This window comes from Tribolium castaneum, chromosome 5, assembly GCF_031307605.1.
Source record: "Tribolium castaneum strain GA2 chromosome 5, icTriCast1.1, whole genome shotgun sequence".
In the NCBI taxonomy this organism is placed as follows: Eukaryota; Metazoa; Arthropoda; class Insecta; order Coleoptera; family Tenebrionidae; genus Tribolium; species Tribolium castaneum.
Window position 1 is genome coordinate 5,754,551 of NC_087398.1, and position 288,358 is coordinate 6,042,908.

At 36.3% G+C, this 288,358-nt stretch overlaps 21 protein-coding genes, 1 long non-coding RNA gene and 2 other non-coding genes across 37 annotated transcripts; 8 read left to right on the forward strand and 16 right to left on the reverse strand.

Annotated features, from left to right (window-relative positions):
• Positions 1-226: 226 nt before the first annotated feature.
• Positions 227-1,785, reverse strand: LOC658727 (uncharacterized). The gene is made up of 7 exons (XM_965089.5): positions 1,471-1,785; positions 1,292-1,409; positions 1,075-1,236; positions 792-1,025; positions 615-746; positions 395-567; positions 227-345 (listed from the first exon to the last, which is right to left on the reverse strand). The coding sequence occupies exons 1-7, from the start codon at positions 1,611-1,613 to the stop codon at positions 270-272; spliced, it is 1,038 nt and encodes a 345-aa protein (XP_970182.1). The 5' UTR covers positions 1,614-1,785; the 3' UTR covers positions 227-269.
• Positions 1,786-1,957: 172 nt separating this feature from the next.
• Positions 1,958-6,025, reverse strand: LOC107398030 (hypothetical protein). The gene is made up of 4 exons (XM_015980693.2): positions 5,852-6,025; positions 4,460-4,654; positions 3,764-4,388; positions 1,958-3,710 (listed from the first exon to the last, which is right to left on the reverse strand). The coding sequence occupies exons 1-4, from the start codon at positions 5,929-5,931 to the stop codon at positions 2,052-2,054; spliced, it is 2,559 nt and encodes an 852-aa protein (XP_015836179.1). The 5' UTR covers positions 5,932-6,025; the 3' UTR covers positions 1,958-2,051.
• Positions 6,026-11,265: 5,240 nt separating this feature from the next.
• Positions 11,266-12,738, forward strand: LOC107398018 (hypothetical protein). 4 transcript variants are annotated; one of them, XR_010334402.1, is made up of 3 exons: positions 11,266-11,831; positions 11,884-11,968; positions 12,023-12,738. XR_010334402.1 is itself a non-coding variant. In XM_015980626.2 (3 exons), exons 1-3 carry the CDS (start codon positions 11,567-11,569, stop codon positions 12,677-12,679), a joined length of 1,014 nt encoding a protein of 337 aa, XP_015836112.1. In that variant the 3' UTR covers positions 12,680-12,738. The 4 variants fall into 4 exon arrangements, 2 of the variants coding, with proteins under 2 accessions (XP_015836112.1, XP_015836111.1); XM_015980626.2 differs by having other exon boundaries at positions 11,567-11,831; positions 11,877-11,968; XR_010334401.1 differs by having other exon boundaries at positions 11,829-11,968; positions 12,023-12,124; positions 12,177-12,738.
• A 1,876-nt stretch (positions 12,739-14,614) lies between these two features.
• LOC103313059 (latrophilin-like protein LAT-2) lies at positions 14,615-60,544 on the reverse strand. Its single transcript, XM_015980635.2, has 7 exons — positions 60,411-60,544; positions 54,373-54,537; positions 35,407-35,512; positions 19,465-19,625; positions 19,076-19,195; positions 17,132-17,318; positions 14,615-16,163 (listed from the first exon to the last, which is right to left on the reverse strand). The coding sequence occupies exons 2-7, from the start codon at positions 54,531-54,533 to the stop codon at positions 15,873-15,875; spliced, it is 1,026 nt and encodes a 341-aa protein (XP_015836121.1). The 5' UTR covers positions 54,534-54,537; positions 60,411-60,544; the 3' UTR covers positions 14,615-15,872.
• On the reverse strand, positions 21,657-21,729 carry TRNAV-AAC (transfer RNA valine (anticodon AAC)). The gene has a single exon. It is a non-coding gene; the product is annotated as a tRNA-Val (tRNA).
• LOC103313057 (uncharacterized) lies at positions 23,704-24,840 on the forward strand. Its single transcript, XM_008195327.3, has one exon. The coding sequence runs from the start codon at positions 23,711-23,713 to the stop codon at positions 24,776-24,778; it is 1,068 nt and encodes a 355-aa protein (XP_008193549.2). The 5' UTR covers positions 23,704-23,710; the 3' UTR covers positions 24,779-24,840.
• A 7,598-nt stretch (positions 60,545-68,142) lies between the features above and the next one.
• On the reverse strand, positions 68,143-69,140 carry LOC103313056 (hypothetical protein). Its single transcript, XM_008195325.3, has 5 exons — positions 68,873-69,140; positions 68,732-68,823; positions 68,469-68,557; positions 68,381-68,413; positions 68,143-68,324 (listed from the first exon to the last, which is right to left on the reverse strand). The coding sequence occupies exons 1-5, from the start codon at positions 68,920-68,922 to the stop codon at positions 68,268-68,270; spliced, it is 321 nt and encodes a 106-aa protein (XP_008193547.1). The 5' UTR covers positions 68,923-69,140; the 3' UTR covers positions 68,143-68,267.
• Positions 69,141-70,833: 1,693 nt separating this feature from the next.
• On the reverse strand, positions 70,834-73,734 carry LOC658282 (uncharacterized protein). Of its 2 annotated transcripts, XM_064356778.1 has the most exons (3): positions 73,660-73,734; positions 71,126-72,375; positions 70,834-71,077 (listed from the first exon to the last, which is right to left on the reverse strand). In XM_064356778.1, the coding sequence occupies exons 2-3, from the start codon at positions 72,368-72,370 to the stop codon at positions 70,934-70,936; spliced, it is 1,389 nt and encodes a 462-aa protein (XP_064212848.1). In that variant the 5' UTR covers positions 72,371-72,375; positions 73,660-73,734; the 3' UTR covers positions 70,834-70,933. The 2 variants fall into 2 exon arrangements, with proteins under 2 accessions (XP_064212848.1, XP_015836062.1); XM_015980576.2 differs by lacking the exon at positions 73,660-73,734 and having other exon boundaries at positions 71,126-72,469.
• Positions 72,454-73,653, reverse strand: LOC658205 (uncharacterized protein). The gene has a single exon (XM_964613.5). The coding sequence runs from the start codon at positions 73,490-73,492 to the stop codon at positions 72,473-72,475; it is 1,020 nt and encodes a 339-aa protein (XP_969706.1). The 5' UTR covers positions 73,493-73,653; the 3' UTR covers positions 72,454-72,472.
• A 164-nt stretch (positions 73,735-73,898) lies between the features above and the next one.
• Positions 73,899-75,427, reverse strand: LOC103313067 (thiamine transporter 1). The gene is made up of 3 exons (XM_008195364.3): positions 75,019-75,427; positions 74,767-74,971; positions 73,899-74,717 (listed from the first exon to the last, which is right to left on the reverse strand). Exons 1-3 carry the CDS (start codon positions 75,316-75,318, stop codon positions 73,972-73,974), a joined length of 1,251 nt encoding a protein of 416 aa, XP_008193586.1. The 5' UTR covers positions 75,319-75,427; the 3' UTR covers positions 73,899-73,971.
• Positions 75,428-76,011: 584 nt separating this feature from the next.
• On the reverse strand, positions 76,012-79,577 carry Got1 (Glutamate oxaloacetate transaminase 1). Of its 2 annotated transcripts, none has more exons than XM_064357080.1 (7): positions 79,350-79,577; positions 79,112-79,254; positions 77,290-77,398; positions 76,869-77,237; positions 76,508-76,816; positions 76,328-76,458; positions 76,012-76,116 (listed from the first exon to the last, which is right to left on the reverse strand). In XM_064357080.1, the coding sequence occupies exons 1-7, from the start codon at positions 79,456-79,458 to the stop codon at positions 76,087-76,089; spliced, it is 1,200 nt and encodes a 399-aa protein (XP_064213150.1). In that variant the 5' UTR covers positions 79,459-79,577; the 3' UTR covers positions 76,012-76,086. The 2 variants fall into 2 exon arrangements, with proteins under 2 accessions (XP_064213150.1, XP_969549.2); XM_964456.5 differs by having other exon boundaries at positions 79,112-79,293; positions 79,350-79,575.
• Positions 79,578-79,725: 148 nt separating this feature from the next.
• On the forward strand, positions 79,726-81,173 carry LOC657964 (protein lifeguard 4). 2 transcript variants are annotated; one of them, XM_964383.5, is made up of 5 exons: positions 79,726-79,879; positions 80,012-80,263; positions 80,308-80,413; positions 80,465-80,616; positions 80,666-81,173. In XM_964383.5, the coding sequence occupies exons 2-5, from the start codon at positions 80,022-80,024 to the stop codon at positions 80,916-80,918; spliced, it is 753 nt and encodes a 250-aa protein (XP_969476.1). In that variant the 5' UTR covers positions 79,726-79,879; positions 80,012-80,021; the 3' UTR covers positions 80,919-81,173. The 2 variants fall into 2 exon arrangements, with proteins under 2 accessions (XP_969476.1, XP_064213151.1); XM_064357081.1 differs by having other exon boundaries at positions 79,760-79,962.
• A 552-nt stretch (positions 81,174-81,725) lies between these two features.
• On the reverse strand, positions 81,726-87,021 carry subdued. Of its 4 annotated transcripts, XM_008195322.3 has the most exons (16): positions 86,877-87,021; positions 86,248-86,594; positions 85,223-85,559; positions 85,106-85,174; positions 84,976-85,044; positions 84,711-84,871; positions 84,486-84,654; positions 84,035-84,428; positions 83,753-83,985; positions 83,543-83,707; positions 83,291-83,494; positions 82,995-83,241; positions 82,741-82,946; positions 82,523-82,695; positions 82,226-82,479; positions 81,726-82,174 (listed from the first exon to the last, which is right to left on the reverse strand). In XM_008195322.3, exons 2-16 carry the CDS (start codon positions 86,577-86,579, stop codon positions 81,996-81,998), a joined length of 3,192 nt encoding a protein of 1,063 aa, XP_008193544.1. In that variant the 5' UTR covers positions 86,580-86,594; positions 86,877-87,021; the 3' UTR covers positions 81,726-81,995. The 4 variants fall into 4 exon arrangements, with proteins under 4 accessions (XP_008193544.1, XP_008193545.1, XP_064213149.1 ...); XM_008195323.3 differs by lacking the exon at positions 84,976-85,044; XM_064357079.1 differs by lacking the exon at positions 86,877-87,021 and having other exon boundaries at positions 86,248-86,820.
• Positions 87,022-87,314: 293 nt separating this feature from the next.
• LOC657805 (uncharacterized protein) lies at positions 87,315-90,569 on the forward strand. 2 transcript variants are annotated; one of them, XM_964240.5, is made up of 5 exons: positions 87,315-87,465; positions 87,635-87,852; positions 87,902-88,195; positions 88,321-88,819; positions 89,093-90,569. In XM_964240.5, exons 2-5 carry the CDS (start codon positions 87,637-87,639, stop codon positions 89,323-89,325), a joined length of 1,242 nt encoding a protein of 413 aa, XP_969333.1. In that variant the 5' UTR covers positions 87,315-87,465; positions 87,635-87,636; the 3' UTR covers positions 89,326-90,569. The 2 variants fall into 2 exon arrangements, with proteins under 2 accessions (XP_969333.1, XP_008193543.1); XM_008195321.3 differs by having other exon boundaries at positions 87,331-87,852.
• RpS4 (Ribosomal protein S4) lies at positions 90,562-92,288 on the forward strand. Its single transcript, XM_964169.5, has 5 exons — positions 90,562-90,673; positions 91,012-91,270; positions 91,321-91,418; positions 91,611-91,912; positions 92,121-92,288. Exons 1-5 carry the CDS (start codon positions 90,671-90,673, stop codon positions 92,242-92,244), a joined length of 786 nt encoding a protein of 261 aa, XP_969262.1. The 5' UTR covers positions 90,562-90,670; the 3' UTR covers positions 92,245-92,288.
• A 246-nt stretch (positions 92,289-92,534) lies between these two features.
• Positions 92,535-93,320, reverse strand: LOC657650 (large ribosomal subunit protein eL19). Its single transcript, XM_964097.5, has one exon. It carries the CDS (start codon positions 93,186-93,188, stop codon positions 92,586-92,588), a length of 603 nt encoding a protein of 200 aa, XP_969190.1. The 5' UTR covers positions 93,189-93,320; the 3' UTR covers positions 92,535-92,585.
• A 15-nt stretch (positions 93,321-93,335) lies between these two features.
• On the forward strand, positions 93,336-98,318 carry LOC103313055 (uncharacterized). Of its 4 annotated transcripts, none has more exons than XM_008195317.3 (6): positions 93,338-93,477; positions 93,528-93,857; positions 94,288-94,511; positions 94,555-94,837; positions 94,885-95,237; positions 96,795-98,318. In XM_008195317.3, the coding sequence occupies exons 2-6, from the start codon at positions 93,655-93,657 to the stop codon at positions 97,910-97,912; spliced, it is 2,181 nt and encodes a 726-aa protein (XP_008193539.1). In that variant the 5' UTR covers positions 93,338-93,477; positions 93,528-93,654; the 3' UTR covers positions 97,913-98,318. The 4 variants fall into 4 exon arrangements, with proteins under 4 accessions (XP_008193541.1, XP_008193539.1, XP_015836030.1 ...); XM_008195318.3 differs by having other exon boundaries at positions 93,339-93,477; positions 93,661-93,857; XM_008195319.3 differs by lacking the exon at positions 93,528-93,857 and having other exon boundaries at positions 93,336-93,477.
• Positions 98,319-99,290: 972 nt separating this feature from the next.
• LOC657412 (cytochrome P450 346A2) lies at positions 99,291-100,984 on the forward strand. Its single transcript, XM_963873.4, has 3 exons — positions 99,291-100,435; positions 100,485-100,730; positions 100,773-100,984. Exons 1-3 carry the CDS (start codon positions 99,358-99,360, stop codon positions 100,940-100,942), a joined length of 1,494 nt encoding a protein of 497 aa, XP_968966.1. The 5' UTR covers positions 99,291-99,357; the 3' UTR covers positions 100,943-100,984.
• Positions 100,985-101,289: 305 nt separating this feature from the next.
• LOC657336 (cytochrome P450 346B3) lies at positions 101,290-102,985 on the reverse strand. The gene is made up of 3 exons (XM_963801.4): positions 101,858-102,985; positions 101,568-101,813; positions 101,290-101,515 (listed from the first exon to the last, which is right to left on the reverse strand). Exons 1-3 carry the CDS (start codon positions 102,951-102,953, stop codon positions 101,346-101,348), a joined length of 1,512 nt encoding a protein of 503 aa, XP_968894.1. The 5' UTR covers positions 102,954-102,985; the 3' UTR covers positions 101,290-101,345.
• A 269-nt stretch (positions 102,986-103,254) lies between these two features.
• CYP346B2 (cytochrome P450 346B2) lies at positions 103,255-104,967 on the reverse strand. The gene is made up of 3 exons (NM_001170762.1): positions 103,807-104,967; positions 103,515-103,760; positions 103,255-103,466 (listed from the first exon to the last, which is right to left on the reverse strand). The coding sequence occupies exons 1-3, from the start codon at positions 104,870-104,872 to the stop codon at positions 103,297-103,299; spliced, it is 1,482 nt and encodes a 493-aa protein (NP_001164233.1). The 5' UTR covers positions 104,873-104,967; the 3' UTR covers positions 103,255-103,296.
• Positions 104,968-105,166: 199 nt separating this feature from the next.
• LOC657187 (cytochrome P450 346B1) lies at positions 105,167-106,928 on the reverse strand. Its single transcript, XM_963658.4, has 3 exons — positions 105,714-106,928; positions 105,419-105,664; positions 105,167-105,368 (listed from the first exon to the last, which is right to left on the reverse strand). Exons 1-3 carry the CDS (start codon positions 106,807-106,809, stop codon positions 105,199-105,201), a joined length of 1,512 nt encoding a protein of 503 aa, XP_968751.1. The 5' UTR covers positions 106,810-106,928; the 3' UTR covers positions 105,167-105,198.
• Positions 106,929-107,089: 161 nt separating this feature from the next.
• LOC657105 (uncharacterized) lies at positions 107,090-108,047 on the forward strand. The gene is made up of 2 exons (XM_963585.4): positions 107,090-107,304; positions 107,351-108,047. The coding sequence occupies exons 1-2, from the start codon at positions 107,293-107,295 to the stop codon at positions 108,002-108,004; spliced, it is 666 nt and encodes a 221-aa protein (XP_968678.1). The 5' UTR covers positions 107,090-107,292; the 3' UTR covers positions 108,005-108,047.
• Positions 108,048-134,074: 26,027 nt separating this feature from the next.
• LOC135266385 (uncharacterized) lies at positions 134,075-141,922 on the reverse strand. Its single transcript, XR_010334403.1, has 2 exons — positions 141,809-141,922; positions 134,075-134,498 (listed from the first exon to the last, which is right to left on the reverse strand). It is a non-coding gene; the product is annotated as an uncharacterized LOC135266385 (long non-coding RNA).
• Positions 141,923-283,894: 141,972 nt separating this feature from the next.
• LOC103313066 (hypothetical protein) lies at positions 283,895-287,326 on the reverse strand. The gene is made up of 2 exons (XR_010334412.1): positions 284,155-287,326; positions 283,895-284,095 (listed from the first exon to the last, which is right to left on the reverse strand). It is a non-coding gene; the product is annotated as a hypothetical protein (transcript).
• Positions 287,327-288,358: the final 1,032 nt, after the last annotated feature.

Genomic DNA, 288,358 nt, shown 5'->3' on the forward strand with positions numbered 1-288,358 from the left:
TGAAAAAACTATTCGCCTTGATGGAAGAGCCATTCAGAGTAAAAAAATTAATAACATTAACGCAAGTCTTGTAATCACGATTTAATTTAAAGAGAAGTTTCTAAATATTGAAAGCGCGTCTCCTATTCAAAATCCGGCTTTAATTTTGTTAAAATTAATTTAAATTATAATTCCATTAGACTAACGAGGACGAAAAGGATTTGTGTTTACGTTTCTGTCCAAGGAATGAAAGCAATTAAAACGGTTTATTTGAAAAATAAAATACTGAATCAAGCCTTGACCGTGTCCCAATACCGAGCCACTTCAACACCTTCCCAATCAGTCTTTTTCAGTTTTGCAAACACGCTGAAAAATTTAAGTTTTTTAAACTGATGAAAATATTTGGTAACTTTACTTATTTTTCACGTGATTGTACACGTCCTTTTCTTTATCACTCAGTCCGTTATGGAGCACATCCAGGTTGCATTTAAACAAATCAGTGTTATTCATACCGACGAGGATAGTATGGGGGCCATCCTCATTTAGGGCATAATACAGAGCGAGTTTTCCAATTTCAACACCATTTTTCTTAAAAAAATACAATCAATTTCTTGTTTTTTTTTTAATAAATTTACATTGCAATACTCTCGTGCTGCAGTGCACACATCTCTGATTTCTTGGGTCACTGGGTGCCACTCCGGGGGCCCTGCACTGCTCAACAGGCCCATACAGTGCGGAGCTGCGTTAACAATTCCCAAATTTTTCGACTAAAAATGAAAAATGGTGAAACTGTCTTGGTTTTGCAACAGTACTTTGAAAATAGGGAGATACTCCTTGACCGTTTGGTTGAGTAATGACAGTCTTGTGTAACACAAAACCGAGTCAATTTTAACTGTGCTCCTTTTGATGCATTCGGCGAGGACCGAAACCGGATACCCGGTCACTCCTATAAATCTCGCCTTTCCCCGTTGTTGCGCCTCCTGAACCGCTGGAAGCGTTTCATTAAGGACAATATCCAACGAAGGTGCAAACTCGATATCATGCACCTGAAAAAATTCATTGACAGCGATTTGATCGGTTTTAAATTGCACCAACTTGTAAGACGTCGACGTAATCAAGCTTCAGTTTTTTCAGACTCGCATCGATGCTTTCTCTCGTTTTCTTCGCAGAGAAATCAAACATTAATTTGGGGTCTTTTTCATAGCGAGCTACTTTCGTAGCTATGTAATAAGCTTTCCGCGGGATTCCCTCGAGGCACTTTAAAATTATTGCTTATTTTTGCGTGAATGTAATTTCGGCGAGTAAATACAACCTTGCCTAGAACTTCCTCGGATACGCCATGGCCGTACCACGGGGCCGTGTCGATGTAGTTGATGCCGCTCTTGAGGGCCTCGTGGACCGTCGCTTTGCACTGTTCCAGCGAAAACTGGCTAGAATTTTGTCACATTTCTGATAAACAACTGGATAAAGTATGGAGATTAACCATCTTACCCATAATTCAGGCAAAATCCTCCGGCCCCAAGAGACAGCTGTGACACACTCATTCCGGTGTTACCGAATTTATTGTATTTCATTTTTCTGACTGCATTTTCGTCGTGGAAGCCGGGTACGAAGGTTTCAGGCAATTCCGGCATTTTTTAAACGCTGTTTGTACAGTTTTAACACGGGCTAGGTTAAACTAACAGCTGGGACTGTTTTTAAATTGGTTTGATTAACAGTGGACTGACTAAATTTAATCTCCAGCGAGACCGATTAAAAATGCAAACAGAAGTGATGCTGTATTTGATGCAAAAACATCAAAACAAACAATTATGTGTATGCGTATCATTGGTTGATAACATTCCGATAGCGCTTCGCATTCATAAATAGAACGTGAAGGTCATGACTATTATCTAATCGTTTCTTGAGTTGAGTCAACTTTTATTTTACTTCGATTTTGTTGTGTTTTTTTGCAGGAATTTAAAAATAATTTTACCCATTATTTTAAAAATTTATTTAATTCCGTCACAACTCTCATAAAAAAGTACAAAACGATATAAATAACTACCTAATTACAAAACTACAAGTCCAGATTATGATTTTAAATGTTCAGTCGCTAAGTCCTTCATCCACGAAAGCAAATCACTGGCCAACGTTATCATCTTATCGACATCTTTAGTCTTCTCAATTTGTTTATAAAGCGCCACGGTCCCTTTATTCAACAAGTCCTCATTCTCCGTGTTAACCTTCTCAAAATTCTTCGCCAACTTCTGTATTTTGTTCTCCAACTTGTCCACTTTATCCAGGCCGTCTATTTGGTAATTTTTCCCTTTTCCTTCCTCCTGAACCTCCACCGCTGCATCAATCCTGGGCGACCTTTTAAACTTCTCCGAGTTCTCCCCTCCCGTATGGATCGAATCAACAAAACTGTCCATCAACTCGTCATCTCCATACCTCACCTTCAATTCCGGCAGTGCAACTTGAGCGTCACTTCTATCGTCAAGATGTGGCCGTGAGCAATTTTTATTTTTACAATTGCAAAGCGCGTCGGTGTCCACTCGCAATTTCATGACACCATTCTCATCTTGGAACATTTTCAAAGGCAGGTTAATGTCTTGTCCAACATAGTATAATTTTCTGACACGGGGATCGGCAATCGGCAAGCCCTCTTTCGCCGGGACTAGGGCTCCAAAATATGTCGATTGTTCCCCCGATTCGGAAAACTGGCCACGGTTGGCCATTTGAAGCACATTCGGGGGGTTTGTAACCGCTGTCAAGACACCGGGTTCGGTGAAAATTGTAGACGGTGCCTCGGTTAAAGCTTCGCCGACTGTCTCTCTTTGTGGGGCTTTGTAAACTTTGACGGTATTGTCGGAGTTGGCTTGGCTGGGTTTGATCCGGTCTTCGACGAAAACTGGCTGGGGCTCTTCCTCTTGGACTGGCCCGAAGTTTTCAGGTGGAGCGATTGTTGGTACTTGTTTCAGGCTGTCTTTGACGGTCTCCAGGACGTTTGTTTCCAAATTTTCAGGCGCTTGTGCTGCAACTTCCATGGGTTGGGCTCTCAAGCCTTGGTCAACCGTATCGACAATGTTCTGGGCCATCGGTACTTCGTTTAGACTGTTCTTGATTGTTTCGAGGACAGGGTTAACTTGTGGTCGAGTTACAGAGTGATTTGGGTCCACTGGTACTGTTTTTAGACTGTCCTGGACTGTTTCTAAGACATTGTCCTCCAAATTTTCGGGAGCAGATGCTGCAACTTGATTTTCTGATGTTGGGGGTGGTCTTGCGACGTCTGGAACGCTCATAGTTTCCGCTTCTCTAACTGAATTCATTTCCGGCTCAATTACTTTCGGAATTGTTGTCACTCTTTGCACAATTGGTTTATTTTTCGGTACTTTTACCCTTGAGGCCATGCTAGGCCTTGCCTCTTCATTATCGTCGACGTATCCTTCGTCCCAACTTCTCTTGCCCGCATTTTCACTAATTTTGCCTTCATCATTAGCATTATCGTCGAGATTTTCTTTGCCCACTAAATTGAAATTGTCTTGAATCACTGGAGGATTTTTTATTTCTTCTTCTGACGATTCCTGGGATTCATTTGGTTGTGGCTTCACTTGCGGGTGTTCTTCCGGTTTATTGCGCTGGGAATAAGATGTTGGCATTATATCAATTAAGTCGTCAACGGCTTCGTCAAGATTACATCTAGTGCTGGACTCTGGTACCTCTTGTGTGTTACCAACATTGTCATTTCCCTGACAACAAAATCAAAATTAGTGATTAATCAACTAAATAAAATACAATTTACCTCATTTAAAACTTGTTCAATGATTTGATTTCTGTTTGCATTGTCTCCCGTCATTTCTCCCATCCTTCTGTCCAGTTTCTCAACCAAGTCCATTCTGACATCCCCTGATCTTTCAATACTTGCTGTAATTTTTTTATCGTTGCCAAAAGCTTGCGCCAAGTCTATTATCGTAATATCCTTATCATCATCTTCTCCATTGGTCGCTCTCTTCTTGCCCAAAATCACAAATCTATCGAAATTTTCGGGAATATTGAAAATTCGTGAAAGGAGACGCATCAAAAGCCCCGGTTCTACCGCCGCCAAGGAGTAGTAACGTGGTTGTGAGGCTTCTTCCGCTCCCCTAAACCTCGAACCCACCACGATGTTTTCCACAGGCGGGGTCACAGTTTCAGTAGCTGCAACTACCGGAGTTTCGCCATTTGTTGGCACATTGTTGTCGATATCTTGGCCCGGGGCGATTGTTGTAGTGGTCGTATCGCCGCAGAACACTTTACACGTGTTGCATATTTTGAATTTTTTACAAAGTGGTTTGTTTTTGCAAGCCTCGCATTGTTGGATGCGTCTTTCGCTGACGTCTCGACGAGCGAGGGACAGGACAGGGCCGGCGCTCCCGACGATCTCACTTCTGCAGTTAATAAAAAATAATAAAAAGGTGTAAAAGTAAAAAGTGCCGAAGGGGCAATTCCGTGACATTACCTTGCACATCTTCGCTTTTTGGAGATAATTGGGTCGGTCGCCGGGGGTGGGCTGGGGCCCTCCGGGAGTTGCGGCCTGGCCGCATCATTTAGCGGATCGGTTTCGGGGTTCTTACTGCGGACATTGGCTGCTTCCGGGGTTTGGGTACTTTCGCCACTGCTGCAATCCAGATCGCTTTCCGGCTCCGAAACCAGACTGTGACATCACAGGAAATTAATGCTCCATTCAGTCAAGAATGCTGCTGACATCTTATAATTGGATAAAGGAGTTTTCAAAGGATCGTGTTTATTTTCAACTTGGCTAATTTGGTAATGTTTTCTTTAAGTTAGTTTTCGACTCACACTTGTCCACTAACCTAATAACGCGATACCGAGTCCGGGTAAGTAGGTCCTTGGGGTTTGCGAAACTTTGTGGGAACTTTATTTTAAAGTTGAAAGTTGCAAAGAAGATAATAAAACCGTACAAGAGTGACACAACAGTTAAGCTTCATCGTAAAGCGCGAAAAGGTGGCGCAAATCTTGTTAGGGGAAATTTCTTAATGAAAAGTCGCTCGCGTGGAAAAAGATTCCTCAAAACTGCAAACTTTATCAGCGGTTTTATAAACAGATATTTGCAAATTAAGCAATTTCGGGATTCTTATCCTGCAATATTTTACGGTTGTATTCTAACGCAATGCTCGCTTTTCACGGAAACGTAATCATTTTAAACCCAAAGTAGACGTAGACGAGTTCCTGTGATACTTTGTACACATTGTGTCTAATGGAAAAGGGGGTCCTTGGTGGTGCTACACATGCTAAATATTTCACACAGAAAATTCAGCATTAAAAAAATTGAACAAACTTAATTGAACTATTTGCTACTTTCTGAAGTGCCTAACTTTGATAGTTGTCGCTGTTTGTTCCAATACGATACACTTTTCACGAGAAAAACGAAGAATCAAATATAGAACTTGGAAGTAACAGTAAGAACCTGAAAAACTTCCAACTAAAAGCCCGACCAAAATGTCGCGTATTTCGTACGTCGGTCGGCGGAACTTTTCTAAACTTGAGCTTTCACGAAAATTGCTTTTATTACACTTCGCATTGCATCGGCTAGTGATTGCGTTCGAAATGACCGACATTCCAATTAAACGGAACGATTCTGTTTTCGCTAAAGCTTATGACATTTGTAAGGGAGTGTATAAAACCGCCCTTTCCCTTGTCTCTCAAAGATTACAGAGCTTTATCAGTGTTTACCACACGGCCCGACTTTGTATTACCCGCCTCTAACGAGAATTTACGGGCCATTTTCCCTCATAAGAAGTTATTAAATAAATATTACTCTGCGAGGATAATACGGGATTAGATGCGTGCTAATTTGGGGCGCTTTTAATGTGTTTTCTTAAGTACTCACTCTTTTATAATGGCCATTCCTGAGCCGCTCCTGGAATGGGCGAGCACCAGCGAGACGAGGAAAATGTTGATAAATTTCATTTTTACTTATGATTAATTACACTTTGCACATTTCACGGGAACTGAGACGAGAAGACGCGACGGACGGATGGGCGAAACTGAAGACTAATCATTTTTTGCTACCTTATTTAAGCCGTTTCTAGGTCATTTATTCACCTTACGCATCAGTTTTAATTCTGGTGAAATTGTTTGTTATTGACACAGGTGATTCCAAATCAATTATGACATAATTTTGTTTAGAATTTCGTGGCGAAATTGTAACATTACGTTGGTGTAATTATTGATTAATAATAACGCGGTTTCGAGAAATTTATACTTGCTTTTTTACTTTAGCGAGTTGTGTGCACATTTTTATTCTCTTATTGGTAATGTTTTTGGTGTGCTGACACCAAAATTTCAAATAAAGGAATCAGTGTTTACTTGAGTTTATTTGTCACATGGCTGCCCAAATTATTTCAGTCCATAGTCTCAGGACCACTTCATTCCGACAACATCAGCAGAGGGAAAATCACGTTTTTGACGAGGGTCGCATTCAAACCTCATTTTATTAAGAAGATTTCGAGGGTGCCGTTTGGGTCATAGAACACAGATCCACACAGCATCAATAGACTGAAACAGCATTTTTTAGTAAAAGTTTTTCCCAACCCCTACACTATATGAATACGCCTCGAGACGCAACTGCAAAAAACACAATTTTCCATTCTGAGAGAACTCAAACAATTTTTTCGCTCGTATATTTGTATGAAAATGATTTTTTTAGCGAGATCACCGAAACTGGGCTTATTATAACGCCGTGGTAATTTTACGAGCGTCCGAATGCTGGAAAGTCCATTTATACACCGGTGAATGGAATTTATTTGGCCGAAATGCCGTGTTTACGGTTGCAATTTCTGACAAATGTTCAATTAGCCGGGTTAAAAGGGAATAAAATTCCATTTTGTGCACGGAATGGATTCGAAATTAAGAGCCTGGCTGGTGGTTTATTGTCCGCAGGGGTGTAATTCCCGACGAAATGCTCCAAGCAGAAGTTATAAATGTCGGTGTTTTAATGGAGGTTATTAAAAAATCCTTCAAGAGATGATCCTGCAGACCGCAAATAATGGCGAAATTATTATCCTCGAGGCGATATCCGGTCTCCGTTCTGAGATCGAATATTTTTTCTAATTATTTCTGAAGATATCGTCCTTAATTGGTGTCAACTTTGTTTTCGTTTACTGAATTTATTTCTCCCACTGTAATTATCGGAACGCTTTTTGGGAAAGAATGATGAAATCTGGAAATGGGAGGTTACGAGGAAAATAATCATATTTAATGAATTCAATTAGAGGGGTTTTCATTTTTAATTATTTTCTTCGCTGTTGGAATGAGGAACGACGTTACTGTTGAAAATTATAAGGGGATAAAATAAATTGAGAAAATTAATTTTCCTGCTTCAGATGAAGTGAAAAATGCTTATTGAGTTATTGTTGGAAATTGCCAAAAGATTAATGGGAGGGCCACTTTATTACTTTCATCTGAAAATTGTTTCATTATTCATCTTTGATTACGTGTAAACCCAGTTTTACTTTAATGAGGTTTCAACCGGAAAAAGTACCAAGATTTCGTTAATTTATCCAAATTTGACCTACAAGATGTTTTATTTTTATTTTAACTTACCTGCAGGTGGATAAACATTAATGACGTTTACTGAATACAACGTAGTGTAAATAACAAATAGCCTGTTTGTGCTTATGTTATGGCGTAAATGAAAACTATAAACAGATTTATTATTATTAGTACTTTATTGATTTGCACAGTTTCCGCAAACATGGTTTGGAGACCTTTTGTGTGTCCATTATCCAACTTAATTTTATAATTGCGGACTATGGTTTAATTAAATTATTGTTACAAATAAATACACTGCTCTCTGACAACCGAATATTTATTACGAGAATGTAAAGAACATAACTTCTTGTTCTCATTTGATTCTGAACCACCTGTCTGCCATTTTACAAATGCGTACCTTTCCACCCCTAAAAGTAATAATTTTCGTGTTTTTACGTTTCCGTTCGTAAAAAGAGTCATTATCGCGGCTTTCATCTCGGCATTAAGGTCAATTTGTTAGTTCAGTCCGAGGCAGGCCTTATTATCGCAGAAATCAGTCTACCAAATCCGTGGTAAATTCCTGGTTAGATTAGTGGAATTGAAAGCAAACATACGCTTTGGACCAATTGCATTGGCTCACGGCCAATCCCTTCATACACAATTCCGAAATATTCCCTTTGCTGAGAGCTTAAACATACCTAAATCACTTTAAGTCGATACTTAATCTCCACCGTTCCGGATTTATACGCAATAACCACCGGACTTACGCAAAGAAAAAACCATTTCCATTCGAAGCAGGCGATTTATCATCGGAATTAGCACTCGGGGTCGAATTCACCGCCATATTGTCCATAAATAATTTTTATTAGCAATGGTGACAAACGGATAAATTCGAAACTTGAAAGCGTCAGCGTTGTTGCTTCGTTAAATCCGGCAATGTTTTTATCTCTCCCGGATAACAAGTTTGTGCTTTTACAATGTTTGAAAAGTGGATACGACTTTTTACAGCATTATAAATTTTACAGACCTGTTCGTACGTGACGGAATCGGATAATTTCATTGTCGGGTAAAACATTGTAATTTCTAGTTACGTTAATAATAAATTATGGTAACTAAATGATCGTGCAAATCCTTCCGATTTGAACACCTAAATCTGGGCTCTGTGAATATTTAACATAGTGCGCTTAATCCCGGACAAATTTGGGGCTTTTGGAAGCTCGGAAATCGCCCAAAGCTCAGTCAATATTTATACGTATTAAAAATGTACAAGGGGCATGATAAACAGATCTTTTTATAGGAATTCAATTTAAGGCGAAGGTTGCCTCGGTGTCTGTTGAATAAACTTGCTTTTTAGGCCGGTTTGTCAACTCCTCTCCTTACAAAACGAGCCAATTCGGCAAAGAATGAGAAAAGTTAAATGCAGACAAACATGTTTATTTTAGTATAAATTTAGTAACGCAAAAACCTAATTAGCGTTTTATTCGCTCTCATCTCGTAACGTTCAACTCATCAATCACTTTCACGTCGTTGAAATTTCAGGATTGACCTAATGTTGGGGCGAAAGTGAATGATGATTCGCTTTCGGAAACATTAGGCATTTTTTTCGTTCATTATTTATGACACAAACACGCGAAACATCTCAAAAAATGCGATAAGCGCTCCCTGTGTTCTTAAACAAAATAAGCCAAGAAAACGAGTTGAGACAAAACGAGCTCTGATCCCTTGGACATTGTTAAATCTGAAACATGACAGAAGAAGCGAAAGTACCTGATAACTCTGGTCTCTCTACGTCCGATCCATTCGCTAACATACGCTTCAAACCCCCATTTATATTTTTTTCACGTTCTCAATCTCGATCAAAGTCAAAAATCTCGTTAAAGCTTATAAATTTTTGATTGAAATTTTTAAATTCAGAACAGTTGGGCCCCATAACAGCGACAAATCTACATAAAATCCTTAAATAAATGTATGAGGGGAATGACGGCCAAGATTAAATACTGGGAGTTTGGACAGACGGGTCCAGTGCGGGACTTCCCCGAGGAATATTTTAAAGCAAACTCTCGGTTATATGGCGGTAACAGTTGCCGTTATTTCAACAGAGTTTGTCACGTTCATGAATTCATTTCGGCGGAGGATGAATTCCTAGTGACAGCTCGAAATGGAAGAATTTAACGAATCAAATTAATTTCATAACAGCTTAAAACGCAAATGTAAAACGTTTTAAATTAAAATGTAATTTGATTTATTCGCGTTCTGTTTCGCATCATACGTTCCAACAGACGAGAAAAATTGCTAATGTTATGGCAACAATAAAAAGCGTTTTTAGTTTATAATTGATTTATAATGCCAATAATACCGATGAAAACCGAAAAACCCACACACGTTCCATAAATGTAACAACGGTATCTGATAATAACTCGACAATGGCTATGGTTTTGTGGTTTCGTTTATTGAAGTCGTTATTCAAAAGTTATAAAGGTATTTATGTGTGATGTATCAACAGGAAATAAATTGTTAAAACGAAATGGGAGTTTTATCTACATTATTGATTTCTCATTCATTATACGTGAATTAGATGCTGCGCAAATAATGTTACAGAAACAGTTTGAAAAAACGTAAATTAATACTGTGATGAGCAAACAAACGTAGTTAAAAACTTTTTCTTTTTCTAATTCTTGAGAGAGCATAAGAAAGTTTAGCAAATGTCTGAGATCCTTTACTCGCAGTAATTTATTCTATAATGTTCTACAAATTGTAGAACAATTGTAGAATTAAAAAGAAAGTTTAAAATGCATAAAAATAAGCTAATAAATATGAAGTTTGGTTTAAGAAGAAATGAAATAAAATCTGCTCTGAGTTTTAAAAGAACTAATAGCGTGAACTATTGTGCATTACTGATGTATTGTTGTGTTATAGAAAACAGTAACAAAATGGTGCACTTTGTGAAATGCAATTTTTACTGCACGTATGTACATTTGGTTTGATCCTTGCATAAAGGACAAAAATACGTTGTTATTTTTTGCAATATTGCCCTAAATGTCAGAGATTTCATCGTATTATTGAATTACGGGCATTACATAAACATCGAACTAAAAGCAACACAACGCGAGCATTTATGGCTCGAACTAAACAAAGCAAATCCCCTTTATCTCTCTCAAAAATCCAGGCCGGAGAAAGGATTTTTCCACCGTAAATTACATGAATAAGCAATTTTGATGGCATTTCTATTTCGGTAGTGTGGCACATTCGCTGTGAAGAGCCATCAATCGGAATGAATGGTAACCTCCAGCAGCACGTGTGAGGGTGGAAAGCCGCCATGCATCAAACGCTTTCGAGAGCCGCGATAAAAAATCTGAAATAAACGGACGTATTTCCGAATTTAATCGGAGGACAGCTTGGATACAGTGCTCGTCAATTCTGGTCCAATCGTGTTTAAAATTGCTGGAGCGGACGATTTGAATATCGACCAAATTAGATTTATTTGGACTCGGTGATCCGCCTCGGCAACAAGTTCGAGGGATTGGGGCGTTTTTGTTGAGGCGTGTTTTGCATTTGTGAATTATGGCCGGCTTGAAAAAGTGATAGTTGTTGGACATTGGGGTGTCGGATTCTGGCGCGGCGCTGGAGGTTTGCAAACCAAAAATTTAATTAATTACTTGTAATGCGATTTCTGATACAACAAAAGGAATCCGCTTTACTCTTCTCTTTGTGTTTTTATTAATTAAACGAACATAATGGTAAAAATTATTCGTTTTTGTTAGAGTAAACAATAGTAATTTTTGTATTAAGTGCGCGAAATGAGTGTTTTTTTAATGGCGCCTGAGAATGTTATTTTAGTCGAGACCGCCAGGTCGAGACCTAAAAGACATTCGAAGGCGCCATTAAAACATGAATTTCGCCACGAAATACAAACAACGTTTTTTCTACAGCCTCCAGATGAAGAAAAAAGTAACAGAAATTAGTTGGAACAAAATGGTCTGATAAATCGAGTTGCTTGCATGGTTACGATGATAAATAAAAGTGATAGTTGCGAAAAATTTGTCACAATAGGTATTTTTGTTGAAGAAGTGTGATGGATTTTAGCAGCGAAAACGAAATAGATGCAATTGCAAGCGCGGCAGTGTCGAATCTTTTGCCTGCTAAATCAAGACCGCAGTACGAAAAAACGTATCTTCAGTTTCGGCAGTGGTGTTCTATGAAAAAGATTGATCAAGTAACGGAAAATGTTTTGTTGGCGTATTTGGAAGAAAAGTCTACCACCTTAAAGCCACCAACACTCTGGGCCCTTTATGCGATGTTGAAAGCCACCTTAAACGTTAAAGAGAATATCGATACACGTAAGTTTCCGAAGTTAGTGCCCTACCTGAAAAGCAAAAGCGTAGGTTACAGAAGCAAGAAGTCGCAAATTTTAGACAAAGAAGACATTAGCAAGTTTATTAATGAAGCAGATGACAAGATATATTTACTGATGAAGGTAAACTTATCATATTAGTGTAATACAAATCAAAACAACTCGTTTTATTTATAGACTGTGCTAATTTTGGGTATATCGGGAGCCCTTCGACGTGAAGAATTAGTTAAAATGAAGCTAACTGACATAGAAGATAAACAGTCTGTCTTAATTGTGAAGGTGCCTGATACAAAAACCCACTGCGAACGAATATTTACTGTTTCAAATTTAGAAAATATAGAAATTGTCAGAAAATATAGAGCTTTGCGGCCTCCACGGGCGACTAGTGACCGTTTATTTTTAAAGTATACCAACGGAAAATGTGTGAATCAAAATGTTGGAATTAACAAAATCGGAGAGATACCAAGTTTGATTGCAAAGTGGCTTAACAAAGACGAACCTAAAAAATATACTGGTCACTGCTTCAGAAGAAGCTCTGCCACTCTTTTGGCGAATGCTGGAGGTGATCTAATTTCAATTAAACGTCATGGGGGCTGGAGAAGCAGCACAGTGGCAGAAAGTTACATCGAGGACTCTTTGAATAATAAAATTGAAATTGCCAATAAAATTCAACCTTCTTCCTCCACAGAAGAAAACAAAATCACTCAACCTTCTACATCGGCTTCTTTTAATGGCGAAAATAACTTTCATTTACAAGCGTCTTCATTCAGGCCTCTGGGGATAAACGGGGGCACGTTTTCGTCATGCACATTTAATTTTCATATGTCAAAGTAAATATCTATTATTATTGTTTTGTAATATTGTTCTGTATAATTATAAAACCTTTAAAACTACCTCTCATTATCGATCCGTCTCTTCATTTCGGTTGCTGTTGATGTCTTTTCGTGTTACTAAAATTGTAACAGAAATAAGTTGGAACAAAATGATCTGAAAAATCGAGTTGCCTGCACAGTTAAAAAATATTATTTTTTCACTGTGAAACCGTGAAAAAATAATATTTTTTCACAGTGAAAAAACGTCAAACTTCGCGCATAGGTAACCATGCATAAATGTCACGATTTTTTGACGGCTGTAGAAAAAAGTTATTATAAAGCATAGATAGTTTTTCATAAAATTTGCGCTTTTATCTAATAATGTGCCCCAAAGGGATTTTCTATTTCAGTTTTCAGAATTTCAAACACATGCGTATATGATTTTATAGAAATGACTGCAGGGAATTTCTGTTTCAACCCTTCATTGAAGTGAACATTATTTTTGCATTACTTTGACACTGCAAAACTTTGAACCACAAAATCATTTAATGGTTTTATTCATGTAATTTCAACCAGTGTTTTTGTTTTTAGATAGTATTTTAAAGTTTAATTAATAAAGAATACATATTACAACAAAAATCACTTTAATGCAAAAACCCTGCCACACAATTTATTAGTTCTTGATCGGGTCAGTGTAAAAATGGTGGATGCGCCGGGATAGAACAGTGAATAAATGGTAGATCAGTATAGGAGCGACAAAATATACGACATAGGTGCTTGTGGATATTAAACAGTTGTTGAAGTACTTTAGTAAAATATACGTAATAAAGATCAGAAGATAGGGTTCTTCAAATTCTTCATTGTTATTATGATTTTTAGCAAGAAAAATGTGCAACAAAAAAAATACTTATTTATGTATGAAGCCAATGAAAAAATTGTGCTTGATTTTTTTATTTAAAAACGTGGATATTAAAACAAAACAAAACATTGTTTGATATTCAATTTTATACCTATGATATATTTTAATCTTTATGTATTTATACAAATATGAAACAACCACTTTATTGAATGGTTAATTTTGTAATTTGTTTATGCGAGTGTATTATTTTATAATAAAACGTAGGTATTTACCTATTTGTATTTTAAAATGTTTGAAGTAAATTCATTACTAATGATACACAGTAGCTCTAAAAAAATCATTTATTTGTGCTCGTAAAGCGATAATGTTTTTAATTTTCGTATTTGGGAGAAGTGGAGACTGTCTTGTTTAATTCCAAGCTCTTAACTATTTATAGTAGAACAACTATCGGCTTTAGTGCACTCCTGGGGCAAAAGTGCACTTGTAGCGAAACCTGGCGATCTTTTACCGTTTTACAAAATTTACTATCACAATGCGTCCCTGGAGTCGCTCATTTAAGCCACCTACCTGCGAGCCATTTATCTTTTATCGACACTGATGACGTTCAGATGAAGCCGTTACGAGCTAATTAACGCAAATTACAAACTACGTGCTATATCCCAAACAAATATTCCCTAGGCTCGTTCTATTAGGTCAATAAATTATCCGAAGTAATAAAGGGACTACAGTAGTCGGTGTATGATCAACGGGAGCGACGCCTTGGCGCTTTACCCTCCCTTGTTCCGACAATATTATCATAGGAAACAAGCAACCGGAAATCGCCCTCCCGCTTCCGCTATCTTTGTGCAAAGCTTGCTGACCAGTGCTAATCGGTGCATATTAATTCGTCGATTGTGGGCGTGCTGTGCTGTTAATTATCTTTGGATTATTTTTTACCGGATAAATAACGCCTGTCTGCTTTGAATGATATATTTTTCGGGTTTCGGGCGCTGGTTATGGAATGTCAGTTGGCCATTGTTGCCCTGTCATCCATTGTTTCGATGATTTTCTTGTTGCCTAACAATCGGGATTGATTGAACTCGTAATGAAAACAAGCCATTATAAACTTCATTTTTCTTTATTCTTTCATTTTGCATATTTACATTGATATATTGTCTACTGCAGATTACCTAAACCTAGCGTACACAATAGAGACTCGGCTAAGATTAAGTCATTACAAAAATACACGATCTCAAATAAACTTCTATACAAATATGTAGAAAATTCAGTGTGTGACGGAAATAATTTAATAACTCGACTCAATACAAAAACTTATTGTGAAGAGATGGAAAACCGGTCACTCTATTATTAGAGCAAACGAGATTTCTGTCCCTTCATCATAGATATGTGATTTTATTGTCAAGCGAAAATCTGATTTGGAGTTGAAACATGTGTTCATGAATTGAGTGTTATGAGGTCAAGTGGACGAAACAACCACATTAAAGTTCCCACAGCCTCGAGGACCGACCTATGGATATGTTCGAGTGATGTTTGTTCGAATCGATCTTTGGTATTGAAAAAGTTAGACTTATCTTCTTGATGAGTCAATAAAAGCTTGCAGTATCAGACCACCAAAGCCACACTATTTGCCTTACCAAGAAAGATGTCCCGTGACGCGTTATTTTACGATTTTATTCTGCTAAATAAAACTATGACCACTATGAGTGCGGTTGTTTCGATTCTTTCTTTACTTCAACAAAGTATCTGTGTATGCATTTGAATTAGTAAAAAAATCATTAGTAACGTATAAAAAGACTCAGTCGTAAAATGCTAGTCTTTATTGGATAAACCTCAAAACCAAGTATTTACAGGGCGTTTTACAAATACTACCAAGTCTTAGAGTCGTGTGTTTTTTTAACATTCTGGAAACTAATCTAATGCGATAAGAAAAGAAAAGATGTCTCTTTGGTACTATTTTTTTTCTATTGTTTTAATGTGTATTTTCTTTTGAATAAGATAAACATATTATAAAAATACAAGATGAAGAATACAAATAATAATTGTTTCAGTGGAGTTATGGCTTTTCCCAATAAAATAAAACAATCTTTACTAAGCTTTGATGATAATCACCATCGCATCACCTTAACTAAATTATTATTTACTGACAGGATTTCAAAAGCTTGCAAGCACTCGCCTTCATTTTAGCACCCACTGGCAATTTTCTACTTTTGAGAAATTTAGGAAAATAATTCAGTATCATTATTACAAAACACGCTCGTGATATGTGTTTCAAAATGATACATTTCCAAAATTCGATGTCGCCACACAGAACTTTCTGATATATTTTTCAACAATAATGCTTTGATAAAAATACATTTTACACTGGATCAGGGGCTGGTTCCCACGTCAAAAGCTGGAGACTTGTAGATTTGGAAACAGCAGTGGAGGAGGCACGACCCATGCTTGCGTAGACTGGTATATGACGCGAAGCTCTCGATTTCATACTTCGAGTGTAGAGCTTTAGCACTTGGCAATTGCATGTCACCAGCATGGCGACGAAAATGCCTTGAAGACCTTGTCCTACGTGGTAAGCGATCCAAGCCGTTTCGGACCTAGCTAGCTTGCTGAGGGCGCCCAGAGTTACCACTAAGCCGAGCAAGACTGTAATCTGGCACAAACGAAAAAAATTAGCACGAAATAACAAAGTACATTCCGTTGGCTTGTTGCTTGAATAAAAGAATAATTTGGAATCCACGTAACAGATAATTTAAAGCCTCGAGTAAATTAACTTCAACTCCAGGAACAAGCTCATTCCACATAAATTTCATTTCAACTTTGAAGTTTCACTCCAGTGCATAATAATTTAGATCCACAGAATAATTTACACTTATCTATTTTGCAAAGGGGATTTGGTCTTTTTAAATTATGAATTTTCTATTAGCCCGGCTTTCAACGCATTTATTGGATCTAAAGCCATAAAGCTGTTGACTCTTAGTTTGCTTCATTAAACTTTCATCCAATTGCATAATGCAGTGTTCTGAAATGATTACACGTTTCAGTAAAGTTTCAGCGAGTGTTCTCCAGTTGTTGTGCGATGCACACTAATGACATCCGACTCGAAGGCATAATTACAACTTTTCGAAAAATCGATGGCTTGAATTTAAATAAAATCTTTGGAAATAATTTAAATTGGTGTTTTAAATATATACTAAAAAATTAATTTCAGATGAAAATAATTATAACAGGCTAACTTAAATTTTACATTAAATTCAAACATCTTATTATAGTTACTTCAACTTCAAAAGTAAGATAACTTTCCTTTGAAATTTTAATAGAGCACTTTGAAGAAGTTAATCGAACTTTCTTAGTACAGTCACAGAAGAGCTTTAAGAAGTATGAGACTGTTTTTCTTATTTCATGTCAAAACGTGTTTATGGCCAAAATGGTATACTTTTAAACGAAATTATTTCTGTTGTAGAGAAATGAAAAGACAAGGACTGCAGTGTCTCATATCTTAAGTCCTTTAAGTCCAAAGTGCAAGCACATTTTACCGTTGAAGTGTGGCCTCTATCTGTGTCGGCAATATATTACGTTTGGTGCATATTTATGCCGAAATCAATCTTTATTATTCCTCACCTTGGCAAAAAGAGCAATGTGCAGCATCCTCTTACGTCGCATTTTATCACGTAGCTTGCGATCTACTTGCATACTGATAACATAGCGTGCTACTAAAGCCGATCTCACCAAATAGTATAAGGTGACTGATATGAAGATGGTGGAAGGAACCAATAAACCATATATGAAAGCATTCCGATCAAGAAACCTGGAAAAAATCAAAAAATCAATCCGACCGGAAATATTTATAACAAGACGAGGAATATATCAGATTTGTTGCAATGCTCTCAAAGGAGGCGAAATTTGAAGCTGGAAAATGGGTTCCCATGTTCCACAACAATTACAAATTTTTGTGTTTTAATTTACTACTAAGTGAGCCCCTTCAGCACACAGCCAGTTTTAAGGTAAATTTTTGACTTTTTTTATCTACCTGGAAAATTGGGTTATTTTGCTTGATATTTTTTACTTTTTTTTAACTACCTGGAAAATCGGGGTGTTTTACCTTAAAATTGGCTGTGTGCTGAAGTAGTTAATTTAGTTAAGAGCCAATTATCATTATTTAGGCACAACTTTAAAAAATTAAGTAATGACAGAGAGGAATTTAATTAAGTAAATTGTACCATAATGTTATTTGAAATTTTAATTATTCTTTTATTTTTTCGCGGATTTGCGTTGAAATTGATCCTATGAAAAATATGCAAAAACAAGGCAAAATAAACATGGTTTGTTTATTTTTTAAATTGTGTTTGGTTCCATGTTGACAGATGGAAATTTAAAATGTAGACAATTTTCATCAAATACCCTGGAGTTAAATAGCTTTAAACGCATTTCAATGAGAAATATTTATTCAATAAATTTCCCGAGTTACAAAGTAAATTTAATTTAAATTTTATATTAATAAGAAAAGGCGCTTTTTTAAACCTCTAAATTAACGCTTTCATTTTCAAATATGTATAATCAAAAATAAAATCCAACTGAAACGCTAGTCATCTCATATGTTAAATTTGGATTTAATAATTTTTGCCGAACACCCACGATATGTAGTCTTTTTAAACAACATGGTAGAAGCATGTTTTTTGTGCTCCACCCTAATTAAATGTACCTACAATTTTAATTATACACACAATGCTTGTTATTAGTAGTGTTCTGCATGCTTACGTAGATAGAAACCTATTAGAATAAAATTTCCTGAAATGTAAATCAGAATTTTAATTAAAAAACACCTACACTGTGTTCTAGGTACAAAGTTTTTAAACAGTAAACATGAATTTTCTGTCAGTCGTTTTCGAAGCTAAAAGTGACTATTAGTTAATAACAAGTTTATTAAGCGCAGTATTGTAGTTTTGCTGACATAAAAAATTATTTTTGAAAGCTGAATATTGGGAAAATATCAAACGTAAAAGCCACTCCTGGAGTATTAATGGCAATAATTTTTCTCCGTCATCTTTGGCATCTGCTGTTCCACTATATTTCATCAATAAAAGATTTGAGAAAATAGGTCGTTCGGATCGTTTTGTTAGCTCGGAATGTAATTTCTGTCAAGTGGAGTTATCCTCGAGAAGATTAAGTAGTGGGATGTCACTATTAAGTTAATAGCATTGCAAAAAATTGTTATTATCAACAGCAATTTCACTCGTCTGGACTCGGGTCCATTTATTAAATTGCCATAAATTTCTTTTCAGAACCGCATTGCGTCTGCTTTATGAGTTCGTCGGGATACAAGAATGTGAGGATAAAATTTTATATCGGTAGTAAATTGTACCATAACTCTGTTATCTTTTAAATCATGATGATATTTCGATGGAGAGATGTTTCAGTCTGGATTTAAAAGAGTCAGACACGACAAGCCGTATTTTTCTGTTTTCTCTCGAAAAGGTTTAATTGCCGGATTACGAGCCAGCGGCTGGGTTTATCTCCATCATTTGAACAATGCAATCGTCCTATCGGCCCGAGTTAATTACTTACCAGCAATTCTGCGACTTGAGACTTGCAGTATCCAGCAGTTTTCCCGCTTTATCGTGGTATTGTACCATAATGCTGGCGCCGAGGAGTATTCCAGGAACACCCCAGGCGAACACTGAATATCTGCAAAAGGAGAAATAAAATGCAAAGATGAGAAGCTGCTAGTTATCGCGAGATGTAGGTTAAGGAAATGCAAATGTGCGGCCGCAGATGCTACAATTATTTCCCTTTTATTGAAGTGCTAGGAGATAGTGGAGCACATTACCGGCTGTTTTTGCAGGTGTGGCGGAAATAAGAGATCTCTCAAGTGAACTGTTTTGTTTCCGAGTAAAACGGGAGCAAATTTATTCGAGAGGAATGACAACTCATTAATTTAGCTTTGAAATACCCACCTACAAAAATGCTTCCCAATTGCATTGTCCGTGATCGGATTTAAATGCAGACTAGTCCTAAACTGTGAATGCATGTGATGTGCCATCGTCAGCATCCAGCACAGGACGCAGAGCCGAACGTATTGTAGCGAGAAGGCCAAAGCTATGCAAAGCTCGGCATCCTGAAAAGAAGAGGAGCAAATAATGAAACCAGTTGCTGTCGTATAATTTAAGCCGACAATTCAATTTTCTCCACAGTAAACTGTTTATTATTTCGCACGTTTCTTTTACTTATTGTTTTACAAATTGTTATTTGCGACTTCCCGGCATTGTATCATCTCTGCCAGCCGTAACTATAATCTCGTAATACACACAGGGATGATTCCCTTCAGTATCCTGAAACCGCAATTCCTCTATGACGTAATTATACGTTCTCAACTGAGGTGTACGATTGAATTAATCATTCTTTTTGTACAAATGATACCCACTCTAGGCTAATTATAATAAAGAGAATATTGACATCAAAGGAATAGTTCACTTAAAGAACAAACTGCACTCACCAACTTTCCTCGAGAAAAACGACTTTGTTAATTGCTTTAATTAACTCAATTTTTTCGGGTAGGACGGGCAATAGAAACAATAAATCAATTGGAGCTTCCACCAAAGAAACTTTTGTAATAAATTATAATGACAGACATTTTATTCTTTAAATTAGATAAATCCTTTTGCATTCACCTGACTTCTTATCATCAATCTTTTCCATTTTCATTGCAAGGTATACAATTTTTTACCGTTTGCTCTCTCAAAGGTTTCTTTACAATTTTTCTCAGATTTAACTTCAAGGAACGTTACAAAATTTAATGACATCGCCAGTATTACGTGTCTTTAACTAACTCTTTAATTATTTTTATGTGAAAATACGACCAGAAGCAGCCGCTAATTTGAAAAACCCTCAAACCAAAACATGAGCAAAAAATTCGTTTCATAAAATCGCTCTTCAGAAAGGGAGGTTTTCTTTACTTAGGGATGACACTTGCATGGATTAAAATAAAGGAATATAATTCTTCTGTTCTTAATTAACTTGGGACCACCAGCACCTAAATCTTATTTCTAAAGTTACTTGGTGACCATAAAACTAGTCAAGCGATAATCCTATTAAAAGAAACCCCAGGGGGAAAGTAATTAAGCAGGTAACAATTGCTTGGTTTTTCCCCTAAAGGGTTTAATACATCAGGGTGATTATAGTGCTAAATTGTCTTTGTTGAGGCCAATAGTTGTTTACTGATTTTAAGCTCTGTATTGTGGGAGCTTTCTCATTTTTTCTGGGCCAGCATTCGACTTCGTTACCACCATCTCGGTGTAATATTTCAAAATGCAGGTCAGGATTATAATTCAGCCGTCAAATTGATGGATGCGTCCTCACCCCCACGCTCTCATTTCTCTTAAAGGAAACGGGTCAAACCTCATGTCCTTTCGCAATCTCGTCCACGATATCTCCGCTCCACTACCTGCAAAACATCAAATCGAGAACCTGCAAGATAAGAAAGCTCCCGACGCCCGTCAATGTCTCCTCCGTGCCCCCGACGATGATGAATGTCTGCGTTATCAGTGGAAATGTTTTGAGAAGTTTTGACAACTTACAGAGAAATAGGGCGTTTTGAGCACGTGCTCGATCGATTACTGGTGCGAAAATGGTCGAAATAAATTATAACGCGAGTTTTCACACCGAGAGAAGTTTATGCTGCGCGATAAATTTTGAAAAGATTTATTTCATCTTAACTGGATGCATTTTCTTGATGTATGATCTAATCAGCCTAAGTGGAAGTAGTGGAATAAATCATGGTTGTTAAGCAGCTTGCGAATGGAATGGCCCTTTTAGAATTCAATAAAAATAAGAGATCGGGGAGCACCGGCTTGCGTTATCTGTTGCTGTTAGGAAAATTAGAATCGGTGAATTGATCCCAATTTTGCTTCATATACTCGTAGGTAGATGCGAATAATGTCAATCACTACACAGAAAAAAACTTCTAATGCTTCCATACGTATTCATTTTGAAAAAAAAGCTCGCTAATAAATAAAAATCCATCCTTTTAAGCTTTAAGATTTTATTTTAAATTTATTATTAACTGCATCTCCAGTTGATTTTAATGACTTTCACTGTCGTATTTTATTTCTTATAAGAAAATCAAGACATGCTGAAGAAAAAAAAAGAGTGTTTCCGCCCGGGATCGAACCGGGGACCTTCCGCGTGTTAGGCGGATGTGATAACCACTACACCACGGAAACAACTGATTAGTGTATGAGTAACAGGCTAGACACGCCAGAATAGAAATAAATAATTGTTTCTAATTTTTTTAATTGTAATTAGAATGTATTTTTCCGTTGGTTTCACCAAAAAATATTGTTTTATACCTTCCAAATATCCCATAAAAGTTTTTGCATTTTTGGAAAACAAAAACCAAATAAATCGTTTATTTCTGTAATAATAATAAAATTGTATTGAAAGAAAAAGCACAAATGAAGCTAGTTCAGTATAAAAAATTTGTTTTTTCTGTTTAATTTATTTATTCATATCAGTGTCTACTGTTACATATCTAAAAAAAACATTTTTCATTTGATTCTCCGCTTGTAAAATTATTATTTACCGTACCTACGAACGAAAAGTCAGGGTTACCGATAATTTGTGGTCATTTTCTTACACCTTTAGTAAATTTCTGGAATTAGAAAGTACTGCTTGACGACATAGGTAGCAAATTCTACACTTCAAGGAAAGTGTAACTTTACTTTTTTAATCCCTCATAAATAATATTGACAGTGAGAATGCTTTAATCACTGTCGTTTCCAAGAAGTTTTAGTTTTAGGGTAGTCAAAGGAAATTAATTCTGACTTTCTCTATGCGATAAAAATGGTCATTTTTCCGGTGTAACAAATTAATTAATTGTTTCTAATTCCTTTATTGCAATTAGAATGTATTTTTTCGCTAGTATCTTTAAAAATATTGGTTTTTCATAAAAGTACGTTGTTTATTCCTGAGGAAGGAAGGGAAATAACGAAATGGTAGGTATAGTAAATTTAATAAAAAAAAGACATAAATAGTTTATTTCTTTAATAAAACTGCGAGTTGAAAAAAAAGCACAAATAAACCTAGTTTAGTTCTACAAATTGCTCGTTTTTTTGTTAATAATGATAATAATGATAATAATAATAATAATAATAATAATAATAAAAAGATACTTTCAATTTTCTGCTTGCAAAATCATTGCCGTACGAATGAAACGTCAGAGTCTCCAACAATTACTCAAATTGTTCAAATTACCTGTATTTCTTTTCTCACTCCATTACTCAATTTCTGGAAAAAAGAAAATATTGCTAGACGTCATGGGTAGCATAACGGAATTTCAGGGAAAGTGTGATTTTGCCTCTTTTAATCCCCCATAAATAAAATTGGCAATGAGAACGCTTTAATCTCTGTGGTTTCCAAGAAGTTTTAGTTTTGCGGCAGTCAAAAGAAATTATTTCGGACGTTGTCAATGCCATAAAAATTGTTATTTTTCTCGTGTAACAAATATACCGTACTCTTATTTACAGAAGATGTTTATTTTTAACGACGAAACATTTTATTTTTCTGGTCAAATAGTCATGGCTCAGTGGAATAAATAAAATTAAAGATGTAAACAGTCATTCCACACAAGTAAACAACAACGAACAAAACGTTGTTTTTGTCCAAACTGAACGATTTCTCTTTTGGATATTCTTCCACAAATACAGAAAATGTGCCCCTTTGACTAATGTGTGCACGTTCTTCAGCTAATTTAACAAATAACAACCAAATTTTGGCCGTACTAACTAATTCAATTAAAAATTTTTCCCGAAAATAAACAAACCAGACAAAGGCAAAGAGAAGTGCGTACTTATTAAATTAATACCTAAGGCTAAATGAATCCTTTGGTGTAAATACCGCTTGTTTACCCTCTTTTGCCAATGCCCTAAATTGTTATACATTACTCGTTTATGAAAAATCCAGATTATTCAATCCTAGAAGAATTTTTTCCTAGAATTGTGGTTTTCACTGGCTCACCCTTAAATTTTTCACCCCGGGGGTTAATCCTGCGATAAACGTGTTACCCCCTATAAATAGAGTCTCAACCACCGGTTTCTTTTACTAATGATCTGAGTTTGACCATTACAACGGCGTTATGCATTTTTCTGGTGAGTCCAATTAATTTTTTATTTTCGTCGTTACAATTTTTCAATTTCTGCAGAAGAAATGGCGGGCCCGAGCGTCCTGAAATGCTCTCGCTGCAACCACCCCTTGTCGTATTTCCCCATCTACCAAAACGGCAACAACGAACTGATCTGCGGCCGTTGTCCCCAGCCCCGAGGAGCGAATTGTGTCCGAGTGACCTGCTACGAAGTCCTGGCCTTCAAGCAAGAGTTCCCTTGTCGGTTTGCCCCAGAAGGCTGCAAGGAAAACATCGGCCCGGAAATTGCGCCACAACATGAAAGAAACTGTCCTTTTAGGAAAATCAACAAGTGTCCGACTGCGTTATTCACGCAATGTTCCTGGGAAGGCAAAGCCGTCGACTTCACCCTCCACTGCTTCGACGACCACAAGGAACACTTCGCCAGGAATAATTCGCTCGAATTGAGTTTGTTCGAATCGGGCGAATATTACAAAATCGTGCCGTGCGGCAAGGAGATTTTCATCGTGAGGATTCGATTCGACGCCCTCCAGAACGTCCTGTTCTCCACGGCGGTTTTCTGCGGACACGAAGCCAATTCGGGGAAATTCACCTGCGAGGTGATCGTCGAAGACGAGGCAAAAACGCTAGAATTGACTCTCCCGCTGGTCAGAAACTTCGATTCGGTGCACGACACGAAACTGGAGCTGCATTCGCTTGAATTAACTGCGCCCCATATTGTTGTTAAAATCGAAATTGCCGACAAGTCGCAAGAGAAGAAGAAATCGCTGCCGAGTGAGCAAGTCTTGGCGTACTTGCGGTGCCCCATTTGCAAGTGTCTGATGAGGACGCCCATGTTGTTCTACCTAGGGGGGCCCACTCTGTGTCGCGATTGCAACCAATGTCTCCAATATTTCAACGGAAGGATGATAAATGTCCAAAATTTTGGGCTCCACAATTTGATTAAACTGGGGGCCAATCGATGCAAGTTCTACGGTTGCGATTTTGTCGCAAATGAAGGCGATATCGTCGATCATGAGAATAATTGTTTGTTTAAGGAGAGAATTGATGCCTGGGCTTTAAGAATTCGCACTTTGTTTGGGAGAGCAGTTGGTCCAGAGCGGGTCATTGCAAATCGTTTGCTGGATTTTTAATATCTTTAATTAATTGTATTTCTTTCAATAAATATGTTTCTTAACATTTTGTGTTCTTTTAATTTGACTCAAAACACAACCCCTAAATGAAACAAATGGGTGGCGCTAGCCTATGACAGTAAAGTGATTAGCACTTTCTCCGAAAAACAACCCTCCAGGTAAATATAAATAAGAAGCCCGCTGTTACAAATTCATTCCATCACTGCCTATTGTGAAGCAGAGTTCCAAATTTTGACAAAGTTTGGGTGATTGTTTTGTGAGAATAATTTAAGGTAAGTCTTTGTTTTTAATAAATTTTTATCAGATAAGAGTTCATAAGGACTTGTGACCTTGTGCTAATTTTACCACGTAATAAAACTCATCAACTACAACAACTTTTCTATGTAATATTTTGCAAAATTCTTATTTATTTTAATTTAATTAGTTTATATTCATAGCAACAATTTTCATTGTTGTTTTAAATTGTTCAAATTATCCGTCCCTATCACAACAAAAATGATACGGTACTTTCCAAATTTTAAATAAGTTTTTTTATCGAAAAATTATAAATAAAAAATGTTTTATTTGCTGAGCTCTATTATACGTTAAAATTAACACACGTATTTCTGATACACCCTGTGTAATTTGCGGGAAAACCTTGCTTTTTAATAAAAGTTGGGTGTGTCAGAGTTTAATGAAACGACAATGTTTTAGCGTTTGCAATTTGAATTTCAAAGTTCTGTGTAAATTTTTTGTTTTCTACAAACAATTATCCTCATGTTTCACGAAATGGAAGTTTATGAATTTTCGCTCTTTAGTATTTCTTGTTGTATGTCTAAAGTTTCATTTCTTTGTTGTTTCTCTTAATTAAAAATAAACTGCTTCCTACTTACGATGCCTTGGTTATAAATAGCAGCTTTATTGAACATCAAGTGAACGAGAAAGGCTCTAACAAGATACTAAAAATTTGTTGAGCTTATTTATAATTAGATACCTTTTTATAGAAGATAATAAAGGTTCTCTATTTTAAATTGTATCATTTTTACATTTTTTATAATCGATATTCTTAGATACATGGCAAACATTTGTTCATTTTGATCTTGATTTTAAATGATTTTACAAATATTGAACTACATTTTTTTATTTAATGCAAAAATGCTATGCAAATATTACTTCTAAAAAATTGCAAACACAAATAATGTAAACCCTTCTGTTGGCCGTTTATTAATTTCGATATTAATGAATTATTTTATTCGAAAAAGGTAGTATTAATAGACGTAGTATTTTTCGGATTTTAACGTTTTGATGATATTTTGATATAAACAATCAGTTATACTTATATACAAATAAGAAACAATGACGAATAACATCATACATTTTAAGAATCCATAATTATTTTTTAGTTATTTATAATAATATTATTAATATTACAATTGTTTAAATAAAAGGATAGAAAGTATTGAAAAATTTAAAAGGACTTCAAATAAAAAAAGAAGGTATTTTATAAGGTTTTATCTTTATCCTTGCAATGAAAAAGATTAAATTGGTTTTGATTAGTATCTAATTTCTAATCTTGTAACAAACAAAAGAGTTTACAGTCGACGAAAAACTATTGTAATAATCGTATCTTAATGGGCGATTTAATAAACTCAACTTAAATTAATACACTTAGGGCCAGTTTATAAAAAAAAATTATTAAAATTTAATTCGTTGATAAAAGTTAACAACACGAATGGACCAATCACATTTATTCAATTTGGTCATGTGATCAGTTAATCATTTAATTTTAAATTAAATTAATGACGCTTCTATAAACCGGTCCTTAAACAGTCGTTTATTGTCTTCATTAACAAACTAATTTATTCAATAATTATAATAAATCATATATAATACAAATAAAATTACTGAAAGAGCGAAAAGAAAAAAAACAACAATAACGGATTATCAAAAAATTAAAAAATCAAAAAAATGAAATGTGAACATGTGAATGTTTTTGGCATAATATTAAATTATTTTTTTTTGCTAATAATACCAACTTTTTTTCCTATTTTTTCCTCATTCTTAATTGTTTTTTCTTTATTAGGATAAACATATCGACATGGCTGAAGCCGACTTTGGTCCCCCCAACTGCTCGAAATGCGACAACGTGTTATCCTATATGCCCATCTACCAGACCCTGGACTTCAAGGCGATCTGTGGCCGTTGTCTGGTCTCAAAAATCGGACTCGTTCGTAACTTAACATTCGAAGACGCCATCCGGAACCGCGACTTTCCCTGTCGGTACGCCAAAGTCGGTTGCCCAGCGGTCTTGCGCCCATTCCAAGTACCCGAACACGAAAACAAGTGCATCTACAAACGCATAAAGTGCCCCACTGTGAGCTTCACCAAGTGCCGTTGGCTGGGAACCGAGGAAGAATTGACCAAACACTGCCTAGTGGTGCATTCTGATTATTTCGTCGACGATGACACTTTCAAATTGGACTTGACAAGGAGCTACGGACGCTACAATTTCGTAAAATACGAAGAAGATGGAATTTTTTTGATTTATAGTAAATTTGGGCGCAAGGATAAGAAGAATGTTTTGTCGGTTTCGGTCATGCGCTGCGGGCATGGAAACAGCCAGCAGTTTTCTTGTTTAGTAGTTATTAAGACAGGGATTAGGAAATTGAAAGTCAAAGTTGATGCGTTCCTCGGAGGTCAGTTTAATCCAGCATTGGCCACTGAAATTGATCTTAGATCTGTAGCACCAGATGCGCACAATCAAACCACTTTTGTCAAACTTGAAATTTTTGAGAAAATTGCTCTTTCCAGAGACAGAATCAGTGAGGAACAACTTGGCAACGACCTTGATTGTCCGATTTGTTGCGGTGATTTCACCCCGCCAGTATTTCTCTGTTTAAATGGCCACAGTGTTTGTCACAATTGCAAAGACAAAATCAATCATTCTTGCCCCTTTTGTCGCTCTTTTGTGACCGATCGCCGAAACGCCGCTTTGGAAAATTTGACAAACTTGCCTCTTTACACTTGCAAATTTGACTCTTGTGACTTTTCTGGGGGTTTCGCTGATGTGTTCAGACACCAGCTTTTTTGCATTTATCGTGACAATAATGTCGATTTTTGCCCTTTTCTTGAAACCACTCAGTGCATTCAAGCCGGCTCTAGGAAATACATTGTGAGTCATATGATTTTCGATCACTCTGACTGTTTCTCTGACTCAAACTTTGTTGTAATCAAAAGCTCGGATTTGAAACCAAATGTTCCTAGTCTTTATGTTTTAAAATACCTGGATCGTCTGTTTATTTTGAAATTTTTGATGAATCAAAGGTTGTTCAAGATGTCGATGCACTTGAGCGGTTTGGTGCAGGAAAGAAACAAATTTACTTACAAATTCAGGATGGTTCACAACGATAAAACATTGGCCAAAGGTGCGGGTATTGGTTTAGGTGATAAGGAGAAGCTTCAGATTGATCTTGATTTTTTGCGAGCGATCAACGTCCCGTACAATAAAGTAAAATTTGAAATTAAAATAATGAAGTAGATCTGTTAATGAGGCGGCTAGAATAAGGCGATATTGTGACTTGCATAATTTTCAAATAAATTACTACTGTGAAAGCTGTGTTTTTGTTTTGATTCCTTTGAGTAATTTACAGGAAAGTAACATAAATGACTGGAACTCTAACGTCAATAAAACTGCATCGCATAAAGTGTTTCAATTCCCTGGCAGATTTCATTAACTCTAGTATTGCAATTTTGCCTGTTGTTGCAGATTACGAATACTCTTTAGAGAAGTATTTACAGTAAACATCCACTGTACGTAAACTTGAACGGAATACGGACAACGGGTTAATTATCTTTTCTCTTTGAAATCTAAATGTTGGGAAAAGCACTCAAATGTATTTCACAAAGGAACAGTCATTTGTGTTATCCCCTTTTACAAGAAATTGTAACCCTTAATTTATTTTTTATCGATGTGGTGTAATCAGGAAATTATTCCCAATTTTTCCCTAAAAGATTAACCGTATAATCTCGAACCCGCCCCGAGTTCCCGCCTCGCCTTCGTCAAGACCGCAATCTCGCACATCTTAATATAGCAATATTAAATTTCCTCTCTGTCACTCTAATCCCTCAATATCACTCAATATATTTTCTTTTCGGATGGCAGCAGTGAATTAACTTTGGGAGAAGTGACATGCGAAAACGAACGAAATCATTGTCTGAGGTAGAGACGCGCAATTTTTCTCGTTGAGCTATTTCCATGGTTGTTGGAGCCTTGGAACAAGGCCAGGGCGGCTTTGCGCCCGGAAAATATTTCTAAGTGGATCAAAGAGTCGCAGATAAAGTAAAGTAGTTGTCGGACCTATAAATTTGGGTATTCGGGACGTGATGCGAATTGTCTACTCTCAGCATAAGGGTGATACACAACAAAACCATCAAGTTTTTACAACAATGGGCCCGGAATAAAAGTGAATCTTGCCGGAATCGCCCGGAGGTCAAGTGGAAACCAGTGTTTGGAGCCACGTTCTTGCGTTGCAAATTATTTCAGTCGATCTAAATTAAAATTTTCCCCAGCCCCAACTTCAATTACTTAATTAATTAGTCAAAGTGTATTAATTCCAAGAATTTCCCGTCTAATGTGTTGCGCTCCATAAAGCACATTACCTTGAAATTTCTCACATTTTCATTTTCGAACCCGAATTTCTGAACATAAAGCAACGCGAATACCGGAAAGCAATCCACAAGGAACAGGAAGCGGCATAGCGTTCGGGTTTTTGGCTTTTTGCTAATTTGCTTATAAAGCAAAATTTAAATTAGGACGATGTTTGGTTCGATAATTGACTTTATTTGGTGCAGGAATCTCGCGATTAGCAAGTCAAATTGATTGGAGTTTAATAAAAACTCGGTCTGAGTGTGACGTTTAAAAATACAGACTATTGATTTAAAAATTTACAAGTGGGGAACGGTATTTTGTTGTGATAAAATTCTTTGAAATGTCACGTTTCAAAAAGCGAAGCGTCGTTAAGCTGTTAACATTTAATGCAATTTTCAACGTTCAAACCAAAACACCGTAGAGGTTTTACAAAACTGAATTGCAGCATCAAAAAATTAAACATTATTAAACAATTCCAACCTTGGCCCCCATTGTTGATGATCGTTCCATACACTTACAAATTTGTTTGTGAACTCCCTGTTTACAGTTCAATAATTCAATCGTAAACACGGCTCAATGCCTATTGTCGTTCATGAAATCAAATTAGTTTTGTTACGAACTATATAAGAAACGGCTTATTCAATACAGTTACAAAAATGTCTAGTGAAATAAGAATTAATTAATTAATTCTAGACAAAGTTCGGATAACTACACGACAAAAGAGAAATCTTATATTACTTTTGCGAACTTGTAAACTTTAGACACCAAAATATGTAACCCAAACACACAGACCCTGTTTCATAAAGTTGTTTACTATGTTGCCACAGAGTTGACAGTTTCTCTAACTTTTGCATAACTTCCACAATTGCAAGATAACTTAGAGTTGCAAGTAAATTCCCTTAAAAGTGTAGAGGTAACAAAATTCCAATTACCTATTCACAGTTTGGAACGCAATTAAATCAGTCGACGACCGCGTTAAATATTTTGCTCACCGCTAATAAACCATTGATGCAGAAAGTGGCCGCAATTAGTGCTACATTCACAAAATAAAAGAATGGGAATTAATTTATTACAGACACTTCTGCACAGGAATTTCCATCGAATGGAAAATTTGGATCGATTATGAGCTGCAGTAACACTTGTCCCGTTTGATTAGGTTACAGCAGTGGAGTTCCTGTGATAATCAAGTTTAGTGACTGCCACCCTCATACGGTAGGCCACTCAAAGTGATCACTGTTGAAGGAGCAAAGTAGCTTCGACTTCCTCACTGACGCATTAAAGGACTTAATTCTTGACAATTCAAATTAGACCGGTCGAAGAGCTCAGCAATAGTTGCCTTTGTACTATCATGGAAGTTGCTGTCTGAATACGTCTCCAAGATTCTATCTAAACTTCCGGCAAGTCAGCCAGGCAATAGGTGATGTGCTGATGTGGAAACGGACAAAACAAGCAAAAACGTTTGTGCTTTTAGTAGAAAAATAATTAGTGTGTTTTATTAAATATTTTATTAAAAAAAAACAACATAACTCGTGACTACAATAGCTTATTAAGTACCAGACAAGATTATAAAAAAGTAACTGGAATCTTTTAATAAAATACCTAAGTAACAAAATCCATAACTTTTTAGACGTCGACACTTTTTACGAACTTTGTCACTTCACTGGTTGGAAAATTAGAAAGTTTTTTAATTTTCTTAAAAGTACGACGTAGGGATAAAAAGTCTAAATCTGAAAGTCGCATCTTCAAAAAGTTAATAATAACTAAATAAACAAATAATAGGCCTAGTACAACTTTAATTCATTTGCTGTTTTCTGTTATTAAATATTAAAAATATAGTTAAAAAGATTTTAACAGTATTCTCTAAGTTCAATTTTGGTGGAGGCGCCGGGTCAATTTGTTAAATTACTTATTAATTTTCCTATTATTGTTACTATTGTCAGGAGATTTTTAAATATAATAATATTAACACGGTACTGACAATAAAGACAATAATATTAACACGGTACTGACAATAAAATTTATTTTTCCACAGATTACTCCCACAATTTTTATGAGCTCACTTTCAGAAAAATCAACTTAAAACTTGAGTAGTTAGAAAATGAAAGTGAAAAACTAGGCGAGTCATTTTCCAAATGGACAAAAACGTTAAGCGTAGCAGTAACGACTTCAAATTGAATAAAACAGAAGCGGGCGCATCTTCAAATTGGAGAAATTCCAATTAGCCCCGATCAATATCTGTGAAAAATTTAATTGGCCTCTATAACCTTATTATCAGACTCATACTTAATTAATGCAAAAATCGTTTGTTCCCAGTTTTTCTAAAGAAATGAGTAAGTGGCTCCGAGGCTTGACAACCCTTATTTCACTTAATATTTCAGTAATTATCTCAAAGTTTCGAACAAAGCGGGAAAGTTATTCTGTCCGCGGTGTCTTCTTGGGTTGTACGAATTGAAATTTGAATTTTCATCGATGAGTAATTATGTAAATTACCGGGAAACTTTGTGTATTGTTCGGCGGCAATTTTCCCAAACGAGGATTAAACGTTTATTGAATATCAGCCGAGTTTAATGAATTGCAGGATGGCAGAAGTTACTCACTCGTAAAAAGTTTTATGAGGCGCCAGGGTAATACCAACTTTAAAAACAGAAGGCGCCAACCTATAAACCTGACTAATGCTTTGGGAGATTGTTATCGACGTTGCTAAATGTAAGTTTTCAAAATTTTGGCGAGCTGGGAGGTAAAAAAATGCGAAAAACTTGACAACTTGTTATGACTTCTATTTGTCTTTTGTTACGCGCTTTCAAACACCAAATGTTCTGCCCCAAATAACTTTAATGTATTGAATTATTTCGGCAAAATGGTTAACACGATTAAAATTTAACGAAGCTAGTTCCATTAAACTTAACTCAATTAAATTAAAATTAATCTGTTTCAATTATCAGCAATTTTATCCCATATAACTGTCAGGTTGTGTATTAAAGCTTATGAGTTAATTTTTCAGCCTAATAAATCACTGGAACCAAAATAATTAATGAGGACGTGTCAAGAATATCGTTTATTATTCAAGTCCGAGTTTAATATTTGGCCCGAGTTCATCACTCCACTATTTATTTTCCCAATTTGAATCTGTAATTCTGTTTGAGGATTTATTAGAAACGAGTAATGTTAATCAAATATTGACCCAACTGAAACCATTATTGTCGAGACGATTTTTTACGCTAAAGCATAAATTTTATTTCGCACTAAAACAACCAACATGAAATGTTCTCTCATTCGCCATCAAATTTATGTAGCGTGCAAATATTTACTTTAGATGCATTGTTAAATGTTGTTTTTTAATTTAGCCGGTAAATAGAACCTAAAAATATATTCTTATTTACTTTGTTTGTCCTATCTAATTAACCGCAAAGTGTGTACCAGTTTGTTGGTTCATTACATGGATTTGATTAAATTTATTTAGCCCGAGGAAAGGATTTGAGTGTTCGTCCATGCAAAAATTTTTTTTACCGAAATAAATTTTTGCTTCTATATAATTATTTAGTCGACGGTCGATTTCTCATATTCTTAAGCAATTTTGCTAGAAAGTTACGTTTTTAATTCAGTTTGTTGGAGGTTTTGGAAAACAGTTTAATCCTTTAGTGGCTTCAGCAGCCAAACAGTAGGAAATTACTTTCGTACAATTCAACTCGGAATCGATTTGTTGCATGGTGAACCCCAAGTGGCAATTAGTTTCTTGACTACATTTCAGTTTGGCGCAATTAAACTCCATCTGAAGCATTTCATTACAATACATTATCGGAGAATTAAGGCAAGACATCAAACTGTTTGAGGAGTTAATGCAACAAAGTCGGCAGCCAGGTCTGAAACTGCCTGAAGAGGTCAACAATGGCCAAGTCCCCGCTAATAAATCTCCATTCGGATTTAGGCAAATCCACGCCAAACAGCGTGGTAAACAAGTCTGAGAGGAGCAGAATAAATCTCGAATTCGTGCCCAATTTCGAACACAAAGGGATTGTTTAAAACAAATTTGCTTCGACATCGGAAGCAATCAATAGCACGATTAGTCAAAAACAACCCAAAGCTACTTACTCACGAAAATAAATGTTTAGCTCTTCGTTTTGCTTAAGAAAGCAAAGAGGTCTAATAATAGGGATTGCCGCAGGCAAAATAAGAAAATTTCCCGACATTTAATCAAGAACCCGACCGAAATTGCTTTGTTTGCAAGGTTCCGTTATTAAAGCACAACGTCTGGATAATTCGCGTCGAAAAAATTAAATTTTAAGCAGCTCCTCGAGAATGATTGTTTTCGAATGATAAAAACAACGAAATTACTTCTACCACTCGCAAGAAAAACTTTCCCCAACAATATGAAAATGTCAGTAGTATACAACTTAATTAAAAGAAGTCGAAGCGAGCTCTGCTCACTTGAGAACTTGAGTAATATTTTCACCTCAACGATCTTTTGTTTGAAGTTTCACAAAGCAGCTTGAGGATGAATAATTTATTCGACTTCTGAATACTGAAAAAAGTGCTTTATTGGTTTTCAAGCGTATTTATTGGGAGCGAGCAAGTTCAAGAGAGGAGTAAGTGGAGAAGTTGGAGCAATTTTACATCGTGTTTCTATTTAACTCGTAAGTTTTTTGGAACGGAGGAAACGAGGAAAACATGTTTTCAGTCCAAACTCACATGAAGAACGCTTCAAAAACATGGAGGTATTTAACATAAATAAAGCTCACACTAATTTGGTATTACAGCTAAATACTGTTCCATTAGAGTTAAGCAGTTTGTGTGGAATATATTCCTTGGAGAGTTCCGACAGGTGTGCTTAGCAATTTGTAGGCTATTAGCCCCGTTAAAAAATTAATAACTTTGTAATAAATTAAAAATGAGCGAGAGAGATTTCTTTAAATACGTAAATCCCGGTGTGCTTTAACTAATCCAGGAAGCAGTAAAAGTTTTTTAATAAAATACCAGGTGAAATTAGCAATTACTAGCTACCTAAAAGGGAAACTTTTGACTTAGTTGACTCGCAAATGGCTGCAAAAAATTTAATAACCAACGTTTAAAAGTTGCTGCGTTAACGCAAAAACAGAGGCTCCTTTTTTCCTGATTCACGCTTTAATTAAAGCTCGTTTATAAAATCTCGCCAAGACTTTTTGTGTTGGCTCTGCTTAACCTGCCCTTCTGTTGACGCTTTGGAGTAATTTGCTTAATTTTTCCGTCTTTAGACTGAACTTTGGACAAAACCTTGCAACTACTCGTGATAAAAGTTTCTTTGTTTTGGCAGCTGCTAGTGTGATATTGATTTTGTGTTGAACCCACTTTCTCAAAGTTCAAGATCTAGTCTTGCATGAACTTTAAGCAACGTGTATTCGAAGTTTTTTTAATTTTTTAATTGATTGTATTGCAGCTCGGAAATTCAAAAAACAGTTAATAGCCTTTACTTTAGATACCGAAAGTAGATTTATTTTCACGTCAGTGATGCAAAACAAAACATAATACAATATTATTTCGATGTTCTGTTTACATAGATCAAATAATATTTGGATGCATAAACTGCATCGGCAATAATTTTAAAAATTATTCCGCTCATGAACAGACTTGTTAGATCCAGTAATGCTGGTTAATTAACACGAGTGTCATCTATTATATGGAACTGGTGAGCTGAGATTATCTCAGCTTAATAGGATCAGTAAAAACAAAGCTTATTTTGTAGAAAAATCGGCTTTCATGGAAGCTGTTTTTATTAAATGCTTTCGTTCAATTTGCTTCAAAGGGAAAGGAATGGTTTATTACCAAAAATAACATTTCCTTTTATTTTTCCAAATCTATATCAACACGGAGATTTTAATTTTAATAAAAAAAATTCACGTGGCTCCATTCCCATGCCGCTGTGTATTTTCTTTCCATTTATTTTTTCGTGCTTTGCGAAAAAACATTGAAACCAATTTACGTGGCGTAGTTTTTAATCACGTGTTTCCAGCAACTTCCTCCTACTTACCGGCACTCCTCCGACTCCGACAACGTAAAGAAGTTGCGTCATGAACAGCGCCGCCAGCAAATTCATCAGCGTCGTCCCCGACAGATTGCGAAGGTCCGAAAATAAACTGCAACAAACAAGCTGTTGGTGAAGTTCGAAGCAGAATGGATTAGAAAGGAATCATTCACTTTGAAAGATTGAGCTTCGGTTCGATTTCGTTAATACAATCACAGCCAGAGCAATACATCTCAAACTTCGCTCAATTAAACCCAACACGGCTCAACGGCGACAAGACTAATGCTTGTTCGCACTTTGCAAAAAGATCATTGAAATTCTCAAAAGGGGGCCCGCTGACGAAATTTATTCAAATCGAAAGCGCCAAAAGAATTTTAAGTTAACCGAATTGGGCGAATTTAAAACCGGTTAAATGTTTGATGAGGCCAAATTTCATTGCGCCGAAAGCGCCACGGAAGCCGACACAAGTGGCGGTTTTTAATGGGCGATTAAAAGCTGCTAAATGATTCTTGATGGCGAAATGGACACTACTCACTACACGTATTTTACAAGCAAAAAATTCCGATCAAATGCGCTCACCAGCAGTCGCCTGTATTTACAGATAAATGCGACAAAATTATTGCTCCTACGAAGCTCCAATTAGCGTTTTAAAGTCCAGACCTTTTAATTAGAGCAAATACACGTGTAGTAAAAAACCGTTATTAATTAACGTCTCACCAATCTTCGCTACAAGAAAAATTATAAAGCTAACTCAAAATTTATGCTTTAGTTGTTTCTCAAAAACTGCAATGACGTTTAATTAAATTTTGGTTGTTTAAGATTAACACCATTTTGTTAGGTGAAACTTTGTTGGATATTTGCAGATGTTGTCTGTAACAGGAGAGAAGCCACAAATCTCCGAGTGCCCCAACTTTTCCAACATCCTTTTGAAACTAGACAAGCACGAAAAAATAACAATATCGGCGTGATCTATTGTGCGCTTTGTTCTAAATATCGGATTTATTCCAACCAGTCGTGTATTGAATTTGTCGTAAAATTATTTATTTTCGATGTCGCGGCGTTATGGCCATAAACCGACTGATTTATGCTTGTCTCTAAACCAGCCCTAAAAAATCCATCAAAAGATATACACGCAAAGTTCCTGTAAATATTTTATTAGAAGACATTTTAAAGCGTCATCGACGTAGCAATAAATTCCAAATTCGAGGGCGCAGAAACGAAAAAATTCAATTACACTCCGCCAAAACCTGGAGCCGTAACCATTAAATATCTGATGAAAGGCCGAATTTGTTCTTGAAGTGTTTTAACACGGAACAAATCGTGTGGAAAATAACGAGCGCTTGAAAATGTGGGTTAGAGCAAGCGTCGAACTGTGCACCCAAAGGAGCGAATTATTTATGCAAAAGTTGTTTAATTTTTCTTGGTACTTTCGATGTTTTAATCGTCGTTCGATCATTCCCATCAGCGGGAACGTGTCTCGATGGCCGCTTTTTGCCAATTATGCAGCGAAAATGGACCACTCAAAAGGCAATAAAGTGAAGGGAACATTAAGTATTTATGCGAACGTGCCAAATCGCTTCGGAATGATGCGAGCACGAGAGGCATTGGCAATGCTTCCTGTCACTGATCGAGCGTCCTATTGTGCCCAAATTCTTTGACTGAGAATTTTTCCAAAAATTAAAACCGACAAATAATTTCGCTAGTGACTATGACTATTAATTTCATACAGAGGCGGGTGCGCTCTGATTTTTTCACTGATTTTAGCTTGTGAAAGTCGCGTTTGTGAAAAATGTGTTGCACTGAATCTGCATGAAACTTCATAGTTATTCACCCGTTAACATCCATATCATTTTTGCCCACACAATGGAAAAGTTGAGCGCACAAAGCGCCCACAAAGATAATCAAATGCCCCTTTTATCAATACTGGTTATTACAGTGCGTTTCGATTTTTGGACGCCGCATGCAAACGATGGTATATTTCAAGTTAATTTTCCATCTGTTTCAATCATTAAGTTCGTTCTTCATGCAGAGACTAATTCTCGAAATTACGATTTAAAGCCGGGAGATTTATGAGGTCTACATTTGCAATTACATTTTTACGTTGGCAATTAAAATTTTACAAAATTAGTTGCTTTCAACATTTGCGAGTCGTGTTGTATGTCTGAGTTAGTTACACATGTTTGTCAGGGCTTTAAGCTTTCAGACACGCCACTATCCTAATTTATAGTTTTAGTTTAGGTAATTTGGCGAGTTTTAGTGCCAGTGATGAGAGGTATTTGAGTAATTGTGCCGAGCTCTGATACTGATCTAGTGGAGCGAGCTTTCGGAAGATTTCGTTTATTAAAACCATTAAGGATAGGTTTATTGTCACTTTGCGTGAGCATTTCAATATCGTTATTTTATCTCCACGTTGGATAACAAAGCATTTTTTCTCAGAAGAGAGATATTTTCCTCAACCAAAATGTCCAATAATCAATGTCAATAAACACCATAATAAGAGAGAGGGAGAAAATAAATTACCTACCCGTTTTCTGAAAAATCAGCTAAACTGAGTTAAATATTTAGAAGTCGAAAGAAACGCAAACTTGGGCGCTTCTTCATCTTTAAAACGCTTAAATAATTCACGCCATAAATATTAAACAAGCAGCCAACGACACCATTTTCGCTTTACCCCATCATTGTTATTACCCCCGAAGTGTTTAATTAATTTTTAATAATAATAATAATAATAATAATAATAATAATAATAAGTTTATTTTTCCAACAGGTACATAACCCAATTACAGGAAAAAAAAATTAAAATACAATTAAAACTAAAATACAATAAACACTAGTTACAAATGCAAAAACAACCTAACATACACATTTTATACGTAATCTTTATATGCCAAGCAGACAATATTAATAATAACAGCTAAATTATCACTATGTATATCACAACGACTACAAATTTTATTAAAGTAAGAAGACATAATAATAGGAGCTTTCAGAGCTAAATTAACGCGACTTATACCTATATAAAAAGTGGGAGTTGATTCGTAAAAAATCTCTTTCGACACCTCCACCACCGCCCCAGTGTGACTCCGGCCCGCTGAAGATGGCGAAATTAAAGCTTTATTCCATGTTTTAGGCATAATAGCTAAATGGGGACAATAATTAGCAGATGTGAGCTCAAATTAGGTTACGCCGCCGCCGTTCCCCCGAAAGAAATATCTCCCTCGAAATTGGACAATAACAAAATTAATTCTCCCGCTGTTGGCAAAGTTTTTCAATTATGTCTATCAGTCCGGCGGTCAACAAAGATAACTCCCATTGATTATTCCCGGTTTATTTTCCACCTCTCGCGCCAATGGCCGTATCAAACGAGTTAATCAGCTCCAGGTCACAAACTTTATAAACGTCCTAATCGCAAACTTCCGCAATACCTTTATTGACTTTTCTCCGCGTTTCCGCTTAATTGTTCCTGAAAAGTTCCAGCGATTTTGTCAAAGGTAAATCCGGACCCGGATTGCGTGTCGGTGGGGATTTAGGGATGATTCGGACTCAGAACGGGCGAAAATAAAAATGCGAACGGGGAACAAACAATAAGGAAAACATTGTGTGACGCCAAATTGGTGACCGGGCTAAAAAAGGTGAAGATGTGACCATGAATATGAAGCGAGGTCCGGCAGAGCTTTAGCTTGGGGGAATTTAAATGACGGGAAGATGGGAAAAGAATGATAGCTTGAGGGAAAAAGCGTAAAGGCAATCTGTTGCTGGGCGCTCTTGATTAATGTTATCAAAGAATTATTTTTGGAAAATGTGACTTAGAAATATACAGAAATACCTACGTAAAATAACTGACAAGATGGCCAATTATTATCTAAAAGTACATCTACAAAAGCTATTCTATTATACGAGTATTATAAACTCTATTGTATTGTATTTCCAGAAATACTCCTATTATAAAGCAGATGGTTGGTTTTAATAATAATAGTTGTCTGAAGTTTAACGACATTGTCTACTAACGTCTCTTTATTAGACATAAATTTAGATAATTTTCTTAGAACGGATAACATTTCGTCTCACAAGAAAATTTGTTTTACCTTCTTATTAACATAGGGAAATTGAATTTTTTATGTGGTACAGCAATACGTAAACTTTCCACTTTAACATTGAAAATAATTAATAGCTTAGCTCCAAACTTCGCATTCGATGAAGCTACTTTTTGCAATTCTCTGTAAAAGGATTTATATCTTTTATATAGACAGTAGAGCAGTTTAAAACTTTAAAAGTCTTGGAGAGGAAACTTTAAACGTGCATCCTTTTATTAAAATGCTGCGCTATAACAATTTATTTAAAAACTGTCGGCAGTAAGACCTTGTATCTCACACTTTGCCTTGATTTTCATTCATGCAGCCCACAGCCGGTAAATTCAGCAATATGTGGGCTGGGATTGAATGTTCAAATATTATCCTAAGTTTGGGGTTAATTGCCCTCTGCGTAATTTTTACCCGCAAAAGAATAAAAAGGCGGAATTAAATCGTTATTCGCTCTCCACACCACGCACCGAATTAAACCGCACTAATTAAAAAAGATTACCCCGATCCAATTTCCTCTAGGACGTTAGGATCGGTTAAGGTCGTATCCTTCAGGATTAAATTCCATGTGGGATTCATAGGCAAATGTGGATGAATACTCTCCTGCGGGACTCTCTGGAAAAAGCCCTTGCAAAAAGGGTCGCTTTATAGCCGACTTTTTAAGAGTGTCGGAGTGTTTTCTTCCGGCATCGACGTCTCCTCCCCAAGTTGTTTTATTTCGTTAGGTAGTTCGAAACGGTTTTCACTTAACTCGGCCATAATTCGGGCCTTAAAGTTTGTTGTCTGGGAAATTAGCTGGGAAATTTTTATATTAAAAAAGTTGCACGCCAGACGGAAAGTTGGGACACTTGAGACTTGCAAAAAACATGTCTAATCGAGAAAATAATTAAAAGCCAAACAACTCAAACTTGTAGGATTGGAGAGCAGCTGAACCTCGTTACTGGAAAGCAACTACTAACAATAAACGAAGAAATACGAGCATTTGCCTTTTTTCGAGTTTAACTAAACACAACTCGAATTAATTAGAGTAATTTTTAGCATTTCTCAGGTTTCCCCGGATCAACTTTCTCATTTACCTCGATTTTCTTGCAAACAAGCACGAGTCGTCGACTTCGTGCTGTTTTTGCAGATTTTTGTCTAAATAATTAGATTCAGTTGTTTTGGAGTCGCAAGGGACACAACAACAAAGTAAATAGTTAGCATTAAACGCTTTGTAATTATTTATTTATACAAGTTTATTCTTGGGAAATGTCAACTTTGGAATATAATTAACCATAAAGGCCAGTTTATTAAAGTCGAGGGAAAGTGAACGCGCCAGGAATGGAAACTATGCCACTGAAATTCTAATTTGACCAAGCTTTGATAAAGATAGGGCCAAGCTTTCTTAATTATAATTTTCTTTTAATTTAAATTTCAAAATAAGGTTTTAACCGAGACGAAATTATGTTGTGCCATTTTAATGAAACGTTTCAGGGTCAGCCTGAGAAAATTAAAGTTTATAGAACGCGGCGCTTAATTAAATTAATCACGAATGAAAAATGATTGGTTCCAGTGTAGGTGTTTAAACAAACACAAAACATTTCAATCTCACTTCACCGGAGCTATCACAAAAATAAAAATTCATTTACCAATTTTCGGTAAATTTTCAACGCAAACCAATCACATCAGGAACTTAGTTTTCGCCTTTAAAATGATACACTTAAGACAGAAATTCACTCAAACTGACCTAGCAGAAAATGAGAAAAGTTTCGTTGTTTACGTGTGAAGCTTAGAGCCACGGTATAAGTTAAAATAGTATTGATCTACTGATGTTATCTCGTAATATGGGATACACATATGAAAACATGGAATTGAAGTTGAAAGCTTTATTCATTGTGTGTATGTATGTTACGACTTTTCTTGGGTCATAAATCTGATGGAACGAATTTGTAGTTCTCTACAAAGTATTTTCACATGATTCTTTAAATAATTGTCAAATAAAATTTAAAAAACGTGGAATGATTGATTAAAAATGAAAATCTCCACTTGAAAATTTTAAAATACTGGTCGTTTTGCTGTGTATTTCGTAGACAGCGTCATCGATACTGGGTGAATATTAAAGCAAATCGGATAAGGGTTGTAATGGCGACGTATGCATTTTAAAAAGTAGGGCATTGCAGGAGCATTATGATGCAGATCTCCGCACTCCATCTCGGCAAGCGGAATATAAATATCAGCATATCAATATCACCCTTGCATTTTTTTTTTAAACTACGAAGGTATTCCAGTGCCGTACGTTTTTTAACTACTTGTAAAAAATCCAATTTCTTCAAAAATAAAATTACCCTCATTTTTCGTCCGCGTCCGGAAAATATGATTTTCATAAAGAAGTGAATTTCTGTGCGAAAAAATGGGATGACGCGTTCCGTATAGAGCTTATCACTTTAATTCAGCCTGACCGTAACGCAACAATTTCAATATAAATTCTAGATACAGTGCGGAATGTTTCCGTTGGAAATTGGATTAAGCGAACTTTGTACGGGCACAGCGGCATTCAGATGCGCTAAAACATCATGCCAATCACGCTGCGAGAAACTCGATAATACGCTAATTAAATGAGATTTGATTTGAGGTGTTACAATGGGCGATGAGGGAAAATCGATTTTCTTTGATTTGGCGGACGTGGCGGCGATGGGTTACCTTAAATCATTTAAAAGTTCGCAGAGCTTGTCATTCTTGAATTTTGTAAGCTTGCTGTATCAAAGTGCCATGACGACGAGGCAGTAAATCTTCTTACTTGAATAATATCCCCAAGAAATAAAGGTGGTGGGTATAGATAGACCTACGCACGAACTAGGAAATAATTATTCGCCGTGGAGAATTCATGAGCGATCGAGCTTATTTAATGTTTTGCTAGATATCTGTTCCCTAAGCGTCATTATATCTCATCCATAATTCATACTTTCCTTTCAGAAGTGATTAGTCTTTGACATCAGTGTAACCCACTTTTCTACAAAAATACGAACCAGTCCTATAAAGGGGTTGCAGAATTTTTCAATATCAGTGACTACAACATTTATTATCCACTAGCGGGATGTTTGGTGTGAGGGTGGCAGCCCCAATAATAAAGTTTTAAAACCTCGGCTGACACGGAACAGCAATCGGCAATCTTTTAAAAGGCTCCAGACTAAAACTCGCCAAACTTATTTTAAAAACTGAAAACTGCAACCGTAATAGCCCCCTAAACGTCTAATCTTTTAATGGAACGCCTCCACCCGGCGCAAACTCAAGAGTTCCAGTGCACATTTGCGCTATTCTCCGACTTCATAACGTTCCTTATAATAACGCTGATCGACGGTAATTCACCCTCTTCTATTCATTTAATTTGATTATTCCGGCAAATTGCGGATTAATCTCTCTCATCCAAAGCCAACACTATCACTACTTGTTCATTATCAAGACGTGTCGTTTTAGTAATTTACGATGTCATTTCGTTGTCGAGACAATCAATTTTCCCGCTGATAACGTTCGGTAAGTAGCTATCTAAATTTCAAATTAAATTTGCCCACACTATTTCACCTGAACGCTGCAATAATGCCATCCGTCTTCGTAAATTTCAATTGTAATAAATCGAAAGTGCTTTCGGGAAATTTGGTGCTCATCTTGCGTTAAGAATAAATCGACCTGGGAGAGGACCCAAAGTGATTTGCACCCACATTAAAATTAATGCAAGCGTTTAAAAATACATAAAACGAAAAGGGTAGATAGAAATAGATAACTACAACAAGAACTCGAGCAAAACTCGTTTTCCCGCATATAATTAATTTAGAAAGTTTAAGTTCAATATTGGATTTAATTTGTATTTTTGACGAGGATTTTATGAATGTTGGGCTAAATAAAGGGAAAATTAAACTAACTGAAAACAGAAATCATCAAAAATCAAATTTATACTTCAATCTATAGAACATTGTGTGTTGTTAAAAGTTAATAAAAGAGTCAAAACAAACACTCGTATGTGTTTGATCAATAATTTTTTTCTCATGCAATGATTATTTAAGTTTGATTATTAATGTTTGGCACCACTAACGGATGGAAGCAATAGATAAGGCAGAAATTATCCGAACTTTTAAGCATAGTTTAAGCACTCGCTTGGGAAAGATTGCAATCGCATTAAAACAAATTTCCTCCACCTGTCTCCTCTCCAACTTTCTTTGTGATTTGCAAGTCAAATTTTAACACCAGCAAGAAATTTTCTTTTATATCCCTCCACTTTTGTCGCACTAGTTCCCGAAGAATCAAATCTATTAAGCGAAGTGTTTTCGTTCGCCGCCTCTTTATCCTTAATCACTCCCTTTTCACTTGATTATCTTCAAGGATAAGATGTCATCCAATCCAAATCCGGGATTTGTCAATTAGTGTCCTCCAGCCAGAACCTGATGCTTATGTGGGTCACATCCACGGGGATGTTGCCGAAAACATATCACCCTCCACAAGCTTGTAGCCGTCTAATCAAAATTCTGCGCAGTTGGGAAGCCACAAAGCGCAAAATACCCAACAAATGCACTGAATTTATGAATAATTGGCCCTTTTCCTGCCCACTGCATTTGCTGAATGTTTCATTACAGTGGAGGAAATCGTGCGAATTTAAAACATCAAGTGAAAACAGTGAAAATTTATGACAGATCTAACGGTCTAATATCCCGTTCGGGCTTCAGGGAAAGTGGGTGATATTGTCGATTATCCTTAAGGACGCGCAACGAGTGCCATCATGCATCACTTCTCAACCCTCTTCGCCTAAAGAGCTGCTGTTATGAGCGCAGGACAAGATCCAGGTCAAATATGGCAACACTTGCGTGTATTAGTTAAAAGCGTCTCCATTAGGTGTAAGCTTACATGTAAATTATTGTTTTTATTTTGAACTCAAAGCAAAAAGGGAGATGAAACGATAATCGCTGGATTTATGGAGGAGAAGATAAGGGAACTATTTAAAATATTTATTACAGGAGAGATTGTATTCCTACGGTGTTTTTTTTTAAGATAAAAGTTTAGAAATTTAGCCCTAAGACACCCTGTATATGTTAAATTATGGCTTCGGTTAATCGACATAGTTTAGCTAAAATAACTCCTCAAGCAACGAACGACAATGTCTAATCTACTGCCATCTCCTGTAGCAGGGAATTAATTAACACAAGTTAATTAAATTCACATTAATCACAACTTCCATTGTTTGCCGCAATAAGGTAACTCATTGATGAACATTCATTTGAAAAGTTACCGAGAGGCAAAGTGAAAATTAATTCAACGCACAACAGAGAAAATTTAATGTGTGCAAATTGCATCCAGGATGCCGCTAACGAATCGATACGTAAACCGACACAAATTGCTAATTCAGAAATAAATAATAAATGCGCCGAGTTTGTGCGACCGCCAGTTGGAAATTTTATTATGAGATAATTAATGCGCGACGTGTCCGTAGTTTTAAATTTCGCCGAGTGAATCTTGAGGGGAAAATTAAATTAAAATTTTTAGTGCAACGTGCAGCCTCCTGGGGAATGTTGCGAAGTTGCAAATTAAGAAAAACTGCCGCATGCAGCCTCGGATCGTTACAACATTTAATAGTTGCCTCTCTGAAGACACGTCGAGTTTGCTTTATTTTCAAGAAGCCGAAGTTTTCAGCTTCAGACGTCACGTTACGGGCAAATAGTCATTTATTCAACTTTCAAAATAAGATATGACAAACATATGCTCATTTTTGTGAAAAAGATTCCCAAACCGAAAAAAGCAAAAAAGTGGAGCAAATGGAAACTACGAAAATTACGACTAGCAAACCGCATTAGCCCGTTGCTGCCAATCACAGTTGTCAAAAAAATCGATGCTGCATCATTATACGCCTTTAGGCCTAGCTAGAACTCGTAGAATATTTATTTGAAAAATTTAGTTGGTGCAGTGAATGGTAAAATGCCGGATGATCCGATTTTTACAGCAGTTTTAGGAAAAATCTGGCAATGGTGCTGCTGTTCCCACTGTTACAGTTTTCAGAAATTGTTGATAATTAAGTAGATAATTAAAGAAACCGTCACAAAAAGCATGTTATTTACAAGCTCTTAAAGTTTGTTCAATTTCCTGCGGGTTTTAAAAATTTGATCTGGTTTCTCATTTCCTCTAAAGCAGTTTAATAACTTTATAAATATTTAGATACCGCTCTCTCCTTTATTACATTAGGGAAATTATTGGAAGCTACTTTGCTTTCCTTCTTTCACCAAATTTTATGTTTGATGGAAAAACTCGTAAATCAGTTTTGCGGGATAAATGAGCTTAAACGTGAATGTAAATATTGGGGAAAATTATTCGCCCAATTTAATAAAAAGTTTAAGTAAAGGGGGTTTTTTACAAGATGGTACGTGCTTTTTTTAATACTTTGAAAGTAGGTAAGGTAATCAATAGTAATCATTAATAAATTAACATTTCTACGAATTTTAATTATTTATTTCTTGTTTTATTGGTAATAAAAACCGTTAAACAAAGTGAACAGAATTTAATTTGCATTTGCACGGATGGTTTTGGAGATCAAATTAAGCCCGAGTGTTTAAACGGTCCAATAAAGGTGGAAATTTCGTTGCGATTTTTCTTCGTAATCTGATCAGCCCTGCTCACGTGCCCATCTTTATCGTCCCATTTGAGCGACTTTTGAACGACTCCTCCTTTTACATAGAAAGCCATTGTGTGAATGTAAATGCAACATTTACATTTTAGGTAAAATTTGAATTCAGCACATCTTCGTGTGCCCCTTAAGAGAAGAGGTTCCTGTCCTTACCTGGGCACGAATGCATAAAATTCCGATATCTTACGCCGTTTAGCATAATATAGGCCGGAGCCTCTAAATCTCGTCAAGGTGGATTTATATCCGAGGAAAACAAGCCAATTTACCGGAAAAATCTAATAGGAGGAGAGGATGAAATTGGGAAAATTACTGGGGAATTGGGAGGCGAGGGCGAGATGATGATGAACCGCTGATCTTTGCGGCAAATAGAATTTTTGATGGTGACTTGCTGGGCAAATGGGACTTTACGCACGATTATCCGAAATATATCTTCTTCAAAAGCTTCGCACTTTACTCATGACTATTTTTCTAGTAAAAAAATTCGTTTTCCAATAGAAAGTCTGTAAATAAGTTGGGGAAAAGACATTTGCTAAACTTAGATTACCTTTAAAACCAATAAAATATTCAGTTAAGTGCCACAAGAATTTCCCAAGTGATCAATGAATAAAACACTTAAAATGTAAATTTTAGCGAATTACCCTACAAATGTTTTCGGACGGTTCCGGTTTGCATCTTGTTTGAATTTCAACATTCCAAAGTCAAATGCATAATAACAATACGTGAGTATTTTCAGTTTTTTGATAATATAGGAAAAATAAACAATGTGCATAAAAAATAAAAATAAAATAAAAATTGTTTTTGCTTAAAACTTGTTGAAGGTAGGTAGTTAAATGACCCCAAAAATGCTATATTTGGTTCGAATTTTTTTTCCTGGTATTATTTTTAATTATACTGATTATAAGTTTGCAGCGTGTAACAGCCGTTCGTTTTAATAAACTGCTGCCGATGAGAGCTCCTTCAAAGCCGTTTATATTTCAGTAGCCTCTTTATGGACCTCAACTGCTGCTTTAATTAAAAATTAGGCAGCCGTTTTGGAATATTACGTTTTTTGACACGATCGCCTGTCGAGTTTCCGAGCGAAAAGCACGAACGCATTATCCTTTGATCGGATAGACGTCGAGGACTCTTTACTGTCATCGGCAAACGCGCCAGCTGTCGACGTTTGCAGGAAATACAAAAACAATCTCTCGCTCCGTCCACCTCCTCCTCTCTTTGACGACTAATTAAAACTAAATTGAATTTTCTGGTTTTTGTGCCGGTTTCACTTCGCTTTTGTTTCCTAGCCATCGGTTCGATCGGAAAAGTTTATATTACGGTCCTGAGAGCAAAGACTGTCGCAAAACTTTTTACCAGAGGGATAAATAAAATTAACATTCTTTAGCTCTTTTGATGTGGCGGGAGAGGATTTGAGGCGAAGTGTCGCAATTTTTTAATTAAAATTGTTTTCATCGTTTTTCCTTTAGTTACCAGGCAAGAGGGTCAATTAAATTACATTGCTGCAGTGGTCTTGCAGTCTCAATTCAATCGAATAGTGACAAGCGACAACATCGAGCTATTTACTTTTGACATGCCAATTACGTGGTTTCACTTTGTTTATTAGTGGAAACGTGGATTCTACAGAATTTGGAAAATTTCCTTATGTTTTTGCTGTCTGTATATTTACGCTACATGGAAATGTAGTTAGTGTGGGTGGTAATTTAACAACCTAATTATAAATGTAATTACATGGACCCTATTTACTAGCCATTTTGAGTTAGCAACACATCTGATGACACCAGATATTATAATAACCCCATAATTAAAGCTGAAAATTAATCTTTGGCGTTATGATATTCCCATAATACAATATGGTCTATAGTTTACGAGTTATCTACATCAAAAACTGGGACTGTATGATTCTCTAATATATTATTTTATTCAGTTCTGCTGTCGCAAGTGCTTGACAAGAAGATAATTTGTTTTTATATTATTCACGTTATGAGACACACATTTCAAGCTTATAGTAAATTTAACTGTCAGCAACTTTGAAATAAATCAGCCAAAGTTTCTTAACTTATTTAACCACGGTCTGTTATTTGTAATTAGATTTACTGGAATAGTTGTTTGTTCTTAGACAGTCTTCTTAATAACTTTATCAGTGATTGAATCAGAACTTGTCTCTGTTTTTTGTCTTAATTATTGCGTTAGTTGTTTTTGAAGAAAGTAGCCAGAAATTCGCCTCTCTTCGTCGTCAATGTATCACCGACAAGTCAATTAAAACTTTGAATTAATTTCCCTTTCTTCAATTTGAGCAAATAACAAGTAAACTTGTTCTGGTACCCCAGTGTGTATTTAACGGAATGAGAGTTATAAATGGATAAAGTTTCGAAATGTTTGCAATATGAATAAATCTGACATTGAAAAGAGTTGAATGATTTAATATTTCTTTCTCGTGGCAAACACGTTCTTTTCAAAACGTCTCTCCTATCTTCATATTTTTTATTTCACGAAACACGACAAATGGTTGCCGCGAAAAAAATCGGACCGAATCCCGGGATCCGATAAATTGAACCAATAATAGAAATACGGGGAAAACTTTCCGGAGTGATAGAAAAAGTTTTAATAACTCCGAAAGCTCATAATCTCCAGGTTCACGAAAATTGTTTTAATCGGAATTTGATAAGGGGTTTGCCCAAGTTTCGGCGACAATACGCCACCCAGCAAAAATCGACAATTATTCCAGGCCTGTAAAAAATTCCAGCATCGCAATAATTTTTTTAATTAAACGTGTAATTATAATTACGCGAGTCGGTCCAATGTAAATACGCGTCTTTTAATTTTGTCGTAAAAATTGAAGCTTCGTCGAGATAATTGCGGCTAAAACGGTGCAAAGGCTGTCTTTCATCCCTAAAAACGTCAGCTGAAATGAAACCGACGTGCAATTAATGCGACACCCGCAAAGGAAGTTGTCAGGAACTCCAACGCTTTGGTGTCAGAATCGTAAGATTATTTTGCTTTTCTCGGTCAAAACAAGCGAGGAAAAATAATTATCGCCGATCTCGACGACGCAAACAATGCGAGAAATGACAGGGAATCAAGCCGATTTCCAGATGTTTTTCCTTTAAATACAGTAAAAAAACATCCAATTAAAATTGCTGCAACTTGGCTAATTATTTCACCTGACATTAAAACTGCTAACTATCCTATTCAGTGTTCGTAAATGTCTAATTCCATTACAACTTAATTTCCATTAAACAATAAACAGCAATGAATACCCTCTCAAACTCGCAGCAATATCGTTGCGGTGTATACATTTCCCAAAGTTCAATACGGGTGGATGTTGTGTTAGCAAAGCCTTTATGTACACTTTGATATTTCCAAACAAACTAAAATTTGTTTCAAAAACATCGCACGAAAAAATAAACCCACGCTTAGCTAATCTGGCGAATTATGTGGCCTTTAGCGCAAACACACTTCCGGTGATCTGGTTGACGCTTCAATTAAAATAAAAGTACAAAACATCAATTGTAACTAGCATGGCTTAAATAAAAGTTAATCACAACTTTAATTAGAAATGAAATCAGGAAAATACAGGATGTACAAATACATTCATACTAGTAACAGTCGTATATGCGAGCGCAATTATTTTAAATGAATATTGGATTAGCCTTATCAAATAATTGCTGAAAGATTAAATGTAGGTCCAGATTAATTAGCTTTCTATTCACTATTCATAAAGTTATAAAAACTAGTTTGCTCGCAGAAGCGAATTACGTATTTTTGGTGTAATAGTGGGAAATAATGCTGGAAGTTGGTGTAAAATTTTCTAAAAGCTTCGAGTGGCGGGCTTGTCAAGTGGCATGAAAAAGAATATCTTAACATAACAGCTTGTACGTAATCCAACATTTACCCAACTGTCAATCAGTCAACGTCGTCGTGTTTGCCAGCATGCACGACGCTTTCATTTATTATTTACGACGACATCAATCAGCAGTTTATGCTCGCAGTCGACAAGTTGATCGGAAAAAAATTAATCGAAACAACGCACAAATCCCCCCATTAAATTAATGGCCCGAGTCGGATCTCAAAGTTGAAATCCTTATCAGAAATAAAACTGCCTCGTTCGAGATCTCACCGGAGAAGGAATAACAAATCCGCTTCCACGTAGTTTCTGCGACTAATTTCGGCTCGAAATTTGAATATGTCTCTGTAACCGCCTCCGGACCTCGGGACAGCTGGGAATAGCTCATTGTAATGCATCCAGGTCACATTTAAACATGTCAATATAGTCGGAATACACTTACATCTTATTTGCATTATTTAAGTGCATTTCCATCTCAGCAGGCTTAAAAGCTCAACTCAAACACAAAAACCTGGGCTTTTCACTTGGAGCTTCAGACACGTAATCATAATTGTACGAGCTTAGGGAATTCAGAGAAAAATAATGCAACTTTAAAAGGAGGCCCTTAGATAAATTACTCCGATAATATTATTACAAATCGAAACTGATTAATATACTGTTTACTGACCTAAGTTGGGGTAAATAGCCCAAGGCTTAGACGGGTCTGCTTCAAATTAAATTCGCTTGCAAATACGTTTTCACCTACAAACTTGTCGATTAAATAAAGCTTGTTTTTAACATAGTTTTGTCTTTAACAGTTTTACGCGCTAACATGTTTCAACTTTTACTGGCTCAAAAGTTCTACCATTTTTTGCACGTCTCTGTGAGCAATTACAGACGTTTGGAAAATTTCGCAACAAATATACCGAACTTTTACGTCGATATGAATTAATGTAACAGAAACATACATTTAAAATTAAAATTTGGCGACATGTTAAAAAACCAACGAAATAACTTTCGTTAAAAAAATTCATCGTGAAGTGAATTAATGATTAAACTGAAAAGCTGTGTGCTTGTTGGCATTATCATTTTAAAGTTGCAAACCAAGCAATTAGTGGGATTTAAAATTGAAAATTTAATGTTTACAAACATATTTATCAAACTCAACTAATTATTTTTTGATGTCATTTTCAATTATCTAACCATTTTAACATAAATCCCAAATACAAGCAAATGGAAATCCAAAATTAAATCACGTGTAACATTTGCGTGGACTGTGTAATATTTAATTAATATTGCTATAGAAAATGTAATGAAAATCGATACAAAATTTAATTTTTAAAGAGAAAAAATTAAATTATGGGTAATTTTTGCGGTTAATTACTCTTCTTTTCCAAGGTAAAACTAACAAAAAAACGTCTAAACTTTTTTTTTGAAACCCTCAAATACGATTTGCAGTAAATATATAATAGTGAGAATTTTAATGAATATAATTCCATTTTTAACAATAAAAACATTGAAAAAAGACGAAAAGCACTTTCAGAAAAACAGTTTATTCCGGAGTCCAGCTTGTGCATTTTTCCGGCAACTCCGGAATTCCAGAACGGTACAGTAGCTTCGTTAATGAACAATTAGTTAACGCGGCGTCTCTTGTACCTCTTCCAAAAGCTGGTGTACTTTGTTAATAGCATTAGCAGAGGTGGTGCCCTTGTGCTCTACTGACATCAGAACGTGTAATCTCTCGTCGGCAAGATTGTCTCTAAGAATTCCACCAGCCGTTAAATCAAATCTTCCCCCGAGGAATTCAATTACGTACATAAGTGCCAACTTAAATAATTTCGCAAATGTGTCTGGGCATTTAACTTTGAATTTTTAACACTTGTTGGTTAGGTCTTGGTCTAACGTGTGAGGAATTACCATTACGTTTGATAGATAAGACCAGCGTCATTTGATTAGGTTTATGGTGCACTTCATCGAGCATTAGGTTTTATCAGAACACGAGAGCTTCTGTTGAAGGCTGTTATCGTGGCATTTACGGTAGGCGTCAGCCCTAAACATCGAAAATTAACTTTGTAGAAATCAAGCAAGTGTAAAAGAGGGAAGCTAATTCGATCAAAGTGCCGATGATTTCATTTCGGCACGTTTCAACTTTTTTATAGGACCATATACGAAATTTAGTTTAAAAATGATATTTCGGATACGTTTTATGAACGCATTCTACTTTCAAATTTCCGCGACAAAGTTGCGGAACTTTCTTATTCTATCAGTGCGGAACAAAGTTCGATTACATAAAGGGGCTCAAGGTAAAACGCTGAAATGGAGAGACATTGATCATTGTCGATATGTTTGCGCTTCACTAAAACTTAGTTACCTCCGCTGTGAGGACGGAATTATCTCATTTCGGTGTGAATTTCTATTGATGAAATCATACTGCAGTGTCGATATAGTTTAGCATAAAATAGTTTCACAATAAAACTACTTTTGCATTGAGTTTAGTTCAAAATTGGTGGATGCGCCGGGTCAAAAAAAAAATTCCCGTTTTTTATTTGACACTGTTAATTACAGCTGCGGTACTTAAGCAAAAAAAATAATTATAAATATTACTAACCTCTATTTTCAAGTCGCATCCTGAATAACTTTTATTTTTTGACTTACAGTTTTGGAAAACTGGGGTCTTTTCGTTTATTTATTTACTTTGCACAAAATCAATAGATCTTTCTGTAATACATTTCTTTCATTATGCGCAACTGCTGGCAATCACTTTGATCTTGATACTTGAGCTAATGCAATAAAACTCGATTTAAAAGTCTGAAATACGAACTCTCCCTTCGTGTCAGCCTTTATGGAAATATAGCCAGCCTTCAGACGATCCATTTTCAATGCATTTGGAAACAATATGAGATTTCACACAACAACAAAACGTGCCTTTTATTTTAACGAAAACTGATGTCTGAAACGGTTCTTGAAAGCAAATAAGCGCGTTACAACTAATTGTTAATTATTATAACGCTTCTCTTGCTTCTTAATGCGACTTAACAGCTTCGTAAGAGAACATTACATAATTCGGTTGTGTATGAAGTAAAACACCTGGGGCCCGTGTATTGCCATTGATTAAAGTTTCATTGACTTGAAGGGATGTGTAACAGCAACAGTTTTACCTTCGTGAACATAAAACAGATTGTAAAATGTTTTAAAAGGTTTTACCTTAAAAAAATAAACAGGTGAAACTTTACTTTTGTAATTACCTTCTCTCTTTTCCATTTTTATTCCTCCTGAATTGCTCTCCTTAGGTAATAATGATTTAATCAAGGCAACAACAAGTTCCCTTGAGACTCTGAAGTGGAGAAGCTAAATTAGATAATTTTCTGTCATATTACTCCAAGTTATCGACTTGGATGACTGCATTTGTAAGATTAGGAAGACTTGAGTCTCGTTACTATGTTCACTAATTCTTTAGCAAGTTCTATGCAACAATTTAGATGTAAATTAATTAAAAAGCTTTGATATTATTTTTAAGCAAACATCTTAGGTTTTTATTTGTTGAAGCAGCGCTGCTTTGCGCAATATATTAATATTTCCAAGACATGATAAAAAGTCGCAATACAATTTATCAACTTGTTATAATTTTCCAAGTATCTTAACTTTTATTATAGCGTTTCCGGCCAAGTCAACTAACTTTCTTCCGGTACACAAAATTAATGGAGCAAGGAGAGCTCTACTTATTCCATCCACCGGAAGGAAATACAAGATTTGAAAACGAACGACAATAATATTTTTCATACAATTTTTTGGGTTTTATTTCGGGAAAACACGAGTAAACAAGACAAACTGTAACAAGTGGATATTTTTAGAATGTAGACCGTTATGTCGGTATTAATATTGGCTTAATGACCAATTTGGGGTGAGCTAATTGCTTATATTTGTAATTTTTATTTGAATATATGTCGACTCTTGAAGCTTATTTAAATAATTCAATTTAACGATAATTTCCCTACAAAAATTACAAAAACCGCTATGAAATATTATGTCAAGGTTATTCAGTCACGACATTTCGCCATTAGCTGTTTTCAGGGCTGAACGGCTCGTTTTACAGTGGTGCAGACGGTCGGCTATAACGAGCCGTTATAAAACAATAAATTAGCGGCAATAACTACGAAATAATTCATTTATGAGTCCAATTAAGCGAATGGCCTTCCACCATCACAATTAAATCCTTCCACAGAAGAACAACTCGAATCGTGTTTAAAAACAATTCATATCCAGCCGAGTAAACCGTCTAAGAAGTAATTTATTTGTAAATACAACAATAGCAAACGCTTCGTTGGCGCTTCGGGGCCGAATTCAGCTCGAATTAGGATGCAAAAGAGGATTAATTCGGCTTTGAGAGATTAGCACTTGGGATAAGTTTCGGGGACGGGTTCGACGGAACTCACCTGTATGTGATGAAAGCGAAAACGAGGCCGACTAAGGAGATGCTGCTGCCGAGGACAATGAGCAAGGACAGAACGCTCTCTTCGGTCAGGACTGTAGGTTCCAGGCTGTTGCGGCTCAAGTTGGGGAAGCCGTGCAGGCGAGCGGTGTACAGCGTGTCCATGACGCTGAAAAAAGAATTTTAAAAAATAAACGCGTTTCTGTTGCTTTTCCATTTATTCCAGTTTCCAGTAAAAAAATATTGGTTGCTTCAAAAAATTTTTCAGGCTCATTATTACTCGTAGACCACCCGTAGTTTGTAATGTTGATTTATTTAAAAAGTTTGTGTTAAAATATCTGCAAAAGGCGGTCAGACCTGGGGCCTCGTGGCCCAGTGGTATAAGCGCCACTTACGACGGGGGAGGTCGGGGGTTCGAACCCGGATCAGGTGTAACAATTTTTCTATGAGAAAAAGTGTAGAACAGGTAAGGAAACAACACGTAAACAAAAATAAGAGATTGAGAAAACACATAGACGTATAAAAGTAAAGCGAAGCATAAAACTGAGAGAAATAAGAAAATAATGCGGCAAAAATGTAAAAGTACGTAAAGGCGCCAAATTGTAAACGTATATTTTGTTTTCAGAGAAAAAGAGATGAACGTAAAACAGAAATATAACTTCAAACATTAGTTGACTTATACGCCAGGTATCGTTTGTTGGAATCTGGTGAAAAATTAGAGAATTAAATTGAAAAAAGTGGAAAAAAATGCTTTCTCGAGCTAATTCGCCTTTTGAACTGATAGTATTTGCGTTTTAGATGAATTATTGCAATTATATAGTTTGTAATGTTGATTTATTTAAAAAGTTTGTGTTAAAATATCTGCAAAAGACGGTCAATACCTGGGGCCTCGTGGCCCAGTGGTATAAGCGCCACTTTCGACGGGGGAGGTCGGGGGTTCGAACCCGGATCAGGTGTAACAATTTTTCTATGAGAAAAAGTGTAGAAAAGGTAAGGAAACAACATGTAAACAAAAATAAGAGAATGAGATAACACATAGACGTATAAACGTAAAGCAGAGCATGAAACTGAGAGAAATAAGAAAATAATGCGGCAAAAATGTAAAAGTACGTAAAGGTGCTAAATTGTAAACGTACTTTTTGTTTTGAGAGAAAAAGAGATGACCGTAAAGCTGAAATATAACTTCAAACTTTAGTTGACTTATACGCCCGGTATCTTTTGATGGAATCTGGTGAAAAATTAAAGAATTAGATTGAAAAAAGTGGAAAAAAATGCTTTTTCGAGCTAATTCGCCGACTTTTGAACTACAAGTACTTGCGTTTTAGGTGAATTATTGCAATTATATAGTTTGTAATGTTGATTTATTTAAAAAGTTTGTGTTAAAATATCTGCAAAAGACGGTCACTACCTCGGGCCTCGTGGCCCAATGGTATAAGCGCCACTTACAACGGGGGAGGTCGGGGGTTCGAACCCGGATCAGGTGTAACAATTTTTCTATGAAAAAAAGTGTAGAAAAGGTAAGGAAACAACACATAAACAAAAATAAGAGATTGAGAGAACACAGAGACGTATAAACGTAAAGCAGAGCATGAAACTGAGAGAAATAAGAAAATAATGCGGCAAAAATGTAAAAGTACGTAAAGGCACCAAATTGTAAACGTATATTTTGTTTTGAGAGAAAAAGAGATGAACGTAAAGGTGAAATATAACTTCCATCCTGTATTTACTCCATCATCCTGTTTTCGCTAATTGATTATTGATGTACCCTATGTAGGTGATTTAAAAAAATGTTTCTCGGGTTCACTTCTCCAAAATGAAAAAGACTGTACTTATAAGCAAGAACGTTCAACCAGAAAAAAAAACACAGATGCAGTTGTATGTTATGTGTTAATTATAAACAAAACATGCTTCAGTGCTAAGTCTGTTAGTGCAAGTATTGTCTTGAATAAAGAAGTGTCAGCGATTTAATAGAAATGCTCGTGTCAGTACAATATGACGAAAATGCATGAAAATCAATACAACCTGCTATTTAGGTTTTAAAGAAAACGTCTACATGACACTTGATTTAAAACTCCATTCTTGCTCAAGGTGACGTGACATTTAGTTTAAAATATTTTTTAAACTTTCATATATCTTGGTGACTGAATAGAAGTGTTATATATGATCAAACAGATAAAGTTCCTAATATGTTCAAGCAATAAATTCCAGATGATTTGCTTAAATAGAAAATTCCCCCGTAATATGGTCTACATTATAAATTCACTAAATAAAATACTATTAACAGACTGTATAAACAATAGCTTTTGTTTTTTGTGAATATTGTATTTGAGAAAAATTACAATTTTACAATATTTCGATAATACCTACCTCTATTTTAAAACAATACGAAAGCTTCAATTTTATTTTAATAAACCGTGTATCAATATTCAACAACAACAACTGTCTAAATAACCAAATATTGAAGTTTGGAACAGTTCCCAATTACCAGTCTCAGCATAGGTAGTAGGTGTACAACTATACTTCAGAGATTTATTTGACAGACATCTGCGACTTGTGACCTATGAGACAATCTAACTTACCCAGCTTGAGACCTAATTATTTACGTTTCGCAAATATATGTTTTCTCCTATTTAGTCAACATTCCCGATGTACACAAAGATATTTGACTTCGTCAGCTTGCGGTTTTTATACATCGTCGAGCATCCCTTTTGCTGATTATGACTCTACGTTCCATAGAAAATAATTACACACCTACCCAACTTCTGCCGTAGTTCTGCGAAACATTTAGAACCGACAACAAAATTTTTCGCACCCAGATATAAGTTACAAAATCGTGATTCATGACAAAATTTCACATATTAACTTACAAAAAATGTTCCACACGTAGTCCTTCCATGCATAAATTCGCCGTTAACCCTGTAATAACGCTGGGCAAAGTTTCAATAAAAAGCACATTACCACAAACCCGCTTTGAAAAAAAATTGTTATTCATGAGCGCCAAACCGAAAGTTAGCGAAATGCACGTTTCATGACTTTTCGCTTTGATTTACATGTATTTGAAAAGTTTGCAGCACTTTTCCGCAAATGCAGAAGTTTTTAACAAAGTGGTCCGCATTTGTATATCGGGGGTGTCTGGCGAAAAATGTTTTAAGTGTGTTTACCTTGGGGGTCAGATTTAACCATCCGGAACTCCACACATTTATTATGCTCTATTTAAACTTCCGCGATATATCAATTAGTTAATTGGACATCCCGAGCCCACTAAACTTTACAAACTAAGTAAATCAATCCCTGAAACGCGCCTTAAACACGCTGAAATATCAGCAGCCCTGCGATAATCAAGTTTCCACTTTTCCAGACAATAAAAATGTTGCCTAAGTGCAGTTGGGAAGTTTTCCCCATGTTCTTACGTACACAAACTTGTATAAATTATTGTGCGGGGAGTAATTATTGCATAAATTTCGCTGCGGCAAATGAAATACGAGCTTGCCGGCAATAAATTGAACGTTTTGTCGATCCGGTGCCAGCTTGCATAATTGCCGGAGAATAAATTATGTAAACAGTCAAATGTGATAACATGTAACTAATATATACACTGGTATCTGACTTTCAAAATGGGGTTTAATAATTGAGAGCTTTATGACACCGTGAGGCGTTCAAAGGCAGCTGAAAGTTAAGTGATCGCTCAGTTCTTTTGAGCTAAATTACATTCGATCAAAGGTATCGACGACGGAAAGTTAATAGACGCATCAAATTGATGCTGTTTTGCAATAAAACGCTTTATTTTAGAGAATGGATAAGGATATAAAAGAGACTTGAAAGTTTTATGACAGCGAAAATCAAATCCCGAAATATATAAAGTCAAACATGTCAGGAGAACATCAATGTGAAATAATGCAAAGTCTGTGGAACAAAATTGAAATTATTTTTAAATCAAATTTCAACTCTTCTGCTTTCTCTGTAATTATTATAATATTACAACGGATTCAAAAATGTTTTTGTAATGTGGACGTAAATTGAATTAAAACGTAATACTCGTAGTTATCAAGCCTGTCAAAACTAATCATCCTCATAAACACTGTAAATACTGTACTAGATAAAATCAATCGCTTTACCAAGTTTTATATTATAGAAGCTACGTTATATTTAATAATAATTTAATTTTTATTTTATTATACAATACATTTACTAAAATTAAATTTTAACATTGTTTAACTACAACATAACTGTGTTGTCAATTTAAAAAAAATCATCAATTATTAGCCGTCGCATTTGTTCTTTTATTTACACACCAGCTAGAAGAAAAATCTTGGTCTTGTTTGATCTTATTTTGAAATCAGTACCAAGATCAAGACAACACCTCACTATCTTGAAAAAACAGAAAAAACTTTTTTTCATTCCAATGCTCCAATACTTTCGATTGGCGCTAGTTTTTCTGGTTTTTGTGTTTTTAATAGCAGTCAGGAAATTATTATGTGGGTAGTTAGTAGTTGCCCACCATTTTCAAAAGGGTGTGTCATTTGCAAATTCCCGCAGTTTAGAGAAACATCCGTTTGCGAATTTTACGTTCTCTGGAAATAAGATATATCCTCCCCATATCCTATATGCGCCGCCCATAAAATACTTTCATCGCGAAAAAATGCCGTAACCAGACACTTCGCATGAAAGTAAAGCTCCATTATGGCATTGCGGCGCTTTTTTCTTATGTTCATTGTGATTTTTGCCGCAGCATAAAGAAAATAGAAAAGCAGATAGAGGGAGAAGAAAGTAATATCTTTATTACAATGATGTGGAGTTCTCTAAACGTGCGTCGCTTGGTCCAGTTCGAGCCAGACAATGCGAAAAAGGAGAAAAAACGTACGGCTTTTACGTAAAATTGGATTTACTTGCGAATAAAATATTAACGGATTTATGAGGATCTTTCTAAAAATCGAAAACTAAAGACGAGAAATGAAATCAAAGGTAAAGTCGATTACTGTTCCAAGGGAGGATTTTTAGCTTTTAGAATAAAGTAAATTTTTAATTATGCCCGACGGGAAATGAATTCCAAACGGATTACTTGGGGTAAATAAATTTTTGCTAAATTAAATTTTAAATTGCAAAATCAATTTTATTAATTAAAAGGTGTTTCCTTTATTTACTTTCAGCAGTTTTATTCTCGCAGGTCAACGTACACTTACCTACCTGTGTGTGCATGCTTTAATTAGAGTTTGCCAAGGGATGCGGTACTGATATTACTAATCAACAAAACTACCACCAGAGACTAGCTGCAATCGAATTATGCAGGGAATACTCTTGTGAATTCGTAGGAATGTATGTTCCAAAATTATCGACATAACACTGCATAATAGGATTGCTAATAATTGCTACTGCAATGAGCTATTCAAATTGTATTGTATCACTTTGTTATAAAAAATTACTTTGGTGGAGTAGAACCTTACAACTGTTTATTTTTAAACTTTTTGGTGGACTGTCTCCTACGATTATTTTCTACGATATTTTTTAGACGCAAAAGCAGACCAGTCGGATCTCTCTTAAAAAACATACCATATGTATCAAAAAAACAAATCCTAACAGTCACGCTAAACAGTAATAAAGAAATTACAAGTTAGTGCTTTTATTAATGTTTTTGCCTGATATGTTACTGATAATTATAACATAAATATCGATTTTCATAACTTCACGTATCTATAATTTATAATAACTCATATATTCCTGAGTAGTAGAACCCATAATGTTTATCTGAAAAATTGATAATTCTTAAGTAACTTGTAGGCCCACACCTCCAGCAGCAAAAACCAGGAGCTAATCTGTCCTCATAAAAAATGAAAATCTCTAATAACAATGTTTGTGCTAGTCCTCAAAAGCGTCGGCCTAAACCCTCCATAATTTATTTAAGCACAATATCTACAAAACTCATTTCCTGGCCTGTGTCGGCCTAACGAGGCCATATTTCCAGCCCCAGGTACTAATTGGCAAAGATTAGCAATCAAAGCAACCGCCGAAAACAGCGCCTTTTTACCCTTCTGACGTAAAACTTACAATTTTCTTCAGCCGCCTCCCATAAAAGAAGTTCGTCTTGCACGTGGTCTTTCGTACTGCGAGGCGCGCTTACACTAAGACGTGGAGGACGCGTGGACGTCGCGGCGTCACTGACGCTCCGCACTCGATGCAGTCTTCTGGTTACTACGTTCATTCATTATGCGCCGGCGCCTCCCTTCACCTGTACAAGGGGGCACAAAACAAAAATTTGTATCCTGGGTGAAGGAACCGAAAGCTGGCGCAAAGTTTGCGAATTTTGAGAATTTGCCGAAAGTCAGTTCAACTGAAATGGAATTCCGAATGGGAGTAACTATTCGCATGCTATGTCGGGTCAGGGTTGGAAGTTCGAAGATGAATGTAGGGAGATATTGAGACGTTGATTACAGAAAGAAAGGCAGAGTTTAAATACTCGTGAAAGGTGGGCTTTGAAGTCAACGGTTTCGGGAGATGAAAGCGGGCTTTCAAAATAAAGGCAAAATTGTTTAAGAAAGTTATATTGTTTAATTTCATGCTGTTTGTGTTAAACCCGTTGATTCAATTCAATTTTTATTGAAAACTTATTTTAGTACATATTTCTTAAGCTTCTAATATTTTCCTAAGAACAAATTTTTCAAGTAATTGTTATTACATTCTGTTTGATAAAAGCAAAAAGTTACAGTGCAATAAAAAGTAATTTTAACACCATAAGTGTTTTTAACAGTCAATGATTTACCGATTTTTTAAAACTAAATGTATAATTATAAAACGTAACCATCAGTTGATGGGAATTAGGTTCAAAAGTATTTAGTTTGTGTCAAATTTATTATTTATGACTTGAGTTATTTTCCAACACACAACCAATTTATTGGACGTAACTAACGATTATTCAGTTAATTTGATGACAAATGTTTGGATACATGTTTCAAAAACATTAACTTACGTTAGCATAAAATAATTGTAATTTATTTTGATAAATTCGAAATTTTATTACATATTTATCCAAGTATTAATTATTAATTATTTTAGTATTATGGTAGTTCCTTAAAAAAATCTCGGTAATTTTAAAAGGAAAGGAAATTTAAGCACATATTTTTACGGCGTTGATAAGAAAAGTAATTAATTTTTCGATTTAACAGAGACAAGGACATTTGTGATAAATTATTAGCGAGCATTGTCAAAACCATAACTGTAATGGACCCTCTGTTGTTAACAATCGGAGACAGAGGAGTTCGATTAGGCAAGCCAAAAGCTAGAGTTTCAAAGGAAATTGCTTGCAACAGACAATACTTCAAGAAGATGAACTCCATCAATGTCTACTTTATTAAAGCACAAATTGATACATTTAAAAAAAAATTAAGTACTTACCCACTAGTATTTACTGAAAAACTAAGATAAAAATGCATTTTAATACTTAAAACTCTAATTTTTACGTTGATTTGTAACATATTAAATCTCCATTGTTAACCATCTAAATATTAATTAAAACTTTAAACGAACTGTGGAAATATATGGTCGAACGCATTACGCTACTTTTTAATTATTCATTCAAAGTTTGAAATTTTTTTAATTAGAGTTGTCATTTTCAAATTGATCCGGTAACACATTTTTAGACGTTACCTACATTCGTTACTTTATTCCTGTTGCTACTTAGTGCGTTTATTTGCTACAAATCCAATTCTCTTACGTTTCAGAACAATCATAGAACGTCTCCTCAACTTCAGCAATCTGTTTGATCGTCCTACTAACTTAAATCGCTTTGCTTTCAACAACAGTCAAAAACTACAACAAACTACTAATCTCTTAATAATAGTCAGCGGATCTGATCGTCCCACACAAAGTATTATCAATTCCAAATTCCATTAAAATTTTAATTAATAGAAATCGAGAAACGTTAACAGAGTCATTTATTATATCTCTGAAACAACCGATTTTCAGCAAGATTATCCTCCGTAATTACAAACGAAGTTCGTTTTTTTAATGTCAGATTCAGCAATAGCGAGTAAGAAACCCTCGTCGGTTCATAAGGATCAAATGGAACAATGCCATTATTTGTGCTCCATTATTCAGTTAGAGTTACGCAATTTGGAAACGGCTATTTTACAAGAAAAAACCCCCATTCAACTAAATAATGTCTGTTTTCGACCACAACCATTAGTGTGATTAATGGATGGAGATTTGCAGCCAACACAACAAACAAAAGTTTCAATAGCGGAGGGATTGACAACAAATTGCAGCAGCTAAACGCTTAATCTTAGAAGCTAAAAATTCCGGCTTTGATCAAACAAACTTACAGACACACCAATTTTTTAAAAGAATTTGCTTCCAAGACAAGCATTCTTGCATTAGCAACACCAAGTTTTATGCAGTAGATTAAAATAATTTTTGTCCCGGCGCATCCACCAATTTTAAAACTAATAATTTTTGTGTGATTACAGTTGTTTAGTTATAACCATTACAACAAAACAATTTGTTTTATCGAATAGGTAATTTTTATTAAATAAAATAATTATTCTCCCGGCGCATCCACCATTTTTGCAATTATTAAAATTTACCCAATTGTTATGATTTTAAAGTAATTTATGTGAAATAAATAATACTACCTCCTATTTTCAATTGTCTGCGCACAAAAATACCACGAACAGTTTGCAAAAAAAAACAAAAATGTGTTCCTTCAACTAATAAATTTTAATAAAACCCCTATGACCTTATGTCTCCGCTTTCCGCAAGGTAAAGGATCACGACAATCTATCAGCCGCAACGGTGATTTTCCGGGGGCATTGATTGGAAGATTACTTTTTTCAACGTGCTGCTCGTACCATCTTGAGAATCCCCTCAGCTCCTAATCCTGTTCATTTATCTCTTCGCGAAGGATACAAAGCAGCATCTTTCAGTTCGTTATAACCGTTTTTGTCGTGAGCAACAGCGGAAAATATTTCAACTCTGGCAGCTGAATAAGTGGCCCGAGATTACGCCAAAACCCAAATAAAATGTGATGTTATGAGGTTTGCAGCGTACAGTCCGATGCAAAATTAAAACAATAGCCAACACGCAACTGTTGCACTTGTGGCACTGTTGCGTTTCTGTGTGAACTCAGATATCGCTATAATGGAATACAGAATTGCCTCGGGATATATTTTGCGAATTAAGTTTACGGCCGGCTGGATTTTGCCAACAGTTTTATTTCCTTTTAGTATGTATCACACGGAATTGCGTTTTAATGCTTTGTTGCCTTTGAGGTCAGAGGCGTATAAGCGTTCAACTATGACGTCATAAATTGCTTTAAATGCATGATAAATTTGAACCGGACGAGGCCTTAGTGTTATTTAATCGGGATTCGAGCACTCGTTCATGAATAAATTTACACAATCACGGTAGGCCGATGCTGGACCTGCATTATGTTAGGCGCCATATTTACATGATTTACACTTGGTTAACGGGCAAATTAAATTACTTACGGAAGTTCATGCAGGAAACGTGGGTTTCTTCACCAAACTACGGTTGATAAAGTGCTCGAACCCCCGTTTGTTTGCATTTTTAATTTCGAGCAAAATGTGGGCGTTTTGATTAAATTTCGATGAGAAATTTACACACAAAATCCCACAGAACTAGAAAACTCACAGAAAAATTTACGTCACTTTTGTTTAAATAGTTCATACTAATTTGTACATTGAACACAAACATTTTAAATGTATGGAAAAAGCAAGTTGTTTTCATGCGATAACTTTAAAACAACTTTCATTCAAAATTTAAATTTCAGGGACTGTAATAATATCGTAGTTATGATTGTTACTTTTGTCCATTTCGTCGTAAAAATAATAAACCAGTATGAAAAAAAATAAATTCTTGTGTTATAAAGACTCAAAAATGCATAATTTTTAGTCCAAAAGTTTTGAAGTTTATTTTTTTGGTACAAAAAAAATCCAAAAAAACGTAATTTTAGAAACCTGCATGAAATAAATACGAGTAATTTGGTCTTAAATTGTAGACATCTGCTCTATAAACTTAAATATGACATTTGATACGAATAAATAAAAAAATGTCAAGTGGTTGCTTTAATAAAAATGTCACTCCCTATATTCACTTCTCTCGGATCGTATTTTATAAAAAAAATTTATTTGCGTTTCTTCCATTTCTTTAATACATACAACTTACATTTCAAACTATCAGTGTTTCTAAAACTACAGAAATAACTATGAAAAGTGCTCAAGGTTTGAAATGAATATATTATTCAACGTGAAGGTAGCCGTTTGTCTAATCCCAATCATTCCGTCTCGCTACAAAGTTAATCCACCCTTTATGCCATAAAACAATCGGGACAAACGCAGTGATTAACCCTTAACAGCTCCCCAATAACTCCTCGCCTCCAACGACATCTCATCCGTTTCGAGCACAATTTATGCGACATTGTGGCCTCTTTCGCTTACCTAAAATTGCCTCTATTGCAGGAAGATGCTCTCGAACAATGTGAAACACGACGCTTTTTCCACAGCATTAAACTCCAAAATAAAAATCTTCTGCCCCATAAAAATTCCCAACTCGAGTTCGATTGAATTACAAAGCGAAAAAAAGCAACAAAAATTTCGCCTTCACGCCATATTGGTACATTGTTAGGATTATTCTCCCGCTCTTAATTACACTCCCACTAACCCGTTTTACATTTATTATCGCAAATTTAATTAATTTCGCCGATTTGCAAACAACTATGCTAAACTTGCGGTCTAGCAATGCCGGCCTTAATCTTCCGAGAATAAATTATCCGTATTGGCGGTTTCCATGTGGATTTTTGCCCACAAAAGTAGCAATAAATCAAGTTTAAGCCGGACTTTCGTGGGATTGGTCTACGAGTCGCAGGTTTTTTTAACTCGGATAAGTCTCGTGGGAACTTTGCTCATAAAGCTTGGTTTTGCTCGAAACCTAGAGTGTAGTTGTCGAAAAGAAAACATCTTCGATAATGACCCCAAACTCATTTATTCATTTTTTACACAAGTGTCTGAGTAAGAATTCGGCAAACAACTCGACCGTAATTATTTCAGATAAATCCTTCGTGCTTAAGTGTTCCAATTTTCCGCACCGAAAATTAAAACTTTTCGGTCTGCCCCCAACTACAATAAATCTCTGCACCTCTTTGCAAGTTCTCGCCCTAGCCTGAATCCGCAGCAAAATCCGTCGTGAAAGACAGATTCAAATTGTCACTCGAGACGAAATCCCTTCGTCGAAAATTGATTTCTTCGCCCTTTTGGATATGCAGTTTCGGCTTAATCACATCACGGAAAAAATCCCCCACAGATGCGTTTTCGATAGAGCGGTTTAAAAATTTTATTGCCGACGTAAAATTATGTGGGATGATTTCCGGAAAAGCCGTCGTAAAAGGAATGACCTTATCGCAGAAACCTTATAAACGACCACGGATCCGACTCCGAGAAATATTACATTAGAGAACCAGAAAAAATTCCTCTCAAAGCTTTATCCATAGCATGATGAATATCCTCTAACCCCACACTCGCGCAATTTCTGGCGAGATTGAGTCGAAATATGAAATGCGTGTTGCATTTTTCGTAATTATTTCAGCCGGAAGCTGAATGATTTATGATTGCATTTTTTGTGGGAACTAGAGTCGTAAATAATCCGATGTGGTTTTGCGATGAAAATAAAACTAGATCCACTTAAAAATAGCACTAAATGTGTTGAAAAAGTATAACTCAACACGTCCACAACCAAAACAAACACCAACCCACGCTTATTTTGCGAAAACTCTCCCCCTGCCGACGGAACTGTAATTCCTTTAGCACGTTTCATCAAGATTCTTCCTCCCCTGGGTTAGTTTATTACGGTCGGCTTTAGAGTAATTCCCACCGACACCGACCAACTTACAAACCAATAAGGACCCAGGACGTCACGCATCAGATTGCATTCACTCGCCCACGTCAAAATTAAATCCCATTCAAAATCGCACCTTTTACAAAATTGCTCTGCTTTTTCTGGCCAGCGGTCACACAGCGAGCGAACGAAATGTTTTAATGAAAATAATTTCATAAATCCTAATGACATCTCTCTGATATGGAATTATTTACTACTTATTATAGACTCTGGTTCTGTGCGACCGTGCAAAAAGTTTGCGTTAGAGCCTTTTTCTAAGTCCTTAAACTAAAACTCTGACATTATTCAATGAGATTAGAAAATTAAAAAGTTAACCCGGCGCATCCACCAAAATTGCTCAAACAACCGACAGCAAGACAGCGAAAAAATTAGTAGTTTTTTTGTTACAGTCATGTATATTTTTAACGTACAAAGCACATGTAAACATCAAAAAATAAAATTAATGTTTTAAATAATCATTTAAACTCGTACAAGTATTTATTCAACACATTATAACGTGTGGCTTATGTAGGACATTAAATTAGGTTTAATTTGAATAATTTTACTTACCCGCATGTAGCAGTTCAGTTAAACATATGCCAAAAGCCCTTAATAGAATTCACCCTGTTTGTAATCTTATAAATTACTGATGAAATAATAGCGGTAACTTTACAATAGCTTTGGGCGTGTTATGCAACCCAACATACGCAAAGCTCCTAATCTTAGCAGCAATAACATATTCGTATTTGTAATTTACACCAAAACTGGCATAAAATGTTTTAACCAAAGTCTGCGAGCCAACAATTGCAAGATATTTCGTTCAAGAGGTATAATTTAGAAGTAAAGAAATGTTTATTTTCTGTAGTAGCTAAGTTTAGTTTGTGAATATTTAATGCAAAAAACGTGTTGAAAAGCCGGAAAGTGTGAATGAATTTATGGTGCAAGCTCACTGCATTGCCTCTAAATAATTCAAAGTGCGTCACCGATCCGGAACGAATCAGCTTGTGAAAAAAATATAAAAATGAGTGTTTACTGTTGACCATAAATTTCGCTGCAAGGTGCTTTACAATTCAGCACGTTGTCCGAATTTGAATTGTAAAGTTCGAGTCAAGCTCAAGCCACCGCAATGCAGTTTGCAATACGTCACCATTTTCTATTTTGCCGGTCGGCGAAATGAAATATTTTTATTTACTATTGCTTTTTAAAATCAAATAGGACAAGGAAAAATTCTGATAAAAAATGAATTATTCATAACGCATCAAAACCAGTATCGACTCAATACTTTGGAAAAAAAAGGGAATTTTTATTCTCGCTCGTCTAGGGAATTAATTTATTAATAAGTCCTTCGAAAAGTACGTATCGCTGCGTGATCCAAGCGGAGTGAATGAAAAAAAGAAATTATAACCGACGTATTCCTGCCGTTGCCTCGAGAAAGTTTTTAAATTCAATTACATCCTTTCATGTCTCGCATAAAAGACGTCAATTTTAAAAATCTTCTCGGTCTTTTCATTACAAGATTTGGCAAATCTAATACGAAATTAATAACGGCTGGCTTTGAGAAGATTTGCCTTATTAAAGTGATCAAAGTCGATGCAATTAGCAGCAAATACAGGAAATTAAACGAAAAGTTTCGAAAAATTATCACACGCTTTAATTTATTACACTCAATTGGGCACAAACACTCCGTTAAATTGCAATTATTTTAAAACTAAAATGACGGATTTGCATAATTTAAACGAATTAGCTGAAGCTTCATAATTCATTTAAAATGAATGCTCAATTAAATTATTCCCTGTTCCAAAATTTATACACTTTGTTGTGCCTTGCTATTAAATTTGAAATAGTCCTAGTAAATAATGCAAAGTTTTAAACTGAATACTTTATTATATGGTTTAATAGAATTACAACTGGCTACAAGTAATAGTAGTACATAACTGATAAACGGATAAAAAGAATAATAATACATATTATGTTACTGCAGAAGTCATGCTTCAAATATTTTATTTATCAACGCCAGTGCAATCAAGGTTTCTTGAATCCTTTTGTCCATTTTTTCAACGGAGTAGATAGAAATGTAACCTTAAATAAAACATACGTAATAAGCTAATGTAGTAAAAATAAGTTAAAAAAATTACAATAAATTTTGTGGCCGTTAATAAAGATGATTTCTGAAATATAAAAATGTATTAGGACGGTTGAAATAAACTTCACTATGATTCTTACTATTCTTTTCATAGCGGCGACAAATTCAGGATTTAGTTCTTGCTTGGGTGTGTCCTCATCTCTGCAGATAGTGATTCTAACCACAACATCTACGAAAAATAAAATTAAACTTCAATGTAGCTTAGGAAGAAAAATAACACTTTTAATTAAAAAAAAATATGCAAAAATAAGTTTGATAAAAAAATACTTTTTTGGAACAGATAAATAGAAAATATCTAAACAAATAAATAATAAGGTATTAGAAAATAGTACGATTTGCTTACAATCTCCTTCTTCTTCAGATTGCGTCTTATTGTATTCTTCTTCTTTACGATTTCGGGTGACTTGATGTTGCAACGGAATCGCATTCTTTAAACTGTTACCAAAGTTTGAGTATTTGTTTTAAAAATTTAATTTCAACTTACGCCAAACAAATGACCGAACAGATCAAAGCCATTTCGTGGATGTTCCTCATGATGAACGTGTCTTAATTACTCGCGAGCTGGCCGACTAATGAAGCAACGTTTCCAGCCGTGTTATGACTCAAATAAGAATTCTTAGATAAAGTTACTTGAAGCTTACACATTGCGCTTTTGATAACCAGGAGTGATGCAATCGGTGGATTCTTCGCAATGGAAAATTTTCAAATGAAAAAATAAAAAACAAAAACAACCCCTTCACAATGACAGAATAAAGTGTCACTTTTTAAGATGGTAGAACAGGCGACGATTAGCAAAGCGAAAAAGTGGCTTTTGACAGTGGTGCTTCCCCTTGTAATTGCCGTGTTATTCATCTGTGCAGCATCATCGATTGGAATCATGATATACAGACTGAAGAGGGTTCATCAGCAGAAACATGTGCCCGTGCACGAAGAAGACGACAAAATATTTTAAAATAGGGGTCGAAAAGAGTGACTGACCAAGACAAATACTTGCCCATATACTTTAAGTAAAAATGTAATCAATGTTTTTGGTACCTACTGTAACATTAATAAAATAAAATTGAAGCAAACGGTAATAATTATTACACACAACGAAGATATTTTATCGTAATCAATTCATTCCTCCAGTTTATCTGGCAATTTTCACGCGAATAAATATTTTAACGACGAGTGTAATCATCAAGGGTTCGTAGATACGGAAATCCATTGGTCCGTAAAATTCCCTAATCTCGATGCTACACCAGATTCTCTTGGAGTCAGAATAGAGGATTTTCGAACAAGACTGTAACGTGCTTCGAATCCGAAATTTTATTTAATACAAATGAATGGGACAAAAATTACTACAAAATAATGCAAAGTTACTCAGAGCAAATAAAAAACAAGAACTGAGGAGCTAATTGCATACAGCGTAGTTGAATGAAGAGAATTGAATCGACTAATTGCTAACTCTGTTTAGCAAAGGTAGGTATTTGGTGATCGATACCAGACAAACCAAAATTTAATACAATTACTGCTCTCCCTAATGCAGTAATTTGACACAGTACCATATAGTTAAAGTGTCTCCAATCCTTTAAAAACGTTATTATTAAAAATCAGCCGTTGTACGACATCTAAGGGTGTTGTAATAAACTGACGAAAATTTTCTTTAAAGCAGATGCAGTAGCTACGAGAAATGTAATACTAATAACTCAGTTGAGATGTTTCATAATCATAACGCAATATGAATGCAAACAGATATAAAAAAAATCGCCGGTCAAGCTTAATTGGTCAGAGTTACATTAAGTAAAGCCTGGAAAGGGCTACGTTTAAAAATGTTTTTTTAATATTTTCGCTTTTGGAACAAAAAATTGATACTTAATAGACTTTTACCTTTGCGTTATTAATTATTATGTCCACATAATGATTCTTAAAAAAAATTAAAACTCTTAAAACAGACGATGCTTGGAATGGATTATTATTCGAATTGTTTTGGTATTTTGGGGTATTTTAAACTTGAAAAAAAAAACAATTTATTCAGAAAAAATTGGTTTATTTAAACTATTTGGAGAACAACAAGTAAATTAAATTTATATTGGTCTTTCCGAGAGTTACATTCCACGTATTTATTTAAATTAAAATTTTGCTTAGTACGAGAAACATATTAAGTTACGTTAACATGAACACTTGTTTTCTCTTTATCCGAGATTATTCCGAAATGAACGCCCAGTTTCAGTTAAATTCCATCTCGCGTACCTACAGGCGCACAAAAGTTTTGCCATAAACCCTTGCTCCATAGAAATAAAACACAATGAATATTTTGATTTTATTATCACTCTTATCTGCATACGCTTGTTATTTGTAAGTAAAAAATGTTCATACGTGTTACCGATGATTAATCATTGCAGAATATTTTTTATCCCCACACCCCGACCCGACATAAGCCCATTCAAGGATAATAAAACAACGTTCAACTAAACACACATTTATTGTTACAAACTGTACTAACACGAATACTTTTTGTAAAAAGTTTAGGACTTAATTAATTAAATAAACAAACTGTGTAAATTTATAAAAATTTCGATTGCCCACTGGAAAATCTATCATCAAGCAGCTGCGCCTTCTTCAAAACAGCTTTCTTCTGCGCTTCATCGAACCGATTGACTTGGAGATCAATATCGCGACTAAACGGCCGTCTCTCACTCGGCTCCTCCTAAAACAAGGAAAATCAAGCCCCAAGTGAACTCACCCTAAAACCCACCTTTTTCTTCGTCTTCATCTTCCCCTGATGCATTTCCAACAAACTCTCCTTATTCTTTTTTTTATGCTTCTTGGAGATGCTCTCCTGCTCCTCATCCCGTTTCCGGATCTCCTTCAGCTCGGCTTCCTTCTTCAAATCAACCTTCTTCGTTTTATCACTTTTCTTATCGGGAGTATCAGTCCAGGATGATCTATCGGACATGTCAGGGCCGGCCTTGGACCTAAACTGGCGAGGCCCCAAACCAAATTTAGACGCCTTGACTTCCGGCAATTCCAACATCCATTCTTCACGAACTTTTTTCGCATTTTGGGCCGGTTCCAATTGGTCCATTTTCAACTGTAACGCCCTTTCTTCGAGAGCTAGCTGCGCTTTTGAATAGTTTGAAGCACCGGCTGGGAGAGGACCGTAAACATCTTCATCGCTTTCCTCCCTCTCTGCTTCTTCTTGGAGCTTTTGGCGAAGATGGGGAGGTAACTGGGGCCCTATCCTTGTTTTTTCCTCCTCCTCCTCCTCCTTTTGAAGCAAGTGGGGAGGAAGTTGAGGCCCAATCGAATCATTATTTGGTTCAATTTCTTCTTTTCTGAGCATGTGGGGAGGCAATTTTGGACCAATGGAAGGTGTATCTTCGATTTCTTTTTTCAGGGGAGGTGCTGTCGGACCTATCGAAGATTCGTCTACTGTTTCTTCTTTCCTGAGCATGTGGGGCGGTAATTTGGGACCAATCGAAGATCCGTTCCTTTCTTCAGTTTCTTCTTTTCTACCCAGGTGGGGAGGTAACTGGGGTCCAATATTGGGTGTTTCTGTTTTGTTTGCTTCTGAAGTTTCTTCTTTTGCGATGCGGGGAGGTTGTGGCTCTTCCACTTTCAATTTTTTTTGAACTTTTAAAGGAGATTTTCTTCTTTCTGTTTCGTATTTCTCGCGATTTTTAAGCCGATTTTTCGGTGTTTCTGATCTAGATCTGCCCTTGTCGCGTCTTTTGGGAGATCTAGATTTGTCTCTGTTGCGTCTTTGGGGAGATGTGGATCTGTCTCTCCATCTTCTGGGAGACCTAGACCTAGATCTGTCTCTAATTCGTCGCTTTGGTGATCTAGACCTAGACCTAAGTCTTCGCCTTCTTGGAGAAACAGACCTAGATCTGCATCTACTTAAAGATAGATTTTTCTGGTGCTTATCTCTGATACTTTCTGTCTTAAAACGTATTCCCTCGTCCGAGTCTTGTGACTCAGAGTCAGAAAACTGGTTCATTTTTTCTGTAAACAAAAGTGATTTTAGTGAGGAAAACACAGCCGGGCTTTGGTGTATAAAAACGTGAGGTAACGTGGTCTAACCTACTACAATTTCTAACTTTTAAGATAACATTTTTAGAATTTTCCTAGAACTGTATCTCACACTTTTCAACAGTCCTGCTGTTGCAATTGATTTCAAACTCTGTCTGGCGGAAGATTTAAAAACAATGTCTCTAATACAAGTGGCAACGATCAGATCGCAATCAGGATCATACGCTACTGCTCTTAGGACATCCTCAGTGTCTTGTCTGAGCACCCCCTTGTTCCAGAACCTAGTCAAGGCCTTTTGGGGCCATCTGGGCAACTGATTCAAATGATGAAGTCTCGCTAAAGGACTAACATCTTGCGAACAAGACGAACTAACTTCCTGTTTCTCCTTATCAGTTTCTTGCAATATCGGAAAGTCCACATAATCGGTCAAAGTGCTGATAAAAGGGCCGTACAAGTTCCTGAACCCTAGCACTTGCGGCTTGACTATGTTCTCAACCTTGTTTTTATTTTCGCCGAAAGTCATCCGAAAATCGCCCGAGTAACTCAAATTACTAATCGTGTGGTAAAACTCGTACTCGCTGAACGTGTCAGGCAGCAGCAAGAGGGCACAATGCACCGCTGACTGCAAGTTCAACTGTAGCGCAGTTTGCAGCTCCGCGTTCGAGCTCTTCTTGATTATTTCCACCGGTTTGTGCAACCGGCCCGCGAGATACAAGTCCGACCACTCAAGCAAATCCGTGACCAAGTCCTTGGTCGCAATAACCCCGTATTTAATCCAAACGCCTTCCAGCGGCACCAAAGTATTAAAATACACTTTCGCACCGAAATTCTCCTGAAACTGCGCCACGAAATTGTGCCCGAAGTACTTCAAGCCGCTGTAGTGCGAGAAATTCTCCTTCATGTTCGCCTCGTGCCAAGCACTGGGGTTATCAACACAGTAAATTAAGTCGATCATGTTGTCCTTTGGCTTCTTTTCGATCTGCTTTTTCACAGCGGAGCCGTAGGCAAAGCAGAACGTGAAGTTCTGGGGGAATTTTGATAAGATTCTGGCGTAAATGGGGGCCACTATCATGGGTCTTGTACTTGCCATCTTGCCACATAACCTTACACTAGGCACGGGGATTTGGATTTATGGGCGAATGTGTAACATGGAATTATTCATCAAGGAAACGGTTTACGACGCAGATAAAGGGCAATTTGTTTAAATTTTGAAGGTTTATATAACCTCAAAATTATGCGTTGGGAGAAAATACCTACCATCAAATGAACTACCACTGCCAACAATAAAAGCAAAAGCACCAAAAAAATATTAAAATCCTTTTTTTCACTCATTTTTCTAGTTGATTTTTTTATCTAAACTACCCAAGGCAGGTTTATTACTGTAAATAATTGTAATTTATTGTAATTAGGACTGCGACAACAATAAAAAAGAATTTTGAGATTATTTTGGCAATAATGTTTTTGAGAAAAAAAAGCGGGTGTTTAAAATTCGCTCAAAATAACTTTATTTTTCTCTACTATACTCAAGAGTGATACAAGTTAGGCCAATACACCTACAAATCTGATGATTCAATGTCTCGTAATCACTTTATTGACTCTCTGTTTAATAATAGAAGCAACAAAAAACACAACGTACGCTATAAGGAACACAATAAAATACACAAGAAATTCGCGTTGGGGGGTAAACATGTAAATCCCGACGTCGTCATTAACAGCACAAACCAGGATAGCATTCATTAGATATGCCGCAAAATAAATAAGTCCAAATACCATTCCAAAACAATTATTGTGTTGAATTTTCGCAATTTCTGCACTTATGGCTGTAATAATGAAATAATGAATCATTCCAAACAGGACGTAACAGACGTAGTTGAATAAGATATAACCATTGGAAAAAGCTATACCACAAAGAAGTAAAATATACTGAAATCCGGATAGAACATGCATCGTAACTACGGTTCTTGATTTCCAATCTATCGATTTAAATCCGGCAACGACGACCCCCAGAAACGCTAAAAAGCCCAAAGTGGCTTCAATTGTCCCGTTGTACTTGCTTTTGTGTACGTTGGCCCATAATGGTTGGATAAAAGTCGAGATCTGAGTGTAGGTCCACAGTGAAAATGCGCACCAAAATGACCAACGTTGAATATGATTTTGTTTAAAATTTTCTACGAAATTTGATTGAAACAAAAATAATTTATCTCCGATTCTGTTCGGGGGTGCTTTTTGTACAGTGGTGGACGTGGTGGAGAAATGGTACACGTTTTCGCCGTCAGTCGGGAGAAAAAAAGTTGTAATTGTGGCTAAAGCACTCACTGAAATTTTTTATAGCAATATAAATGATTTAAAGTTTGCTAAATTTACCAGCTAGGTTTAAAACGTACAGTTCGTCGCAGCTCATTCCATCACTGTTATGGAAAAGCTGTCCTAAAATCGCAGACAGAGTCTTGCCCATCAGGGCAGCTATTCGGGCATATGCCGTTGCCCGTTGGTACGTCGTACCGTCATAATGCCCATAGATGAAAATAAAATAGGCCACTTCTGTTGCCACTGACCCACCTCGAAAAACCTAATACGAATATTTCTTTTTCTATAGTGTTCATAAAAATGACAAACCTCCGAAAACTCCATTGCTATAACGGTGGTGCCCCATTTTTTCACACTAATGGACACCAGTTCAAACAAGGCCGAGATTATAATTAATGTTTTATACCCGATGAGGTCCGCCAAAAGAAACACAAACAAAGAATGAATCGCGGAGCTGTAACTCAAAACTGGGAGAATATCACGACGGACTTCTTTCTCCGTTAGATTTTTATGTGTGACGAAAAATTCGTAAAGGAACGGATCCACGGGGCGCAAATTTATGAGAAATCCGAAGACGTAGAGCAAATAGATGCGCTTAAAGCCCGACATTTCGGAATTTTCAACACACAGTTTTGAACTAATAATTGTAAAATTGGCGCTAATGTGTGCATACTGCAAGTGTGTTTGGGTCAAACAGATTTCGTCAATAAGCTTATCTTGTTAATTTTATAATAATCGGCGGCTGTATAAAGACAATATTTGCTTTTTTGTTCATAAATGAGCGCTTTTGAAAATAATTTTGCACAAATAAAAGTAAATAAAGGTGACTACGACCTGATAATTTTTTGATTAGTATGTACGTAGTTTTTTTTTTAATTTGCGGAAATGTGAGCAAATTATAGGTACGTCGTTAATTCCGTCGATTTATTGTTGCAACCTTTGAGAAAGTAAGTTTTTATCTGGCACCAGATGGTATTGTATTGTGTATTTCGACCTTCATTGAAATTTTAATGTAATTTTATTAGTTAAAATTAATTTTTCCTTTATCAGCTTTTTATACAAAATTAGGGGTTTATCTATCCAGTTTTAGAATAAACTGCCGTCATTTTTTAATAATAATGAAGCTTAAAGTTAATTGTTTAGCTTTAACAATTAAGATAAGACAAGGAATATTGCTTTAAAATAATACGCCAAAATTTTAATAAGCCTACTGGAACAGAACAAACGATCTACTCGAACCAAAGTGGCGGCAGAATAATCAAAGTATGAATTTAAGTAATTTTGGAATATTAAAACTGCAAATACATTTTCTATTTATTTTAATCACCAGTGTAGAAACAATATAATACTTAGAAAATAATCCGTCCTTTACCATTTTTACAGTTTGTTCCCCAAAGTTTGGTGACACTGCAAATAAAGATCATGTGTAAAAAAAAACACGGAAATGTTCTGTTACATCATTTATCACAATATGAAATGCATTATAAAACATTGCAAAAATGTAGCTTTCAGTCCGGACTTTTATTTACATATACATCCAATTACAAAACATTGTAAAAAATTTGGTTTCGGTATAATACACAATATTATAGTAAAAATAAATAATTTGTTACTTTACATTTGTTACAGTTTCATAAATAGCTTTGGCCACGTAATCCACATTGCCTGGAGTGACTCCACACATGCTGATACGGCCCGATTTCAACATATAGATGTGGTGTTTCTCAACCATGTGCAAGGATTGTTTTTCTGAAAACAGTCGCAAATAAAACACACTTTAATTGGTAATAAACTTTACCAGTCAGTCCCGTGTACGAAAACATGCCGATTTGCGCCGTGATATGACTCCAGTCTCCCGGAGTGTTCAATTTTTCCAAAGCTGCCCTCAAAGCTTTTCTCATTTCGATAATCCTGGTCGCCATCGTCCTAATACAACCTTTCCACTGTTCGAACAACTTTGGATCGCTTAAAACGTGTGCCACAATTCTAGCACCGTGACTAGGCGGGTTCGAGTACATCCCCCTCACTAGTAAAGTCACCTGTGACTTAACTTTGGGGATAACATCGGTCGTTTTGGTCACAAAAGTCAAATTACCAACACGTTCGTCTAAAATTCGTGTGAAAAAAACCGCAATCTTATTACAAAACTTGCAACCTACTGTACAAGCCGAAATTTTTCGCGAATGATTGTGCACACAATAGCTCAAATCCCCTGCTGACGAAATATCTGACCGTCCAGGCGTCCTTCTCCAGATCGCCTGAGGCAAAGCCCTGATACGCGGAATCGAAAAACGGGAAGAGTTTCCTCTTTTCCATAACATCGGCGATTTGGGCCCACTGTTCCTGCGTGGGGTCGCATCCTGTGGGATTATGGGCGCAGGAGTGCAGGATTATGACTGAGTTTTCAGGCGCTTTGTTGAGGTCTTCCAGAAAGCCTTTGAGGTCGAGGCCGCGGGACTCCGATGACCAGTATCTGTATTCTTTGATGTCGTTGAAGCCGGCGTTGGTGAATACGAGTTTGTGGTTCTCTATGACGAGAGTTATGATTGGGCTAGAAGGGGAAGAATTGGGGAGGCTTACCCCAGGTGGGTATGGACACGTAGAAGGTTTTGTAGCCGACGGTTCGGGCCAGAAATTCAGCCCCAACGCGAAGACAGCCCGTGCCGGATAGGCACTGGACCCCAAAAGCCTGAGTTTTTAAATGAAATAAATAGAGACTTCCTTTTATTGATCAGAAACATGTGTGATGTTTCATTGAAAATAAATATTAAATGACCATATTTACAATAAAATTTTTGATTTTAAAATTACGTTGGGCACATTATTTTATTTATTAGCAAATTCAGACGTCGTAGTATAATTTCCGATTAGTACGCTTCATTTATGAAAACAATCAGAAGTTGTAAATTGAACTTTAAAAAATGCAAGCTGTATTTAATATTTTACCTTTTTTCACTGGAAATTCCATAAAAAGTCAGTTGTTATTCAGTGTAGCAAAGCAAAGAGACATACTTTTATACAGAGTGAAATCAAAATGCATTTAAAATGTAGCTTTTACGAAAGCCAAGGAAAGATTTTCAACCATTCTATAATTACGGACGGGACATAATTTTGCCAATTTTTATTTTCAGAATAACTTATCTTTTTTGAAAAAGATAGTAGTAATACTTAAGGTGATGTTATTAATTTAAAAGTCCATAAAAATATAAAAACTGAGTCTAAAATAAGTAAGAAAATTTAATTCTTTAAAAATCCTCTAAACACACATAAAAAAACACTCAAATAAAAATGTCATGACGCAATTTTCATAAAACAAATTTAGAAATCAGGAAGAACTTTAAAAATAATTTTTGTAAGCTCTATTCGAGTTTCTAAATTTAAAAGCAAAAACCCAAACTTTCCGTCTGTAAAACGAACAAGAAAACATGATTATATTATTCCCACGAAAATACTAACTAAACTGTTGATTTTTAAAGCATTTTTCCTTAAATCTCTTGATTTCTGCCGTCCTATTGCTCATTTTGAGATTAAATAAATTAAATCTTTTGTTTAATCTATTTTAATAATTAGACAAAACAAAAATATTCATTAGTAAACTTTGTTTAAATTCATTTTTCATTGTTAGAATTTCACGGAACAATAGTACATAAAACATAAAATTCATTAAATATGTATAATATTTACTAAAATCAATAAAGATATGTTGAAATAATTATTTGTTCCAGAAAGCTGTTTTTCCTTCAACAAAATAATAAAGTTGTAATATTATTATCCATTAAAACACAATTGCTAACACCCTAAAAACACGTAATTTTAGATTAGTCTTTCCGATGTTATAAACGGAAATTAATTTTTAACAAACACAAGTAATTGTTCTTTATCTCTATTAGTGCAAATAAATATATGCTTTAAAAAAACAATTTAAAAATAGATAATTCATTTCACATGACGTCAAGAAATTATGTATGAAAGTCATCATCATCAATAACATAACACGTGATAGATACGGCAATATGCAAATACATTTTGAAGTGTTTATTATTTAAATATAGTCTGATAAGATTTCACAAGTAATTCAATTGACTTGATAATGCTAAAAGAGTTAAACATTTCATATTATGAAACAGCTTATCAGTCGACGTAAACAAACAAATTAGCACACGTTTAAAACGTGTCAAATTATAGAACAGATAATTGCAGTTTTCATCAGCTGAAATAAAAAAAAAAAAAGATAAAAACCAGCCTTGAAAGTAACCTGAATTTCCTCTATTGAGCAATTCAGTCGTACTTTCTAGCCGGCAATCAGGCACAAAATCGGGGGCATTCACAAATCATTCCGAAATAAAATAAAAACCATTCACAAAAAAACCATGCCGCATTCCACATTAACACCCCTACAGACCCGATTTTCCTTGAGAGCGGGACTATCAGCCCCCAGCAGCATCTGAGTGGCCGCCGAGCTGAAAGTGTCCAAGCCCAAAACCGGCAAATACTCCTTGTTCAGTTTCTCATCGGCAGCAAGGATTTTTTCGGCTTCGCGAACCACTGGCAAAACCCAAGGTTGACCCTCATTAGTACGATACGCTATAAAAGTCAAACTTACAAGCACTGCCACACGAAAACACCCAAACCAGACTCACCTCCAACCCCCAAACTGACTTTATTCGGGCTCGTGTCGGCGGCGAATTGCTGGTTCAAGGCGAAGACCTCGATGGGGGGCCCTTGCTCCACTTTGGCGAATCTTGACATGTTCACTGCTCGCGATCTCGGGGAAAACGCCGAAAATTTGCACTGTTTTGAGTATTAGAATTTGATTGAGATAACCTTTTTGACCCGAAACGGATTCAAGGGCATCTGCGCACCAAATTTTGACAGGACTTTTGAACTACAAGAGTCCACGCTTGATCTACGATTCTCTCATTTACGCAAAAAATAACTGATTGGACCAAAATATATCAGAATCATTACAAGAAACATAATAAGGCACGTCTTGTGCTACATATTTATCAACAAATAAGGGCCAAAATATTGTTTTTTTTTATTATTTCCCCTTCTACACAATTTTGACAGTCAGCTGTTGTCATCAGTGTTGTCAAAGCTGTTCAAAACATTTATTAATTTCCCGTGTTTTATAATTAATAAGAATTCTAGTGAGTGTGTGCAGGGGAAGGTCAGTGTCCGCTTACAACCCCCTACCATTGACGCAACCCAATCAATCGAATTAAACCCAAACATAAATAATTTTCTGACCACGTATTACCTGTGTCGTTATCAGTGAAAGTGGGATTATACGCTTTTCCAGAAATTGCACAATGTCATCGACGGTTCCTCTCATCCTGGAGGAAGACTGCGAACGGGGGGGCAAAGACTTCGACGAAGAAGGCATCGAAAATGACTTCGCTTACCGCAACAATGTCATGCAAGCCTCCAAGACCATCCGTCTGGGCTTCATTCGCAAAGTTTACGGATTACTTAGCATGCAGTTGCTCCTAACTATCGTGGTAGCGTCGATTTTCATGTTCACGCCACAGATTAAGACTTTCGTCCACGAAAAGTATGATTCTAGACTTGCAAACCCGAACTTACAAATGTTTGCAGTGACTGGATGCTGTTGGTCTCATTCATTCCTAGTATTTTTCTACTTATTGCCCTCATTATCAAAAGGCGGGACACCCCAGCTAATTTGATCCTTCTCGCGGCTTTTGTACGTATAGCTACTTTGTTGGAATTTAATCCAAGTTTTGCGAAATTTTAGACAGTGGTTGAGGCCTACACTGTTGGGGTTATTTTGACTTACTACTCCCAAGCAGTGGTGCTTCAAGCCCTTCTCCTGACCCTGGTCATAGTGGGAAGCTTGACCTTTTACACTTTCCAGACAAAACGCGACTTCTCAGCCATGTATTCAGGGTAAGTTAACGTCTGGCCATTGATTTTGAAATGAAAATTTTGTGTGCAGTCTATTCGCAGGTCTGGGCATTTTGATTGTTGGTGGATTTTTACAAATCTTTTTCCACTCAAGCACTTTCGAAATTGTAATCTCCTTAGGGGGCGCATTCTTATTCTGCCTCTTTATTATTTTTGATACACAAATGATGATGCAAACTTTATCAGCTGAAGAGTACATTCTGGCCACTATCAATCTATATCTCGACATAATCAATTTGTTTCTGTACATTTTGCGTATTTTGCAGGCAATGAACCGGCAGTAATGCTTTTCATGTACTTTTTATTATCCAGATTAAAGCAAAATTGTTGTTCTTTATGCACAGTTTTATGTTCCAAGAATAGTGAGTCATTGTTCCTGAAGGAGTACTACAATCGCTTGACTTGCACATTAACAAATTGTGATATGTATACATTTTATTGAGTTCACTAAAATAATATGAAAGTCGTTAAAATTTTTTTTGTCGACACTTTCATATGTTGTATAAAAAAATTTATAATAATAAAAAATATTATTTTTATTACTGTCCTTTAAGTTCCCTCACTCACGGTGGAGAGATTTGATTGCTACTTTGTTCACTTAACGATATCTTTCTTTGGGAAGGATAAAAAAAACATTTTTTTTATTAAAACATTATATTATAGCGTTGTTGGAGTTCACGATGAAATATTCAGTTGTATAACACAATTAGAAAACAACACATTTTAACGAACATTTTCTTGAATAAGTTTTTCCTAACACAGCCTATAAAATAAATAATTGAGTTTCTGTTAAGACAAAAAAATGTCATAAAGGAAGATGTATTTGTTAATCTTATGATTTTTTCATGAGCACGTCAGTTTGGTATTAAGTAACTATTTAAATTTTCTAAGTACAAAAATAAGTAATATTTTATTGGTACGACTTAGCTGTTCCCAAAAATTAATTAATATATCTCAAGAAACTTAATTTCTGGGTGGAAAATTTACATGTATATTATTTGTTTAGTAAATACCATGATTTAATTATTCTGATTAGAGTATGTTTGAAAATCACATCATAATTCAGTGCTGGGATAAAAAAAACACAAATATCTCGTTCTTCATATACGCAGGATTAAATCTATAAGTCTTAAAAATCCAAGTAAGAGTATTAGGAAGCAAAATATCACCCTTTTGGTAGAAATCAGTGCTTAAATTAAGAGATTCTCAAGCTACACAATATCTTTAACGTATAAACATCTGTACGTATTGTAGTTTAATTATCGAAAATGTAATAAAATCCTATAAAAAAGGCACAACAATCCGCTTGGTTTCAAAATCATTCAACTTAATAAATATAAAAACGACTAGTTAAAAAGGAACTACGTAGTGGAAGGTTCCTGAACAGAACTCCTCCTACGGCCCGGCCCTTCGGCATGAACCATCAAATCAAAATCAGGCCCTTCCAACGACCGACTCAACAGCCTATCCCACTGTTCAGGTGTGGCGGGACATTCACTCATATTATGCAAAAACTCTCTCTTAATGGTAGGTGACGGATCTGGAAATAAAAACTAGACCCCCAACCCCTAACAATTTTACCAACACTTACACAAATAGCCGTTCTGTGCCCTGATGGTCTCCTGTTTTATAATAATTTCGTTCGTAATGTAAGCCTCACGTCTGATGCGGTCTTTTAAATCACCCGGTATATCAGGAATACACCATTTTATTATAATAATGATAAAAGCTACGATATTTTCGAAGACAACGACGAACGCTAGACGCGCCGCCAAAATGTGCCAGTAGATGGCCGTGGGTTGGTACCGTTGAGATGACTCGGGGGGTTGCCGGAAATCGGGGTATCTAAACAATTATTTTTCTCTCGATTTGTAAACCACACACTCACCTGCATATCGCCTCAGAGGCGTAATTGCGAGGCGCCGATTCGTTTTGGAAGTGAGATGTGTTGAAGTAAGACAAGGAGAAGTTCAAGTATCCGGTGAGACTGTGATCTTTGCTTACGTACATTGTGTATATGATACGCGGGATGAATTCGGACGTAAACGCAATAATAAAGCCCTAAAAATTACAATGTAAAATTTAAAAATGACGCATTGTTTTTACATTTGTCACAACTGAAAGTTTCCCAATCGAATCTAAAATCCGGTACCAAACCCCGATGTCTTTGACTCTCTGACTGACCGGTCGCCGATAAAATGTTATCAATTTTCGGGCGTCGAGACGCATCTCAAGGACGTTGTTCAACAGAGCGAAAAACGGCGCCAGGGGAAAAGCCGCTACGAAGATTGTTACGAAGCCATATTGCAAAACTATTAGAAAAAATTAAATTAATGTCAAATGATTTTTCGGGGATTTACCCATTTCGAGGTATTCGGGGAAGAGGCTTCTAGGGCCCCACTCGACTAGCTTATAGTCTTTCAACCACTGAGGCCGCGATTTTTTATACGACGGGTCTTTGGAAAGTCCAGTCTTGACTTTAACAGTGTTTAGCCATTTGTAAAATAGTGGAAAAAGCATTTCCAGGACCGTATTCATGGCTTGCTTGCCGATCATGATTATGGCTAGCTGGATACAGAGTTCCATCAGGCACCCGCCAGGACCACACTGGAATTTTTTCGTAATAATATTTGCATTTTTTTCCCGAAAAAATTACCTCTTCTTGCCTAAACCCAAATAACTTTGAATAATCGTCAGGGGAGCCGATAAATTTGCCTTTTATAAACGCTATGTAAAAAATGGAAGCGTAATAATTCACGAATTGGAGAAGATAGATTTTGAGCGTTAAGGAGTCGTCGAATTCGGTCTGCGTACGCAAAAGCTCGAACTCTGTCAAGTATTCAGCCACGTAGTTGTAAATCTGAACGAAAAATTAGTTTGGTTTTTTGGACAATTTACAATAACTCACCCAATTAAAAATTACAATGCAAAATAAATTAATACAAGCTGCGGTACAAGTTGTAAACAGAATAGCTTGACTGTTATCAACCGTATCAGCATAGACCCTCAAAGCGAACAGGACTGACATGCGATAGACAACTATAGCTACCACAGTAGCTAAGGCCAAAGTGACCTAAAATTAGTTATGCTTACAACGTAATTAAATTTTATTAATTACCAGTAACATAACAACCGAGAAACTAAAAATGGTCACGGGGACCCGCAGCCGCCAGAAGGGCACATGCGGTTCCATAATATTCGTAACGACATTAACTTCCTGTCTTTTAACATGCGCAAGCCTTGCCAAATACTGCGGCCTCGGATGCTCCTCCTGTATATCAAAACCTGTCAAATCCCACCTGTGTGTGATTTCCGCCGAGTATCGCTTCCACAATTCGAGAAATAGCGCCGCTGGAAGATTAAATCACGCACAAATTCATGCCAAAAGTAGTTTTTTTACCCCAAAATGACATAAAAATTGCAAAAAATACGGTCGTTGCGTTATCGAACAGATAGGTGATTCTGGCGTGAGTGCACGTCTCTTTCAAATCCCAATAGTTACACCAGTGGTTGCATAATGGACACATTTTGAAGGTGAAGTTACCGTTACAAATATCTTCGCTTGGTTTGTTGTAATACAGGGTGACGCACGAATAGATGAAACATGCTAAGCCTACGACGGCCGCTGGGAGCAACATGTGGGTGTAAAAACCCAACCAGGCGAAATAAAGCGCGATTTTCACGCCAAAGTACTCTTTGACGTAGTCGAGGGGCTGGTAGCGGTACCATTTGCTGAGAGCTGTCCATTCGTTGTAGAGGAGGTAGCGCAGCGAGCCAGGCTCTCGCAAGTCGCCCTAAGAATTTTTTTAATTTAAATAAAACTCGAAAATTAGGAAAATTAAAAATCCTACGTCATGTAGAGGATACGCCGCACTGTAGACACTGTCATTCAAAAGCCGCTCAATGCCGAAGGCAAAGTCGTCATGGTGGTTGTCACTGAACCTTTTCCTGTCCAAAATAAATTGAACGATTCGTGAGTGAATGGCCGGAGTGAAGAAACAAGGGGAATCAACATCGAATCTACAAAAATTGAAACAACGCTCGTATTTTGCTCTAATGACTCAAAACTAACATACAAATATTCTCTGTCTCGGCTATAAATCGCTGTAAAGCGTTGGTCTTTCTCGGGAAATTTCTCCGAGTCGACGATAACGTAACTCTTGAGCTTATCCCACTGACTTGTAATGCCTTCGACTATGAAATTAGTCCTCGAATGCATTTGGCGAAACGCCGGCATCTGTAAAAACGCAGCGTTCAGTTCGTGTCATTTATAAATGAAAAGCCCAAAGAACAGAAACGTAGTTAGTAAAGCTGACTCTGTTAATACAAAACACAAAATACCTGACGAATAAAGGCAGTGGCATTGTACAAACGATTGTGACGGAACTCTCTCGGCAATTTACACAACTCCTGTAGTAACAGCAAATAAAAAAAAATATTTAAAAATAAAAAAAAGAAATTAAACAATTACCTCTCTCATCGGCATGCGCAACTTCAAGATCTCGCTATACCTCCGCAGCACTTCTTTTGGTGCATGAATCTACAACTTGGCGTTAGAAATGAGGCACAAAACGTAGCGAACTATTACTTTAATAAAATTCAAACCGTTGCTTTCTTGCGGCACATATTCCAATTCAAGTCCGTCCCTGACTAAATTATTTTCAAAAAGTTTACGTTTTTGGTAAGCTTCTGGTGTGGTGGCGTCCTCTCTGAAGGCGTCCCATACGAGGACAAAATCAACCGATCTCATGCCGTCGTTGAAATAAATCGTAGGGATACGACACGATATTTTATTTTTACGACATTCGCTACTTTTATGACTAGATTCGTTATGATTTGGTTGAGTATCACAAACTGGCGATTCGAGTGAACTTTCAGGTATTATGATTCGAGGCTTGTTTTTCGGGGGATTGTCGGAAAAGTCTCTAAAAAATTAATTTTGTTAATTGCGAGGGGATTTGAACGTGAGTTTGTGCACTTGGGGACTTACGGGGCGCAACAGAGGTATCGATTGAGGATTCTCATATCGTCAGTGTGGTTAAAATGTGGAACAATATTAAAAACATGTATAGTAAGCTAGTCTGCTACCACACCCGCATTTTGATAAAAACAAATATCGACTGAACTTCGAAAGGCTAATGAGTTAATGGCAGAAACGTGCCTCTTGTTGGTTTAGAAAGTTTACTAAATTTTAATAAACGGATAACGAATAAAAGTCGGAAATTTTTAAGGTAATTTTTATTGTACTGTAATAGTTATAACACAAATAAAAATTCATTAAAAGAAGAATGAGTGCAGTACTTTTTGCTGGCATCTAATTGCATTTCCTTTTTATATTATTTAAACCGGTGATAATAGCGTTATTATTACTAATTCTGATAACAAAGGTCGCAGTTCTTGCTCTAAAATAAGTACTCGGAACAAATCAGTGTTTGCGTATACACAATAATAAAATAAAAAATGTAGTAGAGTTAAATGTTGGGCTTGAGTTATTGTTTGCGTAAGATGATCAGAGAAACAGTGTTAGTACCTGCCAACACTTGCACGTAAAAATAGATAAAATAAACAAATACAACCGCAGGTGTTAAACGAACAGACAAAGACGATTCTTACCTTCCCGTATCCATTTCCGAATCTAAATCATCAGCACTTTTATACAAATTAACAACAGACATAGCATCCATATCTAACTTATCACATGAATTGGGTTTTCTTTGCTTCACTTCAACTTCCCCATTACAGTAACTCAAAATGTGGGGCTGACTCATAAATCTATCATTTTCCAAACTGTCCCCATGCCTTACAATGGTCAGTCTCTTCTTATGGATTTTTCTTCTGGTAGGTGACAGTTCTGACGTTTCTTGTCCTGACAGTAACAAAGGGGCTGACATGGACGTTGTAATTGAGTTTTTTCGAACATTGTCTTTGGTTGTCTCTAGTGGCATCACAATTTTAATAATCTATAAAAATAGTAAAGCTTAATTTAAACACGAAACGACTAGTGGTTCATTTTTCTTGGACTAGTGAGTCACGAGCTTGAAAACGTCACATAACAGTACTTGGGTAAAAATTTACAAGTATGATAACATAGACCATAATTACATGCAGTGATAACTGACTGCTGTTATTATGTTTGTGTAATTTTTATTTAACAAAAAAGTGTTTGCTATTTTTAAACATGTCAACTGCATTCTTGTAATTTGAAACCTGATCACTTGAGTTAAAAAAAAACACATACTCACCTCACAGATTCACTGTTAAATGCGAAATAATACACATTTTACAGCGATATTACAGTGATAATATCAAGTACAAATTCCCCTTTTTAAAATAATTAGTTCTTTTGTACTACTGGTAGTTTGAATAACTTATACAGTAGATAAAAAAAAGAATCATTATTTAATATTTTTGCTAAAGAAGATAAAAGTTGGGTAATAAATATTGTGGCTCAGTTTTAGGTTCCAATTTTCTGTTTAAGTATTTTAATTTTTTATATGGATCATGCCACCTCTTAGTTCGATTCTGCAAAAAAGTTACTAAGGAAAATAAAAGTCCTAAATTGAAAATTTTTGTGCAATTTTTTACTTTACTATACTTTCCGAAACGTGTAATATTGCCTTGTTGTTCAATTTGTTTGCGATAAGGTAAAGTTCATCCGATTTGAAGGCGTATTACCTTCGATAATTCGTTCTCCAGCCGGTTTTTTGGTAACATTTTCCGCATTGGCAGCAATGTGCATGGCGGCTGTCAAGAAACGAAACCAAAAATTGTCATCTGTCCTCATGTTTATTGCTAATTGTTTAATTTTATAGTTACAGTGAAGCAATAAAGGTGTGAATTTATGTATTTTTAACTAAAAATAACAGTTCCCTCCTCTAACTCTATGCCAAACAAACCCACCTGAAAAAACCCCAGAAGAAATTCTTCAACACTTGAAAAAAATCCATGACGATCTCGCCCATTCCTACCCTAATTTGATCGTGTTGAATTATGTTTAAAGACATGGCTGATTCAGCGAGTGAGTCTGATTCGAGCAGCATTGACGGGGGCCCCATCATGATGCCCCCCAGCCCCATAACCAGGGAGCAGCTCCAAAAGCGGATAGAAAGCTTGCAGCAGCAAAATCGGGTGCTTAAAGTCGAACTCGAGACCTACAAGCTGCGGGTCAAGGCGCTCCAGGAGGAAAATCGCGGCCTGAGACAGGCCTCTGTCATTATCGTGAGTCCAAAACCTTCAAGCCTTGCCGTTTACTAACCCAAAATTGCAGCAAGCCAAGGCTGAGCAAGAGGAGGAGTTTATTTCAAACACTCTTCTTAAGAAGATTCAAGCGTTGAAGAAGGAAAAGGAGTCTTTAGCCCACCACTATGAAAGGGAGGAGGAGTGTCTTACCAACGATCTCTCGCGGAAACTCACGCAGCTGCGACAGGAGAAGTGCCGACTTGAACAAACTCTAGAGCAGGAACAAGAGTGCCTTGTTAACCGTCTAATGAGAAAAATTGAGAAACTAGAAGCTGAGACGCTGGCCAAGCAGAGCAACTTGGAGCAGCTGAGACGCGAAAAAGTAAGATACATGGGGAAAAAATTACACATTAAATTTAAAAAATTAAATTTGTACTTTAAATAATTTATTTATTTCTTCAAGAGTTAGTTTCATTTGTGTAATATCTATAATACTTTAATAATTAGGTCGAGCTTGAGAACACTCTTGAGCAGGAGCAAGAAGCTCTCGTTAACAAGCTCTGGAAGCGCATGGACAAGCTCGAGGCCGAGAAGCGAATGCTTCAGATCAAATTGGACCAACCGGTCTCAGATCCGGCGAGTCCTCGTGACATCAACAACGGCGATACTGCCACCAATCTCAGTGCCCACATCCAGACTCTCCGTTCGGAAGTGGCCCGTTTGAGGCAAACATTAGCAATCAGCCAACAAGAGCACACCCAGAAGATGCAAAGATACGCGCAAGAGGAACGCAACATCAAGGAGGAGAACTTGAGGTTGCAGAGGAAGCTGCAGTTGGAGGTGGAGAGGCGCGAAGCTCTCTGTCGCCACCTCTCGGAGAGCGAAAGCTCGCTGGAGATGGAGGAGGAGAGGCATTACAACGAGCAAGTGCTTGGGGCCAGGCAGCACACGGTGTCGCCGGTTCCGTACAATCCGTCGCCTAGCCAGAGTCGCCCCCTGAGTCCAGGTGGGAAAAACATTTTTTAAGCTCCTAATTGTAAGATAAAACCAGATATTGTCGGGTTCCTATAAAAAACATACCGAAAAAATATATATTTAAACTCTGCCTTCTATTAAACTATGTTAGTTATTTCAAAAAATACAAAGTCTTATTTTGTGTATTTGCGTATCTTCGCTGTAACAATTATGTTTTTTTATTTTTAACACCAATTAATCGATAATCCGTGAACCCCTTGTAACAATTAGTTCGGATGTAGGTGTTATACTGTGATGTTTTTAGGTTTGTCGTCGATGCAAGCCCCATCCCCGCGCGACTCGCTAATCGTGGGCCCCCCACGCTGTCCGACTTGCGGTCAATTACTAACGGCGGCTTGCGTGCCTGCTTTGCACAACGTGGGTTCCAGCAGCCCCCCGGCCCCGGCCCACCGAAGGACCAGCGAAAGATTCATCAAGCCGGCGATTCCAGCACCACAGCCCGCTAGTCCCATGGATACTTCAATCACTAAAGAATAAGATAAAAAAGGTGTCGAGTTGACAAATAAGTAATCATGTTGATGGGCTTTCGTTTTGCAGGTGGTGAACATTTGTTGGTTTTCTCTGCATGTTATTTGTATAGGGGCTTTAAAGTTCGAAACAAATAAATTTAATAAAACTACATGGTGTTACTGTGAAACTAATGGATACATAATTTTTTCTTATTTAGATATATTATACTTGGATTTTTCGATTTTCGGGCAGCTGTTTTTGATTAATTTCGGGATCTGCTTTGCTTTTAATATGTGTACTTAATGATGTTATATGATAAAGGGAGCTTCATTGTGGTCAGCTCTACTAAAATATTTCCATATTTGAATGTTTACAAGTGATCTTTCAATCTAGCAACGGCAGTTGTCACAGGTCCGATGCCATGTTGAACCATTGCCAACAATTTTCACAATGTTTGTGATATGTGAGTTTTTGTTAATTAAAATTGTGACACGATTTCTTAACAATTTCGTTTAGTTTGTACACTGCACTCTGCCAAACTTGTTTTCTTAGTATTCATTATTTTGTCATGCAATAATAAATCTAGCTTACGTTTTAAGTAATGGATATCACGTTTTTTATTTGTAACACCATTTCAATTAAGTAAGTTTAATTGAAATGTTGAAGGTTATTTATCCGATTTGTTACATTCATAACACTAGAAATTACGAATTAAAGACTATTTAGTTTAGAGTTAGGTGTTTTTTAGATTAACATCTCAAAAATTGACACTACAGGTGGCAATTCAAAAAAATTGTGAAAAGTGATATTAGGATATAAACTCATTAGTTTCATTGGTGGAATTACATTATCATCTTGATTTGCCAAATTTCTAAATTTAAACAAAATTCTTCCCTTACTAAATTAAAAGCCAATGAAAACTTTCGGTGACTATTTCAGGGTCATATGTTAGTCTAGGATAACATTTTGTTAATGTGAGTTTGAGATATTTGTTATGTTTTTAGTAAACTGATGTATTTTCCTGAAAATGTTGTTTTTATCTTGTTTTTTTTGTAAAAAAAGCTATTCTATTTAGTAAACGCTGTGAATCATAAAAAAGATTACATTGGCCTATTGCACCAACAGTCCCAGAAACAAATGATTCTGAATAAACAACTGGCTTACGAATTTCCTGTAATCTTTACGCTACGAATTATTTTCTATTTTAATAATTTGTATAAGGTTGAATGATATGTAATGGTTTTTAAATAATAATAAACACTTAAAAGCAATCGTTTTTAAATTTTGCGCCCATCTCTTACGCCATTTTTGTTTGTTCTACTAACTGCATTACCGACCGATCCTTCTCTTTTCATCCGGGTGAAGTGTCAAGATGGTAAGTCCGTACCGATTTTTTAATAAATCAACAATCATCCGTGTTATTTATTATTAAATTTGGCCCAAATTACGTTAAATTAACAATTGGAACCTTGTTTCTCACATTGTATTCATTATTTATCCGTATTAGTGCCTCACAAGTCAATAATTGTCGAAAAAAGATCGTCATGTCAACATTTAAAAACACGTTAGTTTTGTTCGAAAAAACTAAACCACCTTCTGCGAAAAGTGTTTTTCCTGCTCATTTTCGCGAGTTGTGTTTTTCCAGGTTGTAAAGTGATTGTTTTGTGCTTTTATGACATTGTTGGCGTTCCGGCCCTAACCACTATTTTTTAGGCGCGAGGTCCCAAAAAGCATTTGAAGCGTCTCAATGCGCCCAAAGCATGGATGTTGGATAAACTGGGGGGTGTGTTCGCCCCTCGGCCTTCCACCGGCCCCCACAAGCTACGGGAGTCTCTACCTTTGGTTATCTTCCTGCGAAATAGGCTGAAGTATGCCTTGACCAACTCAGAAGTGACGAAGATTGTTATGCAAAGATTGATTAAAGTTGACGGAAAAGTTAGGACAGACCCCAACTACCCCGCGGGTTTCATGGGTACGTTTTCATTTTTGTCCAAGTTTTGGGACCGCAATAGTGATTTTTAGATGTTGTGACTATTGAGAAAACTGGGGAATTCTTCCGCTTGATTTATGATGTTAAGGGAAGGTTCACAATCCATCGCATTACTGGAGAAGAGGCCAAAGTGAGTGAATGCTTTTTTAAACCGTTTCAGGGAAAAATTGATGAAAATCGATAAAAGGCACAGGGTTGAGCTTCGCTCCCCCTAAATGTGATTCCTAATGAACACATCTTACTCATCTGATTTTGTGCACTAAAATTACGAAACTCAGTCGTTGATTTTTTATTGGTAATTATTATTATTAATATTTTTTAGTATAAATTGTGCAAAGTGAAGAAAGTACAGACAGGCCCCAAGGGCATTCCCTTCTTGGTGACCCGCGACGGACGCACTATCAGATACCCAGACCCCATGATCAAAGTGAATGACACCATTCAATTGGAGATTGCCACTTCGAAAATTCTTGATTTTATCAAATTTGAGTCCGGTAATTTGTGTATGATTACTGGAGGTCGTAACTTGGGGCGTGTCGGTACAGTGGTGAGCCGAGAACGTCACCCAGGTTCCTTCGACATCGTTCATATTAAGGATGCAAATGGGCACACCTTTGCAACTAGGTAATTTATTTTATTTTATTGTATTGAAGGCCCTATCGAAGCTATCTTTTGTTGCTTTCCTGGCAAAAGATAGTCAAAGTGTGGCCGAAATTAATTTTCTGTAATTGGTCACTGATTAGCCCTATCATGGTTATTACAGTATTACCCAAACAGGAGACATTTTTTTGTTTATTTAAAGACTTTCTTGTGATACGTGATTTATTTTCAGGCTTAATAATGTATTTATCATTGGAAAGGGTAGCAAACCCTATGTATCCCTTCCAAGAGGTAAGGGAGTCAAATTGTCCATCGCTGAAGAGAGAGACAAGAGGTTGGCCGCCAAGACCCAATAATGTTGTAAGGTTTACAATATTTTCAATAAAATGTAAAATCCTAATTTGAGTTTCATTTCCCTTTATCCACAATCACCAGCAAACTTTTTACGAGTTACAATTGTATCCCCCTCATTGATATGAATTTTCCTTTCTCTGTTATTTATGAAAAATGCAAAACGATATTATCTGATGAGTAAAACTATCGGGAAAAAAAATGGAGGGTTTAAATATTTATTGAATAAATAAAGGAGCGGTTGAAATCGTTTGCCAAAAAGGTGCAAAATAAAAAGGGATAGAATAAAAAAAAGTTATATCAATATTTTTATTAGAGTAAGAAACATACAACGTTAAAAAATGGTTTATTTTTTAACCGCGGCAGCCGCCTCATCTTCCCTTTGATAATTCTGCAGCACCTCCTGTTTCTTAGCAGCGATCCTTTCCTCACGCCGTTTCCTGGCCTCCTTCACCTTCAACCTCCTGGCATCAGCCTGGTCATTCAGCATCTTGGCGCGCGCCTTCTCGGCCTTCTTTTTATGGATGTACTCCATAAGAACCCTCTTGTTCTTGAAGACGTTGCCCTTGGCCTTCATATACAGCGAATGGTAAAGATGTCTGTCGATCTTTTTGGCCTCGCGATACTTCTTGAGGAGCCTCCTCAAGACCCGCATCCTCTGTATCCAGAGCTCCTTCTGGGGCATACGCGCATTGGCTGTACCTTTCCTCTTGCCGAAGCCGCAATGGCGTCCCTTCCTGCGGGCCTCCGTGTTCTTGCGGACGCGGGCTCTGGAGTGCACAGCGACGGGTTTTTTGATGATGAGACCATCTTTGATCAATTTACGGATGTTCTGGCGTGAATTCGTGTTGGCGATCTCGTTGATTTCGTTCGGATCTAACCATACTTTTTTGCGACCGCATCGCATCACGGAAGCGGCGAGCCGCTTCTGGAGCTTCAAGGAACTCATTTTTCACCTTTGAGACACACAAATATTCGCCCAAATTGCGAAATTTGGGCTAAATCGTCAAGCTACAACGTGCGCGGACTTGACAGAAGACAGAAAGGAAGTACCAACCACAAACGAACAGGAAGTTGGTCTTAGGGGGAACATGGTCGCCAACCGTCGGGTTTGATGGACAGTCGTATTTTTATTTGTGATAAGAATGATATAACAAAGGTTCCACTCGTTATCAATGTGTTTACAACTGAGCAAATGAATTTGCGACAAGGGTTTTTTCGGGTGGAATTCCATTTAGGTATGACGTTACTTGTTTTTACCTAAGCCAGATTGACTTAAGTTGTTCAGCACCCCCTGGCGAAGTAGGGGGCAAGTTCCCAATTTACTTAACTTAAAATTAAAATACCTCCTTGTTTTTGTTTTTGTATGTCGACATTGGGATGTGTAATGTGGTAGTTTTTATTTTTTTCACACCATGGAGGTCTGGAACTGCCCCGAAAAAGTGCAAAATCAAAATGAAAATTCATTCATGTTGAACAACGATTTTATCGACGACACTTTCGACTTTAGTTTTAATAATGTGTACGAAAAAGCGACCGAAAACCTTACGAAATATGACGATAAAGAGAAAAATTCGACAAGTCTTGTTAAATTGGAAGAAAACGATGAAAATGCCGGGTAAGCTTGCAATGACCAAATTTAGTAATCCATGATTTTGGATTCAGCTGTTTCGGCTTGCAGCTCAAATGGACATAAACATTGTAACCAAACAATCGAACTAACGCATATTTTGAGGCTTCTTAACATTTTTAATCCCTAATCGCCCAAATAAGTAAAAAATATAGCGGATAAGGTTATAAAATTAAATTTTGACGTCCGAGGCTGGGTTCACATGTTGCAGGATTCGCCTATGGCGAGTCACGTGGGACAACGAGCCAATCATGCAACGGCATTTTCCGTAAAAATTTTCCGTGTGAACGCAGCCTCAAAAATCTATCATTTGACAGATAGTTCTGAGGTTATGCCATTTATTTAATTGAACTTAAAATATCAACAATAATGATCGCTACAACATGGTACAGACGCCTAACAAGCGGTGCCTTTTTAGTTACATCCATCATACGGTTTCTTTGGACGAAATTTACATGCACATCCATCCGGGGGCTTCCAAGAAAATGCCGGAAAAACCATCCCATGCCACCTTGACAATCACAAGTACAGACCCCACAACCAAAGAAACCACAGTAAACCGTTACAATTGCGAATACGACGGTTGCACTCGAACCTACAGCACTGTTGGTAACCTGCGAACACACATGAAAACCCACAAAGGTAACAAAAAACTACTAAAACGGCCGAATAAACCCAATTTTAGGTGAATACAGGTTTAAATGTACAGAATCCAACTGCGGCAAGGCCTTTTTGACCTCATACAGTCTAAAAATACATATCAGAGTTCACACCAAAGTGAAGCCTTTTGAATGCAAAAGCCCCGGTTGTGATAAAGCGTTCAACACTTTGTACCGGTTAAGGGCCCACGAGCGGTTACATAACGGCAAAACGTTTAATTGTGAGTCCGAAGGCTGCATGAAGTTTTTTACCACACTGTGTGACTTAAAGAAACACACTCGTACTCACACCCGTGAAAAACCTTACAAGTGAGTGCCTTTGATGCAAAAATGTAGTAAAACAATACTTTTTGTAGATGTAAGGAGGACGGGTGTGGGAAAGCGTTTACAGCAAGCCACCACCTGAAGACCCATCAGAGGATCCACAGTGGGGAGAAGCCCTACATTTGTAAAGAGTCAAGTTGCAGTCGGGCTTTTGCAACTCTTCATAGCCTCAAGTCGCACATAAAGACCCACCAGAAGTCCGAACTTAAGTTGGAAGGTCAGGAGGAAAAGGACGATTCAGTCAAACCTGAGCTTGGGGAAAATGAACGGCGAAATAATGATATCAATGTGCCTTTTGATTTTGAGGGAAGCTACACGATCGGGAGTTTCGGAAGTGCCTTAGATACCTGGGATGACTTGGAGAAAGCTGAGTCCAAGAAAAGTGGTGAGTGAGAGGTGTGGTTTGGTATTTTTAATCTCACCTTCGGCTTATTAATAGTCAATTATGAGGCACACCGGTTGGCATGCCCGTATTTTTACAAATACATGTTTCATAATATTATTGTTTGTGTTTTTTGTGACACAGTAAATACGGTGAAAATATTCGCATACTTTTTTTGTTATTTGCTTCACAATTGAACTTTATTTGCATCGTCTCAGCGTAGAATTTGCACTAATGCCAAGAAATTAATCGCTTCATTTACTTAATGCGTTATTTATGTTAGCTTTTTCCTATCTAATGAGATCTTGGAAACTTGGAAAGGTTTTATGTAGTTTAGTTAGTTGCGGGACAAACGAGGCTATTTTTGCGCTTGTATTTTAAGAATTTGCTTCAAAATAGAAAATTGTTTTATTACTTTTGCAAAAAATCGTTTGCACGTTCCGTGGAAAAGGTTCAAATAGTTTCGCAATCGTTTTTGGATAGAAACTAAATAATATTCACTATTAGAGCTGTGACTAAATCAAGTAAAGGAAAATTATTAATTGGAAAAATAATTAAAAACACACAAAACGGTGGTGAATTGGATGTTGTTTGTAACTTGATCCTGAAGATAACCAAATAATTTTTGGTCGAAACATGTAGCGTTTAAATAAAATTTGAGGGAAAAGGGCTGGTTTTCTTTCTCCCACAAGAATGGATCTATATACATTAAAAATAATTAACTTAATCACAGATTAAGGAAACAGTGTGGGCGTTTAAATTTTTTTTATTTTTATTTTGTTACTTGTAATCAACAGTATTGAAATCCAGTACTATAAACTGCTGTTTCACAATAATTGTTGTGTATTTAGTATTTTTTTAATTTTTTTTATGATTCAGCAAAATAATATGGAGCTAAAACTGTTACTGTTACTCAACAAGCGCCTGCAATAAATAAGTATGTTTAATCTATCAGAATCTTTTTTGCGTTGTGCATTTGTCAATAGATATGTTTAAAATGAGTTGCACTATTGAATTATTTATTTTAAGGACTGAAGAATAAATAAATAAATAGTCAATGTTGAGATATTTACATTGCAAACATCGGAGAAATGTTATGATTTATTTCATTTGCCGATAACTTACAACTGACAAAATAATCCGATTTTTTAAACATCTTATTTACGTGTACAGAGTGGAAACAAAAACACTGTGTTTAAAGCCACCATTTAACAGTTGTTAATTTCTTTACGAAACCCCCATGGTTTTTTTAAATAATAATATTGTTTTCAAATGGTTTTGTTTTATTTAATTATTAAAATTGCGAAGATTTTATGAAGTTGACCAAAAAGTCGTGGTAGTAGAGCGTAATTCGAAAACTGAAAGGAATTAAAAAATATTTTCATAAATTATCTCATTTTTAACACGCTTTTAACAATTTATTATTTTTTTTGTAAAGTCAATAGTTTAGGCAAAAAACGCTCGATTTCAGACTTTCGCGGACTTTATTTATCCAAGCTCTGCTTGTTACTTATTTTGAAAACTTGTAGAATTTGACGCATACTGTGCTTATGTTTGCAGATGTCACCACGAAACAAGTACCTGAACCTAACAATCTAACCGAATCCAACCTAGAACCAGTCAATTTCGACAACCTATTTAAAAACTCGTACAACCTAGTCAACAACAACTACATCGCTCGAAACCCCGACGCCAGTCTCCCACCCCTAACATTAGACAACAAAGCCAAATACGCCGCTGTCATCGAAGCCGACCTAAGTTCCCAGTTCGAAATGGCCAACGGTTTGAAAAATTACGCGACGGTCAACACTGCCGAACCAATTCCCACCCAACTTCCTTACAACATTGGCACCGAGAACATCGAGAACGGCAAAGCTGGAGAGACCCTAAACGACACCCAAATGGAACTCGAAGACAGTTCCATAATAACAGAAATCGAAGACGCAGGGATAAATTTTGACGTTGATATGTTCGATAATGTGTTCAACGACGATAAAAATAAAAAAGTCAACGTAATAAGCGTGAAAAAAATCGTGCCTCCGGAGAATGATCTAGTGAACTTGGACAAGCAGATTTACACTCCGGAGGCCCTTCAGATGTCGCTGGCGTGCGACGAAGAAGTGCCTTCGATGTGGGTGGACGTCATGAACTACTACAACTCGGGCCAAGCCAATGTCTTTGAACAGAACACAATCGACGACAGTCAAGTCATCGCTGTACCGACGGCCGTCCAATCATACGTCAATCTCCCCCCACTCCAAACAACTGACAATCAGCTCGACAGCACCTACAACCAATTGAACAGCTTCCTGATGCAGAATCTGGAACAAACGACTAACACCGACGCCAACTTGCTGAAGAATTTAACAGCCGAGGCTGACATTTGCAAATGTGTGGACTGCAAATGCGATTCGGTCAATAATTGTCAAAATTGCGAAGGTCACGATCGGGCTGAGGCGCCCCAAGCTCAAAACTGCCAATCTAAGGTCAGTTGCTGCAGCAAGCCAGTGAAGAATCTAGGGTGTGGAGGGGACAAAAATGATTGTTGTGTCGTCGTTTGTTTGAAGACTTTGGACCAGTTGAGGCAAATTCTGAATATGGCGAGTACTTGCGGAGGGTTTCAGAATTTAACGCTGGGGTGCATCAAAGGGGGGCAGTTTTGCGCCGTGCAAAAGTAGACCGCTTAAGCCGAATTAACGTAGCATTGTGATTGGATAGGGCCAAAGTGCTGTTAACTTTAGATGTACTAATTTCCGTGTGATGTGCCAAAAATAGTGTAGTGCAATAATATTACGTTGTGATATTTACAATTTTTTAACAAATTATGTAACTTTTTTAAGCTAGTGTAGTCGAGTGCAGCTGGGGCAGACGTAAGGGCGCGCCGTTGCTTCTGCCGCGCGCTGTACAAGTATTCCTCAACTTCCTCGATAATTGTAATTGTAATACTTGCGCGTACTAATGAGAGAGCAGCCGTGAAGTTTACATTCTAGTCATTTTACTTTAATTCTCCTGTTACTTATTGCCCTTCAAGGCTTATGTATGGTAAAAGTTGAATACATATTCTTAATAAAATATTATTTGACATTTTCTGTGTTTTAATTTGCGTAAAAGTTAAATTACTTACCTTAATATCTATTAAATAAAGTATTGGCTGCCTGTACGGTCACATTCTGCGGTCGCATGAAGTATGCATGAGGCCGCTAAAACAATGAAGTCATGGTGTGGGGTTTTTCAAATAGAACACAAGAATAAGAGAGGATTTCAATCAAACGAGATGAACTCATGACTTTATGCAAGAGGTGGGCAAAGCGTCGCAATTCTACTACTCCTTATTGACTTTGGTTATATCCTGCCTGCTTCTTCCTATCTGCCTACATTAAGAATCTCTGCTAGAAATGAACGCGGTATTCGTGTTTGAGATAAAAACACTTGTGAGACAACCACAACTTCGAACAGCAGGTTTGAAGGCAAGCGAATTTTTGTTTTTCGGTTGTACTACCAAGGCACTAACTTAATTTTTGTTATTGAATATGGAACTTACGACCCCATAAGAAAATAAATAACCACATGCACATAAGTGTAAAGAACTAATTTCTTAAATTTCTAAGCGTTTCAAATATGCAATTAACTCGATTTCTAATCCGATTTCGTCAAAAATAAACCGAAAAATTACAAAAATTGAGAATTTCTGTATTTTTAGGCACTTATGCACTTTTTTTTAAAATAATAACGATCTATTGTGATGTTTTTTTAAACTGCGCTGATAATTCATTAAATTACGGTGAAAACTGCAGTTTCTTTGTCTTTTTGCGATTTATTGGCACATGTATTTTAGCTAGGAACGCAATAACAAGTAGAATTTAATAGGAGTAGAATTTAAAGTTGTTATCATTTTAAAAGAATTTTGCGTTTATTAGTTTAATAAAGATATTAACTTGAATTCCCGTTTTACATAATCAGATCATTTTTTATGTTTAATTTCTTCAGAGCGTTAAAATTTAGCGTCAATTCCAAAGTCATCATGACTTTAAACAGCGAATCGTAAAATCCAAACTGAAGATAACACTAAGACTGTTCAATAGTCGTTCAACTGCGTCAGTAAGTGTTCGATAAACCCACCAACATGTTACTCCTTACTGCAATCGAGCTGAGCTCGGTTTTCATAATTTCCCTGCTTTTCGCCTATTACCTCTACTACCGCTACTGTTTCACCTACTGGAAAAAACGAGGCGCGCCTCAACTCACCCCGACTTTTCCCGTTGGCGACTTATCCACGGCCGCTTGGGGCAAGGAAAGTGTTTATTTGCGTCTTCAAACGCTTTATCACAAATTCAAAGATGCGGGGCATAAATTCGGGGGTATTTACTTCCTCAATGGCCCTATTTACTTCCCCGTCCATCCTGACTTGATCAAGAGACTGCTGGTGACCGATTTTGAGCATTTTGTGGACCGGGGAATGTACATAGACGAGGAGAAGTTGCCTTTAACGGCCCACATTTTTTCAATGAAAGGCGAACAGTGGAAGAACGTTCGCATGAAGTTTACCCCGACTTTCACTTCAGGAAAAATGAAAAGTATGTACAATATTTTGGTCCAAGTGTCGCAGCATTTGATCAAAACGCTCGATCCAGTGGCCGAGCAGGGGCTTGAAGTCGATATTAAGGAACTCTTAATGAGATATACGACCGATATTATCGGGTCCACTGCGTTTGGTGTTGACTGTAACAGTCTTGATAACCCCAATACTGAGTTCAATCGCATGGTGGCGATGATTTTTAACAACCCGTCGTGGAAATTGTACAAAATGGCACTGGAGGAGGGGTTGCAAAACCCGGGGAATATCATCAAAATTGCACATGATAACAAAGTCGTGCAAAAATATTTCAATGACTTGGTTCGGGACACGATCGAATATCGCGATAAGAATAACATTGTCCGAGACGATTTTATGAACATTTTGATGCAAATGCGATCGACTGGCATGGAGTTCAAGGAAATTGTTGCACAAGCTTTCCTGTTTTTCACCGCCGGGTTTGAAACTTCCTCGTCTACTATGAGTAACTGCATTCACGAACTGGCCCACAACCAGGAAATTCAGGATAAATTGAGGGAAGAAATCCACGAGAATTTGGGCCGGGAGTCCTCGAAATACACCTATGACGACGTTCTAGCCTTACCTTATTTGGACAAATGTGTCAAAGGTTTAACATCGTTCGGTTTGAAAACAAAATTTTTTAACAATATTTGCAGAAACTTTAAGAAAATATCCACCGGTGGCAATGCTCAACCGAATTTGTGTCAAACCGTACAAAATTCCAGACACTGAGACTGTGGTGGAAGTCAATACTCCGGTCATAGTCTCAGTTTTAGGACTTCACCGAGACCCGGAATACTTTCCGGAGCCGTTAGAATTCGACCCCGAGAGGTTCAGTAATAGTAATAAAATTGCACCTTTTACGTATTTACCGTTTGGTGATGGCCCCAGGAACTGCATTGGTGAGTCAAAATAATAGAAATATTTTTTTAAATAATTTTTAGGTTTGAGGTTTGGTTTGATGCAAACAAAGTTGGGCCTTGCAACCTTGCTTAATGATTTCAAGTTTTACCCAAGTCCTAAATCGCCGCGACATTTGGCCGTCGACCCGAGTACTACCACGCTTGTGTTCAGTGTTTTGAACGGAGTCCATACGAAAATTGTTAAAGTTTGATTTTTTGTTATTATTTTTTTCAAATAAATGAACTAATTATGTGCTGGGTTTTTTTAATATATTTTTGTTTATTACTAAACGAATTTGTCTAAAAATTGATGTATTTGTCTTTTGACGTTTTTTACGTTTACATAAATTGCTACTTTATTGGAATTCTGAGTTTTAATAAAACGTTTAATAATCAATCAAGTCAAGTAAAATTTTCGTGGTTTCTGCTGGCCTGTCTTTGGACACAAAAGTTACGTCTCCTTACGACACTTTATCCAAGACTTTATCACTTTTGTGGTAAAGGTAAATAAAACAATTTTTATTTGTAGATTAGTGTTATTATTATTTATTAATCACCATGATAATGAAATTAGTTTATTAAATAACTATTAAATGGTACAACAATTAAACAAAATCACAATTTTTCGACTTTCACAATTATGCCTTTTGCTGGCACCATCGCTAGTGACTTTGAAGGCCTGTCGTATTCCACAAATTTGGGAGTCTTCGGACTTGGCAAAAACCTAAATTGTGAAATAAGTGCGGCAATTCCAAGTTTGGTTTGAAGTTTTCCATAACGCATACCTGAAATAATTATCAAAAAATTATCACACGTTTAGTAAATAAAAAAAATCACCAATGCAAAATCTGGGTCCGTCTCCGAAAGGCAAAAACGTGAAAGGGACTTGCTCCAGGCCTTCACTAAACCTTTCAGGGTCAAATTTCAGGGGCTCCGGAAAATATTCAGGATCTCGCTGAAGTCCCAACAGCGAGATTAAAACCGGGGTGCCTTTATCTATGACCACGTTAGTACCGGGGACTTTGTAGGGCTTGACACAAATTCGGTTGAGGAACCCTAAGACGGGGTACAACCTCAAGGTTTCTGCAAAAAAATTGTAGATTTCGAAGTCTTGAATTGATTTTTACCGTTGAATACTTTATCCAAGTATGGTAATTTGAAAATATCGTCATAGGTGTATTTGGTAAAGTCGGTACCCAAGTTATCCAAAATTTCTTTCCTGAGCTTATCTTGCAAATCCTGGTGGTAGGCCAGCTGGTGGATGCAGTAACTTATCGTCTGTGAGGAAGTTTCAGCGCCCGCCAGAAAGAACAGAAAGCTCTGGGCGGCAATTTCATTGAAGGACAAGCCTTCCTTGTCCCTGATTTCCAAAAGTAGCGACAGGAAGTCTTTCCGGACAATTTTATTCTCGTCGCGATGAGTCACAGTTGTGCGGACGAGGTCCATGAAGAACTTTTCCATCGATTTGTTGCTTAAAACCACCCGTAGTAAACTGCCCGGGTTTTGAAGCCCTTCTATTAGTATCGATTTGAAGAACAACCAGTTGGACGGGTTGAAGACATTTAACACAACTTTGGACAACTCGTTGTCCGGATTTTCCAAAGTGTGGCCTTCCATTCCGAACGCGGCGTTGAAAATAATGTCGGAGGTGAAATTCGCTGACGTGTATTTTATATTAATCTCTTCGCCCGTTTCCGCTTTTGGTTTCACAACGTTTATGAAGTTTTCGGTCATTTTGATGAAAATCTCGTACATGGTTTTGAGTTTTCCTGAGGTGAACGTGGGGGAAAGCTTCATTCGGAGGCTTTTCCATTCGGTTCCTCTCATGGAAAACAGGTGTGTGCTCAGAGGGAAGTTTTGTTCGTCGTAGAAAACTCCGCGATCGACGAAATGGTCAAAGTCAGTCGTGAGGATTGACTTGACGATTTCTGGGTCAATTGGGAGGTATACAGGGCCGTTGAAAAAATATAAACCGGCATGTTTGTGCCCTTCGCGCTTGAATTCTCTGTAATAGTCTTCAACTGTAACGAAAAGATTTTCTTTGCCTAGGACTGGCTTAAGGATGTTTCCGGCAGGGAATTTCGGAGGGGTTGTTGGAACACCTTTCTTTTTCCAGTAGTTGAAGCAGTACCCGTAGTACAAGTACCACGAAAGCAAAGATATCGTAATAAAAGTGCACAAAAGTTCAAACACTGTCGTGTTGTTCATATCGAATTTAAACATGTTGCCGCAAGTTTACAACTGAAAGTATGTGTGGTCCCGTTAGATATTTATTATACCTTTGACCGCTGGATGCTCTTATCTCAAGAAAATAAATGTTATTATTGTTGTCTTAAAAAGTGAAAATAATAATGACATGGCCTTTTTTGGGTTTTTGCTTGTAACTGAACTGTTATGCAAATGAAAATTATGTAATTTCTCATACAACAATAGTAAACTTTTGGTGTAGTAATTCATTTTGCGATATTTTTTTGCTGATATAAAACTTGATAGAACAATTACTTACCAATAATAAAATACACAATTTGCTTTTATCTACTTTATTTATATGTTTTTAAATATTTATTTACAATTTTTCTATTTTGACTGTTACGCCTTTTACCGGCACTAGTGATAACGATTTAGAAAAATTCTCAGGCTTTATTAATTCTGGCGTTTCTGGGCTTGGCTTAAACTTAAATTGAGACAACAGGGAGGCTACTCCAAGTTTCGTCTGTAGTTTTCCATAACGCATACCTGAAAATAAATTAGTACTAAAACAAAAAACACCTGATAAAAAATTACCGATGCAAAATCTGGGACCTTCGCCAAACGGCATAAACGTGAAAGGAACCAGAGAATTATCCTTTCTGAACCTGTCAGGATCAAATTTGAGGGGGTCAGGGAAGTATTCAGGATCTCGCTGAAGACCTAAGGTTGGAATTAGAACAGGTGTGCCCACGTCCAGTACTACATTGGTCCCCGGAACTTTATAAGGCTTGACACAAATTCGATTAAAGAAGCCCAAAACGGGGTACAACCTTAAGGTTTCTGCACAGTAAAATATTAGTTTTGCAAACGCTAAAATTTTACTAACCGTTAAGTACTTGCTCCAAATATGGTAATTTTAAGACATTGTCGTAAGTGTATTTTGTATAATCACTGCCCAAATTATCGAGAATTTCTTTTCGGAGTTTATCTTGTATATCTTCGTTGTACGCAAGAGAGTGGATACAGTAGCTTATTGTCTGTGCCGAAGTGTCATATCCGGCCAAAAAGAAGAGAAAACATTGGGCGACAATTTCATTAAATGACAACCCTTCCTTATCTCTGATTTCAAGCAACAGTGACAGGAAATCGTTCCGAACTATTTTATTTTCGTCCCTATGTTTGACAGTATTTTTTACCAAATTAACAAAAAATTCTTCCAATGCTTTATCGCTGATAAACGCCCGGACGATCCCTCCCGGATTTTTCAAACCCTCTAAAGCAAGCGATTTGATGACAATCCACGTCGAGGGATTAAACAAATTTTGCACCACGTTTCCTAACTTGCTATCAGGATTTTGCAAAGTGTTACCTTCAAGACCGAACGCCGTTGAAAAAATAATATCGGCTGTGAAGTTCGCCGCTATGTATTTTATATTAATATCCTCCTTCCTCCCCGCTTTTGGCTCAAGCGTTTCTATGAAATTTTGCGTCATTTTCATGAAAATCTCGTACATGGTTTTGAGTTTTCCGGACGAGAATGTTGGAGAGAGTTTTGTTCGAAGGTTTCTCCATTTTGAGCCCTTGATCGAGAAGAGGTGTGCACTTAGAGGAAAGTTTTTCTCGTCGACGAAAACCCCACGATCGACGAAGTGTTCGAAGTCTGTGGTCATTATAGACTTGACTATTTCTGGGTCAATAGGCAGGTACACAGGGCCGTTGAAAAAATAAAGTCCGGCATGTTTGTGTCCTTTTCGTTTGAATTCTTTGTAGTAGTTTTCAATAGTGATGAAAATATTTTCTTTTCCGAGCACTGATTTAAGGATGTTTCCGGTTGGAAAAGTTGGCGGATGGGTTGGGACTTGCTTTTTCTTCCAATAATTGAAACAATGAACGTAATAAAGGTACCACGAGACTAAAGAAAGTGAAATAACAAGACACAAAAGTACAAACATATTTGATATGTCTAATTTAAACAATTTGTTAAATCTGATACTCGAAACTACGTGAAAACTGCAAGCAACGTATTTATATAAGTGCGTATTTTGTCTAGTCACTCACTTAACTCACTTCAAAAGATAAATTACCCGGCGAATCCATGCAGTTGTGAAATAGCGAGATTAAAACATGATTACTGAAAAACCTCCTACTGCTATTGGCCGCTGGGTAAAGTGGGTACTTTCAATTACACAAAAAAATTGTGCAAGATTTCGTCAGATTTCGGTTCTCTTCGGTTAATCAAACAAAAGTTTTGGAAGTTGTTTTTATTTGCTTAAATGTATTACAATTTTTCTATTTTTACTGTTATGCCTTTCACCGGCGACATTGCCAACGATTTAGAAAACTTATCAAACTCAATAAACTCTGGAGTTTCCGGGCTTGGTTTAAACCTAAATTGTGACACTAGAGAGGCAATTCCAAGTTTGGTTTGCAGTTTTCCATAACGCATACCTGGAAGTCAAAATTCTGTATCAAAAAACACAGACTGTTCGAAAACCCACCTATGCAAAATCGTGGCCCTTCTCCAAAAGGCATAAATGTGAAAGGAACTTGAGAATTATCCTCACTGAACCTTTCAGGATCGAATTTGAAAGGATTAGGGAAGTACTCAGGATCCCGTTGAAGCCCCAAGGTTGAAATTAAAACAGGGGTTCCAACATCCAGGACTACATCAGTTCCTGGGACCTTGTAAGGTTTGACACAAATTCGATTCAGGAAGCCCAAAACGGGGTATAACCGCAAGGTTTCTACAAGTGAAGTGTCAGACTTGCAAAATGTATTTAAAACTTTGCACACCGTTAAACACTTTGTCTAAATATGGTAGTTTCAAAACGTCGTCGTAAGTGTATTTCGTAAAATCACTTCCCAAATTATCCACAATTTCTTTTCGGAGCTTATCTTGTACGTCTTGATTGTAAGCAAGAGAGTGGATTGTGTAACTTATTGTCTGTGATGAGGTTTCAAATCCCGCCAAAAAGAAAAGAAAGCATTGAGCCACAATTTCGTTAAATGACAGCCCTTCTCTGTCCCTTATTTCAAGCAACAGCGATAAGAAATCTTTTCGGACTACTTTATTTTCGTCTCTATGTTTGACAGTTTTTTTCACCAAATCAACAAAAAATTCTTCTATTGATTTGTTACTGATGAAAGCTCGTAGGATGCTTCCAGGATTTTGTAGACCTTCCAGAGCAAGTGATTTGATAACAATCCAAGTCGAGGGATTAAACAGATTTTTTGCCAAGTTCCCTAACTTGCTGTCAGGATATTGCAAAGTGTTACCTTCAAGACCGAACGCCGTTGAAAAAATAATATCAGCTGTAAAGTTCGCCGCTATGTATTTTATATTAATATCCTCCTTCCTCCCCGCTTTTGGCTCAAGTGTTTCTATGAAATTTTGCGTCATTTTCATGAAAATCTCGTACATGGTTTTGAGTTTTCCGGACGAGAATGTCGGAGAGAGTTTTGTTCGGAGACTTCTCCATTTTGAGCCTTTTATCGAGAACAGGTGTGCACTTAGAGGGAAGTTTTGCTCGTCAACGAAAACCCCACGATCGATAAAATGATCGAAATCCGTGGTCAGAATTGACTTGACAATTTCGGGGTCAATAGGCAGGTACACAGGGCCGTTGAGGAAATAAAGCCCGGCATGTTTGTATCCTTTGCGTTTGAATTCTTTGTAATAATTTTCAACACTGATGAAAAGATTCTCTCGTCCGAGGACGGGTTTGAGGATGTTTCCGGCCGGAAATTGTGGCGGGTGTGTTGGGACTTGTTTTTTCTTCCAGTAATTGAAACAATGGATGTAATAAAGATACCAGGACACTATAGAAAGTGAAATAAACAGGCACACAAGCTCGAACACTCCTGTATTAAAAACATCAAACTTAAACATGTTAGAATTAGAAACGAGACTAATGCAAATTTTTATAAGCTGCGTAATTTATACAGAGCGAATTTTGACTAGTCACGCACGCGATTCAGCACAAAAATGAATTACTAAAAGTATATGTTAGACAGCAGCAAAGAATTTTAGTCAACATCATTGTGTTATTAAGTTAATTGGTTATAAACTGATAAAACGGAATAAATATGTAATTATCAGCTGTCACTAATATTATCTATGAATAAATGATTGTTTTAGTTTCCCAATTCTTATAATTGTGATTTATAAATGACCAAAAATTAGCAAAACGATAACATCTGAAATAATTGGAAACAATCAAACTGTAATTAAGGAAATACTCAAAAGCTAGTTTTGACGACCTGCAGTCACACCTTTCAACGTCCATTAGTCGAAATGAAAGCAAATTGTCCACCACGTATAAAAACCACAGAATTTTAAATTTATCTTTATTTAAAATAGTACCGCTTAAACATGAATCTCTTCGTAAGTATAGCTTTTGTGTTGTGCATTCTCTGTTTGTTGAATTTAGGTGGCAACACTTTTCCTATTTGGATTCAATGCATCTTTGGCTTTATACCCAAGTGCCAATTACAAATCTGTGGTAGTTGAGAGACCGCAAGAAGTTTATGGTCTTCCTCACTTCAAAGTTCCTTCGATTATTTACGGAGTACCATCACGGACATTCGATCTCGACGTATCAGACTTGCTGGTGCAAGTAAGCGACAAGGAGGAAGTCCTGCAAGTACCATCAACCTCATACGGAGTACCACTGCAAAAAGTTGCAGTACCGAGTAAACCATCCGAAACCTATGGAGCACCAACGTTGCGTGCAACAGAAGTCTTGTTTGGTGGCGACATTTTGGCACAAAAACTGCCATCGACTTCGTACGGAGTACCAGTAGAGAATGTGATTTTCAAAAAACCGGCGCAAGATTATGGAGTGCCAACTCTGCACTCAACCGACTTTGTTGTTGTCCCAGAAAAACCGGTGGTGACAAAGATTGAAGTACCTTCGGTAGAATACGGAGTACCGGAAGTTGTGATTACGAAAAATTTTGAAACTTATGAGTTGCCAAAAGTACGCGTTCCTGTAGTCGAGTATGGAGTACCGGAGAAACCGAGCGAGGAGTATGGGGTTCCAAAAGTGAGAGTACCAGCCACTGTGTATGGGGTACCTCTTTGAATGTACTACAAATTTTTATTTGAATAAAAAATATTTAAGCTAACTAACGGTATTTTTTGTTTAATGCTTAAGCAAGTGTTTCTCTCGTTTAAAAAAGTCGTTTTTTTTTTAAATTTGCTGTCGGGTCAGACAGTCTTATTATAATGTGAAAAAATTTCACATTAAATTTGTCGATGTGGTTACGATGCTTTTTTACTTTAATTGAAAATAGATCGAAAAGAAACGGAAACATTAATTTAGTTGAAATGTAGTTCTGCCTGTTTCGGAAATTAACAATCTCGGAGTTCAGTGGGAGTAGGTCACCAAAAAACGCTTGATGCTTTTACAGCCTGTACTCGACTGTGAGCGCCATAAAATCCTGAATCCCGTAAAAAAACTTCTTTATGCGTCCCGCTAAGCATTCTAGTGGTAAACACTAAAGTAACCAGTGTTTTATGTTAAACAGAGCGCTGAATTATTTCCATTGCGGATTCTCTCTCGCATCCTTCTTGCAACACTATCTTCACATTTAATTTAAACGGGCAGTTTTCAGGCAATAAAAATGCACGCCTTCTGGTTTCATGAAAAACCGTCTTTTTATTTATTGCCTGCACCAGTTCTGACCCCAATCCCGCTCGAGCTTTTCCACAAACTCGCCCGGATTTTTCCCACTCGAACAACAAACGCTCGCATACAATAGCGGGCCGCGTTTCAGGAAAAGATAAGTTTTTCTTCCGACCGAGAAATTTGTTACAATCCGCGAAACATTTATACACATTAACATCGCAGGTTATTTATTTCGTCTGGCCCCTTTTAACTTTCGCATTTAGTTTATTGCCTCAGTTAGAGTCAGATTAGTGTTAAAGCGAATTATTAAATTTATTGTGTGGGAATCTGGGAGGGTTTCTTGAGCAAGGGACGGCCGGCCCGGGGGTGTTGCGCCGGTGAGGACCATAACGTGAGAAATCAGGTGCAGCAGAGTGGATAATGGGGCGCTTCGCTGGCTCCAGTGGTAGTTTGCCATAAACAAACAGCGAAAAATCAACAAAGGGTAGTTTCGATCCACGAGCACGAAAACTGTATTTACAAGACGTTCGAATTTTAATTTGTTGAAGTGATAATAACTCACTTTTTTCTGCAAATAATTTCGAGTAAAAGCTTTCGGAGCATGTTTGTCGGGATGATTACGAAAGCATATTGGGAGAAAAACAGTTTAGTTCTCATCCGACAACTCTGTAAATACGCGTTTGCTGTCCTAGAACCCAATTTGAATAATTGAATTACAAATGGGCTGAAACGTAAGCATGCAATTGCATCATTCTGAAAAATTGCCACGATCATAGGTGCAATAAAATGCAAAATTGAAACATAAAAATACAAATTTACCGCTCGAATAGCGCTGACCAGTCCGCAAACCCTCCCTGTTATTTTTCTTTTCTCGCCGCCAATTCGGAATTATTTTATGGTCATACCTTTTTACGACCGGGGCGTCGAAATCGGCCGCTATAAAGATAAGATTTTATTCACTTAGCCGCTTCTCCATATTACAAACAATTGCGATTTTTTCTATATTTGGTAAACAACGAAAATGTCGCTTTAATAAATCGTGGAGACACATCCATAATGCATAAGTTGGGGACGCGGACGCTCTGTAATAACAACTCGAGATGTCCGATGGTCAAGGTATAATTTTTGGAGTCTAGTAAAGTGGAAGGAAACGAGAAAATATGTTAGTCTCCCAAAGTGACAGCTTTAACAGAGCGGAGATAACGCGGAGGGGCCGATGATATAAATGCAAATCATTATTTTGTTTGTGTTGAGAAAAACGAGTGCAAATTAATAAAAACGAATGGAAGTGTGTGTGCGGGGTGCACGATCATAACAATAACTTGGAGGGTCCAAATTCCCTCAAGTGGTCGCATGGAAATGAAATTACCGATGGTCAGTTTAGGTCGAATGATGAAAAACTATTGCTCAGTGGAGACCAGAAATTGAATAAGAAAGAGCGTCTCTAAAGGGTTGTTAGCTTTTTTATTTTTTCTTGCGTTATAATAATAGTGTGATAAAAACGTTGAAACGAAGATCGGGCTCCATGGCGATCGGTTTATCTGGAGATTTGTCGATATAATTAAAACCGTAAACAGGTGGGAAATCCGGATAAGCTCCCGGAATGTAAATTGAGACAAGGCAAGCGCGAAAATGCCTCGGATTATTTTATAAAGAACCCGGATTAAGTTCCGCCATTTCCCGGATTCCATACGAAACATTACCTTAAAGACACCTAAAAAATAATTAGACTTGTTCCGAGACGCAGCGCCGGACTCGTTTCCGTTCCTCCGACGCATATGTGGTCTTAGCGTAATCCTCAATTTATATTACAAGCAGGAAGTCATTTGCTTCTAAATTGGATTTTTTTATTTACTTTTATCTGTATGTCGAAGCCGTCATTTCTCTACGACTTGTCATTCCGCATAAGACAGGGGCGACTCGACACGAATTTAGCTCCTGATGGGCTCATCGGATAGATGGCGGAGATCAAAGGCTGCAGTAATCGAATAGTTGTTTGTTTCGGCGTCTTCGATCGCTGTGAGGGCTGGAAACGTGAAAATTTATCTAAATATTTAGAATTGATGGCTGCAAGAGGCTTTGTCAGATGCAGATGATGAAATATAACGCGTTCAGGCGACGTAATATAGCAATGTTGCCATAACCAGTAGCTTCTCCTTACATAAATCAAGCGCTTATTAAGTCAAGTGGTTACGTTGGTAAGAATGGGTCGTTACGGACGACACCCTTGCTAAAAAATAATATATAAGCTGTCATGTCGGCGCAATATACCCAAATCTGGCTTTTCCTTTCTAATGGCCCTCCCGCGGAACACTGTCTGATTTCGGGTTTTATTGGCGAAATAATAAGGAGTGGAGACAGTTGAATAAATCGCCGGAGCAATTAGCCGAGTGAATGATTTTGTTTTGCTATCCGTTGTAGCAATAACATCGTCGTCGTTTGAATGTTTGCTTTCCAATTACGTTTCGAATACACGATTATTATTCGGATGAGCGGTAAATAACGAGGTAAACGTAGCGATAATTTGAACAGGATCAACGAACGAGATCTGAATCATTCGTAGTACTGATGAGAATTGGCAAGTGTTCGAATCGACCGAGCGGAATTGGAAAAATAGTCTGTGGTGGAAACAAAAATTGCCAAAGGGCATCATGCAAGTAGTTCCAACGCACAAACCGCAACGATTTTACGCCGAATTAATCCCAAACGTAAACGGGATGACTTGTGATTGTTATAATTTCAGCGCGGAAAAGTGCTGCCAGCGGCCGATCTGCAGGGATACCCACGGACTGGCATCCACAAATACAATGCTAAAGTAACAGCAACTTAAAAAAAAATTGAAATTTTAACACGATTTCTTTGAATTAAGAATGTGCTTTAAAACGCTTTGTTATTTATTTTGTACGATAAAAATGGCAAATGAAACAATTTAAGCTATTTTACACAATTTGTTTTATTTTTAAGTGAGAAATCAAGAAAAAAAACTGTATATTATTAATTATCAGAAAATTTGGCTAGTATTTAAACAACGAATCACTAAAAATCAACGTATTTCAACGATTCAAATGCCATAGTAATGCGAATTTGGGTATTTCTGGTGATTTAGCTCGTTTTTAAACAATGAACAGTTCTAAATAATTTTTTTCTTATATGCAAGAGTTTAAATTTGAAAGGATTTTAAGAATAAACCACAATTGACTTGTCCTGCATTGGTTAATTTATATAAAATGACGATATAAAGAACAACACAAAAACACACTCTACATTTAGATGTGGGAATTTATTTTGTGTGGCAATTAATTTTAAAAGTTGTAATCTTACCTAAAATGTAAAACTTGGATAAAATAAAACGTAAAATATGTTGCAATTTGAGTTTTTTTCTAAATACCTTAAAAGTTACTTGGCTTCAAAAAAATCAGAAACTACCAGACAAAGCATTTATTTTCCCCAAAAAATACAATCGGTGTTAAGAATCGTAATCAATTTTTGATGTATTTCCTTTGACACTTGTTATGCGGCATTTGCTGGGGTGACAATGTCTTTTGTTGGGAATCCCCTCGAAGATAACCGCGTTAGCGTCATGTCTCCCTGACCACTAAACAGATCACTTCGCCCATTTATCTTAATAAATCGGTTCTTCATCGTCCATTGCGTCCCACACGACCGCCAATTATTTAGCCGGGTAACAGGTCATTCCTCAGCATCCGTCATCCAGCTCTCCCCGGAAAAATGCAAATCGTAATGCTCTAAACACACCTCGTAAAATATTCCGGTAAAACTTCATAAAAGTTTACATCGCATCGTCTCTCGGCAAACTTAAAAGAAAAACATAACTTTTCCGGAACAGAATCACCGATTCGTGGACCCTTAATGCAGCATTTTACTATTCTAATGAATGCATATCGGCTTAGAGCGGACGGGTCTAAGCCCCGGAGAAAAACAGTGGTTGCCAAAAGCTGGGGCGCATTTTTCCGAATTAATTGATTCGGGTCTTTCTTCGCTTTTAATGCACTTAAGGTCCGATACGACAATTTGAATTCAGGTAGAACGTCTCGAATAAAATTTCAATTTGGGAGCGGGACGAAAAAATTATTCTATCGATATCAAAGCTGTTTTCGCTTCCTTCATCTCTCTGACTGGATGAGACCTGAGCAATAAGGCGGCAAGATAAGAAACGCCGGTGGAAAGCTCCGCCCGGACTCCCGGAATAGAATATTTCCCGGCCAATCGTCGATCCTCTACCACCGAAAGGATTGGTCAATTTTCGCCACTGACCAATGGAAAAGTCTTTTTTAATGACGCAGATAGAAAATTTTTGTTATAAATTATGGATGTTGTTAAATGGGATGGCTGGAGATTCGATAGAATTCCGGAAATTTTCTGACGGCTATTACGTGAACGTCGTGGCCTGGATTTCCAGCCAAACTGATCAAATCTCTTCGATGTTTGAGGGATTTATCAATTTATTTAATGGCTTTTGTATAAGGCCGGGTCTTAAGCACAGTATTTTATTTAACGAAAATTTCTACTTCAATAATTACTCGAATTAAATGTCAATCATTTGAAACCTTGTCTTTATCGAAGTTTACAAGCTGCCAACCGAGCCATTTATTTATAAGACTCTATGCTGAAGCCTATAAATATTGCTTTCGAGTTAGGAGTATATGAATTGAAATTTGTCTAAAATTTTGAATATCATCGAAACTACGCGGATAATAAAAAGTAACGATAAAATCAGTTAAGTAATGGACGTCGTCGCCGAAAGGGTCACGAGACGTTTCAACGACAACCGTCTCGCACTCGCACAAAGAAACTAAAAAATATGTCTTGTCAAGTTGTAAAAATAATGTCCGTGGAGCGTTTAAGGTTTTTATCGGTAATAGCAGCGTTCAAGTCATGCGAATCATAAAAGTCGGTTTTCCGTGACGGCAACCCCTCAATCTTTATCTAAATTCACATATACATACAACACTTCGATATCTAAACCGTCGAATTTCCAGTCCGTTCCATACCCTATATTATTTACTTTTCCACATGCTAATTAGCGTAATAGATGGCGCGTGTTGCAGCCTCACATGGTATGTAGAAAATGTAGCGCACGGAACATCCGTTTTAGCAATCAGGCCAATAGCGTATACCTTATATAAGGCCATTCTAGCCATTACTCATTTAAAGTGCCCCCGACTGGCCACTCCACGGAAGGAAATGTAAAGTGGTCTCTATTCCGGAAGTCGCTGAAAGAATGCCGGACGGTTATCGCACATACTTCCGGTTGAACGTTCCGCCGAATCGGAAGTTACAGTCTAACGTATGCGATACTGTCTATGCCATTTTGTTATGTGCCACGATTTATATCGATAGCGATGATGACTGAAGGTCTCGCACTTTTTTATGCAAATGATTGATTCTTCCACCTGTTTTGCATATTTATGATACGATTTTTGTTGCTACACTACACGCAATAAAGGAAATAAAAGAATAAAAGAAATGTTGACAAACTATATGCTTTACATTATTATCTTTTTTTATTTTTACACAAATGATATTATTAGCCCGGCGCATCCACCAATTTTATAAAACTATTATTTGTCGTATAGTTCATAAAATGTAGTTGTATTTTTTAACAAAAACACAAAATAATATAACAATAGCACAATATCAACAGCTGTGTAAAATTTTATTCCGGCGCATCCACCAAAATTGCAAACAGTTGGTACATTTTTATCTGCATTGTTTTAAAGATTAATTTCACTAAACACAGTTGCAACTAGATAATTGTGTCACATAAGATTATAACCCGCTGGACGGCTTTTTGTGTCGCTATTTGAAATTTTTGAAAACAATTAAAAAATTTTCTCAATTTTTAATTTTTTTAATATAACAATTGTGAATGTCTACAGTGAATTATTCTATTACATCAAGTCAATTTACAGGTAACTGTTAATAAAAAGATAAATTTGATATGTTCTTTTACTTTATTTATGGGACTTTTCGTTTTCAAATTGTTTTTTTTTAATTTAAGTGTTTGTAAAACAGTAATTCTTATTTACACAATAGTGTTTATGCTTGATTTAGGTATTTGTTTGTGGTGGTAAAAAAAATTAAAGTATAAAGTAGACGGAAAGTTCTAAATGTTCGATTTAATTTTATATATTTTTTATTTTTAATAAACAACATTTATTTAAAAAAAAATTAATGTAGCTTTACAATAATACACATTTCAACAAACTTCTGATCAATCGAAAAAGGTTGAGTTAAGTTGTTGGGTAAACTAGGTATGCATTTACGAGTCTTTTTGTTAATTTCATAATAAAGTGAGTAAACAAATCAACATTTTTTATTCGTGTGTTCTTATTTTTTTTTATAAATTAATGCACACGTACCAAAAATTTTTGACTTTTGTACTAAAAACGTCATATTTGAGAAAGTTAACTGTGTAATTATGTGACAAAAATTACTTAATGGATTGATGGATTTTATTTAATGGTTAAAGAATTTTTTTTAAATAACTAATTAATCAAGCAATACAACAATGATTTATTAACAGATAAGGCAAATCTTAGAGATGTTCTACGAGAAAATATTTATTAGAAATATTTCTTAACTATTTAAGAAGTCGTAAGTCTAATCTTTCAGTCTAAATATAAAATTTTAGTTTTTTGATTTGTTCAAAGTTTTGAGAAATCAACAGTCAAGAAAATATTAATACTAAAATCAGAATTTGGTTTAATACTCCAATATGTTGATGTAATCTATCAAAGTACATTCTATTAGAAAATATTATTTTTATTTAAAGAAAGTGAGTATGAAATAGTAGTAACGAATACTTCACATTTTTGTTATGATATGTGTTAATTATGGGTTTAATTTCTATTATAATTTTTGAGGAAGAATATTTTCCAATCCCACTTGTTGAAACCTAATTTGATTATATTTTTACGGCATCCGGTCCACGAGTTTTTTAGAGTTCGAATAAACTAATTAATTCGTTAAAAATCCGTAATCCCGTAAAGACAGCAACAAATCTCAGCTCCAGCCCATTGAATGCGCCTTAATCACATTAAAACCCTAATGAAATAAAAACTTGGAGGGACAGAATTTTTTCGTCGGTAATTTTCCTGATGAAAACATAAATAAAAGTTCGTCCGGGAGAAAAAAACCTTCATCAAGGAGAAGCAATCCGGAATGCAAAATCTTCGGTTTGATTAAAGAATTAAATAAAGGAAAGTAATGGATTCAAGTTCATCAAGTTTGTTTTGACTGTCGTCTCGCAGACTTTTCGTTGATTGCAAAAACACAAAATCAACTTTACTTCCCTTGATTGAAGAGACTTTTAATTGTATTATGCAAATCCGGTGTTTTTTATGTTTGCATTTTTGGTGCGAATCCGAAATTTGCAATCGATGGCGGTGGCGTTTTTCCTCGGTAATCGCCGCGAAAATTTCGCATAAAAACCCTCGGTGACCCTTATTGAATCGGTGGTGCGTTCGGGGCGAATCAGAGGATGATCGTTATAAGAAGCGCCTGCAAATATTTAGCTGCTGAATATGCATGAGGCCGAAAGTACACCGTCTGTTTTTCCATCGTCCTCAGATTGTCAGCGGGGCCAGCCGACGCTCGGCATCGTCCACTAATGGCGCGCACTCTTATTCCAGATCAATTTTAAGCACTCATAACTCCTATTTTGCTTGGAAATTGTTCCCTACACGGATTGATATGCAAATCTCGACGGCTCTCCGACGCCTTTGTCACCTACCACTTCAACGAATTTCGCAAATTAAAGTACAGGAGTGCAAATCGAAAACTGTCTTCGTGGCGGCTTCAAAGCAAATAACGAGCGTAATTTTATTTATTAAACTAAGTATATATTATTTTATATTATGCCGGCGCATCCACCAAATTTCCAAAATTTTTATTTGTTGTATAGTTTATAAAATGTTATTGTATTTTTAACTAATTTGTACTAATGTATTTTATTTCACAAAAACAAACAATAATATAAAACAAAAGCACAATATCAACATGTACGAAAATTGTTATCCCGGCGCATCCACCAAAATTGCAAATAGTTTGCAAATTTTTAACTGCATTGTTTTAAAGATTAATTTCACTAAACACAATTAGAACTAAGATAATAGTGTAATATAAGATTTTATCCAGTTCGACGGCTTTTTGTGTTGCTATTTGAAATTTTCGAACACAATTAAAAAAATTTCTAATTCTAATAAAAAGATAACTCTGATATGTTTTTTCGTTCTCAATTTGATTTTTTTTAATTTGAGTGTTAGTAAAACAGTAATATTATTCTATATTATTAGAATCTTGTTTCGAGCTTAAAAAATAAAATTTCTTATTATAAATAAAGGTCAGGTATAAAAATGTTCTAAAATCGAATTTCCAAAATTTTATTGTTTCAAATTAAAAATAATAGATCAAATTAAATATAAACCAATGTCGATTACAATCGCTTGTAATAACATGTGCGCAATTAAGGAAATGAAATTCGCAACAATTCATTATCTTGTTGTTGGAGGATCGAGGGTGGATTTATGTCCGTTGTAAATCATGTATTAGTCCCGTATAGGAAGGACCGTATAAAAATTCAGGCGCAGTAAATCAGTGGTGTCCCAGGGATTCCACCATACATCGTCTATCTTGGTCTGTCCGGCAGACCGGACTCCGGAAGCCGCACAATGCGACCGGAGCGAAGCAGGAAGTTTCAGATGCGTAATGAGCTCCATCCTGAAACACACGAGAATAACCGTATTAATCCGTGATACAGTGCTTTGGGCAATCAGGCCACGTTTTGGTCGCGGCTTTGACAAAATTTCGACTAGAAGAATCGTCGCTAATGGCGTATAATTTATGTATGAGATGCATAATCCCGCTGCAGCGAGCTAAGAGCATTAGAAGAAATAAACGTAACTGTAATCACTTTTAAAGGTATCCTAATACAAACGTGGACCTTGCGCGATGAGTCAGAGGGAGATTTATCCTACCCTTGCATAACGCTCGCGATTTGCATACAATTTGCATACTAGTTGATATTGCAAGTCTGCAAAGGACACCCTCAAGAAATCTCTCTCACAACAAATCAAAACAGAAACGTTATCGTTATATCAAACGGGTTGAATCAAACCCAGCGTGCGAGCCGAAAAGGAGCGGGATTTTCGGATACGATCCTGATGTCCTGCTAATTGCAGGCTTAGGTAAGGAGAAGGAACAGCGGGAGACGAGGCAATATTGCGTATTGTGAGCTAATAAAAGTGCCAAGCCGGGGACGCAGCACTTAATGCCAATGAAATGTAAGATAAAACAATCCCATTACCGAGACGATGTTTACAACGGAGACAAGAAATATTTATGGAGAGGACCAATTCGGACGGTACGAGCATTTAGGGGATTAAACAGTTATTGCGCCCTTTCGATGGCGGATTACCCGCCAAAATAAAAACAATATGCCGGATGGCAACGACAGCGTAAAATTTTTACCGCATTTTTATATTCACTTTTGTTTTATTTTAGTTCAACTAAATTATCTATTTAAAATGTTGAGTTAGAGTTAAATAGATATCGAGTTGTTTGATATTCATCATAAATTTTTTTGTTTTATTATTGCCTTTAGTTTAACCAGAAAAAATGTGTCAGAGATTCGTAACATCGCTGCGGAAAGTGGTGTCTGATTTTAGAATACTTGTGGTTGCTCACGAGGTCTACATTTAATATTTCGGAAACCGTTGCCCTAATTACCCGCCTGATTGATCACGGAATATACAAAGCGCTTCAAACAAAGAAGCAGGGGCCATTTATCGTCGCCATTGTTGGCACGCAGCTGATTGCCTTTTGAGTATGACGAATGACCGCTCTCTTATTATTTATCTCGACCTAACGCAACCCTTGCGAACGTAGATTTACTAACCAGAGCCCATACATCATTTTCGCAGTTTATATCCTATTTAGCGATTATAATATAAAATTCAGTGCGTACGAAGCAGTGAAATGCGTCTACGACGGGACAAGATTGATGGTACGGTTCTGTGCATATGAGGGCGAATAGCCGAACTACATTTTCGAGTAATGTTGTAATTACGGGTGTTAGACAAGCGATCGCGACGCGTTTGTGGAGGCCTTATCAGGTGTTAAGCTTAGAGAAAGCTCCGTGTGAACGATGCAAGAAGCTCTTCGGGCCTTATTTGCATGCTATCAACTACACCCTCTATACCCTCGCGAAAACTACGCGCCGAACGTGCAAGATATTCTTTGGACTGAAGACCTCATATTTAATTCACATACCAACGGATGGCACAAACGAATCAGGGGTCAACTGAACCAAACACAGTCTTACCTAAATTTTGCTTACTTTATTAGACAGCCATTGTTTTCTGTTCTGCTTTTGAAACCTTTTATTTTGTATTTTACACGCTATACTAACTAATTCAAACCAATGGCTTATCATTTGTGTGCTTTTTAAAATTATGTACTTACTTCCAAAAAAAGAGAAAAAAAGTGTACTAACTATGTATAAGCTATGTAAGCTATGTCTTTCACTGCGTTTTTTGGATTAGCTGATCTATTTTAAGGCCGTTTTTGAGATATTTATATTTTTTTTTAATTTTACTTTAATCATTTTGGTTTGTTATTTTTTTTATAAATTTGAAAACACCAAAGGAAAGATCTATCCTCTTTCAAATTACCTAAAAAATATTTCCAAATTAAAAAAAAAGGCAGAGTCATCGATTTTCGAACTGGAAGGTGCAAATTAAAAAAAATTAAAAACCCTAAATAATCGGCAAAATTTAAATAAAGGAAAAGCTTATGAAAAAACTCTGGTAATTCCAAAACTAAAAAATAGCTTTCCACCCAAAATAAGGAAGTTGCTAGCGGCTTTCGGTATAACCGGAAATATCACCACCTTGAAAATACTTTCACTGAGCAGAACCTAAGAGATTATGGACGAATAAAAATTTTCAGATGACTATCAATAATAGAACTACCAATACTTTTCTATGTGGACTTTAGACGGAGCAGCCTGTAGATCTCCTCAAATGTGAAACTTTGGTTAAGTTTTTATAACAATATCCATTTATTTTTTTAATTCACATGTTTATGCAGCTTTATGTTCTCTTGACTTAAATAAACGCACAATAAACGTTTTATGAAAGATTTTTGACTGATGGTTTGTAAATTAACTTACTGTGGCAGAAGCTAGGTATAATTTTTATATGCAAAATATGTATTTGTCCGTGTTGTTTTTTTAAATATTTTTGTAACAGTTACTGCTGAGCTCGCAGTTGCAGAATTAGATTTTACTATTACGTTCGGCTTTAGCAGCTTTTTGCAAGCTTTGTTGCTTTCGGGAACCAATCTATGCTCGCTTCGGTCGGGGCTGCCGTCTAACCGAATTTTCATTAGATCGCTCCCATATCCGCAACAAGAAGTAAAAGTGTTAGTCGTCCCAGACAGATCCAATAAAGACTTCAATAGAAGCGTGTTCATAGCGAGCATGTTTATGACGACGCGTGCAATCAAGAAGCAGATCAAAGCCAAGAGGTGTGTTAGTAAACTCTATCTTGTGCCAGGCAACAACTCTCTCGGGGAGTTAGTTCCAACACGCAATAAACCCACTCTTTGACAGCATCAGCGCCCCAGACCGCTTCCAAAACGACCGGATGAAATTAAAAACTCTACAAATTTCAGCGCGAAATATTTCTGTTTGCGGCGCTGGCGAATCTGCATGTCTTTGAGAGAGCAACCCTTTGGTTTTTACACTGTTGGAATTACCGCTCTTTGGGGATTCACGGAATTAACGCTGCGGTTTCCCTTTTGGGTTGGCAGCGCACTGCAATCCGCCGCAGCTCTGATTGACTCATTTTAATATTTTACGAAACTTTCCATCGTGGACGGTTCCAGAAACTCGCTATTATGAATAAATTTGAGTGGTTTTGCGAAATTTGGGCCTAATGGCATTATCCGCGCGACAAAATGGTGGTTGGCAAAGACGCAATATAAAAAGCAGTGAATTTTCCTAAGACGCGACTTTGCGAATCTAATATCAATGTTTTACGAGGTGTCGGCCTTAATGAAACCCATTCGGTCGGAGGCTTAAGAATAACGAGGGCAGCGCCGTAGACCAACGCAATTAAAAACATCTCCGACTTAATTAAGATGCTATTATTAAAATCCTCGGTGTTCTGGATCCCGATGTAATATGACGGAAAACCGAAACTGGGAGCCGAATGGAGAGAGCTGGATTACGACAGGGACAAAGAAAAATACAGGAGTATCTGGAATCTGGACGGATATTACGTTTTATAATGAATACACCAGATGCCGGCGGTTCTGCTCTTGCTCGATGAGATACTGCCAGGAGGATGGGGTGGTAAGGACGCATTGAATTCTCAAGATCGAGCAGACGCTTGCAAATTGGAGGGCGCACCACGTTTTATACATTTTTTACAATTTTTAAACAATTCACTTTGACCCTGACTGTGTTTTACTAGTGTTATGTTTGATTTTTTTCAATCATGCCGCCGCCGCGTTATCAATTTGTTGATGGCATAGTGTGTAGGATGTGTCGATAACAATATCCCGTTGTTATTGTCGATCGTTCCGGACATTGATTAATCGTATTTGCATCCCCGCGAGTCCGCCATTTACCGAGTCGAGTATGCAGAAAGCCGCCGCGAGTTATCCGCATTAGTTCGTTGTATGAAAACACAACACAATCGAAACCAAATTGGTAGAAAATTGATAATCACCCTGTGTGTCGTCTGTGCAACGGGACAAAAAGAGACGCTCGATGGTGGTCCTGTGGGAGAGCGACGAAGACCGACATGGGAGTTATTAAAATGTAAATGCGGACAAGTTCCTGTCACAGGAATAAAACTCGATTGTGCGGTGTTTATAGGGGACCATGACTAATAATCACTCGCGGGATGTGTGTATTGTTAATTAACGGAATTCTGAGAGACTCCGCCAAACCGCTAACGAACTATTTCCCCCTTTCAGCTTGCAGAAATATCAGAAACTGATTTCTGACAAATTCGTATCAAACGCGAGCAACAGATGGTTGGGCAGAAACGAAAAAGTTTTCAAATTGTAGTGTTGTGTTTTCCTTTGTGATTATTTTTTGACTCAATAAAGAAATCACAGTTCTCCGAGTCACAGCAGACATTAATAATGCCTCTCCATATGTCACCTTGTCACCCTTTGAAACAATTATTTCACCATTAATTCTAATTATCGGTTTGCCACAATTCTATCTCGGCACACATGCGAACGCAGTATTGCCGAAACATTTACTCACAAACCCCGCTGTTAGACCATATGGCCGTTACAGTTTAATTTCAGCGATTGGACTTGACTTAGTGTGCTCGATTTGTCACACTCACTTTGCCAATCTGTCGCTGTGTCTCACATAATGTGGGGTTAAATTGGAACAGCACCCACGAGTACACATAAACTAAACGGCTGTAATTCATTAAGAGAAATGTTGCGGTCAATAGGGGATATTTATCTCGAAATGGAGTAGCCACATTCAAAGCAATCTTCTAATGAAAAAAAAAAGATAGGTACTAAAATCATGCTACTACAATTACGAAAAAAATTGTTAATAACTAATTTTGCTTAACCAAACAGATGACTTCTTACTATTAATCTTGTGGCATTATGCTAAGATAATTAAATATTTAAAAATATTCTTGCTTTTTGGATGCATCGGAGGATTAAATATTAATTCTCTTATTTACGAAGTGTTAACTGTTTTCGCATAATTTAAATATTAGATTTTTTTATCTGTTATTATTTTAAGTACAGGTATCACAGTCATGAGTTTACGTAAACCGGGAATAATAGGTTACTTTAAGCATTAAACCAGTTAAGATTTAATCTAAAAATGCTTACCATTGTGTTAAGAGCCATTCTTGTTTAGTCTTATAAAATTTAATGAACTTATAATTTTCAATTTCAAATTCATTTATTCGCTGGCTAATTTTATTTCATTGTATCTGGATGGAAAAAGTATGTTGGTCTTGTTGTTGCAAAAAATAATTAAATTTACAGAAATTAAACGTAACAAATTCGCTGACACATTATGAAGAATGGCAGCAGTCGTCTGGGAAAACTGGTTTAGGGTCCGAGGTGTCCAAATCCCATACTTTTTCGCCCTTTTTATTAGTGCTGTCTATTTATCAGTGTAAAAGGGCCGATAAACAATACATAAAACCTAGGGGTTTAGAAGCAAAGCGTCGGTCAAAGCGTTACGGTGTCTCCTCTATTAGATACAGAGCATTGAAAAGAACACAATAGTCACCCCACAGCATCGAGCTAATACTTCTTTTTTTAAAGGGCACACAAACGAAGGGTGGCCCTCCACTAAACCGACTTTAATTGTTAGGACGAATGAATGTTTTCGCTGAGACACGTGACTGTGTTTGCACTATTTGACAAAATGCGCTTTCATTTTTAAATGCGCGTCGTGTAAAAGATATTGTAATTTTTGCATTGAAGTAGTATTCAAATATTGGAGTAACTTTATTCAATAGAGTGAAAGAGTAAAAAATAAACAAACAAGACGACTGTGGAAATAATATCCCCAGGCCATTGATGTCAAAGCAAGAGATTACAAAAAAATCGTTAAACAATACAATAAAAAAATTAAAGCTTAAAACACAAATTAACAAACCTCACTGCCTAAGAAGATTATAACGCTAGAAGGATATTATGCACATCTCTAATTAACAGATAATCGTTTTTAATACGTTTCAATTTTAATTATTTAACAACACCAAAAATATTTGTATAGTTTGTATAAATTTATAATTTCACCATTTTGTTTAGTGAATTATGCACCTGTTTTTACTAGTATAAGAAGTTGCCTACGCATGCACTCCATAATAGTTTTGTTTGTTTTCTTTGCAGACAATTTCCATTAATTATTTCAAATTATGACTGCTATTTATAAATTCTGAGAAATAATTTATATTCGCACATGTCTTATTACAAAATGTTTTTACAAACACTGCAAAATTCAAAATTACTCTCGTTTGATGAAATGTTTAATAAAACAACTGTAAAATATTTATTTAAACTTTGCCAAAACTGCCAGCTTCATATAACATAAATTTTCACCAATTGTTTTTTTTGTTTATTAATATTTTGTTTAGGAAAAATAACAATAACTGTTCACAAAACAAACGTTGTGCCACATACATAAACGTTTAAAGATAAAATTTTTACTTGTTGCTTTTACGAACCAACAATCACACCAACCGATCTCCCTGTTTAAAAAACAGTGTCGAGATTTTTCCAGCGATACTTTTTTCATGGAAACCTTCAATTAAAGTCTTTTAATTTTTTTAATGACAAGTTAGTTAAAATTATTAATTAATATAACAAAATATGTGGCGGTTTTCGGTTGACGATGATTTCGATCTATGAGGTTTTCTACGAGCAATTTCCCGATGAAATTATGGTTGGTGTGCAATTCGTCTTCGACAGGATGACAGGTCCGCACGTAGTGCGGGGGTGTATCATCAGGACGGGTTTGTGGAGAGCAGTCTGTAATCTTGACATTTGCGTATGAATAGTCCACAGTGGCGTATTGTGGCTATATGGGGTGGGTTATTGTCCGGGTTCTCCCCGTCTGACACCGTCATTTTCCGCATGACTGATCTGTGATATTATCGCATTTGCGTTAAGGTGGCGGTAGAGTACGGCGAAGATGGTGCCACAAAAGCCAAGTGGCGCAATCAAATTTTTGGTCAAGTCAAGTAAAAACTCCATAAAACTAATGTTTGGATACATAAATACAATAAATAAATTTTCATCCAGGGTATTCCAATTTATTTTATAGACAAAGTTTTAGAATACACATACTTTTTTTATCTAACAAATACATAATGAAATATGATCTCCAAAGCTCTTTACGATATAAAATTAATTTGATATTTTAGTTTAATTTTAGTATGTTTGCACGATACGGCAGCAAAATGCGGAAAACTAATAAACAAAAATAAACGGAAAAATTAGAGAATCAAATTGAAAAAAGTGGGAAAAAATGCTTTCTCGAGCTAATTCACCGACTTTTGAACTGATAGTATTTGCGTTTTAGGTGAATTATTGCAATTATATAGTTTGTAATGTTGATTTATTTAAAAAGTTTGTGTTAAAATATCTGCAAAACACGGTCAGTACCTGGGGCCTCGTGGCCCAGTGGTATAAGCGCCACTTTCGACGGGGGAGTCGGGGGTTCGAACCCGGATCAGGTGTGACAATTTTTCTATGAGAAGAAGTATAGAAAAGGTAAGGAAACAACACGTAAACAAAAATAAGAGACTGAGAGAACACATAGACGTATAAACGTAAAGCGGAGCATAAAACTGAGAGAAATAAGAAAATAATGTGGCAAAAATGTAAAAGTACGTAAAGGCGCCAAATTGTAAACATAATATTGTTTTGAGAGAAAAAGAGATGAATGTAAAGGTGAAATATAACTTCAAACTTTAGTTGACTTATACGCCCGGTGTCTTTTGATGGAATCTGATGAAAAATTAGAGAATTAAATTGAAAAAAGTGGAAAAAAATTCATTCTCGAGCTAATTCATCGCGTTTTGAACTGAAAGTATTTGCGTGTTAGGTGAATTATTGCAATTATATAGTTTGTAATGTTGATTTATTTAAAAAGTTTGTGTTAAAATATCTGCAAAACACGATCAGCACCTGGGGCTTTGTGGCCCAGTGGTATAAGCGCCACTTTCGACGGGGGAGTCGGGGGTTCGAACCCGGATCAGGTGTAAAAAAATTTTCTGTGAGAAAAAGTATAGAAAAGGTAAGGAAACAACACGTAAACAAAAATAAGAGATTGAGAGAACACAGAGACGTAGAAAAGTAAAGCGGAGCATAAAACTGAGAGAAATAAGAAAATAATGCGGCAAAAATGTAAAAGTACCTAAAAGCGCCAAATTGTAAACGTACTTTTTGTTTTGATAGAAAAAGAGATGAACGTAAAGGTGAAATATAACTTCAAACTTTAGTTGACTTATACGCCCGGTATCTTTTGATGAAATCTGATGAAGAATTAGAGAATTAAATTGAAAAGCATTATAAGCTTCGGGGATTTTGAGTACGATTGCAGTTTGGAAAAACGCAGATAAATAGAAAGAACAATTTATTTTTGTGTTATTTCTACAATTTTTCAAGAATGTTAAATGACAAAGTAAAAATTTGTTTAGTGTAAAGACGCTGAGCTCAAAACAGAGCAAAAGTATGTATTATTTTAGATACAGTATTTATTTGAGATAATCTGCTTTGCAGTACTTTGTGATTAATTAACTTTCTCTACTAGCAGTTTAATTAGGTAATTTGTCACATTTAAATTAGAGTTATTTCCGATAATGCAAACTCTTGTTCATTGTCTGCAAATCTTTTTACTCTCAACCTGTATTTTATAAAATGCGTTGGCAACCGATGTTTCTTGAAAGTAAAACACTAAACATAATCGTGGCTGTATTTCTGAGGGAAGTTTAATGCTTGTTAAGTCGTAGCTTTCACTTTTCCTGATAATCCTCGCCATCAAATAGCCCCGTTACGGCTCAGTATCCGTAACAACAGCAGAACTTCTTCCAGGTTGTTGGGAAGTATCAGCAGAATAAATGACACGAAGAGGCGGTCATGCAGCGTGGATTCCGTGTGCATTACTTACTCTTCACATGCGAGAATATGTCAACGAGTTGATTTACACCGGTGGGATAATTAACAGTGTACATAGCAGAATAGGCAAATAAAAAGCGTGTTATTTGGACCGGTAAGTCACGGTCGCGAAATTGCCCACCGAGACAGAAAGGGCCAATGGTAACGGCGCTCCGGTAGCGATCTCGAATATTTGTTTTATTGCTTTTGATGACATTGCCGCCGCTATTGGAGGATACGCCGCAGAGGAACACTCCCACTTTGGACGAAGGCGTTTTGCGACATTTGCTGAATTTTTTTCAAAGACGACGTCGACTGACGGTCGCACAAAGAAACGAATAAAGTAAAACCTCGCGTTCATTTATAATTAGCGCAAAAGTGCATGGAAAGTTTTGAATTTTAACGACACTACGGATCGGTTTATAAAAGCGTCATTAATTTAATTCGCAATTAAATGCGCGTGACCAAATTGATAGCTTTCTATAACCTGGCCCTAAAAATACTCAAAGTTCTAATACCACCGATATCTTACTATTAGTTAAGATCGAGCCACAATAAGCAAACAGAATTTTTAATTTTTCTTTTCCTCTTTCGTAGTGGCGTAAGTTTTTATAATTCTATTAGTTTTTCGGTAGTTCGGTACGGAAATAACAACTGTGCAAACAGTAAAATACAAAAAATCTCTCAACAACGGACACCGATGGGAAATCTTTAATTGTCCGTTGTGCAGAGGTGTCTACTAATGGGAGGTTGGAAATTTTAATATAGGTTTAATATTGAACAAAAATTATCTTGTATCTTCATCTGACATAATGCTATTTAAAAAATCTTTATTGGATGTAATTTATACGAAGATAGCTCATTTTTGCTACAATTTCTCCCGTTTTCAAGCTTTGGCGGTTTTGTGCGCTTTTATCTGCGGTGGAATGTGAGCCACATCCTGAAGACTCCATTTAAAAATGGCCGCTTCTCATTTTAATTATTGTTTGCGCACAATATATCTAGACAAGTCATCAGTTGAAATCTCCCCGTTCCAACCTTGTCATGTTGCGAAACTTTAGAAAAGCTCCATCCGAGTGAGTCGACGTCCGTCTTATCGCATTGCTTAGCCGAGCTAAAGACAATAATTAAGTTAGTCAGTGTGTGTGAATTTCTCCATGGTAATTGTTAGCTTGTTTCGGTTGGTTACACTGCCACTGTCGACCAATACCGTCCTCGGACTGTTCGTTCTGGGTCCTAATTACCCCACACATCTAAGCAGGAAACTTCTGGTCGACTGCAACATCATGGCGTAATTTACTCATACATGAGAAAAATTCAATTTTCACGTTGGGAGTCTCATAATTTTTACGTGCACGATGGAAATTTCTCTAAACTGTTAGTTCCCCTCTGTTAAATGGACCCTCCGTGACCCAGGATCAGGACCTAGTCACCCTTATAGTGTCACTATCCATCATGTGTGTGCACCACACCCCCACAACTGCCGCAAAATCTGTCCAAATGTACGCTACTGCCATGCTAATGGTACGCCATATGACAACTTCGCGCCAACTAATAACACTTAATGTCGGTTATTACTATTAATTTCGTTTTAAATGGGCGATAATAGGAAGCAATTTGTATTGTTCTGATTGTATTGATCGGCCGATATGTTTATGCTGGGTGTATACAAACTTTTAGAAATGCACTAACGTTACTCCCAAACAACTGGTTATTGACTGTATGAAAGCTATAGTTTACAAATTTAAAGCAGTCAGTACCATTCAGTTGCCCATTATTCCATATGTTAAGTGAATATTTAAAAAAAATTAAGTGTTAACATGCACCACTTATCTCATCTTAAATACCAAAGCGTCTAATATTTACTTTTGGTTGAAGTTTCCTTCAATAGTTGGATGAAAAATTATTGTACAAATGTACAAATATCTATTATTGCAAAGTCTATACTAAAGCTATGTCTTAAGATCACTTTGCTTAGAAGAAAAAACAAGACAATTTTATAGGCAGTAGGTTGTACGTTTATCTAGATCAGTGTTTCCACCTTTTTCACTTTACAAACCCTTCCTAAGCTCTTACAGAAATTGGCGAATCCTTTGTATAGCTATAAGAAAATAAGAAAATTTGCTAGGACATTTATTTTTTTATTGCACATTTTGAACAAAATTAATGTTAATGAATATAAATTTTAAAAAACTAAAGATTTAGTAATTTTTATTTTTTTTTAGTTTAAAATTAATAACAGGGTGCAGCAAAAACTACGTAAAAGATGTTTTTTAAAGTAATAGTTTTAAGGTTGGCATTATAGTCAATTTATTCGTAAGAATTTTAGTAAAGGAAGTTAGGTCCAGTCTTTGATTTATTTTAAAAATTGTTACTGAGCAAAAAAATCTTATATAAAAGTTTATTAATCTAGACACGAAATCAGAGAAACAAAAGCAAATTTTAAATCAATGACAGTTTTTGAAATAAATATGGAAACAGTATCTAAGTATTTGCTTAAAGATGCAATTTTTAGTTTTTAACTAGAAAGTAACGAAAATGTAAAATGATCATGTGAGAGAGAAAGTAATTAAAAGAAGGGGACTGATTGCATCGAACTTTACGAAGGAATAGAAAAAAATGCCAATCTTATTTGTAAACTAAAGCTAAAGAAGAATTTTGAATTTGCTTCAAGTCCATTTCACTTCAAATAAATTACAGAAAACTGATAACCCGTCTTTATAACATCTAGTTCTTGTTCCTTTTTGTCGAATAATTTTTTTATTAGAAGTCTTCGACATGAAAACATGCTTTACTAATTTTTTAAAGACATTTTTGAAACAAAACTAATAAAAAAATAATTTGTGACTCACGGAGACGATGAGCTGCTGTCAATTTTGTCTGTTAAGTTTATTTAAATTTATTATTTTATAATTTATTATGTTACCGATTTAAATTTCCGCCATTACATTAGTTTTTTTTGACGAAACTTCTTGCCCGTTGGGAAACATTGAGGTGAAAAATTTTAAAATGTATTTAACAATTAAAACTCGTAAATCACAAATTTGCGAAAAATGAGAAAGAAAATACCCAGTATGTAGTTTTAACAGCGTAAAGAATTACCTACTGTTTCTAATTTATTAGTCTTGAGACTTTTTGAGAATCCTAAGTGATTTAAAGCCGAATGTGTTAGCAGCTTACTTTCTTTTGCAAATTACGTATTCGAAAATTTCTGAATATAGCACAAAGCTCTAATTACTAAAGTAATTATTGTTTTATTTCTAATAATAGAAATAATTTTGTTACACAAAAAAATTAAAAAATATTGTTATTAAAATACTTTAATTAAAATAATATAGTCTTAGTTTGCTTGTCGGCGCTGAAGTAAATGGAGTAAATTAAATATCAAGATTATAATTCTTCTTTATTGATGAAATATATCTATGCTGGATTGCTGGACATGCTTCCAAGTTTGCCCAGCGCTCGTTTTACATAACACCCACTTTTAACTCGATGCAAATATTCCAGTTTAGTCCAGTGCAGCAAGCCCATCAACATTTGTACATCCCAGATTTATTGATGGTAGTGCTTTGAATGTTGATGGCAAACCGTGAGAAACCAAACTCAGAGCTACCATGAAGCATCACCCTCTCGGGCTCAATACCATAATCGTAATTATTCCATTCCGAGTAATTAACAAGTCTTAGAAGAATCGCTTTACGGATCACAAGTGTTGTTTTACATAACCGTTTACATTCAAATTTCCCCTTTTTAAACCGAGCGACTTGTTGAAAACGCTTCGTTTTTTATTTTTGAGTTTGTATCTGAATGCCGTGAGAAAATCGAGATTCCCGATGAAGAGTTTAGGAGTGTTGACGTGTATTTGCAATTCAAACATCTTTCATTAATGATATAAAAGCGGCGTATCTTCGTTAAATTATCATAGGCACGAGCTAAGAAGGTGAATGCGATCAATTAGAGACTTTAATAGTGCCGGCTTCCGACCAGAATCCAAGACCGAAGAGATTCCTACTTCCAATATTACATTTGCAAGGAACGTGAGTCGGGTGCATCTGCACATTTTTCTCTTCGTCTGGGGTTTTAATTGTTATCGTACTTTTGAGTCGAACAATTTCAGAATTGATGTGTCTAGTGACAATGGCAAATTACAGACATTACATATGTATATGCGGTGACCGAGGGGCTGTTTACGATTGCAAATTAAAATACAATGGATTTAAAGATCTTACCAGTGGTCTACCAATTATTGCAAGTGTTTGTGTTTGGATTCGATATCTATGCGGCTGTGCCCACGCTTTTGCAAACAATAAGAGCGAGGTGTAGAAATATGCGCTATGAATATGGTAATTAAACGCTGTGTCGAATACGTACATTGTTATTCCATACCTGCCCAAAATAATCGTAACTTTACGTAACAATCCAGCCACTTTTGCACGCTGCGAGAAGAGAAAAACGAACAAACGATTGGGGAAACACGAAAATTAGGTTGAGGGATTTCAATGATACCATTAGTAAGCAACAGCATTAGATTCAAAAATAGTCTAAAAACTGTATTTAATTTTTTTTATTTAATTTTAGTTTTGTAGATTCTCAGAATAATTTCTAAATCATAAAAGCGTTTATTCTTATTTCTTTGTTGAATGTAGACTGTAATAAAACGCTAAAATCGATCAAGATGTTGGTAGTTCTTTGGCCACTTTGTAACGAACTCCCGTTCGCGCTGTTATTATTTCATTTAAAACCGTGAAAAATACAAAATAGAGGCATAAAGAAAAAGCGATATAAAAATGCAAAACAGTGTAATAAAGGGATAATCTCAGTTTCAATCTCCCCTTAAACACACCGAGTGTGTCAAAGGTATATTAATAACGAGGACTAAGGACAGTATTGCAGGATACGCGAAAACGTTACTCTACGAGAAATGTAACACTGTTTTGATTAATAAGTGTTAGCGACACGCACATTTCGACTTAATCATGCCGTAAAATGAACACCATTTGCATAAGGAATGATTCTTTGTTCATGGTTATTATACACTCGTCATTAAAGTATCGCACTTTTACATCTACAGTTACAATTAAAAAATACATTCAAACACTTTGTTGACGTACTTTATTCGACAACTCAGATTAGACGATCGCAAGGCAAGGCTCATTCAAGTGATTATGAGCGGAATGGTGATTTGAGTCGGAAACAGTAATTTAATTTTCTTTAATTCATTATAAGAGAGCAGAGTTTTTTCAATTGTAAGCTTGCTTGTAACAACAGAAGTCAAACAGGGAACTGTTTGATTTATTTTGTATTCGACACACAATTGAACAAACACAATGTCAAGTAGTAACTTGAATGTAAAATTTTGCGAAGTGGGATTTTTGAAACAATCAAAAATAAAATAAAGATAAAGAAATTCTTGGGCAGTTTTTTCCAATTAGGACGTCGGGGAGTTCGTGGTTTTTGGTATGCTTTGGCGAATTTCCGCATTTTTCGCAACGTGCGCTTCTTGGGCCCCTCGTGGGCGCCATCGCCGAGGTGCGGCCGACCTTGTGCCGCTCACGTAGTTCGATACAGATTTATGGTAGGTATGTGTCTGGCAAAGTCTTCTCTATTATGCACTCGGCATAATAATTCATTACAATAATAATTACAGCCGCAAGTTGGGATTTTCCCATCGCCTTTGCCAAAAACGCCTCCTTTTACGTAAGGCTTATCTTATTGTTGAGCGGAACAAACTGAAGGTATATCACGGCTGCGTTCTTTAGAAAAATGAGGATTCACGTATTTGAACTTTGAGATTTGTTGTGAATGGGTGAGCGACGGTCGGTAATAGTTAAAAGTGCAGACGGTCCCAGATTTGTATGATATTCGAGGCAGGTCCTTCGGACACGCACATTATACGTGCCTCAAGGACACTCCTCGTTAATGTCCTGCATTTGTAATTGTGACGTGGAGGCGAATGAGTACATAGATAGCATAGGGCGGATGTGTTTGGCAGAAATTGGTTGGCGGTTTCGTAGCTGATCGTCAAATTTGAATTCAGAATGTGGTGGTTTTATTTTTCATACTTGCAAATATTCTAGGCTTAATACCAAAGTGTTATTTTTTAAAAGCTGCAAGATAAATAGATTAGTAAATATAATCTAAGTAAAAAGTAAAACTTTGGTTTGATTGATCTAATTTTTAAAATAAAGAACAAAAAAAATTATGTAGTTTATCCCCGGTTTCTACAGCAACTTAACGTTAGATAAATTTTATCAGTTTCATAAATTTTATAAAAACACCAACCAAATCATCCCTACCTTAACAATTCAATAAAATTTAAGACCTAAGGATAATAACTTATAATATCTACAATTACCTACTTTGACTTTTAGTAAACATAAGCAATGACCGAAATACTTCTTTCAATAATTACATATTAAAATAGAATAATATTGGACCGTGTTTTCAATGGTTAGTCGACCGCTCAATTTTAAACTGACTTTCAATACGTCTTGAAAGATTGGTATAATATTTTTAAACAACATAGAGAAAAGAACATAATTCACATCTGCTAGGTATCACCAAAACATCCACCGCCTTTTCAATAAGAAAATAAAAAAAATCGAATAATATCTGCTAATTTATTCTCGTACACCGATACAAGGTGATGAGTGATGAAAATTTTTCTACAATCTCTTACAATCATTAATTAATTAGAAATATTCATGATTAATAAAAATTAAAAATATTAAAATATTCATCAATAAGGATTTAATGATTTCTTATACAATTTTAATTTAATAGTGAAGCAAAGTAGCTAAGTATATTAATTAATTAAAAGCTGCTTTTTTAAATTAAAAAATAAAAATAATTGAAGACCTGCGCAAGAAAAAGATAAATACTTATAACAAATAAAATTTTCTTTTTTATCAAAAAATTTATTTTCAAATTAAAAAATTTTAAATAATATCTAACAAAAATAAATTAAAATAAATTTAAACGAAATAGATTCACCAAGATCTTTAACTGTCATTAATATGTCATGACAACCAGGAGTTTCAACCTTTTTTTTCATTTTTTTTTAATAAATTCTTAATAGTCAATATAAATTTTATTTGGCTGACAGTAGGTATACCTATAATTTTTATAAAGTGATAAAACAAATTGAATTAATTGCTTTTTACTTACCCAGTTATTTGTGTGTATAGTTGTAGAAAATGAATGATGGTAAGAGCATTTATAGCAGATCTTTTTTAACATCATTAACTTTTTTTAAACCATTAATTTTTCCATAATTTGTCAAAAAACTAATTTGTTTAAAAATGCATAATAAATACAAATGTGATATAATTGTAAATATTAAATGAGTAATATTTACTTTATTGAATTAAAGAACTTTTAAGAATCCGACGCTGCGCTGAGGCTTATTTTCCTTCGGATAGTGTAGGTATGTCGTTGATATTAACTCCGCAACAAAGCAAAAAACTCTATGTATTTATTGTTTAAAAAGTTGTTTCCAGGTTGCAGAAATTTATTATTATTAGTTTCATATTGTTTAGAAGAAAGCGAAAATATTAAAAAAATATATTGTGGTAGCAACTTATTGATAGTTTTAATGAAACAGTAATTGAGTAGGTACTACCTATAAATAAGTTCATCATGTATTGATATAAGCATACTACATTAAATAAGCTCTTTTCTGTCGTAATGGGGAGAAGAAAAATAAGCTACTATAATAAATTTTTGTCATGTTATAACTTTACTAACTGTGGTTTTGTGGTAACTCTTTTAAGTTCTCGAGCTCTTCCCTAAGTGAAGAACTTATCACGCAATTCTAATAAAAAAACTTGGAAGAAATAAACTCAAAAGCACTTTTATTTAGTTATAAAAGTAATTCTTTAATGTAGAAAAGAGATCACTCCACTGATTATAAGATGGTAGGATGGCCAAAATCCAAGATGGCTTCCTGTCCATGTGTAGCCTGGTCACATAACCTCACTTCGGCACGTTATCCATATGCACAAATTTAAAGCTCCCAGACATGCACAGAGTGAAAGCCCGTTTCCGTATGGTTGGGCGAGTGCGGATGTCGCGACGCGACCACCTGGGGGAGACCTGGTGCCCCCAGGCGACGACGCCGCCGTCCAGGGTGTACGTGGACGCGACGCGACCGACGCCAGAATGTGCCATCACTGACACCCTTCCCAATTTTATAGCGCGGTGTTGGCACAAAGAGGGGGCAAAACACTTTTTATTCCATCCAGCAGACTCAGTCGCTCATCTGCAAGTCGGATAACACACCTAATTATCAAGTTAATATGGCCATTCTGTATGGCCGCTGGAAAGAGGTTTCAATTTGGCTCCCCGCGAGCGAGACGGAGCGATCTTCGCCCCTTGGGTCCAAGAAGGAGCGCCGGCACATTGATATTATAAGTAAGTTCAATAGCTGTATTCATTTGTAAACTAAGGCCGGTATATATTCAGAGGGAGGGCAGAACTCATGTATGTTTCATACAATTTAAAGTACCCGCTATATTCAGCCGGGGCTGAAAGATTCCGGGGCCTAACGACCACCCCCAAGAAATCGCTGACCGCCGCCGCGGAGACTTCAACGCTCACACCTCCCATATGGAGGAGACACACGGGAGGAGAGCACGCCCAGGGAAACACCCTGGAAGAATGCATTATTCAACATGGAAATTAGAAATAAATTAAATATTAAAATTATGCCAAGAAAAAGAGGCGAATTGATTATGTATGCAGTAGAGGAAAAATTAAACCTCTAATGAAGAAATACGTCTTTTGGGACGCACGCGAAATTACTTAACCCTCTCAAGGACGTACGCAGGTGGTGTGCCGGCCCCAACTTTTTAAATTTACATCCTCATTACGCCGCCTCTGACGACGGTTTAAAAGACGCCGGCCAACTTTTTACGCGGAAATTAATCAAGAGGATTAGAAAAATTTCGAATGCATTAATCACCAAGCTGAGGCTTCGCCTACAGTAGATTTATGAAGCCCAAGTGCAACTTCGCATATGTGGACGCCTGCTGCGAGGCTATGACGAGACTAAGTCTTTGGAAATCCTGGATAACATACGAAATTCCTTTTTTATATCCCGACGCAAGATTCACAAAAAATATTGCTTTCGCTCTTCAACTGAATACATTAATATTTTATTTTGGAACGTATAAAGTTTTAGTTCGGTGAAAGTAAAAGTAGCTTTCAGGGGGTTTTTAGTCAGGGAAAAATATAGTGGAAGTGAGCGAAATTGCACATTTGCGCGGCATAAGTCACATTTTCAAAAAGATATAAAAAATATCACATTCGCAGACAGTATCAAAAGTCTATTATTAGTTTAATTTCTACTTAATGTCTTAAATATAATAAAAACATTACTATATGAAGATGTATTTTTATTATTATTTTTGTGGTTTTCACGCAAGCTCTGAAAAAATCCAGTTTGCAACATTTATGCACAATAGAATTTTAACAAGAGAATCTGATATTTATTTAAATATTCAGATTTATGTTTATTTTGATTAAATATACGTTTAAACTTCTGAAAAATTGTTATAATTATTGATACTCTGAAACTGTATTAAAAACTTTTCGAAAAGTGCATACACAAAAAGATTGTTGTGTGTTCCGTGGAACGTGGGGTTGAGGCGGAGGTGGCGATGGCGTCGCCGAGATCCTCGGCCACCCGTGATGCGAAGGGTCGCAACGGCAGCGGCATCCTCAACTTATGATAAGTACATATTTTATACGGCGATGCTTTGGCCTGATGTGCTGAATTCATACATGTGAATGTGTAGCTTATCCGGGGTTAGCTTTTCAGCGGCTTTTCTATATTTTTACAACGTCTTCTACTAGCTTCTTGACTGCACACCACCGAAACGTCTTTACGTCTGATCGAATCGCGCGTCAGCAACAGGGGAATCGTAAAATCAACAACCGTTAGAAATAGACCGCCAAACAGCATCATCATTAGGTGTTGACTCGATGGCGTTAACTCGTTTTGCGACATCTTGCTTTATTTTATGCCCCAATAAAAACCGTTACATGTCAGAGACACTCTGCACTCGGATAATCTACTACTTCTTGGCATTAATTTAACGTCACTAGGTGGAAAGGATAATAAAAAGCGGACCACTCGTCCTTTCTGAATTGGCCTCTCTTGTTTGGTTTCTTTTCGAGAGCGAACGCTCAAACCTCATCACTTATGGATACTGATGACTTCGACAATGAGGACGAACCCCACCATCTCGCCTACTTTGATACCACCAGCACCTTGTTAGACGGAGCCGACGTACCGATAGCCCCTTGTTAAAATAAATTGGGAAGCGATAGGCTTTGATGTTTTCGATCGTATTCTTACCGCGCCGCAACGGACGCGATTGTTTCCTTAATGGAACCAAATTCTACCTTTATTTAGAAATTTTAGTTTATCAGTTTCAAAGCACCGATGCAAAGAGGGCCAACTTTCTCACTCCATGCCTACAGACGGCACATGTTTTGCAAACAGGCTTGCTCATCAGGAAAATGATGAAATAACTTGATATTTAGGATTTTTAATTAATTTCTATAACGTCTGTTTCAAAAATTAATGAACAGTTCTGTTAGTAAAGTATTGTTTTAATAGTAAATAATAATAATTTAAATGTGGCTGCAAGTTTCGTTTAAAAGTGAACTTCTTGCTTTATTTCAAAATGACAGACAGCTCTTAGTGTCCTATTTTACGTAATTTGTTTGGAAAGTTTTTATCATCTCGTGGATGATTTGTTGAACATTTTTTTTTGTTAATTTGATTTTTCCTTCTCAAGTTTTCTCATATATCTTCAGACTAAAACCTGCCAAAAAAATTTTATAGGTCTTGTTTTTCGGACGTTAGGCTGATTCGTGTTTTTTGGACCACTTTCTTGTATAAAAAATTATTTTAATTTTGACAAATATTTTTTCAAATATACCTTGGTGGTCTTACGGTTGCACTATTTTATGCCAATTTTTGCTAAATTTTCAAATACTATATAAGACTGTGAAGCCTAATATCTTGATAGAGACGTCTCTCCATTGTTGTGTTTCGCCAATGATTTCAAATTTTTAATATTTCTTGCATTTTGCTTTGGTATCTGTCCACATTTTGGTAAATTTTTAACAGGTTTACTTGTTTGCTAATGTCTTATGACTTGATAATAGTGATTTTGTTGAAGATTTTTTTTGGTAAAGAGACGACAGCTTCATTTGTGCTCCACCTTCCAAAAACTGGTTCTCGTAAATTTAATTGCAATGAAATTTTATGTTACAAATGGTAATTTGCAGTAATATCTTAAAATATAATGTTTTGAAGGGTTTACTATTTTTTTTAATATTTCCTTACCTTAGATTTAAGCGTTATTATACTGTCTTTAAATGTAGGCACATACTATTATCGCAAAAGTAAATACAATTTAATTTAACAGAAGATTCTGTTTCAATGAAGTTTAACTTTTACAGTGCAGGTTTTAGGATTTTGTTTAAAGGATTTTGGTGTTCAGCCTTATTTATTCTTTATTGTTAAGGTTGCTTTAGGAATTACTGAAACCTGGCAAAGCTGATATAGGCAATTTATAGAGTTTTAGTTCTTGCTCTAGCATTTTATATCTCGGCGGCATAATTCAAGATAAATCTAAGTACGGTCTGAACGGGCCATTACCGGGGTTATGCAACACCACCGGAAGTAATCTTTTTATATGTCAACGGTATGAAATGATCGTTACTTCCTGCTGACGTCTCGCCTGCAGTGAATGACTCGGCGATAATTTTCGCATTTATTTCCCCGTTTTGGTGTCGTCCAAATGAACACTTTTTGGGTTTATTCGAGTCGTGTTTCGTCTTCGACGTTTTAATCTTAATATTCTAAAGTGGCTGCCGAAACGTAAAGTCGAAAAGTCCGCTAAGTAGTCTAATTTCACTTGTAAATATCGTATATGTCCGCTTAAGGCGGAGGCGAGCTTAGGATTATGCAGATTTCAGATAACTTTTCTTTTAATGCTTTACATTTGGAGTGCTTCTCGAAAATAAGTTTATTTTCCTGTTGGATATAAGAAGTGGAAGGAAAGGTTTTAATAAATAATGGACTCGAGACGAGGCGCTTAAAACAAATAACTCAATTTTGTAAAATATTGCAGTTACTTAATTTTTTTCGAAAAGTTTCGCAATGATTCTGCACTTCGATTCTGCTTTAAATTGTAAATGCGGCAAGTAGAAGTTAGCAGAAAGATACATTAAGATGGTGGAAATAAAATATAGATATGACAATGTTAAAGTCCGGTTCCCGGAGCTTACCTCGGAACTGCATCAATTCAATTTAACACGACAAAGCTACACATTTATAGTTCCATAAATCACAAGAAAATATTTCAATTACTCCGGCCGAAATCCGGCAACGAAGGGAATCTATATATCTCGTGGTGTTTTCATCTTCTGACCGTTCATTTTTGTCGGAGCTATAAAAAGATATATAATATGAAATATTTCTGTTGCAAGTTCTGGCATCTGAGCTCGGTGTTCACTCAATATATCCTTATTTCTGGCGATTTTATGTGTTTATTATACCGCAGCAAGGTTCATAACGGTCCCTCGGATTTGCCAGACTGTAAATTCTACAAAAGTTCTTTTATGTGATACAATGCGTCCGGACGGATCGTACTTTTATTAAATAATTTCGCTACTTTTATTAAAATTCAACGACGGCTAAATCGGCGGCGATCTCGAACACGTTTCGCCACGGGTCACGACAGACCTGACTCCTGGAGGTTTAATTGCTTCATTCATGTGGATCGAACGGTGCCAACAGCATTTGCTTTCGGTGATTGATACAATAGGCAAATTAACCAACACCAAACAATCGACTTTTTATGTTCATGCAAAAAAAAAGTAAAAACTTCACCAAGCACAGTCTAGCTTGGTCTAGCTATAGTTACAACACTACCAAAAATATTAAGTTGCTCTTTTTTTTCTTGAGAGAGAAGGTACAACTTTGAATTTTACGTTTGTAAAAAAATAAGTAATATTAACTTATTTATATGTTCCTGTCACCAAATACCAGGTGTTAAACCGTTTCAATTCGTTTTAAAACATCTGTCTGTGTGTATTTCTACAGCAGTTGCTTCATAATTGTTTTACAGAAAAACTTGTAAATGCCTAATTTATTATCATCGATAAAATACGGACATATTGCTTTACAATTGTTTCGAATGATTTGTTCTTTAACTCAATAAATTATTTGGTGTTTTGGCGTAACAAATTTAAATGAAGGAACAAATAAATGTTCTAAAGTGTTCTCATGCAAACACAGTTGTGTTTGTCTTTTAATTCCCTGGCGTCCGTCCTCAAATCCAACATTTAAAAGAAATATCAAGTGCAACACAATAGCCCATTTTTCTCTCACTACACGACAGATAATAACCCGACTTCTTCCTGCACAACCTCATCATTACCATCATTACAAAAGAATGTCAAGTTCACGCGAATCCTCGCATAGATGATGATTAATTTGGAGCGTCGTGGCAACAGGAAGCCGCTCCTCAGGCCTCATACACCGCCAAGTCAAAATCGCCAATAAATCACTCTCATCCTTGAATTATGTATCGACATTACAGGCCGAAAACTGTATCATGTGTGTTCGCAATATAACGCTCGTTATTACCGACAGATAATAAGATAATTTAACGCGGTTGTAATTACAGACCGGAAGGAAACACGAGTAAAAACTAGTCGGAGATTCATCTCGGATACATTTCATTATAATAATTTAACATAAGTTAAAAACGGTCAGCGAGCCGTTGATGGGCGCTTCACATCGATGTATTGCAGAAAAAGTTACAATTGGAAAATTTAAATTCCACCCTCCGATGGCAAATATTTGGAGTCAACTTATTGTGCAAAGTGCACGATATCCGGGGATGTACACGGCCGGAGACCGAACTCCCCTATCTGAATATACCATTAGTGGCTGTTTACTGTTCGAGTGTTTGTCTTTTTGAGAATTTTTATTAAAAAAATTCAATAAGACGGACACCGCGGCGCGAAATGTTAAAAGTTAGATACGGAATAAACTAACACTTTTATTACGTGATTGGAGAAAAACCGGGACAAATGGAAATAATAAAAAACTCAAATATCGTTTCAGAACTACCGGTTATACCTAAATAAATTACGAAAACTCGAAAAAGATAAGAAAAAACATGGGTAATTAAATTATTTGTGACACAATCTTATTTTTATTTTTTATTTAACTTTATTTTATTTTACAAATGTTAAAATTTAGTTTTCTGAAATAGTCATAGAATCTTGCACTTGTTTGTGGTGAACATTTTGTTGACTATCCCTGTCAGAATCAGAAAAACTTAAATCATATATTTACAAAATAAAGAAAATTTTTAAAGTTTTCTCTTGTACTTTAAAAAATTTAATAAAAATATAATAACAAAAAAAATTGCCTTTATTTTTACGATAGATTTCTTTAAGAATTAATTAAACAATTAACAAATTCGGAAGAAAACCATCATGAAAAGCAAAACAAGTTTTTAAAATTAGCACCAGTGATGATAACAGTTGATACAAAAGTAACATTTTGACAAATTTTTAAACGTACTTAATAGGGAAACAATAAAAATAAATGAGGTCATTTTTTTCAGTCCAGTACAACGCAAATACCGTATCTTTGTAAATATAGTGCAAGATGTAATCTTGTGATTCGTTTTTGTTCTTCTGCGACAGCACCGTGAGAATTTCCTCGATTTCCTCTTGATTTCAAGAGTTTTGTAGAAGAACAAAACTAAATTATGTAGCAAGTAAACTGTTAAATGAAAATAGTGGCAGCGTGATGAATCGCCTATGTAATTGTTTTGATGCTACTGTTGATAAATAAATTTGTTCATTTAGAAATTTAAATTCAAATACTCCCCACTTACATACATACCATCAACTGACGAAGAAAAAACTAAATCATATTTATTAGTTTTCTCATCCCATCTTTTCTAAATTGCCATTTCGATACATGTTTTCCCCAATTGTAAAAAATATTAATCGCCTTAAATACTCAGCAACAATTGAAAGAATTGTTATTTAAATCAATATTAAAGGCCAGAAATGTTTTCGAGAATATTTTATTCATCAGAGCCTAAGACAATGGATTAAAAATTATTTGCCAACTCAAATAATTTCTCTCGATTATTGTAGAAAAATGAATTTGAAAATGTCATCAGTTCTGGAAAATTAGAAAAACTCGTGTGCCGCTTCACAAGTACTTTCAAGTTATTAGTTACGATTAAAAACATTTTTATATTTGTAATATTTTGTCCAATTTCACGCACCATTGAAACATTTTGCTTTTAGCTACAATTTGCCACTTTCTATCTGCGAGCGAACTGACCAGAAAAACTTGATTGACAGCCGTTTTAGGCTAAACACAATTGTTGCAAAAGTAACCACCAATATTTAAACGCTTAATTAGACAAAACAAAGGCAGTGTTACATAATTCCACTTATTTGCATAAATATTACACGCTAATTATGAAATATTATTTATAGCAAAACTTCACTTACCTTTTCACTGTGTTTTTCATGTCCAAAAAAGGCGAATCGAGCTGAAGGCAAATCGTTTACTGACTTTCTTAACACCTAGATTAATCTGTCGCAAGTTGGCAATAATTTATAATAATTACAATAATTACTGTCCACTTGGTGTTGAATAAATTTTTTACATAATTGAAAAAGAAACAAGCATTATGCATGCATAGGTGAATAAGTCAGAGCGATTTAAATAATTTAATAAACAGTAGTTACGGAGCGATTTTTCACTTTTATTTTTACTCCTTGAGGAGATCAGGCCTTGATTCGTTCATTTGCATGATTATCAAGTTCTTGCTATTTGCTCTATATATAGAGGATGCTGCAGGGTTTCTGGAGGGAAATATGAAATTAAGCATTTTAGGAATCGTGGCATTTTATCCTTAACGAGGCGAATTGATGTGTTATGTTTTATCGGGCGATCTGTAAAGTAGAACAAGACACATTCTGTCACGGCAATTAAATAATACACTATAAGGAACCTCCCGAGTGTTCTATAATTACAGTGGCATTTCTACACGGTCTATGACTCCGCTGGCTAGTTATTTCTGTACTTTTTAACCATATCCAGTTCTGTAATTAACGGAAACTCCGTCCAGGTCCTGGTTGGCTCTCCTTCCGATGCACAAGACTTGCTCGGGAATTAGACAAAGTTGAGGAGTGAACGTATGATAATCAGCGAATGGTAAGTGACACGGCCATCATTTTTCGAGGGCAACAAAGAAGATTGATGGTTTCGCTTGTCATAAATTTGCCTAAAGAAATCTCCGGAGAGTTCTGTCTCGGTGCATATTTTCCCCTCTGTTTTATGTTTCTGGTTCATTCGACGGACACATTGTTGGCCCGGCAAGAAAAATGCCTCGGAAAATTATGCAAAATACGTGAATAGTAGAAGAAGCGGGGCTTAAATAGAGAAAAACTGCTTTATTTACGATTTTTTATTAATTTGCAATTCATAGAAAAGTTTGTGGGTGGAGCGAGCCGTCTCCAAATCCTGCAAAAAAGAAATATTGTATTAGGTAAATTTGAAACGGCGGGTTTAATAGCTTGGAGATAAAAAACAGACAGGCAAAAGTAATAAAAACCTACACAAAATTTCAAATTTTTATGGGTCACCTTAGATAATAGATAAATGCATCATTTGCATTGGTAATGCTGTGTTTATATCACAACGGCTTGGTGCCACCTAAATAGACAAAAGTTTTGGCGAAAATGTTAAAAAACAAACTAATAAAACTTTGACTAACCTTTGATAAAAATTAAAATGCAAATTTTTATTGTAGGAGGTAAATATTTTGCGATGTTTCTTTTTTTAAAATGGGGTAATACGGTTTTTAAATTCTTCTTCCGTTATTTAAGTTATTTGGAGTTTGATTGTAGCCGTCGGCAACAAAACAACTGAATGTTTAAAAAACAATAATATTTATTTTATAAAAGAAAAAGCCCAACAGATGCTACAGCGTCAATGAAAAACCGTAAAAATCGTATAAAACACGTCATTAACTTCCGTTACAAATAAAACAATTTTTGAGTCAACGATGGTTAACTGAATTTTTACAATGAATGTAAACACAAGAAAATGGGACTTTTTACTTTGTTTAGAAACTCAAGTAGCAATTTCCGTTTATTTAGAAGAAACCGATTAGATAAAATCATGCGTTCAAATGTCTGTGATTGTATCAGTAATAATTTGTTTCCTCTAATTACTCGCCAATCAACTTTCATAAAAAGGTTACTTTATGCGATAACAAAATTACTTTGTGTGTAAAAACTTTTATTAATTAAGAACAGTTACTATTAATAACAAGGAGTTATGTATTTATCAGCATACTAGAGCAAATCGCTTAGGCGCTTTCTGAAAAACAACAAACAACAAAAGTTTGTTATGAAAAAAAGGCACTGACGGAAAGAAAACTAACTTCAAGTTTTTGTGCTTCTATCCTATTTATTTATTGTATCGTCTATTGTAACTTCTTATTATTGACAATGATATTTGATTTTCGTGATGTATTTGTCTATAATAACATCAGTTTTCTGTTCAGTTTTGCAAAAAACTGAAAGCTACCTACAAGATATATCAGATTTGAAAATAAAACACTGATTTAAAAAAAATTTGGCTCTTCTATGCCTATACCTGTTGTTATTTCTAAAATTAATTTTGCTGTTGTCACTGCATTAAAAATGTCAATTTAAATTAAATAAATAAATAAATAAATAAATAAATAAATAAATAAATACATTTTCAAACAGAAATAAAATAAAAAATGTGTTTATTGTTATTGTAGGAACGTTGATTGAGATTTCAGCATTATTAACTATCTCAATTAAACGTCTCCAAATCTGATACACAAATAAGTCTTAAACTGTTTTTTTATTATGTATTAATAAATTAATTTAAAATACAAAATTGGTTAAAAAAATTAATATACCTAGTCAACAGACTACGAAACTTACAAAACTTTTACATCCTCCGTTTTCAAAATAAATTTTATAAAATAAAAAGCAGTTTCTCAATTTCTCAGTTTTTTATTTTGTGTGTTTTTTTTATTCTTTTAAGTACTTTCCTAATACGTTTTAAGAGAAAGCATTTTTCTTCGCTTTGTTATAGCTTCTTTAAACTGTATTTTTTTCTAAATTAAATAATAAATAATAAAAATAATAAGCTCTTGCAAAACAATTGTCACTAATTTATTAAGGCTGATGATTTAGTGACAAATAATACTTATTGCAAGTACAATAAGAAAAAATAAAGAACTACCATAAATTTTCATTTATCTCTTATTAAATTACATTTAGTTGTGAACATCATAAATAATAATTCAAATCCTAACTGGCCTTAAACGTAATCAGAAGCTTTAATTCAGTTACATCTAATAGACCGAGCGGTCTGTAATTTAATAATTGATGAAGACGTAAAATTTGTCCCCTCGGTCGCATGCATCCATTAACTACTATCGACATTAATAAGCAGCATAGTCCTGCCGCCGCTGCCACCAAACCATATACTTAGTTCAAAACTCTATCTCCCAAGTTGAATTATTACGAGTGGAAGTGGGTATCACTTGTGCCGTTGCGGTGGCGCTGCCATTGACAAAAAAGCCGGTAATTAGAAACAAATAGAGCTTGGGAGTCATCGGTTGTGCATAGATATTAGGCGATAAAGTTTATTTATGGGTCGATCCACTGACAGATACATACATAATTCGGTTTGGTGGTAGTTCAATTGACAGCCGCCGTATGGCGCCCGCAGGCGGGAAACAAAGACATGTCCTACCGGAACTGCGATTCCGGTTCAGCGAGGACCGCCGCGGCATCTGTCGTACAAATGAATATTTATAAATGTGAGATTTACATATTATCGGCGAGGCCCCATCGACTCTGTCGGGGAATTTATTCGCAGGTTGTGTAATTTTATAACGGACACGGACAATGTTTCGGACTGTGAACAGGCGACGATGAGAAAAAATTCCGGACGATTTTACCGAGACATATGTACAAATGTTCACAAACAGGGTTGTGAGAAAATAATCACCAAAGCCAATTATTTCACAAAAAACTGGGTTAAAGTTCGTGAAAATTTTGTAATCTGTCGTGATTCATTCGAAGCAAACACATCCAAAATCCACTTGTCTGTCTTACTGCCAGTAAATTACAGTGCTTTGAAGTTACAGCTAAAGTAAAACAAACTTCGGAGAGTTGACTAGGGTCGAATTAAGCACGTGGTCAGGGGTCCTGTCGTGTTAAACATGCATCGGAATGTAATCAGAAAGTTTTGTATGTGTATTTCAGATGTGCTGAAACCATTTCACTGTCAACTCGGTCAACCCTAAGCTTTTGTGAGTGTAATGTGGACTGGTTTTAAGTCAAACAAATACAAACAAGCATCTTTGTTGTGTTAATAACAACAAAACTCTTACTAGTTTAAGCTGATTTTTTATACAGTAATTAAAATGTTTGAGAATTCAATAATAATTGCGAATATTCAATGAGTTTGAAACGTTTCTAGGGCAAGGTTGCAAATTAGCATGGAGAGATAATTTATTATGCAAACAAAAGAGTTAATAATGTTTGTGAAGAAGTATTGACACTTTCCTGTTGAAAGTGAAATAATTATCCCTGAGTGAGTTAATATCGATTTTCCTCTTGTGATCATTTTGGTGGAGGCGCGTTCTTTGAGCTTACACAACGCTGAGCTTTGTTACATTTTGTCAATGTTTTTGTGCATTTCTGGTTATTTGTCTTTGGAAAATAAACTTTTACAAAAAAATAACAAAAAAAAATCTATGGAATAGAACACCAAAAGTATAAAAAAATCTCATATTCAATCATAATAATGATATTGAGAAGATGATATAGAGAAGAAAAGTTTTTCCTTTTTTTTCCTTATAATCAAAATTACGCAGCTTTGCATGTAGCTTATTATTTTACGTTTTTAAAAAAATGCAATGTTAGGGTAGAGAAAAATTACAATTTTGGCATTTTTTTTTTAATTTACCTACCATAGAAAACTCTGACTTAATAAAATCTTGGTCGAAAACGACAATATTTTTGTCTTTTTGAGAATTTTATCACGTGTTTGAATCAAAAACGCCGAAACATCACAAAATTGAGTCGTATTTTTTTTTAATTTTCGGTTGGTGTATTTATGTTATTGAATTATTTTTTAAAAACATTCTTAAACAGGTCAATATAATTCTTGAACATAATACTACACTTGATTTGACTTTTTACCCATGTTTGGAATAAAGAAAAAACTTAAATTAAAGGTAATTTAAATGACTTTTAGCTTTTTCAAAACTATGTAAACGCCAACGTCGTATTTTCTCTCAAAATTATTTGCTATAAATTATATATAGACCTATATTGCCAATTAAATTTAAAACAGCAATTTGCTGTTTACTTTTAACCTTTCTTTCAAAGTTATCGCATTTAATCACTATACCTACTTGTATTAACAGTTCTTGAATATTTTTGGGTTTCTGACTTGAAATTTGTAGGTACCTAAGTACTGCTCATATATTTTTATTAAGGTACTAAAATTTTACCGAAATTTTGGATTTTCAATGGGTAGATATTTCGAGATAAAAAGACTAAGTTCTTACGCAAACTAAGAATGACAAAAAAGTACTACTTATACGTATAAATAACTATAATGTAAAGAAAATTTTTCATCATTTCAAAGTTATTATAATTTTTTTTGTTTTAAATACAATTTTCTAAGGTGTTTCAATTTTAAAAAAATATTTTTTTTATAAAATTTAATCAATTTTGTAATATTAAACGAATCAAATCTAAAACAATGTGAATGTTATATTTTGTTAGAGTCTACATTTAACACTATAGCTACGTAACATTTGGTATAACATTTATAACTGAACAATAATTTTTGTAACAAAGCCTAAGTGCAAATTCTCAAAGTGATTGTCATCTAAATATAAAATATTATAGTTTAGTTAATGTCAGAATTATAGTTAATGTAGAGATAAATGTTTCAAACGTCTAGCTTAGCATAAGTCATTTTTCAAAATTATTTTTTATGTTGATTGTGGTGGGTTTTCTTTTTTTCTTTATTTAAATCATTTTGTATTATTTATGTTTATTAGTATTTTATTGCACATTATCACAATAATATTTCCGGAAGTATATCTACCTACCATCCGAATACTAGGTATTACTAATTGATTTTTTCGTTTTTTGAAGTATGAAGTCCATAAAAATTCGGAAAGCTATTAATTCCCAATCGTAAAACCATCGAAACAAACGAATAATTGCCGAACATGCGGCTGTAAACAAATCGTTTCGCGTCCATAAAGCACACATCCTCTGTCCCATAAAACCACCATACGTCCTTGCATAACACTCATTTAAAATTACAAATATTTTCCCATAAATCAATATCCAAGATACTATAATATACAGTTAACAATTTTATGTGGAATAAAACAACTTCAACAGGGCTTTACCATAACGATGTGTTTATTACCTCCCACCACCGCCACCTCCCCACCCTCAATCAGTGGAGGAGAGTCACGTTCAAGTGGTGGTAAGGAGCAAGTGGTGGGAGGCAAAGAGAATAAGAAAGAAAAAAAAGGGGCGTTGATCGTCGACGACAACCAATAAGCATGCGCTGCACACAGAGCACCTAGCGGCTTTTTACCACAGCCGCAAACAAAATGGTTGACGATAGTGGATGGCCCTGTATATAGGTGGCGCAACGTGGCGAAAATTCAACACGAATTGATAATAACTTTGTGTTTTTCACGATAAACAGCGAAATTAATTAAAAAGGGGCAATTAGAAAGTGTTTTGGGAGTTATCGAATCGAACAATCGGCGGATTATTGCGAGGGATGAAGATGATAAATACATTTTGGTGGCCACTGTGCGGTCCTGGGTTTGGCCGTGGAATTGGGCACTTTGGGTGTATGCAGCGATTAACTGATAAAATACATTTCTAGCGACATAACCGGGCCATATTCAAATAGTTGACACACAAATACCTCACAGTTTTGTGAGTATTTAACAACAAAAATTGAAAAATAGCAACTAGGTATAATTAATCACATCTACCAATCCACTCAAAGATATGTTAAAAATAAGGAAAACCTATCATAATCTGAAGCCCATTTATTTTTAATAACAATCGTTAATAAAAAAATTAAAATAATGAACTAAAATTCGTTCTTTGCGATTATTTCAAAAACTGGAAAAAATAATAAATAATAATAAAATAATATATAGAAAATGTTGATAAAAGTTTCCATGAAAATCGATATTCATTTTATTGCCATTGAAAAAAAAGGGTCATTCATTTTGAAAATAAATGTTATAAACGTTACGTGATTATTTTTAAAAAATGGTAGAGACACTTGACAATTCTGAAAATTTTAGAAGATTCTCCAAACTTTCGGTTATCTAATGCCAGCAAAAAAGCTTGTCAGTTTACTTGTAATGGATTCAAAAGCTGTGATGTTTTGAATGCACTCTTAAAAATAAAAAATTTGACAAAAAATTGACGTAGGTATTAATGGCAAAAATTATAACAAATAAGCACTAACAATTAAGGAATAAGTTAGAAAATGCGAATTCAAAATTGCAACAAATAGACGGTTATTACTATTTAAAATTTTTAAATAGCACCAATTTTATCGAATTTTCGAAAATTTTGTCATTTTGAAAATGATTTAGTTGAATCAGGAACGGTCGGCTTAAGTTCTGTATAAAATTTTAAATTTCTAGTTGCGTTATAAATTACTTTCTATAAGGTAAGGTAAGTGTCGCTAGCCTCAAAAAATTTTTGGTGCTACGAAAATATTTTTTATAAATTTTTTACTGGAAAACATCATCTAAGCATCGTTGTTTCAGAATATCACCAGAAATAATAACATTTTGATTAGGTAATTAATTAATATGTATGTACTATTTTCAAAATTTTATTTTAAAGATAGTACCTAATACTGAGGTCTTATCAAAAAACATTTCAATTGCAAACAAATTTTAATTCGCAATTAATTGTCATTAATCAATGCAACTTCAGTCGAATTAGTTTAATAATTAAATTAAATTTTAATTTCGCTTTTTTTAAACTGTCCTTAATATGCTTAATGAATTAGTTTGTATTATAAGAAAGGGTAGAAAAATTCTGAAAAAAATTATACATAGAGAAAAACATTTGGTATTTTATAGGAAAGGCTAAATTCGGTTAAGCCTACAAGTCTTTGACAAATTGTTAAGAGTACTTTTAGCAGACTCACTCCGTATTTAAAAACAAAAATAGGTATTTAGGTATAGGTATGTGTGTTCGGCATTGAGAATGATCTTATTTACGTTGTAAAAGAATGCATTCATTATCTCCACGCATATTAAACATTTGTCTTAAAATTCTATCACAGCTATGTCGAAGCAAATTACTGAATTATTACAAAAATGACTGTAAAATTGTGTTAAGTAATTTGCAACCTTTTATCTAAGTTTTTGTCTTATCTAGTATAATTTTTAACCTGTAAAAATTAACATGAATAAAAATTATTGCTTACATTTTTTGAATTTGACTGAAAGCACTCCGTTGCGTAACGTTACGTTATATACAGGCTGTTCAAAAATTGGCGAACCAACTACGAGGGATATGGTAGACAAATGCTTAAATTGTTAAATATGTAGGTATTAAAGATAAAAATAATAGGTAACAAAAATGTATGAATGAATTAATAAAAACTAAAAAAGCTCTTAAAGAAGTTCAGAATTTTTTTCAAAATTTTTTCTGTTATCTACATCACTTGCTTCTCAACAACGTATAGCTGAGTTGGTGCTCCAGTTTTTAAACAGTTTTTAAACTTAAACTTAAAATAGTTGCAAGGTATCACAACAATAAAAGTGAGTAAATGGTTGCTTTTAAGAAGGATTGTAAAGGTTGCTGTGTTATGTGAATCATCCTGTATGTCGCTTTTCTGATCAGATCTGACTCCTCCTTTTTACAACGATTATTTATTTAAAAATATTCACGTATAAATATTTATAATTAATTACATGTCGTACATGTGGGAACTTGTGGTAATTGAATTGGAAGATCCGGCACTCCGTATAAGATTCGTTAATCACGGCGCCGCCTACATTAATTCCTTGTTGGAAAAGTTGTCATTCGATTGCTTTGCGATTTTGGTTAATATTGCAAAAGCTCGCCGCCACACCTACAAACCCCCGAACTGTATGCTTTTATGTATCCAGCACGCCGTGAAACAAAAGCCATTCCAGCATCGATTGTTTCCCTCAGCTGAGCTATGCAAATCAGCTCGTGCCGTGCTCCGGATTTTATGCAGTGCCTACTATATTCTCCGGCAGCCTCTACATGTTGAAACACACGAACATCGCATTCAACCACAGCGCACTGCAATATGGTGTGGGTTTTTGTCGGCGTCGCGACGCCGCTCTAATTACGCACGCTAATAGATCGCCGATCCATCATCTTTTCAAAAGGAGAATTTCTCGCTAGCAGCGAGTCGTAAAAGTTTATTTACGTTTCAATTTTCGTAAAAATATCATGGTCCATTACTCTCGTGCTTCACAACAAGAATATCTGTGCGCAGACATAAAACTCTCGTAAAAAGGTTCGCGGGACGCCCGTCGAAGATGAAATATACGACGTCGCGGACATCTATGATTCTCGCATCGCCAAATGGACCGGAATAGGGAGGGAGTCGGGACATGAAAGGAGGAAAAAACGGGAAAGATGCCAGAGGCGCATAAAGACACAAATTATTCAATCAAGGAGCCGGGACTAAATCCCAATAATGACACACGCTGAATTATAAATGATAACGACGGTTTCAAATATTACGTCGTTTCTTGCGCTTTCTTCCCAGTCCCTGCCTGAAAGGAAAATAAATGCAGTCTATACCGAAAGGCACCTGGATTGTTCTGAGTCGTAGTTAGAAATATATTTAGGTGTTAACGTAATTTATATACTAAGTACACTAAATTTACTTAACTTTACGTCCTTGACGGACTATCTCGAAAGCAGTTACAGAATACAGACTGAACCAACAGTAACGCACAAAGCTCAGAACTTTGTTAGATTTTGTTTTGCAAAAAAACTTCAAACAGATCGATTTTATTTTTGTAAATGCATCATTTTGATACCTTTGCAACATTTATAATGTCTCTGGTTTTTGAAAAATCTGAGTATAAGTAATAAATTAAAAAATATACCTAACAAATAAAAAAATAAAATACATAAAATAAAAATGTTAAAAAAATATGGTGTATTTGACACAAGTGACTTTATCTTTCCCTTCTCGTCTTATTTTATAAGAAATGATTTTTTAATTTTTCGTATTTATGTTTCATATTAAGTGTTAAACACTTGTTATTAATTATTACTAATTATTAATTATTTAATTATTTAAAAAATGTCTAAAAAACAATAGTCCTTTATAAAATACTTAAAGCAAAAACAAAATGGTCAACTCTTTTCAGTCATTACCAGTAGGTATTTTTTTATTTTTTTAATTGTTTTATTATTGTCTACCACATACTAAAGGAATGTACCCAGTGTCATAAACAGTAAACAAAAATTGATTAAAAAATGACGTTATAAAAGTTGCTACTTACTATGGCGTCAAAAAATAGATTTAGAAAAAAGAAACCGACTTGTTAGAGATTTTTTTTTGAAAAATTTTCCATGAATGTTGTGTGTTAGGTACTTACTTTTATAAATGGTTTAGAACTTAGTAAAGTTGTACAGATTGCTAAATAAAATTAGAAAAAAATTCTTAATTTTGCGATTAAAAATTCCACTGTAACAAACCTTTTGTTTCGTTCTAAGTAAGCCGTATGTAAAAAAAAAACACGTTGCTCGAGGTACCTGAGGTCCAATAAAGAAGCGATTTACTTAAACTGCTAATAGTGCCGCAAAATTGTATGAAAAGATTAAACTTTCAGAGACCAGAAAGAAGAAAGAAGAAAAGAAAATACTGGTCTTATTTATCTATTTATGAGTCGTATTAAAAATAAACCCAAACTAATTTAATAATTTAAATTAATCGAAGAACGGTCTTTGACAAAAAAGTTTTATTACATTATTTTACAGCGTTTATTAAAGCTCTCAGCTTCGTTTCAGTATTAAAATTTCACGCCGTAAAATTACAAGTACCACACTTAAAATGTAAATAATTATTGCAACAATTTTTGTTTTTGTTTAGATTCACTATGCTTTTCTGTAATGTAGGTACATCATATTATTTGGCTACCTATTTAGATAAAAGTAGATAATAATTACTGTGATTCTTAGCAAACGTAGGTTTGCAGCACGTTTATGGCAAGAATAAAAATAGAACCTTCAAGACTAAATACCTTGAACCATTTTGCGCTTTTCATTTCCGTTAATTCATTAACAAGCTGCTCATTTAGCAAATTTGTTTTTCCAGGCAGTCCCGTTCCATCTAATTTCTCTTCCAAGAAAATTTCCTCTGGCAATTCCTCTTGGTTATTACCACGGATCTAGCCGTCTAATAGCAGTCAATATTTATTTCGTTTATTTGTGGTAAAATGTCATTCCGTCGACATTATCAGGTCGTTCGCTTTTATATAGAAGTCTTGGCACGGAAGGCTTTCATATAAGATGGCGTATATCAAAAATCGACGCTAACGAGAAGCGCACGTGACGACGTCGACGCAAGCGCCGATATAGTCACTATAGCAACGACACCTCCGTCGGGAGCGTCGATATGGCTGATCGTACGTCCAACTTCAAGAACATTAACAGAAAGCATAAACGAAAGGAATTTTTTGCAAAGAAGCTTTTACCGTTGGCCTCAACAGGAAAATTACAGCGAAGATTTTCTTTAAAATTTTCTACATTTTTTAAATAAAAACATCGGTGTAAAAAACCGTTTTATTTTGTTTCTTTGATGTAGAATATGCGTCGAGAAATTCTTTCAGGTCTGCTATTTTTGCTTCGCTCGTGTTTCAGCTTGCTTTTTGTGAAAAACGTTGCTATTGCTGATAAAAGATAAGAATTGCATTTCATTTCTGGTGCGCTTTCCGTAATGTAATTGACCACTTGTTCATTGCATCCTCGCGTCAGACGGACCCTTCCGTCTTTATGCAAATTTATTACCCCAAATTGAATTATAAATTTGAATAACAATAACGTATGACGCAATGTTGGATTTAGGGTTTTACGGCTTACTTAATGTTAAGTGTCGAGATCTTGCGCAAAAAACCTCGATCGGGTGCTCGCCGGAGGCGTAAATCAAAGAGACGCCTAAAATCAAAACTAACAACCCAGTAAGAATACGAACAAGACACAAAATTAATGAAACGTCACATGATTTCAATATCAAAGAGATTTTAATAGAGATAAAGCTCGAGCATGCGTGAAAATTATTATAAGAAAGAAAATACACAGGGGGAAGAAGTGAAGAACTGAAAAATGACAGAATCTGATTTAGATCCTGTCACGTTCAACTCGACGCAATAGCGAGACCGTCCTTTCAATGAAACCAATTTAACAGAGACGATTTTTAAAATTACGGCAAGGCGGACGAAATTTCGAGAAATTTCGGCCGGCACTGGATAATACTCGTAGTAAAAACGTTACATAAATTTTATTGATACGAAAGACACAATACCTTCGGATAAAAACCGTAAAATGTGGTCGTTACTGTCGCGGTATTTTATTCCCGCTGCTCGAGACTTACCCGTGCATACGTACAGGCGCTAAATAAGTCGAAAATTAAAAATATGTGTACAAAACTCTGAAGAAATGAAAATATTAACTCAGAACCGCTTTACTTCGCGTCCTCGTCTTTTTTTAGAGAAACTAAAGAAGCTTAATTATTGTTCCATTATACTTTCTCTCGCAGTTTATAACTGTTTATAGATACACCACTGTACTAATAACTTATTTTTTTACTTTTGAACTGAAAAACCACCGGCTGTAAAAGCTCAGACTTTATTTTTGCTCTGCAGTATCTATATTTCCTGAAAAGCTCTCTCTCCACCCCCGCGCCCGGGAGGATTTACCGACATGCACGTCCACGTCAGCCGCTGATCTATCCATTTCCATATCACACACTCGACGAGCTTTCAGAACCAGGACAAGCTCGCTAAGTAGGCAGTCGCTTTGGCGAGCTTTCGCCGCGAATTAAACGCTGGCATAATTTTTGCGTTGCAATTCGAAGCGAGCATGTGAAAGGGCAGCTTTGCGAATACTCAAACGGAAAGTGAATAAGTCGGGCGAGGGCTCTAAGGCCAGGTTAGGTTAGGTTAGGTCCAGTGCTCCTCATGTAAAATGCATAAGATGGCAACGAGGCACGAGTTCTGCATGTGAATTATATCTAAACAAACACTGCTAGCCGAGAACGAGTTGCATTGAATCCGACAACCGAATTACGCTTGTTATTATTGCCATTAGTTGTAAGTCGAGGTTCCCAAGCAAAATAAGAGATAAATAAAGGGGCAGCAAAATAGCATGTGAGAAAAATGGGTATTTTAATGGGGAATTTCTATGTTAATTCCCATTTTGCGTTGTGGAAAAGTGCGGGGGGCTTAATGTGTCTGGATCGGTTTCCGCGTCATCCGCGTCTAAATTGAGTGTTGAGATGAAAGGTATAGGTCCATTAGAGGCAGATTATAGCGGAGCGACACCACGTACACAACTTTAATTATAAAGTAAGAGCGGGTCTGTGTGTAGTGAGTGGTTCACGTACGCATCAAAGGCTCCACATAACGCGTCAAATGACATTATCGCACATTACCGCCGCCGCCCTCGCAACCGCCCCCAGGAACCCCTCGCTCCCGACCGTCGTCGCCACGCACTAGACTACGCTCCGCTGCCGGAAAGCTTATATTCCGTGCATCAAGCGAGATGCTAACAGGATTATGTGCCGATACAAGATGTGTGATAGGACGATGACGTACGGATAACAGCCAAATGACTTTTGTGTCAACGAGGAATAGAATGATACGCCATCGTTTTGGTGTTGACATTGCTGACAATTGTATTAGTTAACTAATTATACAAAAAAATAAATTTTGACGAAGGAAGATTTTTATTTAATAGACTTAGACATGCATATTATATACTCTCTAAATTCCCTGTTCCAAAGCACCAAAGCACCAAAGCACCAAATATTTCCTGAAAAAGATTCAATTTCACGAGAAAAAAATTTCTTTATACTTAGTTGAAGAAACTTATAAAAAGCCTAGGCTTGCAGTGTAAAAATTTGAAAAGGCGCAACATTTTGGAAAAGATTTTTTTTTAAACAAATCGTATAAATACGTATTGGTCGTAGCAAAACAATCAATAGCATTAATTCTTGGAGCAGCATAGGCTCAGAGAGTTACAAAATCACAAGCCTTTTTGAATCATGACTATTATCAGTTAATGTTTTAATAAATTCTGGTTTAAAATCTCAAAAAAAATTTTTTTTCTGTCTCGACCTAAGTACCTACATTGGACCGACTTTCGATTTTTATCGTGATTTTATTCGACAGACACTTACCTCTTTGAAAACATTTGAAAACGATTTTATACACTTATATAATATATTTAAATTACTTAATTTTACATAATTTTTAATTTTTCCAACTTAGCTGAAATTTGGTCTATTTTTAGAGTACCTAAAGAGTTTAGCTATAGTACTCAGTTAATCACTTTAGGCTTTAATCTTAATATATAGTTAGTATCGGTGGAAAACTTGTCTTTATTGTCGATTTGTGTATTTAAAAAATAACACTGTTTTTCGACTACCAGTTACCGACAGAATTTTAATCAAATCAAAAAAGCAAGGTATCTATCTTAAAAATTATTAAAAATTTTGCGGCTTTCTGAACGTCAAATAATTTTTCGGATTATTTTACATACGTATAGTTGATGTAACTTCTATTTTTCCGAATGATTTTGTCGTAATTGACAGAAAAAAACTAAAAATCGGCGATTGAAAATTAATTTTTGCAAGATATCGTCTTTTATACCAAGATTTTTTTGCACCGACCAATGGCATGAGACTTTCTACGCTAGCTAGCTTCAGTTACAATTCTAAAACTAAACGTTCTAGAGCAAAACGGCTTACATTGTGGAGACAAATTTTAGTTGTTTTAACTTATACTCGTTTCTTTAATATTTAAATATTATTAATTTTTTTTTAAGTTAGAGCAATATTACCAGCTATTGTTTATCAAACACTTAGATTACCTCATCTTAAGAACTATTAATCTATTATAAACTATGTTTATAACATTCTAGCGACACAAAAAGTTAATCATAATTTTGCTCGTACATGCCTACTTACCTTTAATACCTACCTACTTCAAAAACTCAAGAATATCGTACTTTTTTAAGTGGATCTAAGAACGTTTTATGCACTTTTTTGTCTCTAGAATCCTTAGAAATCCAAATAGTGTTGTATGATTTAAGTTTTTAAATTATTATTATTATTATTCAAATTTTTCAATATTTGACGAGTTATCAGCTTTAACCAGCTTAGCAGATTTTGAAAACTGTAGTATTTTGAAAATATTTTCATGTTAATCTTCCTCTTATTCAAAATCGGTAATTTTAACATTTGTAAATATTCTGGAATAACTTAAAGTGATTTTTTTTTAATAAGGAGGACCTAACGTTTACAATATTATTTGTAAAGTGCAGTTATGAAGGAACATTCTGCCTAGTGCTGGCACTATACAAGCTGTTCTGTAAGTTAGTCTACTGTTTCCTGCCTGCGCCTAGTTCTACAGCATGTTTATATAACCTCTTCGCGTTCGGTGGCCAGAATTGATGGCACCCGAGTGATTGGCAGAGTAATGATAGGCACTGAACAAAGCTTGTCTGTAGACAACAGGGTAGGTTGCGTTGAAACAATTGATTAACTGTTTCCGGGGCAGAAGAGCATTCATCACTGCCTGGATCCCGCTTCGACAGACCAAAGAACAATAATTACGAACATATCCACGACATCGCCGTTCGTTTCTTTGTTAATTCATCGCACTAACAAACGAATCCTTCATGGGGGTAATTGATTTTTCACACATGAGCCCACCACTATGACCATTCGATAAGTGCTTACTTACCAGCTTTTGTACTCCCTCATAAAGAGCCAGTTAGGCACAACAGGTATCGCATAGCCCGAAGCAACACTAAAAGCCCTCGCTGCCATTTAACACACTCCATTATGTAACTGAATATTTATTAGATTTAAAGAGTGCTCCTGAAGGCACGACGCCAATCAAAAGGCTTCGGATTTTCGCGTGTGGGAACGTATCTCATTACCAGACTAATATTCGGGGCCCCCATAAATTGCAGAAATGCGGAAACTCAATAATGACGCACGAAAAAAATATATCGCAGGCAATTGTGTCGCCCTTACGCACTTAGATAGTCGGGGGGATTGAAATGTAACAATAAAACAGTTAATAGACGAGGTGTCATGTGCCCTGGAGCTGTCAGCGGGGTTCCGGGCACTGCAGCGGTCTCCCCGAACGATACGGCTAATTTGAACCGCGGGTAGCCAGCTATAAGTATTGTTGGACCCTTTGTTGCGACGCTTTTTCCAACGACACTCGCTGATTGGATCTGAATATCGCGGACAGATGGCTAAATCCAACTATTTCAACACTTTTCTATTACCCGGAAAAATTGTTTGGCACAGTTTTTATCGCAACAAGCAGTGACTTCTTGCGTGCACTCTAATTTAAACTTAATCTTTCAACAGTTTCCTTCATTACACCTAAAAATGTGTGATGTGGAAGGTTTAATAAGCAAACGTGTTCATAACAGTAATTCCCGTTCATTACCTCCTGTGAAACACGCTTTTACCGGCAACTTTTCTAAATTATTGATTTATTCCCATGCAAAGCTCTAAAATACTGTTATCTTCAAAAAGACAAGAACAAACTCCAATTTATTTTTAGTTAGTTATAGAATATTGCAAGTTATTCATTATAATGAAAAACTTCTAATTCTCTGAAGAGATTGTCTGCCGTCCCCAGATATTATTTTTGCAAATGCTGATTGTAATTATTGGTGAATAAAAATAGCTAAGTGTGTGAGTGGTTCTTTTCGCAGCGACGTCCCACATTCCGGGGGCGGCTGCAGCGACCGCCGAGTGCTCTGTATCGCGGTCCCAGAGTAAATATATTTAAATGTATGCAGCATTAATTCAGAGCGCAGCACTCACAGCTGACTGCCTTCTGTTTGTAAACATTGAGCTCTCTCACCACGACGAATGTTAGCTATGATGATGATGATCATCATCATCATCGGCCAGAATTGCGACCACAGACGCAATCAAACATGTTGTGTTGTTTGACCGCGTTGTTTATCTATCTTGTCAAAATAGTAACGGGCGAAGGAATCCTGTGGGAACCGAGGAATGTTCACCTGGAGACCCTCTGGATCAACATTGCCTTCGGTGCCGCTCTCCGCAAAAAAGCTCATGCGACATGACGCCCATAAATCGGTCAGCAGTAAAAGCAAATAGGGCCGTAAATGGCAATATTGGAGTATGTCCAGGAGCATTATAAAGCGGTGAAAGCGCGAACATCGGTTAGATTTTATGACATGTCATGGACATTTTGCGGCATATGCCGAGAGAATTATCTTGGATTGTTATGGTGTGCTGAAATGGGTAGTGTCTTAGAGGTAACTCCGAGTTGCTAATTTGGTGAAATTGTACAATAGTGCGGTAATTGCACCACTATTGTGCTAAAGCATTATGTTGTTGTAGCACACTGGCCCATTCATCAAATTTGCGATATTCTTTTAACTTAAATAAAAGGGAGTATGTGATTGATATTTTTATAATTGAGGATTTGAGATACAAACTAGCCGGGAAACAAACAAATTACGCAATATTTTTCTTTAAATATTTCCTAGGAAAATGTAAACACAAACCATTTTCACCTATTGCCAGGAAAAAAAGTGTTCAAGCTAATAAAATTAGCTTAACTGCCTTTTGCAACGTAATCATGAAATAAAACAAATAAAAGTAGAACATGTGTGAATATATTTGTAGGAGTAGAGTAGATTACAAGAAAAAATATAAAATATAGTACTTATTTAACTTTATAAGACAAAACAAGAGCAACTAAAAACATATTTTGAGAAATTTAATTACTATTTGTACTTTGGGAGAACTAATAAGTTCTTAACAAACTTTCGGTTGAAAAATATGTAAAATGTATAAAATAAAGCAAAAAACACATGAGCATATTGAACTAAAGATATCAAAGATTAAATGTTACAAAAAAAAGCAAGATTAAATAAATTAAGCTTGAAATTATGCTTAATATTGTTAAGAGGGAAGAGATTTGAAATGGGTTTACAAAGATCAGAATAATGCAAAATTTGATAATTCAACACAAAAGGGCGAATAGTTAAAGAATACAAACACCGGTTATAAGATTTAAAAAACTAAAAGTTGATTGGCCAAATACAGAGACCAGTGAAAACCTCATTTACCGTAAAAAATTTTTTTTCCGAAAATTATAAATTTTGTCATAGTTGCTCCTATGCAGAGAGCTCATTACAAAGATTTATTGAACTTGGCCGAAGAATAAAATTATTGAAAAAAAGCACTTCGGACAAGTTTGAAGAATTTTGGTAATAAACTCAGAAGCCAACTTTGATACAAAATCACAACAATACTATTGAGTTAGAAGTTAATTTAAGAGCATAATGTTTTACCAAAAAAATCGCCGTACTGGGATACTATTTAATTTTTTTTTGATTACTAAAAAATTAAAAATAATTTTGAAAACACAGTATATACTCTGAAAAAAAATCGAATTTAATAAATTTAATACAATAGTAAATTTAATTTAATATTTTGTTGTATTAGGGTTATTCAGAATCTCAGTGACGACTAGCAACTACACACACACATATAAGTTTTTACATTAATAATACATTAAAGACATTGTTTTAAGCTATTAGTCCATGAATTTTTTACCATAGCTAATTAATAATTAATGTAGTAAATATGGGGGTTGTCAATACAAAAAAAGTAAGTATATCAACAGGAAGCAATAAACTACAAGAAGATAATTAAACGATATCGCTACACAAATTATGCACGTAATAATTTATTAACTGGTGGTGTTAAATAATGCCGCCTTTATAATTTACCTACACACCGTCATTCTCATGTAAACATGATGCACCAACCGATGAATTACCTTGAAAATTCACAGAATACCTACAACATGCAACACACAACCTACCACTAATTACATTAATGCATTCTTTGTGAATGTTTTTGTACAAATATCAGCAAACTTGATCTAAGTACGAAACAAAATTTGATAAAAAACGGCCGTGTCCCATATGCCCGAAACTAAAAACCGGTCGCACCCCCTATAATCCGCTTAGGTCCACTCTTTTGTGCTAGAGCATCGCGGTTTTATATCAATACGCCTTATCTGATCCAATCAACTGGGATCGTCATGAGGACATCTGCTCACCTAAGCGTGCATGAAACGCGATTTTTTGGACTAAGTAACAGAAGTAATTAAAAAAATTGGTAACTTTAGGTCCTGATCCCCTATTATTATCGCCTATTATTATCGCCGGTGTTTAGCACCGTTTCAATGAAACAATAATCGCACCATCTTATTTGGACGAATTAATGGAGTTTCGTGATAGCTGCGCGCTCCATGGAGGATTCATTATAGTTGGAATGTGTCTTTAGAGATAACAACCCCCAGTTCCGGTGTATTCCTCAAACACAACAATGAGGAAACTTGCGCGATATTAGAGTGAGTTTTTCTTGACGGAATCCTCCTCCATATTGCCAGCCAGAGATGATTTGTGGACATCTAAACAACTCGCTTTTCTATTTCGCGATTCTTTATTTCTTTTAGTGGTCTATTCCATGTCGTCTTCCCGAACTCCGGCTATAAATCAGAGTGGGACGGCGTATGCTTTAGAGGTCGTTCGTCATTCGCAGGACCGCATAAAATACATTCTTAGGTCGAGTTCGAGCTTCGAAATTTTCAATTATTGTGTCTGAGAGAATGGTTATTTGCTCCAGGGTTGAAAGGCGTACGGAGTTGTGTGTGTTATTCTACTGCGAATTCCTGGACGACTCGATAATGAACCCACAAACTTGAAAATCAAGATGCAGTTTTGAGAAATTTGTTTCGAAATCACAGTACTATAATAATCATTTTTTTCTTGAAACAAAATCTAATTAAAACTGTTTTTAATATTAATTTTGAAAAATGTTCTGTAAGCAACGTGTTGCATGTAACATGCAATGTTGCAATTTTTTCAATTGAAATGTTCACAGTGTTGCTGCATATCAACCATCTTTTGTTTTATAAAAATGTACAAAGCAAATTGTTTCATACAACTGGAAAAAACTAATGCTTCCGCTGTGATAAATGAGTCTAACGCAATGGAAAAGTATTGAAACATATAATAATAATATTTTTTTAAATTAAATTAGGAAGAACTCGTTAAGTTTTGAAAATCTTTAGTCATGTTTAATTTGCTGGGTCGATAAAAGTTTTTGGTCTATTTTTGAGAAAGCCAAGTTTCGTTTTCTGTAATATCACGGCATTCCAATTAAATCAGTAGCGACAAACGCCGAGATCGGCGATAACGTCACCCGTTATACATCGTATCGAAACACCCAACCGAATCCGTCCAACAATTACAAAAATAAGCCCCTCTAGTCGGCGGAAGCCCTCCCAAAACCCCGGCTTTGAGCCTCTCGTTTCACCGGAAGCCCCCAACCCATCCGTTCCTCGAAGAAGTCCAGATTGGCTTGGCTCTCCTCCAAAATGTGAAATTTTTGCGTTTGTAGTGTGTCCGTGGCGCGGAGGTCCACGGACTATAACATATCGATTACTTTCCCTGAGTGGAGCGCCGCCGCCGCCACCCCCGCGCCTGGCATGGCGTCGCATGCAAATCAGCATGGCGGCGGCGGCGGCGACGCGACGGGTTACTACGCGGCCTGCATCACAAAGCTCAGCGCAGGTTGGCAGGATGTCTAGTAGTGCTTTACGGGGTGCCCACACCACAAAACACAATGTTGAAAAATCATCGGATGCGGCTGTAATTGGGGAAAATCAAAATATGCTTCGCAGAGTTAGAAACAAAGAGAAAGTTGGATGGAACAAATGTGACTGGGCTGTTTGCAGATTTGAATTTTAGATTAATTTTAAACAAGCTTTTTTTGCATCTAAACTGACATGACGACCGGAAGGATGACCCACGTTAACTTTTTTTTTGAATTTTGATTCCATACCTATGTTATTTTCTGATAGAAGTAGAAATTTGTTCAACATTCGCTCTCCAGTACTACAAATCAGATGGAATGATTTATTCCAAATTTGCTACAGTGTACAAGAAATAAAACATCTAGATTGATGGTTATTTTATGTTTAATAAAATGTCACTCAATGGTAATCAAATATTTTATGAAAATGGCTCAGTGAGACACAGATTAAATTATGAACTAAGATAAAGAACTAGTGAAATCTTGAAAATTCGATGATATTGAAGTAAAGACTCTCGATATTGTAAATTCCTTGGTAAAAAAAAGACACCAAATCGGCCAGTTATAGTTTCCTGAGCTTTTGTTTTATGAAAACAAAAAAATTGGATCAGAGATATCAACGCAAACGCACAAACGACAGTCCTAATAAAACTCAAAAAAATAAAAATAAAAAAATAAATGTGGAATAATAAAATATATACAATAAAAAATAAATAAAAGCACAATTTTTCTGGCATAAAGCAACCCAAAAACCAATGAATTGTAAATGCTAATGCAAAGTTTAAAAAAAAAATAATTTTATTTAATAAAGTTCTAAATCAATCGTATTTCGAAATTTGCTTATAAAAATGTCGGTGTTCAATTTTTACTTAAAATCACAAAATATTAAACAAGGCACTAAAATGGACTGAAATAAATAAATAACTTGACTTTGTAATTTTGCTAAATTAATGCAAATGAAGTTTTAGAACTAAATTAATTAAACAAGAAAGATAGAGTGTTGAGGTCTTATCAATCAATCAGAACATTCAAAATAAAGCAATCTACGATATCTTTTAATAAACATATTTTTTATAAAACATCAAACTTATTCATTGTATATCATTTTACATCTATGTTTACAAAAAAAACTTCTTTAATATTCTACAGAAATTCGTTTTTACAATCGTCCGAAAACTTATCTCGTGGATAAATTTTGAAAAATACATTGTAGAATCTACTCTAGCAGAAAAAAACAAGAATTAGAAGAGCTTTGCCACATATTATTGCAGAAGCATATTAAAACAAAAATTTGTGGTATAAAAAAATACGTATGAAATCACTGACAAAAGTCAATTTAATAAGTTATTCTGGTTAATCTAATTAGAAATGCGCTTGAATTTCTGATCTATTTTTTCAAACTTGTGCAACTAAGCTGGTAGTTTTAAAAAGCTTTTTTCCAGACCATTAGCGCTTTTCAAGTTTCCTGGTAAAATTTGTAGGAATTTTTTTTTTATAATAAGACTGTAATTGTTTGCCTTTCACTTAATTCGCTTTTGTAGTATAAATATTTAAAGTGAAAACTTGAAATGTGTGTTTTTCCCGACTTATCCGAATTTTCGTCTGGGGTTAATATCATCGCGAGCTTTAGTTCTCCTCCGTTATGATTCGCTAATCTTTTCCGTGCGTCAATTTCCATGCAAACTAACCAAAGTTAATCCCATCAGAGAGTGTGAGTGTGTGTATTCAAAGAGTAATTCATCCAAAGAGGCCACCGCCTGCGTCACCGCACAATCCCAACGCTGTATCTAAATATGTTATAACTTAAACATCAGAAACTAAGTGGGCCTCGCCCGTCGTCATCCCTGCGGGGACTTCAGAGGTGATCCCTGTGGGTCTGCGAGGTGAAGCTCCGTCAAAAGGCTTCTCATTCCGGTCCGACGCCTTGTGCCCCTCCCGTCCTTTGAAGTGCTCGGCCCCCAGGCACGGTTTGAATTTCTCGGTGTTGCTTCAAAGCGTTATGTTGACTGAAAGATGACACCTCTTTAATTCCCAATGAAAATTACTTTTAAATTTTGATAGATGACGAGATAACGAGAGATTTCTGACGAAGGGGAGATGGGACGCAGCGACGTCAATGAGCCGCGAATATTAAACGACGTAATTAGCGCAGGACAGGACCTATTTTGACGTCCTGTGGTGGCAGGAGAGTAATTAAAAAAGTAGACCACAAAGCAATTTATTTTTGGTCTTCCAACAAATAAACGAGGTCCTTACAGGAACTATGTCTAGTTGGATTTTTTCGCACTCGTAAACCACTTACTGAGAGGAACTCAGCTCGCTATCCCTTTATCTGTCGCTTTTTTATTTGCTTTTTTCATTTAATGCACATTTAATTAAAGTCCGTCCCCCGGACCCCAATAAAGCTGCGATCAGAGCGTCCCGATCAAACATCATAAAGCCACCCGAAAAAACTTTCGCTCTATTTATCAGTGTTTGCAAACAGTGACGTTGCGCATGCAAGGACAAATCCGGCCATTAAGGCGTCAATAATGGCCGAACGTCGGCGTTAAAATACATAAATAACGAGCTGAAGCCAGGGAACGACGCGAGGACATCCTGATAGATAGACTCCGTAAGCTCGCGACAGTTCTACCACACCGATAAAGCTCCGAAACCACCCTCAAAGCTCTCGAAACGAATCGATGCTGCAACCCTTCTGCTGTAAAATTCCGGCTCAGATCGATCGATCCGGAGCTGGATCCGCAGACTTTCGGAAAATTCAGCAAAAATGAGATGTTTGAGGAATTTGATTGTGGCGGTAGAGCCTGCAAATCACCCCTTTAACACTGCGAGCTGCAGAAAGCTCCGAAGACGGGTCGGGGGTTGTCGAATGACATGCGACTAACTCTATTTACTCAACAAGCCGGACTGCTTTATTGGCAAGGGCCGGAGTGGGACCGGAGTCGAAGGGGCGCATGCGGGGGTACCCACCACACTTAATTAATACGAATTGAAGGCCTAATTTACATCCGAGATGTTCTAATGAACCTACTGTGCTTGCTTACTTTCGCTGCCCTTATTCTACGGCTACCCCTGAAATATATGGGGTCGGAGCGGGTCTGCGAACTTGTTGGACTAGACCAACCGATCACGGTTCATTAGTTTGTTTATTAAGAGTTAGAGCAAAACCTAAACCCAAGATAAAACCTAGACCTTTTACCAGCTTACAGAACTACAGGATTATATCGTGCGTTAATTTTAACAGGTAGCAGAGCTCAACAAATAAAACATTTTTTCTATTTGTAATTTTTTATTAAATAACATGTAGAAATGTGCACCCGCCAATGAGTACAAAAACAAGAGTATCGAACTATTTTTGTTGTGGTAGAAACGGACAGTTTGAACAATTTAAATCAACAATAAAAATTGTTGTTATAAATACAAATTAATTATTAAACACTGACAGGTTCGTTTGCACAAAAGATAAGAGGAAAACTGAAAATAATCAATAAAAATTTTGCAAAATGATAAACAGAAATGTTGTTGTACTTGATGAGTTTTCTTACGTGGTAAAACTAATACACGTATTTCTGATACAATCTGTACACATTTTTTTTAATTACCTAATATACAGTATAGTTAGATGATGTAAAAATATTTTTGAATGCTTTGCATATTAATTAATAAAATACCTGCATTCAACGAAACATAAAAACTGATAGTAGAATAATTTATTTACAAGACTTTATACGTAGTGATCACATATATTTTTCCAAATCTCGTTTTATTATCAAACGAACTTGCTAATAAAGTTATTAACACGCTAGGTAAGCAGTCTTATTTTTACGCCTACAATCATTTGGTTAAAATGTTTGTCGATATCATTATCAAATCTTTTTCAAAACGTATAAATAACTCTTGACTTTTAAAATTTTTAATTTTGCTTTACATGGCTTTTGAGACTTCACCTACTTGCAAGTGTAAACAGTTCACTGGAATACATTGAAGTCCAAGCAAAGTACTACTTTTTCTAAAATGTACGTTTATTTTACGTTATGTTAAAACGAATTTTTACTGCAGAAAGCTCTTCTTCTAAGTAGTCTTTTTTCTGCATCTTTTCTTTGAAAAGCTTGAAAACCAAGCGCTAGTATGATGACCATGACGTGCTTCTTACGTTTTCTCGATTCAACATTCTCAGATTGTAAATATTGAGCCGTGAAAAGATTAAGAAGACAGCATCATTAAATGGAGTCAGTCACAACAGTCGTGTTTCCATGAAAGTTTAAACCGAATCAAGTAAAAAAGTGGCGTCGATGTAGTTTTAGCGAAATCGGTTGTATGGTAATAACATGTAGCAAACGTCCGAGCTTTAAGCTTTAATAAATCAGAAACATCCCATCCGATGTAATCGAGGCCGTGCCGTGCCGTGTATACGTGCCGTAGGATTGTCAAACAGAGGTGGAATTCGGTAGTCCGTCAGGGTTTCACCCTCGAATCCATCATATCGATAGTCCGGGTAGGATTCCGGGGCTCCAGATGGGGCTGAGTCACCCACACGCGGCCACATGTATCGCCCGATACATATTCATGAGTTCTGCTTTCCCTTTCCATTCCGAGATTTGATACGTATCAGTGTGACCAACTGTACCGCAACCGGCGAAATTTCGCTCAGATGAAAAACTCCATCCAATTCGGACATGAATTAACAATAGTAAAGATGCGTTCCCATGCATTGTTTATTCCGGTCACATGGGCCCTGGGTTGACGTATCGGCCGGACCATTGTCGTTAACTTGAACGGCTCAAAAAAGTCGTCTCTGATCGGCGTTGGTTGTGGTCCTCATAAAACAATCCTCGACCACGTACGAAAACCGCTATCTGCATCTCCCATCACTCCAGACAAAGACTACCATCACAAAAAACTATGAATTACAAAGCACGGCGATGTGCCGTTACCATGGACCGGCAAAAACCCACCGAATTATACCAAAGACAATGCTTTACACGTGGGGAGACTCGCAATTACTCAACTGTGTCTTATGAGAAGCTAATGTCGCAAAAATTTTACACGCCGACCAGTTTGGACGCTAGCTTATTGACCAGATTTTTTGTCAACTCGAAGCTCACAGTGAAATAAAAATCATAATCATAATACTGATTTCACGGATGCACACCTCTGAGGAAACTACCACAACTACTTCGCTAAGTAGCTAAGCCAAGTGTCTTTAACAACACACTAGTTAGGAGTTGCTATAGACTTGGTAACTTTGATCTAAAGGTGTTAGTTTGCGAGATGTGCCTAAGTACAAATAAAATGTGCCAAAACTAACTAAAATGCATTTAATTTTCTGCATTTCTGTGGCGAAGTTTATCATGAAGGCCTGACGGCTCGATAATTGCAAATAGATTCGCTACAAGTCCAAGTGTCGAGGCGGTATCGGCGTGTTTCGATGATTAAACCCCCGCACATAACTCAGGGCGATGACGCGAGAGGGTTAACGCAGATTAAATGATTATGAAGTAGATACGGACCATTTGTCATGCTGTCTGCTCGTCTAAAAGGGCAGAACGCGTCGATGGCGGCTCTATTCCCGAACTAATAATCACATACCTAAAGGGGTTGGTTCGAGTTATGACCGTACCTTATAACCCGTTAATTAAGATTCAGTCGGAGACTGAGAAGACGTTCTCCGTGTGTCGTAATTTACGATCGGCTTTGCCGTGGACATGTGCTTAGTTGAATCAATCAGTTGTCGGGAGGTCTTCAGCCCCCCGCGAGCTAGATTCCAGGAGACCGGACAAGCTTAATTGGGATTTACATTTGCCCGAGCTCGTTCCTTTGCTTGCCAAGACGGATGGCTTTCTCTTCGGAACGGAACGGTGAAACGAGACCGTCAATGTTGATGAGGACCGTCAACCAACTACATTACAATCTACTCACTTTAATCACACACAGGCATAACACGAATTTTAATTAATGGACTTTTTCCACAGATAGGATTCTCTATTTATAGACACATTTATTACATTGCAGCCAATTTATTACTTACGTGTTTTAAATTTTGATTTTATTCCTTAAATTATCAAATAAAACCGCCAAATTTTTAATTGGAAATCATTTTTGGCCTGAACATTTTTTAATTAGTCTGTATAGTTTTAGTAAAATAGAAATATTATAAATCATTAATCAGCAATATCTAAATACTTAAATTATTGCTATACAGCTTTAAAAAATCCAAAAATGGAATTTTACCGCAACTCAACAGTATATTATACTCGCAAAATTTTTTCTTTTAAGCTGACTCAATTTATTCTTGGTTTTTGTGGTTTTGCTGCAGAAATTTTTACAAACAGTGTGTTTTCGTCAAAAAATTAAATAACATACATAGCTACTTCAAACAAAATCGACCAGTAGAAGTTCGGCTGCGCCTTAGACCAGAGGCCAAAAAATAGCCATTCCCCAAAAATTGTCAACTTTCGCATAAATTTTGTTCTGAATTATTTTTAACAAAAAAACAAATCTTTATTTCTTTTAGGTTTCGCGTTCAGTAAAAAAATTAGTTTGGAAGGAAGTTCTTTCAAAGAAAATAATAAATTAATAATGCTGAAGAATTCCATGCGTGCGCAGCTTCCAAAGCATGAGCTTTCAAATTGGAAGTTATGTTTCAAGTAGTAGTGACGAATATTATGCCTATAACAAAATAATATAAAAAATAATAAATAAATGAATATATAAAAAATATAAATAAAATAATAATAAATTATTTTCTCAAAATTTACGACAAAATCTTGACTGTTATTGTTAAATAATTCAATTTTATAAAAACGGTGTACTCTTTTTGATAGTTGTTAGTTCTTTCTTTTATTAAAATTCTTTTTATAAAAATTTTCGTGTTATGATAAAATTCTTATTCTTACTTAGCATAATTTTTTGTGTCCCGTCCGTAATCTCATTATTTTTCATTTTCATCATTCACTTGCTGTGTTACCTGTTTTAATGAAAAAATCACTCACAATGTTTCTAATATGTTTAAATACATCTAGCACCTCTAACATTATTTTGTTCTTTCGAAAATATTCACAGATTTTTAATTATTTTAAACTTAATTTTTACTAGACGCATTCGTAATCATCAATTACTATTTATAACGATTGTGGAAAATTCGGTACTTTAATAATTACTGTCTTTTTAAAAAGATATGTCATTTTAAAATTAAAAGTTAGCAGAATTGTGTACCGTCCGTAATCATAAAATGGCTGAAAAGCTTTTCTATGCTCTTAATGATACATACATAACTTTTACTGTCACACCGATATATAAAGACATCCGTTCAGAAGTTTTTTTAAGGCATATTTTGTTAAGTTAAAATTTAATATTCTAAATGACTTTTCGTTAATAAACAAAAAAAAAAAATTCATTTTACTCTATAATAGTATAATAATTTGGTACCTACATTTAGTTTTATAGCGCTGTGTAAGTACATTCATGTAGACACTTATGACTTACTTTCTTAAATAACATAAAAATGTTCTTGTGGAAAGAAAAATCTTGGTCTAGACGACAATATCTGTGATTATACATTTTCCTTATTTTACTGCTGCTCTAATCGCTCGGTATTATCAGCGGAATTATTCACTTTTAGTGAAATTAACAAACTTGCTACATTTCTAAAACACTCCAGCTTAACAAATTTGGATCCTCGTGATGTGTCTCAATTCACGCAGCCAAAGCTTTTTAATGCATTTAATATTCTCGCAAGCCCCTTTCGGCATCCCCACCCTGGTTCCATCCCCGAAATACTCCACCCGAAACTCCTTTAATATCAAACGCAAAACGTCCGCTTCAGGTTCCGTCCAAGGTTTTTGTAGTGCACGAGTCTGTTGCTATAGTGAATCCGGGAACAGTGTCACCGGAGTTGAAACCGGAACGTGCTCGGACTTTTAATTAGATGCGCCGCACAATCGATACCAGGACTCACCCGAACTCAAGACATACTATCGATTCACGACTATGTTATACATCCAACAGTTAAGACCGGCGAACCCAATCAAAACTTCTACATTACTTAATCCCCGATATACGTCCTCATCACGAAATCGGACAATTTCGATAACCGATCTCCCGCAGGAAAAGCTCACGTGACTGCGACGGGTGTAGTAGAAATTTTTATTCGAACCGTGGACTTTTCATTTAACCCATATGTTTAGACGTTGAGGAAAAGTTCATTCACTTTCCCCCTATTGAATAATTCATATATCGATCTACCTCAGTCTGACCTTTCTGCTTTCCTCATATTAAGTAGCGAGGAGCTTTTGGGCTGCAATTCAAGGTCACAATGTGCGAGTACTACAAGCACAAATCACACTCATTGCAGGGAAACTACAATGAACGCCGCCTCGGAGCGTCTTGACTAATGTTTCAATTCCATCATTCGAGATTATAAGTTCTATATTCATTTTAAATCAAAAATTTGTGGCTTATAAGCAAATACAAAAAATTTGCTCATTTATGCTTGCCACTGATAGTCAGAAAAAAGATTAATGAAAAAGGTCAAGAGCTTGAAATCGTCAAAACTACCAAAAATAATAATAATAATAATAATATTAATAATAATAATAATAATAAATATAAAATAAACGTTTACTATTAAATAGTAGGTACTTTATATTTTTTTCATGCACATTTATTCACAAACTGCAGTTCCTTATAATAAAAAATAATTAATAAAACAAATAAAATGGATTTAATGAAATAAAATCAAAATACTCAAATCCAAATAAATAATCAAAAAAAGTGTTTTTCAAAAAGATACAAAGACGTAAATTTGGACAAAAATAAAAGTTAAAACGATAATACGATATTTTAAACAACCTAATAAAAAAAAGATAAATAAAAAATATCGAAAATAAATAAAATTATTTTAGGACAAGCTTATGTCATTATAATGATCAGATTCAGAGAGGAAAAAAAGTGAAATTGTTCGTTTTCAGAAATCTGAAATTTCAGCTGGTACCTACACCAGATATTTTACATTTTATCTAATAGTTTAGATGTTTGTAAAAAAAAGTTTGATTTGGAAAAAAATTGTTAAAAGTTGGAATAAAAGAAATTTTAAAATAAATCATTAAGAATTTTATTATGAATTCTACAACTGTTAGCTTTCTCTAATTCGAGTTGAATTTAATGTTCAAAAATGTTACAGGTTTTGGAACTAGAAATACGTACAAATATTGTAAAACGTGTTAAAATAGTCGAGTAATATCTGACTAAAAACCGTTTTCGTGCGTTTGTAGTGCTTGTAAACGTCATTTCGGTGGTTCCATTTGGCGTTGTAGCAGATAAAGTTGTATAAATTCGAGTATATGTGCACTGTTGAAATCAACATCGATTTACGTGTGTGCCTTGTATCGCCGTAATTATATAACAGTGTAAAAGTGTCCTTTGTGTGTGTGTATTCCTCGCTTGCGTTTCTCGATCTGCACCCACCATTAGCGGATATTAAAGGGGTGGTGGCATTGGAGGGTGGCCTCCGCGAATAACGATCCGAGACTCGTCCTTTCCAGGATAAAGCGCGCGCGCTCCTTCCTTTCCAGGTGACGCGATCAGGTGACGTGGACAGGCGCAGTTGGCCTTGGTGGGTGCATCGGCCCTATCTGCCTTGCAAATGAGTTCTTATTTATGGGATTTATGAACTTCAAAGCGTGCATTTCCGGTCTGGAGCCGGATTTTTCCGGGATAATCTCGACCATCTTGATTCGGTGCTAATGTTCGACGGAACTAAAAGGCCGTTCGCAGATAGTAAAGGACGGACCCTTGGCGGGGTCTTAGCAGGGCTAACTGCCTTCTAATCTGCCACGTTAAACGTCCACAATGGGAAGATTATTATACCCTTCCGGTTGTGCTGCTGGATCCGCAGTATTACTGTTTCACTAACTTAAATCTCTCATTGTCGGGGTGGAAAATGAGGATGAGGAGTGATAAGTAGCTACTAATTGAGGGAAAAATGGTTGTGTGTGTGTTTGGTTACGCCATCTAGGAAAGATTTTTAACGAGAGCTCGGGCTCGTGCATATGAATAATAATTCTTGAATCGGTTTGCATTCGACGTGAAAAACGGTTTGCATAATAGTTTACGGACGCGAGGCGACAACTACTGTTTTAATTCGGCCGTAATCTAGTTTAATTGCTGGAAAATTGCAACGGTTGAAGAATAAAAATCATAAAAGCTGTATTTCTATGCACACTGTTCGATTTTATGAGTTCGTATCTCGCCGATACTTTCAGCGAAATATCGAAAGTAATCTGATGACAGCATCATTGAAATTTTTGCAACATGTATACACCTAGAAGCAATATAAATGTCTATCCTATTACATAATACCATTCTTTAAATTGCATGTCATGAAAAATTCTTTCTTTCTATTAGATAAGTCCAATACTTTATTGGCTTTCGCCTCTATTCATTACGAGTAGGTATTTTTATATAAAATACGTAACATGAAAAACATTATAAAGCAATTAATTTTAGTTTATAAAATCATTAATAAAAATTACGTGAAAAAATAATAACAAAAGGACACTCAAAAACACCGTTTCCGGCTGTAATAAAATAACTCTTCGTCCCCTAGCTTTTGTTGTGGGTTGCCTATAACGCCCTCCAAGCTCTGCTTCATCCAGCCTGAACAAGCTACACCCATACCCAAAATAAATATTTTTTCTCGTAATGCTTTATTTATAATTTTTTTTGTTATCTAAATTACCACATAATTTACCTAAATTGTCCTATGTATTTGATAATTTGATTAAAATGTTTAAAACACTGTTTTTCGGCAATTATTTCAAAAAATAACTACTAGTTGAAAATAATAATTGTAGGTAAAAATAAAATAAACAACAATATCTCTACAAAATTAATGAAAATTTTTTTGTCTGTGAGAGCGAATTGTCTTTTTTGCTTCTTCCTTCTTCCTTAAATATGCCTTTGGATCTCTCTAAATCCTTCATCTCGAAAAAAACACCAACGTTTCATGTCGTCTATATATATTTCCAAGTAGATATATTATTTACCTTTGTACGAGTATATGGCTATTTCTTAATAATATTTCTTTACCTGGCACTTTATTTTAAATAATGCACTTTGCTGTTTATTTATTTCTATTTGCTGCATTAAAATTATGTTTGCTGTCAAGTTACTCATAAGTAAAGCTTTGTCGTTGTTTAAATTATTATTATTATTATTATTATTATTATTTTGTTCTGCGCTGTTCCTACTTTTTTCGATTAGTTTTTATCAGTTGTAATTTGTCTGTTTTCCGTTCGTTACATTGGCGTAATGTCTTCGGTATTAACGGTGGCGTTATCCGTGGCGTTTTTATCAGATTCGGCGTCACATTGCGCCACATTCAGGATCGCAACTGTACAAAAATAGGAGGCACAATGAGCAGAGAGCTGGGTTGCGGCAATCAATACAAGGTGAAGACGGCCCCTGAATGCTAAACAACTGCCGACGTCGACGTTGCCGCCGCCACGAAAATTCACCATCACTACCGTCCTGGGGGCAGGCAGACCGACTGCAGTATTCCCCTTGAAGCTGGACGGTGGAACAGTTCGTGCTTGAAATTTATAGAAAATGCACTTAAATACTTCAACGGAAAACCGACGGTTGCACGTACTGGACGGGTGTTTGGGGCGGCGGGCGAACTGGGGATTCTTCGATATACTTTAAAAAGTAATTCAATAACACCAACACATAATTCAACATAAACTTTTATAAAATCAAAAATCAGCTGAAACACGTATTTTGAATAAACAGTAGTACCAAATACCACTAGTACCAAATGTTTATAAATAAAGTGGGTATGTACAACCTATGGTAAAAATAATAAAGAATCTAAAAAAATAAAAAACAAAATAATTGTTTTTTTTAATTTGCAAAAATTTTCTATTTTAAAAACCGCTATAAGATTCTAACGTTTGGCAATTTTTTTTAAATAGTTTGTATATCTGTGCCTTTTTTTACCAAATATTCAGTTTCTGTACAATGAAAGACTATAAAGGCTTCGGTTCGGTTGAAGTGAGAAAATTTTAGCTATTTTTAGGTGTGCTGCGGCACTTGGATGAAATCAGGAAGTCGCCATGTGCCTTGTTCGGCTCTTTTCTGGCAGTGTTTGCAAATTTAATTTGTGTTTGTATAAAAAGTGAGTCAGCCACCCTTGAAGGAACGGTTTGCGGTGTATAGGATTTATATTGGATGTTTCAGTTGAATATGTGGTGTTAGAGACATCGGCACCGGGTGCCCGCCTCGGAGACCCTTGTCATGGAAATGATGCCTCGGAGCTACGAGCTCACTTAACTAGAGTATTGTCAAACCCCAACCGGCGGCGGCGCCAGTCCAACTTGGAAAATCCGCAATATACACATGCAGACTGAGAAAATTCGTACATAAAAAGCGTTTTCTTCCTGAATCGGGAGTAGGTGGCCGCGAATTCGGAGCATGGTCGCCAATAAAAATTTTATTGTCCCTTCGACTATGTCTAATTTCGAAAAATTCAACTTCGTTAAGGTTTTTATCGTCGACGTGACAGCTGTCAGCCACAATGTAGTGGTTTGAAGTCAAAAATCCCCTACCAATTTATAATTCCCTATTGTGGGGAGGCTCTGACTGCCGCCACGTTTTCACCCCCTTGTCGATGATGAGATCGCGGCCCGATATTAAGCCGACTGATTGTCTAATTGCACGTTTCGACGGAACAATTTATAAAATGCGAGCGCTGGGACAGGACATTTATTCGAAATACTTTCGAGATGCATTTTTAATGCTGTTCGACATGATCGATTCCAGGTTCGTGATGGAAATTGGAGAGAACTGATTTTCATGCTTTTGTTCGCTTGTAACAACCTACACCATATTCGAAAAATGTAACACTTCAAAGGGTTTAATCGATTGAAACACTACTGCCAGCGCTCGGGCGGTAAACCTGCCTAGATAAGAGATTCACAAAAGACAATAAATCGCAACTGCACCTGATTTATGAAATCTAGATTTATGCTTTGCACTATTTTTGTCACTTACTCCATTTCGCAGCAAACTGTACTGAATGTACTGATTTGCAAACTAGAAGTGAACGTTTTTTAAATACATTATTGTCTATCTTCTTTTTAACATTATCACTCATCAGTAGTAAGTTGCACCGGCATTTTGCTTTGTGAGACAAGAAACAGAAATAATTTTCTCTTGTGTCTTTGTTTTTATATTTATTTTTTTTGTGGCTCAAATAATCATTGTTTTTCATTCAGGCCTTAAAATTTTAACAATACTTACATCTTCAGACCAGCCGTGTTTGACTGAACTTCAGGGGTAAGCGCCAATTCAGCGCTAACCTATTATTTACTGTTGATAAAAATTTTACTTAATAATTGTTTGAAAAGTTTTAAAAAACCAAACACTAATTTTGATTAATTATGTTATTAATTTAAAATAAATAATTGTTGTACTAATTAATAATGTATACAGTTTCCATCCGCAATTTAGAATAAAATTTTATTTGTTCACATCATTATTTCGCCGATACATAAAAAAGCTTTAAACTAGTCGACTTTGTTTTTTATATATAATTGTGTGGCTAAAAGTGTAATTTAATTGAAATATATTTAAGCCGAACATGCGCTTTTTAATTGCCACTAATTATTTTTATATTTTTCTACCATCGTGAAAAATGGTGGAGGCGCCGGGTATATGTCGAAACGGAAATCAACCTACTGGTATTCCGTGATTTGGTGAGTTTTGAAAGGTGGGTTTTGCCAATGGTAAATTTTATAAAAAAGGTTTTGTAAAGTTAGTCTTTTGAAACTTAATAAAATTAACGGAATGTAAGGAGGTTAACCTGTTTGAAGTGTTTGGAGTAAATATCTTAGGGAGTTCAAATTTTTGCTGTAAAAGTATGACTTTGTGTCTTACTTTTAGTTAGAATTACAAAAAGATGGCCTTTACGGTGCTGGTATTGTAAGTACCAGAAATTTTTCTGCCTTTACGTAGTAAACCTACGTTGTCATTTATCTTATTAAAGTGTAGTTTGTTTGTAACAATATTTTTTTGTCTTACACATTCTTTGTTTGCTAAGAATGCTTTGAAACCCGTAAAGTAGTATTAAGCAAAGGTTCCGCCCCATAAGTGTTAGAGTAAAGATGAAACGTGACCCAATTTTGGGCGGGCAATTTAAATCCGAAAACGTGCCGCACATAAATACGACCAAACGTATCGTAAAAAAACCGAACCACTCTTGAATATTCATCGAAATTTCATTGCTGCGGCAATTAAGAAGTTGTAAATAATTATTCTCCCATTACATTACTGTAAAATATCGCGGCCACCTTATCGCAGTTTAATCTCCAGCTGACGTCGGCGGCCATAACTCACCCCCAACATTAATAAATATTTTGACAGTTTTTATGTGGCATTTAATATAATATGAAAAAACTCATGCAAATCCTTTTATGGCTTAGCACACGAACAACGAGTGCGCCAATGAAACAAACACACAGTATGCATTTTTCATTCGTACCTATCCACGTGGTTCCCCCACCACTTATCGGTTCTGAAATCGTCGGGCATGGAATCCTGCGGGCTTTCGGCTCGAGCTTTCCTGCCACTAATAATCGCTGCACCACACAACCGTGATTTTGAGTTTTTGGTGAAGTTGAGCTTTGTTGGAAGCTCGACTTGACTCCACGGCTGACTTGAGAACACTGGATATATGGTAACTACAATGGCCTCCCTCGCCCCGCTGAATTTCTCTCGAACACGAGACAGCGTTTGCATGTTAACGTAATCGTCTTGTCTCTGTTTGTCTTGTTTGTGGCCGGTGTACGCTCGCCTCTCTCCTACATACAAAATGACTACTTTCTATGCAAAAGTATGAATGAGATACGCGCCACGGGTACGTATACATGCCATGTGCCCGGGAATAGACGAGACGAAGAGAAAGGCGCTAGGGGGGCTGTCGACGCTCTTCCACGACGAATGTCAACAAAAATCATCCCATTATTTAATCAATTGCAACACGTGAAACAAAATAAACTGACTTTTCGAAAACTGACTGCTTTGTCACCTACCACAAATATTTATACATAAGAGCGAATTTAATAATTAATTGGTTCTAGGTGTTTCTCAAAAAAGTTGGTACAACATTTTGGTCTGCAATTTTGAGAAATCCTAATAATAGTTCAAAAATTGATTCAATTATTAGAACTGAAAATCTTAAAATTACGTAAATTTATTAAAAACTATGAAACTTTATGATCTGACTTGTTGGAAAAGTTATTCCAACACTGAAGCAATTGGTGGGAAGAGAGCTTTATCGACTTTGGTTTATAAATGAAATAAATAAAGTTCCTATTTTATGGTTTATTTAGTTTATAAAACGTCAAACTACATGTATTAAGATTCTTGACAAAATCCTCTGACCCACGCAGCAAGTCCATTAGACGAATAGTTTAGTAAAATCGAGACTTATCTCAAAATGTAATAAACTTCGAATCTTTGTACCATTTCTCTCGGCTTTAATAGCTCTGTAAAAAATGCCAAAGCTGATGTAAAAGTGTTAGAGATAAAATTAAATCTAGTTGAAAACACTTTTTACTGAGATTGTTTCAGTTAGTGTTTTTCAGAAAGCTCAATAATTTACGTAAATAACACTTTTTCTGTGATTGGTGCAGAATCTTGTTTTCTCTGCGGCTTCGTTAAAATAAAATGTTTACATTGGATGGTTTTCAATACCGCTCATCAAACGGCGTTGAACTGAGACGTCAATTAGTGTCGGCAGCCCCCGAATGCACTGTAATTATAAAGTATTACTCGGTCCTGCGGCCCACCACAATACGCAATCAAGCCTGAACCCGTCCTATAGTTTTCCACTCTTGTAATTTCATTATCTGGCCGAGTCGTCGTTGGAAAAAATTTTGACAGCTCAATCCTGAAATATTGTGAGTTGTATCGGAGGTAAATGCATTTGGGTTGGAATTTCCTATTACGAGATGGTATCGCAAGGAGGTGCGATCAGATGCAACGCAGTCGGAACTGATTGGACTATTATCGTTCGGGCACCACCTGACAGATACTAAATTGTGTTATTGTTGGGGCCTAAAGTGTTTCAGTGATTTTCGCGCCAGATAACACCAACAATGCTATTAGATAAACAATAAAGCCCACGCAATGGCTTGATGTTTGCTTTGGAGCTGTGCGGTGGCTGCGGACAGGTGGGTGACAGCTTCGGAGGAATTTTTATTTATCACCAGGAATGGGCTCTTAAGATAATGGAAATTATAGCAATTAGCCGACTTGTTGCCGTGGGTGGTGCCACTTCCATCTTGTTTACAAAAAGCGTCTAGCAATTGTGTACACAATGCATTTTTATTCATTAGCATATTTGAAACAATCGCAGTTTCGTATCCTTCAACTTTGCAGTCGATTATTATTTTTATGGAAAATTTTCATTTAGTCGGCTTACTGCGTAAAGTGAGCGAGTCAAAAATTACATGTGTAATATTGTTTTTTTCTGGAAATATCTACGCCTTTGCTGAGAAATCACGTAAGACATAAGCACTTTTTAATAAAACTGTAGAATTATAGAATTCGAATAAATTTGTGAAAACGCTTAATTTTTGACTGATTTATTGGTTTCTAGATGTTAGTTGTAGAAAAACTGAAGGGAAACTTAAAAAGCTTGTTATCAAGTTTTTAAAAATACTGGGAGGCATTGCATAAAATTTACTTAAGTTGATCTATTCTGATAGTAAGAAAACAGAGGCGTCTATAAACATAGAGAATAATTATACCTATTCAAGAGTACCGTTCTTATACTTGATTTATAAAGAATAAATAAAACTTTTTCTTTAGTTTTTTGCTTAATTTTATTAAAAGCAATATTTTCTGTGAAAATCAATGTTTTTTTTTTGTAAAATTGTACAATGTGCTGCTCACATCGTGTAAATTATTTCTTTCGTTGGCCACATCAGCATGACTCGCAGCCAAAAGGTACCATCCATCACACCTTCTCACAGAGCGATGATTATCAAGTTACTTCAAGAGACTGCATAATCGACGTGAAAACAAAAAGTGACAATTTCTGAAAAGTTTTCGCGTTGTTCCTCAAACTTCTTTATCTGAACAATCTTGAAAAGTTGTTATAATTTATTCTTGCGAAAAGGGTTGTAAAACTTGGCAAAAGCATTTTCCTAATCGTAAACTGCGAACTACTGCTGAGATTTTATACAGCCGTAATTCTTCGAAATGCCTTAATAAATCTAAATAATTTTCAACTAATCTCTGTTTAAAACTACACATAAGTGCATAAGTAGTTTGCCGATTTTATAATCGTTTCCTTTATTAATTAAAAAAAGGATAACGATTACGGGTGCAGGCAGGGTTTGAGGGTGATCGTGCCGGTGGACCACGCGCCGGGTTAAGAGTGTCGTAGCAGATAAAATAATGCAAAACTGAGATTATATGAACGTGCGGTGAATTCAAATCACGGTCTGATTGATCGACTGGCCGTGTGGTGATGGGGTCTGTTATGGGGCCGCCACCCCACTACCATTCTGGATCTTTGCAGACAATAAAATTAAATAGGTAGGTGAATTTCAATTTCGCTCTCAAATCTCTCAGAAGAGTTAACAGTTTTATAATATCCACCCCGGTCATTACGCTGCATTATTTTCTAGTCTAGAGCTCACGTGTTGTTTAAATTTGCATACAAACCCAGTAATTCAATCAGTAATTATTCGAATAATAATGCGTCAAAAGCCCACCTAGTCCGCCTCGTTCCTCGTATTCCCAGCATTGCGCAATCCTCGAATAAGGCCCAATTTCCACCGTTAAATAGACGGTATCGTTTACACAAATGGTCAGACATTCTTCCATCCGGAGAAATAAGCCACCACCGCACAAGAACCAACTCATTGTCCGAGATGACTCGACATAACGTGGTCAGGTAAATGCGGCACGTGGAACACCATACGACCAATTGTCAGACGCCCTCTAACTATTGTATCTAATTTAATAATGCCCAAGCTGACTAAATACAATCCATTCATCGACTTGTTGTATCATTATGCCATTGTACCTATTTGTCATGTGTCATCGTTAGACGGTTTTTACTCTTGCTCAATCAAATTCGAATGTTGTGATTTACAACGCTCGGTATGAATGAACCTAACGAGAGGAGCAGAGCAGTAAAAATTTGAGAGTAAAAGTAATAAATTAATGTTTTAATAAAGCAACAAACTGGTTGTTTCAGTTCAATTAAAGTCATTCTTAGTACGATTTTCCGGTCAGTCCCCACCCTCGGCGAAAAAACCCTAATTTGCGCGCCCCCGCTGCAAGAATGTCATTTCCAGTCGTGCGACCAGCACACCTAAAAATTTCGCATTCGTTATGGCACATCAATCGTGCTGAAGAGTATTTTAATGTAGAACCGCTGTCTTCCAAGCGCTCCCACCCTCGCCTTGGAAGCCCCTTTTTAATTTCTTTTCTGTCGTTGAAGCTTACACTTTTACACACCCTTCCCATATTCCATTTTTTCTTGTCTCGTTCAAGTTAATTGTTTCGATATATTTCGTTCGAATCGCTGTGCTTTTTCTTCCGTCGTCGGCGAACAATGGGGCGGATTGCTGTTGTCAAGTCGTAGACGCACTCTGATACATATCTGAACCGGAGCATAAAACACTTCGTGTGTGTGGCAGTTCTTCTTGGGGTTATCGGCCATCAGGAACGGCTCCAAACAGCCCTCGGAAGACTCACAGGACGACCGCATAAAGAACAGATAAAGGGTCGGAGGTTAAGGGCGAGCCAGACGGTTATCGGGCTGGATTTCTACAAAGGTTTCAAATTTTACAGGCAATTGAAGCGCCGTTATCATTTTATAAAGTCTCAATTTAGACAAGAATTTTTTGTATATGCATTTCCGGGCTAGAAAACGCCGTAGATAAACGTGAGTTACCGCGCGATAATTCCGATCTCTCCTCCTACCTTTTACTTTACTACAAATGTTCCCCTATCTCATCCGAGGGTACCAAGAAATTTTCTCAACTTTCATCGGCGCATCCCTGGAGAGCTTGAGCAACTTCCACTTTGCATTCGTCTATTTTTAGCCACACAAACTTGTGACCTTATTTCAAAATTCACTTAGGACATCGAGTCATTATGACATTTTTAACAATAGCCCAAGGATTCGGATTGCTTGAATGCCAGGATGTGAAACTAGAGGGTACGACTTTGTGGCCCCGAAAGGGCAAGGCCAGCTTTGAAATTAGAACAATGAGGAGTTTTTTATTGTTGTCTGGTCGCATTAATTGCGCTCGGCGAGAACGAATTTGGATAAGAAGAGTCAGTAAGAAGACACATGTCTTGGGAGAGATTGGAATTCAGCAGGAAGAGGGAATATTTTAAAGTCACTTCCTTCCCCTTAACAATAAGGCTATTAGTGTAATAGACTGGCGCTCTGGACCGTGTCCAGACTGGGTAAGGCGGCATTGGCGACAAATTGGGGTGAAAGATTACCTCCAAGACGTTTACTTTTCCTGCAGACGTTCCCAAACGGCGCGCACCACACAATCTATTTTTTTACTCACGACTAGTTTGAACGTTACGAATTTTTTTTATTCTTATAACTATTATTTAGAATCTGTATTTAGAGTTTTCTGCTTTTTCATTTAAAAATTAAACGATTGAACACCCCTTAATTTATTAAATTAATTTTTTCATTATATTGGTTTGTGTAACGTTGATAATTTGCACTTTTCTCAAAATTTGTCACTCTCATTCTGCGAGATGTCTATCTCCCGCCGTTGTCACCTCAGCGCTCGTTTTAGAACCTCTGTTTATCAATAAGGGAAGTGGGATCATTTGGGGATTGACCAAGGGTCAGGGGGTAAGAAACCGATGTTCGGAATTCCATTCGGTCGCACCCTTGCATCTTGAAAGTCATCCTTTTTTCATGTTTACAATGCCATTGACACTCCTATCGTTAAAAGCGTCCCGCATTTCCCACCGTTGACTCCCGCAATTCCGATAAAGATAAGTTTTTATTAAATAAGTCATGTAGAGGATACGGCCCTCGTTCCGCTCCCAACGAAAACAAATTAAAGGAAAGAAATTCCGAGTTAAAACGGCGTCCCGGAGGATTTCAGTAAGCAGCAATGCTAGAGCTGGAATTGATACCGCTATATAAGTTAATAGCCGGAGACAAGATTGTCCTGATTAGTCTTTCAGACATTGTGCCGTCCCGACGCCCGCCGCGACGCCCCTTTCACGCTTCATTTATCATTGTAATTTCGGCAGACGCATTTTTCACGATTTAATCTCGCCAAATCACCTGGATTAATTCAATAATAATTCATAAAACAACCTCCAAAGAAATATTAAAGAAACGTTAAAGTGGTGGGGAAATTAGAAATAGTTTTAGATGGGGATGAGCGTCTATAATTAACATTTGCGAGCAACCACTCAATTTAGGGTCCCACCTAATACTATAGAGGGTTGATTGAAGCACCGTGCGGATTGTTATTTAAAATAAGGGCTGACGTAGTTCTGATCCGATCAACATCTCCGGACTCCGGTTAGTGTGAAATAATGCCCCGGGGAACCTCGTCAGCCACGTTGTTGCATGTGGGGCGACGCTAGGCCATAATAAAAGGATTAATCAAAGTGGGCATGGGAAGGGGGATGCGGGTGGATTTGACTAAGTAATTAAAAATTTTATTGAGATAACGGCTGTAATAGGCTTGGCTGATATAAATCGCCCACTCGAAATAAAACGAAACGAAATTTTTGGTGCTTTTTGAATAATTTCTGTGACTATTTTTTACTTTTTGAAGACTATCCTTGCATACCTAAACAAAATTAATCTTCTGAAGACAAATAATTATGGTTGGTTGTACATATTTCCTGCAACGAGTAAAAGTGAGTGGAGCCCCTCCTCTGCTGCAAGTCCATCACTCCATCGCCATAAAGCAGTAATAACATAAACGATGTATAAATAGTAAATAACGGTTATAAAGACGATATGTTCCGGGAGTAATATCTCACGTTGCTCCAAGGTCGGATATATCTTGATTACGTCTCCGGCAGGAGGGAGGCGTCCGATCCTGCTGGCAGGACGTGACGCGATCCTGCACATATTTCACCGGAGCGGAGATAAATCAATGTAGTGCAGGCCGTCACAGATATGTATGGTTTTATTGCCGTGCGTCGAAGTCGGAAATTGGGCCGAAGAGCTTTATCATCTCGAGTTCAGGTTTCATTAAAAATTTAATATGGAGGGACTCTCGTGCACTTTCTCAGCCACCTCGACGATCCCTCAGTCGCATGTCGAGCCAGATGTTACACCGCCACCGACGCCGTGTTGCGGCTGCGGATGCCGCCTCATATTGTGCTATGCTGCTTGTTGGCGGTTCAAATGCGACCGCCGAATACGTCACTTACAAGTGTTGCAACGGCTCGGTGTGGTTCCGAAGCAATAACGAAGGTAAGCCAACACTCGGCGCGGAAAATTCGCAGGAAAATAATAACAATGTCTCTAATACCTGACTTGACGAGAAAAAATGAAATGTCTATCACTTTAAAATAATGAAATTTGCGAACTGGTTTGCCAAGTTAGGCACCTACATTCTCCAGATTATGACAGGGATTACTGACATCCCTTAAGTATCTGTATAGGATGTTCCAAGGATGTTCAATTAGGTGTTGGCCATATCGTAAGTTGGAGATAACTAGTTGCAGACTACCTACTTATGAGACCAACCTAAGCACAAACAAAAGTACCATTCTTTCTTCAGCACATGTGTTTAATTTTTGTTGAACATGGTCAAATTAGACACTAGCTTCTTTAAAAAAGTATGTAGTTTGTAGAAATCTAAAACTACTTAAAGTTTTCATTGGGAGACTCTTTACCTTCATACAGTACCTTCCGACTAGCATCTACTCCCTAGCTTTAGCCCTTTCTTAAAAAAATTTTTGAATAAAAAAATGTTCTGTTTTTTTCCAGAACTCTAAGTAACTCATCGTAAAGAAAGGATAAAAAATGTTCAATGTTGTTGGGCTGCATTGCTAAAAGATTTCTAATATTTCGTGTTTACTTGAAACTTGGATAATTTTGTACTGTACTCCTGAAACTAGTTTTTCTCTGTGAAAAATCCGCGTCCGTGGAACTCAAGAATTGCAATAACGTCGAGGGCCCCGTCCGAACGTCGACATTTCACGTGTCCCTGTCCTATTTCGCAGGCAGCGACATGCAAACACTAAAATAACTGTCCAGATTAGATTTTTAGCCGGTAGGAGTCGATCAAACGGAACTATCGATGCGAGTAATCTAGAGATTAAATATAGTTTTCCTTAGGCTACCGTTTATGGATGTATTCAGGCGAATTCTTCGACTCCTGTTGCGTGCTGCTAATCAACGAGCGCATTACATTAAATTATTTCTATAAGGTTTTTGTCCCATTTTATGAAATGTGTACTTGCTTGTCGTACGTATGGCGAGATCTCACGCGAACACCGTTACAAACCGTAAAATTATTCATTATTTATTTTGTTTATTTTCGCTACTTTCTGGGGGATTTAACTGGCACTTAATTCGAAACGGAAGCCGGCGCTGAAACACGAAACTGATTGTTAACTAATTGTCGATTAATTATTAGACGTAATTAAAACAACGACGCGTTCCGTGTCGAAGTCCCGATGCGCTACACATCGAAGATGCGGAGGATTGGAGTTTCCTCCGGTGGAGGGGTAATTAGTCAAAAATAAGACTCGTCACGTCCTTTATTAATTCCAATAATAAATTTTCTTTGCAAGAACAAAGGGCGCTCTCGCTGAAACTTCTTTATAATTAACGCTGCGTGCAGGTCCTTATGATTTCAGCAAGCCGTTGTGTTGTAAGAACATAATTAAACAGCTTTCAGTCTTTTATCCCCAAGTCAATAGGACACGGTCTTCGTAGCTTTATTATAGCAGCGCCACCCCTAAATGACAATGCGCATTCCGCAGCTATAGGAAAAGGGTTGGAATTATATTAATTAGATGTTGGACTACGACTTTATTAGAAGATCGCTTTTAATTGTCGACGCCAATTGCCGGCAACCCTTCCCAGATCCGATAAAAAAACTGATCCCGTTTTACGACATTCTAATTGCTGCGACATTTCTTCGAAGCACTCGAAATGTTTGTTATTAAATGTAGCGAAATGTCAAGAACGTACTTTTCCCGCAGTCGCTTATTAAAGAAGATACCTTAAGGCACAGTGAATATTAAGTCGTTTGGTATTAGATGCGGAAAAATTCGCTCGCCTGTGGTTTTGCTATGGGACATTGACGGCAAGTGGAAAATAAACGGCAGTGCAGCAATCAAAATTGCATTAGTTGCACCAGTAGCGTAAATGGTTCCCTGCTCGGACTGTCTTATCTCAATTATTTATACACGGCGTTTGAAAATTCAGGAAGATTTCGACAGCAGATGGCGAATTCCAGAAGGTACTTGCGAGAAAAGTGCTGGTCAAAAGCTCGATTGTAATTCTTTAGTTAGGAACCCAACTGTAGCGAAAATCCATCCCTCTCCTTCTCTTTAAAAAGTTATTTTTCATCCCGCTGTTGCAGCTTGGTTAATAATTATTCTTATGCCAGCTCGTAACTTTTATGCGTCATCGCTTCCCATTGAGCACAGAGGTGTTACAGCGCAGCTCTCCATAAGCATTTCCGTTCAATTCATTCATCAAAATGTGAAATACATAATGCGAGATGAGGGCGTCCGTCGTTTTACGCCCCTGGCATAAACACAAGAAAAAATCACAAAGGGCCAGGTTCGAGCACGTCTCTCAACATTAAAAGAAACGTCGAGCGGTAATGGCATCTACATGTTAAATCGCATGCGGAAAATCCGGTAAAATTGCCCGTTTCGAATGCGGATAGGTTTCAGGTCGGCGCGAAATTTCGCCAAAAATACCAAAATAAATCACTGGCGAGCCGAAAATAATTAAGCTCCGTACTGACAGCGCTAACGATTCGATAAAGAAGTGCCGAGCGAAAGGGTTGGTATGCCCTCGAGCAGAACTGTTGAAGGGTTGCTAACTTGATGAATGCCGTTGCATCGCTTAATTAGGGAGAAAATTAATGCTTGCCACAACGGCGATTATTGCCATGTGCACTTTTCGGAAGGTTTTAGGACGGAAGAAAACTCATTAAGGGCAATTGTATTGGCACTCTCAGTTAGTATAGGTATTTTTTTATTTAGCAGGGAAAGAAGCATCGACACTGAGGGAAGAAAAAATAGCAGGCAATTGGTATGCAGGACACAACAAACGCGAGGAGGGTGGATAGACCGGAACGAGATCAATACTACCAAGATGGAGAAACATACCGGAGAAACAGTCACTTCCTCCACGAACGAAATAAAAGCGATTTTTTACATTAAAATAAAAAAACACTTCCTTAAATCTAATTTCTACTTAACCCAGTTTAGTGAACTCAAAAGCAACTAAAAAAAGTAGTTATTTTCCGATTTTGTATCGACACGAAACTTGCCCTAGAAAAGTTAATATTAGCAGCTATTATCCTAACAGTAAAGCTTGTGGCTGTACATGTTGGTGTACAAGAATTTGCAACACTAAAAAACAATAAAATCTACATGGAAGTTATAAGTACTGTTATTACAGAAATTTACGTAAACATACAACCTTGTCAAGATTCGAAAAAAGAAAGAATGTTTTACGAAGCTTTTAAAAACTCCAAGTACAGGGTGTGTCAATAAAAAGTTTTCGGCAATATGTCTTTATTTAAAATTTAAAATTCTTCAAAGCTTGAAACTTTTTGAATCGCTCATTAAGTTTTGGAAAAAAGTGAGTTCATGCAAAAACTTCTCGTTGTAGAATCACTCTGTATATCGGTTCTTAAAAACAAAACAGTAAATCAAACTATTAATGTCAAGTAGTGACGTATTGCAAGCAAATAGCAACTAATTAAAACAATTTGAATCTCATGTAACCGCAGCTACTTACTTAGTGTTGTTTACCTTATTACATCAAAGAAGTTTTAAATAGATACGCACTGACATGTTTAGCATGTACATTTAAAAAAATGCGCTTTCTGTTTCATAAAGACAGATGAAGAAAATTTAAGTACTTATTTTACACTTTTCCGATTTCTTTTTATTGTCAATTTATTATACATTTTTTCGACTTAAATGTTTAACACCTTTTTTAATGTTATTTCTGAAAATAATAAATAAAACAAACAAACACAAACAAGTTTTCATTAATGAGTCGAAGATTGATCAGCTGCTGCGCTGCAGCTTTTACAAAATGTGTTAACCATTTTATAAAACATGATATCATAAATGGAAACATAATTTGTAAACGGAGACTTACGAAAAAAAATTATTTTGGACTTAATTTTTTCATATTTTTCACGTTTTTTCATCTTGAAAAATGCTCACAACTTCACTTACATTATTTCTTTTAACCGTTTTCAACGTGAAACCGCAAACAATTCTTTCTTAGAGTTTTATTGTATGTTTCTAGGAACCACTGCTATAGTCTCCTTTGAAACCAACAGCGTTTATTAGTGACCTGATAATTCTTTTACTGACGACTTTATTTCAGTTAGGAAATACGAATATAAGTAAATTAATCTACAACTTTATTTTTACTTTGGTCAAATAATCATTTCGATTTTGTCCAGCATGTACAATGAACACAATGGACACATGTTGCGTTTTTGTCGTTTTATGTTTGATAGCACTTTATATCTTTTATCTGACAATACGTAGAGAAGTTTTGGATGCTCGTAAGATTAGAATTTTTTAAGTGGTACCGCATCTAACTGTCTAGTACCGCCAGTATCACTAAAATAGATTTTTCCATTTTCCTGTCTTTGATAGTCGAGATAAGCCCGGTCGTAGGTCGTCAGTGTTTACCATCAATTAAAAAAGCAACTCGTTAGATAAGATGTAAGTCGAAGATGTATGAAGCAGGAAGGTCTTTGAAGCCAAGGTCCTCACGTTTCGCCCGGAGGTACGCATCGAGATCTCCGACAATATTACATAGATAACGCTAAAAAATAACCGGCTTGCTATATTTTACTCGTTTTATTTAAACATTAAAATACCAGTACAAATTGTTGAATGCGGCTGAAAACAGGGATTAATTTATGACACGGGAGTGAGTTATAAATAAAAGTTGTTATGGCGCTACATACGCTTATTACCTCTTTTTTAAGCGCATAATTAGAACACTTGACTTTTGTTCGCTTCTTTGCCGCCGACTCACCGGACTTCTTATTTGCCTCATTCCTGATGGAAATTTTTCCACCTGACGTTACGTCGCCACGCACTCACGCAACATAATATGCGGGAAATTTCATCTCATTGGGTGTTTATGGTCTGCGATCAGCCATGAATCGCGATGGTGGCGGTACACCCACGATACAAGTCGTGTGCAATTAGAATTTTTCAGCACGTCTCGAAATAATTCGGTCACGATTTTCCGTCGTCTCCCCTTGATCCCGATCCATGTCATTCCTCAATGTCAGATCGCCTCCTTTCTCCGGATCATATTGGTTATACTCCTAACACCCGATATTGTCATATCAGCCCTGATTTATGTAATTGTATTGACTTTTCTACTTCCTCTCTCCTTTTAATGCCTTCCCCAGCCCACACGACTCATATATTTTTCCCATGATTAATGGGCTTTTCGACAGATACGGCTTGAAGGATCTCTCAGACACTGCAACGGCGAATTCAGGGCTGGAATACGTGCCCATAACCTGTCCGATTTGATTGATAATTTGATCTTTGGGTTAATAACTGCGCTCCGAGAGTAAACAAAAGGGTTAATAGGAGGGCGATTTATTATTTCTTATAAGTCCAACTCGTAATTAATTTTCAAACAAGCGCACTATTTTGCCATATCGTCAATAACACATTTAAACAAATTGAAAAAGACAGTATAAACCTAAAAACTCATCAACAAGCACAATTTTTCATCATATTTTAATTTTATACTATTATTTTTTAACTAAACGACTTATTTATTACCTCGGTGCTTTAGTTTATGGTTACAGCCGGTGGTAGAGTTAAATTAAATCAAATTTCCTCGACCACTTTCACGCATTTCCTTATAAAAAAATGATCTGATTACGTGCCAAAACAAATATATTATGTTTTAATGGGAGGACTTCATTGAAAGATTTTTTTCTAAAACATCAACACACTTTTAACATTCCGCACACTTGGCTCTAATTAAGCCATTATTTTGAGATTTAGTGGTGAAAGCAGTGAAACGAAGCCTGTGTTATCAGTCGGGCGCACAGGTGTCCAAAACCTGATTCGAAAAATCTCCTTAGTGGGCTTTCCCGGTTGCCTAACGTTTCGTCAAGTTTTCTGAATGGCCCACCTCATCGCTGTTTGTTCAGAAGCGCACGGAGGAATTGTTCGTTTGTGAAAAGAGTGACAGGTGATGTCAGTGTTTTGTGGACGTAACTGTGAAGAACAAGGCAAATATTGATTCTTGTATCCGGACAGTGGCCAGCAAACATTATAAAACTGTCTGTGCAAACATTGAAAATGACCGGTACGCCGGTTTTTCGACGACACCTTATCATTTTTCTTTTCGAACACATTGCATCAACTTCGCCACGGCAATTAATATCGGGAGTTGACATTCACAATTGTACGACATTCCAGCGGTTTTTTACGAACGTAAGAATGGACTTGGACAAATGTGTGTTTCATAGAATTTTACAATAGACATCTGCTCAAAATAAAAAGTATTAACTATAATTTACGGCACGAGTGACAGTGCTCTCTGATGCCTTTTATTGCAACAAAATTGTAGTAGTTCCTATTAATTTATAGATGATATCAGAGGTGCTAGCGGATACAGGTTCACTTCCCTCTTTTTCGTCATTTTAAGGACAATGGATAATAAGTTAAGGTTATTTCCGGTAGGAACATTGTTTTGTTTGTTCACTATAAAAAACGGTTGTCATGAATCATAATTGGTTCAGATCGCTGTTTGTATACCTCTATTCTGTTTTAGAAAATAGTCTTTCTTATAAACAATACCGGCTAGTTTCTAACTATTATTTAGTTATCTTTAAATAAGTTTTCGCATAACAGAACATTTTAACTTCCATTAGGATGTAAATTTGGCTGCAGATTATCAAAGTAGTTGCTTAATTGATGTGTGATTGCCTTTAATAGAAAGGTCACTTTACAATCGAGTTCACATCAAGAAAAAAGGGAACAAAAGAATAGAACTAAATATAATAGAATAATAGAACTAAAAATTGTTCCAATGTCACTGAAAGTGTTGGTAGTTCCTAATGAGTAGGTGCTTGTAGCTAAGTGTCTGCATCCCATTTATGGCAGTAATTGCACTTGGTAAGATAAAATAACAGTTTCGAAATTTAATTTTTTTGTAATACTATTCAGATACCTACATATTGTAGTATTATTATATTAGATTATATCAGAAGTAACTTTTAGAACATAATCTTTAATCAGAAAAATCGTCATGGAGTTTCATTAAAAAACATTACATGAGTTGAATGAAAACTAAAAGAGAAATCAAAAATTTTATTCTTCAAAAATGATCACACAAAAAACATAAAGCTGAAACTCTTAGAGAACGAGTGCTTCAGTAACGTTTTCCCGGTTGGTCGTCCCGATAATCAGTGGAGAAGCTCGCGATTGAAAATCGCTTTAGACCGATCGCTCGGAATGTAGGTTTAGTTTAATATCATAAAAAATTCTTCGGAATGCTAAAGTGTTGCGTAAGCATTTCCACACATTCATGTGCCCACGTAAACAATGGCATAGAATCGTCGAGGAAAACGGGTTAGCAGCACTCCGGCATGGCCTTATTCCAGTCGACCTCCGATCCGATCACTACACACGACAGTGTCGGGCCCCCCAACCCCCCGGCCCCCCACGTAATACCTTTTGGCTGACATCACCTTTGGCGACAAATTCTACTTTATGTTTCGAGATTTTTATTTAACGATTGTCAATCTCATTAAATTTTTAACAGCCTCTGGTTTTAATTAGATGCGAAGCGATAACGCGCCGAGCTTATTAAGACATCTGTCGACGATTCCGGACTCGTAAAAGACACAAACGACGATGGAAATGCGAAAAAGATGGTGATTATTAACGGGATTCGGACATTTTCGGAAAATAAGCGACTGCTGCGAATTTATCGGATGGTATTGCAAGCATCCGAGTTAGTAGCACACAGGTGCTTCAGAAGAAGTGATAACGGGTCCAGATATGGCATTTTGGTATTTCTAAAACGTCGCACCCGATAATTATTGATGGAACGAAACCAAAAGTTGGTCAAATAAATTAAATAAACAGCAATTTGCAAAAACAATCTATCGAAAAAAAAAGACTCGAGTTATATATTATATTTTTTTTACGATTTTGCATCATTTCTCACTTCTTGATTTATAATTGCTGCTGTTTTGAGAAAATAAAGAGGAAGATTGATTCTTGATAGCCGATAAAAGGCATCGTTTTGATGATTCAGTCAGAGTCCCATTACGGTAATAAAAGTGGGTAATTCTCCGAAGCAGATTTTGATCTGAAATGACACAACTTATAATCTCAATGATTGGCGTTGTAATTAAACTTTACATTAAAAAGTCCCTGCGTGCGTGAATTAAATTAAAGTGCGGATATTTCATTCATGCTTTTAATTATCAATTAATTTATGGTCGTAAAAGTGGTAGATTTGAATTTTTCGAGTTAACGTCCCAATCGACGTCTCCCATCCGTATGTAAATTTAATCAACATGAAGCCATAAATCGCGCCTTATCTGAAAATAAGCGCGCCTCAATCCTGCGATAAGAGAATATTTCAAAAGAGTAAAACCTCCTCTGATGAAGAGCATAATTTGAATAATGCGCCGTGGCACCTGTTTCTCTGTCTGTTCATTAATAAAATCGGTCCGAAAAATATCGTGATTTATGCCGACGTAATCATTTACACGTACCTGAATAAATGTCATTCGTTATATTCCCGGTATAAACAAATAGCATCGACTAAAAGTCGGTAAATCATTGCCGGCATTATAATAACACTACAACAATATAAATCAAAATTAAATGTTCCCCAACCATGCAAGTATAATGATGCCGAATTTACATAACCATGATAAATAACGAATTAATTTTGTAATTACCGGAAAAATGCAGGCACGGTGAGGAGTCGGGCGAGAGACAGCTCTCCTTTCTAAAAATGCAAAATACCGAGCGCGATATTCTATGAACTTGACCCAGTAATACCGCCCATAGAGATCGCGTTCCTTACCGAGACGCCCGGTATATTAGCATACGTCAACAAAGAATATATTAATAAATTAAAACTTTAATGCAAACAAATAAAACGCTAATGCCGGAATGAAAGTAAAAGCGACTCGCGGTTAATAATATCGTGTGCTTCCTATTCTCATCACCTCATCAGCACATCGATCGTTAACACCTGAATAATTAGCGATAGACGAATTAATTTTTATTCAGACTGAATTATCATAATTGAAAGTTACTACACAACCAATTGAGATTTTAATACAAACACTTTCAGACTCACAAGGTGCAATTAAATTAGAATTACTCATATGAATGAATTCATCAGATCTAAATAATTACTCGCTTTTTCTACCGGTACTACAATAAAAATGGACAGAGCGTAATACATCATTTTTTCTGCTACATATACTTCTGACAGACTTTGTTTAATTTTCTAAAGCCGAAGTGATTGATGCTTACCGCATTAATTAAACGCACAGAATAAATACATATTAACACAATTTCCAGAAAAGCAACATCCTTTCAATGGTTTCAATGGTAGTTTTTTTTATTTTTTTTTCGGATTTTTTTTTCAAAATTTTTCAATAATCTGGTGTTGTACCAACCAAATTTTGGCCGCATTGTCTGGATTTGGAGCTTGAATTTTGTGTTTTAAATCAATCTGCGAGCATCTAGAAATTCAGATTGCATTTGGTAGTTAGTATGATTTCACAGTTGAAGCATTCTTCTGGTGTCTAATTGTGTGCTCAGCAGCTCAGTGATGATGAATGTTGTAGGTAGGTAGAACCAGATCTTGACGTTTTTCATTTTAATTGATTGAGTCCGGGTAAGTGACTTCTGCTAGTTTTGAGAAGTACGAGAGGATGAAAAAATGCGGCCCCTGTGTGAAAGACGCAGAGTTTAACAAAATCCAACAATGGTCAATAAATTCGTTTTTTCTCGCTTTGGTATTTTTTCCCTGTTAAGCATTCATGCCCATTTCCCCAGTTCCGCCACTTTTTGTTTAACTACACTTCGGATTCCTGTCTCGCGCGTCTTACCATCAGGCCTGATTAATTTATTTCGATTCAAAACCACTATAACGTATTTATCGGTTTAAACAAGTTTTTTAATTGACATGTTTTTTTGCTTGACTTGCAAACGTCTGCTATCTGGCCATTCAGCCAGTTTTAAAGGAGTCCAATTAATCACTTTAATGATTCCTCCCATTAAACAGTAGTAAAGTCGTTGTCAGTACGTCCGTCATTATATAATTTCAGGTTGGTCGATGACAAAAAATGCGTAATCATATGACAAACTCCACAAACTGGGACCTACCTTGAAAACTTTTCCTTTTCCTAGAGATAAGATCGGCTAACTAGGTGGAATAATAGAATATAATTTAAGGCTGGATTTGCTGTATTAAAATCGTGATCGATATCTCGCTTATATTGTTGGCTAGAGAGATTTATCATTAGACGATAACGGGTAATAAGATTAAACCAGATGCCAAGGTTAGCTTAGAGGTGACACACACATGGACCAAAATAAAAACGTCCATTCAGTATTAATGGTATCAATCAGCAGGAGCAGACACTACTGGTATTGCCTAAGCTGAAACCGGTCCAAATGACACCAACCACAAGGCTGTTCTGCTTCCAAGCAGAAAAACACAATTTTATTAACTTACCTAAATACATCATCTACAATCCTAGAAAAATGTAAAACAGTTTAACACTTCTTTTAAATACAGAAACTCTGTATGTGTGTGTTATATGTTAGTCGTTTGTTTACATCAAGCCACCAATTACTTTGAGGTCACATCATGAGGTAGTCCATAAGTATCTGGATATAGACCGGGTGAAGAATAATTTTTTGCCGCATGTTGCGTATTTTATTTAATTTATTGACCCCAAAAAGTAGATACTTGTTGGTGGTGGATTTAGTTTAATGAGATTTTTCTAACATAAAAATGGAGAAAGAATCTAAAACTTAGCACTACCTAGTATTTCCATATCGGGCATGATTGAGGATCTCATTACTTATTAAAAACTTTTGCTCGGTCTGGTAAAAACGAGCAAATTTCAATTAAATGTGTTTACGCTGTGGACGCTTTATTTTTATTTCTCGTGTAGTAGATAAATGTCTACCGCGCACACTTAACATTTTTCAGTCACCTAATTACCTCAATTACATTACATATTTTTTCAAACCGCGTAAGTAAGCACGTTGTAATTACAACCGCGAGTCTCTTATCCAGATGGCGTCTAGCAATTCAGCCGCAGCGCAGTTCTTTTCACAATATTATATTTAAAATATTAACAAGAATTGCTCTTATTTATCTTTGTTTTACTGCCACATGCCGGTCTGGAACTGCCTTGCCGGGTTTTATAATTGCGCCATAACTTGAGAAATATTTTGTCATTTATCTGCTATATATAACGTATGTACGTGCCACGTAATTATATAAATGCTTCGAAATTTTTAAATTCTAACGTCAGACGGGTCCGATTGAGTCTTAAACGGCTCTAGCGCTGCGATAATTTCCTGTGCAACGGTCAAAAAGGTCGCTTTTGAGCCTTGTAAGGGCACCCTTGTGCCGACTGTCTGATTTCATCACGACGTTGATCAATCTGAGGTTTCCCAACCTGGATCTCGTCTTAATTGGTATTAATAGCCCCAAGTCCATCAATATTACGTTCCGAAGAAGTCTTCCAACCTTCACCGTTGGCATCTTTATAACTCGACGAAATCCATTCAACAACATACACGGGATGTCATCGAAATTTTCGTCGTTATTTATCGCCTTATTAATAAGTGTCAGCTTTCTTTATTGTTCGGACTTATAAATTGTCGACGATTAAAAAAATATGTCGATTGACTAGTTCGTATGTGGAGGACCGATGAAAAATAAGGTTTTGTGTCGACGAAACGAGCACAATAAATTTTCCAACTTCACTATTTCGGGATTAATGAACTTGAACGAGTTGTTCATTGATGCTCCCTTGAATATCTAACTTCTACGTCACAAAATTCATTTGAATAACATTTGAATACATCGATCTGGTGTAATACTGAACACGAAGAACTTGGCCTAGGTCGGACTGTTCGATATCTATGACACGCGATGAGGGAACTACTACTAGTTTTAACAAGAAGCTCAAAACGATGCTGATTTCCAGACACAAACACTCAAATAAATTAGGATATTGCTGCATTTTAACTACGTATTTCATATCGCGTACAATCTCCAATACATATAATTAAATATAGATTTGTGGCTGATTTTCAATTTAATATTATGGGAAAATGTGCAAGTCATATCTAACTGCAAATTAATTTATATCCAAGGTGGTTTGGCATTAAATTATAATGTTTTAAACACATCTACTTACCAAAGTGTTAAAAAGCAGTTTTATTTTAACAGTCATTAAATCTAATGCATTTGACACATAATTAATTAGTGTGTATTTATTAGATCGAAATAAATTAGTTTTACATCGCAAAGTCGAAACATTTATCTTCATACATTAGCAAATTCTTTTAAAATAACTCATGTTAATCAAAATAAAAAGGACATGCTTTTAGTATAATTTCTGTTGTAAACAGTTTATCGGCAACTGAGACATTTCGCGAGGTGCTGATCAATTATGTCAAAGACAACGTGCTTGCACAGTGCAGTCTTTTCCGTTTAAACTTGTCGCGGTCCATAAAATCGGCCATTAACATATTAATAAGTCATTATTTGAGGAATAATGGCTGCCGCCAACAATACAGTATGTAACAATTGTGTCCAAAGAATGGGTTTTGTGCGCTTCTTTCAGCTCGTATATAACCCGCGTTCTGTTACATAGCAGTTGGTTGTTGAAACCGTCTATTGATAATTTTATAGGTAAATAAATAAAAGTTTAATGGCCATGCACACACAACTCTTTGACGGGGTCCTCTAACCCAGGCCAGGTGAAAGTCGGAATCCAGGACCGGTCGCAGGTGTCAATAACGCAATAATTGCTGTACATCTCGTCGTCTCGGAGAAGAAAAAGTCAATTTTAATGAAAATAAGGCGACGGCGCTCGGCTTATAAATCGGTCACTTTATCATATTCAAAGTGGTCTGTTAACAGTGAGGAAAAATCGGACTCGGCGAGGTTTAATGCCGGTTATTAATTTTATCTGGTCAATAATTTTTTTATCAATCACCAGTCGACACATTGTAGGAATTTGTAATTGCGTATAAAATTATCGTAAAAGTCTTTTTTTCTAATGCAATTAATCCCAAGTACATTTTATTGCGTGTCAAACTGTCTCCGCTTAATTATTAATGCAGTTACACGTAAAATATGGATTGGTTACCGCTTGAATATATTAGACGTTTCTGGCCGTATATGCTCACCGATTTACAGTTTGACTCAAATATTCCTTCTAGACTATTGTAACATTTGCAGTAAATGTGACAGCTATTCTTTTAAACCTTTTAACTGTTTGTCAACTGTAACGAATTTCTTCTAAACATCAGTGTTCAGCAATGTTGTATGCATTTTAAGGTGCTGCCCTAAGTAAGTACCTACATGAAATGATGGCTGGGAATACGGTTTTAAAACTCATATGTTTTTTTCCTATTTTTATGATGACTACATATTCAGAAAATAATAAACAAGAAAAAGTCCTGAAATATATTTTTTTCAAACACCAAGAAAGTGTTACATCTGTAGGTACATTTCCGTGATATCATAAGACTTATGTGCCTACGCTGTAAAAGTGACTTATTTTACCAAAACCAAAGTAATTACGTTATAAGTTGAAAACATGAGGTGTCAAATTATCAAATTTTTTTGTTTTAGATGGTATAATTAAATGTAAACGTTATTTAACACATGAATTAATGAGATTAATTTCTATAGCGTGTCATAGAGTAATATTTTAATTCTTAAATATTTTTTATAAAACACAACTAATGTTTTTAAACCTTAATTTTAATACCAAAAGTATTACATTATACATTTTTATAGCACATATTTAGCATTTTTTCTGCATGTAGATTATCTGAAGATATATTAACAAATAGGGTAATAACAATTATTTAAATGCATTTAAAAAAATACGTTACAATTTTTTCTACGCTAGTTTATTCGTCTATGTGTTCTCTCAATCTCTTACTTGCCTTTTCTACACTTTTTTTCATAGAAAAATTTTCCCTTTCCCGTCGAAAGCAGCGTATATACCACTGGCCCACCAGGCCCCAGGTCTTTTGCAGATATTTTAACACAAACTTTTTAAATAAATCAACATTACAAACTATATAATTGTAATATTCACCTAAAACGCAAAAAATTCCAGTTCGAAAGTCGACGAATTAGCTCGAGACATCATTTTTTTCTACTTTTTTCAATTTAATTCTCTAATTTTTCATCAGATTCCATCAAAAGATACCGGGCGTATAAGTCAACTAAAATTTAATGTTATATTTCATCTTTACATACATCTCTTTTTCTCTCAAAACAATATTATGTTTACAATTTGGCGCCTTTACATACTTTTACATTTTTGCCACATTATTTTCTTATTTCTCTCAGTTTTATGCTCCGCTTTACGTTTATACGTCTATGTGTTCTCTCAGTCTCTTATTTTTATTTACGTGTTGTTTCCTTACCTTTTCTATACTTTTTTTCACAGAAAAATTTTTACACCTGATCCGGGTTCGAACCCCCGACTCCCCCGTCGAAAGTGGCGCTTATACCACTGGGCCACGAGGCCCCTGGCACTGACCGTGTTTTGCAGATATTTTAACACAAACTTTTTAAATAAATTAACATTACAAACTATATAATTGCAATAATTCACCTAAAATAAAAATACTTTCAGTTCAAAAGTCTACGAATTACTTTTGGCACTTTTAAAAACTTGTGTAATCCAATGGTTATTTTGTAATCACAAGATGCAAATTTAAATGCAATTGTCTCTGAGTCTCATAAAAATCTACAATTCTTTTATTTGGAACTCAAGGCTTTAACTACAATTTCCTAAAATCTAGAAAATAGAACCACATGAATGTATGTAGCCCCCTGCTTCACAAGTTGCATTTTTTTCTCTACTCTATGTATAATCTAATGTTTTCTAAGATGCAACTAAAGCTATCGACTAATTCCTTCACAAGATTTGTAATTGTTCTGAATGTTATCAACTTTATCTCTATTACTTATTCGTAAAACCTTGGGAAAGCAGACTTGCTCGTAGTTTTACTAACTTTGATTCACTTTATCATTTAAATCAAGCGCAGTATCAAGTGGTAATTAGTATTTTTAGAAGTACATCACAACTGACTCACTCTGTATAATCCGATAAACTAAGTCGTTTTTACGACCCAACCATTACCATAAATTACGCAAAAAAACCAAATTAAATTGGATATTAGAATAAGGAAATGGCAAATTAAATCAGTTCTTGTTAAGCTCCCGTCAATCACAGAAAGAAAGTCTAAATAAAAACTATTCCTTTTTGATCCTGCCTACACGTGTCCTTTATTTCATTGAGTGGAATTAAGAATATGAGTCTTAATTTAAAATTCGGGGGTTTTGGTGGAAATAAAAGATAATAAGCAAAATGTGATCACAATCGGTGGTCCGACATTAAGGTCGATAAATCAGGATCGTATTAAGAAGTAACCGATCCATGACAGTCTAATAACAAATTCTTGAAAAATGTCGATGAATGAAGGAAGAAAAATAATAAGCGGTCTTCGGTGGTCGCAAACCGGACGACAAGCAGCAACATCCCGACCGGCCGGTAGCACTGGACTTTACCAAGTACGGCCATAATAGTCAACTGGAGCATATAAATCAAATACTGCATTGCAGCTCGTATCCTACAGTCATCTACGATCTAGATAGCTTTGTTTCGAGCTATTATTAGCACAGGCACGACTCCAGTCTTCTCGGTCTGGTCGTACTTTTCGCCAAATATGCTGAGGACTAGATTATGGCCCAATTTGGGATAGATAGCCTTGTGCTTGTAAAGAAAAAGTCATTTGGGGAGGGCTTACGTAACGTTAACTTTAGCTTTATGTGGACCAGCATTTGCAAACTTGGTCATATCTGATGGTACTTTTGAATTTTTGATACAAATGTTTTTGCCGAAACGCACAAAGCGCTCCATACAAAATTCAGCGGCGTTTGAAAGCGCAAAATGCGAAGAATCTTCGATAACCGTTCACGGGAGAGTAGTGAAAGCCCTCCTCAAGTTCGGCGTTTAGTGGACTTTTTCGTCCGCATTTTGATGGGTAAATGACAATGAAGCCGGCAATTCCCCGATCGTCGTTCCGTTTTTCCGCGCCGTGCAACCGCCACACACTTTTATTATTATTATTTATCCGGAGCTCAAAACAATCTGAACTTGGGTCCCAGAGGCGCTGTTTGCTAAACATCGACGCGATCTGCAAATTCCCGTGTCTACAGCCGTAATCATCCGGAGTTTTGAATTATAGCCGGTGTATAACCAGGCAATTGGCAGAGGTACTATAAAGACAGGTTTATACAGCAGCGACATTGATTCCCGTATAATCACGGCTTAGGCCGCCGAAAAGGGGCTTCCATTCGATCGACGAGATGTAAATTACAAGCGAGACTCTTCTGTTGGAATTATTCCGTCTTGTTACGAAAACTTATTGATGGGACAAGTAATGGCCGCAGGTCGGGCCACGGGAAATAAGATGACATAAGATGTCATAAACGTCGCACGACGGACAGCTCAAATGAGCGGATTTTGCTATTTGACCGCAAAGGTCTTGTTTTTAATTTACAAACCGGACCAGACATAAAAAACCGCCTATGACAATTTGACACGTGCAACTTGTATCGTAAATTATCGCGAATTCCCTTTTCTTGATCGTTAAACGGAGACATCTGGCGCAATTTCTGCTTTAAATGGACCATCCTGATGCGGTAATTGCGGAATTTGGAATGCCGGCTAAGGTAATTGTTTGACGTTTTCATTTTGTCAATCACTGTCGAGCCGTCACGTTTTTACACACTTTACACAAGTTTTTGCCCAACCGAAGGAAATTCCCTCGTTTTTGGCTCCGGCTAGTTTACGTGGGAACACGCAACAAAATTATTTTAATTAGTTAAATCGTCAGACACACTTGTTTGTCTATTAGTAGTAAAAAATTCTTCACCAATATCGGGAGTGAGCTTTTAGAAATTGAAATAGCACAAATTATGGCAGCTTTTATTGGATTAATCTTAATTTCAATCTTATTTAAACAACTTACAAGCATTTAAACTAAATAAAAATGCATTTTAATTAGCAGCGTAAAATTAATTCGCTATTACGAACATTTGCATATTATATTAAGTTACTTAATTAATCTCACTGATCAATGAGAATATTTTTATTAGGTACCTAATTACCACCAAAATGTTACACCCCACTTGACAATAAAACAGTGAGAAAACAGGAATAGAAAAATATAGGATAATTAATACGGATTGGTTTTATAATTAACTAGGTATCGGGTATTAATATTTAAATTCTTAATTAACTCTTAAATAATTGCCTGACTGCTCAAATGCGGTACAAAAGCAAAAAGCATTAAAATCATATTTTGAACATGTGTTTTACCTACGTGTACTGGTAAAATGTTGTTATTTTTTTATTTTCTACATTTATCCCCGAAAATAAGTGGAGCAATAATGAGCAATAACCAAAGCGGTTTGTTTTAAAAAATCACTCTGGTTAATAAAATGACTTTGTGAACGATGAATTCAGTGAAAAGTCTGATAAAAATATGTTATCTAATTAATTGTCTTTAGCTCGTGCGTGTTTTAATTAGCAATCAAAGTTCCTATGGGTTTACAGTTACAGTTCCAAACCAAGCAATTTGTTTTGTTTGGAGTTTGTTGTCCTTTCCTCCCCACTTTTATTAAAAAACTGGTGTCAGTTTTAATCAAACCGAGCCTTGCATCCCATAATCAAAAATCAGCTCCTGCAGCCGCAAACAATTTCCCGTGCTTATGTCCACACAGCTCCCTCAGCGGCAATTCACTACCTCCGGATTTATTCGGAGTATCGTAATATATATCCGAGTCGACGGTAATGCGGTTACGTTTCTGATTGACGACCAATATTGACAGTTATCTGTCGATGGGGAGGACCAGTCGCGACCCCTGCCTCCAAATGAGAAAATATGACGTTCATCTCATCTCGGCAATTCCAGAAGTTGTCCAGATGCGCTATTCGATATCATCAAACAGGTGCTCAATCTGATCGCTATCGTAATAAATAATAAGTTAAATAAGCCGAGCCGATCATGTAGAGGTCATCGGAGGTTGAGAGCGGTTTGTAATTTAGATAAACGCGCAAGTAGGTGTATGCCAGGGCCTTATTAATATTCGTCCTGCTACTGGAAATCGATTTATGCAAGATATTGAATAATTATCAATAATAACTCATTTATCGTTTCGAACTTAATTAAAATACGCGCGGAGCGGCCGAGAGAAGGCTTATTTATTGCTAGACTGCATGCAAGTGGTTATTTGCTTTAACACCCATAACGGGAGATTTTTTTAGCCCTGCGCGAGGAATTTATAAACGGTGATTAATTAAGTGAAGGGGAAATGCGATAAGAATTGTCCTCGGAATGATAACAGTGAAAAGAACAAATAGTACTTCACTGATTGTTATCCTGCAGATCCTGAAGATAAAAATTTGATCCTCGAGAAAAGTGTTAAGATTTTTCCGCAAGGTCCTGTACGTTGCCCAATTTTTTTGCTTGGGCAAGTCCATCAATCACGGTTTTGGTTTGGCGGTGGGTCTTGCGTATGAGCGAATCGAAAGTAGACTCGTTTGTAATTAAGAAGATCTCAAAGGACAGCTAAATGTCGTACGTCACCTTCGGCTGGTAATTAGGTCCCGAAGTACAAGCTCTTGAAAGAGCATTAAGTTGTATCGATTGTCGAAGCAATGGTGCAGTGTCACCTTGCATAAATTCCCATTAGCCGCTATTTTTACTGGTTTTATCTGTAGCGGTCCGGAACATGAGTGTTCAGTGAACAGTCATGTCGACGATGATTACGGCCGATTTGGCCGATGCGTGGGCAAAACTGGTATCTCGTCATGTGGGACTCGAAGAGATCACAAAATGCACTTTCACTAATCGCCGGTGGCCGTGTACGTATAAGGATCACTCTGTATAAAGCAAGGAAATTCGTTTATTTGCACTCGCGACCAGAAGTTGCTCCGAATTAAAAATTCCATGAACCAATTTTAATATACAAGGTAGCTTTATAAATTTGTAATTCTCGGATTTATGATGCACGCTGATTATTATTACGGCATGCACACCTACATTCTCTCTTCGAGCACCTCATGGGGCCCCAGGTGCTAAAAGCAAGGTGATACTATCGCAAGGATACCAGATACGGACGATAAACCAAATGCTTTAAAAGGTTTTGGTTCACACCGAATCGACTGCTTAATTAATCATTGTTTCGTTCCTCATACAATAATTTCCGCACAATTTTCCCAACACCAAACGAAATAATAACCAAGGATGCGACGAAATTTATCACTTTGATAACATATATTTATAACAGTGACAACCGTAAAAAAACAACGACACAAAATCCCATATAAAGAACTATAAAACATAGACACCATCCTAACTGTCCAGTTTTGAAGGAAACATTTTTATATCGCAAAATTTTAGCTCATTTTATCTTCTATTATATTTTTAGTCAAATTGCCAAAACGAATAAATATCCTTCTAGTGTCCTTATCCTTGAAAGTTTAATAATTTTTTCCAAGTTTGTAAAACCTAGATTTTTTTTGGCATTGGCAAAATATTGTATTATGTATGTTAAAGAAGAATAATTATTTTGCCAATAAACTAGCACAACGATTATAACTGCAGGAAACAATTTGCTAACGGCAAAGGAATATTTATGTAAAACAAAAAAAATGTTCAAAATTTAAAAAGTTGAATTTTATTAAATTTTATAGTAGTACAGGATGATTCATATAACAGTACGTCCCTTACAAATTTTGAGACAACCAGTTATACATTTTTGTTTTCTATTATGTTTAATAAAATTTTCGCGTTTAATATGCAACTAGTTGTGTAAATCTGCAATCGAACTGCTGATTTTTTAATCTTGAGTTTTGCCTCTTTATTTTGCCTGTTTTAGTGATTTAGGTGATTTTGTGTCTTTTATGGCATTTTATCTCGGCCGATAAGTCCACCTTTCGGTGCTCGAATCTTGGCTGGAAAGTTTGAAGATGTGTTGCACTCACGCGACAACGGGGCGCTGCCCCGTCCAGTTGTTTATGGCCCCCGTCTCATAAACATAGCGGCCTGTTTGTACTGAATTTGTCGCCACTGTCAAAATCAATGCTGCAGATAAACTCCGATTTTTACGATCCTCTCCGTCCGGAGTAATACTCAATTAAAAATATAAAGTACGAGCAGCAGCTGCCTCTCACAAAAAATCGTCCGGATCCCGGAATGCTCCGGGAGCGAAGACAAACCGACTAACACTATATAAGGAATTTATTCAGAACAGGTCTCGTCAATTTTATGATATCGAGAACGCGATTTCACGCACCGCTCGCAAGAGAAATGGTTCAACATGCGAAGAGCTTCGTAACAAGAACGAATAAATTCAGCTACCTGTATTTAAACCGCGAAAATTTGAGAGCAAGGACATCGCGCTGATTTTTAATTATCTGATAAGGATTTGCTGGGTATTTTTTGACCCGAATTTGGGACGGGCTTCGATGAACAATACCATTATGGGAACACGATTATGGAGCGGCTGACGCGGGACTGATTAATTGAATCAATTAACTGGAACTAGATCATGATTTGTTGATCAGGAAAAAATTGTGCGCATTTTTAGTACCCACATGGGCCCCCCACAACACTACTTTTGACTTCCTCGATCGGAGATCGAATTTAAGTTGTTTTTTGCGCCACAAAGTTTCAGTAAAATTAGAAATGTTTCAAACTATTTATAATCATAAATCAGGGATTTTTTTACTGTGTGGTGTTAACACATGCCACAATGGGAACTGCTTGTAAACAAATCACGATTGGAAAAATTATGCAAAGTCAAATATATGGTAAAATTATGAAGAAAAAAGTCAATAAAAAATATACGACGTGTAACACGAAACTTTCCAAAAATATTTACATTATTTTATTTGATTTATACACCGATGTCTACGTTACATTTTTTGTTTGAATCCGCAGAATGGAAAATAATAATTAAAATCAGATTTATAAAATTAAAGTTATGCATGAGTTTTTTTTTTATTTTGTTGCAAATGCCCACGCGAAAAAAACTTTTAATTAAGATATTGCACCGTTTGGTACTAGCTCGTAAATATAAATTTTGACCCTTTTTAATAAAAGGAGATAAATTAAGGAAACACATCGGCACAGATGTGGCGGATTTTTAATTACTGAAAATAGGTGCCTTTTTTAAGTCGCTTCAAGACCTAATAAAAAGGGGCAAGGGTTGCGAACGCTGAGGGCTAAGATATTTAAATTGAGATGTTGCTTAATTCCACTCTACTGACTCGCTAATTGCCCCGCACTTAAAATATAACACATAAAATAAACCCTTTAAGGGATAAAGCTAACCCCTCGAACAGCTTCTTTCGCGTGATCCGAGTCGCTTTCCTTCAAAAATTTTTATCGACGTAGAAATCTCTCCCGGAAGCCGCAAACCCCCAATGATTCAGTATTATGGTTAGGAAATAAAACATTTACACTTTACATTGTCTTTGTGGCAAGTCGGTCACACCTGACGACTGTAAAGTAGCAATTCGTTTCCCAACCTTAAAACAATTATTACGTTCCTGTGTTCTAATGGGAACCCTCGAAAATGCTGATTGTACAATTTTAATTAGCCATAATGCATTCCGAGCGAACCGGCACGAAAACACATTTATAATTATGAAAGTAATGCATTTTCGGACAAAGACCACAACGGGACTTCGTCAAGGAGTAATAACAATTAAAAGAGCGGAATGAGAGGAGGCCTAGAGAGCTCTTAATAAATGCGATTAATTAACGGGTTAAGAAGAATTCCCCGGATCATGCGAGTTATGTTTGTTGGTTTAATTCGTTGTAATTAGTGAAAAGCTGAGTTTTTGCTCAGGCGGTTGATCCCGGAATCAACGAGCCATGACTGAACGTGACTTTTGGATTAGTGCTTTTCGCTGCCACTGACGAAGAAGATGGGGATTATACTTCTGGGGTCTCCCGGTTTTAATTGAGGCCTAATAAACCCACACAAACACAGTCTTCGACCAAAAAAATATAGAAAAACAAATCCCAATTTTCCTAGTGTGCTTAAGTAGGTAGAATAAGTTTCCTTGTGAAAAGCTTAAGTAGGTTTGTGGGCGGAAGTGGCTTTCGTCGGCTTCCGCGGAAAACAGACCGATCGTTCTCCTTGAAAACAAAACACTCGGCGGCGGCGGCGGCGGTGGCGGCGTTCAATGTCGCGCATTCCGATCACGTAGTCTGCGAGAAAAATTGCGACTCACTACCGTAACCCCAGGCCATGGGGGTGCGTCTCGGGGCCGCGGAGGGAGCCGGGTTTTATCGAAGAGCTATTCCAAGGGTGGAAATATATATGTAGAAGCGGGGAGGGTGGGTTAAAAAGATTTCATTTTTCCGAAACTGAACATGTTGTGGTTAGGAGCTTTATTGATGTTTTCATATCGGGAGCTTTAAGTGCATGCATTTGCGAGGGAAAAATGGAGACACGAAACGGTATTTAATTAAGAGCGGCATCTATGGTATGTATTGAGCGTCTTGAGGTGAGCCGAGACCTTACGGGATGAGGGAGATGTGGACGTGACCAAATCAAAGTAAAAGCTCGGATGCAGACGGCCGGAGTTAAATCATACCCGGAGTCGGCCTACTGGCCCCGAAACAGTCCGGAGGATGAAGAAGAGGCAATTAAGTTGAGAAGCAAGTCTCAGCCTGAATATAGCCTTTTAAGGCTGCTCAAAAAACTCTTCAATCTTCATAAGAAACGCCGTTCTTGAAAGCTACCGTAATAATTTGCAACCATTAAACAACACTTTAATTAATTTTCAGCGCTACGAACAACAACTGATCATTGAAACTATCGCAATAAATAACACTGCAAGTATATTCGTTTCTATTAAGTTCAATTATTCTTCAAGTTATAGCACTTGACTATAATCATTATCGTAAAAGCTGCAATAATGTGAAGCGTGTTCATTTTAAAGAAGATACGTCGCACAATTGCTGCTTTTGAAATTTATTATCATAAACATTCAGAGTTTTATGGGAATTACGCTGAAGTGGCGTCTAACAAACTTTAACAATTTAATGAAAAAACTGCAAAACAAGAATAAAAAGTCTCGAAAAAAGATTTGTTTTATTTCTCTCACCTACACCTATTGTTACTTAGGTACTGCACTTGAGGACTAGAGAAAGAATCCTGTTGGGACGCTTTCATATCAATTTTTGTGTTCGATATAATTGACTAAAAAAATTATTTCTTAATTTCTCTATGATTTTTCCTGATTTACCCAAATTTCCTTTTTGCCCGTGATTTAAATACGTAACTAGAGACCTCTCCTAAAAAAGTTAACGCATTTGTATCTCTTTTCTGATTCAACCTATCGGAAAACTTCTTGATTTTACTTAGAACCAATAATCCCAGCAATGTTTGTAAGGAAAAACTAGCGGATGTCAAAAGATTTAACTAGTTTTTGGCCCTACTAGGGTAATAATGTGACGCTATGGAAGGGCCAACCGCTGGTTACGCCACTGACTTTAGCAGATAAATTTAATGGAAAATCGAATTGAAACGGGTGAAAGCGAGGGCTAAGACACCCACATGTGTGATAGAGGGTTGAATTCGCGGCGGCATTTCCCGATATGAGTGTACCGCGTGAATTATTGAGGGCCAATAACCACCGCAAGTATTGTGCGGGACAATAAAAGCAGCAGCACTGGGTATGAGTTATGCGACCACCACTAGATACGGCTGTGTGACTTCACTTGCCACAGTTTTTACTGCACTTTTACGATTTTTCCGTCTCGAGGAATTTTTCGCAGAGGGACGGTCGGAGGGAGAGGGCGGAAAAACACGCGACGCTAATTGCGTCTTTTTGTCGCTTGTATTTTTCACACATCCACGGTCTCACCTTGGATCGTACATCGAAGCACAGGCTAGGTTTACACGCCTTGTTCCGTAGCATTTAACTCAACGTGGTGTTGCAACAAAGAATGACGAAAGGTCCCACCTTGGTGTGTAATTATAAATCCTTGTAATATGTCAAATGCGCATCCCACAAGTGCCGCGGTGGCGGCGGCAAGCCCTCGAAACCGCACCACCGATGAGCAATGCGACCAAGATGGTAAAGTGTGGATGTGCATTAAGCGCAATTTTAAAACCGACAATTTTTATTCGAAAGAAAATGAAACGCCATTAATACAAGTCCATTGCGTCAGCTTGTAGGCAGTTCGGCCCAACCACGACTAATTACAAAAAAGCTAAAATTAAAATGTAGTGAGGAAAAAAACACGAACCCTTTCCTTAAAGTTTAGAATCGTCAATTGTACTTCAAAAAAAATTTTTTTGCGCCGATATTGATGCGCTTGCATATTCCTTTGGTACAAGCTTTTAACTTCAGACAATTTTAAAATTTTTGATTGCTTTTGGTATATTTTTCTGCAACTGACAACAGAAACACATCTTAACTATTTTCGAAAATAGTTAAGATAGAGGTTTGAATAATTCACCCTGTATGGCTTCGCAGCGTTAGTGGCTAATTAGCCTGCGAGCAAACGGCCACTTCATCCAAGATCCAGCGCATTACGTGCAGGTTCCGTCTTTGATAAGGCAGAATTGATCGATTCGTTTGGTTATTAATATACTCGAAGACCAATTAACTCGATGTAATAATAAGTACGTTGGTGATAATCACGAACTTTTCACTTATTAATAATCGTTTATCTCATCATTTGCATTTTGCATGATATAGTCGTGGCATAATTAGAATGGTAGGTAGGTAGTGTGGGACATGTGATGGGACACAGTCGTAATCAATTCGATTAGATTCGGATACAATGAAATATGCAGTCGAGGAATAGGATCGGAATTCCGGGTAGCCTACAGCGGTATAATGTGGGATTTTGCTGACACCCCCGAGTGTACTTTTACGGCCCAGCTCATGTTTAAGCAATTTATTCTACTATGAAAAGGAAAGTACTCGCGGCGTGCTATCAGCTGTTCGTTTGAGCCGATACTTGCAAGTGAAGTGACTGGGGTATTAGGCGATTCTCATGCTCTTCGGTTTGTTTACGAAAGGTCGATTTTTAACCAACTCGGCTCAAACTGAACCGAAACTCGAGTAGCAAGTCGAATAGTGCAGTTTTAAGATAATAAGGCAATAAATAAAATTGAGTAGATATAAAATGAAATGGGTAGCAATAATTTACGTAACAAAGCCATAGGGCTCTTTTTCTACGAGCACAAACGAACAAGGCGAAGGTGCTGATAGTAATTGAGTTGCGTCTAAACTTTTTAAACTGTCTATACCTACAGTTGTTAATTGGCAAAGGCGCCTTGGTATAAAAAGTGATGAAGCTAATACGAGCTTTGCGATCAGCGCCACTGGTGGTGAGAAAGGATTACTGCCGTATTAATCCGAGTGTGGTGCCTATTGCCTTCAAATACGAAACCTCGCCGCTTAGATGCATCCTCTCACTTAAAAAAGCCACGATCGTGTCATAAAAGTTGCACTTAGCGATCCTTTTAGCACGGTTGAGCGGGCACGAGGTCGAGTTGCACAAAATTGAAGCCATAAAGCATAACAAGCCAACCTCGAGACCCTTTAATATTTCAATCAAGATATCATCTCGGTTTGAATCACCCAAAGTGATTTTTAATTCGCGGCCATAACATCGGGGGCGAACAAAGGCCTCGCTTTTGACTGATTCTCAACCGCAGGATGAGCTGCCGGAGTTCCTGCAGCGCAACGCGTGCTCGTTTAATTTCGAGCACGTGAACAATAATAAGAGGGCCGGAATGTCCCTTATCTTTGCGTAATCATTTTAAAAACAGTCCTCGGCTTACGTCTAAGTGGGTATTTTTTTCATTTCGTCGAATCATAAGTCACCATAAAAGTGAACGGTCAGCGAGGAACAACCGCAAGGGAGAACCCTCGCCTTCAAAATTTAATAATTCAAAAATTAATCCGCAGCAGTCATAACAAACCCCTGTAACCACTTTATGTTATCACAATGCATCAGAGATCCTCCCGGAGAGCTGTCTTTTTTACTCAAGTAATCCTACACGTGGCTGAAATGTTTGCTTTCCCCCGGCAACCGGCTAAGGGATGAGCGAATATTATAACCACCCCGACTCGCTCCGGACGCGTTTTAGAATTTTTCAGGAAGTGCGAGCTTAATATACGGGCTAAAAACATGCAGTTTCACAAAATTCAAAAACAAAGTGGACCAAAATTCGTATTTTTTCAATTCGTTGGGCGAAAACAAATTTAATTTGGTCGGTGTACGAGTCGCAGGAATGAAATGCCATTAAAGTAAACTCTCTTATACGACTTAAAAATATATAGCTATTGTAAAGCACCCTCGTCTTGGGTATAGCGCGCGTATATGCTCCAACACAGCCCCTTGCTTTAAGCATCCCCGGAAAATTACTGCAATTGTCTCGATCATTGCCGTCGGTTTAAACTAACTCCGGGACCGAGAGAACGTCTAGCTTTTGAGGACAGAGCGAAACGCCCCCACCCAAAGGCTATATATTTTTATTTCCCCATTGCCTACTTAAAGAACTGATTAAAATAGGGGATATGTTAAAGCCAATATTAGGACGGTGAACAGGGCGAGCGTTTCACTTTTTATCAGTAATTTGCCCTTAAATGGGACGCGACTCGCTATTGCTTAGATAGAATTGACGTTGTAACTCATAGGGGTCTTTAATTGGTTTTTAAAGTCGCCATCAGTCGGCCACATTTAAGATATTACGGCTCCTTATGATTTATTTAAATTAGGACTAATGGAGCAGGGAAATGGAACCACTATAACGTTTACTTGCTTATTACCTCTTCAATTACCGGCGGGATTGCCATATTATTTAAAGACACACATAAAACTTTTACCACTACAAGCACATGCCTCAGCCACTGTTGCGACACTTTACATTCCTTGATACATTTATTTAATTAAAAGGATTTTTACATCGTTTCAAGACTTTCTGGTCAATTGATTGACCGGTAAATTCAATCAAACAGATAAGGATTTGAGTCATCGTCGGACGTCTTGCGCTCAAAGAGAGCTTTCATTGTTTAAAACCATGTCATGCGAGTTCGCCACCGGCCATATCCTTAACCGCCACGTCATGACATCCTCGTTCACAATATTAGCAAGCCACACATCTGCCATCCACAGATTGGAATTAATCTCCGCGCAAAAACCCTTATTAATAACATCAACAAGGCTGACGTCTTTTTTTCTATATAAAAAAGCAGCAAGTTGTGGCAATTAAAGGTCGTAAATTCGCCGGGTGACAAGCCTCTATAACAGTTATTTAACGAGCGTTGACAGTAACATCCCTAGCGTAGAAACGATGACACCGAGTATAACAAACCGAACGGACACGGCTGTTTTCCTGGGGCGGCAGGTGGAGGACTACACGCTCGTCATAAAGTATGCGATGCACAGCACAGATATCAAATAATGTGTAGGTTCCTACCGCACAGTGGCTCGGCCATGGCAAGGAGAAGAGAGGAGAGGTACTGCAGGTGATGGGCGAAATGGGCGATTGTGGCACAAGGTGCACCTCGACGCAAGGTGCACCTCCGCCATGGAGACGGGTAAGTACCGTGAAGGAAACTTCACGCCAATGCAAGAAACCAGAAGGCATGTGTGACCACCGTCAAACCGCAGTTTGATTTAGTGGTTAGAGGAAATGCGCTATAAAGAGGTGAGGGTAGCCGGTGCTAAGAATTTGAAAAAATTATGCCATAGACATCGCTAGTCTTGCACCTTTACAAAGAATTTTTTAATAACTCAACCTTTTCAAAATCACTTATCCATAAACTAGAATTTCGGAAATGTCATGGTTGGGTATTGAGCTTAATGGTATTAAGGCGCTTTCTGCAAGATAATATAACTGACGAAATAATAAATATACAACGTGTCTCAGCTAAGACTTTCGAGCTTAATATCTCCGTTATTTGTCAACGGATTGTTATCAAATTTAGAATGCACATATTTTCGGAAGTGGTCTTTCAATTAGAGGCAAAAAAATTACCTCAAGTTAAAAAATGAAATTTTAATACACATTCTTTTTATTTAAAATAAAGTCAAATTAGTGTTGGATCATTAAACCCCGAAAAAAATTAAACCCCGAAAAAATTTAAAGTTCAAAGAATCGTCGATAATCTGAAGACACAGGAAGCGTACCTGAGCTAAATCGAGTGAGAACAAAACACGCCACTGGAAACGAAGCAATAGTTGAGGCTGTAATTCAAGCTTTTGAAGAGAATCCAATCAGCAGTGTACCAAACATTTCCAAAGTCCTGAATGTTCAAGTTGTTCAAGTGTCTAGAATTTTTCAGTTGTTGTTCAGTCTTTTTGAAAGAATCAAAGCATCCAGTACCAAAAGTAAGTCAAAAATATTGTTTTTTAACTTTGTATGGGTGAGAGGTAATTGTGAAATGTCCCTTGCGTGACAGTTACGTTTCTGCGAGTAGGATTGACCAAAATTCAATGGTAGTGCTCATTTGTCTCATAGAGATCTACGCTTTTGCATCTGTACCCACGTTTAACAGTTTGTTTCTCATTTTTCTAGCGGAACAAAGGTCTTCCACGAACGAGTTTTTTCTGACAGCATTTTTCACTGACGATAATTTTTTTAATATAAGTCTTAAAAGGCTTAACATTTTAAAAAGGCATGTAAAATTTACGTTTTTAAGACTTGAGTTTTTGTATTAATTGGATATTAATCTTTATTTTCTAAAATATCTGCATTTTAAATTTCATAAAAATCCGTTGACAAATATCTCAGATATCAGGCTCGAAAATCTTAGCTGAGACACCTTGTACAAATGAAAAATGTGTCAGTAATTTTAAACACAGGGTAATTTTTTTAGACGAGATATTCTAAGTGGTTCCGTTTGAAAAATCACGCTGTAAGTTTGTTCTCAATTAAATTGTTTAAGCTTGTGCTGATATTTCAGCTTCAATAACAATATTGTCCTGGAAAAACTGATAGTAAATAAATCAGTGAAATATCGACATGGTTTTTCATTTTTGACCTGTCCCATCTGTCCCCCGAAAAAAGAAACAACAATTGCGCCTTATTTTTAGTCTAAAACTAGAATTTAGTTCTTGAGTAAGCTTGGCCAAGTTTAACAATCCTGATTTCTTATGAACTCAACATTTCGGTGACTAGTTTTGTGGCCGCTCTGATGTCCATCCGGTGGGTCATTTTTCCTCTTGCGCGACCACCCAGTCTCCCCTTGTAAACAAAATAATTTTAATTAAGAAACCGGATAAATAAGTAACCCGATCGGTAAAAAACCGGCCATCAATAAATCGACTTTTGAGCGGCGTACCTTCCTATCGCTAATAATATAATAAACAATCAAGTGGAGCTCGACGTGGCCTGTAATTGTTAATTTAATTACAATCTGCTCGTTACATAATTAAATAAATTAATTCCACACTTGTCAAACGGAGCAGGCCGTATGGCAAAAATGAATGATGAATTTATCTCGTCGGCAATACATCATAACAGGTAGAGACTCTAATTGACACCAGCAAAACTGAAAATTCATTTACAACAACACAAGTTCGAGGAAGTATTCCGTAATTAAAACGTAATTAATAAATGATTAAGTGGACTGCTCTGACTTAACCAGCAACTAAAATCCACTTCCTACTGCACGCTGATTGTTAAGTCTTTATATGCATAATGTAATATACAGTGTAGACTCGGCCTCTTACACTTGTCGCAATCTAGTCTACTGCCTCAAATGGTAAAGTCGATCGTAAAAACGATGAGATATCGCCCGGAATATGTAGACAAGAGTCAGAACGGCTGTTGCCACTAATAAAGTTCATACTTAACAATCTATAACCTATTAAATAATTCGTTAATCCCGTATCGGTGCAGGCAATTTTTGTACCGGATGGTTTACTGGGAGAACCGTTCATGCAAATTGAATTTCGAAATATAGCAGGATAATCCCAACGCGGAATCGGTTTAGGACTCTCCAAAGTGTCTAAAAATACCGTTAACATAAGTAATAATCCCTGGCAGTAATGAAAAAACTGTGACTTGTAATTAGTGGTGAGTGTTTAAGGGTCAGGTGCTTCTAAAAGCCATTAGTTGTCCGTAACAGCTGATAGTGAATCTTCACAGCATTCACGTGCGTACTTCCGGTCCACACGGCCACTTCCTATCGCACCATCTCTTAATGGCCACTCGAAACGACTCGATACTTAAGTAAAGGTGTGCACATGCCGTTACACGCAAACCCAATTTTATTTCACCACACTCTATATATTTCGGGCGTTCGCCAAAAAAAGCGAGGGTCAATCGATGTAAATCAATTGCCAGCCCGAAGTGGACAAATAATCTATCTTATTTGTCAGGATGATGTGGAAATGAGGGTCGAGAACAAGAAAAATTGGACGGGAAACGGCAAGGAGGGTCCTTCTTATGTGGCCCCATAACCCGACTTGGAACTAATTTGTTTCCTCAGGGTGACAAACGTACGAAAATAAACTTTAATTAGCATTTCGTACGCGTTATTACGCGTTAATTTGCTTCTGCTTGAGCTAATTGCACGTGGATTCTGACAGATAAAAAGTTTGTTTGCGTCTACGTTTCGTGGATAGATCTAATCGCGACGATTGTCATAGAAGGGAGATTAACTTTATGACGAAAATTAATGACACTGTACTGTTAATTTGAGATAAAAGTACACGACCTTTTCGAGAAACTCTTTATGTCGGCTAATTAGTGAGAAAGGAAAAATGAAATAGGCAGGAATCACGGAACTTTGAGGATTTCAAAATATATTGCCACCTATTCAACGTTCGTCAATGCAAAATAAATGGCAACTTAATTCTTATTTTAGATTTTTCCGTACTCTTTCTCAAAAAAAGTTTGAAAAAAAAATTTTTTTTGTGTTTTTTTGTAAAATTCTCTGGAAACGGCATTAAAGCCATTACCAGCCCACATTGCAAAAATCAATTTTTTCGCCTCTTCCCTCTACTTAGCCGGTATGCCGGTGCATTTTAATTTACGGCAACAAGTGTCGGTTCATTTGGAAATTTCGTATGTAAAAGAGGCACTTGTACCAGCTGTGAATGCAAATACCTACAATAACAATACCTTTAATAGAAAAAATTGATATTAAGAATGAATAACTGAATTGAAATCACCCTGATATCGCCTATGCCGGCGCTAAGAATGTTGCAATTAAATAAAATTCGTTAAACGTGAATTTTAATCGGTTCGTGTTTTACGGTGTCTGGATTTTTTTCGTGTAAAAGTCGTCGACTTGGGGTGAGTTCGGCGTGTCGGCAAGCAATAAACACCACATTCAAACAGTAGGGGAGTATGTCCATCGACTTGCCATAAATTTAATTATTCATCAATGACAGTAAGAAAAAAGGACAAATCGTCCTGTCACGTTCCCGGAATTCTTCGACTGCCGACCGTTATTTATTATAATGGCGTCAAAATACGTGTTTATGCTAAACGAAAAACACAAAAACCATTAGCTGGAAACAATGGTGGAGTCGAGGATTTCCTCTATATTTTAGAGTCAACTTTGACCGGATGTCGTGCCAGAGGTTAATCCCATCACGTCCAGGATATTACTTATGTACTTTCAAACAGACGGACACTATATTTTCCGCCGAAATCCGGTCCTCTTGACCTATTCTCATGAATATTTGAAACGACTTGTAATTATTGAGCGCTTGCAGTGCACTATCGGGTTAGGAAACATAAATCCCTCACAATATTAATAAACACAATGAATTCTTGAATTCCGAAATAGATCGGTGGTAAAAGCGTTAACAAAAAACAGTTTTCCTAAATGTGATACTAATAATCCTGCGGTAATTGCAGGTGAGGCTAAAGAACACATCTGCTGCGGTCAGTAATTTTCGATTGAACTAACTAAGAACGAACGTAATTAACAGTTACATAGATAAGATCGAACAAAAAGTCATTCACGGTCTTGTAACGCATGACATTTCGAAACGGTTTTATTATACTCGTGTAATTTTTCATTCCTAAACAAAATTCACAAAGATTAATAACAATAATTATCGTTATTAAGCTCTTAAAGTCGTGGGGTGTCATTTATTTCGAAGCTATGAATAAATTGTTAACAGCAATTACATAGCAATGTGCGACACTTCCTTCTCATTAGCTGGTATCATTTCACTGGAGCCTCATGGCTATGTGCAAGGTTAGCTCAACCTCAGCCCATGTCTAGACAATGGGCGAGATGGTTTGTAAAAATCCGTAATGGAATTGCCTCTGAAGAAATCTTCGCCGAGATTAAATTCAATTGCTTCTGAAGTGTTTCGCGTAATACCGGCAGGCAGACTCGAATCGACACTTTTCTCTTTTCCAACTTGTTCTACGATTTAAATAGTGGAGCTCAATAACTCATACATTGAGTTATCTGATTAAAAAAGCCAATTAATCATGGAGATGGTAAGAGAAGATGTTAGGAGAAGAACGTCGTAAAGCATCGCCAATCAGAGACACACAACATAAAGATGCCTCAACATCTACGCTATAACTAATTATTATTTATGTTAAGGTTCTGGATGTGTGGGTTATACTTTCAGTGCTGAAGCGCCGATGGCTTCACAACACTTCGAGTTCGAAATAAAAAAACTCAAAACGGCACATTTTTTCGTTTTGGTTGCACAACAAGACCGCGCAGTTTAATGCTTTTAATTGATTTCAAAATACTGCAAAGTTTGCGCTCGTGGTTAAAAATTATTGGAATGCAGAATGTTAGTCACAAAAGTAAATATTACGCAAATTTGTCAATTAATTTTTGAATCAAAAAAATTGAAATTAGAACTCGAATTTGTTAATACAGAATGAGTTTTCGGTTGAATTTATTATTTTTTTATTTAATTTTGCGTGTTCTAATTCCTCTAATTTTTCCAAGATGCGCCCAGATAGTGCCCATAAATCAATTTCTTTCCATTTCTAGTCCCGCTTCTCTTCGCACCTGTTCTAGATTACAATCATAAGACTTGTAAAATTTCATGGCAGCACTAACTTGTGTTATAGTTTCCATTAATGATGAGGGTAGAGTAATTGCGCGATATCGGTATGTAGCTGATGGTTTAAGTGTCCGTCGATTCGGTGCCTATATGGGTAATCTTTATGCATATAGTACTCCTTTTCCACTCAAACAATGCACTTATACCCAATAAATTGTCTTATTATATGCGTGTAACGTGCCTATGCAGTCATCATGACAACTTGTTCAATGGTCGCACCTGAACATGGTTCTAATTAGCCCAGCACCACCGTGAATGCATCTGCCGGTTAATTTTCGCTCGAAATTGAGTCGTCGCAAATCGCAAACGCCGAAACTGGGCATTGAAACAATCTTCGGTCGGTGTGGCATTATTGCGTGTGAGTTGTAAAATCAGCACTTAATATCAGACCAGTTGAACCGGGCAATTAATGTTGCTGGTAATTGCCATAGGTAGCGACCTTATTATTTATATACATGTTATCAACGAAGTCTAAGCGCGCTTGTTTGTACTTCTTAACATGTATGTGGCTGTAATTTACTGTAATTACTCCACGGTACCATTCTGCGGAAGAGATTTACGCTATGGTTGCATCTCGATTGATACTCATCGACTTCTGGGCCATAATGGGCGCTTAAATCTTCGCCGAGGAAATCGATGGTACGGGCTCGCCAACTACGTAAACAAGCTCTAATTTCAACTCGCCAGAAAAGTGGCGGTTGTTGCTTATTATAAAGCAGAACTGCTACAAAAATCGCCCAAACATCTAAAAACCTAAATCATTTTTAAACAATTTAACATTTACTTATTTTCTTCAACTAAAACATGTAGTTCTACCTTTGCAAACATTTCGAAAGCCAAAATACAATTAATGAGTTCATTTAAGAGTGACATTGCTTAAAATTATTTAATAATTTTTTTTATATTTCTTCGACATTTTTTTATGTTAAGTTTCTTTTTAAATTTCGTTGCTCAGTATGTTTCCTTTACAAGAATAATCTAAATCGCTGGACATTTTTTTAAATAAAGTACCTAATTTGCTCGTAACAATAGAGTTCTACTTCTATTTAAAAAATCTTTTGAGGTAGGTACAGAAATATAATGAAATGAAAACAGAAATGACACTGACTTTAGATTCTATCTTTGATTAAAAAGTAATGGAAAGATTATAAAACGGCTCACATACTGTTGAAAGTTGGTTAATTTACATTTGTGCATTAAATTATGAGCACTCATTGAAAAACTACATGTGTATGTCCATTATTTGATAATTTGTAATTATTTTATACCCTGTTTTTCGCGCTCAGCAGCATCCAGTAATTAGATGGTAGAGTCTCAAAAGTAACAAAATGCGTTCCAGGTGAGGTTTTTACAAGCCCATACCCAGATGTGCTTAGTTAATTTGTCACGCTCTGCTTCAAAGTGGTATCTACTCCGTACTTAATTAAAAGTAATACATTTGATACCTTGTCAGCCGTGCTGTTTATTGTACCAATTAGCAAATTAAAACTGTACCTTTTTTGCTGGTGTCAATTATTATTGAATTTGATTGGTGGCATTTTTCTATCGAAATTATTAACGTTCTAATCAGCCAATTACTTCTCCTACACACCCAATTAACCGTTCACCACTCGAGCAAGAAATCTTGTCATTTATTTAAGATATAAAAGGAAACTGGAAAGCCAGTACACATCCGGCCGAGTTGATGATCGCGAAAAGCCGCAGCTTTTGCCCTATTTGTTATCCCGGCGACTGTCATCCGAGTCCAGTTTTAAAAGTGGCAGAGCTGAAATTATCGCTGTTTCTAGAGTAATTGACAGTCGGGCATAGACGAGATTAGCTATATGTTTCATAACATTATAATTGCAAATGCGACCGGATTGAGTCGGCACTTTGCCATTTTTCTCGACGCTTTGACACTGAAAAATTTATCAATGGATGGGTTGCAAGTTTTCTGGACGAACTCGCGATGGGATAGCGCGACAGCTACCGCGGCGGATGGTGGACAGATTAGGCCGCAGCATTAGCATACCGGGTAACACAGGAGCTATGCTCTTCAGGCCACTAACATGCTAGATACCTGTATCACGGCTTCGTGGACACAGGAACGGGTTGAGGATTCATTCATAAGGCATAAAGACGCGTACAGTGGGCGACAGACAATGACGAAAAAGCCCTGACTTTTCAAAACTTGTACGATATCAAACAATTATGTAATTTAGCAAAACGTAGGCTTCGTAAGACAAGTTGCCTTCCAACATGCATCAGTGAAAATCCCTGGCTTGAGGCACAAAACGGTTATAACGCTTATAACCATCATTTTAAACATAAACATTAACTGAGCAGAATCATTAATTTTTTATGTAAATGCCATTTCCATGGCATGTATAGGGTCTTAATTTACACTCCCGTTGTGTGAAGCAGCGTAAGATAATTAGTAATTGCTCTCCAGTATGTGATATTTTCTGGACTTTTTCTGGTAATCATTTGGTTGGCACTGACAAACGTTCCGGGGCGAAATAATTCAGATAGTTGAGTGTAATCGCCTTTTAAGGTGGTCTTTGACATCCTGTAGGCCAAGATCGTGTCTGGTTGGCGTCTTAATGAGGGCTGGACGCGCGTGTCCATACATCAGACGATATCTGTGCAGATAAGCGCAAACGTTAATTAGTAAACCGCACAGTGGCGGCCCCGGCGTTACCACTCCAATCAGTTATCACTCAGGGCGTCTCTTCCCTTCCTCACCACCCCACACCTGAATTAAGATCGCCGATTTGAAGATAAAAGCGTGTCGTGAACACGAACGCAAAAATTTGCTTGTCAAGGAAAAATGAACACAAGCAAGATACAAAGATAGTCTTTCTTCAAATTTGTGTGAACTTTCCAACATTTTAGAGTTCTAAATTTTTCTTGGCGTTTTTATTCAATTGAGAGCTGAAAAGGTCACGTACTCGTAAGCACTCCATTTCAGCCCTGGTTTCTCTATTAAAAATAGTAGGTGTGTTTTAGATAAATAGATATAGTCGTGAGTGCTCCAAAGATCGTTAATTGCTAGTAGGAAGGAAGCTATTAGCAAAATTCACGACCGACAAGTTAATCGACTGGACTTATCCAAAGCACGAAAGAATGAGCTGTTGTGGACAAGTATTGCCTTTGTCGTGTCCAAAAGTAGAACAATAGCAACGTTACACCAGAATTTAGAGAAAAAATCTTCACAGTTTTATGACGCTCTTGACTAGATTATTATATTTTGATTTATTTTTATTTTTTCTGTTCTGTTAAAAGATGAATGTGCGACAGTAAGGCTTGATCTTAAATGTTTGAGGACACCACGCAACAAACATATATCACCTCTTAAAATTTATTGAGATAACATGCATAATAAAACATCAACGTAAAAATTATGAGTCGTTAAATTGAGTGTAACAATGTTCACCGGATTAGTAAAATGCTCACAACTTAATAAACTCGCACAGTCTTCATATAAATATAACATAAATAAAAACAGTGTTCCAAATTTATTAAAAATCCAGTCAAATTAAGAAATTCAATTAGAATAGTCTTCGCCTAATTTCCATCGAAACATCTGCTCCTGGTCCATAAACACACCCTTTCTATGCTGCCACCTGTAATGTCACCTCATTTACTAGACAAAAAATAGCAATTACGCTCCTTTATCCAGCTATTTAGCATTAATTTTTAATTAGAGCACGTGTTTCGGAACGTGTTTGTAATGAAGTTCGGCAGCCGGTTCTAGCTCCTGTTCTGTGCCTATTTACTCCGGTTATAAATTTAAAATAAATTTTATGTCAAAGTCGTTATCGCGATAGATAGGATTAGATCTGTATAAGGTAGCGCTCGAGTTTTTTGACCCTTGAGCCATAAAACTAATAGCGCCACGAATGGAAAAATGAATTTTTGGGGTATGCAAGGCCGTTCAACTTGTTTGCTGAAAATATGGAGTTTGTACTTGTTTTGGAAAAATTTCTAATGGTTTCCTGTCCGACTACTGCCGTTAGAGCCGTTCAACATTCCAGACTAGAGGGAGGCGCTCTACCTGTAATTGATTACTATAATATCGCCGTATAAGTAATTAACCGGTCTGCTACCGAGTGACGCCCATCAATATGACCATGTATGCAAGATTAGGATTCTTCTCTCGGACCCTGCCTCTATCAATAAATTAATAGAGTGGGCGAAGGAATTCCTCCAACGTGTTATTAGGCTCTTCAGTAGCCCAACAACTTGAACCCACTTCCGGCAAATAATAACGCTGAGGAAAATTAAAAAATATTGCTTTTTTATTACTCTGTTGCAAACAAACAAAAACTCTAGTATTTCCACGAGATATAGAGGATGTAGAACATAGAGGATCCTTCAGGATCACAAAGCCTATCTTTTTAAAATATTTTAAGAGTGCGGAAAGTGGTATGAAAACAGATAAGAAACTGAGTTATTAGTCTTAGGTGAACCACCTAGTATTTATGTAGAGTGTATAATGTGTTGCATTTTATTAGAGTTAGGCTCGTCATCTAGCGCGAATCAACCTGTATTGTTAAAATAACTTGTATAACTTAAAGATATACAACTTTAGCTGACTTATCCTGTGTAGTGTGAGGTGCGACTGTTGAAATGTGTTTTTTTTATTGTGTGTGGTTGTAATTAATGAAGGTCTTCCTCGACGTTAGGGAAACTAATGTGTCGATTATCAAAGGTCGCTGTAAAATTTCAGGAGCCATTACCTGGCGCTCCACGTACGCTTAAGTGGATGTCAGCGTCGATAACGAAACCTTACAGAGTTAATACTTCAAATTTCCTTAATTAGCAGCCGAGCCGAGTCCTGATTAACTTGAATTTAAATCGTATACCTGCGACATAATTAGAGGAGCTGAGTCCAAGACGATAACATCGACACGTTATTGGAGGCAAGTGATCGCAATCACACCTGAGCCCATCTACCTAATGGACACCATCCGTCTCTTACGCCTTAATCAAGCCACTGGACTTCCCAGTCTTGGGTTCATTACCGGCGGCCAACTTATTAGACGCAAAACCCTAAAAGACGTGTCACAACTGTTGGTGATGATTCAATTGTCTGCGGGTCCGTCCGTGGGAAGAAGGTGTAGCAAAAGTAACAAAGGATGCTGAGGTGGCTGAGGCTGTGCTATCTGGATGTAATCAGCATTCAGGCCGCCGGGAGCGTGATACTGTGATAGCGGCTAATGCACCGGCCAACCCTGATGTACTTGCGTGGTTCTGCCCACATGCGCTACCACGTACACAAACCACTTTGATTTCAACACTTCTTTTATGTGCGACAAACAGCAGGAATGCGACCATTCTTCCACGAATTCAAAAACCTCTATTGCGTTTTCAGAAAGAAAAAATCAAGTAGGTATATAAGTTGATATAGTCCAAATCACAAAGCTTTGCGGTAGGAATGAGCTTTTCGCTTTCTTCTGCTTCTGCCCCTGCATTTCATTTTAGGTGTTGCAAAAATGATACTCTAAGTTTGACTGTCAATTTGCGTTATTTTATATTTGGGAAAGTGGGCCCGCGGACCGCGCCCTAGATGCGCCACTGTGGGCGCAATTCTGCGTGGCGCAAAAACAGAGAATAAATGATAGGCTCTCGAGTGAAGTTCCATTTGCAAATTCGTCTTCGGTTTAAATTTTTAGCATGAATGCGTGAAATTTATGTGCGTGTGTGTGCGCTCACGTTTTTCCTTCTTTCGCTAAATCCGTTCGCGTTCCCATTGGAAATGGTGGCTCTGGCTGGCAGCCAAGTGCAATAAATAAACAGTTCAATACAACACTATTGATCAATATTCAGTTCACAGATATGGCAAGAACATAACATCAGTTAATAAATGTATTCGTGGAAATAGTTGGCGGTAGTTAGTATGCCACTAAAGGTCTTTAATAGAGACGTTTATGACGATTTTATAGGTGGCTTGTACGAGTTCCTTTCAACTATTCCCATCAACTATAAAAATTGGGTACACTTTATTCCTTTTCCTGGATCTTAGCTTAAATGCGACTTACCAATATTAATGGGTTTATGACGCGTACTCGACACCGAGCGACACTTTCGATTCCTCGACGGGCAATAAATGGGAGACATGCAGAGGCGTAGCCACTCTGTAGACTCGAATTAGAGAGACCCCAGCGTCAACATTCACAAGCAAAAATCGTAAAATACTATCCAAATTTTAGCGAAATTGGGCAGTTTGGCTATGTTGCCGCTTCACCCTCGATTTATTTTTTTTACTATATTTGCAAGAAATTTGACAAATCAAATACTTCTTTAAACAAATTCGGAAAATCCTCGCAAGGATCTCGGAACGAAACTTTAATAATTTTTTCAGAAAAAACACTGATTCAAAGACAATATTAAATTAGAAGTCATTTTTAGAGCATAATCTTTTACAAAAAATGCCGTAGCAAGGTTCCATTTAAAAAAAAAGATATTTTTTTAAATAATCACATTTTTAAAGTAGTTGATGGTGTACTAATTAGTTTTTTCGTTTAATACATAGAATTTCGTTTACTACATAGAACCGGAGAAAGAGGAACATAAGATTTTAAATGCAAAAATAAAAAATGAATGCTGAATAGTAATGTAAAATAAATAAAACAAAATTTTGCTATCATTTTAATCATCCAAAAAATAACTAAATTATTTATATTGCTTCCAATTTTAAATAATATACCAGTAAAGTTGGAATCATTTTGACAATAAACCGCCATGATACAAACTACTTGTTGTTGAACAAAAGGTAGTTGCTTTCAAGACCTTTCTACATTATTACGCTGATAAAACGAGCTTCCTTAGAAAATGAAACTTTCTTCTTTGGAGATATCGCAGTCAGTTCAATTTTTTCTTTTAAACCAGTGCCTGAGACACTTTAGCTGGTGGCTGGGGACGTAGTTTGCCATAGTTTTGCTTTTTTCACAAAGATTTTGTCAAATATCTTGTAATGCCAGGAAGTTATTGTTTATTTTTCAAAAAGGATCTATTCAGGATTCAGGAAGCGCTACGCCACTGGAAGCCATGCAAATGCCGCTCTTTCTGTGCTTCCAATAACATATAGAGACTAGTGAAAAAGCTTAGAGAAAAAGCGTTTACATTTGAGGATGATCGAAGCTTAGGAACATTACACTGTACCGGAAAACAGCAAATATTTTTAACAAAAGTTTGTAATTCCGGTGAGTTAGGTGGAGCTTTGCCATATTCGCTTTGCTTCTATTTTCCTGCATTTCCAAGTTGGAGAGTAACGCGGCGCAAAAAGTCGAGCGAAACTAATTAGTCCGTATTTTCTCGTGGCCCATCTGTCAGTCCGGTCCACTTCCTCCGTGATCGAATTTTTTTCGGTTGGAATTTTCGTCTGGGCTGTTCCATCGCATCGCGTCTAATGACCGGTCGCAGGATCACCCAAAAACAAAACAACGACCGAACAGAGTGCATTTATCGGATCAGAGTAGGCGGGGTGGCACGGTAGCCGGTCGGTAGCAACGTGTGTGTACGCGTTTGGAATCCCAATCGAAAGAGAGGCCCTGATCTGGCTTGGCTCAGGTTCAGACTCCTGCTGATGCCGCTCGCCACCGGAAACCCTAATGGCCTACACGTGATCTGGAATCTGGAAACGCGGACCACTAATATGCTTACAATACAATGACCAGTTTACTTTGAATTATTTTGATGTCGCGAGACGTGCCACGAGATGTCTAAACACTTGCCGACCGCCGGAAGACCGAGACGCTTTTTGTCCTCGAAACCGAATTCTTCGGCGGAAAAAGCTCGAGTGTTGGGAGAAATTTGCGGCATTTTTGCGACGCCGTTTAGCGTCAATCACGCTTTCGGGGCGGCCTTCTGCCATAACAATTACACTTGATTTTTTAAAGGTACAAACGTTTAGCGTAACTCGAACTTCTTCTAGAAAAAACGAAGTTTCAATAACAGCTTTTTGAATCGTTTATGTCAGAAATAGACTAAGGACTAAATAATTAAGACCAGATTTTTAGGAAGGTAATCCTTATTTAGGCGTCAAAATTATTCAAGGACAAAAAAGATATAAAAAAATTTGACCTAATTTGGTACATTTTTGAGTTTTGTGAGAGAATCTTGCGCCACAATTGAGTTTTTGCTGAAAATCTTGCGAAATGTATGCGTTTGATCACGAACTAATTACGAAAATCTATTTTTATCAAAAACAAATTGATTCACAATTTATTCACGATTTTTGAACCCAAGTGTAATAGAAATCATGAAATTTTCTTAGAAAACAGCGGAATTCCAGATGGTTTGGCCGGCATTTGCAAAATAATCAAACACAATTTTTTGCTCAGTTTTAATCGCCCTATGATTGGTCTGTTGTTTTACAGTTGGGAGTGCAATATCTCTCCGATATCCAGTGACAAACGCTCTAATCGTCTTGAAATTTTTTGTGCACCAGATAAATAAGTAGGAGGTGACTTTTATATTTTTCGCCTTAGAGTGGAATAAAATGGTCGATTCTGCTTAGTTTATAAAGTAATTTGCTTTTTTTTGACGAAAACACACTTTCTTTATTAATTTATTATACAAAGACACTAAGAATCTTAGAAAAATAAAACTCATTCGGACTTTCGGTATTGGAAAATCAAATAATTGCAATTAGATAGAATAATTAAAATAAATAAATTTTTAAAATCATAATTAACATTTAGCGAACACAATTTTGACACTTTTTGTAAGTATTTTTTTATTTCAAAATCAGGGCTGTATGTAAAGGAGTATGTATATTTTGAAAAATTAAAAGCTCAAACACTGCTAAAGAATCAACGCTGAGAAACTAAAAACACAAAAAACTGAAAAATATTGAGACTGAAGAACTAATAAACGACTGAAAAAACAATATAACTGAAAATTCCGTACTCGCACTTCCTGTAGACCTACCGTTTGGTGCGAAAAAAAAGTTTTTCCTAAGCCAGTGTCATTTACCCTAACGACTCATTGCAATAACATAACAATTGCAATCACCTCTAAACCAGAAAATGCATGTAATTTTCATCAGTTGGAGAAAAGCGGCTTCATGTCTCCACTTAACGGCATTTATTTCTCTCAAACAGAAGCTCCTTGGTCCTCGCTCTCATGAATCCGGACCAGTTTTGTCGATCGTAGTCTTCTTATTGTTTTTCGATACACAAAATGGTATCGGAAAGTTAGTTTGGAACCCTAGCGATGTATTAAGCCGCGGGCTCCGATCAACAGATATCAAACCTTATAGTGGTAGACTCACAGAGAACCCGCTTCCAGTCTGCTCCACAATCAAATTAAAGCTCGGCTCTCATTTTTTTAAGTCCCGCCAGTGGCGTCACAAACCGGAAAAAATCGTACTTTCGACGAGACCCTAAATTAGACCCCGATATGGATCAGCAATATCCATTATAAAATATATGGCATAATGTGTAAGATTTGCGCTGTCTGGTAGCCAAATATGAATAAAGTAGAGTCGGTTCGTGACCATGGCGTCGTCTCCGGGCCCCGAACCTGCCATAAATTCGGCCCGAGGAATAGATAATGCACTGGATCGGGACATTATATGACAAGTTTTCCAAAATTTCTGGAGTGTGGAGCCTTCGCGCGTAGCACCTAATGTGCCGGTCCGGTTTTTCAGGCAAAGTAAGTCAGATTCCGCGCCGCCGTGTGCTCGCAGCTTCTCAAGGAAAAAGTCTTGTAATCCAGGCAAAACACAGATGACTTATTGAATTTCTCGGAAGCCACTGTAAATATCTTGTAAATCAATGGGACGTACAGCTATTCTCCGGCTGTTTGTTCGGAGCTTGGCGTATGTGTTATATATTTATGTGACGTGCGATGATGCAAGAAGATGGAAGGTTTCTCTTTCTTTTATAATTAATCATTATCTTTCGGGTGTATCTAAGGTGGGCTTGGCCTGACGCACTAGTCTCGTACCTTAAGTATCGCGTGTACGGTAGCTCATTAGTAACCGTCCTAAGCACCTCTAAATTAAGACACAAAACACGACAACATCATAAAGTACCAAGCGCCACCCACTTATTAACGACTACCGTATCATTACGCAATAACTGATTTTTGACGAGGCGGAGATCACGGAGCTTTCCGAGATCAGGAAACTGAGCAAATATTGTGCCAAATGGTGCTTATTAATGTTAAGAAAAAAATTATACCTAAAAACTAACGCAACTTCTAGGATATTTTGATAACTAGTCTTTATTAGTAGATAGTTGTTAATCAAATTTGTTATAAATTAATTTTACAAAATGTATCTCAAAAATATGAAATCATTTATGTATCGAGTACGAAAAGTTGGGTTTTAAGATGAGAGCACATTGTACAGACAGTATATACAGAATCACATCACAATTTCATGTAAGAAAGTCGACTGACTTCTGACTGTACTTGTTTTATCTTCTTCTAGCAAAGTCGTAGTATTCTAAGGAGTCACAAACTGTATGTACATACATTTAAATGGTATATTAATAAATCGCTTTGAAATTAATACAATTTGCCAGTTAATTATTTGAAAGAGAACAATTTTGAATGTTCTGAAATAATTAAAGTAAAAACATCTAACGTGAGAGAGAAAATGCTGAGATAATAAATAGTAAACAATAATTTAAAATAGTTTAGTTTAAAGCAACAAGATAATTAAAACAATGTAAAAATTTATAAATATATGTTAACTGCAAGCGACAATTGCACTTTAATTACTCGTTTGTAACAAAAAAGATTTTGCGTTTTAGCTTTTACGTGCTCTCGTTATTATAATAAACAATAAAAAGGTGTTCTGCCTGAAAAAATTACTTGATGTGTAAAAAATATTTTTATGTACAGGGTTTTTCACTGAAGAGTCAGCGCCTGACTATGTAAAGAATGCAACACAAAATACGGTCTATAAAGCTAACTTTATTCTTTGTTAGACAACATCATTAACAAAAAATTTTGGCAATTCAGGTCGGTGTTACTTTTTTCCCAAAATTGTACTAAAATTTCTGACGTATTTTACATCGTCTGCACACGTGTTGTAGTTTTTGACCATTTTTCATTTCCAAAGCCGATTGAAATGTTAGCTTCCCTCCGCTATTAGCCAACTCGTTACTTGAGAAATCGGTATAAATTTACAAAAAACAGAAAAAGTCGCCACATTAAGGATGATTATGATGAAGCATCTACACATCGCGAAACCGATACTCCGGTATCAAATTTCAGCGTTTCGTCGCGATTGCAGCTTTCTCACTTTCCGACGTGTCATCACAAGCAATTAGAAAACTCCAAGAAAAAGTGATTCCATTAGTGACTTTTAAGCAATCTCGTTAAAGATCACACGGTTTCACTTACAAAAATATATTATTAGATGCGAAGATGCTGCAAAAATAATAATAGTATATCACAAGGATCAAAGTTTAATATCGACTATAAAAACGTCGACTTGTGAAAGTTAACTGAACATTTCTTTGAATTTTTTTAACGGAACTTGATGGTGTCAAAGGTGCCGGCTTTAATTGGGTCATACGGATGCGGCTTCATTCATTTTTTTCAAGATGTTCGCACTTGTCGATAATAAATCAAAAATATAACAGGATATGATGGATTGGGAAAAATTTGGGAGGCTGACGGTAAAACGGTTTTGTTGGCGGTTGCGAAGACTGACATAATGGTACCACTTCAAATTGAAAAAAAAAACATAATTTATTGTTTTGGTTCTTTATTATAACAAGAGCCTGAACAACTATTATCCCTAAAACTATTAGTTACGAGTGGTTTCGAACTGTGCTCTTTGTTTTTAGTTTTTGCAAAATTGTGTTTTTAAAAAGTCGGCTTTTGTGCTTCTGTTTTGACTGAAAAATCACCGCACAAATCTAAACTCGACAGCGGTTACTTTTTGTGCAATTACTCAGACGTTTATTGGTCGATCGATGTCACCTGTCATACATCATCGCAATAATCGCAGTAATTTACCGGCATATCGTTTTACTGAAAAGTTTTTATCGAACTGCTAACCGACATACTAAGCACCAAACAAGAGAAAACCTTTCCTAGATATGAGACCATACAGTTACTGCTTTTACACTTTCTCGAAAATATTAAATGTCATCCAATACAACAACTTAAGAATTTGTCAAAATCGCGAAATGTTATGCGACTCCAAAAAGAAAAATGCAAATGCGGCCATAATTCACCAGCCAGTGACACCAAATCTTCTTCACTTTCTAAATTGCCCAAAACCGAACCTTTGATTTGGCGCTTTGATTGACTGCTGGGGCAGATAGATCACCTTCCTTGTTGGTGGACTTGCCGTGAATCGAAACGATCGTTAATCGGATCTTTTGTTATTTGTCCCGTATGTGGTGACGTCATTTTGGGCGTCCACCACCGTTAAAAATAACAAAATGTAGAAAACGACCGCGACTAACTATGTGAATGGGACAGTTAAACAGCGATCAGCAACGTCCGAACGCGGGGGCCAATCAAATTGCCCGGCTTTTTCTGCATTACGTGATGCGAAACACAAGCAGAGACATACATTTCGCTGTATTCACCAACTTCGAATTTAAAATTCGTAATAGGTTTTTTATGGCCACCAATCTTTGCCGGACTCGTGATTGCTGGCTTCTGCTTAATTGATTTTGCGACTGCAGGACGAGGAAAAATTACAAAGAGACGATTTGAAATAGATCCTTCACTGATACCAAGATTTACTCAACCGAGATTGCGTATGTCCGCATATCGCAAACACATGCTGAATATTTCATTATTTGCTGATGTGCAGAGTAACTAAATCCTAACTCCTTTACCCCATTAAACCCATTACCAAAGATTTTAACCAAATGCTAAACTTTTTTCCATGTTCATTACTAGATCTATCAACATAAATAATTTATACGGAGTAAAACAGAAAATAAATGCATCCTGTGAAAGTTTTACTCGCGGAAGTGAATCTTATGACCAACGCATGAATTACATCAGTTTTCTTCTTCTGCTTGATTTAAATGAAAAATAAAAATAGCGTTTTTGGAAGATGATTTTTGCGACACCACGTCATTCAAATACTCTGGTGGATTTTGTAGCAAGTAGTAGTTAAAATGACTATATTGACAAATCTGTGTAGATAATTGATTTGGTAAAATACCGAAAATCCTCTTAGGATCGCCGTGAAGCTGATAAACCTGGTTGGTTTGCCTACGCCACTGCCTCCCACAGCCTCCCAGGATTGCTGATTGAAAATATAATTGACTTGTTAAATTGAAATTGGTTTGACAGACATACGCGTACGAGAAGCGAGAGGGGTCTCTGCTCACTAATCAATTTATTTTACAGCAAATGATTGATTAAAGCGATATAGAAACGCCGATTCATTATTGAATCCTCGATGATACGCACTATAATCAAGCGAGCCTTTCTATAACGAAAGCAAATACCACGCAATCGCTTTTTTCCATAATTTATAAAACGAAAAGTGCGTTTAATGGTGATAATTGCTCCGAAGGCGGCTTAATTCGTTGCACGCGACTTTCTAAAGGTTTGTGACCGGGCACGAAATAAAACAAAACGCGATACGGTCCTGGACGGTTTCCTAGGACTGCTCGGTAGCGGTTTTCTTCCTTTTTTCGGTTGTTTTCGCATATGCAGGTCCTCATTCATTACGAAGTGACGGGGAACATGCAGGATCGGCTTCGAGTTTATTGAGGAATGCAGAAGGATTATATTTATGGCCGATCGTGGATACATCGCGGGTCATCTATACAAGATAAATTGACACTATATCTGGGAAAAATCGAGAAACGATGAATTATGGTGAAGGCGGCTTTACAATCAAACGCGTATCAAGAGCTAATGACTAGAAGTGGTTTTGTACAGATTAGGTTTTAATTGCCTCAGATGCTGAGAGAATCAAAAGGCAACAGTTGTTTAAAATGAACTGTTCTTATTTGTAAAGTCTGCACTGGACGCCGGAGACGGAGAAAACCGCCACAAGGCAAAAAGTTGCAATTCACTGACCTAAAATTAACACAACATAAAGAATAAATGTGCGTAGCGTTTACTGAATTTCAGTCAAACTTGGTTTTCACATTATACATTCAAAAATATCAAAATGTTGTTCCCAATTTTTCAGCCAAATGAACTCACTTAATGATTGCTTCGCAGCCGTGGGTTTGATTCCTGAATTGAAAAATTACCAAAACTGCAAACGCAACCTGCAGAAAGCTCAGGAATGTAAGAGCTTTCCTTTTCATATTGAAGAATTTACTGAATAGAATTTACTGAATTTGCTGATCGTCATAGTAGATTTAACAAACGTTGGCATTTTTTCTGATTTCTGCCGTAGTGAAGACATGGCAGCGCCATCTCGCCGTTCGCAAGTTCTAAATTCGGCCGGAATTTATTTCACTTGGCAAGTGATGGTGTATTTTATGTCGGTTGTAAATAGATCCGATTGATATGCCCATTTAAAGATGATAGATGCTCTTCTCTTTCAGCGCCTGCCGTAAAACCGTCTTTATGTATATTTTTCGGTGTAAATACGACAGTAAAGTTGAAACAAATAAAAATAACACTCTTCCTTCCACCTCTCGCTTTCATCCCTCCATGTCCAGTTATTTTTCCATTAAAAGAGCGACGCTCTCATTTGACGTTATCAAATTGTATTAATCTCGGTATTACGGTTAGTGAATGAAGAGCCGGAGCGCAGCTTGAATCAGATGGACGTCTGACTGGTGAGGTGGTCGCCCACCTAGTTATCCACCTGACCACTTTCAGGACGTTTATGTAAAGTATCAATCACCAGTGTCGTGCAAGAAACGCTAACACTGCCTTCAAGAAGAATGGACAAAAGGCGAGAGGGAGTTCTCAAAATGGTTCAAATTTTTATTACTGTGAACCACACAGTTTATCTGATACCGAACTCATGGGTGTGTCCATTATCTCCTAATTTTCTTTTACAGTTTTAAATTTCCGTTCAGCGCGATCGGATCGTTTTTTGCGTCGATTGGTTGACTATTAAGAGGACTTTTTGAGTCGTAAAAATTTAATAGTGCCTGTGCCGGTTTTTGTTTTGTTTGAGATTGATCAGGAAACATTTAAATCTATTTTAGATATCATGGTCTCGTGGTATTAAGCCAGCTTTCTCTTCAAATATAGTAAGATGATAAGAAATCTGGAGGGAAAAAATTGGAATGCGACTAAACAAGAGAGGCCTAATGAAAGTTGACCAAAAATACGTGCCACATACGCGTTTCTACTCCAAGACAGCATGGTGCTTTTCCAAAAGTAACAGTGAAATCCCTTTAGTGGAACAATAAAAACTTAATTTGGCTGGTATTTTTGAAATATAATTTGCAGTAATTAAGCGCCAGTAATTAGTAGCAATAAAAATTGTGGCCGTAATTAATTTAATTAAAAACTGTTTACAGCAAAATAAAACAAACACGTTACATAACCGCCAGCGTTGACAAAAAGTTTGTCGACTGGTCGAAAATTTAATCACGAAACTGGTCCAAAATAAAGTCATTTCAGATCATTGTTATGAAAATAATTTAATAGCCGACCGAATTTTATGTTCGTCCTTCTTAAATATTTATGAAGATATTACTAAAACAAACATTGATTTAAAATGCAAACCTGACCGTTTGCCATATTAATAATTATTAGGACAGCTTTCGAGAAATATATAATTGTGTACGCTATGCAAAAATGTCAGATACGTGAAAAAAATGCCGTTCGACTGGTTATAATTACCGGAAAAGTGAGCGTAGAAACGCAGACCTAATCAACTAGAAATATTATTCAGGATTGAAAAAGAACGCCATTTGCAAAAATCGCAGACTGGGTCTAGAACTGGTCCAACAATTTTGATTTTTTTTCACATCTTCGGATATATTTTTTATAGTTATCTCAATGAGGTTTGAATTATGTTTTTTTAATCGAAAATTCCAAATGTTTAAAGTCTCTTCACCCCGAAACATCCGCTTACATTAAATGACGTTGGATGACAAATCCGATACTCACACTTCTATTTCGGTCGTTATCAGTTGCGGCTGACATGCTATGAATAATTATTGAAAAATTTTTTCCTCGCTTTAGCCATCAGCATATTTGCGGTATTCCTGACCATCAGCACCTACAAACACATTCTTGGCGGTCTCTGATTCATTTCATATTCTTCGATGTAATGCGCGTGCTGTGGTCAAACGGTAGCTTCGAACTTTCATTGTGGTGCTCTTGCGGTGTCCGATACTTATCATTTTCATATTAAAACGACGTCATGGTCTATAGCTTCAAAGAATTATAGGCAACGTATAATTACCCTATAAATATTTCCAGCCTCTACCTGAACACTTACGTAATTCCTATATTGAAGCTCTATGATCGGCAGTCCGGCATTTCAAATTAGGCACCAAAAACTGAATTTTGTAGCATTATTGAAATAAAGAAGATACTCCTTAAAAAGGACCTGCTTCTAGCCACTTTACTTAATAGATTTAAGATATCTTATATTTTTTCTTGATCTTTAAAGTTCTCAAAAACCAGGACAATACCTATAGTAGGCAATAGGATGATTGTTTACAAAGACAAATAAAAGTAAATACAGTTAATACATGTTGTTTGACACATAATTCTGGAGTCAAAAAGGCCCTCCAGTTTTTGTTGGTCGATGTGGTGAGTTGATAAGAGATAAACGCTGACCCTGACACGCTTTCCATAATAATTCCATTCAACGAATACTATGCATTATTTTTTGCTCCTTTATCCTATTCATTATACATAATAGTTACAATTATAATAATTACAAAAGAATGTTGACAACAATAAAATCAGGTTTTTTCATTCGACAAAACAAATGATCAAACTTTCAATTCACATATCAATAAGTCATCGAGTCGCCTTCAGTAATAATCGATACAAATTATTAGCAGGCAAAGTCGTGTTTTCGGCTCGCCCACACCTAAATTAATTACTAATTTATTAATATTCTAACGCAATTAACTCCCAGGTGGTATTTCGCTAATTGAAAATTCGTTGAAAATTTCAATCCCCGTTGAATCGCCGTTCGATTTCATTCAGTCGGGACGAGTTTTTTCCATCATCCATTAATTAGAAGATAGTCGAGTGTCTCCCTGAACGATTTTGTTTACCTCGTCTTGGAGTGGTTGACTTCCGCCATAATCTTGTAGTTTTTGTGGCGGCGCTTGGAGCTAATAACACGTTGGTAATATTATCAGTGATTTAGTGAAAAAAATCACCGTCGACAAGAGGAGAAAAAAATCACCGATGTAAACTGGTATGTTAAGGCATAGGTGAAGTAAGGCAAGGCGAGTCAATGTAAAAAGTGAAGGCGTCTAAACCTGTTGGACTGGTGTCAAACGCGTGGGTCGACTCCTAGTGCACGGAGCTAAGAAGACAGGTCTGCGGAAATCGGCCCAACACATGCCTCAAGGACGATGAACCGCCGTTTTGGACATATCGGGTGTCACTCTGCTCGAATTACACGGACGGGACGGATCTGACACCTTATTAAACCCGGCACTGAGTAATTGGGGTGTAAGTGATACACCTGAGGGCTAAACGCGCGGCTCAAGCCGACCAAACCCCTTCCTCGGCCTTAAGACAACCCTTTGAAGCCTAAGGACATCATCCTTTTTTGATTCGCCACAGCTAGACTCATTCAATGTACAACAAAAAACTGCAAATAAAGCTAAATTTTGCTAGTTCTTTGGCTATTTGTTCTCATGCCGCGCTGGTCGCAAAACCGTTGTATCGAATGTGTAACAAAGTTGGGTGTGTGAATTTGGTAGCAAACTGCAGATTAATTTCACCACCAATCAATCATACGTTGTGTCAACATTCCGGCCACGACTATGGTCTGCTTTCCACATTGCTGCCAATCAATCCGACCCGACTTAGCGTCCAAAACTAGACCATAAAAGCTCTCTACGCTAAGTCTACGCTTTATTGTAACAATGTCGAGGGGTACACAAAATCTCAAAAACAAACACGGCATTAAGCCACAATACAGTTTGCACCCTCCGATATGCCGCCGAGCGAGAGATTGTCCGTTCGATGCGTGTGCACAGCCAGATGCACACACACCTAATTAAAACCAAGCTGGATATTCCGATTGTTATTTTTCATTTTTCGACCTACCTCCGTTGGGCGTGATGACTAAAAACGTTTTGTAATGAGAGGAGATTCATTTTGCATTTTGTAGGAAGAGGAAACTGTAGGTTGAATCCTTTGACATAGTTCTTCGAGTAATATTTTAATTCCCTCCTTGATCTCTGATTTATGGACTTCATTAAAATAAAGAACAACACGTTATTAAACTATTAAAATACTAATTTGGTATTCATAAAGAAAGCAAAACGATTTATTCAAGACTTGGCTTGGTCTTTGCGCTATTGTGTAATTCGTGTGGAACAGGGATGGACTGGGACGAGCAAATAACACTACTACTTGCCAGAATACCAAAAAGATGAATTTTTTGATAAAATACCCAACTTTATAGTAGTTTAAGTGTTGCAGTAGTTACGCTTTACGGCGGGAGAACTCGTTCAGTGCAGATCGCAATATTTGAGTCAGTAGATATTGGAGTTGTAAAATATTTAAGTTATAATTCGGATGCTAAATTTACGTTTATGCTTTAGTTTTTGACTGCCTTGTTTTGTTTCACTATAATTGTTATTTTATTATTACGATAGCGCGCAGGATCCAGCAAATATTCCACACCAAATTAACACCCTTCACTTGTCCCGAAATGTTTCTTTTAATAATTCTTTAATAGTTGGATAGATTTTTGAAAAACTCATTCAATTAAGCATATGTTTGTTCAGTTTGTTGTTAGAAAATATACAGAACGATTCACGTAACTTGACAATGCTTGAGGACGCTCAGTGCAACCAGTTATACACTGTTGTCACCGGAATATATTTTATACAGGAAGAGTCCTCTAAGAGTACGACCCTGGCTAAGCTGAAACGCAACCCATTATTCGATTGTCGTTGATACCTAGATTCAATAAATTTTGTCAAGTCTAGTTTTGGACATTTTTAAACACTTTTTTTGTTTTGATTATTCAACAAGAAGCTTTTAAATGAAGACTGTATTTTTGAATATATTGTCTCGACTTTGTTATTTGTTAAGTTTTCGATTGTATGTTTGTAAAAGCCAAACTACGAGAGAAACAAACTGGGTGGATTTTTAGTTTGTTTGATATTAACGACGTTTCCATATAAAGTTAACAACCTTGCTTGAGTACGTAACTCAAACAGATAATTAATTTTTGCTCGTAGTAATACAGGTAGTTCTAGTGTTCATTTGTGCAAATACGGTATTTGTTACCGCGATTGCTCCGCTGACAAGTAAATGGTACCATCTGACACAAACATTAATTACGATCTAGCTTTCCGCTCCCTGTGGTACTATCGCAAGAAAAAGCCCGATCTCATAGCGCACGTGTCTCTCAATCAATTTGCAACGGCAAATAATCTATCTAATTTACTTCGAGTCTCCGATGTCCATTATCTTGTCTCTTGTATCTGATGCGATTACTCGTGTCGCTGTATTTTTTCAAAACTGTACATGTTAACACATCGGCTATCAACGGGCGATCATTGACCCATCATGTGTGAGTGTAAGCATTCACGTTCAACTACTCTGTCCCCGTATCTATTACACGTCGAGGTAGATCCAGGAATTCTATCCACAGTGGACGAAATTCTTGGCCGATCCTGCGGTTGCGAGAGCGCAGGATGGGTGTTTGGAGGTGTGAGAAAGGAAATGTTGAAATAGGCGCATCTTCGCGTGGATGAATCAGCAAGGAGCGACCGATTTGCATCGGCGGGCGGAATTTTTCTTCCGGTTTTGGGTTTACGAGAGCGCCGACCCAAAAGAAGCGTTTTCGGGACGTGCAACGTCCTTAAATATGGTTAACGAAGAGTGAAAAATTGCTTAAAAAGTCCTAATTAAATCCACATTTTTTCTTCGGTATGCTTTCATGCCTACCCATCTACCATGTAATATTGTTTAACGTCCTGAGAAATTACGAAACTCGGACGTTGAATTTATTGCCCTTGTTTAATTAATAATAAAAAAATGATAATGTCAGGTGTCGTTGTTTTGGTGCTTGTACGACAAACTCGCAGTTATTTTTTAATTAAACAATAAAACGTTCTATAGGCAATTAACGGACCAAAAAAAGAATTGTTAATTTTTATATCGCTGTGAGGCGACTTCCATGTAGGAAACCCGGCGGTGCCTTTTCCTCCGTCTTTTTCCAACTCGTGCTTGACCGGCCTTTATTGTCATTATAAAGATATGAACAATATAACAGCAACATAATCCTACTGGCTTTTTATTGTTGTCGTGTCTTTTAATACCGACTGCATTCCTGTCATTTAGGAATGCGATTTCCGGATATTAATTATTGTTGCTAATATTTACTGCCGTGTTTGCTTGAGGTTTCCACTAACTACCGTTAAATGCTTTTTTAGACGAAGCACTGGAGGCAGAAAGCTATACATAGAACTACATCTCGGGCTACATGGAACTACTTCGGTTAACGTCAAATTAAATACACGTCAAAACTGTAGTTGGATTGATAGCATCGAACGCAAAAATGTATTAGACAAGAAGTTGAAATCGGAGAAGGTAATGGGAAAAAATAACCGTTAGAAAAGCTCCGGCCACGAGTAGGATTCACAGGATAACATCTGTACTCACATTAGAAATACCTATGTTTCCCACAACAAAAGAGAGATTTACGAGTAGGAAGCACAAAATCAAAAAACGCTACAAAATACAATTTTTTCCAATTTTAGTTACACCATCGGATCGAAAAAATATTGCAATAGTAACTCTTGCTCCGGCTATGTTTCGCGTCGAATTCGACAAGAATCGTTTATTTAATAAATTAAATTGTTTATCTGTAGGTCTGCCCACTCATTAACCAACACCAGCCATCACACCCTGTACTCTGTCCATCCGCCGACTCTTCCAATTATTTACGTATATTTTACGATGTATCCAGTAACGCAATCTATTGTAGAAATCGCCATAAACCAGCTCGGTTTTGGCAATGTCGCTGATACAAATCATCGCAGCCGCAATATCTCGAAAAAGTCGTGTTTGTGATTATTGATGTAATTGTGCCGGTAATAAAAGGGCGGCTCCGGGTCCTAGCAGAGGTCCTGATCCGTTTAGAAGTATTCAATAAACTATACACACATACGGCACCGCTCTAATCAAATAGCGACAGCTGACCGCAAACCCTAGCCTCAACTAACTGGATTACGTACAAGCCAAAAGAAAACATTCCCGTTTCCCGTCCCTCGGCTTCCAGACAGGAAATAAACACACACATACACATATTCAATTAGGTTTAATTGATACTGGTTTACGGACAAAAAGTACGATGATTGCCATCGTAAATCGTAAATATTGATAATTATTATCGGTCGGAATTATGAGGAATAGGATGTTATTTTAATTTATTGCACGAATTATTCTAGAGTTAATTATTTATGGAGGAGGTAAGGAATGCAAACTCGCAGGTCGCCAACTTGTAGGAACTATATCCACCAAACTGCTCTTGTTTCAATTTCACTTTTGTATTCCATCCACCACAGGGTGGTGTATTTTGGATTTTTTAACTTTGATGTTGAAATTATCGTTAAGTACATGGTTTTGTTTCAATTTTGGCCCCACCACAAAAGATACACACTTTCATGGGTTATTTTACAATATTTTCAGGAAATTATTTGCATAACAACCACCACAAGCAGAAATACATTCAAGGTTTTACTTGAGGAAAACCACTGTTTACCATTTGGTTGACAGTCTGGGAATCTTTTTATTTATAGAAAATTTATTAATAATTACAACCACAACAATAAATTACGCTTTGTTATTAACTAATTTTAGCTTATTGCGAAGTTTATGATTAATTTTCCTACATTGTTGTGGCCACTATTTGTAATATATGGTCTGCGGATTTGAAAGATTCGATAAATTATTAAATATTTAGTCAAAAATGAATCACCACATCTCAGTAGTAAACCAAACAAATCTTTATTTAGGTGTCAATAGAGTAAATAAAAAATCTCGGTAGTTTTACAATGTATTCAAGATATTCACACGTTCCACCTACGCCAAAACTGATTAATGACGACAAATATTTAACACAAATTCGATTTACATACTGTTTTTTTAATCGATGTTATGGATGAATTATGATCGAAAAATCGGTCATACTCGTCCATTGCTGGTTTATTTCCAACTCTCATGAATGTGATTGGTTGAAATTTTCTGAGGGAAATAGTCGAGGAGATAGTTGCAGTTATTGCCAATGATTTTAATTTTTAATTAATGTTTTGGGAATCCAATTAAAACGTTCCACGTGCCTTGCCATAAGCATGTCCCCTCGCCGCAATATTAGGAAAACAACCCAAAAGTTCAGCGTCCATAACGTTGCGGTTTTCAGAAATCGGCAGTGTTTCTCTCGAATAAAGGGTTACATGAGCTTCGTGCCTCCAGGAAAGCTAATAAATTAATTGTGGGTAAGTCGTGGTATACACAGTGGCAGCATGTGGTTGTCCGCTATCCGCATATCTCAACCGATACAAGCACAGGCAAGTGCTAGTGACAGCAGTGCGAGTTGCGGCATGTAGCCCACCCCAGCATCCCGCAATTGGGCGGAGAAGACATCATTCCGGCGTGTTGCAGATGATGGAACGTCTAACGTGTGATAAACGGCGAAAAAACCGAGTACGGATCTGGCACGCAGGGGAAGGTCGCCTCTGGTGGATCCATGCCAGGGATCCACCAATTTTTTTATTAAATATTTTTTGGTCCCACGATGCCCCAGCAGAAGTGACGCCTGGGCATTTCCTGTCGATAAATCACACGTCAATCATCCCAATTATTAAAATGGTCGCATTGTCGTCCCATCTAATAAATAATGCAAGGCATTAACCAAAGGCTAATTTCTGCGACGTTGTCACCCGCTGACACGTATTAATTGCCATCCGTAGGTCTTAAATAATCGTGTGGGTACCATTGAGACGACACGCAGGGCCGTAATTAGCATACAATGCGCGGAGGGCCGTTCCATGGGCAGTACCGAAATTTCCACCATTGGTCAAGCTTTGCCCCCGCAGATAATGCAAAAACGATGTGCGCTATGGGAAAACTGGAGATATGCACTCTTTATGGTTATAATTGGACGATGGACTTTATCGGTCATAACAGGAAATATGACCCGTTTTAAAGCGACCACGTTCACATTGAACCGAATGTGTATTTATGGGATGATAACCAAAACGGAGGACGTTCGACCAGAAAGGAAAGCAATTGCGCGGCTTTTATCTACACTTGGATGTGAAATTAAAAAAAATTCGTCGCTAACAACGTGGCGACGTGAAAGCGTTTGCGAGTGGAAAATTTCTTGATGGCAAAGCACAAAGGAAGTTAGACGATTTTGGACCGACAATTTTGGAGGGTGACAAAACAAAATTTCAACACCATGAACATCTAAAGCAACTTTAAACGCATCTAAAAATCAATTTTTTGACCAAGCACTACTATCAAAAAATTTTTTTTCAAAAAGTTTTTTTAAACAAAGTTTTTTTCGAACTTCAACAAGCGCATAGTTTTATATGAATCACCCTGTAGGTTTAGGTTTAAAATATCAAGTTTATTGGTTATTATGGCAAAAGGATACAATAATACGAGTATTTTTTGTCTTAAATTAGTGCGAGCAGCAAGAAGAGACAGACATTTTTGAACATCATATCATGTTCCAAAAAACTTCAGTATAATTTAAAACATTGTTTAACACTTGAACAATGCCCATAATAAAATTTTTAAAGCCAATTGTTTATTTTATTTCGAAAATTTGTATTCCTGACACGTTCTGCAGCCGAATCTGAGTTTTTTTAATTAAGTATTGGCTTACTTTGTTGACAAATTATCAAACTGAAATGATATTGTCGTACTTATCAAAAATTGTTTAGATGGAATAACGCAAATTAAACATTTTCTAAGCTTAGTTATTTATGCTGTACAAGAAGATTTTGTTGTACACTACAGAAAGAATAGTTAAAAAGTAAAGCTGAGTTGTAATAAGTATGAAGAACTAAACACTAGGAAGCGAAACGAGATCCAAAATAACTGGATTTTCTGTACCCAAAACTTTAGTGCGGCGAAGTAAAAACGAGGGCGCTTCCAACGGTGGGTCGCCTCGACTCCGAATTGTTTTAAATTTATTTCAATTAACAAGTATTCTAACTTCGTGGAAAAAAAAGGCGGAAAATTTTAATAAATTGCAATTAAAACTACTTCAGTAGGTTGGATTGATTAAAGTAATACTTTGGCGTCATAATTATTAAAAGTGCTGCGGGGCAAAAGAAAAAATCTTGGTTTTCAATAAATTATCAACATGCTACGATTTAAATGACTCTATTAAAGCCATTTTGGTTCGAGAACCTGTTAGAATGAAGTTTTCTACGACGATTCAGCTTACATTTATTGCAATAATAAGATTACTATATTATCGGCGATAAACTTTTTACTTGCAAATTAAACCTTCTACTTACCGCGTGAAAAACTCCAGAAAATAAACCAAAGTTTGGTTTAAATGCTCTAGTTTTAATATTTTGCCATTCCTATCAGTAACGATTTTGATAAAACGACTTCACGGTTGAGTGAGAGACCACAACAAAATGTAAATTTATTTTTCGTCGAAATTTATGTGATAGCCGTTTGAATTAATTGACTGAATACCAATACAGAAGTCAAACTTGGTTAAAATATGATGTTATTCGAGAACTACTTTACAAGAATCGAATTAATAGCCTTTTATCACTCTCTCGAGTAAAAAGAAAACGATTCTTAATGGCTTATTAGTACTGTTTTACATTTATAAGATAACAAAATTGGGGAATGAAGCTGGGAAGGTTGTTCCAACCAGGCTAATATTTAAAAAAATCGAAACTGATCAAGGATATCGCTACAATTAAAACCTGCCAGTCACGCTATTTTTCAAATTTATTTACTAGTCTGACCACCCGTAATCCTTGCTAATGTGTAATAAAAATTCGCACAATCCGTTCTTCACATTAAAAAATCCGTCGATCCATCGTGACCTTCAGATGCAGTTTGGTTAATGTGTGCGTGAGCTGCTTAATATTCAAAGTATGACAATTCAGTGTCCTGAAACTCCCCACAATGTCACCAAATACGTGATGGACACTCCTTACATACTTCGATTAACCTGTACAGAATGTTTGAGAGTTGAGTGTGGCGGCATAAATGGGCGTCGCAGAGTTAAAGTTGACGCAAAACGGGGCAAACATGGAAAACATGACATCGGATGACCAAATTTATGGCCCAGCAAATCAGGCGAAAGCGGAACGGTCGACACACGTGGAGAAGAAATGTCAAGTCGCGGCCAGAGGCTACAGACGAGGTCAAAAAGTCGCCAAAATTGGTGACATTTTCGACCATTAGATATTCAGACGAGAGGCGATGGTGCACCCTGTATAGGGGACAGATGTCGGCGAACCGGTTTCGAATTAAATATGGTTAAAATATTTATTTAATCAGCCGACTTGCGGAAAACTAATAAAGTTACTCAAACGTGCCTGAATATTATTAAGAATTGTCAGTACAAAAATAACTGGTCTCGCGTAGTCCTTTCGTCCTGCTAACCGCCACCTCTAGCTCCTTTCCGCCTGAAGTAGGCATTCGAGAGGGTTATCACGGCGTCCTGGAAGCGCCAATCTCCGAGATATCACATGAGATTATGACGTCATTAGACGGTTATTAAGGGGCTCTCGCACCTCTTAACGACACCATCATTTGCATGCGCGGTTATGGTGTGATGGTACGTGCGGTAAGCGCCCAACAAAGGCTCTTATTCGCCCTTTGTATAAGTCGTAAGCAGAACCATTAAGATGCTCCTGATGCCGAAATTCTCGCAATTAATTGAATTAAAAGTGGCTGCTATTTAAACGAGTACAGTTCCGCACGGAATAAACGCCCCTTGATTAACACACACGTTCCGTAAATCGAAAAATTCCCCATTAAAGTTATTACCGGCGGTCGAAATTTGGTCGGCACCGCCTAAAGTGAATCAATTGGCCTTGGTTCTTAATCGGCAACCCTTGATTTATGGCGTTGGTTATTCTCTATCTAGTCACCTATGCCGGAAGACAAAACGTTTGACCATCGCGATTTAATGGTACGGGAACCACGTGGAAGTCGGTGGAACCTTGTCTGGCCGACTCGATGGCTGCGAGTAGTACCGTAGTAAAAATCTCCCTAACGTGTTCTTTTTTCCAATGTATAAAGGTGTGTTGTTATTTTATGAGGCTGGCTGGTTTTCTTTTCGGTTTAACGATTATTCGGATAGAGAATTGTTCGATGGCGGGAATTAGTTATGTAACTGGATTTGGGAAACGAAATTTATGATAGAAGTTATGGCTTTAGAAAGAGGCTTCTCAGTTGTGCACGTCTGCTTGAACGATGGGTGAATCTTGATCAAAAAAACTCTCAAGACCAGTTTTTGAAACAAACAACCAAAATAATGATCTACCAAATGACATAATTTCTAAATTATTTTCACTCACTATTTCATACAGAAAAAATCTAACAAATATGGAAGATCATACTTTTTTATTGTATTTTGTTGTATCTGCTGATACCAAGATAATAAAAGCAAATTAAAAATTTGGGGATCAACGGTGTCTATTCGGACCGATATTTTTTTGGTTCTACAATATTTCGGGCGCAATATTTTTTGAAACGCACTTTGGTCTTTACAAATTAAATTCCATTTTTGAATTTGTAATGATAATTTTGGCGTATTTCTAACTTTTTGGTTTTGAGGAAATTCTTATCGGGAATGGTGAAGTGATACTTAAATAACCATTTCAACGCCAAAACTTTTTATTCAGTTAAATTTTGAGAACTAATTTTTCGGTACAAGTGTGTATTAACTAGTAGTATTTCATTTCTGGTGATATAGCTACCTACTAAGAAGGAGCCAAATTATGCAATTAGGTTCTTTTAGCACATGTAATTGACTGCAATACGGTGTGATATGTCACATAAAGTCATAAACATTATTATTACGCCTATTAAAATACATTCCGTATTAGAATGCTTTATAAATTATGAAAGTTACCTAAGAGATATTATGAGAATGTGTATTTTATTTAGCTTTTATTATAATATTGATAATTTTTGCATATCTTTTGCATCTTATTAGCAACTTCTTAAGTATTGTCTTATTTAGTTTAATTAGTAATTGTTTTAAGTAGCACTGCTATAAAATTAATGGGTTTAAATTTGTGTATATTTGTAACACTTGGTAAATGTTCGTCTTCATTACTCGTGTTATGGTTGAACTGAGAGGCATTATTTGGCCCGAAAACGTGTGTATGTGTAGTCATCGATTACCAATTAGTCGGGTTTTTGAGGAAATATTCGGCGTAAAATAATTCCCATTCATCATCTCTCGAGTCGTATCTTTAAACTACATCTCATTTCGGGTATCTCCTTCATTCATCCATTCGTGTGTGGTTCGGTGCCTATTGTGAGAAAAGATATATTATTCGAACTAAGTAAAATTTACGTGGCCGCGATGATGTAAGCCAGATAACAGTTTTTTTATTTCATAAACTCGTCGGAATAATCCTTTAAACCGGAAGCCTGAAACGTGAGAAGGTGTTTCGGAAAAGCGAAGCCGCCCAACCTTGTCCCATCGAAGCCTCGTTCCCATAATGACGGACTCTATCCGAAATTCGGCGCCCACACGGCTAACTGGCAAAATCGTCCAACAATGCGCTTTTACACACCTACGGCTGACACCTGATGAGTGTGGTTGTAAGACATTTTTTACATGTGTGTGCACATAATGTGTCACCTCTTCCGCGTACCACTCCTTGAGGCCTTGCCTGTTGCTAAATGGCGGCGATGCTGTACCACCTAAAACATTAGTATGGACAGGTCGGTTTGACGATTACCACGTACTTCCATCAAGGCTGTTCCTACCATACCATCGACGACCACCCTCGCATACTAAACGCGGCTGCGGGTTTTTGGCGCAGCCCGGAATCCTGCGACCGATCGCGCAAACGGTTGCCACCATTTACAAAATACAGAAAACATTTTAACCCAAATTAAAGCACACAGAAAAGTGTAACACAAATAGATGAAGGAGGACACACGTGGACTGCACGTGCTTTATATTGTTTCAATTTTATTCCGATCACATTTTTCCGGGACAGTTTTACCGCTTTTGGGTATCAACTTTGAATACGACCGTTTTTTCATTAAAACTTAAAAAATAGGAGTAAATAAAATACGTCTACACAAAAAGTCGATGGTCCGTAAAGACTCTTAAAACAGGAACTAAAGTATCAACTTTAGTCCTGAAAGTGCAAAAAATACATTTTGCAATAAATAATTTCGATCTAAAGTATTCATTCTTAATTAGGTAATTTTTAGTTTGGTTTATTTAGCTATTTAATCAAAAAACATAGAACTTTCCGACCAAATTGTCATATTTCAGCTTATTCTTGACGAGGTTTTGCTCGAAAACGAACGAGATCGCATGAAATAGGTAGTTTTGAGACATGTTTGACAAAATCTTACAAAATCAATGAATTTCAACTTCAGAGACGAACAAAATTGGCTTTTTATCTCAAATGCGTGTTTACAAAAGACAAAAAATTAATGCAGATTGAAGCAAAATACTTTTATTGTACGAAATATTAACAGTCTAATTCTCCAAACCATCTTGAAACCACCTTGGAATGATCGACCAATACGTTCGCTTTGAAATTTTTTGCTTATCCATTATCTTTGCCTTTTTATTGGCTGAGCGCATTGAAAGGGTATGACTCAGATTGGCTTCCAGGCTGGCTCCACCCAATTAAATTCAAGTAATTTAAACAAAAATATTTGCCAATTTTATCTTTATTGAGTCGTCTTGAATGTCTCAGAGAAACGAAGTGTGTTTTGTTTCACTGATTACGATCGTTTTAATTATAAGAATAGTAATTAATAGAAAAGAAATTTAATGCAATTCATTCATAAGTCGCTTTCTGTTTCATTGTCGTACTAAAAAGTTGGGGAAAAATATTTTTTTGATCTAATCGTCTTTTCGGTTTAACAAAAAAATCAAATAGAAATTTATTTAATTCTTTGAAAGCTTTTATTCTTCAAAAATATCACATTTTCAAAGTACAAGATACTGTACTATTTTTTTTTGTAAGATACGAACTTTATGCACAAAAGACTTGGTTTCATACTTTTGCTCTAGTTTCTAAAGAAAATGATTCAAAAGTGTCGGACCAACTCAAACAAAACATGTTGAAATTAAAATAAATAAATTTTAAATTTTTTATACATATTTATTTGGTAATTACATATATTAACTGTTGCTTCAAACATTAATTCTTACCAGTATATCTTTCTAAATTAAACTAAAAACTTTCTTATTTTATGATTGCAACGTTTTTTGGTTTCTATTAAATAAGTTTTTGATAATTTGGACCAACATTTTACTCTGTATCTTATTGTAGAGTTGACTACATCATTTAATCAGAGTCTACTGAAAAGGTTTGATACGTAGGCAACCCTATTTTATCTCTTCATAAAAGAATTTTAAAATAAACATGATAGGGGTCTTCTAGTCTCTCTGATATAAGGCAGCTAGGAAACCTTCATCTAAGACCCGAATAATGAATTTCTGGTTGCCGATAATTTCACAGCAACCGAAAATTTAAAAAAAAATTCCTATGGGATCATGTTAAAATTTTATTTATAAATTATTTATTATATAAGTATAAAACCCCATTTTACAGAAAATACCGACTTGTGTATATAAACTTGCTTAGTGATTGTGTGTACGTAAAGAAGACCACCTCACCTAATCATCAGGTGCTAATTGTTCTAATTCTAACTTGTTAGATAATAATTAGAACTTTTCAGTTACACTTAGATACTCACAATTTGCGGCTTTAGAATAAATATTATTTTTATTGTAAAATAAACAAACATTGTCACACAAAATTGAACAATTCTCTGAAATAGTCATATTTATAATCGGAACGAATAAAAATGTAACCAAATTAGCACATTTTCTGAGGTTAGTAGCCATTGTAGTGCTCAGTTCGGTTTCGAATCCGCAAACTACCGTAATGTAAACCGTTCGGAAAACCTCTCAAGTTTTCCCGAGGATACGTCTGTCATGTCGTCCAGATAACGATGTAAATTTTATTGGAGCATGTTTGTCAATAATTAATATGTATAAAATGTAGGTATATGCAAATGCTTCGTTCGTGGAGATAGAATTCTAATTAGTTACATAAATAAATAAATTAAATGAAAGTCAAAGTGAAGGATACAGAAAAATCGAAAGTCACTCAAAAAGTGCTCCATTATCACGGTCGCGTTATCAGCTCACGTCCCATCCGATATTAGAAAGTCGGCGATTCGTACCATGGCGACCATTAAAGACGACCGACAATAAAATGGGTACAGGTGCGACGGCAGACATTCTTACCGAATACCGGAAGTAGCCCAACAATGGACGGTACGTGCAGTTGCATTATGGGCACGACACCCCCGCCCGCCCCCCTTCAACCCTTCCCCGCGCGCCACTACGTGAACTCGCATAAATTACGGCCAATTATACTCCAGGCGATGCAATTGTTGGTGGTTCTTTGAAGCCGAAAAAGTGGACGCACGCCACTGGATAATGGACCATTATGATTAATAACCGATCGTCGTTGGCTGAGAAGAACCAACAATTATCAGTAAGTTAGAACCGTTAATAAAATATTCATTATCGAGGATACATGTGTCGTCCATCTTCATTTGACTGACGGATTTATGAATATTGTTAGCAGGTGCAATGGCGGTGCTTTCGAGGCTTATTGATTATTCCGATGACAGCTTTACTTTACTTGGCTAATTGTGTAACCAAACACTTGTACTCTTTCTCATTTAGCCGAATTAGCAAAATTTAGAAATAAGCACTTCAAAAAGTATAAGTATAAGTATAAGTATAAGTATAAGTATAAGTATAAGTAAAGTATAAGTATAAGTATAAGTATAAGTATAAGTATAAGTATAAGTATAAAGTATAAGTATAAGTATATGTAAAATATAAGTATAAGAAGTATAGAAACAAACCGTTTTGAATAAAATGCATTTTTTTTTTCTCAAATTGAATAAATGGATAACTTAAAGTCGAAGCCTAACCAAAGTGGAAATAAAAAGAAGGAATTGGACTAGTTTCGGTATTTATTTATACCATCATCAGCAGTCAAAACATTTTAAAAAAACACAGGATAAAACTACGTAAGAATTTACATTTACGTGTTTTTTAAGAACAAAACAATAAAAATGTTACAAATTATTAAAATTTTTTTTTTTCAAAAAGAAGGAAGGTTACATCTTGTCGAGTTGAAAAGTGAAATGTAAAATGCATTTTGACAATAATAGTAGTTTATATTTAAGAGAAGAAAGATACATCTAAATTACTTACTTTCAGCCTCTCAACTCACTTTTTTTATATATGTATTAATGTGGGTATTTTCTTCGTGTTTCTGAAAGAAACGTTTCTGCGCTGAATTGCAAAATTTCAAAATCATAATAGTTATTTTTTTGGCGACTGAAACTTTCTTCAAAACTATAAACATTCGAATAGGGCTGATTTTTAAGCATTTTTATGTTCTGACAGAGGACACGATCAGTGAACCTCAAATAAAAAATGCACTATCCGGTAAGAATGAAGCTGCAAGCCTAAGTAGAAACCAAATATGATTATTTTTCAGTTAATTAATAACTTGCTTTCCTTAATCTAAAAAAATACTACAAGTAAATAAGTCAAAGTCAATAAGATTAAGTAAATAGCTGCATAAATACGCCATTACAAAATCATAAACCTCATATTGCATTAACAAAACATTTTTAACGTCAACAGTTGATGTACTACAACCAATTTTAGCAATAAACTTTACGATAAATACACATTTCAGAGTCCTTTTATTACAGAAGAACTACATTTTCCATTAACCTAAGTAACTTAACAATTATTGCGTTAGCCCTAACGTCACTTGACCAGAATCGAAGCTTATAAATATTAATGGTTTGTAACTGATTTCTGTAATAAAAATTTTCATAAAAAAATCCCATGCATAAAAACAATAAAAAACAAAGCCTAAAATGGAATAAAATGGGTAAGCTATTTACGAAAAGTAACCTATGACCTACTTTGTTAGGACCAAAGGTGATAACGATTCTTTTATTATAAATTTATACAGTAGGTGCCTCCATTAGAATAATTAATTAACATAAACAGGCACTTACCAATAGAATGACAAGGCGGAATTTTAAATCACTTTGTCGCTCTGTCAGACTTGGAAAGATTAGGCTTCAAAAAATTTAAATGGTAAATGAAAAGGAAGACTTCATCTCGCTTCTGTTTCAAATAAAGTTTTTAAAATTCTATATTATTAAGTTGAGTTATTAATAATGGATTATTTTGATGTTGCTCAATAATATTGGGTACGTTTGGCGGTTTCGGAGCCTCTGCCGAGCCCTAAAGCCCATTAACCCTCTCTCTATTTACCGAAGTCGTCGTTCCTACGGGGGCATATCAAAGAGGTGGTGCATGCAAGGGTAGATTGCTAGGCTGAAAGATCTCGTTAGTATTTATCTGTCCCCGAGGAGCAGAGCGGCAGCACCGTCACGAGATAGAGACTCGCAAAGGCCATACACACCGATTCCAACGTTGCACTCCATCATTTACCGTGTTATCAGCTCGGTTCTTGATTAATTCTAATTATTTTGGGGAGAGGCGGTGCACGCGCACCAGAGGGTTGATTCTGCTACTACGCGAAAACAAAGAAAACTCAACGAGGGTGATTAGGGGTTGTCAAAGTTGATCGAATAATTGATCCAAGTTGCTGATCCGTGATAAACTAGAGCAATTTATTGTGATATTAAAAATAATTAAACAGCGATCTAGGTCTGCAGCTATGTAATCAGTGGTGGACGCCCTGTGGAGAAATACGCGGAATGGTAGCTATTAAAATGCGTGTGGGTTTACATTTTCGTTTTTATAAAAATGGAAGGGAGTGGCTTGTAATTGGCGTTACAAGGAAAATATTTCAGAGAGTTTCCTCAGCTGAAGGAAAAGGCTTGATGCTCATTCCTAAATTATAACAAGTTTGCTAAATTCAAACGTGTTCTTTCTGGTCTATCGCTGTGAATTTTACGATTACTTCAGCTATTTTACACTTTCAAAGTGTGAGTACACGTGTTTTCCGCAATTTTATTGTTACTTCTGGCAACATACAATTTGCAGTTTCGCAAAATTACCAGTCGTTACGCTGCACACTTCAAACCGTCGATAATTTGACAAATTACAAAGTAAATTTTTAACCTTTAATTTTACGTTAAAATTTGACCAAAAATACCATTCTTCAAATGTGTCAGCTAGTGTTATTCTTGTTATTTGCGACCTAAAATTCTACTTGCTGAAATATTTTCAATTTTTTAATAAAAAATTTCGAGTTCTCAAAAACCCTCAAATAAATATTTTTAAAAACTTAAAAAAACATAATCTGAAAAAGAGAGTGTCGGTTCAACTTTTTTTATAGTCGAAGGTCCTTCTAATTACGGATTATTTACTCAAAAATAAATCGTCTGAAATGAAGTAAATGCCAAAATATTTTGATATTTTGAGAAAACTAAAAAACTTTTGTTGAGTTTTATTTTACAAAATGTAATTTTGTTTTGTTTGTGTTTTTTTGGTGTAAATTTTTTAAATATTTGTACTGCCAAAAATTGATTGACTATTAGAGAATTGTGTAAAGTCTGAAGTCGAAAAGACTAAATCTCCACGATCTCAATTTTTTATTGTTCGTATTTTGAAATTTTGATAGACATCACTATACCTACTGATAGAAGCAGACCACACTCAAGTAGAATCTTTTAAGCAAAAATTAGTTCCATGTTTAAAAAAAAGAGATTGTACTAAAAAAAGTCATTCCGTTGAATTAAAAACGAATTCGAGATAGAATTTGGCCAGGTTTGAAGAAATGATGGCTTTAACCAATTTTTGTCAATTATTTTTTTCAACGTGTTGAAAGACAGTTGCAGTCATTCAACACCTAGGGCTTGGACCCAAATCGCAGCTTCCCAGCCGTTACAGAACCCTATTACCCAAACAAGTCCTTCAAGTATTCATCGTCTAATTTCGAGCCTGCGTTCCTATTTTTGAGTTTGCGGCACTATTTATTAATGTGCAAATAATTGTGTGTACGTGTGTTATTGAGGAATTCCGTTGAAATCACCGGCTGTACGTCTGCATGAATCTGGCTAGATTACTTAAGTTGTCGCTCTGAGCAGTGTGCAGTTTTGACACGATAAAAACACGTCTAAGTGGAACGAAAAAGGTGAAGGAGAAAAATGATTCGCCATAATAACAGTGCACAATTACAGCTAGAGCGCGTTTTCTATTATAAATCCGAGCAAGGGTGACTTTGTCTTTTTTTACGTTGCGAAACCAGATTGAGAAGGGGCCAAATGTACAGGTCACGCTTGCCCCAGGACACTATTGCAGATGGCGCACTATAAAACAATAAAACGATTTACTCCAATTTGAGGCCGAGATTGCTGAATTTATTCTCCGCACTCTGACATGATAAGCTGCCGCTTCATTTTTCGCTGAAATTATTTTCGAGAAGGAATAATTATGGTAATGCATGCAAGTTTTGTCCAGACAGTGCGTTACGACCCGTCATAAAATTTTATTTTTTATCTAATTGATAAAAGTTTCGCTAAATTGTGGCCAAACCGTCAGGGACTCCATAAAAATGTGCATGTTTTCACAGTCGCTACGTCTATGCATATGGATCGGCGGTGCAGTCTCCTATTTACGGGTTGGTCTAGGTTAAGGTTTAATAAATAATAAAATATGTAAAGTCAAGTTATTCTGTTTGTATGAATAAGTACAATGCACATAAAAATTCAACGTCGCAAGCAAACACTTGGAAAGTTTTCCTTTTTGCAGCAGACATATTGATTTTTGAAGAAACCTAAAGCAGCCTTCGATGAATTAAGAAATAGTTATTCCTTTTATTTTAAAAATAACACATTTTTTTATTTAATTTGAAAAGAATTATAAGCAAAACATTACAGATTTATCAGTAAATTTTCTTGAGTTATTTGATACATCCCACAATGAATGTTCCTAGAAGGTAACAGCAGCATCTGAAAGACATGGAAATAAATTTAAAAATAATGTTTTTAAATAAGTATCTACATTTTTTGTTTTCCCCTTTAGAAGTGAAATCTGTATAAGTAAAAAAATCTAATAAAAGTGTGTGGATGTTGAAGTATTTTTACATTGAGTTTTAGTTTTGTCGTTGGTTTAATCACCCTATAATACCTACTACAGTAACGGACACCAATAAAAAAATTTTAATTCTTTGTTGTGGGGAGGTGTCTACTAATAAAAGGTGGGAACTTTTAATATAGGTTTTGTTACGTTCTAACAAAACTGTCCGTTCTAAAGAGGTGTCCGTTATTCGGAAGTATCTATTAAGAAAGGTTTCTATTTGAAGTCATATAATATTATTATTATTGAGCGACAGGAAAAGTTTCAAAAACAAATACAAATAATTGAGGATTTCTTTGGTATTTATTTTTGACACCGACAGTTGATTTCCAGCTCTTGACGCTCAATTCGGGTGCTTGTTTCTTCCAAGTAATTCGAAATGGTGTTTCCCAATCCTTTTGTTTCGTTGTTTGATTTAAACAATCGTGAAGCAGCTGCAGATGTCAACACGGCCAAAACCTTGGTATTGGACCATGTGTAACTCGGTGTGTGAAGGCGAGAAACGGGCGTGTGAATGAGTCTACGTGAACTGGGTGCGTCACCTCTTCAAGACACACCACGCGAAAGGAAATTGACAAATACCCAACTCCACTAAATCACACCATACACTCATCCACACATTTGCATTTGCGACACCCATTTATCAAAATGCTCGTCCGGCGACCACGAAATTTCATAAATTCTCGCCGTGTCTCCGCTTACTTCCTTATTATACATTTATTCTAATCGTTAATATTAAAAAAAATGTTACTCTATAAAACCATCTTGATAGAGTCAAGTCGTCTCGCTCGACCTTGACAAGTGCCTTATTTTGAAATAAATTTGAATAATTTCCATAAAAAGTGGAGTAGAGTAGCGCGAGTACTTTTCTTTATAATCCACACGACAATTTTTATGCAACATAACTGCATAAAATTTGCATAGGAAATGAACTGCGTTCTTTGCAGCACAAATCGGCTCGTTTTAATTGGCGATGATTGGTGGCTGACTTTTACTTTTCGGTGAGATACCGAGGGTGGCGGCAAAAATCGGACCTAACCTTACGACAACCCACGGACTATTACAACACTGCTCTTCTCGTATTTCGACATAAACGAGTTACACATCGGCGGCCAGCCTTTTAACTCCTATCTGTACACATAAGGACAGATCTTTACAGTGCAACTACGACGACTTTATACAATAACATTGTTCGCCTTGGGAAAAATTTGATTTGCAATCTGGTGGAAAGGAACGTTTAGTTTTTTGAGAAATCAACAGATTGTTACAGGACTAGTGAAACAAAGGTCTGAAGCCTCGCTTCAAGATCTAGTTAATATTATGTGGAACGTTCAAAACGGAATAAATTGTATTACATCGACTGAACAACCAATAATCCTTTCTTCGGTTAAGTTGCCACATTTGTACAATATATTTTTCTCATCTTTACACTTCCTGTTATTTACAGACTCTATGAACTGTCGACATTTTTTCATCGTTTTTTCTCTCCTTTTTAGTCCTTCCGACCTGATGGAATATTTGTAAGTATCAGTTCTGCACAATGGTGCTAATAATAATAGGCAATAAACGTTCGCTTATAAGGGATAATTAATAATATCCCATTGCCATTTCTTCAGCCCATCAGCTCCTGACCTATCCAACAGTAATTGCACTCAACATCCATATATCGCCGCACATAATGTTTTTATTAGACCGGCGATAACGACTCAACAGAATTATAATGGTGTCATTACTCTTTTTCCCAGCGACTAATAGCTAAATTTGTTATTACTATTATTTTATAGAATGTATAATTTATGGCTTTGGCGCAGGTCAGTTCTAAAATAATTCCACCTAATTAGAATGTTTTTTCCATATTTTGCATTGATTATTGTCAACGTCCGCACTTTTATGCGAGGAGAAAGATACATAGATTCACCGCTGAACCGTTTAATTGTTGTTTAAATATTTATGATCGTGTCATAATAATTAGGCAAATTAACGCCGGATCATTAAACACCTGATTATTTAAATCGTCTTGCTACAGAATATCTTTTAATAAATTTTAATAGGTAATGGCCGTGTAATGTGGGTTTGAGAGCCACAGAGTGGCACCCCTCAAGCAGATGCTAAGGATCGGAGGTTGCATAATCTTCAAGGTGGCACGCTCGAGCGGAAAAACCACACTTGAATCATTCGAGAATAACAAGCCGATTTATTTAATTGTTATATTTACAAACTGTTTCGAAGTAGGATGATCGATTAATCGTTACAACGAAGAAAAGCAAGACTTATGGAACTACCTATCCAACCATGAGTCACAAATTTAATTCAACAAATAACAACAGTGTCAGAAAAGAAAGCTCACATTTTTGTTCCACAAATTCCAACATTTGTTGTAGTGAAAAAATTTAAGAAAGTTTAATACAAACTGAGAAAAGTTATATTATAATATGTATCGTATGGGTTTTCTATAAGCTTTTTATTAACAATAATATCTTGGAAGAAGTAGTAGTAGTACTATATTGAAATTTGTTTTGTTCCTTTTTTTATTTACCAAAAATTTCTTATCATGTGTAACCTCGTTTAAAATTCGCCGTTTCTAATGCAGATAGGGTTACAACTTACAAAAATGCTTCCAGTTATAATTTTATTCAAATTTAAAAATTTCAACGTCTTTTATAGTAATTCAAAGAGGTGTCTGGGTCGTTACACGTTAACGTAACAGATATTTTAGCGTAACGGAAAATTATAGAAATTCATATATCATAAAACGTTGAAAATTTAATTCTATAGAAAAAATCTAAATATTAATTTACATAAAAGTTGACACCTTGTAACCTGGACGACCCTTGACCTGAACTTGAAAGGAATAAAATGTTGTGCTTTCTTATAGCATAAAAAATAAACAACGTTCAAGGGTTAACCGATTTTACCGTACAATATTTTATATTAAAATAGAAATTTGATTAAAAGTTGTTATGCAAATTTTATGTTTTTATTTAAATTGGTTTTAAGCTGCCTGCTCTTATGTCAATGCCAATTTTTTATTTTTTTCAGTCGCAATTTAGAATCACGTAAAATACAAACTAAACTAAATTATTTAATAAAAATTGTTATTATTTGTTTCACAAAGTGTAACACTAGTTTGTTTAAGGAAGCAATAAAGTATAATAAAGTTTAAAGGTTAATATTTTCGATTATACATCAATTTCCCAATTTCTTCGAGTCTATAAGTAATTGTAGGTTCCAAGTTATTTGCAAAAATTTACATTTTCTTTTCATTTTAAGTAACATAAAGTGTAAATATCTAAATAAAATCAATTAAGAACCAATTGTTATTCCTAAGTGATAAAAAAGACTGATTAATTGACTTGGAAACTTCAAAAAATAAATTTTTTTCTTAAATTATTACAATCAGAAAAGTGCTTGTTGCAAAATATACATATTTTAAATGTTTACGCATTGTAGCTTTTTAAATGAAGTGTATAAATCAATCATCACTTGAGATAACATAAAATATTTATCAAAAAACATGTGCTCGTTGCCGCAAACTAAGTTTTCCACTTTGAGGCATGTTTGAGTCGTTCAAATGACCATGACGATGGTATGCGATATCTTGTCAACCGTATGATCGCCATTCCAACATTCACTAAAATTTGGAAAACCTTCAGTTCTTATCTCCGTCCTTAATAAAGTTAAGTCGTTACGTCTTTATTAGCGTAGTTAGAACGAGGCCAAAGCCTTAAAAAGTCCGAAACCTCCGCAAAAAGCCCCTCGACACTTCCTCATCTCAAGAATCTACCACCAAAGTCGACAAAAACTGGTCGCGCTAAAAACAAACTTTCTACGATCGCAACAATTCTCCTTGCGGGAATTGACACGTATTTAACATAATTGGTCAAATAAAAGTTAGAGGAGAGAACGAATCGGATTGGGCGAAGAAAGTAAAGGTAATTAGCATCGGTATAAAACGGATAACCTTCCAAGGCCGTAGTATCGGATAATGATCAAACTTATGAATGAACGATTCATGAGCATACACGAGAAATTTAAATAGAATTATAATAAATTAAAGCGGCAACGCGAAACCGAGAATCCAATAATAATAATAAAGTGCACGCCTTATTATTGTAGCGCTCGACCAAATAAGATCGTCATTGTGGCCGAGAATATATTAAGAGAGAAGAGCACGCTTATGTTAAATAAATGCTAAAGTATGTTAATAAGGCTCTACTGTTCTGTACACTAGCCAAAGATTAATAGCCGGGCCACTTATTGATGCCCCGTGCACCAAAAATTATGCTAATGCGCGGACGGACCTGTGTCTCTTTTATTATTTAAATAATATACAAAGCGCGCATTATTATTGTAATTAATCGAAAACACTCAGCAACAGGTTGACAGGTGCACCGAGCTTGCAACATCTCTGCGATACGAATTTTAAGTGAATTTTAAAATGGTGAATGAATTTTTAACGCGAAAATTTATTCGACGGGCTGGAACGGAATAAAAGCTTTTACATGCGGGAATTTTTAACGAAACTTGCGAAACTAGCCGCGCTGAGCCGCATAAGAGACCAACACAATAAAACATAAAGAAAGAAGCATCAAAATCTCTACTTTTACTTATAAAAATAAAAAATATATTAGATAAATATAAAAAGGTGACCAAAAATTAAAACAGTGAATGATACGTACATATAATACACAAACCAAAAGAGCGGTACAATTCAAAATATAAAAAAAAGATTTCTCATTTTGTATTTAAAATAGTCAGTACTATCATCTTTGTCGAAATCGTGTCTAAAGTGACTGAAGTAGTTACAAAGTATGTACACGTGAACTGTTGGTTGCATAATATTACTATACTATACTATACTATACTATACTATACTATACTATACTATACTATACTATACTATACTATACTATACTATACTATTACTATACTTCTTTTTGATAGTAAATAATTCAAACTTAGTGCTTTTGAATACAAAATAATGACTACATAATATCCATTATTAGTAAACTACAAATTCTTACGTATTTCTTGCATCCTCTACAATTATTTTCAGGTCTACAGTGTGTTTCAAAATGCGTTACATACAACTCAAACCTATACATTTAAGGATGCTCTTTGTACTGATGATTTTGTTGTTTTGATCAATTCTACCAAATTTTTAAAATTTTAATTTATTTTGTAATAAAAATAGGTACAGTAGCACAAAAATTGATTGAAATTTTTTTTTCTCCAGCTTACTGTTTCTCTACCACTTTAAGAACACTGCGATTTAATTATGTATTCTGCAACCGGTGTTTTCTTTATTATTTAAATAGTATACAAATTAAGCATTCTTATTATAATTACCTAATCTAAAATGCTCATCAACAGGTGGGTTGTGGTCATAATTAAAAAATCGCCGAATTTCGGGATTTTGGCGCTCGTTCAAAAATTTGTCGTTAATGGTCGTTACTTTGCGTCGTTTTTCTAACAGTTTTCCTTGAGATTTAACCGATCGTCGCAACCGTTCCCTCATCTGCATCCGTCATTGATCATCCATCGGGACAATTGTGAGAATCTATACCATATTTAGTATATTTGGATCATCCTCGACCCATCCAACCCTATCTCCCAGCACCGATTTGTATAAGAAATCGAAATTATCCCACGACCATCACCTGAAAATTTATGCAATGCATCCGACCAACCCGTTTATGCCACCTGACCCATCCAAACCATCCCCAAGCCCTTCATGGGCCGCCGTCTAATCTACATGTTTCCATATGGTCTCCGACCCTTCCATATTCAAATAAACCTTAAGAAATCGAATATGTTTAATAGCCTATCAGCGAAGGGGCCCCCGCAGGTAAAGGGTATGCGGATGCGGAAGTGCCCATCGAGGGTGAAATTCCGGCCGAGGGTTAACCATGTAAATAGGTGTCCCTTACACTTAATATTCAAGCAGGTAGTTTGGCATAAATTCGCATATATTAGACAGGTAGGTAAAAAGTCCTAATACCCCGTTTCACGATTTGATCGCAGTACGGCCCTTATGGCCTTTACCTGCGCTCCTACCAAATTACGATGACCCTTTTTTGACCCGAAGATGCAAATATGTATCGACCTATGCTAATGTATGCAGAGATCTGAATGTGTGCATTGTAATTTCGAACGGGTTGGGTTTTTTCTCAGGCTGGGGTCGCCCAACCGTTTTTTTTTCGCTATTCGGAGTAACGATTTTTTATGGAGATTTTTGCACAAGATGTCCTTACGGTTTTGCCATACAAGGGGGCACAAGGACGAAGCTATTAGACGCATCTCTGTTCTCGTTTGATTTTGCCCACTTTGCCATTTTGGGCAACCAGTCTGACCTCATATTTGGACGCATGTAAACTAGCCTGAACCTGTCGCTAAATAAGCCGTGCACGAGACGGAAGCGGAAATTTCACTTCAATCAAGTGATGGGTTCTGGTATTAAGATGTTGTAGTTAAAACGGTAAACTAGAAATATTTTTTATAATTACACGTTGTAGGTTTTAATACCTTGTTACTATAATTTAGTGCAGGCTTGTATGGTTCTAATTTCAAACAAGGCAGTAGCTGACTTTGATATTTAATCAGTGTTAGTGTTAATTACAGGATTGAAACATTTTACTTAGCTGTGCTAGAAGTAACAGGTTTACGCAGCCTTTTTTGGTAGGTGGGAAAAGATTTTAGCACCAATTTTTAATTATAGGTAACCAAGTAGCAAAAACTTTTTCACTATTTTTTTTTTGGAAAACATTATTATAAGATATACGAACAAGTTCCAGGTTTAGTTTCATGTTTTCGCTTACATATGTAAAAATTTCGATTTTGAATTTTGGTCTTTTTTACCATTTAATGTGTAGATAATTATAAAAATTAGTGTTACTTGTGTGTAACAAACTCAGAAATAATTACATGTCTACGCGTAGTAGAGAGTGAAAAATTATAAAAGCACCGATAAAATTGAAAAGAAAATTCGCTCATCTTCAATTAATCTGGTCATGGCCATTAATTTTCTTGAAGATTATAGAAACGCAACTATCAACATTTTCTTGCAACACTGTTGCTTCTTAGCAATAATATTTCGAAATTTAGTTGGTACCTGTTAATTTTAAATTTAAAACATTGGAAATTTTGAAAGAGATAGTGACCAAAAAAAACAAATTTAAAATATGCAAAAACATGCACATTGCTCTAGTTATGAGACCTTATCGGGACACTTTTATTGATGTTATTGTGTTGATTAGAAAACCTTGGACTGTGTGGACTTGATATGACAATGTGCCAGTTTTGTACACAATGACTTTTTTATTATTTTGGTTTATTTAGCGCGAAATGCTTTCACTGCCGAGCGATTACGCAACGGATGCAACTATGGAACGACAATAGCCGTTCTGTGAGTGCAAGCGTTGCGTATAGATCGCTTTCCCTGACTTTCTTTTTGACTGCGACTGTACAATGTTAAAAAATAATTCAACAAATGCTGCTCATGGGCAAGGCCACTTGAGATTTACTAAAGTGGGATTCGTCTTGCGACACCATTTCGAGATGATATCTCTAAAACTGGACCAAAAATTACACAACGGTCTGAACCATCCGAAGAATCCGTAGAACCCAAATTTAGGTAAAAATAACTGAACCAAATAGTTTTTTCCACACATAGATAGACCTCGACCAATTATTTCGGACATATTCGACATTCTAAAGCTCTAAACGGAAACCGCTGCCGTTTAATTAACCAGAATTTACGAAATGATTCTTTGATTGTCTTTTAAAACCGAATCGAAACGCTGTCACTCCATTGAAAAATCGCGTAGGTACTCTTTTCGCGCAATGCAAACAGGTTTGAAAACTGTCAAGTCTCAGAATTTGAGTCGTTGGTGTTGTTGCGACACGAAATGTCAATGGAAAGACACTCGCCATTAGATTGCAAATTAACGGCTTTGACATTGAATCTGAGGCTAATTAGCGGTTTCCTGGTTGGCACGTAATTAATTTAGCGTGCCCTTAAGCCGGCTAAGGACGAATATTTGGAGTCGTTCGAGGATCGAAGCCTTTTGTTTGGTGGATGTGTGTGCGGAGTTGGGTGCGCCGCTTCTTGTATCACCTGGTCCAGGCTGAATGACTCGTGGTTTCCGATATGTTAGGTAGAGAGAGCGTGGGCTAGCAGAATGTGCACAAAAAATAATCCGACTTATGATATGATACCCGGTATTCTGACGGAGATAAATCAGATTATCATTTCATGGGGGTTACGTAAACGGATTGGGAAGAAGTCGGGGCACAAGTGGAACCGTTTCTAAAGAACCACGTCGACTGATGAAGCTATAAAGCTGAAAGCTCCACTGCCACCGAAAAAGTTTAGCCCATTTCAAAATAATCTATGAATTGTTACCTACTGACGAAACAAAACTTTTAACAAATAAATTTTCCAAATTTTGTTCATTTATTTAGCAACTGTTAATACAGCGTGGTCCTAGTATAAACCTTTTATTGTTGGGTTAAAAATAATGAAGATAAATTAACTTTTGTCCACACACACAGAAATTAATTGTTAGTGCTTTTAAGAATGACTGTATCAAGCTACCATACTTACTTTTTTAAATCATTAGCGCACAGCAAAATTTGATCTAATTTCCATGATTTTAATTTCGAAAACGAAGACTTTTATTAAAAAAAATTTTTTTGTATGAGTTTTACTCACAGTCAGCTATTACTGTATTTTATTTGGCAAGTTATATCGAGAGCAGTCTGTATAAAAATAAACTAACTATTATTTACTTAAATATTTTTTTAATAGAAATTTATCTACCCTGCGTAATTTTGCTGTAATTTTTTTATTAAATATTTACGTATCTTTTTATTTTTTTAATGAAACCTACAAGTTTGTGCTATGTACCATTCTGTGTTTTTCTATTGTTTGTTATGGATTTTTCTACAAACTCTCGTAGCTAGATGTGGGTATCTTTGGTCTAAATACGAGGGTCGTTTAGATGTTATTGTGCTTGACATAGAAAGGAAACGACTAGGAAGCTGGGAATGTTTTACTTTTCAATACAAAGTTCTAATATGTGTTCACGATCGAACTGAAATTTTGAAATAAATTATTGACAAAATGCAAAAAATCTTGGTGCATAATTTTGGTGAAAGTGTCAGCAGCAAAGGTGCCATTTGCAACCCCGACAGATTAGTTTTTAACGAGGTCCATCTGGAAAAAAGACGATGTTTTATGAGAGGTGGTACACAAATAATTTGCATGGACGTCCCGCTGTGCTCTCACAAAATCCAAGTGATATTTCACATTATATCCACCTTGTTCCATCCACTCGCTACATACACGTTTTATACGGCTCGCTGCTAATTTATTCGGAACCACCAACTATATTTGTATACCGATAATTGACCTATGATTTGTGTACATTGCAGCAAATCAGAATTTATTAACGTTCCGAACGTCCGCTGCGGTTTCAAATAGAGACCCGCTGACATTTTTATTAGTGGATCATCTCCGTCTCTATACGCCATATTTATATTAATTAAAATCCGTTTTGGATTTAAAATTAACGAATCTATCGGACGATGTTGCTTGTAATTGACGTTGACGTTCTGGTAAATGCGATATGTTAAAAATTTATTTAAATAGTGCCATCGTCACCACAAATTTTAACTCGGATATGCTCATCACCGAATTATTAGTATGCAAAACTAATTGACGAAAATGGCACATTTAAAAGCTTTTTGATATTGCTGTGGATCGATATTTTATTAATTTTCTCGACCAATCAACACGGACGTTTTAATCAGCGCCAAACGAGCATTTTTCGATGGTTCGACACACGTTACGGCCGTTCCACTTCTGACTAATTTCTGCACACATCCAAACACACCCAAAACCATATTTATTGCAATCTCCCTTAATAAAAATACAGTTATTAATGAAATGCAATTTCTTTTAATTGTAGTAATCAATTCGCCACGAATTCTTGCAGCGTGTTCCTAACAGTGAATTTAATTTATTCAAATCCAACAAGTAGGTATCCGTTTTCATCCTCCAAACCTATAGATAATAAAAGTAGGATTTTGACGTGTTGTAATTCGCCGAGCGTCCAAATACGGCAAACACACACCGTGGGATATTTTTAATTTAATGGACAACTCACTAAACTGTAAATAACTAATTAAATTCAACTCCGACCATGAAAACAAACAAAATTATAATTTGCAATAACGAGGTTGGTCGAAATTTGAAATTCCGAGTAAGAGAGTTCGATGATAGCTCGGAGATTATTTCGTTTAAAAGGAAGACGTCCAGTAATATGCAAACTAGGCGTTAATGGGACAACACGCGAAGTGCAAGTGCGAGATTTCTTGAAACGATGGCATTTAAGGATGCGACCGGGCGCCACAATTGTAATTTATGCAGTTAAAGACTGGATTTTTGCGTGAGGTATCGGACAACTGCCACTTTCCGGAACGTGTCCTCTCGACACGCTCTTATAATTAGCTGCGACCGGAAGATTTAATTGTGCGACTGCCCATTTTTACGGTTTTTCTACTGGGGCAATTTGCAACGTGCTAGGAAAAACCTGCACGGGGGAAGTCTTTCTGCTGTTATTATTAGAGAACATTTTTGTTTGATTTATGGCATTTGATCCATCTGTGTTTTCGATAATTGAAAGTTGAACGTCTCAATCTTCTCTCCACAGCCACGTGTGTGACCTTTGGCCGAATTGCCGCGTCTCAAGCTGCGATTTTTCCACTAGGTCGGTTCCACGCGCTTTCCGGGCCGATAAATCAGTGCCAATTTATACACGGCGTGTATTAGTTTAGTGTCGTATTAATTTGTTAATTGAACGACTTAATAAATTTATTAATTGCAAGATTCGCAATAAACGTCGACTGGCTGCTTCGGTAACAAACGAGCCAGCATTTCGGAAAAAATCCCAACAGGATGTGTGGGATTTTTTCGAAAATTTTACCGCTCCACTCGTAAAGATAAGTGACCTAATTTCCGAACATTAATTGAGCAGTTAACGATGATTTAAGACGAGGTGTTTGCGAGTTGACGTTTTGGGATTTCGGTTTATTTGGTTTTTATTGGCTGTAAAGTGTTCGGATTTTGAGAAATCTGCAGGGCGGTGATAAAAAACGGGTTCGCTGAGATAATTAGCACTAACGAGATATGTGGAGTGCGGTAGCAAATTGTTACTTGTTTTGTAATAAACGGAATTCCAGATGGAAAAAGCAAAATTGGAGCTGTGTTCCCCGTTTGCCGTTATCGCTCCGAGTAGATTAATCGGTTTATTAATTCGACCAAAAAATAGAATAACAAAACGCAAATGCAAATTGTGGCAACATAAACAACACTTTTGAAAATATAAATTAAAAATTTCGCAATATTATTTATTATAGATTTTTTGCGGAATACAACGCTTCAAATAGAAGGACTCTCACAAATTCTGTTGCAATTATCTTTGTATTTCTATTTTGCTTTATGGCACTTTTATCTATTTTTGATCTTAATGAATCCTGCTCGATCCAATTTGCCTAACTACAGAGCGCTCGAGTCGCCTTTGACACCTCTTATTTATACCAACTGGAAGATTGTCATTACCGTCCTAAACGCGATGCAAATGCGCCCAAGCCAACCGTCCGCATTTTGACTTAAATGTCCTTAAACCTGCACCATTACTCATCATCCTACGCCACTTTGCCAAGACTATAATTAGCCATTTACGTTCTTTTCGGGTATGTCTGTGAAAAAACAGCAGGCGCTCCTCAAGGTTACTCAAATATTTATTGATTATAGCTATCTTACACAATTTCTAGGTCAACAGGATCGCTTATTTACTGCTACACATAGTCTCCGCGGCCCTGAAGAGGCAAACGCGCGGAGACTGCGATAAGCGATCAAGCGAGCAAACCAGTCATTATGCGGATAATTAAATAATAAAAGAATTAATGACGATGATATCACGCCCGAACATTGATAAACACAAATTGTTTTGATTTATTGGCCAAAAAGCGCAATTATTTCATTTGATTTATGTGCAGTTTTCGGAATGTTGCGAGGAAGTGGCTGGCTGAAATCCCCTGAGTCACGCTGTTTATTAATCTCGTTGCACAATTTTCCGCTTAAACAATTTAATTAGCGTTGTCAAATTTGCTCGAGCGACGAAATGGTCGTGTCAAATTAATTCGAAATTGTCAAGAGTGTTAAATGACACCACCGGTTACCTAACACTTGTTTTTCAGAATAGGAAAGAATCTCGCTTGTCCTTGATGAAACAAACTTGATGCTCGAATATGACGCAACGTCTGCCAAATATCCAAAGGAAAATTTCTGTGCGAATGTTTAGATCAGCTGATTAGAATAACGGTGACCCCGGCGACCTATTCCTAAGGGTGATTGCTTCTGGGTCACGCGTCTGGTCATTGTTGTCGCTGAGTTTCACCGTCTAGAAAATTTAGCCTGAATACCAAAAATGGGCCCAGACGGTTCACGTTTCGGGCAAAAACTAAAGCTCTGTACAATTACTTCATTAATTTAAATTAAAATAGAGCTAATTAAAAGTTACATAAATGAGTGTTTGGAATATATTAAAAACCCATTTGAATTATAAATTACTAATCGACACTTTTATTAAATTAAATTATTGCCGATAATTATTAATAATTGCATTGGATGTGTATGGCTTTTTTATGTCGGATTTGTAATTAAAATTTTAAATCAGAAATTAGCCAAGTTATTTAGATCAGTTAACGCACAAATTGCTGTCCATGTGTTAGTGTTTAATTAAATTGCGTTTGTATTGTAATTAAGTTTAACTGGAATTAACATAAATTAATTGACGCTAAGATTCACCTAATGCCTATTATTGTAAAACGTTTAGAAGTGAAAGACTCTAATTTCGGTTATTAACTTAATTAGCGCGCCGAAACTATTATTTCAGATCTAATTATTCCGAATTAATTCAAACAAAAATTATGTAGGTATGTATTTTTAACACTTATAATTGATTATGACGTCTTAATGAATTAATAGAAATTTTAATTAAATATTCAAACGAGGCTGAAAATTATCAGTTTCCTTTTTAACGAAATTGATACTTTGTCAATCACTTTAATTAATTGTAAGTAAAAAAACGCACAGCTTCATGCTGTGAGCTGAGGGTTGCCTGATTTGTGAATGAGAGTCAACCCCAAACAGTCTGAGGCCTGAGCAGAGTCAATGAACTCTCTTCGAAATATTTAGATATTCAGTTTTAGGACCACCTGTCTACCCGAGATCAGCCGGAAATTGCGTCCGATTCTCGTATTTACTTTCAATTTCAAATCGCTTTAGTTTAGTTTTTTGGCCGATTCTTTTCTTGTTTTCAGGTAGAATTTTCACCCCGTCTAATAGTTTGATGGGTCAACGTCAGATTCCTCCTCTCCATGGTCGGGAGCATATGAAGCGTAAACAATTTCGGAATCGTTGTTCTGGTCGGATTCCTGTCCTGTTAAAAGAAATCGGTTGTGTAAGAAACACGGCCCACCTAGATCACATCTCACGGCTTTTTATGAGCGTTAGGATGGAGGGAAGCTGGACAATAGAAAGAAGTCGGGATGACCGTTGGTCCAGTTTCGCCCTGTTGCTTCGACCTGTCAACCGTTTGGGGATAAACTTGCGATTTGTTACATCGAGAATTGACCGTTAGGATCCTCCAAAACCGGAAGGTCGACCATTTCTCGATAGGGCCTGATTAAAGGAAGGCCATTGTCGAGATAAGAAAGGTGCAAGGATAATAGGCACAGAATGAAATTTTAATTAGGAGGTTCTGAACACCGAAAACTAAGAGAAAAAGTAAAAATTATTGGACGGGCAACTCGTGTTTCGCCAACCAAAAGCGCATCATCAAGACAGAAATAATTTTTACTTACGCTTACGAAATAAGATATCTGTCTACTAGTGCTCTGAGAGAATACTTTAAGCTAGCTTATAGCTAGCTCATGTTATTCTTGAATCGCCATGAAAATCGTCTTAAAAATGAACGAACTAGTCCCCAAACAGTGCACCAGAGTAATATCGGTTGCATAATATTTTTGAAAAAAAAATTTAATGCACAATTTTGTACAATAATCTAACTTATGTGTTTATATTTTATTGTTGTATGAGTACCTATATTTTCGAGTAGGTATGTAAAGATGAAGGGCTTACCTAGCTTACAGCAATTCTTGATTGGTTGATTAAATTATGATTTTTTTAATAAAAATTAATGTAATTGTCACTTAATTGTGTATAATTATAAAAACAGGTGCAACTTCTTTACAAATGTGTTATTATTATTTTAATGAAATCACGTTTTATATCGTAGGAGTTTTACCTACAGGAAGCTAGCAACCTCGTATGTGAATTCGTCTGAGATAAATACAGAAAGCACGCAGAAATGGCCAAACTGAAAATAATTAAATTGAGATTGTCGGTTTTTTCTTTGTACGTACATTTGTTGTGACATTGTTAGCATTTAAGTGTTTTATTTCTTGTGAGAAATGTGATAAACTGTCTGGCTTAATGCGCCGAAGAATTCAATAGATTAAACAAAAGCCACCGATTAAGTGTCGTAATTAAATTTAATTATATGCAATAACACAACAGTTTACTGCAATGCAATTAACAATAATTAATTAAGTACAAATTCGCATAAGCGGCAGCAAAAGCGCATTGCTACTCGACTTCTCGGCAATTAGCTGGAATAACACACCCATATCAGTTGATTTTTGACGTGAATGGGGGTTGAATCCGATTCGTTCCGTCAGATTAGCGCCGATTCTGATAATGAATCCATCAAAAAGTGCACCTTTCATCTGCGGCCCGAAACAGTCAAGATTCGATCATTAGACAGCTGCCGAATATGGAGCTTAATCGAAGACTGACAGCCATGAAGTTGGCCGATTATCCCCAAAAACTAACTGTTGTGACGATTATTTGATCAGAGCGGATTTGTTTGTCTGAAAATTTCCGCTCGCAGCGAAAAACTCGACAAACAAGTGGAATGGGCGACGAAGGCTTTTTTGGAAGCATTACCGGAGGTGTTACGAGTCGTTGCTGCACCGACTCGTGTGCGTATTTCTTGTAAGGTCAGAAAGGTCAATCAATCGTAGAACGTAGCACGAGTTGAAGTATGATTGTCTGATCTTGCTGACCTTATTTGTAAGAAGTGCGCCCACTTGCTAATGGGATAGGGGAAATGGGTTTCAAAGCTGTTGAGTTATTATCAGGCGGCGAAGGTGACTGACGACAGGAATTATGACAGGAGTGCAAATTGAAAGCTAGAAGGACTGCGGCAAAGTGGGAAAAATAACCTGATGGCTTCCACTTCTTCCATCATTAGTTTAGACAACGATTTAAATTTACAAAACATTAAATTAAATTTAAATTTTGTCAAAAATTTATAGTAGGTCATTTAATTACTTTATTAATTATTATTAGTTGTAGCTTAAACAAACTAGAACTAATAAAATCTGGCAAGGTGGTGCTTTCTTAGCTTCCACCCTCTCATTTATTGGACCCACTCGAGCTCATTTTTGTCAACCATGAAAGACTAAGTGTTCAATAAAGGCAAATTATTTATTTGTCTACTTTTTCTCCGGGGCACTCTGCACCCTTTGCGCCCTATTGAACCGTAACATCGGTCTTAAATTTAGATTTAACTCTCTTCACCACACAGATAATATATTCCGGCACACGTCCGCATCTTTCATCGATACGTATTGAGTATTTGTATGCGTCTACCTTATAAATATCAATAGCGTTTTTAAGCATGGCGCTTTGTGGTCTGTACCTGGATCTCGTTGATTGCCCTCGGCTCAACCACAATACCATTGTAAACGAGCACCCATTTGCAAACTTTTTATTATTTGGAGTGAGAGAGCAAAAAGTGCATTAAACATACATTCGCCAATAAATAATTAAGGAGAGAGATTGAAATTGTCGCCAGCATACCAGATTGTGCGGTCAAGAGGTCAGCATGTCGCCTCTTCAGCCTCTCTCGGATTTTACAAGCTGACCTTTGGAAAAGCGTTAGAAGCGGAAATATTAAATGCAGAGCTTTATTAGTGACGGAATTGCAGCGGACACGCCGCTCTTCCTCAAACAGACAGGTCAGAGGTGCGACTTTTATCCAACTGGAACAGAGGCCGGGGTCAAAAAGTCCCAGCTTAACAGTAAACTTGGCTGAGAAACCGCTCCCGATAACGAAATTAATTTTATTTCGGGTATAATTGTCCGGTCAGTCGTTCCGGCCTTAAAAGGCTGACTGTGGCAAAAAGCGACCGCAACAAAATGTAAAATTATAGGCTGGCCGATCGAAGTAATTATTTTGAGAAAATTACAGACATTGATTAGTTATTGGCATGAGTTAAAAAATCAACTTAACATTGCTGTACATCTCGACGCGGTCGTCCAGAGCCAGCTTTCGCCTCCTGGGCTTGCGTTGCACGCTCTTGGCCGACTTGGTCGACCAGTTTTATTTGCTAACAGCTATTGCTACTGGAAACAGAATCGAAGCCGTCGAGCTACGACACGTCCGCGCCGCCGACTCCGGGAGCTGGAACGGCGCCGAACGCCCGGAGTGAGTCGCAGCTCGACGCTAAAGACCGTGCTGGAGAAATAACGTGGACGTGTTTGGAATTTCTGAACTGGACACACTTCTTATCTTTGTCATTTGGAGCGTCTTCGTTACGCGAGGGTCGACACACCACCTCGACGAAAAAATCAAACCTGTGTGGAGCCGTGTCATTTTGACACAGTTTTTGCGAAAATTCCTGTGGCAATTTTGGAAATTTCGGCGATGAATGCAGAGAGGGAAAATTCGTGTGGCGCTGTGAAAGACGATAATGAGTTTATGATGAAGAAGCTGATAGCGAAATTGCCGCATATTAAAGAGAATATAAAACGGAGAGTCAGATCGGCGATAAAGAAGGAACGGAATGGGACGTTTGAACGCACGAGGAGCGAACAAAACAGAAAGTCCTAACGTGTTTCACCACTGTGGCGTTGTTTTTGAATTTGTACGGTTTTTGAAGCAAATAAATTGTTAAACCTATTTTGTTGTTTTATCTAATTACTCGTGGAAGAGATCGCTACAAGTTGTAGGTTAGTGAGTTTTATAACTTATTTATTGACGTGCCAAACATGGCTAACTCCCATCGTTAACAACCTTTTTTCAGAAAATTCTCAGCAATAAACTTCGGATGACCCAGTGACATTATACTATTATCTACAAACTTGGCACTCAAAAATATTAATTATAGTAGTTCATTCATAAATTTGATAAAATTTAAATTTCGAGAGAAAGAAAATGTGTCTGATATAAAATTCACTGTTATAAATATGTAAATTAGCAAGCAAAAACAAAAAACTTAATGTTTCTAGAAATTATTTATTGATTGGTAAAATGTTTTGGCGGATTCTAAGCTATTTAATATGGATAAAATGATAAAGACACAAAAATTCTAGAAACTATTGTTGAATTATTCTGAGCAATTTTTCCTTGATGTACCAAAGCAGTTGCAGAAAAAAGTGCGTGTTACAATAACTTTTTTTACACATATAGGTATTTAGGTACCAACTATGTATTTCCATTATTGTAAAAGTTACTCAAAAATGCCTTATTATGCTTAGATTCTCTTCACAGTTGGCTATTTCGTGGCCAAAAATTCATGGTGTTTGTTTGTTTTCAATTAACAATAAATAAAAATATGAATATGATGAAGTTTAACTTTGAGATGTTATAATTAGATAACAGAAATATTGTTTTATAATAATTATATTAACTGACTATTTCTGGAGGTGGATATTGATTTACAATTTTTGGTCAAGATAAAATATGGCAGTTGCTGTACCTTGGCGTTTTAATTTGAAATAATTCTCTACAATTAAGCCAATTATAACACCTCCTAGGCAAGTAGCCACCAAGTGGGCCCGAAAAGGTCTCAATTAATTCTCGGTGCCCTAATTTAAATTCCGACCACCAAGGTCCTCCCTGCCCTTCGTGTGTTTAGTGTTGGTGGTTGATCGTTGTGTGACTCCGTGGCCTGTCTCATCTCCAGGTCGCCACCCATCAGGTAGTCGAAATGGCATTGTTGGAAATGAGAATAACACACATGGACAAAGACACGTGTGTGTGTTTCGGGACGGACAGACGGAAACGTCGACCGAGTCGTATAACGTCAGTGAAGTTGGTACAAAACACGACGGTATCAGACGGCACCATCTCCACATATAATGGAGAATCTCCAAGCAGACCCGGAACGCACGTACTCGCTTTGTTGTTACTTTTAAACCCACCCAGGAAGTCGCTTTTTATTTCATTCACGCTTTTACTAAACGCGACACTAGCACAAAACTGCCAAATACAATTGTTACTTTTCGAATAAAAAGAACAAGGAACGAACGAAGAAAATATCGCCGGCCGGCTTTGTGTGCTCTTTACCAAATTAACTCTTCCGTTCGGAGCACAGAGAGGGACTGGAGATGAGATGAAGAGTGTAATTTTGTTTATTAATGGCACTAAACATGATTACGTTGTAACAACATAAAGGCCGTTTCTTCAGGAAGTAGGAAGTGCACATTATATACCTCTTGGAACTTATTTACAAAAAATCCAAATGGAACTAAGAGTAGGGTTTGTTTTAGAAATTAATTTACTATTTCTCTAATTTTGCGTTCTGTATTTGATGCAAATGATTGGCTAAAAGTGTGCAATCATCTCCTTTTAATCAAATGTGTCTGTCAAATATTTGCGAATCCAGGCCTGGTTCCGGTGGCCGGCAAAAATTCAATTATCCCTCCATACGTGTTCCGTTTATTCTCGCTCATATCGAAATGGATCTAATTTAGAAGAATTCCATTCTAATTAAATATGGTTTTATAATGAGGGATTATCGCGCTTCTTCATTGTTAACCGGAAATGAACAAAAGATGTAACTATGGAGAGGCAATTAAATGGCAATTACCGTCGAAGGGAAGTGAGTTTATTCTCCCATCTTTTGTGTATTTTTTCCTCGGTGGCATTTTTGCCGCATCCGATAATTACTAACTTTTCGCACTAACATAACGGTTTTCTCATCTTTTTTCTCTCATACCATGTCAGCCACCACTATCCGATCTTTTATCCAAACATCCCTAGTTCAGGTCACAATGCATCATCCCTTTGCTCTCGACAATAGACTGCAACTGAATACCACCTTTCGATTTCAATAAGATCGCACGGAGGCTTCTTCACATCCGATACTTTCATCAAACGCAACTGTTAGATCCAATTCTACAATTAGAACAGCCAAACAACTAGTTTCGAATTTCTGACCGAAATCGGCAATTTTTAAACGGATTATTTTCGAACGAAACGAAAGCGAGAGTGGAGAAGCTGCACCCTTTGAATGAAATTTTAAAGTGGTATGAAAGTGAATGGTGCAACATCAGATGTAAAGACTCATCCATCTTATATCTTGTGTTTGTGTAGTGGACCACACTGCCATTGTGTTGGCTTGGAGGTAGGATGGGCACAAGAAAAAATTGCGTCGCAGTAGGCCGTCCAATCTGCCAGTTGCACACAACTCCACAAAAAATACTTTTTCAAACAAAAATTTCTTCAAATTTTCAGTTTATTAGAACTAATTAAAAAAATGGATTAATTAACCGAAATGCCTTTTTATAACTCAATTTGCCACTTTTACTGCTTGTTTATAACAAATACGACTAATTGGCGCAAAATTACGTGTAATTAGTAACATTAAATTCAAAGTAGCGAAATTATTACACAGTTACCTCCATAACTTTATATAGCTGTCATAAATAGCCACCGGTGAGCTAAATCTTCCGAGAGCTTTATGGTTACATGTGGAACCTGAGTATATGATAAAAGATTTATAAGCGATATTTATTGGTCCTAATTAATTCCAAACACACCTACAATTTAATTAAGTTAATCATACAAACGAGTGATAAGTTAATTTGGCCCTTAATAAATCTCGGTTAAATTTTAATTAAGCTATGATTAGATCAAAATTATGATGTCTTTATTGCATTTGCATAAGGTGGAGAACATCTCCTAATTACAAGCACTATAACTTATATCTAAATATTGCTCTAATAAAGTGCGCAATTTAAAAATCCATTTCCTTATTTTAATAAAACAGCTATGTTAATTTTTCCGTATGAAATTAAGTTACAATGATTAGAAGTTAATTTATTGTGGCTTAATCGTAGTTTATTGGACATGAATGAAATAAATTAGGTTTAAAAAGACGACAGAAGTGATACCGGCCATGGCCTTGAAAGACACAATTATGTAATATTGTTCATGTAATTTGTTTTTTTTAAGCGGTGATCTAATTAGGTTTAAATTCGTATTTAAAAAATTAAAACGTCTTATTTAAAACGACATAATTTACGGTCACTTAATTTAAGTTTATTATGACAGTGGTGATTTGTAATCGAAAAACAATAAATTTCGGTTAACTTAAAAAATGGCAAAAATTATGGCTGTTTTGTCCTTGCGAATCCTCAGCTTCGCCTTTCACAAAACAAGGAAATCCCTCACCAGGCGGGTTTTTCTCTCGAAAATTTTCAGAAATACCTGCAGGTAGAGGAAAACCTCGTTTTAATAACGGGAAAAACCTTGCGAAAAATATCATTATCACAGATGACGCTTCGCAATAAATATAATATTTTTTTCGGAGGGAATTCCTAACGGTGTTGCCATGCATTCCTTGAACAAACCTGTTGCGGATCATTTCACGATGTTCTGTCTAGAATCGTGAGGGTTCCTAAACCAAGATGGGACCTCCCGGCGTTTAATAAATTAGCTTATTTATAATGATTACATTTTTATTGTTGATTTTACCTCCGATTTATGACAACTGCCGAGCTTTTCTAGCGAAATAAAACGAACAAATTAATTTTTTTCGCAAATGAGAGTTTTCGGGCACGCCGCTGGGATAATGTAATTTATAGAAATTGAAATCGTTAAAAATGACAGATTTTATGAAGAGTGGAAAGTGGGAGCGATGAATTTCCAAATTTATTTCGGATCCAGCGCGAGTGTGGCCAAGACAACAGAATTTCGAACTTTGGGGCTGGGTGTGCGAGTTGGACTTGTATATTTTGCGGCTTTTTGGCAAAGAGGAAGCTACAAACAAGTCTGGCAGAACATTAGGTTCTATATTTTTCAATCTTTTCACTTTTTGCTCTTGGGGCTCCTTTGTATAATAAATTTTGGCGAGCGTCTGTGTCACCTGCTGCCGCTTCAGCTTGCAAATAGTAAAAAATGTGTTAGAAAAAACGTTGTCCGCAAAATTCGTGGCAATTTATTCGGTCCGGCGAAATAATACCGCAAGGAAAATTTATGTTCTCTCCGTCTTTATAGTAGATATAAATTTTTGATAAGGTCCAGTTTCTTTAAAGACTAGCGGCTGCATTAGAGTGAGCCTGAAAGGTGGTATGGGTCCAGCTCGTCCAACATTAGATGCTGCGATAAATATACCGGTCCCACGTTTCGGCCTTCTAGTCTCTTCGGTTGACACCGGCCTGTCAGACCGCTACATTCTGGCCTCTTTGTGCCGTTGCCGACCTCGGCATTGTCTCTCCGGGGGTCAAGACCCAGACTGCACGTCGAAATTTTCGATTTCCACACGCATTGACGCCGTTTTCAGCGCTTTGTGCGCCACCATTGATCACTTTATTTATAACAACCGGTGGAGTACCGACCATTCACTTGCAAATGAGGCGATATGTAGTGGCTTCTTCGCTGCCGAGCACGTGGACCCCGACAAGGACGTGAACACTGATGTAATGATCAATTCAAAGCGAAATAATTCGCTCTTTGTGCGCTGCTGAGGCTGAATCCGAGGATCACACCTGCACCGTCCACGGTGACATCTATCAACTCGCAACAATACCCCGAACCGGGTGAAGCCCCGGAGGGTGGGTGGCTGCTCCCAACAACCGTTAACTCACTCCCAACCCAAGACACTACTCCCGAAGATGTCGCAGAGCGAACAAGTGTGCAAGACACATATCTTTGTAATCTTTAAATGCGATTAAGCATAAAATTGCAGCCTCTCATATATTAAAAATAAACGTTGTCAAAACAGAATCTTTCCCAATGGAGGGAATTGTGCAAGTGCAATAAAGTCGATGTTTGAAAAGGAAAAACTTGAGAAACTTAACCTTGTGGTTGGTATTTTGTAATCGTGGATAATACGAGATTCAGAAAGATATAAAACTGAGTTATGGAGGCAACAAATAATAGCTTAAACAATAATAAACGGCTTTCTTGGAATTTGGAGAACCCAAAGAAGAAAACAAACATTTCTTGGTCTCCAAAAATTAAAAAAAAACAGGTTTAAACCCAACACAGAGCAAGACTATCACAAACGAACCACTTATAATTTTTGTACGACTCGTTATCATTTGGCAAATTACCAAAAAAAAAAATAATAATAGAAATGCATCATTATATGCGAGTGAGAATTTTGACGTTATGGGTATTTTTTTAGTTTGAAAACACCAAAGAAAAGATCTAAGCTTTTTTTCAAATGACCAAGAGACAATTTCAAAATTTTCAAAAATTGCAGAAATGCAGGGTTAGGTAACAATTTTTAAATTAAAAAGAACAAATTCAAAAAATATTTACGACTAAATTTAAGTAGGTATAGGGTGAGCTGAAAACTTCTGTAGAATTAGAGTAGTCCAGAAACACAAATAAGAGACAGCTTTTTATTTAAAATAATACAGTTGCTATCGATTTCTGGTATACCTGGAAGGGCTTCCATCTTGAACAAATTACGGCTGTAATTAATTTCCGAATGGATATGGTTAGTTATGAGAATTTTTGATACTTTTGGTTGTTTTGGCAATTAAAGGGCCATTAGGCGGTGTGCTGAAACCGGGAATATTCCTACGTGAGGTCGTTGCTGTGGGGATCAGTCTTGAAAAGTCTTTAAACGACAAGGTGATGTATCGAATTCGATGATAGATGAGTTTCGGTGGAGAGGCTTCAATACTTGCTGAGAACACAACTGAATACTTGCCATGTTACATTGTTACGTCTCAACTCTACCCAAGTAACATGTGTAATCATCAGTGGAGTGTAATAATGCGTCATGAAAAGAAGAATATAAACCCGATGGAGTTGTTAAATTTTCGGACACGCCATCGATCATGGCGCGATTTTTTACCCTTCAACAACTCGCAACAAAATTACGGAATATTCGCCGGTTTTGACAATTTTGAGAGAAATCCGATCGGCTCGTCCAACACGCGATCCCGTTCCCATGATCAATTAATCGTCGGGGGGCCAGGTAAAAAACCAATTTCGAAATTATGTATCCACTTGATATAAAGTCGGGTTTCACAAAATTATGGAAATGTGTGCAGCACGCGACAATCTTTATATTTTTTACACCCTGTTTATATTCGGACGGATCGGGGTTTATGGTAAAGGGATAATTTTAAGGATACAACTGGCTGGAATTTTAATTGAGGTTTTTATGGGCTCTGTTATGTGTACGCCGGAGGATGCTTTATGTGGTAAAATTTAATTGTATTGTTGTGATTTTATAGCGATTTATCGGCCGTTTCGACACACTGCTTAACTGATTAATTTATTTAATAGCGTTTAATTGTCATTACGACGATGAAAATTGTGTTTTTACTGAATTTTGATTGAATGCACACAATGCACAGTTATTTTATTACAGCGTTTTACGACTGGTAGTACTGTTTTAATTTGTGTGCTACATTGGTACAGGGTGAACCAGGCTTTTTCACCTTTAACGCTACACGATTTTTTTCGTAATTTTTTATCTTGTTGGACGTTATTTCGGGCAATAAGTGGGGCCGCCCCTCAAAACGGCGTGTATTCGGCCCGTTTTCCGTGTAATTGTAATCGTTCAATGGTCCGGGCAGCTGCGGCAATCTAATTGCTTTTAAAATTGACATTTAGGTGATTTTATACAATGTGGAAACACACACAATGCACCGACCGAAACAATAAATCCAAACATTTTACACAATTCTATCATCACCCACAGAATAACACAATTAACAAAAAGATAATGGGGCGCTATTTTCACGTTCATACCTGTGACGAAATAACTGTTCATCTTCGATAGGAGTCATCGGAAGAGATAAAATCGTCATTTGCATAAAACACGGGATTCGACCAAAGGCCAGGGTTCGACAATGGGAAGAAAGGTGTTTTGAAGAATAGCGCAGTAGCTTTAAGTTTAGATAAATCATAGGAAAATTCAATTTACTACGCTTTAAGCTCATGTTATTAATTTTCGGGTTGACTTTATTGTTGTAATAGGTGGACTAATACGGCGGAAAGCAAATTTATAACCGAGTAGATCCGTAAAAACTTAAAATTTATTTTTGGTTACAGGGAGTACCGTTGCGCCTGACCTTGTAGGTGCTTTGTTCAATTGTTTTTGAAATGAATTAATTTATTATTACGACCAAAATTTCCGTCCCATTCTTCGTAGAACAGTTTTTAAATGCTAATTTATGTCTTTGTAATGCGATATTAAAATGAAGCAGACGATGGCGAGCATTTCTTTTGTACATTCTCATTTGTTAATCGAAAAAATGCCGAAAAATGATAAAAATAAGGCACTTGCGTTTGGAGGAGATGTTGGTAGAGAAGTGTGTTACTTATTCGAACTTTATATTTATTTGCGTTGCAAACGGTCAATTTTCCTATTAGGAATGGGCAAAGCGCCTTATAACCATCCAATTGTTCGGCCATAAAATCTCGAATATCCTCGCTATGCTCGCCGTTTGCAATTTCTGCAAACAACTTAATTTACGGTTTACAAGCACCAATCTCTCCTCAACGTGACGACAAATCTATTTTATTTCCCTTTAGTACACGAGGTGCAAATCTGCGACAAGCATCGGGATCATCTAGCGTGAAATATACGTCATACATGCACCACAGGAAAAGATAAGTGTTTGCTTCGCTATGTTCTGTCGTCACAAGTGCTCGTTGCCCATTATTGATGGCGGAATTATCCTGGATGTGCGTATGTTAATCGGTGCTTCCATGTTTATGGGCCCTGTCCAGGACCGGCTCCGACTACCGCGACTTTATCAATTATACCAACTTAAACAAAGATCCTCTTCGTGAAGAGAAAGCAATCAAAATTCTCGTCCAGGAGAAGAAGAAGAGAAAAAAACCTAAAGCGGTTTTGGGCAGGTGCGTGGTTAGCGTGTTTGTGTGAACCACCCGCGGGGTGAATGACGGGCGCACTACGCCCCATAAGAGGGTACCACGAGACACCTCCAGCGGGTCGTGCATTCCGGTGCAAAAGGAGCCTGCCTGGGCGCCACGGGGCCAAAAAGCAACACAGAATCGCTGCAGACACTGTGCTTTCATTTAGTGTAAAAATTCAGTTTTTTTCTACTACGTCTTCTACTTCTACTTGGAGGTAGCGATCAAGTAGAAAAGACTGTTTTTTCAACTACAGATATTTTTTGCAGACAAACTTTTGCTCGGTAAAAAGCATTTCTTTTATTGTCAATGACAATGAAATTTCATTTGAGGTACGTAAGAGATGATGATCGCTTTAGAAAAACTACTAGTTATTTAGGAAGTTATCTTGAATGTGTATAGACTAGAATCAAACCATCAAATCAATAATGAGTAATGTGATCATTTTAACTTGAAACCTTCTATTTCTTTCTGGTTCTGTCATCTATCACCAACCGTCTTAGAAGGTCCAAAGTAGGTACAGTCACTTAAAATGGAAATGACGCCTTCATAAGCAAACGCCTACTGTATATTTTTGAATCAGGTACTTATTTATTTTACAAGATTTGATAAAAAAATAGTGTAAAATATACAAGATAAGTCAAAATTGGTAGTGTTTTGACAAAACACGCCTCAAAATTACAAAAATAAAATAAAACTGATGTCACTTTGCTGAAAAACACAAAAATTAAAACTCAAGAAAAAACATTAAAAAAAGAATAAGGCAAAAAATCGTAGAAGAATTTAATAAATCTTCAATTTTGTTCATTAATTCCAAATGGAATACGGTTTTACCTCACATAAAAATTTATTTTGCATCAACTGCCTAAGCTAGTCTTCGCCTCTTCACAATTTTTTTAGTAAAGGCTTTTATTATTTTTATTATTATTATTATTGTTATTATTATTATTATTATTATTATTATTATTATTATTATTATTATTATTATTATTATTATTATTTTTATTATTATTATTATTATTATTATTATTATTGTTGTTATTGTTATAATATTATTAATTAAATTAGCCCGTTGATGAAACAGATAGCTATTTTCTTTTGTATTTTTGATAATTACTATTACTACCTGATAAAAACGATCGAAATCAGTGCAACAAATTTCGTTTCAAGGAGGCATTCAAAACAACGACAGTAAAAATAAAATTGCCAAATATTTTCATTTTGTTTAAATTATTTGAATTTATTTGGGTGGAGCCAGCCTGGAAGCTAATCTGAGTCATGCCCTTCCAATGCGCTCAACCAATAAAAAGGCAAAGATAATGCATAAACAAAAAATTTCTAAGCGAACTTATTGGTCGATTATCGCAAGCTGATTCAAGATGGTTTCGAAGACTAGATTAGTAATATTTCATGCAATAAAAGTATTTTTGTTTAATTTGCATTTATTTTTTGTCTTTTGTAAACACGTATTTGAGATAAAAAGCCAATTTTGTTCGTCTTTGAACGTGAAATTCATTTATTTTGTAAAATTTTGTCAAACATGTCTCAAAACTGATGTTACTTTACCTATTTCATGCGATCTCGTTTGTTTTCGAGCAAAACTTCGTCAAGAATAAGCTGAAATATGACAATTTGGTCGGAAAGTTCTGTTTTTTAAATAAACCGAAAAATGAACAATATGACAATTTGTTCAGAAAGGGTGTCATTTCACATTTTTGAGTGTCTTACCAAAAGAAAAAAAAGTTAAAACTCAAAAATAACATTTTTCAATTAAATTGTCGAAATAAACAAAATTACGAACATTATTATAATTATTGTCTTGCGTCTTGTTTTTTTCTTCGGGAAGTCAACTTTTTCGGTCAAAATAAGTTGATTTGACCATATTCCAAAGCGACTTGGCTTCACTTTAAGCCAAAGTCATCACTGTAGCGACTTTTTTCGTTTGGCAGATCACAAAAACCGAAAATCATGTCTTATTCTGGTCCAAAACTACGATTCACACTCCACTTTTATTGTAAACCGTTGATTTGCAAATAAATATCTTTAATTTGTACCCAAAATATTGTTCATGAGACGTAATTTTTTGTAGGTGTTCTGTGTGTAATTGCATTTAGTTGTGATACTGCAGACAATAAGAACATTGCCTAAATCCCTGAGCACAATCCCCCACGCTAAACATTAACAATTGTTGTGACAATAGCCACTGATAGCTAATTTGTATTATGGTGAATGGGTCTGAAAGGGCTGCCTGAAAATAGAAGCCGTCCAGTCGGCCTTGTTTTGGTTATATGTTAATTGGCTCCGATGAGAGGGATGTGTACGCGTGGTGTTGAGGGCGAGAGATATGCATGAGTGGTTCCGATGAAAGACGACACCAAGCCTCATTGAACACCTTCAACGGAACTACCCTTTACTCAATACACTTGTCATTTTTAAATAATCAACCCCAAATAAGTACGTGATGTTATAATTAGATCAGTGGCAGGATCAGGGGTGATTTGCCGTCACCGGTGGTTGGACGATATGGGGGAAGGAGAGAAATTAATAACCATTTAAAAACAACTGTTGTTGTTGTCAATATGTTTTTCAAAAAATGAAGATTTTATGTTATAAACAGTTTAATTGCGATAATTTTCATCATTTACGAGTGCTGTAAACCGTGTGTATGGAAAAAGTTAAGTGGGTGCTATAATGGCTATTTCAGAAGCCATCACATTTTAGTAGTCTTAATAGACGCAGAACTGAACGTATACTTAAACCATCATTATTGTCTTGTGCTAGGCATAAGATACACATTCACGAACAGATGATTTCTTTATGGAAGATGTTGTTTATTAATTAAAATTAGTAGCATTCTTTGGAAAATATGAAGCAATTAATTAGGCACAACCTGACATCAAATTTTTGCAAAAGCTGACCCACATAATAAAAAGCTCAAAGGTGCAAAACTGTTAACCAAGCTGTGTCGATAAAGGTTTTTTATACAAATTGCAACTGTTTAAAAGTTTAATAGTGAAATAAAATGCGGCTTTTATGCGTTTTTCATGCAAATTTCCCATTTCATAATGCAGATAATCATCAAAATTCTTTATCCAATAAACGAATTACATTAATTGAAGTCGATTAGCACCAATTAAATTTGCGCATTTTTAAAATACTTAAGCACCTCTTAACATACTTCCAGATAAAATAAAGCGCCTCTGATAACCTTATTTATGGCCAATGGACCTCAAACTGTGACACATTTAACCTGCTATCCTACATCCACCATCCGTTCCTCCACTGTGGTATTTATTTCGCAAAGGATAGGTCCTCGCGCAGCGTCTTGCGAACGGCGCGCGTTCACGCTGGTCTTTTTAAGTGAAAACGGCTATAACTTACGAAAAATAATTTCGAACGTTGTTTATGCTCATGTCGGGCAATAATTTCGAAGTGGAGTCGACAGAGGCTGTGCGAGATTTGTTCTGGGACTGTGGCAACAACACAGTTCTTGTGTACCTTGGGAGATAAATTGTGCTTCATACACGGCCTGTATGGAGAGTCACCGGGCGGCCGCGCTTACAAGTTTATTAAGGAGTACCAACGTCGACAGCTGGCCAACCGCAATAAATAAAATATCCCAATTCCGATGTTGATTTACCGATGCGTGGGTGGGACATGCGGGTGTCTTAACCCAACCTTCGGCTCTTCGAGGCTCGGACGGCGTGGGCCGGCCTACAATTATTTAGGTTTTACATTGTTTTTTTATTATTTATTATTATTCTTCACCCCGACTGGTGCTTGGGTGCGTTCCATTCAAAAGCGGCAATTTTCAAGGTTTATGTTTGACAGCAGACATAAAAAAATCGAGGATGGGTGGGTTAGCCTGGGATGGTGAGCCGACCAACGAATTCGAGCTCCAAGGCGCGAACAGGACTCAGCTCTCAAAAAGCAAAACTCGCCTATAACATTTTTAACTTATTCCATAGACAAAGAAGATTGTAACTATTCTAAAATTACCATTATTAAAAAAAAAAAAATACATAAAATTCTGTGAAAAGTGAATGGAAAGAGTCAGTTTTCCTGACGAGTTGAACACATTATTTTATAAAATTCGCTAAGGAATTTAAAAAAATGCAACTTTTTTTAACTTATATAAATATATAAATGTTTGAGAATTCCCCGCGGAATTTTCCAATTTTTTTTTTCATTACTAGTCATACCTATAGAATTTTGCTTATACTATTGTCACTACATTGTTCAAAAGATTCAAAGCTAAAAAAAAATTACTGAGTTAACCTGTTAAAAAGAAATTATGTAATAAATATTTGTTAATACTATAAAAAATGCTCACCGCATTTATTTGCATTGCATAATAATTTATAGTTAATAAAGATATTAAAGTAGACACAAATGTCAAATATTAGCTCTAAACAATACATTGATTTTTATAGCTCACAACTTTATTTCAAATAAAACTAAGTTCAAAAATAAAGATATTGTTTTGTTAAATACATTTGTTAACAATTTTATATTAAGGCAAGGCCATATAATTTAAAATGAATGTGTGCAAGCTATTGTTGAACATAATTTCTGTGTCAATAATAACAATTATACATCTCACTTCAAAATATGTAAATTACTTAAAAATAGTCGACTAAACTGATACAACAATAGAGTCAGTGGGAGTAGCTGTAAATTAGATAGTTATACTATAAGTACTCATGTGTTATAAAAATTGTTATAAACGTAACATTCTAATTTTAATTATAGATTTGTCATTATAAACAATTGGATAATAAATCGTACATATTAAAATAAATCAAAAGTCTCCAATATTTATTTGTACACTCTTTTTTTTTAAGACAAATGTCAAAAAGTTGGCTCCACAAATATAAGAATAAATTTATTCCTGGTATTTTAATTGAAAAAGATGACATCTCTGGTTTTTTAATTTTTCAGCAAATCTTTTGGAAACGGAAACACAGAGACAAATTCGGTACCAATAACAGTTTTTTAAAAAGGTGCAGGCAGTGGCAAAAGCTTTTGCATCTACTATAACACGACCTCAAAATTTAAATGGTTTCATGTCAATACACACTATACCTACTAGTTTAAAAAAATACTTCTCTGATAGTAACTATATTGAATTTATTTACAAAAAATGCATTTGAGTTTGTAAACGAAATTCTGATTTTAGCTTCTCCACGATAGTTATTAGTTACCACATTTTGAACTGTGATTTCCTATTTACTAAACTTAATTGAGTTAATTAAAAAAAGTTAATAAAAATTCGTTTTTTCTTAGAAAAAAAAATTTCTATTGTAAATTTTTCGAATTAGCTGGCGAGTGATTTGTTTGATCGGTGTGTAGCTCCTCCCGGAGCCCACGTGCACTTTGCGAAATTAAAAATTAGTCAAATCCGGGCCGGTCCGGGCGGGTTTAATGAATGTCGGTCGTGCATGGGCCCCATTTAAGATACGTACTCGTAGTTGCTTAAAGAAGATATACTGTAGAGAATGATCTGAGCAGAGGCAAAGTGCATCGGTTCGAGTACAGAATGGGTCTCCTCTCATTCATATAGCGCCAGGTTCATGCATATGTATTACACGGACTCACTCCGCACACACCGATCGTGGATTGTAATATATTCATATATTCACTAATATGCGATATTGATTTCATTATGGTAATCTCAGATCATTATCTTGACACAGGAGTTTGTCTTTATTTCGATGTAATGGACAGCGTCTGATGGACAAGCTAAATTAACTCTTCACCTTCTTAATGACTCTGCGGCATCGAAATATTCAATGAATAAATAAAACTACGTGCCAGACCGAGTTGTACAAGTCACGACGCAAGAAGTGAGAGTGGAAACGGCTGGTGTTGTTGCTCGATGACGAAAAAATCGGAAAATTGGAGGACTGGGAGGCTGGGAATTGTAAGTGCTGTTATTAAGTCTTCTCCTGCTTGATGCTTCGGAAAACTTGCGTTAAAATATGAAAAGGCTGCGAGCGATCACTTGATTGACGCCGGTTAAGAAACCTTGAAGGTTTGTCTCGATAATCTAATTATCCACAGTTCGAAAACGTGATCCACTGGGGCTTGCTAAATCTGCCCACATCTAGACACATTTTTCAAAAATTCGACACTCCCACCGCGAACTAACTTAAAAAAAATCCAAACTTTTCTATTCCTTACTGGGAAGGGGAGGAAAGAAATAAAACAAACAATAAAAGCTTTCTACAATTTATTGATTTTTTTTAACAGCTTCTATTTTAAGAGCAGGACATAATGTGGCAGTGATGGTGACGTGGTGGTGGTCTTGGGCCGTTTGGAGTCCTGATTATCGCTCCTATTATGCGTTGACCAACAAGTTGCCACATGCCTATGTCAAAACGAGCCTCCAAACGAGCAATCTTCCAAAAATGGAGCTGCAATTTATCGCTCGATTGCTCCTATGATCCTATCGCGTTTCAGCTATGAGGCTCACCTTGACTCGAAATTTTCCCAGTTTCCAAAATCCCGATTTCCCGCCAAACTTTTCCACAGCTTTGTCTGGTATCGTCCGGCGCTGCGTCACACACACCATAATCGTTATTAATCGCCGGATGGTGTTGTGGCCGTGTGTTTTGAGTTTGGTTTTTTCATCACAAGTGTGCATTCGTTCGTGTCGTCCATGAATCACACTGATAACATCTACGTATGTCTAGTTTCAATCGAGATGTTGAAAGTGCGCGACGAGGCGCACCGAGTAATTTGACTCAAGTGCCAACAGTCGTTTTGTTAAAATAAGAAAATGTACTTTATGCTAACTATACAATTAGCACTTTATTTACGTCTGTAAACCCAACGCAAAAATTTCGAGCGACGAGCCAAGGCTGGTTTTTACACAAAAATCGCAAAAAACCGACAAATGTCAAGGTTAACAGGACCGGGCTTTTTTCGACGAGGATTAGATATCGGAAATCGGGCTACACTCTAAATCATCCGTTTTTGCATCGCATTGGGTCATAACCATAACTCGCCACCAAGCTGGCCTTCGAAATTTTCACGCACCCAATTTTGACACGGTTTCAAACCGGTCCATATCTTTGGTAAAAAATAAAAATATTGAAAATGTGCACAATAAATAAACGGATCAACGTGGTCCTGTGTCCACCCTAGATCCTTTTGGAGTTTGATTATTACTGGTGTCAAACCTCCCGTTAAATCAATCCCGACTTCCTTCCTTTTGTGTTAAAAATTGTATCATCAGGATGTTGCCACTCATTTGTAATTGCTCTTCGAATTTGGAAAGTCGTAAATCTCAGGAAATTGGCCACAATTACTAGCCTAACCATAAATAAACCAGTAGAATGGACAATCTATATAGCCTAGAGGTGACTACAAGTTTCCACGATCGCCGAAATCGCGACTTTTCGAAGGTCGTTTCGATAACAAGAAAACTTTGCCACTTTTTTTATCAAACTAACTCATAATGCAAATTTGGCATTTATATTCATGGACAAAACTAAAATTGTTGGCAAGTGGTAAAATTTTTGAGGTCAGTTCATGAAACCAAAGCCAAATAGAGTAACAAGATCCAGGAGGCATAAATTTGCCAAGCTAATGGCTAATTACGCAGAAAACGAATTAATGTTAAAACTATGTTTAATAATTTATTATAACTCGGAATAGTTATTTAGCGATAACGATGGAATATTAATGAATTGGATGTGTTTGCGCGAGATAACTTCTCGACAACTCCCTGTATAGCTCGAGGAAGCAGTTTTCCTCGCCGGAGTTAGCCTTGTGGAGGCCTTGACCTTTTGCCTGTCGTGTCCTAGTGAACCGTGGTCAGCTGAAGATGCTAATAGGTTAAATGGAATTTATTCGACTGGGTCATTATTTATATTCTCCCGGCGTTCTCTTTAATAGAATGAAACGGGACTTTCGCTGATACCCACACACCTCGCGGCTGCACCATTTTCCACAAAAGTTGCGTTTAATGAAGTGTTGAGTTTACGTCGAGATGCCACCAAATCGAAATTAATAAGACATGAAACCACAAGTTGTAAAATTTTTCATAAATTTACATAAATTTAAAACCACCGGTGTTGTCGATTGACTTTTATTACCACTTTTGTGGTAATAAAAGCAAGTGAAAGCAATAACACGAACCATTAGGATGGGGTTTAGAACTATTTTATTTCATGTTTATGTTGCGTTTTTAAAATTCAAATTTTCAATAAAGATGTTAGCAAGGATTCGTAATTGCCTTGTCCTTAGTTTGTAGTTCTCATTTTCTGCAATTTTTAATTGGTTGGAGAATATTCCTCGGCACGTGAAACAATTAGTGTCGCTAATTACGATTATTATTCAATTATTAACTCGACGAGATTTTGATAACGATACGATTCTCGATGGCATCCAATATGCATGAGAATATCGTCGCTAATCTTGCTCATTTATCTAATATTTGTTGGTGCTACAGAAATATTCTAATTGATGTGCCAAGTCCCAGATAAGATCTTGGTCATGCCGCTTGTCAAAATTTTCAGAATTGTCAAATTTTGTTATCAAAGATCGCATTCTTGCTTCCAAGTTGCTTCATCAGCTCGGGCGGAAATATTCAACTTTGTGGTAAATGAAGAAATAAGTGAGATACCAGAGATAAGAACTTCTCAACAGAAGATAACAAGATAAAAGTCTTTAGTAGTTAAATGCCATTTTTTCAGTTTTTCTCATAGCTGGATCCACGCCGCTATCTTAGCTCCAAGGAGTCCACACGATTGATTGATTACCATTACCAAAATTTTTTTTCAAAAACAAATAATAAATTACAGATTATTTACCGTTTGTAACTTTAGATACCAAAAAACCTTTAATTTTTCTCACATTAAAAAAAACCAACTTTTGTTGAGCTATACCTAACCACGTGTATTCACCGAGTCAAAAAAATTGTGTTCTGGAGCCAAAAATTTTACGAAAAAGACAATTCTGCTTTTAATAAAAGAGAAGTTTTTACTTTATTTAAAGCTAGTAAATAAATCGAGAACCAAAAAACGTGTTTTAGACTCGAGCTTTTGTCTTTTTATGGAAAGACTTTTAGTCTTTAGTAAAAATCTGTTTTTTATGCTATAATTTACGACTATTCCGAGCTAGCGCTTCGTCCTTTTTCTTGGTTAATCCTGCGGCCAGTTCTGGCCGCGCTCCGAAATGCGCTTCTGTCCTTGTGGATATAACATACCACCGGATAAATGTGCAGATGTCACCTAATCAGCTTACTTAACAATGTTGATTATTGACTCTCGCCTGTTGCCACAACTATAAAACAACGACACCACCGTCAGGTGCGTTAAAAAAGTCAGCCTCGTTGTGTACTTTTGTGATTAGTATTCAGGTTCGGTTACCTAGCGGAAGTGAAGATACCGATGTGTAAGTCACTTGGACATCGTGGCGGCCAAAACACTATTTCCGTTCCGTTGCCACTACGCGCTATTTATTCAAATCAGAGATAAAGTCGCTGCATTTACCACCAATAACCATAGAAATTACTTAAATTATTATCGCCTCGGATACATATTGATGACCGACAGCGCACCTAGACAACGTTTCGAGAGGGGCCAAACGTGGAAAATTGCCGGCAATAGAATAATAGTGTCTGAGTCACAACAAAGACATGAGAGCTCGCTCGATTCAAACATCCTACTCTCTTTGCTAATGTTATTAACGATCGCAGTAGGCGAGATATACACTCACTGTCTTATGCAACGAACACTTTTCTGTCATAAAAGAACCACAATAAAAAGCGATACTTGATGGCGATTGGCTGGAGAATGACTTGAGTCGGAAAAGAAACTTAAGTTGAGCCGCCCGATCGGCTTGTAATTCTTCAGTCTTGTTAATTCATCACAGACAGTTGTTAATGTCGTCGTAAAATTTTTATAAATTTATTGACTGGCCTTCACATATATCGGAGGTTTCGTCATTTTAGAGCAGATCTCCGTTTTGAAAAATAACACACATTTTTCAGCGCGTATTAGAAAACGATTAGGATTTTATAAATTTTTATTTTTAATTAATACAGTCACGATCAGTTTCATGTGCCGAACAAAAACCATATTGATGACGCAAGAATGTGTCATAATTATTTTGATTCAGATTGCACGCGTGTTTACAAAAAAGATACTCGCGAATATAGTCGTAGTGTAGACTGATGACACATTGTTATTTAAGGTAATTGCAAAAAATATATAATTTCTCGGTTAAATCATCGATTTTTGCTTTTTTTTTAATTGTTCTGATCCCAAAAGCTGCCAAAAACGTCGTCTATAGTCGGACTGTAACTTTCCAATTTTTATGATTTCTTTGAAACAGGTATTTCTCAAAATGAAAACAATAGAAACTCAAAAAAAATTTTATTAAACTCTACCAAACAATTTTAATTGGCACTTTATCCAGGTAGAAATTAAAAAAAACATTAGGTATTATACAATGTGTTTTTAAATGATTCTCATCTAGTCGTCTATAAATTTTCCATGTAAAATCAGAGATGTCGCTTTTTCAGTTTTGACATTTATTGGCAGAAAATTCAATTGAACAGAGCGACACAATTTTTTTACACGTAAACCAATTTCAAAGTTAACTAGATTAGAATCATTCAAAAACACATTGTATGTGTGATAGAATTCTGAACTAATTTTTCAAAATTT

What these genes read in the sequence shown, in the direction of transcription:
- LOC103313057 (XM_008195327.3), top strand. Translation starts at nt 23,711, where the DNA reads ATGGCGGGCCCGAGCGTCCTGAAATGCTCTCGCTGCAACCACCCCTTG.
- LOC658205 (XM_964613.5), bottom strand. Translation starts at nt 73,492, where the DNA reads ATGGCAAGTACAAGACCCATGATAGTGGCCCCCATTTACGCCAGAATC.
- LOC103313055 (XM_008195317.3), top strand. Translation starts at nt 93,655, where the DNA reads ATGGAGGTCTGGAACTGCCCCGAAAAAGTGCAAAATCAAAATGAAAAT. An exon ending in ACACATGAAAACCCACAAAG is followed by an intron (nt 94,512 to 94,554) that starts GTAACAAAAAAC and finishes ACCCAATTTTAG; the next exon opens with GTGAATACAGGTTTAAATGT. An exon ending in ACCCGTGAAAAACCTTACAA is followed by an intron (nt 94,838 to 94,884) that starts GTGAGTGCCTTT and finishes TACTTTTTGTAG; the next exon opens with ATGTAAGGAGGACGGGTGTG.
- LOC657187 (XM_963658.4), bottom strand. Translation starts at nt 106,809, where the DNA reads ATGTTTAAGTTTGATGTTTTTAATACAGGAGTGTTCGAGCTTGTGTGC. An exon ending in TTTAGACAAAGTGTTTAACG is followed by an intron (nt 105,665 to 105,713) that starts GTGTGCAAAGTT and finishes CTTCACTTGTAG; the next exon opens with AAACCTTGCGGTTATACCCC. An exon ending in AGGGCCACGATTTTGCATAG is followed by an intron (nt 105,369 to 105,418) that starts GTGGGTTTTCGA and finishes TTTGACTTCCAG; the next exon opens with GTATGCGTTATGGAAAACTG.
- LOC657805 (XM_008195321.3), top strand. Translation starts at nt 87,625, where the DNA reads ATGTTTAAAGACATGGCTGATTCAGCGAGTGAGTCTGATTCGAGCAGC. An exon ending in GACAGGCCTCTGTCATTATC is followed by an intron (nt 87,853 to 87,901) that starts GTGAGTCCAAAA and finishes CCAAAATTGCAG; the next exon opens with CAAGCCAAGGCTGAGCAAGA. An exon ending in GAGTCGCCCCCTGAGTCCAG is followed by an intron (nt 88,820 to 89,092) that starts GTGGGAAAAACA and finishes TGATGTTTTTAG; the next exon opens with GTTTGTCGTCGATGCAAGCC.
- LOC103313067 (XM_008195364.3), bottom strand. Translation starts at nt 75,318, where the DNA reads ATGTCGGGCTTTAAGCGCATCTATTTGCTCTACGTCTTCGGATTTCTC. An exon ending in TAGCAATGGAGTTTTCGGAG is followed by an intron (nt 74,972 to 75,018) that starts GTTTGTCATTTT and finishes TATTCGTATTAG; the next exon opens with GTTTTTCGAGGTGGGTCAGT. An exon ending in GTACGTTTTAAACCTAGCTG is followed by an intron (nt 74,718 to 74,766) that starts GTAAATTTAGCA and finishes AAAAAATTTCAG; the next exon opens with TGAGTGCTTTAGCCACAATT.
- Got1 (XM_964456.5), bottom strand. Translation starts at nt 79,458, where the DNA reads ATGTCAAGATTCGCCAAAGTGGAGCAAGGGCCCCCCATCGAGGTCTTC. An exon ending in AGTCAGTTTGGGGGTTGGAG is followed by an intron (nt 79,294 to 79,349) that starts GTGAGTCTGGTT and finishes TGACTTTTATAG; the next exon opens with CGTATCGTACTAATGAGGGT. An exon ending in CCGCTCTCAAGGAAAATCGG is followed by an intron (nt 77,399 to 79,111) that starts GTCTGTAGGGGT and finishes TTAAAAACTCAG; the next exon opens with GCTTTTGGGGTCCAGTGCCT.
- CYP346B2 (NM_001170762.1), bottom strand. Translation starts at nt 104,872, where the DNA reads ATGTTTGTACTTTTGTGTCTTGTTATTTCACTTTCTTTAGTCTCGTGG. An exon ending in TTTGGAGCAAGTACTTAACG is followed by an intron (nt 103,761 to 103,806) that starts GTTAGTAAAATT and finishes TTTACTGTGCAG; the next exon opens with AAACCTTAAGGTTGTACCCC. An exon ending in AGGTCCCAGATTTTGCATCG is followed by an intron (nt 103,467 to 103,514) that starts GTAATTTTTTAT and finishes ATTTATTTTCAG; the next exon opens with GTATGCGTTATGGAAAACTA.
- LOC107398018 (XM_015980625.2), top strand. Translation starts at nt 11,567, where the DNA reads ATGGATTTTAGCAGCGAAAACGAAATAGATGCAATTGCAAGCGCGGCA. An exon ending in AGATATATTTACTGATGAAG is followed by an intron (nt 11,969 to 12,022) that starts GTAAACTTATCA and finishes TTTTATTTATAG; the next exon opens with ACTGTGCTAATTTTGGGTAT.
- subdued (XM_008195322.3), bottom strand. Translation starts at nt 86,579, where the DNA reads ATGCCACTAGAGACAACCAAAGACAATGTTCGAAAAAACTCAATTACA. An exon ending in GCATTGTAATTTTTAATTGG is followed by an intron (nt 83,495 to 83,542) that starts GTGAGTTATTGT and finishes TTTTTCGTTCAG; the next exon opens with ATTTACAACTACGTGGCTGA. An exon ending in CCCCGAATACCTCGAAATGG is followed by an intron (nt 82,947 to 82,994) that starts GTAAATCCCCGA and finishes TTTTTCTAATAG; the next exon opens with TTTTGCAATATGGCTTCGTA.
- LOC657336 (XM_963801.4), bottom strand. Translation starts at nt 102,953, where the DNA reads ATGTTTAAATTCGATATGAACAACACGACAGTGTTTGAACTTTTGTGC. An exon ending in CTTGGATAAAGTATTCAACG is followed by an intron (nt 101,814 to 101,857) that starts GTAAAAATCAAT and finishes ATTTTTTTGCAG; the next exon opens with AAACCTTGAGGTTGTACCCC. An exon ending in CGGACCCAGATTTTGCATTG is followed by an intron (nt 101,516 to 101,567) that starts GTGATTTTTTTT and finishes TAATTATTTCAG; the next exon opens with GTATGCGTTATGGAAAACTT.
- LOC657412 (XM_963873.4), top strand. Translation starts at nt 99,358, where the DNA reads ATGTTACTCCTTACTGCAATCGAGCTGAGCTCGGTTTTCATAATTTCC. An exon ending in TTTGGACAAATGTGTCAAAG is followed by an intron (nt 100,436 to 100,484) that starts GTTTAACATCGT and finishes CAATATTTGCAG; the next exon opens with AAACTTTAAGAAAATATCCA. An exon ending in TGGCCCCAGGAACTGCATTG is followed by an intron (nt 100,731 to 100,772) that starts GTGAGTCAAAAT and finishes AATAATTTTTAG; the next exon opens with GTTTGAGGTTTGGTTTGATG.
- LOC658727 (XM_965089.5), bottom strand. Translation starts at nt 1,613, where the DNA reads ATGCCGGAATTGCCTGAAACCTTCGTACCCGGCTTCCACGACGAAAAT. An exon ending in ATTACGTCGACGTCTTACAA is followed by an intron (nt 1,026 to 1,074) that starts GTTGGTGCAATT and finishes GAATTTTTTCAG; the next exon opens with GTGCATGATATCGAGTTTGC. An exon ending in AGTATCTCCCTATTTTCAAA is followed by an intron (nt 747 to 791) that starts GTACTGTTGCAA and finishes TTTCATTTTTAG; the next exon opens with TCGAAAAATTTGGGAATTGT.
- LOC657964 (XM_964383.5), top strand. Translation starts at nt 80,022, where the DNA reads ATGTCATCGACGGTTCCTCTCATCCTGGAGGAAGACTGCGAACGGGGG. An exon ending in AAGACTTTCGTCCACGAAAA is followed by an intron (nt 80,264 to 80,307) that starts GTATGATTCTAG and finishes AAATGTTTGCAG; the next exon opens with TGACTGGATGCTGTTGGTCT. An exon ending in TTCTCAGCCATGTATTCAGG is followed by an intron (nt 80,617 to 80,665) that starts GTAAGTTAACGT and finishes TTTTGTGTGCAG; the next exon opens with TCTATTCGCAGGTCTGGGCA.
- LOC657650 (XM_964097.5), bottom strand. Translation starts at nt 93,188, where the DNA reads ATGAGTTCCTTGAAGCTCCAGAAGCGGCTCGCCGCTTCCGTGATGCGA.
- LOC107398030 (XM_015980693.2), bottom strand. Translation starts at nt 5,931, where the DNA reads ATGAAATTTATCAACATTTTCCTCGTCTCGCTGGTGCTCGCCCATTCC. An exon ending in GGAATGGCCATTATAAAAGA is followed by an intron (nt 4,655 to 5,851) that starts GTGAGTACTTAA and finishes GTGATGTCACAG; the next exon opens with TCTGGTTTCGGAGCCGGAAA. An exon ending in TTGAACAAGTTTTAAATGAG is followed by an intron (nt 3,711 to 3,763) that starts GTAAATTGTATT and finishes TTTTGTTGTCAG; the next exon opens with GGAAATGACAATGTTGGTAA.
- LOC103313056 (XM_008195325.3), bottom strand. Translation starts at nt 68,922, where the DNA reads ATGAGGAACATCCACGAAATGGCTTTGATCTGTTCGGTCATTTGTTTG. An exon ending in TGTTCGGTCATTTGTTTGGC is followed by an intron (nt 68,824 to 68,872) that starts GTAAGTTGAAAT and finishes CTTTGGTAACAG; the next exon opens with TTTAAAGAATGCGATTCCGT. An exon ending in ATCTGAAGAAGAAGGAGATT is followed by an intron (nt 68,558 to 68,731) that starts GTAAGCAAATCG and finishes TATTTTTCGTAG; the next exon opens with ATGTTGTGGTTAGAATCACT.
- LOC103313059 (XM_015980635.2), bottom strand. Translation starts at nt 54,533, where the DNA reads ATGGACACGCTGTACACCGCTCGCCTGCACGGCTTCCCCAACTTGAGC. An exon ending in TCGGAGTCGGAGGAGTGCCG is followed by an intron (nt 19,626 to 35,406) that starts GTAAGTAGGAGG and finishes TCTTCTTTTCAG; the next exon opens with GATGCCGAGCTTTGCATAGC. An exon ending in ATTGGGAAGCATTTTTGTAG is followed by an intron (nt 19,196 to 19,464) that starts GTGGGTATTTCA and finishes CTCCTTTTGCAG; the next exon opens with ATATTCAGTGTTCGCCTGGG.
- RpS4 (XM_964169.5), top strand. An exon ending in CTACCCCGCGGGTTTCATGG is followed by an intron (nt 91,271 to 91,320) that starts GTACGTTTTCAT and finishes AGTGATTTTTAG; the next exon opens with ATGTTGTGACTATTGAGAAA. An exon ending in GGGCACACCTTTGCAACTAG is followed by an intron (nt 91,913 to 92,120) that starts GTAATTTATTTT and finishes ATTTATTTTCAG; the next exon opens with GCTTAATAATGTATTTATCA.
- LOC658282 (XM_064356778.1), bottom strand. Translation starts at nt 72,370, where the DNA reads ATGAACCAGTTTTCTGACTCTGAGTCACAAGACTCGGACGAGGGAATA. An exon ending in AGATGAAGACGAAGAAAAAG is followed by an intron (nt 71,078 to 71,125) that starts GTGGGTTTTAGG and finishes TCCTTGTTTTAG; the next exon opens with GAGGAGCCGAGTGAGAGACG.